This window comes from Anticarsia gemmatalis, chromosome 12 (genome assembly GCF_050436995.1).
Source record: "Anticarsia gemmatalis isolate Benzon Research Colony breed Stoneville strain chromosome 12, ilAntGemm2 primary, whole genome shotgun sequence".
Taxonomy (NCBI): Eukaryota; Metazoa; Arthropoda; class Insecta; order Lepidoptera; family Erebidae; genus Anticarsia; species Anticarsia gemmatalis.
The window spans coordinates 7,929,885-8,218,242 of NC_134756.1; the positions used below are offsets into that span (position 1 = coordinate 7,929,885).

Consider the following 288,358-nt stretch of genomic DNA (forward strand, 5'->3'; position numbering starts at 1 on the left):
TGATGATACGGCAGCCTTGTACAAGGTTTCTCATATCAGAGATCTATTATCTGTCTTTCTCTGAGTTATCTATTTATTTAAGTAAATTTAATCCTTGGAATTATATTTAAAAATCATTTTTTACTGCATGGTTTAGTTCACTATTTGTCAGTGCGTAGCTGTCACTTATCTATGTTTATCTTCATGTAGTTAGCGTAATTTACTAACCAAACAAATCCTGAAATCCTTTAATAAGTATTTGTCTCCAACGCTACTAAAATTTGTCGAAAAAAACAAACCGTTTGGTTGTATAATTAAATACATTTATTTAATTATATTTCATCAATATCAATTACATAATTCTAATATAGGTACATAGATTATTATGGTCTAAACATTCGATCAGTCCTAAATAAATTAAACCAGTCGGATTGGAAGTGGAATGCGCCTGCGATTCCAAATAGATCAATCAGGACTATCGTCACAAACTAAACACTAAAAAGATGTAAACTAAGTACTCAAAAAGTAATAAAAGATCTAATAATCGATCTAACTTCTTAAGTGAAATAATATTCATTACATCCATTAAATATGTATGTATTTCAACATAAAATCAAACCATAAAGGTAATTTCTTTTAAATTTTTAACGGACATTGACCTACACAAACGACGTCGATGGTAGGTGTCTATGAATCCGTTAATAAAAAGAGTTTATAAATCTTTTAAATTTAAACATAAGTGTAAACTCGTTGTCTTTGACTAAATCTTTGCTCAATGCTCAGACTATTCTTTACTATGGCAAATTCTTAAAGTATCATTTTGTTGTTACTTTATTGTGATTAGGCGTTGTTCCGTTTGGGAACTTGAGCGGTGACATTGGTCTAACTCGTGGAAGGGAATTAGCTCGAGGAGAATGTGGTGATCGGGAACACCTAGCTGCGGGATATGGCCGTGGTCGCAGCTCTTCTGCACTGCGGAAGGTATTTCGTGCTACTCGCCGTCTGTACAGGGACGTTACTGTCGTTTCTTGTAAAAGGCACCTGGAAACCCAAAGTTAATTAATGCGAGTCTTATTTGCGAGCACTATTCCAGTTATTCATTCCAGAACTGGACTGGAATAGTGACTGAACATTATTCCATCTCGAAACGGGTCTTAAATGATATACAAATTTAAAGGTTACTTGTAAATGGCGGTATCTTTTTATACTGACGTTAAGGTCATTATTGCGAGTACGATTGCTGCGTAATTTGGCCGTTTTAAAAACGTCTGGTGCTATAACCGAAGGCTTTCCAAACACAACGGAAGAGACTACCATTACGAAAAATAGCACAGGTTACTTACTTCTCCAGTTCAGTGAGTTGTTGTTTGGGAGTTGATGAAGCGACAGGCCGCGCTCGTCCCAACTTGGCACGAGTGGACTGAAGCATCTGTTGTGTCACGAGGGGCTGTTGACTGTCCTTGGCCGCAGGCTTTGACCGCACCGGATTGTCCTGAATATTGAAAATTGTAAAGTACAGTCTAAATTAAATTAAGTAATTTTATACTTACTCCCGAACACCACAATTTTAGGAACACCATTATTTTGTTTTCAGAGCTGAAAGTTTATTTTAGTAATTGGTGGTATTCAAGTTATTTTTCTTAAGTTAAGCAATTTTTGACGCTGTTTATACAAGTAAAAACTAATAACAAACCTAATAGATAATCCAGTCGTACTAAATACCTATGTATATGTGTAATTTGTAGTGTTTAAATAACTCAAAAAGTGTATTTTTTATTAACAATTAGCTTTAACAGTGATTGCACGTTTAAAGTATACGAAATACCAACTACAGTTGCCACTCAATTATCTGCTGTTTTTGCAATGTAAAGTGTCTGGGGGTTCGATTCCCACACAAACGCGTGAATTCCACGGTTCCGTGATTTGAAAACATACATGATAAAAAGCCATCGTAGTGTATAAATAAATCACAAATCCATTAACTGCTCACTAACACAGGTACGGTCATTAACTAAGCAATGTTATCTGAGTCTGAATCACAATTAATCCTGAGGTTAATAGATACTAAATAGGCAGAAGGTACTCATTATAGTTATTATGTCAAACTAATTACTCTATGAAAATGGGGTAATAAGGTCTTTTTGTAATTGTTACTTGAGTATTGATGACCTCCGTGACGCGGTCGGTGATAGTGGTGTATACGACTGCTACGCAGAGGTCTCGGCTTCGAATCACGAGTCAGGTCAAAAATTAATTCATGACTTAATCTGTCGAGAAATGCCTAGTAAATAGTCCGGTGTAAAGAACTAAGATGGTAGACATCCGTGTCTCAGAGAGCACTTTTTAACTATTGCATCGCACACTCTGTATTTCGTTTCTCTTCCATTATTCATAAGAATGCTGCTGGAGAAATCTAACGCAGTTCAGCGTTATCCGTAAATTGTAACATTTTTACCGTTAAAATGTGTTTAAGAACTTACTCTAGTTTTTCTCAACTTGACATTGGCAATATCTTGCGGAGTGATAGCGAGTCTTGGTCCAGCTATCCGGGGCGGCGCGGAGCCACATCGCGGTATAGTGTGTGCTCGAACTGGTAGCTTGGACGCAGGGGGAGGGGGAGGGGGTGGAGGCGGCGGGGGCGGCGGCGGTGGGGGAGGTGGCGGCGGTGGACAGGCAGTAGGTCTAACTGCCAGGAAGTCTTGGTTCCTGTTAAACATCAAGAGCCAAAATGATAATGTGTCAGTAAGTAGGTAATGTAGGTATATGACATAATTCATAAAAAGAAACTGCAATATTCTTTGAATCAAGCAAATGACAAAGTTGTAGCTCTTTGCTTAGACTTTCGATGAAAAACCAAATTAAACGGGAAGACCTTGCTTTGCAAAAAGTATTTATTTTCTTGATTTAAAAATGTTAATAAGTAGTTGGAGACCAATCCTTTCCCCTTTCGAGAAGAGACCCTTGCGTAGCAATGGGACATTCAAAGGCGGCAAAAAAAAACAGTTAAGATAGATCATACTATTCTGTTGTGAAGTTTTACCTGAGCTTACCCTCGAGTTGTTCCATTTTGTTCATCATCATCTTCATGGCTTCTTTCAAGCTCTCGTTTTCCTCTGCCAGCCGCGCCTGCTTCTTATCCACCTCGGCTAAAAACTTTTTTAGTTCTTTCAGTTCATCAGAAGTTTCATTGTTCTGTTTCGTCACTAACGGCTCTCGAATGATGTCGGTGTAAAGGCCAGTGATGGATTGGTAGCCCTGAAGAAGAATCTAATTAATTTTGTATTTTAGTTTTCAATTCTATCATGAACGTATGAGAGCTTACATTACAGTACCACAACCTCCAAAATAAAAAACATGCAAATGACGGCCCTCTGAAACTGGGTAAACGTATTTAAAGATTTTTATTTTGAACATAGCTTCTTGGTAATAAAAGTTGGTAGTTGGTCTACAGAAAACGTCATGATCGAGTTTATTGGTTATTTTTCCATAACCCAAAAATATGGCAAGATGTATTACAGAGGGCGAAACCACTTACGATTATTCCTTCATATTATTTACCTACACAAGCAAACATTACTTAACGTGTCTTTGCATGGATGTCATGAGCCAAATAAACTCAATGCATGACGTCATTGCTGTCGGCATTTCATTGAAACATTTACCGGTTTTTTGCATGCGACAAATATCGTAAGTTCGATACCCGTTCACAAGAAATGTTGCTGGGTGCGACCTTTTTTGTAATTTATATGTAGTCAGTATAAAAAAACAAGGCTATGTGTACCATTTTTACCTCAAGCTTAATAAAAGTAAGTGACCAAAATGACCGTTTTATCTAAAACAAAAAAACCAGTTCATAGATGCATTTACGCGTCATATACAATATCGTAACAAGGATATCCAGTTTCCTAGAATAAGATTTCTAAAGAATGTTAAGAATGTACGAGTGCGCTGTGCGTATCACAAAGTGACGCTTTTAATTTAGTAGGCATATAATACCTACCTACAGTGCAGTCCCTTTGTGAACCGGTTGCAATTTCAAGTCCCATTCGAGACGAAAAAATAATAAACCAATAATTAAATCCTTGACTCCCGTTCTTATTTTGCTGGGACTGTCCTGATTTTGACGATATCCGCGTTTCAATATCATAATTATCTAATGCTTACAATTACCGGTAGGCAAAGATAGGATTCGGACTATAACTGCTCAATCTAGGGTGATTGTGATATTTCGAAGCTACCTATAAGTTATTACGATAAGAAGGTTTTAACGCCTTTTCATTATTTCCTTAAATTGCAATGGCATTTAATATCACTGTCTAGTGGCTACATACAGTGTAATTTGTGGACATTCCAGCAGTCTCGGGTTTATTACCGCAAAATGCAACGGTCACCAGACGCATTGATAGAGCGATGGTGACCTTCATAAGCATCCGCAGTAACTACCTTAATCATTGCTCGAGAAGAAGGGCACTACTTTTTTCATATTAAAAAGATATCGACGCGAGTGATACTCTGAACAAGAAATACCTACAACAAACAGGTAAAATATATACAAGTGGCTGTCAAGGCTTTCGACCGGTATTATAGTTTAAATTTGAAGTAATCAAGATATTCAATATAGTCATACAGTGCAGTATCGCAATCTCACAGCTGCATATAATCGACGTCAAGTTTTTGTTTTGATGCCCTTTAGACTAGATCAATCTATAAATAAATGAAATAATATGTTAATCTACATTTTATTACTGGTTGGCTACTGAATATTGGATACGAATATGTACTAGATTATGAAGTCGGGAGGCCTTTAACTAGTGTAGTGAGAGAGCCTCGGAGTCGCGTGCATTTCAACCGGATAAACACACGACTCCTAGTGTCTCTACCCGGTAAAGGTCATAAAAATGGTTAGTAGATCGCTGCATTTTAAGAACCTACGAACCTCGCATGGTGTTTAGTAACACTTATAAGACTAGGTAAGTAATCTTTCTGTATCAAGTCACCGGTAAACAAACTTATAAAAGAAAGTCAAGATACTAACTACCTTTCTGCCAATCCATGCACACAGGTCGACAATCCTCCATGGTTTAGACTTGTTATTCCGCCGGTAATTCTTCTCCTTCCGAGGTGTTCCTGCTGACAACATAAACCACTCCATTTCACTTAACTGTCCCGTGTCTAATGCACACTCAATCTCCAACTCAACTTTAATATTGTTATGAGCCAGGGTACCCATCATAAAGACAACAAATTATAGCAAAAATAGTTAATATTTTCATTAAAGTCTAGTCTATATTCGCTTGTCCAAACACGATCGAATGTTTGTAAAGATTTCGCGCTTTATGACCTGTCGCAACGGCCGTTACAACCAGACTTGAATGTCCAGGCGGATCGATGATGTCACTACTATATTAGCAGCTGACTGAACTAAGATGTTTGCAACAAAAAGAGTTATCAAGTGGCTACAGTGTGATAATAAGTTCAAGTTGTTAAACTATCCCCAGTTAGTAAATCGTCATACGCGTACTTGCATGCATTCTTATCTAAATGTCATGGTACCTTGTAGGCACATATCTGGTGCAGTTTAATCGTGTTTACGTCCATTTATTGATGTGTAATTAATAGGCCAAAACTGAACAATTTTTTTGAGTATCAATGCCTGGCTATTTGGCTCGGAACGGACATTGAGTTTTCTATAATAATAAGGCCATGGTACCTATGGGTCATGTATGTAGTTTCTGACAATAGATTGCCTGATACATAATAGCAAACTGAATCGCATTATTTACAAAGACCCCATTATTTGCTGTACCAGGTACCTACCTACGTATAGAGATTATATAAGGGCTATCTGTGACTATTCAGAATGTAGTGCATTTTTTTTCTAATTTGATAGTGATTTAAAGTTACCTGGTGTAAGAGAAAGGTTATCTGAATGATTTCGTTTGTTGAAATTCGTAATTCTTCGTGACCGTTGAAGAGCATCCTTGAATAAGTTTGAGTCAGACTTCAATCGTCTTTTCCGAATTTTGTAAGACTGATTGCTGTTAATAGACTTAAACGACACCTCTGAATTGCTCGATAGTTGAGAAGAAGACTGTTCTAATCTATGTTTAGATTCTGTCAAATCAGATGTGCTAGATGAGCACGACTCGGTACATTTCGTCTTTTTCCAGGGCCGTTCTTGTTTATGTTCCGCATCACTGGAATCTCGTCTATAGCGTTTACTTCCCAAAGATTGCTCGGAATTGTCATTTGAAGTTGAGTCTTGCAGATTAAAGTCTTTGCTAAAGGAAAGACTCACGTCAGCGTAACTGCATTCAACAGGCAGACTCAAATAGATATCCGTTTGAGTAGAACTGTGTGTTGTGCTCCCAAGTTCGGGACTAGGGTCGTCAGCAACCATTATGCTCACAAAAGGTGGCGTCTTGATCAATTCCTTTTGTTTATTATCATGAATTGTGTGGAAACTAGGATCCCATGATGTATTAAACGTCTCCGGTATAGAGCTTTTCCTAATTACTTCAGGAGAATTTACAGAAAATTCACTTTCCTCGGACGTGTCAATCACAGCAATCATTAAATTTTCATCCTTTTCAAACGGCATCTTTGCTGTCGCAGAAATTATGCCAGTTCTTAAAACTCCTTTAGAGTACAAAAGGTATTTTTATATCACTTTAAACGTAAAGTTAATTTTAAAGCTAAACTGAACACTTTTTCCCTTTAAATTATTTGTCATTCATATTAAGTTTTGCACGGTGTTTGCTAATTGCATAGTAAAACTACCCACACATTTTCGTATAATGTTTGTAATTCAATCAAATTTTAATTATCCAATGATATTGGTCTAGATAATTGATAAAATACATTTGCATTTCATATTAAATTCTTACTACTAATAAACCACTTAATTAATATCAATTAAATGTATACCTACCTATTAAAGCTCCGAGATCTTTTATTCAAATGAATGTGTATTAAAAAAGTTACGTCCTAAAAATTCCGAACGAGAAATCAGCTGTTTTCTGCAATGTCAAAATGACAATATAATATTGTACAATCAATATTTTTAACCACAAGCTTCTCTATTAGTTTTTTATATTAATTTCCATTAATTATTTGTTTGTGTACTTAGAACGCCCAATATTTTATAAACGCCTTAATTCTAGTAACTTTCTGTTGACAATAAAAATGCGACAGGCGAATAAGAAGAAAATTTTATACTGCGGTATTGTTGTCATTACACTGATAATACTGCTGCATCCTGATATGAACGCACGCCGAACTTACGAGTATATTGAAAAAGAAAACATTCTTAACAATCTTCTTGAAGAAATCGCTGAGAATTTCTCGAGCACTGCTTTAATTGACTGTGATTATGAAGACGTCATACACGATGAAACTACTCTGTCCATTAGTTTAGTTGATGGGGATTTGATAGAAGGACATAAGATAAGAGAAGGTGGTGAATATGCTCCTTCTGACTGCAAGCCCAAATATAGTACTGCCATTATTGTACCATATCGGTCAGTAAATCATACATATAAACATTGTGCTCTATATTACTAAAAATAGCTTAAATTCGATAATAAGAGCCATTAAATTTAGCTTTATTTATTAGTACAAGATTTGTAATAATTCTGATCGTATTTATTTTTATATTACAGTGACAGAGCAGAGCAATTAAGAGGGTTCTTAGTATACATGCATACGTTTTTTCATCGTCAGCATATCCATTACCGCATCTTTGTGATAGAACAAGTGGATTCGCGTCCTTTTAACAGAGCTAAGCTTTTAAACATAGGAGCTGTGGCGGCCATGAAAGCAGGGTATCCTTGTTTGGTACTACATGATGTTGATTTACTTCCTCTGAAGCCTGCAAACTTGTATGCATGCACAGAAAGACCTAGACATATGTCTTCCAGCATCAATAAGTTCAGGCAAGTTTTCATTTTTTGATTCAAATAATTTTCCTCTTACCAAGAAGGATAGTAAGGAGAATTATTGTTTATTTTCAGATTTGTGCTGCCATACTTAAACCTCTTTGGTGGTGCCATAGCAATAGGGTCAAGACAATACAAAGAAATAAATGGCATGAGCAATGATTACTATGGTTGGGGAGGTGAAGATGATGACTTGTATTCACGTCTCGAGGCACATAATCTTAAATTGTGCAGATTTGAACCAGATACCAGTCGGTATCACATGTTTACTCATAGACCAGAAAGAAAAACGTGAGTTATCTGTAAATTTTATTTATTCATTTTAGATGGCTATTTTAAGATATTTCATACTTTGTTTACTGTCAGTTTACTCCCATATAGTATAGATTAACTTCTACCTAACATGGTATCAATTGAAATAAAATGTCTATTTATTATTTACAGAGAGCCAAGACACAAGGTGTTAAGTTTCTCAAAGGATAGGATGTCTTCAGATGGATTAAACTCATTGAAGTATACAGAGGTAGCAACAGTCCTTCACCCACTTTTTACTCATATCATGGTTGACTTGTAGCATATCATGATGTTTGATAATTACCTAATGATACATTCATATCACATGTTCAATTTCGCTTTAATAATGAAATTTTATGAACCACTAATTATTAAGTAGAAAGCTAGATAAGTAGGATTTGTCTTATTAGTACTTATCTAATTATAGATTCACCTATAGCTTTACTATCCTGTTTGCTGAAACTGTGTCCTGTAATGAGTGCAAGTAACAATAATATGTTATTCTAAAGGGTCTGTTAATGTCAGTATCACCCTCAACTTTTCGACGTTTATGAGTCAACAAGATCTGTTATTGTTTGAAGCAGGACCTAATTTCAGCAAGTGATTATAAAAGAACAATAAAATTATAGTTATAATTAGAATATTAGTAAAAATCTAGTTTCACGTGATACTAATCTTTACGCAAAATGAGGCAGATTTAGAAAACAAAATGCTGAAATACTTTATAATTTCAACAGTAAGATTAATAATTTTTACCAAATATAGGTAGTTTACTTTATAATTTTAAGTTTTGTCTAGTACTTTACTAAGTTGAGATACAATCTAGGTAGAAGAGAAAAATCTTTTTGGAAATCACCCATCGTTTCAGTATAAAACAAAGAAATGAACTAAAAGAGTTATTAGCAAGTACCTATTATTTATTGCGTGTACTAAGTAGATACACAAGTACACAAATATTTTTATCATTAACTGTACCTATGGGTACATTGTGAGTCTCTAACTTAAACACTTGATCTCATACTAAATCGGCCTCAATGCACCAAGCTAATAATTAATATAAGATTACAGCAATATTTTATCTGCTAATGTTCCTATTAACAATCTCAAAGAATTTTCGAAGCAATATTAATATGTAATAAATTAAATTGTGATATTCTTGTTGAGGGATTGAACTATTTCTGTCCATTGAATTCCTATAATAAAATAATTATATTAGTGCAATTAGGGTCTACTGTAAATTATTGTGAATGTTGATTGTTTCAAATTGTTAACTCCATTGTAAAATGATATGTATTTGTATGTTGTTTTGAGTGAAATCAAATAACAGGCTTCCATGACTATAAGAGATAGTAACTGAAACTCAAACTTTAAAGTGACCACAAAAATTAAAGTAGGGGTCCTTAGATTTGATTTTGGCCGCTTACGCGGACGCCTTACCTACTGAGTTAATAACAATTTACGACGACAAACGCTTTTAAATTTCATCTTAATAATGTCTACAAGTCTCTTTTTCTTAATAACTTAGTTCAAAGAATTATTTGAGGAAGTTCTGTCTGTACACCCCATTTTCATTGCTATACGTAAAAGCCATATCATAGCAAGTTACGTTACAGCGTATTTACTTTTAAGAATTATTTTAATCTGTAGATATTGTACTGTGCAGGTCACTTCTATTCGGACACATTTAGTTCAGTCAAAAAGTATAGTCTAACGATTCAGAAATCTGCTTGAATTCTTCAGGAACCCAGTATCTACTTAAGATTTTTTCTCTATATTTTAGTCCGTGTGCGTTGAGAATGTGTGTGTAGCCAAGCCACGCCCACTGACCAGTCACGAAGCTGAAAAAATACTAATCGAGTTCAAAGAACAATGTTTAGAGGCAAACGATAAATCACTATTTTCTCAACGCGAATGGAGTAGGGCATCTCACAGTTGAAGCTGCGGCAAAAGTTAGGACGCATTACAGCTAGCAGTAGACAATTTAGCAACTTTAGTATTTTAAGTAAGTGAACTTAGGTGTTTATTTCTCTGATCTCAAATCTGTCTTGACACGACAGTAGGTGCCTTGTAGTGTGATGATAGAGTACAAACAAAATCCTGTTATAGATTTATTAATACATTATTTGATTATTATTAGCCAAGTAAGAGATATTTCATGTTTTACTAATTTATTTACATTTAAGTACTGTTCTACTTTATGCTAGTCAATAATATTAGATACAAAATGTTTTCTGTATTTCTCCTTTACTAAATAGCAGCAAAACTAGCCAGCTAGCGCATTTGCAGGATCACGCAAGATACGTTCTAGTCAATACAAACTTTTATAGCAAATAAAGTTATTAAAACGAATAGATTGTTTGATTCCTGATTTGTTGTTGTTTTGTTTTTATTAGTTAAAAGAAGATAATTGGTACCTAATGGGGACTTCTCCACATCGTTTTCCACCGGAAACATCTTAAAATACTGGCATCATTACCACATTGTATGGCAATGATTAATATAATAATATGTGCTCTTACAGAGCAGCCAGCATTCTGGTCATAAGAAGTGTCAACGAAGATACGGTTCTATTGAAGTATTTCCATAATAAAACAATACAGTGATTGATTTGTAGATATATTTGGCATGAACATTTTCACAGCAGGTGGTCCCAAATCACAGGGCATCTAATAAAAAATACAATTACATGCATTCATAAGCATTGTTTTTTGTCCTATTTACATAATTTGATCACAAAAATGCTTTACTATCAACGAATCCTCGTTATTTTTGTGTAAGGAAAGTCTGTACATCAGTGTTATATTACAGCTGTACTAATGAATGTCCCGCACTCACAATGAAGAGTAACATAGGAAAGTATTTTATACTTTATTACTGGGTGAATAAGGTCTTTTATTATATTACTCTCAAATTACCGTGGTGTAGCAAATAGATCTTGGGTTCTTGAAACAGAGGTTCACCGAATACACAAACGTAACTCAATTTTAAGATATGACAAGATGTATGGATATGAATGATGTAAGGAAAGTTTGTAAGGAGTGTACCAAGTGGCGTTCTCTGGTCTCTGTCTACTAATATGGAAAAAAGGCTTGATTCTATGTATTTATCTACCTATGTATGTAGGTCTTAAACTACCACTGTTACTTAAAGTACTTTTACCTTAAAATTGAGTGTCATTTGAGTATTCAGCTGTATATCTCGCTAATAAATAAGTTCATACTCGTAGTAAAAATACTTTTCTACACCGATCTATCGGCGAGATAACGGCTGTATAATATAATAATACTATACGATTTACAATTATTTACAAAACAATCTAGCATGCCTTTGTAGCATATACTACAGCGGTTTTCTATACAAAATAACACAAACATTAAATACTAGCCAGTAGGTACATGAAAAAACCTTTATGTTACAAGTTCCATTAAAAAACACACCAATAATATTTTGACTTATCTGTAGCTTTAAAAGCAAGGTACGACGTCAATAGAAAGTAATTTAAAACTAAAACACCAAACTTAATTTGATTAAAAATATTAGCACCTATTTAAAAATGAAATCACACAATGTAAATTTTTTGCACCAAACACCTATCACAAATTATGACTAAATTAAAGTAAAATTCAATTCACACTCGCATCAACAAATAGTTAAAGAAAGGTACTAAATAGTTACGTTTAGTGTTCCCACCATGATGGACTAGCTAACTGCAAAATGATAAACCTCCGGTTTCTGAGTATCTACATTTAGCGGTATTGAATTATCTATTATTATCTATTCAATAGCGTTAAAACTCATATAAAAAACACTATTGAATAGATAAACTACCGCTAAATGTACCTCAGAACCCGGGGGTAAGTATTTTATTTTACAGATTTAAGTGGAACAGCCACTTAATGTAGTAAATCATAAATGTGCATGAGAAAGTATCTTTATCACTTTTTATCTCTATAAAAGTATAATATATCATTTTACAGTCTTCTAATCCTTTGAGGAACACCAAACCGCCTTTGAAAATTTAAATTTAAAACATACCGATAAAACACCATGGTTATTAGTTAAATACGAAAAAACAATCCCAACATAGGAATGATTGGAGTCATTCAATTAATAAATTCATGAAAAAAGAAATATGATGAGAAAATGCTTTGTATTATCGATAGCTAATTTTGAAAATGTCAAAATGATACAGTACTATAATATTAATGTTTCATAAGAATAAAACATAATCCATATTATATTTACAAAATAAGGGAGATTTGCGAGTTTTAATGCCTATAGTCGAACAATAGTCTCTCAATGTAGCAATGTGTCTATTTAAGCTGCCTAAAACCATATTATATACATTTTTCAATTTAACATTTATGATACGCGTCCACTGCTTTGGAATCCGAGCGTATAGACTGTAAGAATTTGTTACCATCTATTAATTTGTATAGCGCCGAAATGCTGATTCATTTAAATCAATACAAAGCAACAAATCCTTACGGTCCGTACGCTCCTGTTCCGACGCAGTGGGCACGCAGTTTTACCAGTTCCGAATAAGTATGTGATAGTTTATCATATAGAATGGTGACAGAATTCACACATTTGCTGCCACTTTATCTATTGGATAAGTTATTTGAAACTTATCTGGATATAAAACTGGCCTTTAGTATTTCATTTAGATTCGTATCAGACATCATAATGTTTGTGGTCATGGTTTATAAATAAACTTATTATTATTCTATAAGAATTGTGTATCATGAAATTTTATTGCTATTGTCTTAGAGAAAGTTGGGGCAAATTTTAATAGGCATTTTAATTCTATACATTCATATGTATTATTTATATCTATGATACCATAATGATTAACAATTGAACAGACTGAAACCCTAATTGGTGTCAGATTTTGAACAGTCAGTTTCATATATAGTATATACACTATCGCATTTTCAAAACCATTCATTACAATGAAAAAAATGGAATTACTACTGTATATTAACTTCATAGTTGGTTTTTGAGCAATGACAGTAAATAAATTGATATTTTCAAACAAAAAAAGAGATTGAAATTGCAATAGTGTACACATATTTTTGACAATGACTATTTGACTACTTTTAACATTGAATTCCAACCTTGACTTGACATAGTAAGTTCTGGTCCACAGTCCTTATTCCTTTAATTATATAAGTAATAACTTCAACAATGTAACACCAATAAGTAGATAACCTATTATAAACATCAATACATCAATAAAATTTCATAATACAAACCTATTTACAATATTACACAATGTCTATGGCCTCAATACTAGCATGCATACAAGGCCAAGAACAAATGAGAACACCAGTTTGAGGTTAGAGCCGATATGAAGCCATTCAGGCCATTGTGACTTGAGCACTTGTTCTGGCTGTGTGGGTAGTAGGAGAGCGGCTATACAACATATACTGACAGCAACAGCTACTATGTTCACTGGCTGTGGCTCTCTGTAAGTATACAAATTGGAGTTTAAAAAAAAATTAGGTAGTAGGCCTGAGCCTAGCAGATGGACATAGAGCTAGGCTAAGTAAAGATATATCTTTATAAAGAAATTGATCATATACTATTCAAAATAAGTTTCACAATATGCTTAGTTTCAGAAGCCTTAGTAGCCAAAAGGCATACTACTATTAAGTACCCGTTCATAAATACAAAAATTTACCCTACATGTTAAGCAAGCCCAAGACTGCAATATTTATTCCCATTTACAAACATCTTACATATCTCTGTCAAAAGCTATTTGATATATTATTATAGACCACAATGGTAAGTGTATAAATATCTTGTATAAATTAAATAAGACATTCTGTGTATTCAGCACAACTGAATCAGGTGATTTGCATATTACCTATTTGCAAGTCATGAAGACTTTCATATTACAGAATAAATTCAAATCAAACAAGAAATTTTATTTTATTGATTTAATTACTTATGTTTTGTGCTATCACATGAATTATATCTTTACAACTAATTGTGTTATCTGTATTAAAATGAACAAAGAACACAGTCTTGATACAATTTGTTTTTGTTTAAAATCTGATTATTATTTTACGGGAACCACATTTACGTCATCAACAAGGCCTGGTTATTATTATTTGACATACTTTAGAGTTATCAGTGACACATTTTTTGTTATTCAGATAAATCTTAATTTCGGCAGTGAATGAAGTTTGTAGCCATTCAAGATTTGTTGTACAGTTTTCTTTTTATTAAAACTACTTTATAAACTGACATGACTCTACATGACCTTCAGTCATGAAGTTATTTTAGACTGCTGAAGGGTATAAAAAATATTATGATACATTTAAATGCAATCCTTTTTTTTCTTAGAAATAATATAAAATAAACTAGATTCATAGTAATTATTAAAAAGTGTGATTATTAGTCATTTTTACCTACTCTATTCTTTCAGGTGTAATATTACAAATTATTTAATGTTTAGAACACAGGGCAAAGCAAGAAGCACATAAATCTTAAATAATTAAATAAAATATGGTTTACCTGTGATGTGACGGGTGTTGACAGGTTACTCTATCTCGGCTCTGTTCTTCAGCAGGTTTCAATGGAGCAGCCCTTGACAGTATTGGGTGGAAATTATCTCCTAAACTCTCTGGATTTGTACTTGATGGCTCTCCTTCTATAAGTTTTGTTGGTATATCTCTTTTACCCAGTGCCTGAAATTAGGAAATAAAGTTTGTTTATTACTTATTGCCCCCAATGTTGCTTCTCATCAGTCAAATTCTAATGCTGCTTTTCTCATTAGGTCAATTGTATGCAAAGGTAGTATATGACACTGATATTTAAGTGAAAGACCTTGTGCAATATCCAGGATAACTACTTAAAATAAATGAAGGAAAAATAAAATTGAAAATCACTATGAATCATGAATAAATAATACACAGAGATTTTAAATAAATTATTCATACCTGCTGGGTGTTTTTGTCATACATAGTTATCCTGAACTTTTCTATGGTGTCGCAGTGGGAAACAGATGGTTGTGTGTAACGAACCACTATATCTATACAGCTCTGTGGAGCGATCACACCCTCGGGGTCGATCACCGTGAACTTGTTCGGAGACGTACATAGCACTGCAAAAAACCACACGCGTCCATCACAAAAAAATCAACAAGATAATTACGACACGTCTTAGATTCGCATATTACCTTTGAAATTAACTGAGAAGTCGTAAGGATTGTACACAGTCAATAGTTGTTTATGAGTGTGTCGTGCATTCAAATAAAACTCCAAAGATACTGGAAACACGAATACGGGGAAGTTTTTCATTTTTATAATTTGATTTCGCAAACAACACAATAGAAAACAATAACAATTTCGCGATTGCACATACACAACTGACAATGACGTTAATGACAGATTATGTAGTGTGACGTTAGTGACGTGAGGCGTCCGTTTGTGCTATAGAATCGAGTTAATATTCCGAGTGTAGTTAAGTTGTAATGCGCATATTTTTTATATTCGTAAACGGGAAAATCTTTATAAGTATTGTAAGCTCAAGCATAATAGACATGTGTATAGATAATGTGCAGGAGATAAAAGTAAAAGAAAAGTAATGTAACCAACTACAGATTTTTTTCCAAAGCTGGGTTACCGACGGGAGATATAACTGAGTTTGATAAAATTGTACTCATATTACACTTATTACGAGGGTTATGAATAAAAACAACAATAAAATCTGTTTTATGCATTTATTGGTATACAAAATGTATCATGGTATTTACAATAAGTAAAGCTGGTAAATTGTGGAGACTTAATTTTAGTACACATTGCAAAACGAAATTGCAGATTACATTCGATATCAATAAAATACTCGATAATGTATATCATATTATGTTTTTATGGCAGTAATTTATTCATGGTGAATCGTGTTTATAAAAAATGGACTCTAGCACCTATCTGGTATCAATAAATAGAATATTAACAACGATATTTTCTCCTCACCACAGGGAAAAGATGTGATGCTATACTAAGGTACAATAAATTCTATTCGAAATCATAACTATTATTTAGTAGCTAAGCATAAATAATCTAACAACATATAAATAAGTACCTAGGTATTCTTTACAAAATTTAGGAACAGCCAACCACAATTACATTTTACTAGTACCAATATTACCCAGGAGCTTTTTATTGTATCAGAATTAAAATTAAAAATGTATCAACATAATAAAACGTGTGCCTTATTAGAGAGCGAGTTACACTGGATATTTTTTACACAAGCTGAAGAAATTATACAAACTGACAAACTTACTTCTGCAAACAAATAATAAATATTTTAAAAGACGTTACATTTTATGAAGTAATTTCAATTTATCGGCATCTATGAATGAAGAGAAATATTAAATTTTAAACTAGCTTGTTTTATGCCTGTACTGACAAAAGCAAAAGCAGACACAGAGATTACAAATGTTCAGACCGTAGCTTTAAAGGCACTATGATCAATGTGGAAGAAACTACTGACAACAATCCGGCATAAAAGACTCAAACCGCGTTTATCAAATCTCCCAATCCGTTGACTGAAAATTTAAAGTTACGTTATCAGGCGGATAAAAACTTCTAGAAACGCCAGATATGAGAATATCTGGTGTTCTACTTACTTCACAACCGAGGTTTCTGAATCTCACTCAATGCAAAACAAATGTAAAAGGCCTTTAGAGTCATTACGCAGTAATAAAAGTATTGGAGTTCTTTGCTAAACGTACAGTCTAAACTATTACAACTCAAGCTATCGACCGAAGCCTGTATTAATAGACTGTTACCCGTTTACGATATTAAAACAGGTTTTAAAAACAGCCTGATACTCCCGGCAACTTTCAATATTGTGTAACGGCTCTTAGCCTATGACGGGAATTGGGAGACGCGGTATAACAATTGTCAGAATGTGTGTGAGTTATTGATAAGGGTACAACATGGCGACCGCCGGGTCTTCAGTCTCGAATGTAATGAGCACGTCCTTGAATTTATCTAGCAGCTGCATCAGTTGCGACCGGCTCACGTTCTCCATAAACATTATTTCTTCTAAGTGCTGTTCGCCGCGGAAGTAACCTGTGTGTTAAAAAATAGTATATTATATCTAAATTTCGTTTCAACAAGTCGATGAGAAAATACGATTAGAAAAAACTTTTTCACTAAAAATTTGTTTCATGTCCGAACGTACTCTTCACGACGGAAATACAAGGTACGTAGAAAATCGCAACTATCCCTACGTCACACTAAAAATTTATTTATTTTGAGTCCTTTTTTTAGGTATTTTTTTCTTCATACTGACCTTTTTTATGAAGTTGAGCTAACAACAACAGATCATCAGTGTTCTTAGAGGCGGGTATAGTGGCAAGCGCGGCGCGTTCTTCTGATGTGAAAGTGTCTAATAAAGACTCCGTCGTCGGCGGCTCGTTGGGCACACGACACGCGTCGACCACGTCACAGCTCGCCGGCACGTTCCATACTGTCGGCTGTTGGAAACTGTAACAACGAATTATATAATTAATTAGAGCTTAAGGTTTTTGCGGAAGATAATCACCATTACGGTAATACTAGAACTAATGAGTGTATTTATTGATCAGTTCTAGCGCAATTTTCTTCAATCTGCACAATCGACGTTGTATTTAACTAAAAAAAAATAGTTCCTGCGAAATACGCTAGGGGCGCTGGTCAATTTTTCATACAATTTTGTCAGTAGTCGATGATGGTAGTAAACCGTCCTACCGTAATGCACAGCCCAGCACAATGTAGTTTAATATGTCAATTGACATTTACCAATAGATATATGACACTGTCTCTTACCTCATCTCACTCTGCAATTTCAAATTTAAAGATACGCCATTCTTCTTCTCAGTTCCATTAATCATGCCATTGGTCTTTATCCGAGGCGAGATGTCTTGATCACTTTCAAACTTATCGTCATCACTACTCGTGTCCTTAGTAGTAACACTGTTCACAGTACTCTCGCTATCTTTCAATGAAAGATCTGACAACCTTGAAGGAAGCCCTTTCTTCTCTGTTTCTAACTTATCTATATCTACTTTAGCAAGATCTGTGTGTCCGTTCTCAATAACATCACCGTTTGTAACACCATTGTGATTGTTAGTACCATTCATGTTACTTGATATGCCACTGTCGACCGAATTCCCTTGTATTTTCTTCTGCACTTTGTCTCCTTTGGTATCGTAGTCACAACCGTTCGTATTAGGTTTTACCCCGTCGACAACATCAATGCCATCGTCAAAGGAATGATTGGCGGAGTCAACTTCGCGAAACTTATCATACTTGGTATGTTCAGATTCAATAACAATCGGTTTGGTGTGCGAGAAATCTGTCTGATTAAGATTATTTTCTGTTGGATAATCTTCGTCAGAATCAGGGAATATGTTCGTGTTTTCTCTAGGTTCTACCGGTTCTGGTACATTGAGTTGCATTTGATTGAGAGAAGAAAATGAAACGCTACAGGACTGGTTGTACATGTCGTGTTTCTCGCAGTAATACTCTTTTCCTTCTGTAACAAATACATGAAACGATTAAATATACACCCGATTATTTCCAAGATTTGAACATCACTAGTTAATTTCATTTGACAGCTGTCAACTTTGCAAAGACAAAGTGCTGCTCTATGATTTCAAAGTACAGTCTTTGAAAAAAGAACTCAGGATGTCCAAACTTGACTTTCATTCTCTATTGCAAAATAATAACGTAAATTTCGAAAACGATTGCAAAATATCTTGAGCCATATATCAGATTTTACAGATTTAGTGGTAGCTACAACCAAAAATTAACATTCAAAGATACCTGGATCTCTCCCCCAGTGTGGCGAGTTAAACTGTACATAAGTATGTAGTTGTAAGAGCAGTCGTCTCCTCAACAACCACGCGACACACCGCGCCAGTCGGGCGCCGCCGCCGCCCCCGCCGCAACCGTTACGTGACACGTACCATAGGGGAGCCGGGAGGGAGAACTCACTTAACATCTGTGGAAAAAAATGTCTTAGTGTAAATATTTATTTATTTTTAACTTTGTATACAGAGCTGTATAAAGGCGGACTTAATGCCAGGAGCATTTTCTGCCAGTCTGCCTTAGGGTGATGCAGAGATTTTTGTGAAGGTTAAAATTGTTTAATAAATAAATTACATTTGGCACAATAAATATAGGAAATAGATTAATCCAAATCAATTCCACAAATATATATTCTGTGTGTCTTTCAAACTACAATATAAGATATAATTAATAAGGGTGGTAGATTAGATAATTTTATTGTTTATCAGAGTTGCCACACCTCTTATTGTAACAGTGACTGTCGCAATTTAAAGCTAGCAACCCGTCATACACTGAAAAGTTATGATTTTCTCAATAAGTAGTTTCTTCAACAAAAATAATGAAATTTTCTGACCTGCAATAAGCACAATCCAGGGAACTCCTTGGCGAACTCCTCAACCAGCGGCGAATTAATGTGAACATTAGCACCCGGCGCCACTACGTACACGTTACTTTCACATAGAGGGTAGATTACTGTGGCTTTCGCCCAATATACTAAATGGCCGGTTAACTGGGAAACCTGAAAGAAGAAGACATATTATACTACTACTATTAAATAATATAGTGAAGACTGCTATCACTAGATTTCTAGTTTAAGAAAAATACATTATAAAATTTGTTATAGCAAAATAAGATAAAAAGTGATATATTAATATCAAGGTAAAGAAAATCATCCTTTTTTGTCTGTCCTTGTTGGTTTCAATGAAACAAGCCGTAGCGTATTATCGGCTAGGAGAGCATTATTATCAAGAGAGATGTAGAATATAAATGTATACCTGTTTTAAAGTCAAATCTGCTTCTATAGCAAGAGTTTGTAAACTTTTTAATGGGCTATAAAGTTTGATCAGTCTTAAAAGAGCAGAACTGCTGTCCAGGGGTATTGAAGCAAGCAGATCGTTGGGATTCACCTGAAAAATTAAAAAAAAATGATTATTTAAGAATATTTAAAGGTATTCTTTTACGGCGATCTTACAAATAATATAACGACAAGTATTACTCATGAAAATATATCTATTGCTACAACATGCGTCAAAGAAAATTGGACAGGAAGAGACTTACGTGTAATTTAAAATTGAGAAATATCTAAGAGCTAACTAAAGTAAATATGTATGACTTTATGTAGTTATAATGTTAAAGTTCTTACCATAAGCAATATCCCATGATAAGGCCTCAGTTTTTGTAAACATTTGTCTATTGTCTCTGGCTCTATGATTAACCCTCTGTTGTGTATCTGATGTGCCTTGTGCGGCAAACAGAATGAGAGTAAAACCCATTTGTTTATACGGACTTGGACTATACCTGCAAAAGGAAACGACAAACTATTAACAGGAGATAAAAAACAAACATAGAAAAAAAAATGGAAACGAAAATAAATACCCTTATTAGCCCTGATAAGTTATCAATTTAGTTACAATTATACAAGTAATGGATTATTTCTCCTTAAACTATGACATCGGTCACACACTGCACTGGAACGTCTAGAACATTTGCAGCACATATTAATGGCGAAATACAGTATCCCATAAAACATTGTATTTATTCTTAAACTCGACCGTCGTATGTGACCAATGTCAACTTAGAATTTAGCTTAATATTTTCTAGTGTAATAATTGTAATAAAATTAGAAAAACCACTTACCAGTACTACTAAGTTCTTCAAACACAGCCTTCATGGACCTCGCCAGCGAGCTCCTCTGCAGTATGAGATGGAAGGCGGACTTGGGCGTGGGATCTGTGCCGTTCTCACTACTGTACGTAGCTGAACTGACCGAGTGACGGAGGTTGTCCTCCTCATCGTCGCCGTCGCCGTTGATCTCACTGTCTAATGCTGATACCTCGTCGTGTGCTGCCAACTGAATAAATTAATTAGTTAATTAGATTAAAAATGTAAGGATTCTTATCTTATAAACAGAAGATTCCATCAAATTATTCAAATTACACAAACCATGGTCACGGGCTGACTCCTACGATTCGGCTTATAAAATTATATGTAAAAGTCGCGAGAGTTTATAATCGCTGATATAATGATTACATGACAAGAACTATTTCAAATAACTAATAGTTTCTAAGCAGTAGACAGCCATTGACCTTTTTTAACTATGAACTTGCTACAATCTGGATAGAGAGCACTTTATGCAAGATTGGCGGCTGACAAAAGTATATACAAGTTTAGAAAATAGAGCTACAGAGACCAGAAAGTCTATGCGGTGGATGGTTGTTATGGATGGCACCTACGTGTTTTAGAACTCAGAATTATTAATTATAATTTTTAAAGATTGTAAATGTACTAAGTTCTCAGACTATGATATAAAGAAGCCCAGTAAACACTTGGTACTCAATAAAATTATATTAACATAAGTAGACTAGCATTCTATACTTTCGTTTCTTGTAACATTTTCCTGAAGTCTTGATGGAGTCATATTTTCCTTACAGTATTAAAATATGTTTTAATAATTTTGTATTTGACTGTTTACAACACCGGGAATCCCAATGCTTGATAGTAATTCATGCTTTTGTTTGAAATAGTGAGTTTATCAGGTTAAGGTCACCAAGATAGTTGAATTAATATAGGTACTTTGTTACAAATAACACATTTTATTTTTGTGTTGGTGATTCAATGTGCTTTACCCAAAATATCTTAATGAACCCATTATTTTAGTTATTAAAAACTTTACATACACACATAATAATAAACGCCCTTTTCCCATAGGGGTAGGCAGAGCACTTAAAATTTTAATCATAAAAATAAACAAAATGATTATTGTTTGTAGTATACATTTTCCTATTTTAGGGGGAGCCACTTATCTACCAGCGGGGGCAGTAATAAGTGAAATTAACTTTACCCTTACTACAAGCAAAATATGTAATGCTGTATCTCTATTATGTTACAGACATTTTACACAACATTGAATACAGACATATCAGTTTAAAACGTCATATTTGCACATTCATCACTGTTATCTTCTAAATTCAGAGAAATTCTTATCAGTGATGTTTTTCCCAAAATGATTCAGATCTTTCGTGTTTGCGTAAACACCATGGTAACAAGTTTCATTCACTGATAAGAGGGTTTTTTGGCCTCATTCATAAAACAATACTATCTTTCTTGAAAACTATAAGAAAAAAACCTGGAAAGCACTAAATAGCTTAGAAGTAAGTTATATTAAAAAAACAGGTAAACCTAGTTTATGACTTACCATAATTTTCATTTCTTCAGTCAAATATGAACATCTCTTTTCTTCATGTCTCAGTGCTTTTCCTAATCTTTTGCTCAGATCATAGTAACATTTGACTGAAAATAATCATATATCTGTTAAGTTCTTCAGTAAAATTCATTGAACCAATCGAACAAGTAATAAGGGGAAACCCTCAATATTGTATCACATTGAACACTTAAGTGGCTGTTACAATGATTTAAAATGTAGCTGTGTCATACATATTGTCATATACTACTAACATAACACATACATACTTTCAGTGCTACTTTAACATAATTTTGCAGTATTCTGGAAACAGATACAAGCTACTATCTTAATTAAAACAAATCTTTTGGCATATTCAAAAGGAACTTTATTAAGAATTGCTAGCTCTTCCCATGAGGCTCTACCTCCTTTCTGAGCTAGTGAACAACTATCATAAGTGTCAATATTTGACCTAAATGAATAAATGATTTGATTTTGAATTCAAAGAACTTACCAACTGAATGACTGGCTGAAGCTTGCAGTGCAAACACAATATTAATAAGAATCATAGTGGCAGTGTCATCTTTGTTGGGCAGCAGGGTCGGGTGCCCTACAAACCTTACATCATTCACCTTCAGCTCAAACTTTCTGTTGCACAGTTCTGCCTTCACAGCAAAGAGAGTTGATAGCATTTCATCTGTGAAACCACTCAGCTGACCTGGAAAAAGAAGACTTAGTGTACAGACAACAGTTTGCTTATAAGTCTCTAAAGGTTTATTGATCAAAACTGTACATTTTATGTGAAGAGTTAAAGTGTGATCTCACTAACAAATAATAATCAATATTACTTATATTTGGCATTCAATTTCACAACAGAAAAAAAATGTATTTTGCTAAATAAATAGGATATCCCAACAATTTGCAAAATCATAAGGATTTCCCAACATAGAGTAGTGATTACATCTATTTTTAATGATTATGCAGTAAAAATATCATAAGATAAATAACTGATAAGAAATAGGAAGTGACCAGCACAATCATACTTATATTATTAATTAACATAAACAGTATAATAAATAAACAACAAACAATGTTTAATTAATTATTATCAAATGAAAGTAAAGACTATAGTTATACAATAATAAATAGGTATATAAAACAAGGCTGGACCATACATCAACATCAGAGTATTTACTTATCTGTGCAAAATATTTATGTTCAGATAAACATGTTTTGGTGCAATTTATTGAAACATAGTATAAAGTAAATGTACTTATGACCAGTATAAAAATGCAGTTATAACGATAAAAGTAAAAGTAGACTGACCTTTACAGATGTTGGATGTCTGCGACTGAGGGTTCTGCAGCAAATCCTCAGTAGAATTGATGGCGTAGTGGTTGTGACGACCATATTTCTTCTGTTTACTTTCATCTTTGTTCTCTGTCGTATATGGGTACCTAAACAGCAGCCTATCACCCTTGCTGTCCGACTTAACGAAGAATATATTCAAAGGATTGACTTCCATAATTAAAGTCTACGTTTGAATAAATATTTTATGAATAACGTGTTGTCAACAAGGTGACTGCTATGTAGCTTTGCAACAAAGTAATCCTGAGGAGTTTGTTGTAATCGACTATTTCACACATGTTTTAACCGTACTAAGACACGTAGGAAGCTTCAGTTTTAGAATTATTACACAACTGTTTATAATTTGTGACTATTTTTATTCTTTTCTTCTAGGAATATTAGAAAAACATGCACTCTGTTACGTCTAAACATTTGTCATCTATTTGTCATCATTTGACATTTGTGCATTTGTCAAAGATGACAATTATTATGCGCAGATTAAAAACAATCGTGTTCCATGTTTATTCTATAGCATAACTTTATCTTTATAAATCTTTAGAATAATTCGCGGTTAATTCTTGGTTTAAAGATAATAAATATGTACCTACCATTCCCAAAATTTTGTAAATAAAGGACTTTTCCTTCACGGACTCCAGTATATTTTGTTCCAAAACCAATTTGCAATTATTTTTAAACTAAGTTACGCTATTCGATACTAGATGACTCTGCATAATTTATACGTACATAAAATATTTGTTAAACTTAAAATAAAATATGAAAGCTAATTAATTTTCCTCAATAAATCATAAATATTTTTCTCATGACCTTTTAATAATTATAAAAATAAATTATAGCAATAAGACAAAAATCACAATCAATCTCAAAAGGCCATATTCTGTTGTTGTATTTAAAAAGAAAAAAGGACAGATCATTTGTCAAAACTGGAACAAGATAAAATTCGTAAAATTCGCTTTGCGAAATTCAATAGAATTAGAAAAAATGGCAAATAAAGTGGAAAACAATTACAAAGTTAACCCTGAAAAGATCCGCCTTGAAACTGATCAGGGAATCGTGGAAAGTGAGGAACGAAAATGGGGAATGCCTCTGAAAGATGTGTACAAACATGGACTCGCTTTTTACAAAGGTAACATTTTTCGGTAAATTCTTGTAGTTGTGAAATAATTATATTCATAGTTCCTAACAATAGTTTTAAGCATATAATTAAATACCCAAATTCAATAAAATAATTATATTTATCACTTATCGGGTGACGGCGATATATCTAAGTGCCCATTATTTTTTATTGATATGAGTTTGCATTACTCATTTACCATGTTCGTTAGATAGATAACGTTTGATTATTATTGTTTACAGATAAGGAAGGTAAAGCACTTCACCTGAGTTATGAGGATAGATTGAAGCTTGTTGCATATACACAGCAGACAGCCCATGGGCCTTTGGACCCGAATTCCGCGCCTCAGTTAGGAGTACTAGATGTTATTGGTAAAGACAGGCGAGCAGCATGGCAAGCGCTAGGGCAAATGTCTCAAATTCAAGCTATGGCTGGCTTTGTGCACACACTGGACAGGTATGTTGCTTTACATTTGTTTTTAGCCATGATTCTCTTATTGTATTTGCTTTGTTCATTAATTCTATTTATTCACATTATTGCAGACTGTGCCCATTATTCAAACCATATCTGGAAGCAATACAAAAGGACTTAGAAGACAAGAAACAACAAGAGTAAGTCTCTAAATGTCACCAATTATATTCTCTAGTCTATTACCAATATTCTGCTCAAATTACTTACTAGTTACTATGTATATTTTATCTTACAGGCTCAAAAAGGAAGAGGCTGAAAGAGCACATTTAGAGCTCCAGAATAGAATTATGCTTGAAAAACAGAAACAACAAAGCAATAAACTAACAGAGGAACAGCAAGTGTAAGTAATGTTATACAGAATTTATGTGTAACAAGCAATATAGTGGTAAAAATTGTAATAAAATTTAGGAAAGGCTGTTTAGGTTGCATGATCTGGGGGCACGGAAGCAAGTCGAGCAATTAACTTTACCATTAGGTTGACTGTCACCTTAAGATAAATAATAATTATCTTTTACTGAAACATGTGAAGGGTAGTTTCTTAAAAAAAAATTGACTATTATTGACAATAAATTCATGTAATAAAATGAAAGTTTAATTCAACTTGTTCATTTTCTAAACTTACAGGCAGAGAATAAAAGATGCTCTCAATGCTCAGACCTATGACCAGTTTCTTCAGTATGCCCAGCAGCAATATCCAGGCAATTTTGACCAGCAAGCGGTCCTTATTCGCCAGCTACAAGACCAGCACTATCAACAGTACATACAACAACTGGCCGTTGACCAGAGACTGGCTAACTCAAACATAAAGGACACTACGGAGGACAAAGAAAATGAAAAGAATGAGAATAACACAACTAATGTTATTGCTAAAGAAGAACCAGCACCTGTTCCTGATTATAATTTGAATGAAACTGAAGTCTCAATTGTGGATACTAAGTAAGTCTTGTATTTCAGTTTTAAATACATCTTAATACAATAGATATAGGTATTCTGCTTTTGGTGTTAGCTCAGCAGCTCTTTATGTTTCCCTTAGCATATGAAATCTGATAAATAGGACTGATACCACTCATATTGTAGGTGACTCTCATAACCCAAATTGAAACTATGTAGCTAAGCAAAGCTAAGAGTCTGAGGGCTGTAAAACCAGACCTACATGACCTGCGGTAAATAATTCCTGTAGATATCATCTTACATATAGTACAAGAGCAGCTATCACAACACTTATAATTCTGCCAACAGAAAGTGGCGTACTTGCTTGTTTCGCTGGCTCAGCAAATCAAAGAGAATTATGGCCTCAAACAATATTAACAGCTACTCATATTTGTATAATGAAGCAGTGGATTCTGATGACTTGTTAGTGCTACTAAATACTTACAAAGCTTAGCATTATCTTTTGATTACCAACTTAATCGTATAGGTGCTAATAGGTATCATCATAACAACATAGGTTTTTTAAGGTTTTCAGTAGTCACACAAGAAACATACAGTGCCCATAACATAGTTTAGGAGATTTTTTTTCTGTAGTGTAGCAAACTGATTGTAATGGATTTTATATTTTAACTGTTGCAGGGCCATGCAGACCTCAGTCAAGACAGAATCTAGTGACTTCGCTTCAGAGGAGCCAAGGGAAGATGAGAACTCAGATGATGATGGTACAATCATTTCACTAGTTAAAATAGATTAATTAGTGCCTTTAGTACTCATAGTTCATGGTCTTTTATAACAAGATATGTACTAACTGTACAAGACTGTGAATGAAGTAAAAGAAATTGATAGGGATGGTAGCAAGTGTTGTTCTTTGGCCTCTGGCTATATGTAAGGTAAATTAGCGCGATAATATTATGTTCAGCTGTGGGAGATAATATAAAACATTTGTGATTTCAGATGCGTTCCCAGCGGTTGAGGAGGCTCGTATGTGGACCCGCGCTGAAATCGTTGAATTTAAGGACTCCGCTCGCGCGGGCGGAGGTCGCTTGACTGTTGGCCACGGCGAGACCGTCACAGTGCGAGTACCAACGCACCCTCGCGCTAGGTGCCTCTGTTGGGAGTTTGCTACCGATAATTACGATATTGGTGAGTATTTTAAACTATATTTTGTTATACTTAATGATATTTGTGTACACAACTTCAGTTGATTCTGCTATACAACTTTTTGCTTACATATTATATGAGTTGTACAATACCCGAATTTTGACTGATTCTGTATGATTGATGACCTTGAAAACACTAAAAGAATAGAGGATCAAATTTATATATTTTTTATTTCAGGTTTTGGATTATACTTTGAGTGGACCAAGTCAACCTCCACTGAAGTTACTATTCATGTGTCAGAGAGTGATGAGGACGATATTGACGATCCCGATGCACCAGATTATCCCGATGATGGTAAACTATATCATATTTTTATTATCTGCTAAAAATCAGAGTGTTAACCTAAGTCTCCAACCTGGACTTGACTACCATGGTGGACTCAAGGCCTAAACTCTTTCTCTTATTGCGGGAGTAGACCCTTGCCTAGCAGTTGGACATTAATGTTTTTTTTTATAAATAGAAAAAAAGTCTTATTGAGATATTTAATTAGATAAATGTTCATCTGTTTTAAAATCCTGGTTTCCAGACACTACGATCCACGAGTACACGATCCACGGCACCCGCGCGGACCTGGAGCTGGGCGGCGAGCGCCGCGTGCTCACGCAGCCGCCCAAGCCGCTCGTCAGCCTCGTCGTGCCCATCTACCGCAGGGACTGTCACACTGAGGTAATGCTCTCTTATATTATTATATTACTATGTACTTACATACTGAAACTTATAAAAATTAGGAAACCTCTCACCTATACTTGGCCAGCGTGTGAAGCTTAACATAGGCATCACAACTGTTTTTATTTGAAAAAATGTGTGTATACATTTTATTTTAGGATTTTTTGTTTATTTAATAATATGTCAATAATTTTCAGGTGTATGCTGGTTCCCACACATATCCAGGCGAAGGAGTATATTTACTGAAGTTCGACAACACCTACAGTCTATGGCGATCCAAAACATTGTACTACAAAGTATACTATACACAGTAAATTATATTGCAAAATTATTGTTATATAGACCCATGACAAAGAAATATTTAAAAGATAATATATATTAAATTATTTGATACTAAGAATATTTATATAACTGCAACTTATCGGGAGTATTCAAAATATATATTTATCAGCGCTATTTAGCGCATTGAAAGGGAAGTCAAGTATGTGACGTCATTTGATAGGACCACAAAGTTAAATAATATAATATCTGATAATTTGTACCAATATTGTACTGCCAGTATAATTTTTTGTTTATATTTTGTTTAATTATGGAGGGTAGATAAACGTTTCAGTGCAATAGGAGCTTACTTAGATTTCTAAGACAATTATATTGTTAAGCTTTTAGACGAGAAATGAATGCTGTTTAATTTGTTTTCCTTAGAACGCTTTAAGTTGTTATTTGTGGAAGTCTCGTCTTGGTATATTTGAATAAGTTGTATGCTTCAGTTATTAGGTGACGTGGATTGTTCCATTCTGTTACTTTATAACTACGAGTAGCCTTTAGTTCTTTGATTTAGCGCTTGTTTGAGAGTATAGAAATGTTATTTCTTTAATTTATTATGCTGGTCATTCTATTGAAATATAATACTTATTACTGTCGCTACAATGTAACGCGTTAAGTTGCCTATTAATTAAACATGTAAGTAATGGTCAAGAGTAATTAAAACTGCGTATAATATTATCTAAGCGAGGAACGCCGCCGGCTGTACCTAGTTCTATATTTATAATCTGTGCCATTAGACGGGATTAGGAGTTAATGGTTTAGGTTAGTACTTAAACTGATAAGTATGTGTTAAATGTCTATTATTCGTGATAACAGTTCCTTTTTGTTGTTGAGGGAGGACTTCATTTGTTTGTTGTAGGAAGATTACATTATTTATAATAATGGCTAGGCGGCCGCTTTTGAATAATGTTAATGAATAAGTATTCTGTAATTTCCCAATCGTCTTGTATTGCCGTTCTATTTGTTGCGTATTTTAATCATACTGACTAGTCTAGCAGCTGACAGATAATGTTATAGTTAAAAAGCTGGCATTCACAAACAGGGCCAGTCGTATAATGGACGAGGTGAAGTTTGTAGAAAGAAGGTTTGTAAGAAAACTTACCGACCTGCTTTGTTGTCCAAACATCTGATATGATTTTTTTTATTCATTACTTCTAGTTTCGACATTACATGAAATTATAATACCACGGCTTACTTTCCACAATATTTCTGCAGCTCGTAATTTTGTGTCTAGAATAATTTGTTACTTAATACACTAGTGAGGCAGTCACATATAAATCTTTATGAACTATAATAATTATTTCAAAATATCTAATATTAATGAGAATGCACTTTAGTTCTATCACGACGTTAGTATTATTATAGCATTTAAAAAGTCTAGTAATGTTAGTTGAATAACTTATATTTATATGTTTAGTGTTATGTTGTATAATATATTATTATATTGAAACGAATTATCGTAATTATTTATTGTAGTAGTTTTAGATTATTTGAAAGCTTATTCTTTGAGAGTTGATAAGGATTATGAATCTTTTAATTTTTCACTCGTAACTTTATTCGTACACGTAGGGGAGCGTTAATATTTAAAACGCTTACCTAATATTGCATTAATAAAGGTTTAAAATCTCTGCTTTTCACTTAGACACCTTATCAACTCAGAACGAATATATTCTAATATCATATTAGCTGGAATCAGGTCATAGTCTTGCAACAATTTTGTTTTTCTGAGCACTAAGGAGGATTGTTTTAGAAAATTATGAAGCGAATATTTTTGCTGTCTTTATTAGAACAGGGTTTATGAGTATGGAATTAAATTAATTATACAATCGAGTGTTCATCGATCGGACTGAAGGTTTTTTATAAACAGATGGCTGTCTCACTTGCTGGGTAGATGAAAATACTAGCTTTTATTTAACTACTAACTGATTCTATTGAGAATTAAGACTCAATATAGACAAGACTTTAATTTTCCTCATTAATATTTCAAGTACCTGAATGCATACAATGTTATAACCCAAATTATAATGTTTGTTACATTGCGCCATGCTAAGTTTATGTTTTAAGAATTTATCTAATTAATTACTATAGTTACAGAAATTGTTTCTATTCAATGCAAAATTTTCGTGTTACCCAGTGAAGTTTTTAGGATTTCAAGAAGACAATGGTTTAAATGTATGTACAATACTGGATATAAATAAAATAAACGTATAACAACATTTTGGTGGTTTCTGTTCTTGTATTTATACGCCCTGTAAAGTAAAAATTTCAAAACCGAGAAGCTAGTCTTCTACGGTTAGTTGAAGATTAGCATGTAGGAGAAGATTTAATTTTGTACGTTGCTAAGTAGCTTGATAGCCGTCGCTGTGGTAGTCGCATTTTTTTACGCGACTATTTCGGGTAACTATAACATACAGTTTCATAGCTAAATGCTAAGAACTTCGTTCATAAATATATAGGTAATTATTATTTCTTCTTTCCATAGACTAAAATATCTATGACATTTATATTACGTCAAATTTGACAGTTATCAAATATCATGTTTACGGAGAGATGAGTTGTTTTTTTTGTTGGATTTGGTTGGAAAGTTTTGAAAATAAATTAAGATGTTACAACGCCTAATTCAGAGTAAATTCGAGCTAAAACTATCAAGTAGACATACAAATTTATTGTTTAGTTTCTCAACCAAAAGTAGCTTGTGTCATCAGTGTGGAATCAGGTTATACTCTCGTCACAAGGTGCCAGTTCTTCGGAATTATTTCGAGAGGAACTTTTATAACAGAAATGGTTTATGTAACTTAAAACTTCGGTATTATACAAGTCAGGTAGATGCCCAGAAGAAAAATGACCACATCGAAAGTATAAAAGACAAAACTGCCTTAGAAACATCGAAAAAGATCAATGTCAAATTAAAGACATCAGAATTGAAGAGATTATTTGGTTTAGCAGAACCAGAGAAATGGACTTTGGCAGGTTTGTTAAGTTTTTTATGTGACAGTTTGGTATTGTGTGGAATTCCATGTCAAAAGTGTATTTTTATTTCAGGTGCTATTGGTTTCCTTGTAATATCGTCAAGCGTCACAATGGCTATTCCATTTTCGTTGGGAAAGGTGCTAGATATAATATACAGTAGTACAAGTGACTTGGGAGCAGCCAGAGAGAAACTGGATACTTTGTGCCTCATGCTATGTGGAGTGTTTCTTGTTGGAGGGCTATGTAACTTTGGCAGAGTGTACCTGATGTCTATTTCTGGTAAATATTATACTTTATATCTTATAAAATCCATAAAAAAAATTAATTGAAGGACATTAGAAATGTATAATGTAATGCTCTCAAATGAAATTTAATCACAATACAATTATTTATTAATCTCTAACTTAAGTTAATTAATAACCATTAATTGATTAATTGAATCATTCATGATTATCATCATAATTATTTTCACAAACTAATGTGGCTGTATCAAATTATGCAATAGTAAAAAATAGCTCACAAAATTTCTGAACACAATACATTACTGACTTCATTAGTTACAGTAATATTGGTAATTATTGATAATATGATATAATTATTTTTTAGGTCAAAGGATGACACAAGCACTCCGTAAAAAGGTATACAATGCAATATTACATCAAGAAGCTGCTTGGTTTGGTAAAACATCAACAGGAGAGCTGGTCAATAGATTGTCAGCAGACACACAGCTTGTTGGACGAAACCTTAGTCAAAATGTTAGTGATGGTTTAAGATCACTGTTCATGGTGGGAGCTGGTACTGGCATGATGGTAAGGAAACAGATTTTTTAAAGTCTTCTTAACATCTATGATGTAGTGGGTAAGGTAGTTACCACTATTTTGTTAAGTTGTGGGGTCCATTCCTACCAAAAACAGCATCTTAGTTGTGTAATTTGCAAGTTTTCAAGTTATGTAGTAGCTGTATAAAAAAAAAAATACTTAAATTAGTAGTACTAAATCACTAAAAGTCAATACAATCCAGATAATGAATGGCCTTTTCAGTTTCTTATCTAAGTGTACCGCTAAAGTGTTTATCTATATGAAATTGATACTTCATTCTTTACGTAAAACACTTATTCAAACATTATTATTTACAATTATGTCTGAAATGCGACTAATTTTCCTTGTAGTTCTACATGTCTCCATCGTTGGCTCTCATCGGACTATGTGTTGTACCACCTGTGTCAATGCTAGCCGTTATTTACGGACGATTTGTACGAGGTATAACCAGACAACTACAAGATGCCTTAGCTGAATCGAGTGAGGTATGCAAATTTTTACTCAACTATAAGTACATTTTTTATCTACATCGTCACCCTTACTAGTGGTTTAGTCCGATTCAAGAATGAACATAGAAATTGAAATTCATGATTACTGTGCCATGTTAAATATTGATAAGAAAACAATGTAATGTAAACAAATGATCATGTGATAATGCCCATTTACCTAGGTTTGATTATGCAAATACAACTACTTAATGTGAATATTTTTACATAATTTGTTACACTACTTTGCACAATCAACAAGCATCTTACTTTGTTTGATGCTCTAGTGATCTAGTTATTTACAAAACAAATGATAAAGATTAATAACTCCAGTAGCTGCATGTACACAAATAAAGTCATGCAAATTGTACTAGGCAGAAATCAGATGCTTAAAAAATTAATGAATTACGTTTACAGCTAGCTGAAGAAAAAATATCGAACATAAAGACTGTTAAAGCATTTAGTAAGGAGCATTCAGAATGTCAGACATACAGTCAAAGGATAGAAAGTCTATTACAATTAGCCTACAAGGAGTCTTTAGCTGTGGGCAGTTTCTACGGATTGGTATGTTTTTAATTATTACCTTCCTTGCATAATTACTAATGTCGATTTCTAATGCTCACATAAACTCTAGCTTCCTTCCTTTATTAAATTAAGTAATTTACTGTTTTTTTATCAAATCCGTTAACTAAGATAGCACTTGTGTTGGCTATATAACAATAAGTATAATCCAGAGGAATTATCCTTTACGTCAGTTGATATTTGCTTGTTACAAATTACTATGCTAGTCCCCGAAAGCATTTCTTTCCCATTTTGTTCCTACCCATAGGTAATCCTGACATACCTATACATAGCAATAAAAATCCATTTCATAAAATGTTTTCTATAATCTAATTCGACTTACGTAACCACAGACTGGGCTCGCAGGGAACACCATAATCATTCTGGTATTATACTATGGCGGCGGCATGGTAGCTACTGAACAGTTAACCGTTGGCAACTTGACCTCTTTCCTATTATACGCCGCGTACGTCGGCATTAGTATCGGAGGACTCAGTAGCTTTTATACAGAGCTTAACAAAGGAGTAGGAGCAGCTACGAGACTATGGGAAATTATTGATAGACAACCTGCCATTCCTGTTTCAGGTTTGTAAATTTTTCAGTTAATTACATACAAACACACATCACGCCTCTCATGCTCGAAGGTGAAGGCAGAGGTGTAAATGCACCCACTGTTAGTGTGTGCACCCTTATGTTAGTCCCATATAAAAGAGACCGGGCTTTTTTATTCTATTATCATTTCTAAATGTCTTAAATTATTTTGAACAGTTGCTTAGTTCATTTCATATCAGTATTTAGAGATAATGATGTTAAAAAATAATTAACCTTTTTACAAAAAGTTAAGCGTATTGGTTTTTCTTTGACAAAACACGAACACGCAATGAATTGATGTTCAAACTTTTTGTTACCAACCGTCAATTTTGAGAATGATATTATTACGAAATCGTAATCGGCAAAAAATATTAAGTTTATGATTAATATTTTTGTATACCATGTATGTTTTGTTTTCAGGTGGTCTACGACCCTCAAAGAGGCCTAAAGGTGAAATAGTTCTCGAAAACATTCACTATTCGTACATGCATTCTCCTTTAATAAAGGGTTTGAGTTTGCATCTATTGCCAGGCAAGTCAATCGCTCTTGTAGGGAGGTCTGGTTGTGGCAAGAGTACAATTGCATCGTTGATCATGAGGCTATATGAACCGGAGAAAGGCAGGATTCTCCTAGACGGTGTTGATATCAGAGAATTGGATCCTAGGTGGTTAAGAAGTCATATTGGTTATGTTAGTCAGGTATGTTTGAAAATTACAGTATTTTACTAAATAAAATACTTAATTATTAAATTACGATTTATATGTGCTAATATCGTTGAAACGGACAAACTTCGATACAATTAGACTCCTTTTAATGTATTCATGTTTGCCAAATAAATATCGTTTAGTAAACGTAATCTCTTAAAAATTTTACACAACTGGAAACTACTGTAAATATACATTTTTCAGTAACTACACTTTTTAGTATGTGAATTACAAAATGCGTTTGTTATGAAAACTAAAAGTATTGTTCTAGTTTTTGGATTTATTTCCTCCTATTTTTTCCTACACGTTATTTTTTATTATCACTGTACATAGTGAGTCGATAGTAATCGTGCCAGACGAAATAATACCGACTCGTTTATCTAAACTTCCCACGGAATAAGATAAGATTAAAGTCTTATCAGCCGCTATCCTTTACTGCGCACTTTTACGCTGTGTCAAAGGTTCGATTCCCTTTTTATCAAAATGTTTGTAGAATTGTTTTGGGTGTTTGTTTGTCTAGCTATTTTAAACCTTTGAACAGTGTTATCAAAATAAACTTTGAAACCTCTTTCTCCTTGATATGATGGTCACATGACCTTATTTACTATTGATATTAGTACTATTACTACATATAATTATAAAAAATATATTTTATTTGGTAAGCAATCAATGTCTTTATCAATCTTGACTTAAGGTTATCGATTTTTTGTTTGTCTCGTATTTTGTGAAGATTTTAGAATTAATGATTTATTTTTTATAATTTCAGGAACCTGTATTATTTAGTGGGTCTATAAAAGAGAATATTTTATATGGTGCTATCGACGAAGACCATGACAATGAATTACTTGGAGATGGGAAGGTAGGATATTTTTATAACCAACTTACTAGTGGATCCGTTACACATACTTCCTGAACTGCGAACCTGAATGTAGCGCTATTATATTATTCGTCGTCTCCAACAATACGCTTCATATTTTAGCATTTTTAAACAAACCCTTAATTATTTTTATACATTAGAACCTTCAAGTCTGATGGATTAATGTCAGGCAAAAAGACGCGACGGGAGATAGTTTGGTTGTAATCATTAAGTGACACGTCATTAAATATTGGAAATTTATTTCAAGATTTATTATCAAAATCGAGAATCATGAGTATAACCTCATGGTAGAACGGTATTTGCCCTTATCAATCTTAGTAACACAACGCTATCAGCACTACACAATTCAAAAATATTTTCCTTCATTCAAGATTTAAATAATTACTTGAAATACTACTTCGAGCATAGTTAGCAATCTAAAATTTTGTGACCTTTGTGTAGATTCTTTACTTTTATATCAAGTAAATATGTATGTTAGATAAGTACCAGTTTTTAAATCGATTGTTCTTATTGGAAGTATTCAATTAAAGCAAATACTTAATGAGTATTTCGGCGACCGGGTTATTACTGATACCAGAAAACGTGTTTGTAATCCAATATAATTTATACACGTGCCTGTACATTGATCTTGAGCCATTGCAGTTCCTTTTAGATTGAGGCACTTAAGTAAGGACAGACACGGGTTTTACTTCGTCGACAATGTTTAAGACTAGTACCTTATCCTCCTTATTGTACGATTATTTATCATTATTTTGTTACCTATTGACCCATCTGGGGCTCGACTTCAACATTGCTAAAAGGCTGTAATAGTAACCCAGAAGTAGGAGACACTTTATCTTTTAAAAAGACAACTCCCGCACTAAGAATTGCTCTTGTGTCGCGGGGACTTTTACAAACATACAAACAACGGACACAAAGCACAACCAGACCCGAAACAATTATTTGTGGATCGCACAAATAATTGTCCCTTGTGGGAATCGAACCCACGACCTCCCGTTGCAGTGGTATCGGCGTGGCGACCTAAACCACTGCGCCACGGAGGCAGTCTAACTGCTGGGGATAGGTTTACTTGGTATATTCATTCAGCTTACCACAGGATGAGTTAAGGGAATTTCTTAAAAAAACATTTTTTTCATATTATAATAATTGCTTTTGTTAGCAGAATGAGCCGGCGTGGATGTCCGCGGCGCGCACGGCTCACTTGCAGGAGCTGGTGGCGGCCACGAAGCAGGGCTGGGACAGACAGGTGGGCGCGCGCGGCGGACAGCTCAGCGGCGGACAGAAACAGAGAGTCGCCATCGCTAGGGCTATTGTTAAGGTAACCATGCCTGCTTATCAATAATAATAATTTGGTTGATTTGTTCGGATCTGCTTAATTGTTAAGGGCTTTTTTTATTTATTTGTTTTGAAGGTTGGATATTTTTATTTACATAAGTCCAATAATAAAATGCACAAAGAGTGTAATGGTGATCGATGATGATAACTTTGTTTTTTTTTTTAAATTCTTATCTCGTGTTTCGTTTGTTTCAGAACCCAAAAATACTTATACTAGACGAAGCTACCTCAGCATTAGATACATACTCAGAGTTTTTAGTGGATAAAGCTTTAAAAGAAATCAGCAAAGACAGGACAGTGCTCACTATAGCACATCGTCTAAGTACCATACAGTCTGCCGACGAAGTTGCGGTCTTAGAGAATGGCGTTATAGTTGAGAAAGGGACGTATCATGACCTTATGGCGAAACAAGATGGCTTCTTCAGGGAACTTATTACTCATCAAACATTCGCCGCTAAGACCAGAGACCAGAGCAAAGTCATGCACTGAAGCGTTCTTGTTGTAGCTAAATTTACAAGTGAAGACATATATTTACTAAAAGTTGTTTATATTATTATCTTTATTGTTTTTAACCAATCATGTTGGTTGTGTTACTGCCGACGAAATATTCAATGTTATATCGCGATATTAGCAATAATCGAGGTCATACGAACTGTGTATTATACACTACACATATTTTATGTTGATTACATTTAGTATTTAATGTACCTCAATTGCAATAATTACACTTATTTTCTGTTATTAGTAAACTGATGATATCTTTTAGAGAATATTCTGTAAATATATGTATTTATACTATTTCCCATGAATAATTTTGTGATAAAATATAGGTGATAGTGTGGTGTCCTACGATTTCACTAAACAATGTTTTACATCAATTTGTACAGCCAATAATGACTATTTGAAGTATATTTTGTAACTGTAGCTAACAACAAGGTGATTTTCTAACGGTTTATGTCACAAAATATTGATTTCACAAGCGTTTATTGCGCAAGTTGACTTCGTATAAAAACTATGAATTACCAATTGCTTGTTTCGTAAAATTGAATTTGCGAGTACGTGCCTCGGCCATTTCTATGCTTTTCTTTACAACTTTAATAAATCATGATTTATTTCGAGAGCTGATGTTAGAATTTACTTAGTCTTTTAGACTTGTAATGTACATAATAGGCATGCATAATAACGCTCCTTATTTCTACAAGAAAACGTACTAAAGAATGTGACTAACAATGTTCTCTACATTTGCTTTTCTACGTAATAATGAGCTTATTTAAATAGCATTACATTTGAACTAATGAACAGAAACATAACGTATTTAATCTATAGCCATTACTATTATGTTGGTTAGGTACAGCTTCTATGAGAACCGGAAACAACCTATTATTTAGTTGTGCCTAAAATATCTTCACATTTATGTGTGAGTTAAGGTACATACTTAATTAATAAAGTTACACGCCTATCCTACACAAAAACTATTGAAATATGTGCATGTCTCGCAGTATCTTAAGGTCTTTCTGTAAACCTTTATAAACGCTTTTTTTGTGAAATCGTATGTTTAATCTTCATCTTTTTATGAAGTTCTGTTGTGTAACTGTAAAACGTTTTTAGTGAAATATTAGTGAACCGTGATAGTATAAATATTTTAATTTATGATGGCATAGAACAAATGATTACAACTCGTGCTTATAATTATGTGTTCAAAAAAGTTCTAATGTCTTTGTTACATAATTTATTAAATTTTATCTGTAAGTTTAAATCGTAGAGTGATAAACTGGTAAAGGAATATTTTTGTCTGACACAAATAAAATGGTTGTTGTTATTTTAATATTGTATTTTATTTGAATTTTCCCTAGTACCCAGTTCAACAATTCGTCACACTACGTTGATGTAGTCATCTTACTATTCGTAGCAACTGTAGCAAGCAGCATCGTGTCTCATTCATTAGTAGTGATAAGAGCATCGGTTTCGTAACGCGTAACCCACTGTTTACTATGAGTTTTTGATCACAGTCACAACAAACAGGTTAAATAAGTAGATGGACCTTGCCCTCGGCGGGTGCGGAGAACGCGCCAAAACGCGCCAGTGGAAGCGGCGGCTAACATTTACGCGCCAACGCTTCGCGGGAAAACATTGCCAGCGGAAACATGTCTCATTTGAAAGTTTTGCGCGGGAATTTATCGCGGCAATTATTTAATTCGTTATCATGTGCTAAACAAGGGAAGAAGTCCAAAGTAACTCGTGTTTCTTACAGTCGTCTCTCGAGTAGAAGTCTAGCTACTCAGACTGCGACAGCTGTGGATTATAAACATTTAAATTCACCATGGGGTGATATACAGGTCGGAAATGAAACTTTGACTGATTATGTGTTTGCGGACGTTGAATCTTGGGCAGAAGAACCATCAGTGGTGAGTAATTTTATTTTTATTATCAAGTAGGGTAGGTAATATTTTTTTAATACCAAGTAATTAATATTATTAAATTAAAGTAAGTAGTAATCCCAAACAAGACCAACCCTGGTTTTCCTTTTTTGCCATAAAGTTATATTTTCTTAAACATCATCTCAATAACGAGAACACACAATTTGTGTTCTGTGTGTGTATTTTTATTATTATGTACGAAGAACGAGTGTAGTTGTTATTTATGTCCAATTACATACTATTAAATCTGTGTGCAATGCATCGCTGTATTGTTCCTAGTACAAAGTTCGTTATTCTATACGGATGTTAGACGAGAGTGATAGGAACTTATAAATAGTTCGTACCTATTTGAAGGTTATGGCTACGAGACTCTTGTGTGCCAAACATGCATCTCATCACAAATTTGGAAAGAATATAATTTTCACCACTTTTCGCTCTATGACAAAAATCCATTTTATCTATAAACTAGAGTTTAATTTTAGATTTCGAACTATGACCGCTGTAACCGTTAGTTTCTAAACTATACGTTTTGTTTTAAACCATACTTACCTTCTTAATAAAAGTAAATCGTGGTGTTTTGGCATCTAAGTTTTAAGTTAATTGTTTGATTTTTTTGATAATTTTGAAAAGTAAAATTCGGCGATAAGTATAAAATATAATTAGCTCTTGGAGATTAGAATCCCGTATAGTCAATGGTGTTCCCTTAGGTATAGGCCAGCAAACCTATGACTTTTCACGAACACTTATGAAAGTTTTCTTAAGCGTTTCTTATAGTTTTTCTAGCTTAATTTTAACAAAATCTTAGTAATAGTATCCCTTTGTATATAACTCAAATATATTTCCCGAATATTATTTATCCTGGGACTCCACTTTCTTAGGAACTTGACTATCAACTTTAGTTTTTCGGAAATAGAATGTGTCCCCTAATATTTTAAATATTTACTTAATAAATATTCATAATTTAAATTTTTTTGTTAAAAGTATATTAACATACAGTATTACCATAGATATCTACGGGACGATGCCCTTCATGGTAAATCACGAGACGGACTATTATAGTAAATAAGTAGATATGTAGGTCTGAGTAACTAACTACATGATTATGAATGATGTAAATAACTGTAATAACTAGCAATTTTCACAGGAAACTGAAATAAATACAACGCTACTGAGTAGGTACCGCATAATTGCCCGGTTTTAGTTTTATATTTAAGTTCTCAATTGTTTTGTATTGGATCTATCTTCACCGTATAGTTCCCACACCAATAAACTATGGGTCATTAAATCCCTCTACCCAATTCGTATGTAAGTCGGTCGTGGAGTAGACCCTTTCTATAAAAATTAAATTAAAATTATTCTTAAGCAATGTTATAAACCTGCAGACCTATTCATATCTTTGAATGGTTAAAAAATACCGTAAGCGTATAAAACGACCCCTAAACCTATCGTACCTGCGTACCTATTAGGTTCAGTTTAGTATGATGACCCCTCGTAATTTTCTTATCAAGGATGCTACAAATCCTTTGGACAAGAAAAGTGGAAAATACCGAAGTTAAATATGCCTAGATTACCTTATCTTCCAAAAAGATAAACAATGAAAACTGCAAATGTATGCTGATTGATTAGGTACCTGTAGCAATTAAAGTTACATGTTTTGACTTTAGCTGCTACCAGAAATTAATTTCATGGATTTTATTTCTTACTATATTGAGTGCGTTTAAAATTACAGATTTTAATTAATGTTGAGAAATTGGCACCAAAAACTTTACTAGTTATTCAGACGTCATCAGTTTTGTGTGTGCATATACTTATCTATTAATATAATTATTGTTATAGCGCTGTTTTCATAGCGACTAAAATATCATGAACCTATGTAAATACAAATAAACTACATTATGACGTCTGAATGTTGTCCTCTTATTCAGGAGTTCATTCGTGTTTTTTATTTATGAATATAAAGTATAGGGGCGCCCGCAGATATGGTCGCGTGCCAAATCTTCAATGTTGCACGTTTATTCGTTATTTCAATATCAAATGCTGGACTTTGAGCAGTTTACTTTATTAAATGTTACATAATGTGTGTGTACAAATACGAGGTTAAAGTCCATTGACCCATATTTTCGACCATGTGCTTTACAATGTAAATTATGGGCGTGCATCACTTCGCTTGTGAAGACAATTACTATGGTCAGTTTTTACTAAACCGATGCATAATATTAAAATTATCTAGGTTGCAACACTATGCTAAGGTTAATATTTTTATTCATTTGGTAGATAAAATTGAGCAATTAGCAATGAAGAGATCAGAATTTTCATTATACATAACTAGCAGATAGATACACCTGTCCACGTAAACTTGGCAAGCCGTTTGATTTTTGTCATGGTATCCATAGAATGTGCTCTACATAAATCGATCTAATACAATACGCGATAGTTCTATGTATCAATCTACCTAAATCGTTTATTCTTATTATACGATAGTAGGTACTTCTTAATTAGATAGAGAGGACCCAGGGTCGGTGCTAGTTTTAGGGTAACATACAGGATTGAATTCTTGAGCTACTTCTTACTCTACTTGGGCATTGATAATCTCTCCCATAGGAAAACCCGAAATAAATTCTCCAAAGGATCTGCCGAAACTTTACCTAACTAAACGGAACTTATAACAACGGCGGCAGAATAGTGTCTAGAAAAACGATAGTGACACTAACAATTAACGTTAAAATTTTCTTTTTTCCTCGCCCAGACATGCGGTGCTTCAGGCCGTGGTTACGACTACGGCATGATGCGTATGATGATCGATAGATGCGCGGGCGCATTGGCTGGTCATCTACGGCTCGCTCCAGGCGAGAGGGTGGGACTTATTCTGCCAAATCTCCCTGAATTCGTCGTGCTCATCCATGGAGCGATGAAGGCTGGACTTGTCGTGACATTCGCCAACCCTCTGTATACGGCAGGTAAGTTCCATGCTACGTATTTATTTTGTTAACGAAAAGTAGTGTAGGTACCTTTTTGTTTCTCCACGGGGACATCTTCCATAAGATACCCGACTCTCTTAGGGCTGAGAGTCGGGTTATGGCGGATTCTTACCGACTACAATGTCCCTCGACTACATCATTAGCACTTATCAGAGAAACTCTAGTACTCTGGTAGGATAGGGATTCATTTGGTTAGATATAGGCGAGTCTTTTAAGTATGAATCAGCAGAAAATAATACTTCTTGTTCAGAATGTTTATGCAGACATGCATGCGATGAGTTGTAGGAAGGAATGTGGATTGAGGATTAATTAAACGAAGGATTAACGTTGTATAAAAGTTTTTCTATAACACAAACCTTTCGTACTATTCAGTAGTGAATAAGTATCAAGTTTGTCTCGGCCAATCGTCAATATTTTTCTTTGGCAATTAGTTTTCCGTACTAGGTATATCCTTAAAAGAATCGATCGACTATATTTACACTTCTGCTTGATACACTAATGAAGAGTTCTATTACTTCTATTAATTTGATCGCTCCTCGTAACTTTCAATATTACGTTACAGTAACGCTCTATTTGTTCTGAACCCTGGTATCATTGCCACGGTTATTATCATCGTACCTACCCACCTGTTACTCATTTCTTTATCATTCGCTTACATCCTTATTATCCTATTCATATCAATACCGATTACAGTCTTACGGAATTTAAAGGGATTTACCGAATATAGATTATCGTAGCTTTACGATGTTATTTATTATTCACGAATATTGATCCTGTGTCTATAGGTCATTTGATAATGCCGCAAAGGTCAAGCAGGTGAATACATTGTTACTTAAGTATAATTTTCTCCCCTTTGGACTTTCACAATTGAAGCTTTTTTTTCATGTTCCGGTGAAGATGACGTTAGGTGTACCTACCTAGTGACTCCATCAATATAATTTTCGGAGATTCATCATCATCATTGTTTAGGGAACTCTATATTTTTGATCATAGAACACAGATTTCAATACTTACCTACTTGTATTTATTTCCTCATTTTTTTTAAATGAGTCAATATTTATTTTCTAAAATGTCTCTGTGTACCTAGTCTGCCTCTATCTGAGTGATGTTCATAGTATTGATTCTCCGAAATTATACCTACCTACCTACTTAAACCAGTTGTCGGCATTTCACCTCATGCTCTTTGTACCTTGGCTTCTGACATGATGACATGTGTATGTTTAATTTTGCGTTTTATCTAGTAGATAACAAAAAACTGTAACCACAATATATTTACCTATTAATAATATAAAAACCAAAGCCCAGAATCTTCCGCGTGACAAGATCATTAAAAATAGTAACGTATATCTATATTGTTAAAGTGTTTCACATGCTTGAAAACGCTTATCATCTGCGTAGTAACTAGTAAATAATTGTTTACAACTACAGTTATTTACTTACTTGTACCATTAAGTTCTTGATTAGATAAAAAATAATTGTCCCAACACTATGCCTACACACGTGTCTTAACTGATAAAATTTAAGAAGGGCTCAAAGATGAATCTTTTCCTAATTTTTATGTTTCGCTTAATGTTTATCAATATTACAATTGAGAATATGTACTTTGGTATTTTTCAAATATGCACCGTTAGAATGTAGATTGTAAATGCAGTCTAGGATACACAATTTCCAATCTTACTTATTTTTTACCATGAATTCCATGCTTTTCTAGACTGGTGCCTCAATGAGTAGTTAGTCTAAAGAGTCTTTTGTGTGTAAGTATGGTAAGATGGATGCAGATTTGGTTTCTTGATCCTATTACCCTTTCCTTTAATAAAGAACTTTATCTGCATTGGTAATCACAATTATTTTGCATAAGTTCATAAGTGTCGAACGTATTCACGATTAACTTCCTACATTAAATAACGTTTTCCATAATTGAATCGTGCGCATTGAGCTGTAGCACGCGAACAAAAGGAATAGAAAATGTATCTAGTTGTAGGTAGTAACTTGTAACCTTCACATACGAGCATATTATAGGTACTAATAGGTAAGTACCTGCCTATATAATTATCTATCCAGCTGTACTTACATGCATTTGGCATAGATACAAAAAACATTACAGCAGGAAACAGTAGCACGCGACCTAGAGGAATAGAACATGTTCTTTCTTCTTTTCATCCTGCTCGTTTCAACGTACCCCTAAATGGGTTCACCATTTAGGGGTACGTTTCGGGTCTGCTATTTAGAAAACATAGTAACTTAGAAAAATTACATTATTTTGACAACACTTATTCCCTTGAGAAGTTACAGAAGTCAGAACTGAATATGTTTGTAGTTACCTACTCATAATCACACAAGAAAAGTTCCGGCTTCGAACACCCGTGTCGTTTCCTTATCTCAACCCAGTACCAATAATAGACACATTTTATGTATAGAACGTGTATTCGATATAACTTCCAATTAATGATAGTTAATCATAACTCAACTGCAGTCAAGGTCGAGGAAATCAGTCGGCTGCTTACCTATTATCGCGTGCTCTATGTTATCTCTATATGCGATTCATTCATTGCAATCATTATAGTCTAAAGTGCAATGTGATGTAACGTCAACTAGTCTATAATTACTTGTAAATCTTAAAGTATTCTTGATTGAACAATGATGGTTGGTAGTGTTGGTACCTACTTAGTTGTATGCAATGAATTGATTACAGCTCGTTGCAAGGAAAAACATATCAGTTAGCATGTTTTTCTTTTTCAAATGCATATTCTCGGTCAAGAATAATATTAGTTTACAGATGATTTTACGACAAACAAATCACGTTTACAATGTGCACCGAACTATCAGCAGATCACTCAATTGTTTTGTATGGAAATTGGATTTACAGCCTATCAGATCTTTGCTATTTAGTCCCAACTCCCAGACACCGAGATATAAAAAAGGCAGAGCTACCTACAATTACAATTAAACGTTTCTTGATCTATCTTAGTAATAACAATTAGGCTCACTAATGCTTCGATTCTAACAACATTTATTTTGTTCCAGAGGAGGTGAGGCGCCAGTTCGCGGACTGCAATGTGAAGGCTATTGCTACCATCGAGATGTTCATGCCGGTCGCCCAAGAGGTCGGCAAGTCGCTGAAAGATTACAAAGGCACTATCTGGGTCGGCGGCGAAGATGATAAGGCTCAAGGTAAATATTTTGTTTACACTTCTTAATTTTTTGACATGTAGAATTATGTACTTAGAACAATCTCTGATTACACAAATAGTTTTTTTCAAGACTATTGAACTAAGGGTCTTCCCGCACTATTATTGATGTGAAGCGGGGATTTTTACAAACATGAATCCTATATAACAGCTCATCTGCTTAGTGATTCACAAAACTGCCTAGTTGTTAAGCATACAGATAAACAAAGTGCTTTAGCTAGAACATACCTAGTTGTTTTGATGAAATTATTGCTGCGGAATCTCGATTTAATATTAACAACTTTTTGTCCTAGTCGGGTTCTTTAGCAATATATTTCTAATACCTGTTGAGCCAAACTTGTTACTGAATGCTGGGTGTTAAGAAATAGCCGAGTCAACGTTTCCTGGATACATTTACTAGCTACCTAAGTTACTACTAGACATAAGTAATTAGAAAACAAGTTAAGATTTTGTAAGGTCCAGACAATTTATTAATAGCCATTTAATAATTACGAAGCTACTTTCCAATTTACTGTATAGATAATGTGAATGGTGGAAAAAAATGATATCTTAATTTTACTTAAAGGAAACCTACTTTTAATTAATTATTTTAAATTAGGTATACTTAGAACTAAAGTTCATAATTTTAAAGTTTCTTATTGAATGATCTCATAATAAACTCAAACAGATAAATACGCACAAAAACTATAATGTTATATCTAATGACACGTGAAATATTTTTTTGCTATTTATTTGTACTTTGCTCTACAGTTAAAGTTTATATTTATTATTATCTGATTAAATATTTAAATTCATGTTTGAACAATATTTAGAGTTAGTTTATTTAATCTTATTCACGCGGACCAATCTAAGTAGGCCATTTCTCGTTAACTTAGGTACCTACTTAATCTAAGACAGTAGGTAATTGTTAGGCATTAGCATTTTTGTCAAAAATATATAATGTATACTTTCATACGCTTCTTACAGTTTTAACTCCGTTTTTAAAAGTGGCCTGAAGTAGCCAGATATCGGAAATACCTTGCCTACTAATATCCGAAAACTGGGTTTAAAGTTTAAACGTTCTGATTCATTTGTGAAAACAAATATGTTAGACCCGCAAGGTTTCTTAAAAGTTTATTAAATCAGACATTAGAAAAGCACGTTACGACCTTATCAATTGTTCCCCAACGCAACGATTATTAAATTCCCACGTGGGATCGATGGTTCAGCTCCTGTCTCATACGCGGGAACATTGTGCCAGGATGCTCAGCTCGTGACCCAGTTAGGATCGGGACTGGGACATTTCCCAACATCTGTAACAACTATTTCTAATTTCAATAACGTATGTTAGTATTCTTTGACTACTTTCTGTACTAAAATATTACAATTTATGACGTCATATTTTAATATTGGTTGATCATATTTAATAACGAACCAAAGTTAGGAATATGGTGGTTTAATTTTCAATTAGGCACATGATGGCTTTTTTTATTTTAGGAATACACGGTCTCAAAACACTACTAATGGCGGACCATAAAGCAGACTTACCAACACTGAACTGTGACGATGTTTGCCTGATCCCTTACTCCAGCGGCACTACGGGAATGCCGAAGGGAGTGATGCTGACTCACAAGAACTTAGTCTGCAATTTAAAACAAGTTCATTGTCCTAAGATGATGAAGTACGAAGGAGAGAAAGGTACGAAGTATTCTCATTTAAAAACCGTATATTTTCTAATTTAATGCTTTCTATAGTATTTATTTTGTTTTCGATTGCTTTATACCGTCTCTTGTTCTAAGTGGATTGCCCTATCTACGAGCTGTAGACGTATAAAGTTCTGTTTTTAAGGTTGAGTCTTTTGTTTTTCTAGGTAAAGGTGATGTGGTATTGACTGTGCCACCCTTCTTCCATATTTACGGCTTCAATGGGATCCTAAACTACAATCTTACGTTAGGCTACCATCTGGTCACAATGCCCAGGTATTTGATTCCTTTTAATTAATTTATTAGTATTACCGGTACCTAAATGCTTACCTTTTACTTTGTTTAACACGTTTTATTTATTTATCGTGACGAAACTATTGTTCGTTATTAATTGCTAGTTAACCACTATCAAATTCGCACCTCTAAGTATGAGTTTCTATTAGTAAAGGTACTTTAGTAACCTAGTTAACCTATTCTTTGTATAACAGTTGTATTAGAACTTTGCTCTGTGACAAATGCGTACTTTACTATTTAATCGTTAGAAACATTATTTTACTGCTATAGTCATCTAGTCCTTTGTTACGCTTACCAGGAAAAACTAGACAAGTACTCAAATATAGACTTGTTTATTTTATTTAATTAGATATGTTCGCAGCTATGATCTTCTTAGTTGCGCGGCAAAGTTTAGACGCATTCATTAGCGAGAAATTCTGTATGAAAATCTGATTAGCGACTCCGGGCGTCTTAGTAACTGTTTTTGCAGTAGGTACATTTCAAATATCAAACTGTGGATGCTCGATAGCACCAATTGTAGAGAATCGCGCTATACTTATAATGATGTTTATAGATTAAAGATACCAATACCTACATCTAAGTATTTGGTTCTTTAATTTAATGTTTATACTATGCCCAAGTTGAGCATCACTTCCTACAAAGAATGCCGTCAATTCGGATTCCTCTGTACGTATAAATCTTACCAATTTAGGGTTTTTGTAATTATTCCAGGTTCACCCCAGACGACTACGTCAAATGTCTGGAGGAGTACGAACCCACGACCTTGTTCGTGGTGCCATCACTGCTGGCGTTCCTCGCGACCCATCCTCTAGTGAAGAAGGAACACTTGCAGACGGTGGAGACCATCATGGTAGGAGCCGCTCCTACCACGGACAGTATGCTGGAGAAGTTTTTACTGAAGTGCGAAAAGACTAAGGACCAGATTAGATTGTTGCAAGGTAATGAACGATAATTATTATCTTAAAACCTGGAATAACTGGTCATTCATGTTGAATTTCTGTAAGGCAGTTCCCTCTAGTTAGGGGCAGGATTTTTTTTTTTTTAAACATTCTATTGGATTACTTAAACCAACAAATTATTTATTTTCTTCCCAGGTTACGGCATGACGGAGAGTTCTCCAGTCACCCTGATGACACCATACATCTACCCGTATAGTAAAGTGGGCTCCGTGGGTCAGCTGGTGCCCAGCACACAGGCCAAAGTGGTCTCTCTCACCACAGGAGAGATGCTGGGACCACACAAGTCTGGAGAACTTTGGCTTAGGGGACCGCAAGTTAGTAACTTTACAATACTTATCAACAGCAACCAGCATGGGTAACCGTAGCCCATAAATTTAGTCAAGTTACAATATGTTGTTTCAACTTTTTATAGGCATTTTTGGTTTTTAGGTAATGAAGGGCTACTGGAATAACGAAGCGGCCACTAAGGAGACAGTGGATAGCGAGGGCTGGTTACACACTGGTGATGTAGCGTACTACGATGACGAATACTATTTCTACATCGTGGACCGCACTAAAGAACTCATTAAGGTTAAGGGCAATCAGGTACGCAGACACATGTGGCTCTAATTATAATCTAGGTGCTTGCAAAACTCTTACGATAGTTCGTAGACTGCTGTACTAGTTAGCTGACCTATTAATCTATTCTGTTGAAGAAATGCTTAACCTACCGAACACTAGTACCTATCTATTTGATTATACATTTAAAGCAAGAGGCTTTCGTCGGGCGTTAAATAACGTGTCTTTTTTTCTTGACAGAAACGCCTGCCAATATTTTCATAAACCAAAAAAAAAGAGTTCCTGTTTGCGTATTTCAAATACTTGAGATAACTTTATCGATAGGTACGACGTTTTTCTTAACTAACGACTACAAAAAACAATTTCCAGGTCTCACCAACTGAATTAGAGAGTGTGATTATGGAGCGGCCTGAAGTAGCAGACGTTGCTGTCGTCGGTGTACCGGACCCGTTAGCCGGAGAGGTCCCGAGGGCATTCGTAGTACTTAAGCCCAAACACAAGCTCACAGAAAAGGAAGTATGCGACTTAGTTGCGCAGAAACTAACAAGATACAAGCACCTTGACGGAGGCGTGGTATTTTTAGACGCAATCCCAAGGAACGCGGCCGGCAAAATCCAGAGAAACGAACTCAAAGTTCTAGGACACAAGAAACATTAACTATGTACCTGTTTTGTAATTAAGAGAAGTATTATTTAGTATCTACTTTCGTAATATAGTGCTATTGTGAGGTATATTTACGTAGACTACTAGGACTGAATTGTTTTTTATTGTTATTTAGATTAAGGTTTATTCCAAGCTCCTATTATTTGAATGTAAATAGATTTCAATTTTGAAAATAAATGTTTATTTTTTTAATTCCTTTTTTATTTATTCTTAACCATTTTCAGACAGAGACGCAACACAATTTTTTAAAATGTACTCTTGATATCTGCCTGTTATTGATAAATTATTATAATTATCAGATATACCTAATCATTATGACTTTGAGTACAATCTCTGAGTCACTGAATAAATTCTTATTTGACAAAATTGAGATAGAGGGTAACTTTTATTAAAATTGAAAATAAGAAATCGATTCATTATTTATTTCTCACATATTACATTATTGGTATAAAATAATACTAAGTTACAATCATTCATTTTCAATCCAAATTATTTCATAGTTTACCACAAAGCACTTGTTCAGCTTGGCTATTGTGAAGTTGAATACAAATACTTAGTCATGAAATACAACAAGAGGCTTATAGAAAACATTTACTATTCTGAATCTATACACAGATGAGATACAAGAATGTTCATAGAGTGCTTAATTCAATTACTTTTTCTACTTATCAACTAACAGTCACAGAATAAAACAGTTTGTAAACTGGTACAGAGCAGTCTATGACTCTGTTTTGTTCTGCTCTGATTCAACATTTTCAGACTTCTCTTCAATCTTTTCTGGTTCTTTACTTTCTTCCTCTTTTGTCACTTCAGGAGTCTTAGGCCCGTCAGCAGGCGGTTGAGGTAGCTCTGAGTTTACATCAGATATTGAATAGTTATCTGATTCAATTGTGACTTTAGGATTAAGAGGTTCTTTTGCTAGCTCCTCAGAAACCGGGTCAGGAGTCTGTTCAGACTCTTTTACAATGCTTTCTTCTGATGGTGTCTCAGAAGGTGTATCAGACTGGTTTGACTCATCCTGAACATCTATGTGCCTTTCATCTGTCTTGGGAGAATTGCTATTCCCATCTGTGTTGTCACTTGATGAAGAGCTCTCTTCACTTGAGGTAGATACACTAGATACTTCAGATATAAGTTTAGGCTCTATATCTTCTTTCGTTGTTGAATCTGAACTACTTTCGTCCATAGCAACTGGTTGTGTTTCAATTACAGTCTTTGCTTCATTAACGGCAGGCTCTTTGTCACTGGACTCACTTGGCTCTTCAACTTTTTCTGCTGCTGTTTGCTCACTAAGTCGTTGTTCTGTCATTTCAGCATCATCTACTTTTATCTCTGGAATGATTAATGCGGGTGTGCTAGTTTCAGGTTTCATTTCAACATCAGGTTTAACTTCCTCGTTTGTTGATTTTGAAGTTGTTGCTTCTTCTTTAGATTCTTCCTCATTCGACACAGAAGCTTTAGGGCTCGTTTCAGCACTCGTTTTAGTCTCTGTTGGCTGTTCATCTGTACTTATGTTCAGTTCTGGGGGAGTAACTGATTCATATTGAGTGGCAATTTTGTCTTGAGTATCCATTGGTGCCTCTTTTTTAGCCTTTAGTCGAGCTTCTATGTCATCTACAGAAATATGAGCATCCGACGAGCCTGGCTGAGGTTCAGATGCTTGTTGTTGTTCTGCATTATCCTTCCATGACATATCTTCCATTTCAACATCAACATTGTATTCAGAGTTATTATCTGAACCGTTAACAATGGGTTCAATTGGTTCGCCGTTCTCGGGTTCAGGGTGACGCTGGATGCCAGGTTCTCTAGTGCTTACAACTAATATATTTTTCTCAACTGCTCTCATAAACTTATCAACGCGATTGTATTGTTTACGTGGATATGTAAGTAATTCGCAAATTCTTTGAACTGTAAATGGAGCAGAGGCGAATGAATCAAGTCGCTCCAATAAAGCGTTCTTCATACTATCGTAATTGAAGGGATCCACGTTCGGATAGGGTGGAATGTCAATACCCGGCGATGTTTCATAGAAATCTGTTATAACAGACACAAGTTTTTCTTTGAATAAAGGTCTTACAAGAGACCACTGGTAGACTGGATCACCGGTACGTGCTACGTATGCCAAATATTCATTAAGCTCTTGGGGAATAGTTTTAGGTTTGCGTTTGGAGAACTCTTCAAGAAAATGAAATATTTCTTCTGCGTTTTCCATTATAACAGTATGTATATGAATAAACTAATAATTACTAAAATTCACACACAACAATCCACACAATCATAACCACAAACAAGGAATTTTATTTAAATATTTTTTAAATGCTTCATCGAGCCACAGACTAGCTACACAGATAAAAAAAGTCTGAATGAATGACACTGTTGGTAGAACATAATCATGTTTCTATTCTTTAATAGCGCCGTACCTATGTAAATAATTAATACAATGTTTTTTTAATTTTTATTTTGTAATCGGACAAATAAAAAAAGTAATTTCGTAAAGCTACAGAAATGGTGGCTGGAAAGATTTTAACCATAGACATGAAATACAAAGGATCTTTTTTTCTCAAAATTATGACACACAATATGTCATTTTGTTTTGGCTGACATCTCTCTGTCAAAAAGATAAGTCAAAGTGTCAGAAAAATAGTTTCTGTCTGGAGCGAAAATACTTTTTAGCAATAGAATAAATTATCTGGAGGCTATAATTACATAAAATATTTAGAAAATGAATAGTTTGCTAAGGAGAAGCCTTTATCCTATTTACAACAATACATTGAAGTTAACATGCCGATCATTTGCCGATACTCCGGTAAAGGATAAAATTGATGGTTTGGTTAAAAATAACAAAGTAGTAGTGTTCATGAAAGGAGTCCCAGATGCTCCTAGATGTGGTTTCAGTAATGCTGTAGTTCAGATAATGAGGATGCACGCTGTTCCATATGACAGTCACGACGTTTTGTCAGATGAAAACTTAAGACAAGGTTAGTTTTTCAAACTCTATTTAGTGCCTTTTGGCAAATATTTCGAGAATGACATGTCAATTTTATCTTTCCTTTAAAGTACTTACTTACTCGTTACATGCCTTACGGCTCTATCGTTACAAAATCAATCTGTAATAAAAGGCGGCCCGCTCCGCAACCCGTCTTGTTAAAAGAATCTACATTTTACATAATACTTAACCATGTTACATGTGGGTTATGCGGCTGGTTCGTTTGTGTAGATAATTTTATTTGTGAATAAAATGTTCGAAACACTTGATATAACATATTTTACAATGAGAATAATGAAATGGTGGTTGATAATATAGAATTGTTGAAATTTTACCCATAGTAAATTTGTTTTTTTATAAGGTTGAAGACAATTAAATAAGAATTCTATTATAATCTATATAAAACTCTTTATTCTGGAACAGATAGTGATAGTTGTTTTAACTTATGACCTTTATATTTTGAATAAGATTAGAATTTTTAGTCTCTACTTATTAACTATTTCTAAACTCTATGTTTGTTGAATCAAGTGGTTTATTGAGTGCTGTCCTAGATTTACTGATAACATGTCATGCTTACACACTCAGATCTAATCAACCATTGAATAAACAGAAATCTTGAGATACCAATTATCCCACAATGTAAACAAAAATTTAGGTTCACACATTGACAGATTTTACTAGAAATGTGACAAACTTACTGAGAATTGGTGACTTTATGAGTTGTTAACTTCTTTCTAGGTATCAAAGATTATTCTAATTGGCCGACAATTCCTCAAGTTTTCATCAATGGCGAGTTTGTTGGTGGGTGTGACATCATGCTGCAAATGCACCAATCAGGTGAGCTCATTGAGGAACTCAAGAAGGTTGGGATAAAAAGTGCTTTATTAACAGCAGCTGAAGAAACTAAACAAGAAGAAAAGAAATAAACCAATGAACCTCTTTTATAATTTTTTAGGCTTATTTTCTCCTAGTTGTTGATAGCATAGTTAATTATGTAATTCATTGGTATCTCATGTTGTGTCTCTGTAGCATAATGTGTTCAATATATTTATTATATTTATAAAATATTAATATTGCTATATTACTATAACATATTATAGGTATATGGTGTATTTTCTTCCTTATCTATTAAGACACTGATCTGTATGTTTCAGTTGGACCTATTTTAAATATAATATTATAAAATATTGTTAACCTTATTTTCAAACTTTATTTTTATTAGAATAGTTCCTTTTATTTAGATAATATTAGGTAGTTTTGCAAATAAAAAAGTTAATTTGTTTAAGAGCTTTTTATTAAATTAGCTGTACATTCGAGTTAGTATACTTTTGGGCACATAAGTCATTCTTATTCTACATACCGCTGCTGTCTCGTGTAACATAAGTGGTTGTATTACAACGCAGTCATTATTAAAAGACAAAGATATGGCAGATCATTTATTTAGAGTACTCGTTCCAATACTCTCACAAACGATAATCATATAAAAATGATAAATAAATAGATGCAGGCAAGCTATGGCAATCTATGATATAAATAAGTTGTGTGACACTTCCCTGCAACATTTATAATAAATTTAGAAAACTTAAAACAATATTGTGCCTACCATCATCATACTATAAATTACTAATGGCAGTAAATAAAAATCGAACTTGTATAAATAATGTTTGCTTATAAATAAAAAAAATATAACAAAAACATTCTCACAGTGTGAATGAGTCTTATTTTGGTGTCACACATTAGTCAAGCCTAACATTAGCACCATTTTATCTTACAAATAATTTTTTTGTGACTTCCCTGAGAATTTCTTATAAAAGTTAAAAATACCTAATGCTAATGTATAAATAGAGTGTTGTAAACATATAAAATGATTTCTCTGATTTGAGCCAAAAGGTTACTAAACATTAGGAAGGAGTTTTATGGTATGAATGTTAATGGCATTTTTGGTTTGAACATTGCACATAATATTTAATATAGAACTGTTTTATAGACTAAATTATATCACAAAAATTGTTTGCTCTACATTGACCCTAGTTTAGGGCGATTCTGAGAGGTGGGTCAATGTAAGGGAAATAATCTTTGTGCGCCATTACGTCGCCGCTTGAGTCTCGGGCCGTGGTGTTAGTAAGCGCGGTGGCCTCGCGCCATCTTGAATAGGTAGCTACCCTCCTTGACTGATGACGTGGATGACTATGTCCTATGATACGACATCTGTGACCTGTGTCTGAGTAAAAAATATTTCAGTTTCTATATATACCAACACAACAAAATTTGTAAACAGAGTGGGTGTTAGGCAGTGGCCCAACCGCGAGCTGGATGCTTGCCAAATACCATTGTGTACTTGGGAGAGTTGAAAGCCTATAGATTTCTTTAAGATTTTATTTCCAGACTAACAACTATAGAATAAATTAACATCTTTGAGATATTTGGCTTGTAGAAATTACAATTTTCGTGGAGTACCTAAAGGTCGGTCTCGCCATAGAGCGCGGTGGAGAATGCCATGTAGTCTAGGGCGCCGGCTGGGGCCCCGGAGCCACGGTATGGAGGCATGCGCGCCACACAGTACTCAGCCTGGTCGGGAGGCAGCTCACGTCGGAGCTCATCCGCGGTAATGTACGGCTACAGACAAATAATACTCGTTAGATAAATACAACACAATAATATGTTCATCACGTTAAACTTATTTTATTAAAAGTTGTGTTACCTTGTCGCCAGCTAAGATCCTAAAGCTGTCAATGACTTGCTCAGCGGTGTCGGTGTCTGTAGACTCCCTTGTCATGAAGTCCAAGAACGCATCGAACGATACGTAGCCTGTAAGATAAACAGCCATTTGAATAATTTGTTTCTTTATGTTTAGTTATTTTACTTGTTAAGGAAGTATAGATATTCTATTTACCAGTGTTGTTGGGGTCGACGACGGCAAGAATGCGCTGGAAGTCGAGTTCTCCTTGCCTGTCCTTGCCAATGCTGTAGCCGAGAGACACCAGGCACGATTTGTATTCTTCGGGTGCTAGGCGGCCTGTGCGGTTTTTGTCGAAGTGGTTGAATGAAGCGCGGAACTCTGTGAGTTGCTCCTGAGTGATGCCCTTTGAGTCGCGAGTAAGGATTTGGTTCTCGACTTCGTTGATAGTGCGGTTGATAGAAGTGAGAAGCTGTTCCCATCCAACACGGAGAGTCTCCATTGTGTATTGCGAATATCTGTAAAGAATAAGAGTTAATTTTCTGTTCTACTAGATTTTTAATTATATCATTAGTCAAGTTTGCTAGTGACACTTGCCTGTTCTCGAAGATCATGCCCTCCTGGACAGCCTGGTGGATACGCTCGAGTTCCTCGATATGAGGTTTGTAGGCGTAAACGCCAGCCTCGTACTCCTTGAGGCGGCGGAGTTGGTCTTCCAGAGATCCCTGCCAAATCAACGAAAAATTTTAATTGTTATTATTAAGCCAATCTCTATTGGAATAATCATTATTTATTCTGTTATGCGAGAGGTTACACATATGTATTTGGCAGTTTACCTGCAGACCCATGCCGATGGCGGTGACGGCGTCCATTTGCCTCTCGATCCAGGGCCCGACGGCATTGGCCTTCTCGGCGAACTGGCGCCTGAGGGTCTCGTTGTTTTGTTGTTTGCGCAGCTCGGCGGCGAGTGTGCCGTCGCGCTGGGGCACCAACTGCCTCACGTCCGACCACTTGCGGTTCAGCTCGTGAGCGGTGAGAGTAGTGTAGGGGTTTTCCAAACCTCCAGGGATCTGGTGCTGTTTCACGATGGACTCAACTTGGTGTACCAGGTTGACTATCGCCTGGAAAGACAAACATCGTCGTTTTTATTTAACCATTTTTTTCTATAAACTCACTGAATAACTATCAGTTGGGTTGTGTAATGTGATGTTCTATAACTTTAATCAGTTTCTAAATGAAATTTGTTACCTGGTATTCTTTGTCAGCTTCGCCGAGGGTGGCCTTGAAGCGAGCGTGCGCGTCCATGAGACCAGAGATCTCCTCAATGGTGTGCACGATAAACATGTCCACGAGGTCCTCCCGGGTTCCGTCCAACCTGTTACCAATTAGATTTATTAGTCTCTACAAATTCTCGAGCGATTCTCTTCTAACGGTACATACTAAATTACTAAGTCAGTGAAATAAATCGAAAGGGACGTACCAGTTGTTGAAGGGAGCGGCGCGCTTGGCGAACTCGAGGTGGAGCAGGTCGATCTGCTCGAGCACGCGCTCGGCGTCGTCCAGCGCGTGGCGGCGACGCTGCGTGAGCGCGCCGAGGCGGTCCCACTGCGAGCAGATGCGCTGGCAGCGGGCGTTCACGGACGCCACGTCGTGGTACTCCAGGGTGCTGGAACATTGCCGTGCTAGGGTTACATCTCCACCTTTGATTTTTTGTCTATTGTATTTATCTTTATCGTATAGATTAGTTGGTCTTACTTGAGCTCTTGCGCAATAGCAGCGATCTGCTCGACGCGGTCCTGGTGCGCGGCGAGGTCCGACTCGAAAGCCTCGTGCTTCTTCTTCAGCGCCTTGATATCGTACAGCTTGCATTGACGGAAGTCCTGAGATTGCAACATTTCCTCCTTGCCTACAATAATGAACAACATATATTAAATTATTTCTTATTCAAAGAATTGGCAATGTCCAGAAATTTTTAAGTTAGAAATAATTGGTATGTGATTGGTCTGGTACCTCTGGTCCAGTCCTCGTGGATGTCGGCTTTGTGCTTGAACTTCTGGGCCAAGTAGTCAAGACGCTCAAGGCGCATCATCTCGCTAAGCAGCCACTCTTCGAAAGCTTTCTCGGCGATCTCAAGACCCTTCCAGGCTCCAGCGATGTCCTTAAAATTAAAATAATAATATATAATTCGCTCTACATAATTTGCGTCTGGTAAAATTCGGTTCGTATCTATCGTAAATCTCTAATACTTACGGAGACCATCTTGCCTTCGGTAGGCATGTAAGCGGGGCGGTTGCTCAGACGAAGCTTAGTCTGAAGGGTGTTGAAGTTAGTCTCGAGCTTGGCCTTCTGTTCTACGCGTGGCGGCTTGTGCTTACGCCTAGAAATATTGCAAATTAAAGTTTTGACCAAAGCTACATTATTGCTTTAATGCAGATTCATAACTCTTTGTTCTATTAATACCTGTAAGTACGGTAGTCTTCCAGCTTCTTCTGACAACCGGCAAGAGAGTTGTCGGTTTGGCGGCTGTTCAGCCAAGGCATAGTACGCCTGATCCAGTCCAACAACTATAAAAAAAATGTTACTGGTAAATATTGAATCTAGTTTATTTGTAAAACAAATAATAGGTTCGTTCTGTTTACTTACGTCGCTGGCAAGACGCTCATACTCTTCCATGAGGCGTTCGTTCTCCTGGTTGACTTTGAGAACTTTGCAGATGCGGTTCGCGGCCGTTTCAGCCTGGAAATGTGTTACATTGGTGCTTAGTATTTCTTGTCATTAATAAATGCCGAATATTAAGTTAATTATACTTGCAAAAAAAAAACCGCATTGGACATAGTTTTGACAAATAATAAACCTTTCTTTGCGTTTGTAAAATGTTCTTGTTTCTGACAAAGCGCACCAAATATTATCTCTAAAGTAATTTAATTATTTTAGTGAGACAATATAACACGATATGCTCATTAGTAGGTGTATTTAGTTTTAATACAAACCTTTTGAGCGCCAGAGAAGCAATGGTAGTATGAAGACACGTATGTCATGACGGCGCGCTCGTCCGGCATCGCCGTGTTCTGCAGATCTGACAAGCGGCACGCAAGCGACACGGTGTTAGTTCTCATGCGATGTATCATGAATTATTCTTAACAAGAATGCTTGCGTCTTATCTCTAAGAAAAATCTGCTTCTCAGTTTAGCCATTTGGATATATTTTGAAGGCTGGACGCAACTAAATGGAAGCACATAATGATAACAACTTTGCATTCAAAACCCGCATTGTCTTATCATGTTTAAAAATAGCCACAAACAGGAAAACTAAATGATGTTTTAATTGTCGCTGTTCAACTGAACATCTAGACAATGAAGTAAATTGCGCGTTAATCCAAATAGTGGCGAGTTACGAAAGCGATTAATTAGGACACAGAACACAAGCATTCTTTCGTATGATAACAATAAAATACTGTATGGTAGTTAACAACATAAAGCTTATAATAAATACTTGTTTCATATTTCAATTGAATAGTACTAAAGGGCATCATTTGAAATACAAAAAGGTTTCTTAGGAACTCCGCAATAACACGTTTGTGTGACAGGAATGTGTAGGTAAACGTAATGAGTCCATTTATATAGTGCGGGATTGTAAATATTTATAAACTCGGTGGACCTTTCTAGATCTTTTTGCTCCTGACCTATTGTTATGACATCGTGTCTGGCAGCTTGTAGATTTCATAATAATTGATGTCGTAGGCCACATGGTATTCAGGCACTACGACAACAATTTCGCACTTATTGTCAGGTACAGATCATAGAAATTTCGCCCGGTTTACATGGATTAGTTTTAACACTGAAATAGGAGCTTCTTAAACATAAAGCGAAAGGCACTCATCATGCTATAAGTTACACACATAGGCCTGGCGTTAAGGGCTCGGGTATCAAACGCGGAACTTGGCGGTAACGCGTGGCGGCCATTTTTTATTTGTATTGTACCTGTTGCGCGCCTTGGAAGGCGTGGTAGTAACACGACACATAGGTCATTATGGCGCGCTCGTCCGGCTTTGGTGTGTTTATTAGGTCTGCAATATCCATTTACATTTTATTTTTATGGCTTCATAAATTTAAAAGTTCAAGTATATCATCCATCGTCAATAATTATTTTGTAGACATGAACACTCCGATAATAACAATGCATCCATATATTTAAAATCTAAATCAAGGTTTATTTCCTCATTCGGATGGATAAATATTTAATAACTGTTTCCTTAAATTCGTATGGCACAGTGTGCACTATAAGTATACCATATCAACGAGGAAAAGCATACAAGCGTATAAAGTAAACCTTACCGTCGGGGTCCAACATGCGGGGGATGTCGAGGTACTTCTCGGCCACATCGAAGGCCGTGTTCAAGTTCTCCAAAGGATTGTCCTTGGACAGTTTGCTGTAATCGATGAGGTCGGGTCTGTGCCTGTGGATCAGGGCGCAGAAGGCCAGACCGTCCTTGAAAGACAGGTGGAAGTTCTGGACATTGACATTCTTGTATGGAGCCGTCTTGCGCTGGCACCAAAGCAGCAGACCTTCCTGTTGTGTTGAAACAAAATATTTAGTTTAGGTACTGTTTATTTCGTGATAAGGCGTAATCAAATTATCAACGGCCAATTTATGCAACTATTTCATTAGTTTACCACACGAGTGTGTAGAAAATCGATTGCAAACATATAACAATCAACAAGAAATATAATTCTGTTGGTAGCTCATATTATCATATTTAGACATTAGTTGGTGTAGTCTACCTTGGCGGTCATTTCTTCCACTGAGATGTCCTGGATGGCGAATCGCAAAATGATTGTCCAGATCATACCCAGGGTCATCTTCAGATTGCCATCGACGATTTCTTCGGCACCAATGGACACCAATTTCACGCCTGAAAATTAACGTAATTTCGTATGTGTAGTAAAACGTTAGAGCTCTTAAAATCATTGTATTAAACGATAACTTATTAGAATACATACATATTGTGTTAAAAATTACTATCTATAATGAAGTATCTCCTTATAAATACAAAGTGACCTAAGTTGCTGGCGTCATACCATTTAGCCGCATTCGGATATTATTATAAAGTTACTCCTTACTTAGTATGTATATAAAATGTGTGTAATGTGAGTCAGAGTACAGGTACCTATGTGTACACGGAAATATTTCGCGAAATACTCTGATAGGCCGGCTGAGTTATAGCATAATACTCGTATATACAAACATATGTTATGTTCATGCATTTCTTTGCGAGTTATTGCGTTGTGAAACTGAAACCTAACAAGTTAGAAACTAAGCACTTGCAAGCCGTTATTGTCATTTGTAACCAACCAAGTATGTATTAAGTTTTAGTAGGTGCTACTAGTAAGTGACTTGAGATCAATCATTACTCTAAGATAAATCCTGTAGTTCACACAAATTCAATCGTGTTTGGACTTCCCTTCATTAAGTTCTAAGCGGTATTAACGGCTGTATATAGTCAACTAAAGACCTCAGACAGGTTACACCAGAAGAATTTACTTTTTGTATCGAATAAACCAGCCAGTATCACTCAGTACTGTTGTATAACGATTACTTTAACAGTTACTGGATATAACTGTCGGTAAACATTACTGCTTTTCATGTTTGAATGATGCAGAAATATTTTAGTCTCGTCGATAATTTCTTTAGCTCTGCTTAATTACCTCGTGTAGACGAGTTTATCTCTCCTAAATTCTTTGTTAGACAACGGTTATTTCTCCGAAGCGTGAAAGCATTCATTCATTAACGATGTCGCACCTTCGCAAAATCACTGCTTTGTATTGTCAATTCTTTAGTTAGTTAGGTGGTATGTGTTTTATGTTGTGAGGATTATCCAATGTGAGAGTATTTTTATCCTAAACCTAATATGTAATGTGAGAATAGAGGCTTTCGATTACTTCACCACTTTTGAAAGATTTGTATTGTGTGTGCAACAATAAGTTGGTGTAGGAACATCGACTGACCTATATGTTGCTTGTTCACGTTATGCCGATTTTATGCCGATTTTATTTCAAACTTGCCATCTATTATTAGACAATGTTCTAGGCTAAAACATGGTTCGGGTTAACCTCAATATGAGTTATTATTTAGCTCTTGAATAAGTTATATTTTATGGTACGATACAGCATATTATAAAAATCTCTGCTTAAGGTATACGACAATAACTAAAAAGCATTGTTTTTTACCTTTGGAGGCAATAAAGTCCAGGGCCTTGTTAACATTAGCGATCTTGTGGAAACGCATTTTGCCGCGGTCGGGCTTGGGGAGGGTTTCACCGGAGATGACCTCCAGCAGCAACATAAGTTTCAGGCCATTGCGGAAGTCATCTTCAATGTTCTCGATGCCGGTGCCAGCTTTCCTCAAGTGGCTGTTGCACCATGCCGTAAAGGTCTGAAAATGAAAGTAGGCAGTGTGTTATGTTACGTTGTTATCATTCCCAATAATAAACGTATAAACACGACTCTGTTGGCGAAAGCTGTTGACGTCTTTTTGCTAGTTGTTTTCCTGAGGCTTAAGTGGTATTATATAAGTTCATTAATCCTCGTTATATTACTATATTAAAATATAAATCGTTTGCGAATTCGTAGATTTAATTTAGATGTTAATTTGTCTAGTAAAATGAAATAGGAAATACGATTTTGAACGTACAGAAGTGCCGTTAATCAATACTGCAGTTGCATCAGGTAGGGGAGCGGTCGAGGGGTCCGACCCTCATGGTGCCAAATTCGCGGGCGGTTATTAGCCATTCGCCGCGTTCTGTTTGCAATTTTGTCTCCAATAGCGATGAAAATGATTCTAGACTGTAAATATCGTTGTGTAATTACGATCTACATAATATATTTTCGAGTGGATTCTCCTCACGAGTATATCTCAGCTTTCCGGTTTATAAGTATTCTGTGACGATATTTTTTCTCGTTTTTAGAATAACAAACACGTTCAAGGTATAATATAAGCTTTTTAGCGCAACAAAATTTTATATAATTATAATACATTTCCAGTTTTAATCAATATACGTCGTATACATCAAATATTCTGTACAGCAATAATCGATACAATAGCTCTCACAAGATTCACCGTTACTCTGATTATATCATTAAGCCACGACATTTAAAGTGGAATAGAGCGTATAAAGGCTAAATAATGTATTGTAATGGACGCTAAATAACATCTGAAAGGCAATAATAGTTCACGAATGGCGCTCCTATGCAAACTTACAAACCCGATTGGTTCCGGAGGTGGCGTCAAGGTTAGTACTGATAAATACAATTCAATGCGTTCAACAGATTGCGTGACCATGCGCTAGAGTAAAGCTGATGGTGACAATTAATTCAAAGAACACCGATGCTTCAATTGAAATACGTTTCATCAGATATTTATTCCTTGCAAATAGGTGTATGAGAGGATTATTACCTCGGTAGTCTAGCCTAGTTTAAAGTTACAAACTAATTAAGCCTCTCCAAGAAATAGAAAATCATAGATTTATAAGCAGATTTTATAGATACGTGACTGATTAATGCCAATCGCATAGATAACTATGCTATTGTTAACCAGTTCACAGACAAGGTAGGTATAAACAAAGGCATGTGAGACACGAGCAAAAAATTCTACCTGCAAGCACATTTGTATTCAAGGGTTCGCGTTATAGAAATTTGACTCCTTAGTAGACGGAATTTAAAATTGTTTTGCAATAAAAACCTTGTGACATAGAATAATTGAGCGTCTATATCCATAGATAGGAGGCGAGGTTAGCAAAGATGCCATCACTGCGGAACATTAAAAGTGACCGAACTGCATTCTGAGACGGTAATGTATGAATCATCTTTGGAACTCGCATCTTGGCACGGGACAGAAAATAATAATAATCATCTACCTTCCATAACCACATGACCTACAGCATGCAGGTGAAGGTATAAGCTACCTAGCTACCATATGTCGTAAATTAAAAGCGCAGTAACGGACCGCGAATGGGAGCGCGCATCGTAAAGACTCGTCATTTGTTTGGTTTATGTGATATTTCGTCAAAAAGAAAGTTTTTAACAATCAAGTATCAATGATTTATAGAGGAAAATATTCGGTAGCGTTGGAAATATAATGGTCGGTTTATGTTAAGACATATAAAGGCCCGTAAAAGTTTATTCACGTAAACAATGTAACAAACAGATTTAGACAAACTATTTGGGAATCTCCAGTAAAGCATTTTGTTTGAAAAATTAAACAGTAATTCTGAGCCTGAGAGACACCTTGTGCTAGATGGAATTTATATATGAGTTAGTTGTACGTTGTCAAATAAATATGGCACGCGACCTCGTGTAAACGGGAATATCAACGTCCCTGAGACAAAACACACATCGTGACCCAGAATATGAAAATAATCTGGCGTCACCTTGCGGCTACCATCACGGCCAGCGTTGATCTAAAATAAGGCACGCAGGTGTAGACAGCGGACAGTTTAAGATGCGTAGAATGAAAACTACAGTGAAGATGTCGCACATTGAAGTGGTTAAATAACATTTGTCAACATGTTAAGTGTGAACTATGAGAGATATTTTGTCAGAATTTGTTGAAAACGACTCTGCACATCAACCAATTCATCTACAGTCTAATTAAAGAATGAAAACATAATCACGTTCTAAATGTCGTAAAAGAAAATTTATTTGAGAAAGTTTTAAAACAAGACAGAAAACTACGAAAGGTTATTTCAAGGCTAACATAAATGACTTGTCACAAACAACTTACTCGCCTTGGGTGTTCAGACTCAAGATATTTTACTTTTCATGCGATAGTAACAAATAATTGTGCCAAATTACCGATGTAGCTACTAATAACGAGCAAACGTAACGATCTGAAATTACGAATGACATTGAAAAGGAACACATGACTAAACTGATACGTAACTTACGAAAGGAAGTTATTGAGCTCATTGAAATCGTTTCGAACAATCGTTATGTTGACATTGTTATTTAAGGTCGTTTAAATGATATTGTCTAATTTCTTTGATTAAGAACATGTATATAGACAATAATTTATTTGGCGCATTCCTTAGGGCTACGATTTACGTAGATACTTCGGCTCTACATTAGATTTGCCAAGAAACTTAAAACTGAAACTAAATTATATGTACACGTTTGTTGACGAGGTAGGATGGATGCAGCTGTATCCAGTTAGTACAGCTATTTCTAGTGCCCATAAACCAATAACTTTTTGTAGAGCGCGTGCTTTGGCTTATGAATCTTGTGTTATTAGGTGCCCTCTATTTGTCTTTAGTAAATAACAAATCTGTCAACTGGATATGATTTATGCAAAATCATATCGAGTGCCAAACTGCATTTATATGAGCAATTAGGTGCCAGGTATGGTGCACTTGACGTGATTTAGTATATGGACTGTAGGCCGTAGGAATGTTCATTCATCATTTTGTCTCATTTTGCGCTCCGTTGCCATTTGTAGCGAGTTCCAATAATTACTGTTTCTTGTAGAATGTTAGGGCTAATTAAAGGTATCCGTTAAAGTTATAAACGACATGGTGACCTGTAGTAAATTTTTTTCGGCAGTATCTTATAAGTAACTAGTCTGGGGTCAAGCAGTTCATGTGAATCCATCAAACTTGTCTGGTAAATTCCGTGGTTATATGACTCTAAGTTAGGTAATCGAAAACATAAATATGAAAGTGAATATTAAATGTTATCTGTATTTGGAAAGGCGCCGATGTTTCTTGTTTTTGGGCAATCATTTATGTATTATGAATATTCAATTAAACAAAAATGAACAGATCACGGAAAGCACGACTCGTTTCTTGAATTATTTAACAGAGAAACGGTGCGAATAAATTATGTTTATTAATAACTTATATATTAGACGAAATTTAAAATTCATTTTAGATAGGTACATGTTTGATATTGATAACACGAAAATGAGTGGAGTAGAATAGACTAGAATATTTCATGGAGTTGGCTTTTAAAAAAAAACCCTATAACAACATTAAATCTGGAAGAATCGGAAAAAAAAGTTTACAAAAGCTTGCATAAAACGATTTCTGTGAAATTTATACATTGCGAAAAGTTCGTTGAATTTCGTCTCGTTGTTTACGTTTCCGTTACTTAAACTTGCAAAGGTGCTAACGAAATTTTTGCCTTCGCATCGGACAGTTGAAATCACGACACCAATAAAATATATCACTGTGTCCTATTCTTCAGCAGGTACTTAGATATCACTTTGTATCTTGTCATCATAAGGTAACCCTAATACAAACGTAAATTTCTGTACCTTTCTTAATTAAAAGAACTGAAATTGAGTATCGTAATGTTTTGATTTAGGTACGTATAATTTTTTTTATACTTACTCACGTATTTTTTTACTACATCAAGGTTGTAAAATGTAGGATAATATTATTTTTCTGCAAGTCTAGACTATACTAGCGTGTTTGCTAACAGTATCTTATATTTTACAAGCGCCTATACAGTTGCACACAGACTTTCACTGTGCAAATCACAAAATGCGGTTCAAGGTGCAACTTGCGCCGTGCAGCTGCGACTGCAATATTAGCTTAGATTGTTCACCGAGGGGTTACGCTCGTGTCAAATGGTATTAAGGTCTCTATCTTCCGTTACATTGTGCGTTTTACAAGTTTGCCTACTCGTTTAAGATACCTACTAGATGTAAACCTAAAAGGGCAGGATAAAAGTTAAACTGTCACAAAGCTTTTTTTGTCTACTGATTGCAACAATAAAACCTAAAAGTAAAAAAAAATAAACGTCAAATAAAGTAGTACAAAAAGTAGCTCTATTTGGCGGCGGAAATTCTTATTCTGAGGATGTATCAGGATATTATTTCCAGGGAGAAAGACAGTGTTTTTTTTTGCATTTGTAAGAGAATCACGTCTCAGAGATTTAATAAATTTTGTCAAACTAAAAACTGAGCGTTTATAATCTAAAGCAAATAGTCACTAGTGTTTCCAGAATAGATCCAAATTCAAGATAATCAATTTTGTAAAATGGTACCTTGCTTTTTCTAAGGCATAAGACGTGGACATAAACGGTCGAACAAAATTAAATGTTCACTTGAAAGTCAAGAAAACTTAGAGAAAGTGTTATACAAGCAACAGACAGTTTGAATAATTCCTAACACGATAGTGAGAACTTTTATCTTTGAAATTGAATTAAATAAATGAATATTATGCAAATAGAGGCCGGACATTTGACACCTATTAATAGACACGTTTAACACGAGTAAAGTGAGAATAGTTCGTATCATTTACCAATATTGATAATAGTATGTTTGATTGACTAACAATACTAAACTCTTCTAAACATCATTGAGCTCAATGTAATGACGGACTCCTAAACAAAAACTGTTATGAAGTTTAATACAAGAGTGGCAAGACAATCGGTGATTATTTTGATTGATGATACGCTACCGCGGTAGTGGGTAGATGATCGATCCTAACGGTGTGTTGATACGATTAGCACAAATTACTCATTCAATTACCCCTTTATGCAGATGACTCAAGATTTATAGCATGTACAGTAGACCTGCTTTCTTTGAGCCTCTTTTAACATGTCATTGCCATTAAAAGGTCAGCTCTTAAGCCAATAATTTCCAGATTTGCTGGTAAGAGCTTTCGGTAGACTTAGAGTTCATAAACACTCGGATAACTTTCTATTAATATGTTAGTGCAATACTATTGGCCTAGTTGCCTCGATATTGCCAATACCAGGTTAAACTAGTATTACTTAAAGAACACCAGCACAATGAGTTAATAAAATTTAATCAAAATGAACTTTTATTACTGAAGTATATTTTACAATGTTGAAGAGGTGTTTAAAGTACTTAAATAGGAATTTATTAAAGTACTTTGAAAGGCTAATAAAAATTGTGTTCGTACAATTTATAAAAACATACATATAAATTCCTTTGTGTAATTAAACTGAACTAACTCAGACATATATTATATAAATAACAAAGCCAATTTCGAATCACATCTTTACAGTATTTCAATGCCACGTACAAATAAGGCTTCAATAACAATGTAAATAAATGACGAATATTTGTTCAATTGAAGTATGATTATGGCGCTGTTTAATTAGGCATTCGGCTTTCGTGTTGTACCCACTATCGGAATACTAATAGATAACTAACACACCTGTGAAGGTGGTTCTATCGGGCCCCGTGCCAACCCGCCCACTGTAATTTCGATAAACAATAACGTGACCGTTAGACGGCATACATTTAATTTTATATTCTGTAAACACAGACGGCGTGCATCAAGGTAGTGTCTACTGATTTCTTAAACCTACACTCATATCTTGATAGCAAACCTCTGAGATCAATGACCTACGTACGATATCAGCGAGTAAAAAAACATTTTGGGAATGTTGTAAAGTCGAGCTCACAATTTGCGCGTCGGTGTTAACTTGCGAAGGTTTACACTTACTCACATATTTTGGTATGACGTGTCATACAGTTGTATGTATCCTGATAACTGTCAGGCCCAGTTTGTACCTGTAAAAAGAAAAAATCGATAAGTAATGCGAACTTAACATAGATTGTTACTAAATAAAGATTGATGGAGTTGTGGTATTTCTAACTTCCTTATTTATTACGCAAGTACGACTCGAATAGAACTAATCCTGTACTATTAATACAAAATGCCCCAGTGTCAGCTAAAGTGTATGTTCGATAGTAATAAATAAGAAATATCTCACATCAAGCAAAGATTTAGTTCTTTATTACATATTATAAATCTCATATGTCTAAAAGAGTCGCAACTGTGGAATTTGGAGAAGGTTATGAATGACGATAACATGCGTGTGGTTCGAAAAATAAAACTGTGACCGTCTCAGAAAAAGTATATTATTATATCTGCCATGGGAACAGATGGTAGATAGTATATTAGATAGGCAAGTTTTCGCGTGGGCGAGCGAATCCGGAGCCGCGGATATTTTCATACACCGGAGGCTATTTGTTTAAGAGAACAACTTCAGTTTGCCGGCACGGGAATGCAAGGAGAATGAACGATGCGATGTTTAAAAAAATATTCAGATACATCATTTGTTTTGTGATAGAGGATTGATTTAAATTGACTGTATAGTTATGTATTTTCGCTAATAATATCTATCCTGTTTCAGAATTTCCCGTTGACCATTATAAAATCGTGGGTACAGTAAATAAACGATAAAGTGTTTCCTCTACAAATTGTCTTGAAATATATAATTCAAATATTGGTTATTTAAATAGTTACGACAGCGTTTCCAGTGGATATTTTCTTTGTTCTAAACCTATACATTCCTGAGTTCTTTGAATGTCGAGTCAATTATATTTTATAAAAAATAACATATAACAAGTCTAAAACAATTATTTTAAAAGACAGTTAATTAAAAAAAAAATCAATAAGCAGACTCGAGAATGTACAGTAAATCACGTGAGTCATCTATTGATTCCTGACATCAACAAGAATTTAACGAAACAAATTGCACAAGCGTATTCGCGGACAATCGGTTGGGTGCAGCAACAAATCCCCATAAATAAACGATTATAACGTGATCCGAACTGTTGAGACTATATTGTGAACCATAATACAATTGGTGTTTAAAATACTTCTGCCATAACCCACTTATTCAACCATGATTTTTTCTAAAAATAAAGATCCAGTAAAATTTGTTTCGTAACCTTACGTGTTTGCCTGAAAACTTCCTCATGTAAATAATGATGTAAGACTGTAAGAGTAGCGTCAGTCAAATCATAAATTATTGAGTCTTGGTAAATGGCCGATCCGATACGTCTCGCACCACATCGGTAAATTTAGCAGGCCCTGTAATAGTCTACTTTTACATGTACAATTTCCGTAATTTTAATGCTGTTACAATTTTAAAGATACACAACGATTGAAATGTTTTTGAGAGAATAAATGATGATCGTATGAATGTTATACATAAACAATAAACGCACAAATTTTAACAGTCATCACATGTGATATGCCCTCTAAACGCATTGAAACAACGTATTTCTCACATTCCAGAACTCTAATGGTTTCTGTTAGATGTGTGACGTACCACTTCTGTGCTACTTTTCTAATCTTAGATTTAATTAGTTAAACTGTCAGTAGTTTCAAAAACATTCCTTCCATAACTGTGCTGATACCCATAAAATGAGCATCTATAAATGTCTTATAGGCCTATTGGATTGTTTAACGACGGTCTGGATCATGCAAGCGATATATCATTATTCGAACTGAAATATCCACTAGCCGACCCAGTTGTTTCACCAAGCTGTGAACTTTCAGTTAAATATAGATCGCCAGAGTGACAGCGACGGCTTCTTCCGCAATTTTTTTCATAGTCCAAAATTATCTCTGGTCGGTCAGGCTTGCTACTGTAACGTACTGTTAGTCTTATACGAGTGTTCACTAAAAACAAGCAGAAGTAGTATTTGAAGTTAAGTCAGGGACTGTTAAAATGAAATCACAAGTGGAGAAACCTGATCCTTTAATAAAAACAAGATTTAATTAATTACGTAATAAACGATTTTATCATTAGTGCAAAAACAGTGTAAGACATGATTTTGTTTTCACTTAATGTCTAGTTGAAGAAAGCCGTGTGAAGAACACGTGGAAAGTAATGCTCATATTTCACAAACGTTTCGTCTTAGCCTCTCTAAATTGTTAATATTGCAAAGCTCGGTAGCTCGGCAGCAGTACGATTTTACCGAAAGTCGAATAGATACATAACCTTCGAATACCAGTTCCGCTCTTTAGTACACCTGTTTTCGTTCTGATTTACAATAAATAACTGAGATTTATATAAACAAGACTCGTTGATTGAAAGGTGATTACTGAATATAAGTAAATTCCTTAGTAAGTAGGCAGCACATTCTTCTAGTCACGTTGTGTAGTGTTAGTTAACCTCTTAATACCAATTAGGTATAATTTATGGGCGAGTCTCATCTAACAACATTGACTTCGGTTGGGTGTTTATTGTCAGTTCTTAAGTATAGATCAGCTGTTTAAGATTTTTTTCGTATCAACGAGCAAATAAACCAAGAGACAGGACAATAGACGGTTCCGCACGAAGGACAACAATGACAACCCGCTATCAATGCGTGTTCCGGTTCCATGTCACTTATCGCGACGCTCTCTCGTTTTCAATATTAGCAATGGTATAAAAAATTTACTCATTAGCGCGATTATTTGTTGAGACAGTAGCTTGTTAAACATACGCAGTTACTGTACGTAGATATCGATCGTGTGATCTTTCTTTTTTCTATGTCGCCTTGTACAATTACTTCACGTAAGTAGTAAGTCGGGTTGCAGTTAGCTCATTACTAATGTACGGCGTTAGTAGCGAGAGTAACAGTAACATTTAATATTAAAGGTCGTTTCTTTATACCTTATATTCTATTGGTACTTTTGTTCTATTCGATTCAATCTTAATAAGCACTAAATATTTGTCCATTGTTTTGATGTCGACGACCCTCGAGGCATGTTAAATGAGCGGCTTTATGTCTATTGTTATATTTTCTCCTCCGGCGTTCATTTGCGTATTCGGTTGTAAAGGTAGCAACGGAACGGAGTAGCCTCCGCTCAGACCGAACGTATCGATCTGTCTCCTCGTGTTTCTAGGCAACCAGTCTAGCATCTGACGTTTCCCCGAGGCATCATACAGTTTAGTAGTTGTGGACATGTTAAATTAAATACGACATGACGTATAACATGATACATCAAGGGAGTAACCAAATTGCAGTCTGTATTTGGTTAAGCTGCGGCTAGTTTTACCTTTTGTAGACAATGTGTTATTTAAAATAAGCGAAACAAAAGAGAGCGGTCAGCTATTCACGCCACGACAACAATGAGGTTTGCTTGTTATGACGCTGGCACGCTTCGTCATTCAATGTAATATTAGAAGCTAATTTGTTATGAACTTACTCTTCTTCTATAAAACAGGAAAATTATAATAGAAAGAGGTAGAGTAAGGGAACCGTGGATTAACTACAAAATGTTGTAGATGCAACACTTTGAAATTATGTTTATTTTTGTTTTTCAGAGGTTGGTATCAAATTCGATGTTCTTTCGTTCTCTTTCACCTTTCATATACTCGTCGACATTGCATTAGCATAACAAGTGGTAAGATGTAATTAAATATTATTAGACAAACAACCCCACCCACTTATTCTAAACTTGGATTTTTGGCAATGGCCACAGCATTCATTTGTGATCTATTGTTAAGCATCGTGGGCTTGCCGCAAAATAAACAGAGTGCAGATTATGTCACTGGAGACACAAAGCTTATACAAACTAGGTACATAGGTTGTTCGTTTTTTAGGGCTGTGTAAAATGTGTATACTCCTCCGCTTTTTCTAATTCACTGCACTGACGTCCAAGAGTCATTACGAGTTAATGAATGTTAAGAAAAACATTTTCATCATAATGTTACCCTTTTAACGAACGTTGAAAATATTGTTCCGCGTACTTTTACCTACTTGAAGTGCATTTGTTGTCCTGTGTACCCGACAAACAGGGTTTCTAGAGTTTCCTATTACAATGGCAGCCCTACCTGTATTGTTGTTAGCCTCGGTCGCCTACATCGTCGGTCCTCTTTTATTATGTCCTTCCTTTGAACGTTTCATGTCTTGGTGTGCGTAGACACGTATGGGAGAGATCCCTACCAAAACGTTCGTGTAAATCTGTGGTTTAGTTCATTTAAATCAACCTTACACAAGCGTTGCACAATCTCAGTTACGATGTAATTGGTTCAAACAAAGATCGTCAGCTAATTAATGACAATTTGCAATTCCATTAAGTATTGTAAACAATGTCATGATTGTCATACTTACTCTATATTTTCAAGGCAAGTCAATTATTTCGTTCTGCTTTCCTACAGCATAATATCTTTGTCATGATTTCGTTAATGTATGTTAATGTTCTAGTCGTGCAAATATGGAAAGCTGTAAAATATCGACTAATGCGTTAGATACGGCGAGGTTTGCCATTTTCGTCGTTTACGAATGTGTGCTACGAAATCTCATTTATTTATATGAGGCTTGGGTTTAGTCACAAAGAGCTTAAAGGCACGTATTTTTTTCTATTATAGAAAATAATAATAAACCGTATTTGAAAAATTAGAATTTAGTTGAATGAACTTGTAGGCGGCTCACTATATTAGCTTTGTAAATATGAATATTAATTATTAAGTATGCTAAATACTTGTCGATAAGGACTTACTAGTTTATTTTGTTATTGTTGGCAGAGATAAAAGATATGACGAAAAGATAATCACAGCTTATCACTTGATGCATTCACATATCTAAAATGCGTTCTGGAAAATAATATTTCATTACAAATTGTTAGCGAATGAATAAGTTTATAGAGGAAGGGACTTGTGATCCAGACATCCTGTGAGCGAACTGTGGGCAATGATAAAAACAGATTCGCAACACGATCCATATATGTAACACAATGTATGCCATGCAAGAACTCATCTATTACTTCTAGTTTAGGTGTGGAAATCTGAGAGTGCCCTATTTTAGAACGACGTCTATGTTTCTCAGAACCGTTTGCGCGTTTATAAAAAGTTTGATTATGCTACATGTGTGTAGGAATCTGAACCAGTAAACGGCATCTTTATAGCCAAAACGATAATTGCTGTAATCGCTTATGCAACGATGGAACTACGCGATAATATACCGTCTATCCGTATATCAACAGGTATTTAAATTTAATATAGTCACATTAGGGTCACATATGAAATTGGCCAAGACTTTCGACGATGCGATTTGTCATATTTTGCATGGGAAATGACACGCCTCTTTAAAATAAATAATATGACTAATTGCATCGCTGTTACTGACGCAAACGGCAACGTATTTGTAACTTTATGCAGAATGTATAGTTTGGTATATTTGGCGTAGAGCCGTGTTGATGCGATGTAGTAGCGGAAGCGTCCTACGCATAGGTATCTGTTTATTAACACTGTTCGGAATCTGACACTGGACGCGAGAATGCGTTGACGCTGATTGCATTGACGAACGTTGAGATCCTTAGCGAACGTATTTTGGATTGGTCATTTTGTTTCGCTTGATTACTTCGTTCGATTACGATCATTGCGGAACTAAATGTTGCGTCTACGTTTAAACGCTGAGAAGATTTACCAATCAGTTTTGAATGTTACGAACAGCTGTTTCATTCGGTTGACGTCCATTCAGTTGTTTTTTGCTCGGCTTTACCCTCGGCTCATTCTATTGTGTACAAGAGAGGGTCCGAATGAATAACAACTAAAAGACAGTCCCCCTCGCTAGCTCACGGTGACGGCTGCTGGAATTATCTAAACAGATAATCGGTGAAGATAGCTCAGTATAGCAACACGTGGTTACTTTTGAATGATAAAGTATAATATCGGTTTGAATGACAAGTATTTTGTGATTTACCATATTATTAGGGCATACATTCGTTCATAAATATCACTGTCTACTTAAATAGAAAAATGGTGATACCTAAAACGTACACATAGATTGCCATAGTAACTTCTGATATTTTTGTACACATGTTTCATAAATGATGAAACTCGAAATATGATGCTTTATTTATAAATACGACATTGTAGAAAGAAGTACATATGTACCTAATACAGTGTTAGCAAATAGTTAAAATGTATTTTTGTATGTTAACGCCGGTATAATTGTTGGTTCCTACGATTTTCTAATTATAATAGCAAGTGAGTGTAAGCAATTTGCGTGGGTGATTGGACCGAGTCAAAAATAGATCATGTTGGTTGGCATCGGCTGGTTTGCAATATGTCCGGATCGCGCGATTCTGTCTGTCAATCTAAATGAAAATGTCTGCTTTTTGTGAAAATATTATACCCAACATTTTTAACCGAGCCATGTCAGCTTTACTCGCGAAGTAATGTTTTCAGCTTGGTAAAAACATTGGCAAACAAATTGACGTATTTATTCATATGTCTACTTCAACTTTTACTGAATACGTAAACATTGTTCTTATTGTAGACTTGGCGCGAGGCGCGTAATAGATTCGTTTAATAGACAACAGCTTGGTTCTTTCGGTCGACGGCTAAAATGAGAGAGCAAAAGCTTCAAAATGAATTGCCAGTCTAAAATATCATAATATTATAGCAGACTGTAACAACACAATTGTGTAACGATAAGACAAGGTTGACAGTGCGCTGCGCTCGCGCAGGTCGGAACGCACCTGGGTGCAGTAAGTGGGCGGACATAGCGACGCCTACTTATCTACTCTCCGCGTTTTGAAACACACGACGCCTAAGGAATAATGAGACACGACTCGATAACGAAGCGACACGACCGAGATGCAACCATCTATCCACAACTTTAACTTGGATGGAACTATGCATTGTACTGCCGGTGCTTTATTTAGCCAACATTACGAAATTCTGCAAGCTTACATACAGTGCGATGTATGGGATCGTTAGCAACAATGTACTATTAAAGAAAATTAAGCTTTGCTTTCAACCAATCGCTTAGATTTAATAACGGGACCTATCAATGAAGCAGTTTATATTGGTGATGCAAGAAAGAGCGGAGTGGAAAAAGTAGTTAGAATAATTCCATAAAGTTCAGTAGGTAGGTACGTGCCTAAAATGTTTTGGAAGATACACTTTCATCACCGTTGCGAATTCTTTTTACTGTGCCACGAACATAATTCCATAACATTCGGTTATAATTGTTACCCATAGACTATTATTTAGTTATTAATATTATCATAACGCAGGCGAAAATTTACATAACTCTTGAAAAAATACCGGGGACTTTTGAAATTCCATTGCAATATCCTCATTACTGTTAGTTCAATTAAGTAATACGTAAGGTCTATAATTTAATGCGTCTACGTGCTTAGTGGGATTGTCCGCGGGAGAACCGGTCCACTTAAAATGATATTATTGACGTGGTCCAGAGACCAAACAACATGCCCACTACGACGTACTCATGCTGCGCGGTTTTTACTAGAAGTCCAATGAGTAATATTGATCTTATGGTTTCGAACATTTACTTTCACTTAATGATTCAGCCTTTATAGAATTTTCTGGCGATATTTGTCGTGATGATACGACGTAAACAAAGGTATAACATGCAATCGACGTCGATTTTGCATTTATTTGTTGTGAAATATTAGAATTCTATTAAAAAGTTTATTTTCTGCTCTAACTTCATTTGTTGTTGGCTTTAAAACATATTTGTTAAACCTTCGTCTCTACATTATAAGTGCAGTTGTACAGTTATAGATAGATCTTTTTATTCTGTTAGCATTAGGTACCGAAGACAGCAAGCAGTTACATAAATTGGTATGGTATCATAGATTATCTGGATAGCTAGTTCAGTCAATGAATGCAAGCATATTATTTTGTCATCTATCTATGAATGCAAAAATTAAATGACGTTATCTAGTTCAGTTGTAACTCAAGAACCGCTTGACCGATATGGCGCATTGTTTGGTTTCGAAACATGTGTGAAAAGCAGAACAAAATCTATGCGGACCAGCTAATATATTTTTTTAAATGTTAATTCGACCATAAGGATTACGATAAAATTTTTGATTATCGCAACAGTTCAAGGCTGTTCATATTTGTGTTATTTTTTGTGTTCGGTTAGTAGACGTGGTAGCAAATAGTCAACATAATGGCGTTTTACAATATTAAATAGTCTTTTTTCGGCTAGCAGCTTCTTTCCTATGTTTACTAAATGCCGTCTAACATCTGCAAATAAGTAAGTGCTAACTAAAGCTAAAACAAACGTAAGAATTTGTAGCTGCTCAGCCTTGAGATCTTCGTTGCTACTTTTTATTGACTATACAAGGTGACATTTACTTTTTAATTACTGTACCTGTTGAAATGTAATTATGCCACGTTTATTGGGGCACGAACAGGAAATTGAGGAGGTCTCCAACATTCTTAGAACATTGAAGTGACGTCGCTGACTAAAACGGTCGTCTCTTGAGGCATTTGATAATTCTTTACTTCGTCCTCGTTCAATGTTGAATTTTAATTGCCTCCTAGAATGAATGATTGTGTACCGAGAAATATGAATGTATGTCGCACCTTGTTCGAAGGAAGTTGAATTCTCAGTCTGTGGCGTGTAGGCGGACGTAGACACCTCAATAAACATTTGACACCACGGATGTGGTTCTCGGACATAATACAACCCTTTAAGTTAACATTGAGGTTCGGCTGCATACGAAATTCATTCTAAGAGGTTTTTTATGATTTATTCAACAGTGTGAAGAGATGCGAGGCGATACTCACGTTCCTCGATTTTTGACCGTGTGCCAAAACCGAGCTAACAACGACAAGGAAAAAATAGCCATGTCAAATGTTATGTAACTGATATTATACGTCTACGTCAACATATTTCTGATCAATTTCAAAAACAATTTTATGCTAGAAATGTTTTTTTCACAAAAATACTTTTTTTTGTCATTTGTATTCTTTTACGTACATAAGAAAGTTGGTATCTCAGAATAGACAGACAATTCGTTATTTTTTTAAAGAATTTATATTAAACCTTAAAGCCGCTGCAATAGGTATCTTACAGGAAAATGTCGAGTCCTCATATTCCAATATAGAATTAATAACATGTATATTAACTTATCGAATGTCGATGACCCCGCAGGCATAAGCTATGCCAAGGTGATAGTATTTTAGCTAATACATTTTTATTCAGGTATTTTTTATTCAGATAAAAATGTTTAAAGTTATTAAAACTTTATCATCTGTAAATATTTTTGAATCAGACTTATGAGGCCCTTATTGAGCGCTCTGATAAGCTTGTAGTATAAGTTTAAGCTCTTTAGGCAATACTGTACCAAATTAAAATGTCTGTGTATTATAGTATCAAAACGGTGGAATAGCAAAATATTTACTCCAACTGTGAACTCTGACAATATGAACAGAATAAATGAGTCGTTTTATGTAAATTACCAATTTAATAACCAGTTTAAAGCTCGTCCTCACCACTTTCACGCCCGATTTCTAGCATAACCAGATGTTACTTTTGATATATTAACGTTAAATCACAACTATTCGTAAGCTTTCCTCTAAAACTATTTATAATAATGATGTAACACCTATTTTTATCGATGATTACTTATTAATTAATTTTAGAAAGTGAATTTTCTACGAGTGCCGTTCGTAAGTAGGAGGTTCCTGTAACACATGTTTCGAACCTTTTGTCGAGGAAAGCATGAGTGCGCTACTGACCTCCTTGCGGAAGACTGATTCCAGTCGTTGGGAGTGCGAGTGCGACTCGTCGGGCGACTTTTCCGCGCAGACGCATCTCAAGTTGGTCGACCGCGACATTGACCCGCCATACATGATCGGCCAATGCACCGAGTGTCGCAGGCTCTTTGTTTATATCCTGTGAGGCCTCGAGCCTCGGTCGTTCATTGTCCTTCCCTGAGTAAGTCATCTAGCTAGAGTAATAACGAAATCCAAACATCTCTTGCGTGGGTTGCCTCGTGACATTCTACCGCGAAAAATGCTTGAAGGTGCAAATGACTAGTATTTAAGGTTACTTCACAAGAAGCCTTGAAGTAACGCCAACTGCTATTGTTTTCTTTAGTGACATATTTCACGACGGTGTGTATTTAATTATTGCATTATATTTCTAATGGTTATTTACTATTCTACAAGCAAATTATGCGAATTCCGCGAAGAAATCGAAAAGTGCATACTCAAGCGAAAATACTTTAGTTATTGCATGAATCGCAGCTTGTATGCATTTCATTTATAGATATCGTGAAAGCTGAATGGAAGGACTAAATAATATTTAATTGAAGCAGAAGAGCGTGTGGAGTGTGTCGTAAGTCGTTAATGACATTCCACAGGTTGCGTTGCCGGGGTGCGTCAGAGCATTCGTCACGGAACACCAGGTCATCGCGTAAATAGCAAACGTTTAAAATGCAGTTTACGCAGATACAGTAGCCACACCAATTTCCTGAAATATGGGTTTCATGGTGACGTAAAGTCGGACGCCCGCGCTTTCAGCGGCGCCTGCGCTGGACCCATTTTAGGACATGACTAACGGAAATTCGACTCCTCTCTCTCTGGCCCGCTCCCTCCCGTGGGAAGCGCCGTGCGTTCGTCTCGCTCGCACGAAAAGCTTCAAGAAATCTTTTAATAGTGTCCACGGCCGCGATCTACTTTCAACTAGCGGCGGGAAATGTGCAAGACAGTATTTGAATTTTTGAAAATGCGCGCGGTTTCTCAAAAAAATATTATTATAGATAATATTATGTTTTTTTTTTCGTTTATTTACTTCATTTGTCAGCATCAACAGATAATTTTCGTCTGGTGTCTATTACTGTTAATCAGCGTTATCTAAAAATAGATTCATAATCTGATAAATTATATCAGCTGTACTAATTTATAATCCAGGTGTGAGATCAGATGTAGTAGAGAAATAGTAGTTGCTCTAACAGTAGGAACACTGTTTTATCGATTCACAGATAAAATATAAGTATATTTTTTGTAAATATACAAACGTGAGTCACGATCGAGATAAGGGTTTCCATACGATACATTTTTGAACGAACGCAGCATACATGTTTGTCATTATTCGAAGTTTACGTTTACCTACCCCACGTTACGTGTGTCAACATTGTGTGAGGTGTGTGAAACTGACCTTTTTCTGTTGTTTCTCCCAAGCCGGGTCTAGCAGACCCTCGCGTTCCCACTCCTCCTCCTGTTCCATGTACCCGTCCCCGTACACCCCCCCATCATAGTTATTTGTCATCACCCCGTTGTCCATCATCATGGTCACCGCACTGACCGTCGATTTCGATGTTCGTTCGAGCCTATGACCGCGAACTCGCGTGTGTTGGTTCGTACCGCGCACTGCAACAAGCAGCCGGCCGCGCGCCCGCTGCAAGAAGACTGGCGCACAAGCGCTACAAGCGGCGGCGTGACGAACTTTCCAATGACGTTTCGTTACACGGTCATACCTGTCAAAGTTATCCGCAGCGAAAAACAGAACGTCGTGGAATATAACACCGCAATCATATTCGCGGCGTGTAGTGGAATAAACTTTGCATAGTCTACTTTATTTTTACCCGACTTCTCATTTGCAGTAGAGGGTTACGTATTTAGCGAATCTGTAAATAGTATTTTGGCGTTATAATGCGTGGGCAAGACTGTTATTATTTAGTGCTAATTTTTGCTCGTGACTTCGTCTGCGCAAGTGTTTATACGTGCTTTTCGGGAACTCGTTAAATTGATCAACATACCCAAGTCCAGACTTATTTTATGTGACGTTTCCGGTCGTGGTGCTGTTGTGTAATTGATTTAGACCGCATTCCATTCGGACATTATGCAGAAGTATAACGCTATGTACAGCAATAACACCTACAATTGTTCATACATCACACCACTTGCAGACAAATAATATGTTTCTTCTTTTCTATTACTTGGTATAAATAATTTGAATTGGCTTTAAGCTTTTCTGCAACGTCTGTTCGATTTTTATGTTTCCAGAAACTTGATGAAAAAAATAGTAATATTACTTCGAAATGGAAGTACCTACGTGTTTTGCACTTTGCTAATCGAGTTGTTGAGATCAAAGTATTCAAATGATTAAATTCAATTGATGTGTATTAAAAAAACGTCTTCGGCCTTCTAAATAGGGCACTTAGCTGATTTAATTAGTTGACTTGTAGTGGCCGTGTGCTAAAAGTTCATAACACATAAAGATGTGTTTTTCACAGCTGTCTTTGCGGAAATAGATTTTCCTTCATAGTTCAAACTAACTTTTCATAAGTTAGCATAAGTTTCCTTGCTTGATATCATTAAGAGAATCATTTTTGTTGTAAACTTCGGTACAGCTTTCAAGTAATCTGGCATTTGAATATTAAAATCGTTTTTTTTATCACAAGTCTTTTGTTTTTTTTAATATTGACTAGATACAATATTATTTTGCATCTTTCCCCAAAAACAATGTTTTTTTTAGATATAAACAAGTTTTAAAATGGCAAAAACAAAAATGTAGGTGGCCTATAGCAACGTAAGATTTATTTAAAAGAAAGTGTAATGAAGAGCCAAAGATATTGGCGTTCCACAGGGTTAACCCTTAGGTCCCTATCTCTTTCTTTTTTCTCAGCTTTTAAGGATATTCTCGATCCAAAAACATTTAAAAAATAATCAGGAATATAACAATGATTCGTGTCACAATCACTCGGGCCAATAAAGTTTTTATATTAGACCACTATTCGAATTTAAACTTTCTGTACACAAAGTAACTATTACTATCTACAATTAATAACCAAACCATTCAATATTGAATCATACGTATTCACATGACTGTTTAAGTGAACAACCAGGCAGGAAATGAAAGAACAAATAAAATACACAAAAAAATTTATTCACCACATAAAATTTCATTGGATAATAATCTTGCTTTGCTCATGCAAAATAACAGTTATAATTATAATTTTTATATTTTTTGAAGATCCCACATATTAACATACTTATAGCAACATTCACGATCACAGGAAGGTTAAAATTTTGGAATAGAAAACTTATTTACCATCGAAGAACTTGACACTTATTTTGGTGTTCCTACAAATTAAACCTATAGATACATACATGAGTATTATACATGTAAAACTCATAAGACATCGGGTATTCATGCGTTACATATTTATATAACATCCAGTGAACATTACACATCGGCGTATTCATAGAAGCTTTGAGCAAAGTTACAACTAAACCATATAAAAGTATTGACAATAGAAGACTTTATCATCATGTATAATTTTCATAAGTATAAAAATTTTACTGACAATTCAACTTGTATGTCATTCGCCAGAACGTTAGAAACGTTTGAATTTAGGCTACATATATTTATATATTAACACCTATGTTATTAGAAGATTCATTAAGATTCAGAAGACCCATTTCATATACATAATATATATATTTACTTATATATTATTTAGAATGTAGACAGCAAGTGCTTACACAAATGGGACTTGGCACTAAGGCTGGGAGGATGTTTATAAAAGTTGCACAAACATTTTGATGTTCTGTGCTAAAACAATAATAAATACTAGAAATTGTGAAAGCATAATTATACATTCTTATACAGTTTATAATAAATAATATATGTACATCGAGAACAAATGTGAAGCAATCCCAGGAGCAAAAATAATTTATCACGCGTGTCTTTGTATACAATTTTAGGTTAGCGTTATATAGGTAGGTACTAGCACTAAAGTGTGACAGATGTTTTAACCTTAGGCTACAAATCTCGCCGCCATTAGGTTGCCAGCAAGCAATCATTTGTAAATACTGGCAATTAGCCGTAATAAATTATTTAACAGCAACTCCAGTAGATTTATAAAAAGGCTTTTAATTATAGTGATAAGATATCAATATGTTATCAATATTATCAAAGCCGGTTCGCTTTTTGTGATAATTAGTATTTACTAATGTCTGTTGAAGAAGACAGTTACATATTCGCTCGCTGAACGAAGTCAGTACATAATAGCGAAATGGGTCTCAAAGATTTATACAGTACAGTTTAGTAAAAAATACTTTAACTTGGTTCAGAAGATCATTTTAACAATTATATATTCAACGCAAAGTTCTTCTAAGTGAGATTGAGACAGATAGTTCTAGTTATAATAAACTATAGCTATGCAGTCTGTAAGTGACTTCATAAGGTTTTACTTATCCTAAGCACAGACTGCACAAATCAGTTTTTTTAAATATAATGTAGAACATCGTTATGCTAACTCATATTCATTGTATTTAAAATTTAGACAAACAATAGTTGCGTGGTGCGTCACTTACATTTGGTCGTTGGCCAAATCCCTTTATCAATTGCAGGCAAAAACTGGGATATATCGCTCTGTTAAACAATATGTTAGCGTCACGTTTATGAATGTAATGTAATTAACACAACATACATTTTACTGTAACACATTAGCTTATTAAGTTTTGAAGAAATAAAATAATTAAACATCAATCAGTGATAATAGTTTTACACGTAATCTACACGTAACCATGACTCTACTTACCAGTGAACAATAAAAAAGAAAATGTAGAGTTGATTGGAGGAAACATAACGACCAAATGTAGGTTTGGTACAAGCAGACTTTACCGAGTTTTATAAAACTACATTTGCTACATAAAGTCACTATATTCTCTTTGTGTGTAATGAATTATATTCATATTATTGTTGAATAAAATTAAAGCTTTGAAGTGGATATAAATTGTGCGAAGGATAAAATTTGTCACCAATTTTTTGAGAGACAAGGAAAAAATAATCGTTTAAGTGCTTTAACACATACTCGTAATTATAAACAAACATCATTGCCGTTAAGTACATTAGAATACACATACATATTGAGACACGATATGCTTCACACTTCGCAACAAAAATTGGTGACAATTTTTGCTTATTTGGTAATACAACAACAGTATACATATAAGTAGGTTATAACGTAATATTTTATACACTTCAGAAGGCAATAGCAGTTATCTATGATATCATGAAGGGATCTCAAGAATGAGATATACATAACATCTTTAATGTATACATATAATATATGGAATTTAATTCTACGGTTAACTCTGCTAATTTATAAGGTTAAATTTTGTACAAATTACTGTAATTTGTGAACATTCATATTTTTAACTTTGAGTAACAGTTTGTATCAGTCGTTTAGGTAAAAGGGTTTGCGTCTACGTTGAGTTACAATAACAAGAGACATTTTCGTCTGTAATATATTATATGCTTAACTATGTGACCATTTATTTTGAAACATCTTACTACGATACATGGCTTATTATTGATAGTTGAATTGTTAATGGATCACTAAGGAAGAAATTCAATTGTGCTATAACATGGGTATAAACAATATGTTGCGGTAATTTTTCATTGCCGACTATGAACATTAATTCGCAATTTTGGTACCAAAAATAGAGATGATTATGCTGAACACATCTAGCTAGATGTAAAAAATATAGGTATCAATGAACAACAACAAGGAGTAGGTATCCGAGAAGTGTACAAATATTTCTCGTACCTCTACAGTACTTGAGTACATCTATAACAATAATACTTTTAGAAGGCGTCAACATACCACATTGTAAGAAGGACCCAGCCCAGTCACTCTTCATAATCTATCTAATACACTGATATTTCTCACAGCTCCATGTTTTATATACCATAGTCGAAACTTTCGAACTCCGAAAACCTCGAGTCCTGTTTTTGCAGCCGCTGCTGGCAGGCCTCGATGTAGCTGTCCTGAATCCTGTACATTCCTGAGTTGGCTTGGTACATGAGGGTCTCAAGAATTCGCTCGTTCTTTATAGCTTTCGACGGGAGCACCACTTTTATCAATTCCTGCGGTGAGATCCGGTACAGTTTCAGGTCTCGAGCCAATCTCTCCATAGTGCATTTAAATTCATTTTTGGCATCAGTCTTATTGGCGGACTTGGATTTAATTTTATGCCTTGCCCAGCTGAGCATCGCTTCAAATTTCCGTACTTCAGGGACCTCTAGGTTTCGGCACATGATCATTTGAACCATGGACTCGGAGAGATGGAGGAACTCCGGCGTTTGGAATAGCGCGTAAGCTCTCTGTTCGCTGAAGACTAGGATCATGTTGACCAATTCCGAGGCTGACGTATACCGCCAGTAGTAGTTTTCTAAAGATATTAGCATCGTACATACCTGGAATATATTGAAATGGATATTATATTTCGTTAAAATTGTTATAATTTAGTAAGCCAAAAAACCTTTATTGGTCATACTCACCACTTCTATTCTAAGAAATTGTTTGGCGTGATGGAAGCAAGCCTGTAGTAATTCGGGTAAGTCATAGTGCTCCGCGGCACAAATAAGCCCTGGTATAGAAGCGCAGGTCAAAGGACAGCTACCTGTATGCAAGTAGTCCAGGAGGATCCTGAATGTTTCTGGGTCGAATTCTATTATTGAGAACTGGAAAACAAATAACCATATTATTGGTATAGAAGATTAAAATTAATATTAATTATTTGTTTTAGTTTCTTCTATTACCTCAGTCTGTGCTAGTTTAGCACGATCAACCTTTTGGGCGTCGGCACATACAGACAATCTAGGTACTGCAAGGGCAGCATTTTTGTCTTTTTCTTTATCCTTAGCTTCTTTATCTGTAATAGTTAAACATATTTTTATGAAGAATATTGCTGAACAGTCGCTTGATAATGATCAAACATCGTAAGTTTATTACAGAAGAGAAAATTATTGCTCAGTATATTTTATAAGGCGTTATGATTCTCATGATGCTTTCTTTATTGTATAAACGACTGAAAATTTGAACGACTTTAAAAGTATACTTACTGGAACAATCTTGAGAACTCGCCCATTTCTTCTTATCTTCTGCATTTAGTTGTGAATGTTGTTTGCGGATGGATCGCCCCCAACCGGCCGTTATCGTTCCCAAGCGAGAGAAAGCGCGTTTTACCATTGGCGAACTGGGCACACTTTTTGGTCTGGAATAATACAGAATAAAAAGTTAGTTAGTTAATGATTTAGGGACTTACCCCCGGTTTCTGAGGTACATTTAACGATAGTTTATCTATTCAATAGCTTCAAAACTCATACTAAAAAACGCTATTGAATAGATAAACGACCGCTAAATGAACTCAGAAACCGGGAGTAGGTATTAGATGTTACCGAAATGACAATTGTACGTACCTGGGTGACTCAATATCAGGAACTTGCAGAAAGTTACTGCTCTTCTGCCTAGCAGGAGTAGGAGACAGCAAAGTTGGTGCGGGTCGTGCAAGTATCTCGGCTACCGGCACCTGCGGAGATCCGAAGCCTGTCTGGATTCCATACAGCATCTCCTGGAATACCCTGTAGTACCAAAAAATGATATTTTGTTTTATAGTTTGCAGTTGAGTTTACATGTTTTTAGGTTATAACTAAAAACATGAATTATAAGTATATATTTGTACAAAGATTTAAAGGTTTAACTAACTATATTAGAAAACCAGATAAGAATAGTTTCCATCACAATTACCTGCTTCTAACACCAAGTATGGCTCTGACACCAATAAACTTGGTCTTCTGCTTGGATTGTCCCACGAGAAAAACGACGTCAAACAGCTGTGCGTTCTGTGCTGCGTTCAGTTCACTGTTGAGGAAGACTCTTGTGAAGTCCTTGGCAAGTTGATCGTAATCCTCGAACTGATCTCGTACTGAGTCCAATAGAGGCGAAGACGGCCGCATGTGTCCAATTGGACGCCATGATCCTAAAGGAGAATAATAACATTGTTATTTGACTTTGCAAGAAAAAAAAATGTTATATAAAATATGAACCAATAAAAATACCTCTTCTGTAAGGTTTGGGTATCTGTCCTGTCTCGGCGTGATTCTGCAAGTTTGCTACAATATCTTCAAGCATTTGACTGCGCGTTCTTTCTTGCATTCTTGCGAATTTGGGAGCTGAGTATGAGGCTCTCTCTCCATTCACTATCTTTGTCAGCAACCACTCCCTACGATATAGGTTACTAATTAGTTCTAAAATAATTATAAAAGCCACTTATTAGCACTTATTATATCTTTACTCTCAGTAATTAGCACATTAACTTTATTAAAGTGAAACGGTCTAACACGTCTACCTCAAAAGCTTACTTGTGGCTTCATCCAGGTCAATTATAACTTTATACAGAAACTCAGCAAAACTAATTGCTAGAGTTTTGCAATCCTACAGAAGGATCAGATTTTGATTCAAATAAATCGTTGCGTCGAGTTTACAAAGTCGAGAGATAGTTGTGCAGTGAGGTACCTGAACATAGCTCCTTTGTCAAAGACGCTTTGCTCCCAAAGGTAGGGTTTGTAAGCGCCGACTTCATCCCTGGTAACCACGGACACTTCGTATCGAGTTGGTCGACGTTTGATTTTAGCCGATACCCGCACTGCGAAGTCATTAGGTAATTGGTTAGAACATAGACGTAGGGTATGGACTCGTGTAACTTTGTTTATAGATTGTGACAAGCCAAGTTTCTGTAGGCGTTTCTTAAATTACGTTAAGATACATCCAAGATTAGAAACACAAATCTCCAAGCCCACAATATAGTATTATTCTACTTAAACAAAGTAAAATCTAATATCGTACACAAAGAGATCTAAATATAATACAATAAAACGTAACATTTTCATTTACCTAGAATAAAAGTATGCAGGAAGTGGCTCTTGATGCAAGCCGGGGAGAAGGCTGTGTTGTCCGCCTCTAAGAAAACAACGCACACTATATCGTTGCCTATGTGTCGCTTTCTTTGTAGCTTCTGAGGATCGTGTCTTTCATAAGGCAGGAGAGTTGACACGTGGAACATAATTTCTATGCCTCTCCAATTGGTATACACGGAGTACAAACCAGTTAAATCGTGCACTGTATCCAAACCACCCTTGTATTTGTCGAACCCTGAAACACATCAAATGTATAATTACCGTGGTTATATCCCAATGTGATCGGGATAAATGGAGCCCATTAAGAACATCGCTTACCTTCTTTAAGAGGGAAAAAGGTTTAAAACCCACAAACAATAAAATTTAAGCCGTAATTTTATGGTTGTTTTATTAAGGAACCGAACCGTTGTTTCTCTTTTAATGGCCTTTGAGTAATGGCTCCAGTAAACGGTAACACGTTAAATTCTATTCGTTCTGGATTCAAAGTAATCAATTCTTACCTTTAAGCCTGACTTTATCTCCTAAAACTTGCAAAAACTCTTCGAACATGGGCGAGTTTTCGTTATTGTCCAATATCTCTTCCTCCGTGTATTGATTCTCTTTGACGTAAATAACACCAACTTTCAGTTCAGACTTTATAAAGACCTAAAACAGTAAAGTGAAAATATGAGCAAGCGATTTACGAACAGAAGAAATCTTATTTTCCTCCCTTATTGTTTGTCGCAAAATCCTTGTTTTTTTCTGAGCTTATCTTTATTGAAAACATTTTTTTTGTTTACGAGTAAAGTATTTCTATAAAAATCTTGCAAGTCCAATCAAACTATGACGAGATCAGTGTTGTTTTCCCAGAAGCTGCGTTGTTATTCGCGATTAAGTGTGGAATAAGGAAGCAATTTATTGTATGAAGTCTTTGATCGGTAAGCCTGTACTTCGATCGTAGTGGGCCTCGGGGACGTCTCTCATTATCTTTCTCATCTCAGCCTTCATACAGCGGTCCCCGACGTACGGCGATAATAAAAGCAATGTCCAATGTTTGTTCATCAGCTCGTCTTATTAATAGAAACGGCTATTACAAATATTGGCAGATTATTTTCAGATTGTCTCATTCATTTGATATCTATGTGTAAATATTAGTATGCCACGCATACCACACGACTTTAACTTTGTGTTGTATATGTATATTATAGAAAATATATTATGGAAAGAGGGGAAATATAGGTAGAGTTTTAAATGATTCCAATTTGTACTAAATGAAGTAGACCAAATCCGTGGACAGATATAACGGTGAGTCGTAAGCCGGATTAATACGAGTGGGCACTTTTTTCGGTAGCAAGTGTAGTCCCTAGAGAAGCTTAAGGCTCGGCCTATTTGAATGCTTTGAGGGGATGAAGACCTCAGTGTATTTTAGGCGCTTTACAATGAGGCGAGTCAAACGATCGTCAGATTAAAATAATACTATAATAATCTATCTATGTTGAAATAAAAGGTACTTAATTAAATGATAAGGCAATATGTAGATATAATTGGTTATACATTAAACATTACATACATAATAATCAATTCTGTCTTGAAATATTTAACCCGATTCGAAATGTAGGTATCTACGTATCCAAAACTCTATCAAAAATGTATCAAACCCAATTAAAAGTATAATTATGGATCGATAACACTTGGATACCCTCGTTCACTATTTTGTGATGAATAGTTTATCTACTGTTAGTGGTTTAGAGCGGCTAATTAATATTCGAGTGGGTTCAATAGGTATCTATTCCATTTCATTGACAGCACGTCAAAAGCAAAACGTGAGCGACACGAAAATCCACTCAGTTTTGCACGAAATAGAGTTGTTTCAAATGACGACTAGAATAAATACGAAAGTACATTTTAATACAAATAATTCTTTTAGTGTTTGTACTTGTTGGTGGTGGTGGTGTGATGTTTTGGCGATTAGTTATTACATACGTATATTTGCATGATACTGAAATATTAGAGGCAGTAAAAATACATGCATTATTTACAGCATACAGCGGTGTTGACGTGTGGGCAGCGATCTGTGCACGTTAGTCTTTTTTATTTTCTGCTTTTTAGAATCGTAAATCTGTTCTATTTGTATAACTATGCCTATTATTGCCCAAATACTTGTATTTGGTAATTGACTTTAATTAGGGCAAAATCTATGATGATTTCTGAAAAAGTTTGGACAATAATTTGAAGGTACACAGTCCAATCTTTAATCAAATCACCCATCGTGTCAACCTAATATAATATATAATATATTTAATATAATATAAATATATATAAATTATGTGTATTGTATAATATAACATTTATGGAAATGTTATAAAGGTAACGATTGACTACCTTGTACATCCATCACTTTTGAGCAACAATATCTCACGTTAGCTACAAAACAGAAGAACAGACTAGACGAACATTCTATTTGATGAGAACACATTTTACTGCCGTTCTACTACCTAATAAAGAAGACATAAAGTACTGAACATACGTACTACCCGTGGATATGTTCACTGCGACCCAGGAATACTTTATGTTCACTTTATTATCACTTTTTGTACGTCTGAAATGTTCATGTTAAAATAGATGTGGGGAGTTGCAAATAAAATTGATATGAGCGCGATGACGATGGATGTATGACGTAAAATTATGACGTCTGTACCCATTACATGTCACAATACTTACACATGCGTGTGACATGTTTCAACCGCAGCTTACCAAGGTACCTATTATAACCACCAGAAGACATCATAGGCGTACGGTAATTCGGGGAATGACAAATAAAACAGAAGGAAAAAGCCGCGGAAATCCAATGAAACCATTATCGGTTATTTTAAGTTCTCGTCAAGATCAAAAAACCAATAAAACGTCTTTAATTTAATGAAATTCAAATAAATATTGAACTAAAAGCTTGATAATATTATTATATTTTTGCTCTTAGGTTTGCTTTATTTTTTTCAAGATAAACGTAACTGTAGGTGCATGAAATTGTGTTGAAAGATTGACGGTGCGTAAAACGATTGCAGGAGCAACCGCAAAAGAAACACTTTTTATGACACTGTTAACATTTGTGGGGAAACAGACAGATAAGGTGTAAGAGAAGTAAGGGGTGGTTAATGTTTCCTTTAAAAGCTTTTACGAGTAAATTCTAAACAGTTTTGTTTAACTAAATATCTTAAGCTATCATTGGCTCTAAAGTTGGAGTCATCCAAGTTTCAGCGTTGTTTATTTTCTGAAAATACTGAATTTACCAATACATACGAAGTGTCGTAAAATAACACTTAAATGGAAAAATCTTTTTCGAATAAAAGGGAAAAATAACAGCTAAAGCATACGAGAGCGGGAGTTGTTCAGGCGAAAAAAAGCCGTCAATAACGATAGCAGACAGTATCTCATCCAGAAAGAATATTGAATAGACTCGAAACTGTGTACCGTTTTTTGTCAAACCATCCATGTCAAAGTGCGTTACCTCAGTACGTGTTTCGGTCACATAACGTTAATATCAACAGAGATAACAAAAATATAACAGACGCGCGTATTTTTCTTACTTACAGATTTCAATCAACAAGACTAGTAAATATATAAGTGAAAGAAGATTGAAACACTAATATTAATAGTATTCGGTCCAACATTTGTTCGTAATAGATACACTTAATGGAATTGGATATTCGTTCTCCTATATCCATGAAATGTTCTAGAAAAACCTCTCCGTAACTTATTGTTAGCGGGCGTTACATAAAATAGTAGAATCGACGATCTAGTTCACTCAGTAACTACCTATGTAATAAGAAAACTACGTCTAATTCTATTTGATTATGCAATAAGGTTTCTTTTACTCTTTAGTAAAAACTGACGCAAGCAAGAAAAACAACTATAATCTTTTTCTTCTGTACTTCAACATTTTTTTGCAGAGGACAAAGTACTGCTGTTTCATTTCCATTCACTCGTCTAAAACAAAGACTTAATTCCGAATGGCCGCAAGCTCGGCTTTTATCATTGAATTAGCTCATCAAGGCGCTCGCAGGGTTGATACGTGATGTTAATCGAATCAGTCCACGAACGGCGGACATAAACAATGGACTCAACGTTGCATTGATGACGATCATACATTATAATAATAGTATTTACCAAAGTACTTTTGATGTTATTATTAATTTATTCGGGTGGTTGAAATTGGGTCAGTATTAAACTATGAGACGATGTTATTTTGACTTGAACCGCGTAAGACCGCGGATATTGTTTAAAAACGCTAGGTTCTTTTTGTATCCAATAGAGAACATTTCGATCCTCATTATCTTCAGATAATTGCCTATACTTATGCAAAGGTTAGTTATTATTATTAGCAAATAAATATGTAGGTATAAGTTAACAGCATTTATCTGCAGCAAGGAAAGTGAAAATTTGTTTGTTTAACAATCAATGCAAGAATCATATAATACCCATTCCGATTAGGCAGATTACCCGATTCAAATTGTAGAGTTTTCATTTACCAGCGCACAATATAACGAGGCTATTGTATTTATAAATAACACATGATCCCCTTCGATCTGGATGTTTTTAAATATATTTTGTCTGGTTGAAATAAATTTAAGTTCCATTCCATTTCCAGGGATTAATTCGTTCATGTGGGTCTACACACCGTTATAATAATGAAATCCGACATTTTCACTGAATTCGGAATGTAAAGGACGGACAGGGCCTAGCTGAGCTGCGAAGTTCCGACTTATAAGCGTACCTCTGACGGTACCTAACTAATGAAAATTGGCAGTTCAGTGGATCGCACAAACTTGCCTCTAACGTTTGTTACATTGAAAACTGAAGCTTTTGCCACAGTTATTTAAGTGTCTTTTATTTGTTTCTACGCCAAGGGCTCACGGAAAAGATACCGACGTTTAAACATACGTTTATTTGAAGATGGACGTTTACAACGTTGCTTTGTAATGTAAGTGGGTTTGTTTGAAAACTATTTTTACCTTTTGTTTACCAATTAGGCAAAGGATAGCCGAAATTCATTAGGCTGTAAATTGTTGATGAGAATTCAATTACTAAAGCTGGAAAGGTATTCTTCATTTCGATTAGAAATATGATATGGAATTACCGTATTAAAAGGTTCCACTGAAGATGTATATTTAGAATGTTATTAGTCTCATTTCATAGTATTCGCAAAACTGTACGAGATAAACTAGAACATTTAAAAAACTTTTAGATTGGTTGTGAGTTTAAATTAGCAAACAAGTTTCACACAAATAACAAAGTAAGTAAAGTAAAGGCAGACGTTTGAAGTGTATTTAAATGACTAGATGTCTAGATCCACTCGGGGTAATTAGTTCGTACTTGGTATCAAAGTAGTCGTATTTTGAATTCAAAGTTATATCATAGCCGCGTAACATTTAATGCGTCCCATCATACATTTCACGTGAGCAATAAGTTTGTACACGAGCCGGAGAGAAGTAGTTGGGCGTCTAACTTGTCATTACTCCATTACTGTGATTAGTCGGAGCTATGGAGAGAGGCTCTCCCCCTTGGGCGTAGAGAGAGTGCGCCGAAAGACGAGTCCCCCTACGTTGGCGTTGCTCGCGTCTAACGGGCCTCATCAATGTTTCACGGCTGTAAGCGGCGGCATCGTTTATTCGTAATTGGGAACTGAAAAAACAATCGCAGCGACGGAGAAAAGGTTTTACTGCTAATTTACTTGCGATCCAGAGTTCGCCCCGGGTCGAATGCTAAATGAGATAAGACCGAATTTGTCGTGATTCTCTTGCGTTTGTTTTACTTCGTCGCCGGAGTCATGGGTGAGCCAACACATTCTTTGACACATAGACATTGATACAGCTGAAGCCGCCACGTAGTAACCGTCTCGCAATATTTGCATTATTACCAAGTAAAGATAATAATATACATATTATCCTGCTTCCTAATTTGTATTATACATACTTTAATTAGATACATTAATATTTGATCAAAACGAATATAATTTTAACATAAAACTCAAAGAATACTCAATATTAAAAGATTATAAAAGTCTAATAGTAACATTAAAACAAATAGACCTAGTTCTGTAAACGTATTTACCTGGTCAAGTTTAAGCAGTTCCTCGGGCGTGTCGGGGAGCTGCCCCAGCATGAGTGGAGGGTTGATGTTGACTTCCTTGCCGAGCGAGCGCACCACCTCCTCGCGGTTGTACCGGTCCGCGAACACGCATGATGCTGGGATCAAGCCGTGCACTGTGTAGCTTATTGCTCGCACCAAGATTCTGTAACGAACAAAACAAGATGTAGAGTTATAGACGGATTATAAACATTTGACTGCACGTTTGTCGTAGTGGTTAACATGGACACCACTCCGCAATAACTGTAGCGCCGCGTGGGGTGTCTTCGAATCCCACCCGGGTCAATTTGTGTGATTGGCATGAGTATTAATTTGTTTTAAGTCTGGTTATAAATTTATCTGTATAAGTATGTATTTAAAAGTATATAAGTATGTTTATCAGTTATTTGGTTACCATAGTACAAGCTCTGTTTAGTTTGAAATCAGATGACCGTGTGTGATTTGCCCAATCATATTTATTTATTTTTGCAACGTGCCTTACGGAAATCTTTAACTATTCATACAGTTTATTTCAATCTTAAGGATTGTTCAAACCGGCAGAAACACAATAGTTAAGCCTTTAAATATTGCTTCGACATTATAGATACATAAACTCTACACGTTCCTATTATCGTTACACTAGTGGTTAGTCGTAAGTGTCGATTGAGCGAAATGGGTCAACGTAGTGCTCGTAAGCCAGCTTGGTTAATATTTGCTTTGTGTGGCTGCAATTTGACAACCAATTATCTTTACAATGGCGCGCGTTTAATATCTAATGTTGTTTAGAAAGTATTGCGAATAAAAGCTCTTTTAATATCACGAAACATTAGGTGCCATTTACTAAATATATGGAAATAAAAAGACATCGTTACGTTTGTAATTTAGCAAAAGTTATCTCCAAAAAGTATAAGTATATAGCAGACTACCCTCATATACTTTGCCCCAATTCCGAATGTTGTAGACGGCGAGTTTATCTTCATTTATCGGCCATACCCACTTTTTGCGGCCGTAGCTTAGTATCCGAAAGAAAGAAATTATACGTTCACAACGTATTGTGAATCCAAATGATTTTGAATGAGAAAAAAATAGTCTTGTCGTGAAGAATAATAAACAAACTACTTGTTATTTCCAAATAAATGTATGACACACGATGTGTATTGGAATCATAAAGTAGGTATTTATTTGCAATTATAAAAAAGGAAAAAATGCATTAAATATTTGAACCACGGCTATGAGAAGTTAGACAATATGGATTTTAACATATCGTATCCTCATTAAACTTATCAATAGTTAATTCACCTACATTGAAGCTTAAACCACCAGATATACAAATGTTTTGTTTGAAAGGGTAGTTGAAACCGTCGGCGCATGAAATGGGAAGTCCTGACCGAAGCATTACTAAACATGAAGTGGAGTAAAGTAAACAATCATTACATCCGCAGGCTTCAACTGCCGGCTTGAGATAACCTGCTTTGTTATATCAAGCTACAAACAGCTAGAAACAGTTTCTGGTATTGTTCTTCGTGTTAATTAGCTTGCGTTCATTTTGGTTGCATATGTAATTAAAGCTTGGTAGTTTTGTTAATTAGATGTGCATAGTAAAGAGACATTTCAGGACTTTTTCAAGGTATGGAAAGAGATACTTTTCTTTTGTCTTGTATTTCTATATTAAAAATATTAATTTATGTATGCACAGGTAGCTCGATTTTCTACTACTATCGATTACCGACAACCGACCTGTCATCGATAAATTTTGTATGAAAATCTGAATACTCGACAGTACCGACTGTAGATACAGAATCACGCTGAGGTTTTATACCAGAATCCACTAAAAGAAGGTAAGTATTCGTGAAAAATAAAAAGGGTATAATCGTTTAGAAAACATTATGGTCAACAAAAAACATGAGTTGTATTATTGAATCGAAAAGTAGGGTCTTTCATGTAAAGGAATCAATTTCAAGTACTTCGTTGTTTTTCGTTATAAAAGAAACCCCAAACATTCGGGGCCGAACAGCGATTACCAATTTACCTGCCCAGTGAATAGCAGTAATGCTAAAGAATTTGATGGGGTTTATGGAGTAAGGTTCTTTAGATATACAGGTGACTTGTTCACTGGTATTTCTTTACCTAAAACAGAATGTTCTATTTTGAATAAACTGCGATCATAATTTTAGAATAGTAAGTGGAGTTTGTTAATTTTAGAACTAGGCACTATTTTCATCACTGTTTCGTTATTAAGGAGGTTAAATGTGTCTATAGATTTTATGGAAGAGTCATGTTTTTTAAAGCGACGTGCATTTTGGCTTAAAACATATTTTCACTTTAAGCATGACAGTTTGACAAATATAATTTCAGTGATTTTGAGGAAACTATGTTTATTTTATTGGACTGAAGTTTTTTTCACATTGGCCTATTAGGTACTAGGAAAATCGTGCTTCAGTATATAACGTTTAGTCTCTTTCTATAATTGACATGTAGCTCTTTCTGTGTACAACTTGCTACTAAATTAAACAAGGCACTTGAAATCAATACATACTCTATATTTAATTTAGTTTTGTTCGCATTCTGGACTAAATTACGTTTATATTACCTTCTAAATAGTCAAATGAAGTAATGAAATGTCGCGTCACTATTGAGGTTAATGGCTTCATATCCCCGAGGTAAAAAACCAACCAATTAGTTACATTTGCTAACTATCTATAATTATTTTAATTCTATGCTAGTGATCATTTATTTTTTATGGATGATTCTAAACGTTCTGGACATGTAAACAATTGGTGACGTATATTTTTATGAACTTTGAATTATTAATTATTTGAACAACGATATTTTTTTTACTCTCATTTTCTTAGTTAGTTTGTAATAAAGACATGCTAACAATAGATAAAAAAATCTGACAAGATTGGATTATTAGTAATTATTGGATTGGACAGTTTGTTAGGAGAAGAAACACGAAAATATGCAAAATAAACCATTTTTACCGAATTTTGGCAGCGTGCCAAATTATTTCTACTTATGACACGGTCTTCAAAGAAACTATTGAAGTCATATCTGAAATCTATTAATAATAGTTATACGTGGCAATGACCACGAAATGTTTTGGCTAATAATAATAATGTTATATTAAGTATTATAGGATAGTCGTGCGAACATAAGTGACGTCATAAAGATAAATTATAATCCATAACGCAAACTTTATTAAAATAGGTGTATGAATATAAATAAGGGTATCCTAAGGGATTCCCTAATGCACTACAACACGGGAAAAGTAACTTGTATAATCTAATAAACCGAATAAGTAACATTGTAAACACCTTTGTAAAAGCGAGATAGGAAAATAACGAACAAAACAAATTATATTAGATATCAAATATCGTTTCTAATTATCCAAGCTTAGTTAATTTCGTTTGGTAATGAAAGCGTACATTTGAGTTCTATTAAAGCCGGTCTAAAAATTTGAACAGCCAACGTTTTTAATTAAATTCTCCCGTTGTCTCGCCACGTTTCAGTTTTCCTATGACAGAGAACAATGAAAATGCCGGAATTTACGGTGAGCACCCGAGGAATCTCCCTGCGAGCAATTCCTATGTAAAAAGGCGACATTTTTGTGGCGTGTCTTGATTTTATATGATGTACTGTTCTTTTTGGCTCATTTAAATGTTAGCTTTGCGTATCTGTTATAAACTTAGAATCTGTTCTATGAGTTAAAAAAAAAAATATATAAAATAATGTTTCTATTCAACTTATTTGGAGTAGTTCTTACGCATTATAAATATCTCTTTCCCAGTAATTATAAATAGCAGTTTATGCAGATCTAAATATAAGCTTTTCTAAACAAAAAGTTATATTCTAGTCTCATATGCCAGTACGTTGACACAATACATTTAATAAACTTTTTACGACTGAATAAAATACTTCAAAATTTTATGGCTTTATTTTAGAAGCCAATAAATTGTGTGTGAGATCACCTTGTTTTACCACAAGAATGCAGAGGATTACTGTAACTCCGTGCAACTATTATTCAAGTCTATGGTATAAATAAAACGCCTTGAAAACTGTCGCATGGATAATAATAAGTCGGCATAGCAGTCGTTAAAATTAGTGATGCGAATCGAGCGGGAAAATAAACATAAATATAACCAGTGTGTTACTATCTAATGAAATAAAATAAATAAAAACATATAGCGTACTCTCATTACTTTCGTACAAAAACTAGCCAATTATCATTACGCGGTACGTAGAAAAAGTTGATAACAATACCTATAAAATAAAACAAGCTTACAATAAAACATCAGAAGTCAATCGTATGATCTTGTATAGAGTTGGCCTTCGCCGGTGACCACGCGAGGGTTAACGACGCTGGACACGCAATAGTCTCGTTCAAGACGTATTGCCAATCTTGGAACCAACCACTAACTACCCTCAATCTTTTTAAACCACGATTTACTTCTATTGGGAACAATAAGATAGTATTATAGCGTTATAAATACATTAAATTATTCGCCTCTGGATTCAAGAGTTTAAAGAGATACGAATAAAAAGCTGTAGCTTATTTAAACGGGTACTATATTATTAAAGTGGACTGCTATTATAATTAAAACCCAGTGATTTTAAAAGCCTTGTTATCGGAGGTTACATAGGTACTTAAACCGTAATCGGGTCATCGAAATATGAAAGTAGCCACATTTTCATGAGGGAAAATTTCCGCGGTAAGGTCATGTAAAATGCGTCCGGTCTCCGGAAGAGTGACCGCTTTCCTACGCCTATCAAGACTCATTCATACCTTGAAAAGAACGTTGAGCTGGGAAATTTCCCTTGATACAACAAAAACGTATTATAGCATGAAGTCTTCTGTCTGTGTGTAAATATGTCAACTGGTACGTAGGTCAAACGCTCGACCTTACATTACTGAAATAGTTTAGATTTTAATTCCTCCATTCACCCACGCTCTTAAACACAATTAATTATATATATACGATATGCCAGTTTCTTCACTACATCGACTCTGGATTCATTATCTATTTGTAAAGAACCATTTAAGAAAGCTATAACTCAGCTTGTTTATGCTCGAAGCTACTCATCACAATAAATGAGTGAATACTTCAAGTAGGTAACCGATATATCATACAATTTTCCAGTAAATGGAATCAATTTCAAGGGTCTGTAATAAAATGCAAAAGTTTATAGAAGCGCGTAGATCGAGGGTGATGTATCAAGATTAAATTGAATTTTATTTCTCAGAAGGTAATGTACTTTGTACAAGGTAAGTTTACACACTGAAACATTCAAGCTACTTTTTGGAGTACCGTATAGGGAGTTTTTGAAATTGCTTAACCTTTTTTTTGTCATACAGATTTTGTCTGATTACCGAATAACAATTTAACCTAGCGTATTTAGATAATAAGCCGCATATTGGCTATTAAATAAAAATTTTGCGTAACTTTCAAATGGTTGGTACGATATATTGTATCATAAATAATAATAAGTTGATTCCGTCAACGTAATAAAGCAATCCTGATGACGAAAACTCGCTGAAATACGGGTCTATTCAATGAACGATCGACAGAAATTCCAAAGGTATTTTATTACTAAAAAGATGGCACTGCTCTCATATTTCTGAGCTGCAGGAATGTGATTATACATAAAGATGCCTTGTTTAAAACATCGTACCAGGAATACTTGGTTATGAAAATGTTTCTCCGACATTTCAGTGCTGCCAATCTAACGAACTTTGTGATGCGAATTTCGTTTTAATGAAATACCTTAAGGTATAATTAAAATTCGGTAGAAATGTAATAACACCTTTTATGCGTGCTAGGGTGAGGTCACATTCGAATAGCCCAACGCGTTTACAACTGAGCGCAGCTATTAAAGATTGTTTGTGACATTTATTACGTTTTGAGTCTAACAGACGACTCGGATGTACGGCCCATTGTCTTTGTTCCGCGAAGAATAAAAGCCTAATGAGTATTACTTTAATTAAAGAAATGATTTTACAAATGCTGTAGCAAGGGGAATATTTTATAAGTAGGTAATCATAGAGATAGTTGAAGGTATTTTCAGTCTGTACGACATCAAGAAGCTTTAGTGCTTAACACCTTGTTTCTACTACATTATGCTAATTGAATTCTTGGTTTACGAGAGGGTCGTGGAGGTAAACCCCAGTGAGGTCATCGCCATTACTGGCCAGTTAATTATGGCCCCTACAAACACTTTACAAAGGCCCATTCTATTTTACAATACCTTGCCATTTTTAATTAAAATGCACCCCACGTCGGCAGATAGCACTTCCATTTATTGAGAGTAAAATGCGCGAAAGTTCATTTGTTTTAACGTGGAACAACAGAAAAAAGGTAAATCCTTTTTCTCGCAGTGCACTAAATCTTTGCGTCTGAGGAAGATTTAATTAACAGTTCTTAATAGACCGTTTCCTAATAATTTTTAAATAATACTTTTACTTTTAATGCACAATCATTTCCTGCTACTATAGATAAAGGCTCTACGCATATCCTGCTGCTATTTTTATATTTATGACATATAATAACAAGTTACGGTTACATAACAAAATAGAAAGAAAATTGAGTAACAACGTCTATTTCAAAACGCCTAACCCACTACACGTGTGGTATTCGTAAATAAAGTAGGCACTTCTCCGAGTGTAGCGTAGGTGCAAAGCCCTTTCTATCAAGAGCTCTCAAGAGCCTTCAAGAGCAATGTACCGAGATTACCTTGGGGTGCAAAGTTGCCACTTCTCGTCGCGGCGACAATAAAAACTAAAAACTGCATTTGGACTCCTAAAAGTTTACACGCGTATCTACTAAAAGTGAAAACATTATTTTATGAAGAATTAAATAATCCTCGATGCATTATTATATGAGTCGACATCGTTAATGTTTTAAATCAACTAATGATTGAATATCTATTATTTTCTTAATAGTACCCTAGATGGTCTACCTCGATGGGAATTTCATATTTTGCTAACCACTCGTCGGCTCACTGTTCAGTGGAATATCGGTTCAACATAATTATATTTAATTAAATTCCATTAGAGGCTGTTTCCGCACGAGATGATGAGATTCGGTACATTCCGAGTGTTTCGACAGCTACAAATGCTCGAATATCTTATCGATTCGCCGCTCTTATAAATTTAGATCCGTGCTAGCTATTCCGATATATGGAGCACATATCAGGCATATGACAGTCGAAATGTCTATTTTTCTTTAGAATGTCGAATAATAATAAAAGAAACAGTTCACCGTCTATTTCAAAGCAGGAAGCAAATATTTGGTAAAATGTAGAAAAGCTTATAACAATTATAAGGCTTATGACTAAGCTTCAAAAAACAGACAAAAACATAACGTAAGCCGGAATCAAGTACCTATTTGTCAGCGAAATTGTCTTATAAATATCTTACTTGATTTGAATCCTTGTGAGTTATGAGGCTTATTAAAATTATATTTCATTTAACATTTAAGAAGCCTGTTTTCCTTAACGAATGACTGACGGATATGGAAAAGGTGTGTATAATTAAAAATGTGTAGAATGTATTAAAAACAGTACATCATTTTTGAAAAGTAGCTCACCTGAACTGATCTCTGCCATTAAGCGTTTCCTGTTTAATCGACAGTATAACAGGGCCGAGATCTTCGTCATTTGTGAAGTAGTTCCAATGTTCTGTGCCGTAGAAGTACTTCTCATACGTCTCTTGTTCTACAGACGTGAGTTCGAAGCCAGCGGATCTCTCCCACTGTTCTTCGATCGCCGTTTTCTTCTTTGGCGTGCTGCCGCCATTGTCGCTGCTGTCCTCAGCTGCCTCGTCCAATGAACCTGATCTTCTATGGCGATCTGTTAAAACAAAAGTTACGTTTTAGAAACGCCTAAAATTATTTTAAAATCTTCCGAGGTTAAAGCTTCATATTGCAGCTTTGAATTTACAAAGCATAATGCATTAACTGTGACCTAGTCCTACAGTATTAGTCTATTCAAATGTATTTTTCTAGTAAGCCATAGAAATAATGAGACAAAATTATAATAAATCCTGAACAAGTTTCATGGGCCTTCTGCAAGTGCAATCGAGCAATAATGACACAGTTCCTAGATTGTTTCAGATTGATGACAACGATAAAATTGTGCTGTCACGCTTCAATACGACACCGCATCGTGAGCGACTTCTTTATGTAGTTCATTGCCTATCTGGTCACGCGAAATCAGTATAATGTAAATCAACCTGAAATATAACAACTATAAAAGACTGAAACTTTTTCAGTAAAAGCTTATATGGCGGTAGGAAAAAACAAAAGAATGTTTGTAGTCATCTCCTTGTCTGTCGGTATGGGATGGTTCAGACGGAGTCATACAAAATGTAGACGATGATAGCAATCTTCCATTACATTTTGAATTCACAAATATAACGCGAGCACAAGATCAAGAAAACGGGCGTCTAATGTCTGCGACATATAATTTCATGAAACAAGAATTTCATATAAGGCCCTTATTATTTTTTGTTGAGGTCCAAATCTCATTTTTAATTCAAGCTCCGTCGAGATGCGATAATCGGATTATTTAGAACGTGACACGTGACGGGACGCTGGAACATTTTGAACGGGTCAGAGCCCATTCGTCCCCTAAAATTCGTCCCCTAGTATAAAAGTTGTAGATTCGGCCCCTACATAGGTGCCCATTGGTCTCCTGGTAGGGGACCAATTAATATTTTAATAAAAAATATTATTTTTAAGGTACCCATTCGTCCCCTCTAATATATATACAATATAAGTTAAAGATTAGGCACCAATTCAGGTGCCTATTGGTCCCCTGAGATAAAATTAGCTATATTTTACATAAGAAACGGTTAACATAATACACTTGTGAACAGTTTATTAACGGAATTAATTTAATAAATCATAACAGATCATTGAAAAAGCTATGCATATATTATTAATTTAAAATGAAAAAACAAATATAAGATTAGTTTTGTACTAAAATAATGTTAATTTGTTTAATCTTCAATAATTATTGTGATTTTAGTCATTTTTTGTTATTGTAGTTATAGTTTGTTAGATTTAAGTTATTATGATTTTGCATGTAGTTAGTAAATATACAAAAAAAATATATGTTGATTTATCTAGTCTTCAATAATTACTGTGATTTTAGTATTTTTTTTGTACTGTTATAATTTTTTAGATTTAAGCTATTATGATTTTGCATGTATGTAGTTGGTAAATATACAAAAAAATAAGAAGTAATTATTTACTGTTGATATGTGTTCTATTTTTTTCTGCATATTTTATATTTAATGTTGATTTATATGATGGTCAATCAAGACTGATTTTTGTAAAAGAGTTGTATTTTGTTAGTTTCTAGGACATTGTGATTTTGTATGTGTTAATCTTATTTGAAATAGACAAATATCTACCGAAATACTATATTTTTTATTATAGCCTTTTCTGCGCGACTGTACCAGGACTACCAAGCTGCAGTATACACATATACATGTACTTATATTAGAAGAATGAATAAAAATAAATATTCTTCAGGGGACGAATGGGCCCCTCAAAAGTTCCAGGGGACGAGTGGGCACAGGGTGCGAATCTTAGGGGACGAATGGGCTCTGACCCTTTTGAACAATATTATATACTTGTTAGATGTTTTATTATATCGTTTTTGGGGTGCTTAATTATGTTAATTGATAAAATTGATTTTCGCTTCTTGGGACATGTTCTTAAACATTTGAGAAAATTTCAAGTAAAACACAAAAATATAATAATATTTAGTAAATAATTAATTGAGTTCTAGGGGTCGTTCAAAGAAACAATGAGAGTAAAGTTGTGAATATTTTATATTTTGTATAAGTATCTAGTCCCAGGACCTTAAGTGGTATTTTTTATTTTTGTGAGTGTCGTTCACTGTGTCGTTTACACAAGGTAGGAAGGCTTAGTATTCACGGACAGGTAGATAGTATTTAATAAGAGCAGAGGCTGCCACCAGTTATCGGACAGGCTTGCTGGCTTGCATGTCTCCTGTCTGGCTAAAGCCGGGCTTATCATGTCATCCGTGCCTCAGTTCACATGTTTGCACAGCTCAAATTAAATTTCACAGCAAATATTTTGTTGTCTCATGAATTTGCCGCTGAATAGAACCCTGATTGCGTTCTGTGATGTATGTATCATTTACATCATAAGACGGTTTAATTTAGTTTTGAATTCATTTGTAAACTGTGTTGGTTTATGAAGATTTGTGTGCGGCCGTTTCGTGTTAAAGTACGAGTTGATTGTTATCGCACCACATAGATTTTCGTGCGGTAGCCAATTTGTAAGTTCGCTTGTTAAGATTCTACATAGTTATGTTTTATTACACCCTTAAGAATATTGTTTATTTATCATCGTGAAATATTTGCGAAACGCTAATGTGTAGGTAAACTTTACCTGTTCTCATTTCACTGTCCCTATTTTTTTGATCATATCAATAGCACGCTGTTTATTTTATCATAGCCGTGTTGTCAGACCGGCAAATTGCTGTGAAACACTATACAATGCAAACAGTCTACGGGTTGATGGGAGTTCCGTACGTTGGTTTATTTATTACCCTACCTCGTCTAGCAGAAATGACTGAATGCTTTTGATATACGACACTATGTCTACATTTTGCGAGTATCGGGATGCTACCAGTGGTTGGATATCGGACGGTCCGTTTGAATTCTTGGTACAAGTGCTGCCTTTGTGGATACTTGGAGGTTCAAATAATCTATTCCTTTGACTGTTGTGGCACGACCTCTGAATCTAGTTTACTTGCCTAGTGTGTTTAGAAACGTCTATATTGAATCGGCTTTATATTATTATGTTTGAAGCGTTCGATTCTGTTTGCCAATATCAGGAAGGCTGAACGGAATAATATGAGACGAGTTAATAGACTAGATGTAGCAAAACAGAATCGAGAATCCTATGTTAGTGCTTGGTACATGTGTAAATTAAACACTCTCCTTTATTTCGTATGTAACTGCAATGACCTCATTGTAATCAGCAATCTTCTATAGTTATAAGATCGTTAATTTCGAATTAAATCTGTAAGGTGCACTGAATTCGTAAACTAAAATATGCAACGGTTATCATATCAGTGGTTCTCGCAGTCAGTACTGTCAGTATAATCCGCCATGCGCTCCTGTCTTCACGCCAGTTGGGAAGATACAGCATAATCTCGTAAGCTGCCTTTTGCACCTGGCTGAACTTCAAATACACTACGTGAAGAGAAAATTAGACAAGTGCAGGAAGCCATTGTTAGCTTTTAGTAAGATTCCTCCGAACTTTGTGAAAATATCAAAATTCACTCTTATTAAATCATTTTGTGCCGAGAAGGTGCAAAAAAGCTAAAAATCAAAAGTGTTCAAAAGAAAACCAATCTTTGACCGATAATATTGAAATTTGTTTTAAACTTTCCGAGAAAGTATGTTGATGGGGGAAAGTTAGTATTTCTTCTTGCGAGATTACTGTTACAAAATGTCGCGAACGGTTACAAATTTGTGTGTGTGAGCCCACAATGAGGAATGACAGCGTCGGTATAAATTATGCAGAATAATATTTTTGTCGGCGAACAAACACTTTAACAGAGTTTAGGCTGTTAGGTTATGCATGGAATATCACTTCGGTAATTTGACGTGAAAATGTTTTCCTTGCAAAATTTATGAGATCGACTTTTACCTTTGAATCTTGAATTGAATATTCATTAGCATTTAAAAGTTAATGTTGTTTCTGTTTGAAAACAAACAACAATACATTATTTAGCTGAAATAGTACATATTTTACATAGGTCAACAGATTTAAGAATATTTAGTTAGGCACACTAGGAATATCTCGGAATACAATTCTAATACCAAGATGTCTGCTCTAATAGTATAATAGATATACACGTATCTTTTATAAAAGAGTGTTTTTAATAAGTCCATCGCTTCCCACATTGAAGCTATAAAACGCAGCTGCTAGGGGTGTCATATAATTTTATTGGAATATTTTTACATCGTTTCAATCGTGTTATTCGATTCGAGGCTGGTCCGTTTACAGGGATCATGTGCCAATTGTGTATCGTATCAAGTAAATTGATCGGAGATGTATCGATATAGTATTATTGTGTTTCTTGCTTATTCTCTTTTCAATCAAAAAGTTGTAGGTGTAGAAAATATTACACGTCACTTTCTTTAATACTACGTTGTTTGTAACATTCTTATTACAATACCGATGACCGGCAAGGGAGAAACAAACGGAATAGACAATTCCTCAGAGTACCGAAATCTCCACGTGTATTAATACAATTCATTACTTCTAAGGCAAAGTATGTAGCTAAGAAGTATGCAGTGATTGATGACCACCTGGGGGCTGGGAAAAAGAAAACAACTAGTGAGCCAAAGGAAACGAATTCGATAGCTATCTAATTTGGAAATGGGTTCGCCATTGAAAGGTATAGCTTTGTGGACTATTGATTTTAACTTCTAGTTCGGGTTACGTTTGCTTGTTAGTAGTTTTAGTCCGTACCCCGTACGTAAATATGTGAGAGCTTTTTGACTCATCAATTATTTAGATTCTTGGGACTGAAATCGAAACGGATGTGTTCTGTAATAATTGAATTCCTTTTTTGCGTACTTCTTTTCAACGACCGTCATTTTCTTACTATAATGACCAGTCTTTAAAAACAATAAGAGCTTTTAACCTTCATCATAATTTATTTTTTTATGACATTGCCTGTTTAGTAGTTTCAAAATAAAATGCTTATGAACGCGACACAGATAAATCTGAAATCACTACATGTACAGAACATACAACAGCCTAGAAAAATAATAAATTGAATCTGAAGATTCGATGCAATATCCAACAAGATATTGCAAATATCAAAGCCCATCTTTATATCAAAGCTGAGACATTCAAAGGGTATATTCAATATGTAAAATAGACATATTCATATTATTATGTGGGTAGTATGACACTCTTGAACTACGTTATTGTACAGCTCTTTTTAAACCTTTAACCCATTAATGTCCCACTGCTGTGCAAGTCCGTGATGAGGGAGGGGTTAGACCTTAAGTCCACCACGATGGCCAAGTGCGGGTTGGGAACTTTGCATGCCCTCAATAAATGTATTAAACAAATTTTAGGCATGCAAGGTTTCCTCAAGATGTTTTCCGTCACCGTTGGAAAAAGTGATAATTATTTCTAATATACATATAACTTCGAAAAGTCATTGGTGTGTTGCCTCGGGTTTGAACCTGCAACCACATGCGTAGGAGGTACCAACTTATATCACTCGGCTATCACTCTGCCTGCTGCTCTATAATGGGAGCAAATTCACTATGCAACTATTAATATAGGTAAAGGTTGGCCGTCCCTAATAATATAATCCCTTAGTCATCTCTAACGACATTTAAGGGATCAATGAAGTAGGTTATACGTGGGTGAAACTGCGGGTTACATCATTCTACGCGTGGAATGGCTTGGATACAAACTTCATCAAACGAGTATGTAGAAAAGTGATTTGATCTAGTCTACAATTTTATAAGGGGATTTCGTTTAATCGTTTTGCTTACATTAAAAAGAGAGCCAACTGTTATTCAATTTTTTAATAAGCTCTACTTGTTTATATCGTCTTTGAAATAATGGGTAGAGTTAGTTTTTCTAACCGAATTTAAATTACGTGTATAAAACTAAGGGAACCGACGCAGATCTCTATGAATATGTTTTCAATATTGGTACTCTAAGATTAGTGAATTACATGGTTTGTGTGTTACATATCAGAGTTACATTAACCCTTCGTGCTTCACATATTAGTGGTTTCGATTATGTAGATCGATCTTCAAAGCCTTCCCGACATTCCGTTTCACTGAACTCTCATAGACTCGTAATATTTCTTATTAATATTGTCTGCACGTACGCCATCTACCGGTGTAGTGTAGCATATTTTGATATTGTTACGTATACGCGAGGCGTTTGCGAAATACTGTTTGCTACGAGTTAGTTATAAGGTTACTGAAAGCGCTTTTTTATTGTTTAACTTTGTTCTCTTTTTACTGGAAAATCATTTCATTTTAAAAACAATCCCATTCAAAAGAGTTTTACGATTCCTGTTGACCTTTTCCAAAAAGTTGTCAATGAATGGTTATGATTATTAACAATTTTCAAGCAGTTTATCCCAATATATATAAAGTTACGTTATAATCTGAAGATATTAAAATAACTTCCGCGTACTATTCCCATAAACGAGTAATGAGTAACATTTAAAACGTTGTAACATATTGTAAGCCTTACTCAAACAGTTAGGTTTATTTACTTTGATGCTTTAATGTGAGTCGCGAAACAAAGTTTATGAAGGGTTGCTTTGAAGGGTCCGCTGTACGGCACAATACCACTGACCAGCGTTATTAAATTTATTGTACGGCTTGAGGTTTGATGTATGAGAGTGGAGGGTTTGTCCGTCCTTTGAGGCGAAATTGTCTCAAGTTATTGACGTCTTTAGTAATTTTATTTGTCAGTGTCTGGTCAACTTTCGTTTATCAAGAGATGAGTCTACTAGAATTATTTAATGTGGTAGTGTAATTTGGCTTCTAGAGAGAAATAATTGATCGGAACCAGTTAATCCCGTAAAACAGAATGATTTATTTCAATTCGTAAATACAAATTTTCAAGAATACTTTAGATTTTCGTACGTGTTTAGTTATCGTCGTCTGCTGCCACAGTCTTATCCAAATTAACAAAGCTTATTTATATCTAATCCCAGTTGTGTATAAATTAACTAAATTTACTTTTAAACTGTCTCATTGCTGTTCATGTTTAAGATTAGTAGTGGCAGTTATTCTCAGAGTTGGATAATTAAACGCTAATTCAGTTTCTTTGCCTCCCAATTTAGACAGTCTGCAGGTTATATATAGATCCCAGGGAGAATAAACTAAATAATAAGTAAGAAATAATGTTTCTAATTTCACTTGCGTGAAGGATTTTAATACATTTATTATGAATATTGCAAAGGTCACGGTTCATGGTTATTTTATTTGATAAACGGTGGTTTCTAAAATTAAACCTGCTCTGTACGTTATTTGTTATGTGAAAATTTCTTGAAAGGATTAGGTTACTTTGTGTGAAATTGTAACAGATTAAATATGTAACATGGTGTATCATTTATTTTAAAATATAGTAGGATTACGTGTAGTAGATCCATGGGACGGTTGATGTTATTTTTATTGTATAAAGATATAATAAAGGGATAATAGATCTGTTTTAAATTTTCAAATGTTAGATTTTTTTTGTTAGAGACCAAAAAAGCGAGGGTAGAGAAATTTGTTCGATTCCTTCTCACTCAAGTGTACCTAGATTATTAATGTGTATATGGTTGTCCATTAACTGCCTGTCCATCTATCAAGTGAGTGTACAGTTATCATTAGTTATGAATATGATATTAAGGTCATTCAATTACTGTTATTGAGTACTTTTTCCGTTTCTATACTATCCTAGAGAAAAAGATTTATTCATCGATTCAAAACCTAATTTATTATCAAGTTAACATTACAAAATTTGATAAACAATGTGGTTTATTTTATTTTTAAACTAATTCCATCGCTAAAGCCATTCAGAGCGTTTATATCAATTGTCTCAGAAAAATGTTAAAGTATTTGAACTAAGTAAGTATCAATATTGTTAAATTATTATGACTTTTTGTCCGTTTTGTCCTTTAACCTTTTTTATTTTAGGAAATAACAACATAATTTTTCGGTCTGGCAAATTCGATCGTAAGTTGCAAACCGTAATGTATCTCGAAGTTCAACGTAGTGATATTTGTATCCCGACTGAATGTTTATTCTCAATAAACAGAGACGTATATTGGATAGTATGGCCACGCCCCATACACTCAAAGGAGAGGACACTATTGAGGCACCTATTTGCTATTACCTATGTTTACACCGGCATGTCACGTACAGACTAACAGACCAGTCACTTAATACCTCGCCTTTGAAATACTGTAGCACGATTTCCTACAGTCGGTACTGTCAACTAGTGAGCTTTGGGCATTTAATTTACTAAAACGAAATAGTTTTTACAACATACGCTAGGGGTGCTGAAGAGTTTTTCATACAAAATTAGACAGACAATGATGAACGTAGTAATCCAAGGCTGGTTCAGGTTCTAATTTTTATCGATGAAAGATTAATATTGATTAGATTGAGTTAACAATGAGCAAGAACAAAACTTAGTTTAAATTAGGAAAAGTGCAGTATTCTTATAAAGTCTTGTTAAAATTGAAATGTTATACACACTTCAATATCATGAGCCAATTGTGTAGTAGTATCTCGTAAGTATACGGTCTCAAGTTGATATTCTGTTTCTTAAATCTTAATCTATAGACAAGCTATTATTACTAAGACGTTATTAAAGTCCCATAACCATGACTCTGCCGAAGTTAAAGGGAGTTATTGCTCACTGAAAACGGACACCCACTTGACTCGATGCCTTCATAATCAACGTGTCGGCACGCGAAGATATTGATGGTGTAGTGGATAGTTATTTTAAGGTTGAAAGTTTAATTCGTTTAAAAAGAAATCATCTATATTGTTATAGCAAAAATACTGCATGTTTTTTTAAGACTTCAGCTAAATTAAACTCATGTCAAAAGGTCCTATCAGTTACTTATGTTTAAAAACTATATGTCACTACACGCACAATCTTTTCATAATTATAATTCACTCGTTTTCGTCTAAAATAGTAACAAACAAGCCTTCATTTTATCACGATTTCTATATCAATAGCTAACTTTTGTATTTCTCGGAATAGACTGAAAACTAAACTGTAGAATAAAACCGGATATAGGATATAGGGTTTTAGTATCAGACACACATTTAAATATGAAAGTTTAAATTGTTTTGCAGTTAGTATAACTTTGAACTTTTAACAAAGTTTTCAACAAATATGCATAACCTTTGTACATTCCTCTTATCCAGGAACAGATTTAAACGAGAATCTTTGGGTAAAGCTGGATAACATTCTTTAATGTATAAGTACATAATAATATATATATTCTAAAAAATCATTTTATAATTATTAAAATCATACTCATTTATATTTTGGCGACAAAATAGACACCTTAAAATGCTTTAATCAAAGCTACGAAGACGTAATACGTCAAGGTAAAAGCAAAAAAACGTTTACCAGACCTTTTCATAGAGAATTCATTCAAACCCAGTAGGTACGGTAGGTGTCACGTCTATAGCTGATTGTGATGAAAAGCACACAGCAGTGAGAAACAGGACTACGGGGTCAGTGTGTCATTACAGTATCGCGGTACATTTACACCCGACGTGACTTTTGAATAGCGACGCCGATAAGGGAGGTGACGCGACGGCGGGCGCCGAAGATCCTCGCATCTCCAGCCCGCACTATCGCAGACAATGAGGGGAACGCCGATAAATTGAAAACGTGTGTCGAATGACACATCGCAGATGGACAAGGGCGTTTACACAAACCGTCCGGGTGTCCTGACAAACATTTTAACTGGAAAACTAGATAAAGAATTTACACGTTCATCCGCTTTCCTCTGCGTTCATGAATCCTTTTTTCGGTATATTGGAAATTGGGGACATCACCAATGTAATACTCGTCTTATGAATATAATAAACCTGAGACGGTATTGGCGAAATGTGGGTGTAAGATGTGGTCTGCTTTATCGGGATCAGATACGCTGCGTAGGTTTAATATCAAAACCCATTGTTATTTGAGTAGATCATATATCCGTTATTACCACATACTTGTAAATAAGATTATTAGTTGGTTATTCAACATTTTTGTCTCATTACAGATAAGTGTTTGGCTTTGGATGTAAGGCTTTTTACGCTTACTTGTAAACAAGAGATACGAAACCCCACTTTTAATTCTAACATTCTTATGTTGAAACAAAACAAATTGTTCTTGCTTGAAATTAAATTAACCGCGAATTTATCTGGCTTTGTTCGTATCTAGTTTCAATGAACAATCATAGATGTATCCAATTTCCAGAACGAAGCGTTTGAAACGTTTTCAACATCGTACTTCGTCCTTGATACGTTTTATTTATCCAAACTTTTATCTTTAACATCCAACATCTCACCAGAAACTTTTCAAATAAACGAAGCGTTTCGGCTTCATTCATAATAATAACTTCTAGTTACAGCGTTCTTAACTTTTGTGTCGACGCGAGACACGAGCGACAAGTCGCGACCAACAACCTCACACAAGTCAACCAGTGAAACATCGTAGCTCGGTTCTCCGTCGTCGTGTACTCCAAATAATCCGCTTTGCATAACCAATGTGCTTGGAAGTTCGTCGCCTCCAGGCCATTCGAGACTCGTCTTCAGCTAACTGTCATTATGTACATAATGCATGCTAAAAGCGATGAGACTACGAATTTTAAAATTAAATCAAGCCAAACCAACCACATAAATACTCAATGTTTTCATTGCTACTCATGATTGTTTTGTAATTAAACATTTTTCAATAGTTATCATACATATTGAAGGCAGGCACACGGTTTAATTTATCAGTTTTCAACACGCGCATTTTATACCGTACTTGTTATTATTTGCACTACATAAATTGTACATTTTCGGTAAATAAGTTATTTTTATTACGAACACTTTATGGAATAACTTTGCAATACCAACAGTAGCTATAAATACGAGTCAAATGAGGCATATTTATCACGTGAAAGCATAAAACTTTTGGAATGTTAAGTTTATGGTTCTCTATACAAGTAGCAATCGTTTTTATTATTTTGCGAGCTCCTCGTACTGATTGGATAGATGCTTCTGCTCGATCTTGGATATAATAGGTACTATATTGTCCTTAAGGCATGTTATCGAGCTGGTTTGATGTCTACACATTCTGTTAATATAATGGCATTGTTATTTTTTACGATTTCGTATTATCAAAAGCTTTTTATTTTATTTACTGATGTGTTTCTTTGATCTATGCATAATGCATTTCTTTTTTTTTTCTCAAGTGCAATTTATGCTATGTAGTATCTATGCTATTCGAATCCTGCGCGAGATTTTTTCGTGGAAATATTTATTAAAGATTTCTAAGCAAGATACTTCGATAAAGTTACCGAGATGTTAGCAAAAATGGCTGTGAATTATCCATACGGGTCTAATATCATTCATTTTTTCGATGGATGGGCTCCTCGGGCCTGCGTATACATCATCCTGTTTGACAGTATCAATATACTCCCACAAAACAATAGAGAACAAAAATGATACCTTAGCTTACCATTCTAAGAAACCATGACGAATCTTACCTGTCCATTACGATATGGATATTTTTATTCCAATTTAGTTGAAATACATAAGATTAAGTGGTTACTGGAGTGAAATTCTCGAATTTACAAAATGAAATCCAATATCTATTCTGTAAGCACCTAGTAATTTGTACAAGTAGAATGAATAAAGTTTCGAACCTAATTCGCGTCTTAGTCCGAATAGGTCTTGAATTGATTAAACAAAGTACATTTTTCACAAACTTCGCTAAACTGTCAAGGAGTTGGTAAGTTGTTCACTGAATTACCGTTATATTCGAAATTGAACTGCGAATGTTCACGTCGAGATTTGTAAAGGTCTTTACATATTGTATGAGGTTTTCCTGAATCGATGCGCCGGAAAAAGGGAGGCAAATTTAATTTTCGTCTCGCTCGGAGCTAATGTGACATCGGAAGAATTATCTCCTCCAACTCTTACGTTCAGTATTATTCAAGGGAACACTAACTTTGTTTCAGCGTGACATCGCCTTTTGCGTTTGCGTTCGTTGATTTTTTTATAACCATTTATACTTGAGTGGAAAAGTTTTTGTTTTTTGTGCGTACTGAGGTTGTGTATTTTTAATGTGTTGCGGGTTTTTGAAGACTGGCTGTATCTTATACTTTTGAGGTCCTTTTTTAAAACTCAGTAAATAAATATGAGGATGATAATATTTTGTCAGGTTTGTTCTATGTTGCCTTCAAAATATTTAAGAAGATAGAGACACTGTACTGACGTAACTTGTAACTTAGAAAGTTCACTACTCCACTAACACTTCTAATACCATGTAATGTTCATAATTTCATTCAAAGGTTGAGTTTAACCATCGTGACGGAATGAAGGTGTTAAGGAAAGTATAAAATTTCATTTTCATCTCAGAGCTAATATGACAGGGGAGGAATCACCCGCGATGCGATCCCTTATTTAATAAAACCTGAACTCTATTGCCATGCTCAGGTATATTATGTTCTAGTGTCGGCAGATGAATGGGGACGCCAACTTGACAAATTGTACTTTAAAATTTTCATTGTTTATACGCTTCACTTGCGTTACGTTTTAGGAGGTTATGTCACAGAGGGTGTTTTTATGTTCGTTTATTTCAGTATGAGTTTATGAACCCATGGTGTATTTGGTGGAGGTTATTAGGAGTATTGCCATATAACGATTCGAAATGTATGAATAGAGATTTATACTCAGCTGTATGCATGGATATATTACTTTACTATCCAAGAATGGAATAGTCAGCGTCTGATCTTAATAGTCAACATAAAATAGTCAACCACTAGAGATGTACTCTACATTAATAAATAATATTTCATTACGTCGCAAGTAACCCGTAAAAAGGCTGTTTCAGAGTCGTAAATAAGAAATATTCGACGGAAAGTGTCCGAGGTAAAGTAATTGCGGGTCCACTTCGAAATGAAGCAAAGACTTTGAGGTACCGACAGAGCACTTCGTTGTTTCCATAATAGGCTTATTATACTGCTTTGTGGCCGAAACTTCGTCGAATATTATATTCCAGTACTTCGATTTTAAAGGCATAGTTAATGGCGAGTTCATTAGCTTTATTTTACGTCGAAACTCACTCACTTTTTACGGATTGAGTTACTTATCATTTTTTTGCCTCTTATATCTTCAAAACCTTTTTAAACTTTAAGACGATTTGAAGCTAGCTAGCTAGGAGATATCTGAAGATCTCTTTCAACTCATTTGCGAAATATTTATTGAAACAATTGTGGATGTTGCTCTATTGTATCGATTGTAGCTTTTTAAATTATACGCACACTAACCTTTAATTACTTCTATCTATTACATCATAAAAGTACCGATTCAGAAACAATATTCTAATTAAGTTCATATTATTTTATCTAAGTACAAACCACTTAAAGTGTATTTAATAACAGTGAACAAGTTTATGTTACGTTTTAGTTGTAAACGTTTAACTTTAGTATTTATAAGTGTAATTAACTTGTTACTTTATTATTCACAAAGCGATTCATGAAAATAGTTTTATGTTTTGTTGTTACATTTTACTACAATATTTATAATAGTTGTTATTACGTGTAATTACAAAACTTCTTCATTCTATATTCCGTATAAAAATATTAATGTTGGACAGCGTTATTTCAGAAAAGTTTCTCTTTTTCACGGTACACGTGTATGTGTAGAGTTTCAGCCCCTATGAAAAAAAGGGTGCGTCCCTAAAATTTTCTCAATTTGTAAACAAAACTTTTTTCCCAAAATCGAAACTGACATGTCAAAGAAAAAGGGCGCGTGTTTGCCCTCTGCTCGGAGACTCCAGGCTTCAATCTACTTTATTTAAGGCGGTAGGTACCGAGTCACAAGAAAGAAAAATAAAAACGGACGGGTAGTCCTTTCTGCTATATAACATTTCTTGGTTACAGTAATAGACAAGAGAATGATGGAACGTATTTCGGTAAAAATCTAGTCAGGGAACATATTAGAAAAGCAACAAAGTTAATTAAATTACTTATATATTCGTACAACTTTCATACGTCTATTTTAATAAGGCTTATTGAATAAGATTATCTAAAGCTATAGTTTGATAATGTTTGTACTTACCAGCATCAGCATTTTCTCTGTCAGGTCCACTGTCGTGTTCCGACTCTGATTCGTCCCATATAGTGTCTGTAGCGATCTTCTGACGAGAGCATTCTATCCAGTAGCCCGGAGTAGGGATCAGACTGTGTGGATACTCCTCGCAGAATTCATCTGGCAAAAAGAATAACGTTGTCAAACAAAAGTAACGTGTAATAAATAATTACAAATAATATAACAAGTATAACAATGTTGTACAAAATCAACTAGTTTGTTGAAAAAGTTTCAGATAACCAGATTACAATATCGAGCTCAGCTTTTACCTCCAAAAAGTAAAGTAGTTTGGAACACAATACGGTAAATGAGTAAAAAAACAGTACGAATACAAACGTGTTTACAACACTTTTACACATGTAATATCGTTAGGTAAAGTTCCCAACTGGTAAACATTTTATGTTACCTTTATTAACAACCTTGAAGGTTCCCTTTGAATTTTTCTGTGAAATAAATTTCATTATTGTTGTTAGAAGGCTCCGATCCGAGCCCTTTTATTGACTATTAATTTATTTAGCTTCGTTAAGTGCCCATTTGAGCGTAACTCAGACTGATTTTGATCATTACAGAAGTTAGCTTTGTGTATTGATTTCACTTTTAACAGGTATACAGAATACACTCAATACGACTCCTGAAAAAATATGTTCAGATCTTGTAAGATTTAACGTGTTTCATATTAAAATTTCCCTTTGAAAATCAAAATTTTTATTGATTTTTGAATTATACAAAAGGTGTGAGTACCGGAAGTGAACAAAAACTTTATCATGGGACAATTGTCGTAAAATTTCAATCAGTGAAACAGCAAGTATAAAAAGACTCAGGAATTCATGTTACATGAATATTGAACAAACATGCGTGCCCTGCCGTTTTTATTAATATTTCTGCACTTATCCTAGCGAGGGAAATCTGATGTTGATGCCATTACCGGGGCCGGCCTGTGAGATCTAAATAAAATATTTACATAGGAGCGCGCGGGCGCCGGGCGCGCCGCGGACCGCAGCCCGCTAAGTCGCCACATCTTTACTGGCACGACTAAATATTCCGTACTGTACGGATCTCTTTATTGAATATTTTATGGAAACAGTAAAAGATTTAAAAAGTTGCGGGAAACGTGGTTTACGGTACACAAAGTTTGCTGCAGAAATAAAATAAGCTCCCAAAGCTCGTATTAATTTTTTGTCAAAGGACCTCTCTCGTGAAGATACATTTACACTTTTTATGAGCGTTTACACACTGGTTATTCAATTAACATGTACGTTTAGAAGGCACAGTAAATATTATCTCGTTTTCTTATGAATACCACGCAGTCAAACGAAATATATTCATACCTGGCGAATTCGTTTTTCATGTGCGATGTATGTTCCAAAGTTGTGATGATCGATTGGCACTCGATTCACTGTAAGGTAGAACACCAAACTCTAATCAATATGCTTGGCGTTCATACTTAGAGTGAACCGAACTTGCCAAAGCTTCCAAGTCTGCGAACGTAGAATCTTCTTTATTCAGTTCTTGAAGTAATCTAATAACACTAGACTTTACAATAATATTGTCGAAGTTCTGTCAATAAAACTAATTAGCAGCTACAAGCTTCAAGTTACAAGGTGAGACATATTTAAGGCATTTCGCCGTTTAAATTACATTTCAAAACAGCGATCTCGCAACGTTAATGTGAGAACATAATACTTATGATTATAATATTTATTTAAATTCAAATTTTAATTTTAACGGCCGGTCAAACAGATCAATTGTAAAATGATGATATTAAAAACCTTACACCGGTCAAATTGTTGTTTGAATATAATTCTATTTGAAAAGTGTTCGCGGGGCTTATCGACACAATATACTTATCCTAACTACTTTATACAGTCATATAAACTTTTTACGACATTCGTGCGAAATAACCTCCGAGCTGGCGAATTTGCGTAACATACCCACGATCCAACATATTATATACAAATACACAGTTAATTAGCAGAATGCTCAAGTTTTCATTACTTAAATATCTAAGTGACCCACATATTCGTATCTCTTCTTCAAAGCCACAAAGGAAATATTAATTTCCGTTTCATGGAAGGGGTTCTTTTAAATCTAGGCACAAAGATCGAGCCTTTTTTGACTTCCACTAGGTTTGTACGACAATCTGACCTAGTTTTATTTTATATCTCTAAGAGAATAAGCTCTTAAATCTACACTTTCGTTAGGGTCAGTTCAGGTCTACACAGTCGCTTTCAGAAGTTACGTTTAATGTTGAATTTAAATATTTAAAGAAATAATGTGAAGTCCGAATAAAATCCGATTGCTTGGTGCGTAAAGTAGTCTTACAAAAAATTTTGTGATTGATAATATTTCCTATATATTAATCGTACAACATAGCAGTAAAAGAACGTAAATATCACATTTTGCGTCATTATTTTTTAATCTTACGCGTATGTAATGTTATCTGTCAGGCATTCTTTATGGAGGGTATGTTATAATAAAGGGGGTTTGTTCAGAGGGTAACGGGGAGACTATGCGTGCCGCCTGACGTGACTCACCGTTTAATTTTATTACCTACACCCTGAACTTATTGCTTGGCCCGTATCGCCGTTCGAGGCCGATGGAATTAAACGAGTGCGACACGCATCTGCTCATCGTATGGTCATATTTAAGTTTATTATCGTAATTCTAACACTTAAAGAGTTAAATTAAATCCTACAGTAGCTCAATTTTCTCTTCTACTATCGACTACCGACAACCGGTTTTTCATCAAGAAATTTTGTATGAAAATCTGATCAGCGCCTCTGACGGGCGTTGTAGGAACTATTTTGGCAGTACATTCTAAATGTCAAACTTTCGATACTCGACAGTACCGACTATACAAAGTCGCGCTGCAGCTATGTCAAAATACAAATTAATGGAAATAAATGAATACGGAATGGTTGTCTTTAAAAGATTCAATATCGTATTTTTGAAGCTTATAACAAAAATTACCATAAAACTGTTGTATAATAAATAAACAGGTTATATCAGTTATTTTGTTTTCACAGGATATCTTTATTGTGTAAAGATCAGGCCATTTTCAATTTGGTTTTAATCTCCTTAACTTAGCAGATTGAACTCAAACAAAGGAAGTGCCTAACATTTATTTTGTCGGATTATTTTGACGGTCCCGCGCTTTGTTATAATTATAACAGATGAATTTACCGACTGTGTTGTGGGAATAACTCTAAATAGAAATAAAACTGTTTTGGAAATTAAGACTTTTTGACATTGCGTGTTTGTAATTTATTTTTTGGACGTGAAATTTAACCTCTCATACGAAATTACGAAAAATAAAATGAAACAAGAATTGATTTATTAAATCAAGGCGTAAAAAATAACTCCGTTTCTGGTAGACTTCATTTTATTTATTTGCTTTTCCTACCTTGCCCTTTTTTAAAACTTTTTTGCACTCATATGTCACTTTCGATACATAAAACTTTGAGCAAGGTGAACATAAATTATGATGACATGAGTGGGTGATGCATGCTGTAACAACAAACTACATTACACTCTTGCGCCAGGGGACTGACATGACGCTGAATTTTCACCTTCAACTTTCATGCTTTCATAAAAGTAGTCTTGCCAAAGACCTTCCCTTTGTTGTCAGAAACTTCGAAGCTTTATTATTTCCGTAAACAAAATAGGTGAACAAAAACTTAGTTTGTAACATTTAGTAGTATAGACGCATACTTTTAAAAACCAAACATAAATCATTAACACACATATTTTACTGAACAATTCGTTTTCAGAAACGAAATTGATAAATTGTTATAAAACTGTTTTTTTTTATTACATGATGACAACATGGAAAGCATACAAATCTGTAACAGATGATTAACCGACCTATCCAAATGTTTAACAGTGCACCTTCGATCGATTTAATTATGCAGTGCTGCGGGCGACGCATTCAGTTGCTATAAAGGTGACCACTGTTTACACTCTAAGGTCCCCAAGTGCCTCAGAGAGCCACTAAACCCCACCGCTCTGGGCCAAATGTCATGAAGTTCCTTTGCCACTACGTATAAGCTGCATAAAACTATATTTGCTAATGTACTTTAGCAAATATAGTTTTATGCAGCAATATATTTTATTCCTCAGAGTAATAAAACCTTACAGAATTGAAGAGACAAATATAAAGGAGAAGAATGATGGTTCGGAAGATTCTAATTACGATTAATTGTTGGTCGACGGATTGCTTCTGCGATTAATGATAGGAGATGAAATAGTAGTGCGATGAACCAAGAGAATAATTGCTAGATTAATGTTTGGTACAAAAATAGAATTAGAAAATGTGTATTAATAGTTTTTGTAGGAAGGACGTTTTGTATGCCCCGGTGTCTGAGGTACATTTAGGGGTAGTTTATCTATTCAGAAGCGTTTTTTATATGAGTTTAAACGATATCGAAGGGGTAAATGATTTTACGAGAACTTTATTAGGCGTAAAAGTCACCTGCAATGCTGGTTATTAGTGAATAAACAGTTTTACAAGCTGCGTGCTTTATCACTCTGTAAACGTTGAAATTAATGCGTCTCTGTTTGCACTGCCTTCGGCAAACGTAGAGGTGGGCTTTTTTACAAATTTCATTTTACCATTGTTTGGACTTTTGTTCAAATTGGATGATATTGAACATTTACCAGTTATATACTATTAATGAATTATTATTTGATTGAGTTGTAGCTAGTAGAAAGTTAACGACGTGTATCAAATAATTAGAACTTGACAATACGAAATGAACTAAATCCTCATTAATCTTTCATACATAACCCAGTTCTAACTCTCAATATGGTTATCTATATCTTAGTTTCTTTAATATTTACAACAAAAATACTGTGTTCCTTTGTATATCTCGTACGATACCTTGCTTGCACCTAAAAAGGTAAAGCTGTTAATACAATCTACATCCCATAATCCACTCGCACACAAAACTTGTACGGAACGTGAGAAAAATTACACCTCACGACTATTTTTTACATTACCGTATCCAGGTTAAGCTGTTTCGGATATGGCGAAAGTTGGGGGAAACCGTAAGGGAGGAAGTTTGCAAATATATTAGGTCCACAGAATGGGCCGGCACAAACACAATTTGGACCTGTCGCGAAGCCTTCCCTTTAAGGGCGGAACACGATCGAAGCCCGCGTCTTAACTACCCGAGACGAATGTTCGAAAAAGCCTTTTGAATTGTATGTTAAGTACCTACTGTATGTTGAGATGAGATGTTTAGAGATTGAGTGCTTATAATACGAAAATAATATCAAGGAATTGTTCGTTAAATTGTTTTTTAATGTACGAGTATACCTACTTGACTTTTTTTTAATACCTTTTAACAACGTCTAACATAAATTACTCTCAGAGCGGAATAAAAAGTCAGAAAACGATCTAATTTTAACAGCACTATGTTAAAGTGGATTCAATGCGTGTCAAAAATTCTTAAATTGTGCATCTTAGAAAGTTTCTTATAAAACTAGCTGACCCGCGCAACTTCGCTTGCGTCACCTAAGAGAATGGGTCGAAATTTTCCCCATTTTTGTAACATTTTTCGTTGCTATTCCGCTCCTAATGACCGTAGCGTGATGTTATATAGCTTATAGCCTTCCTCGATAAATGGGCTATCTAACACAGAAATAATTTTTCAAATCGGACCAGTAGTTCCTGAGATTAGCGCGTTCAAACAAACAAACAAACAAACTCTTCAGCTTTATAATATTAGTATAGATATAGACGACCTAATTCAAGAGAGTTGCATCAGATAGATGTAGACAAACGTGTCATTAGAATATACACAAGTAGCGGCAAACGAACGTCTGCAATTTTATACTATTGAGATTTATCGCGCGATCTCTCACGCGAACACCACTCTTGAATAACAAATTCTTATTTAACATAACATACGCTCCGAGTTCACTACATCCAATTCTCCTTGTGTTAGGTCTCATGTAATAGGGATCATAGTTGTTTCTATTTACCGGAAACAACATGCAATACTCTCACGCCGAAGTTTTACTTAGAATTTCCTGTTACTAGAACAAACTTTTTGTTCGATCCGGAAATTCAACCGGGAATGATACAGTTACAGTTTGAAACGCTATGATAAGCTGTTGGATTTATTTAAATAAACTCTTATGCCTAGTTAGCATTATTAAATGAGTCAACATGAGTTAATGCTACGGGTGTTAAAGCCTTGGCCCTCAAACAAATGCATACTCAGTTCGAATGACGCGGCACATTACAAAGTAAATCCTGAGTTAGATCCCACCTCGCACTTAACACAATACGTTTGCAAGTAAACTGGCAAAAACCGTTGACAATGCGTTAAACTTACAGCCGTTATAGCTATATACATAGCTGCCAACGAAAATAACAAAGCTTAAATATTTTATAGGTACTTGTTTGAAAGCAACGTGTGGGCGAGACTCGACCGGTCGGTTTATTATTAGAAAAGTTTTTACCTTTCTGCGGTTGGATTTTGATCTGCTTAAACGGGGCATGGCAAGAAGGAAATTGAGTTTCCTTGCATTTCATTTCATGGGTGCCAGAGTGGGGTTCCATTGTCAAATTGTAGAGACAGACCCTTCGGCCGACGTTGATGGACGTCTCGGATCGGTAATAAATATCTAAAGCTTTGAACGTATTGGAACCCGTTTTATTGTGGCAACGTTTGGTCAAAGTATTATGTTATGTGTTAGTATTTTTGGTGGTATGTTATGGTGTTACATTCCAACAGATATATTTTCCTTTCCATTCGTTATATTAAAAGAAGGTTAAGTATTTTTTTAGCACCGAGCATCGAAAATTTGATATTTAAAATTTACTGCCGCAATAGTTCCTACGGCGCTTGATAGAGGCGCTGATCGGATTTTCATACAAAATTTTTCGATAGCTAGCTGATTGTTGGTAGTCGATAGTGGTAGAGAATTGAGCAACAAATGTTTAAGTCTTGCAATAAACAAATCAAATTGTTGCATCGACTAGGCCATTTTACTATCTCGAAGTTCCGTTAACATTGTAATTACAAGCAGTCGTATAAAACACAGTACATCTCTATCAGAGTATTTAGGTCCCCATTATTGGCGCGATGTCTGTGTAATAGGTGCTTACGGTTGATTAATTTGTCGTGTCGCGGTGAACCCCACCTACACTATGAACGGTAATGAACTATGAACAGATGTTACCGTATTGTTCAATACGAGTTCACCTTAATTGAGAAAATGAGAGAGTATCGTTTGTGGGAATACTTTGTATTAAAATTATGCAAAGTTACGCGAGGGTAACTTGAGGAGTTGCGATGTATATTATTTAATTTTGAGAGTAAGTATTTAAAAAATCTAGTTTCGGAATACGTATTATAGTCAGTTAGATATTTCATTATTTATTTGAAAGGTAAATAAATTAGTTTTGAATTTAAACTAAAATATTACAAATCGCATTCACGGTGAGTGTTAATTGTTATGATCTCTCTTTGTTAGTTTCAGTTCAAAAAAAGTCTTTCACAGTTTATGTTTTATTTAAAACGATAGTTTTATTTAAAAAAAACACTAACAATAACATATTCTTTTTTATTTCAAACACAGCAACGAGACATTCAAATCCAATAAAAACCAAGCTTGTCAAAAATAGATTTGAAAAACGAATCGTATCAAAAAAGTACAAAAGGTTACATCACTCTATACAAAATATAGTATTACTATAAAGCGAGTGAGAATTCCGTCGTCAGGTAACAAGTATTTTCCATTCCCGGCTGACAGTTATTGACCGTCCACGGCCATACGATCCGGTTGCTGACAGTCCTCGACACCACCTGTTGCTACTGTATAAATTCCCGTTTAAATGTCCGCGAGCTCTACAAACCAATACTATAACAACCCGGTGGTTTAGGTAATTCATGCATCGAGTATTGCTCGGAATAATTAGTGCATTGCACTTCGCTGTTCCTATATAAATGTATTTTGATTTTCCATCTGAATAATGCACTGGATGTTTAGTTAATTTGTTGCTCTAATTGGCAGAATTGTGCGGGTATCGTTTGATATTCATCTTTGCGAAGAGGTTTTCTATATGATGCTGGTTGCAATGAGGTTTGATTAAATATAGTTACTACTATTTTTAGTAGAGGTTTAGTAGTCATTTCCTGACTGAGTAAATTTTATAAAGAAAGCTAGGCAGTAACGGACGTTTTAATCAGTATTAAAAATTTTAAAACCTGAGTTAAGTAATTACTTAAAACGATTGTGTGATTTCAAGCGAACAACGTGAGAACATAGCGACCCATTTCCCGGCAAACTGTGTGTCTATTTTTATAGGCGTATGATACTACACGTGTTTTCTATTGTGAAAGGAAATGGAAAATTATTGTGTCGATACGTCTTTGATATAAGGATAATAATACCTACGAATATTTATTTTAGACAATTCTTATTAACTCAAGAACGTCTAGACGACTTTTGAAAGTCAAACAGATTGGTATCGTCAAACCTAACCTGTAAAATTTAAGTAGCTCAAGACAAAATAAACTCTTTAACTAGGCACTAATTCCGCCCAAACTTGAAGACGAATCTTCATTTGAATGAAAGTAAAACTGAACGTAATTATTCAGTTCTGTGAGTTTAGGAACATTTAAAAGGAGTAGCGAATGGTTGGAGCGTTTAATCTTGTCAATTATCCGTAAAATTGGTGCGGCCCTGCTCCGTCCGCGGCGCGGCGCGCGGTAACACCGAGGGTTTATCTGTATTACCAGCCTCTGTTAGACTAATTGTGGGGTACTGACCGATTAACAAAATCTTTTAATACATTTGAACAGGATTTCGGCTTACGTCGACGTTCACAGACAATCATTTTAATGTCATTCAACAACTTCAAGTAACTTTAGCCGAATGGAATCGTTTTCATTTTGCATGCGCTCTTTTCATTTCCAATCGTATTTGCTGGAAATAGATGTAAATTGGATTCTAGTGAGTGCATTTTGAGATCATTGGCTATTTATTTTGTGAACACGTAAAACGATTCAATGTTGATTTAAGTTTCTGAAAGGAAAACTACTTCTGTCATCTAGCGTTCAAGAAACTCTTGATGTGGGACAGTGACTGTTGACAACGAGGTGTATTCTTTTAAAACTGCATTCAATGAAGGAATATAAATTACACAAGGCGTTTAAGTTCGTTGAACTGTTAAATAAAAAGAAAAAATGGGAATTACGAAGTTTCTAAAATGTACAACCTATGTTGATGCAAATGCTTGCTTCTTAAGCTTCTCTACTTAATTCAAAGTCCATCTTAAAGAAAACCTTCGGGAGACATCGGTTGTTGACTCGCTTTGTACTTATGTTTATATGTATAAGCCAATCTTGTGTAGAATAGTGGTGAACTAGGAGATTTACGAGAATACGAGCGACTTGCCGGCGTTAAACTGAAACGTGGTTAGTTTCAGCGTCACGTGCCTTACGATCTGTGTGTTTTTGATTTTTAATATTGTGAATAAAACTATCGTGTAACGAAACATATTGAAATAACGGTAAATTTGTTATTTAACAAGATATTGCAAATAATAATTCGTCCGTGGGCGGAGTAAGGCGTTTGTATGTTTATTATTCTTTCTTTTTTTTTCTTTTAAAAAAGACAATTGTCGCACTGAAAATTGCTCTTGTGCCGCGGGGACTTTTATAAACATACAAACAATGGACACAGAGTACAACCAGACCCGAAACAATTATAATTATGTAGATCGATATAGTAAGTAATTAATAGATAATAATAAAAGATATCTACAAAAACTACAGTTTACAAAGAAAAAGGACTAAATAACAATTCTATTCAACTCGGAAAACACTTTCAGATAATGAAGAGACAACAGAACTTCTCCCCGGAGATGGCGATAGTTATTACAAGTCAATTTATTCTTTTTCATTTAACTTTGAATGCAACTGGAGCTTTGAATCCTTACTTTTTAAGAACTTGAAAACTGTGTTACAGGGGTGGCTCTTGAATCAAGTTGGAGTAATCAGATATTTATCAACTTTCGCCAAGTGCCGTCGGAGGCCGGATTAGCCAACCATAAAAGAATTTGCTTTCCTCAGCTTAGATAACGATCAGACTAAGTACTACTTAGAACTTAATTACAAGATTGTTTTGCGAACATTGTTAACTTCATAATGACTCGCGATAACGACTGGAGCCATAAATTTGGCCAAAATTGAGTTACAAAAAACTGATTACTTCTTCTGCGGTAAAGTTAAAAGATACGAATGGCACGAACTCTATAACACGCATAACAATATTTTTGCTTGTTATTTGACAGAATATAATTGTTTTGGGGTTTGCGTGAATTTGCTACTTCGGAAGCTTTTGCTATTAAAAATAATATTAGCAGAAAGTCGTAAAAGGCCACGTGTTAAACATGTAATGTTAATGTTAGATTTTTTTTCACATCAGTATATTTTATTTTCTTCCTACTTAAGTCGAACGATTGTTTATAAGTAGCCTGATGATGCTTGTAAGCAAGCCACGTGCAAGATGAATATGTAGAACATTAAATGACGTGTTTGCTGCAAAAGGCTTCTATTAGAAGCGCTATTTATGTTCCACGTGTAAACCAGCAATGGTATAATCTGACATTTAAATATTACACCGCAGACTATAAAGAGCTGGTTATAATTTATGTTAGCTTAAAGCTAATCAGAATGAAATCGATGTGTTCCCATGTTTATTGATTGATAGCGTCTGTTCCGAATCTTACTTCAATTAACCAACTTCAAAAAATGGTGGAGGTTCTCAATTCGTCGAAATCTTTTTTATTGACAGAAACTTCTTTACATTTTTGTAATAGTTAGTTAGCAGTTGATGACATATCATTCACAATCCAATAATAGTGAAACAATAACCTGCATAATACACATACATTAACCTTAAGAACATAGTCATTAATAGTTACAAAGATAAATGTACAAGTATAGTAATAATTTGTTTATAAAACCTGTTGTTACCTGAGCAGGCTTGCGGTGGTAGCGGGAATATAAGGGTGGTGGAAGACTTGCGCCTGGCGACGGCGCAGCCCAGTGACTGGGGTTTGAAGCTGCGCAGCTGCTGCATGAAGTCGCTGCACTCCATCAGCGCGACGTCCGCGAAGTGCAGGTCGCACAGGATCTGGTTCTTGAAGCGACGAGCACGTTTCTGGACAAATAGAATAAGTATCTATAATCAGTTTCAACTAATCAATCGGATACTATCTGGTATTAGGCATGGATCCTTGTTTATTTGAAGACTTGGTAAGTTAAAGCTTTCCCTTTAAGGACTTTAACTTAAGAGTCTCTTATAACTTTCGTTGTTTTATTTTTTTACTTTCAATTCTATTACATTCACAATGCACAACGGGCTAGCTATCGAGAAACTTTAACGAAAATTTGTTTAACGCCTCTACCGGGCTCCGTAAGAACTATTTTGGCAGTACATTTTAAATGACAGGCTCTCGATACTGGACCGTACAGACTATGCGGAATTGCACTACTGCACTGGTTTAAATACTTTACGAAAGTGGAACTTTCTTTTTGAAGGTTTTTATTGTGTAAGTTTGTGGTTTAAAAAAGATACCTAAACAATTATGAAGAAAGAAATATGATTTCACAATTGTATCGAGATCAAGTAGCAATACGACTTCTAATTCGCGCAGGCTGACTCTAACGAAGTCACGACAACAAAGAGAATCCTAGCCGAGCCAGCCGCTGGATCCAGCACAATACACTTATTGATTAAGTCAGGTTACTGATTGACAATCATGTGATCTGTATCTATGAACTCGACATTGATATCTGTAATTGAAATGGACAAGGGAAAGATATAATGATGTATCATATTTATGAACTAATTAACAAATTAGAAGGCTTTTATCTAAGTTAATTTAGTTTCATGGTTAGATTATTTCAGAGATGTAGTGCAGTAAACGAATTTACGACCGTTTTCAATAACCTCACAATCCACCGTTTAAACCAATAGACCACTTTGATATAATAATCTGAGATAACAATCTATCTGTAATCTTTAACAGCAAATTGAAAATGTCCATTCATAAGCCATGGTTACGGGTCTGCAAAAGGTTTTTATTTTGGACAAATTAAGTTAAGTGCCTCACAGTCTATTAAACTAAATTAACACATATTTAACTAACACCAATAACGATTAAACAAAAAGTTAGTTAAAACTGTATTAGTAAAAGTGTCGTTAGGGAAAAAGAGTGATTACTTTCTCTATACAGTTATTAAATTGATATTAACAAAATTTATTGACATTGGTAATCCATTTGTAAGTCCATGAAGTCATTTGGAAGCGTTTTGTAACATTACTGAAATAAAATGTACATTCGAGTTGAGTTTTTTGGTTTATATTAATCCTGGATTTGCTTTTAAAATATCTAGAAATAATATTTTTTACGATAAAAATAAAAATAAAAACAATAGAAAGACCGTACACACAATTATCAAATATTAAGTATCTGAAAATGAGTTACATTAGTTGAAATTCTGTATAAAAATCATTTCTTATGCAGCTAAAGTAACATATACGTGTGCCACAAAGGTCAAACATATGGGGTTCATTTATACACTTTCATTCTAATACTATAGCCATACTTTAAAACATCACAGAAAGTCACTCGTGATAGATTTTTTCATTCTGTCAGTTTTCATTGTGAAAGCTATTAAACAATAACTTTTCTCTCAGTCTTGTTTCAACAAAGGTCCACTTTCTTATTAATTTTATTTCTGCGCGCCCATCTTTAGTCTAGTAATCCTTATTTGATTCTTTTTAAGAACAAAGACGTTGTTATATTAAATTGTTTATTAGCTCCGCCGCTGGCCAAGCTGATTCTTTTTTAAGTTAGTGATCTTATGTTGTAAGTGGAAAAAATATTTGTTAGGGAAAATTATTTTAATGTACTTTTGAAAACTTATGGTGTATAATGAAGAAGTCACCGTGTGTCTCTAAGCAGTGAAAGTTATGAGCGGGTCTTCCTATGAATGAGGGTCAGCTGAATCCCAGATTACGTCAGATTCCGCTTACTCGGTTTCACCACATTGTAACGTGAACGAGTCCATACATAATGTAAGTAGAATTTTGCATCTGCTCTCCGCAGTCCCAACCCACTTCTAATCATTATCATTGTATGCTAAGACTCCACAATTTATTTAACTTACTATGCTATCAAGATTGCTACGCAGTTCTTATCTTAAGCTCCATCACGAAATATTTGATGTCCTATCTTTGACCTTAAATGTATCAGAATTGCTTTCATTGTAAACATTCAATAGCCAAATAAATAACTTAAGAACAAAGCATTCATTGTTCTAACATAAAGGTTTACCTATTAGCAAGTATTTTCCATAAATGGCTGATCGGTAAATTTCCCTCTATCGGGGATCAGGCGATTGTGCCCCGAAAAACAATTTCCTAAAGGTATAATGGGAATGGGAATCAACATAATGTCTACCTATTTGGTACATTTACAACGGTTACGTCCTAAAATAACTTTATCGACTTTTTACTAGACCCCTGTGACATGCTAAGGCTTACAACGAAATTCTGTATTCTGCGAAGAAACGTATAAAATTTACTTTGTATTCAACTCTGAGGAATCTGATTCGTTTTAATATTTTATTGCGTTACAATGATACAATTATGGTAAGCCTAGGTTTCATTTTTTTTTCTGAAACGACGTCGTCGCGTGATAACAGGTATAGATTAGTTATCGGGGGTATATAGGCTATTAATACACAAACTAATTCAGTTTGATCAGCAAAAAATAAATAAATTATAGTCAAAACCTCGACACTATAATAATCTGAGTGGCTATCAACTAAGGAAACTTATACGGCACGAAACGGCACGTGAATAAAATCACGAAGTAACGGCCCCGTCACATGTAGACTGAAAGCAGGGAGGACAAACGTACAGCTGCGCCACTGTCACCGTGTGATTCGGTCGCGTGCCAACACAACGTCATGCAACACTACGCTAACGACGTAAGTAACAAGCGATCGCGACAGCGGTTTTGTAGTGTCAGTTTGTGAAAATGATAAGTTGAACAAATAATCAACAACGTTTGAAGACTATTTTTTTGAAGTCAAAGTTCAAGTGGAACAAACTAATTACAAATATCGTTTTTAGACCTCACGAGGAATTTTATTCACTACAGTTACCTGCTACATTTAACTGAGTATTGGTATCGTGACGATTTTATATTTTAGAGTTTATTGCATGTGAAAGAGCTAACAGCCCAGAGTATAAACTAGAATAATTTTCAAACTTTAAACTTATAATCTATTGAGTAGTATTAATCCGAAGTTCCAAGATCGCCTCCGCTTGTCGTTTCTGCCGTTCAAAATTGTAAGAACTACTTTTTGCCTAAAAGCGAATTCAGACATCTTGAACGTACGTGACTCCACCTATTGGTTCCAATCGCAGCCAACATATTGCGCTATGGAAATTTATATTTGTCCTATTCCTTATTGGTTTGGACAAATGTTGACAAGTGTATCGGTGGCGCAATCGACTTCGTTCGCCTAAATTCTTCATGGCTCACCGAAGACAATACACATCACATTTTATTTGCATTACAGACGGGGATACTCGTGCATGGCGTTTTCTATTCCGTGGTATTCTTTTGTTTTGCATTTTTAAAGGGAACCTTTACATTAGTATGTAGGTAAATGTTGGAGTTGACCACACGACACCGAGAGGTATGTGTAACAGATTACTGTGATGTTATCACACGCATGCTAAGGGGAAAGGTATAAATAACATAGATAAACTAGCTGTAAATAAAGAAATTGTTGGCCTGGAATAGGTAAGCAGTTGCATAAGTAATCGTGGTAGTAATGTCAATATAATAGAACGTTATTGGTGATAGTATTTAGGTTTAAAATAGAGATCTCATAAGAAGCAATTACTTGTGTCTGACAGTTCGTCTCATCGTAATATAAATAGCGTTCTAAATACGTATTCATGGTGACATCATATCGTCTTACTCAGTCGTTATCGAGACTCAACGAGTAGAAAATTACATCTTAAGCGTTATCAGCTGAGATAAATTACGAATGGAAAAGAACTTCGTATAGTTTTATACGGAGCTTTGCTCGAGGAAAACTAAAAGACTAACGGCTTTTTTTAAAATATATAAACTAATTATTTATATATTTTTTAAACCAATCACAACAAAATGTGGTTCTATTACTCTATCTATTGTATTATACTCTATCTATATAAAAAAAGATAATACGATTAGAAATAATATTAAACTAATATAGAAGATTTCAAAATAGGTTGTCCAAAATATTTGACCGTATTTTGGCTGGTGCGGCCTAATATTTGGTGCTAGCAGTCACCTACTTCTTATAAAGACATTACCAAGTTCCGGTATAGTCGTGGTTTTACCTCGTGGCATCATTAATCTACGCTTTCCTATGAGTCCCTTGACGCACTCCACAACAGTAATGGGCTGTTAATGATGATTAAAAAACTTTGTTTTATGCCAAACACATTCGCTGAGTTTGTACTTATTGGTATTTATGATTTAAGTAATGCTGGCTGTAAACCCAAAGGATTTCTTCCATTTAACTTTTTGAAGTACAGTCAAAAGTATAATCGTTAAACGAAATATTAGGTTTACATTGTTTTAAAAATAAACACCTATTTTGTAGGTTGCTAGGTATCTGAAAGGTTAGATGTTGGAATATTTCCAATCAGACCTTGTTTGTAGAAGACAGTGTACGAATGTAGAATATGGGGTCTCAAATCAGTTGGAGTCCGCGTAACACTATCATTGAAACAATACGGCGATTTGTCTTTATTGGCAAAAAAACATTTTCTTGACGTTTCGGGCCTTTTACACGGTCCGTGGTTTCGGGTGTCTCGTCACGGACCGCGGACCGTAAAATTGGATTTTTATTTCAAGATCCTTTGTATTTATTTGAAATTGATAGAGTTCGATTTACTGTACGAGGTTAAATGCTTAATATTCTACTAACTTTTAATCTGATTATCTTTACAAGTTATTGTCAACACTTTCTTGTGAAATCTGTGAAAACACGATAGCTTTTTATATGAAACATCTAGATTTTTGGAAAAACTAAAACTGCTAAAGGCAGAAACAATCTAAAACTGTTTTAACTACTTTTTTGATCCTCAGTAGGCTCATGAATCTTGTCTCAACTTAGTGAATCCAAATTTTCTTGAATTAATTAATACAGCTTGACGCGCGCCCATTATTTTAAGCTTTACTTTATTGTTGGGATCTAAACTAAGCTGAAATGGTTAATTAATTACCATGTTAACTTCAAAAGCGATTATCGTTACCCTTCTAAAACCAGAACTAATGAGGATACCTAACGCTGCGGTGTAAGTGGGACTAATTATCAGATTTGCTTAGGTTTCTCATTCGTAAGTACTGTCATCAAATATTTGCGTCAAGTAGTAGGTCAAGGGGTGATGGCTGTGTGTGGTCGGAGGTACCTTACGAATGTGTGCTCAGCAATCATACGAACACCCACGATGGCAAGACGCCGTTTAATGATCTAAATGTTCCTTTGATTTATGCAAAAAAAGTTGAATAAAATTAGACGAAAGGTACGCTGTAACATTTTTACATCGTGCCACATTTACATAAAGGATCGTCACATGTCACTGGGATCCTGACAAAAGGCAAGTTTATCTAAAACCCAATTTTGTACAAAAGACGTTGAGTACGAACAAAATAAAGCAAATAACAGACTTGACTCCTTTGTTTACACGCGGCGGGAATTTTATGCAGTCTTTTGAACCCTGCTTCGACGCCTCAAATTTATTTTTCCAGCGTGTCTTCGTAGTTTTAGAGCACGGTTTATTTATCGTGCATCTTATTATGCTCCAGCGTTTTGTTAAAGACTTGTCGGAGGATAATTTTATTTAGCGGGGGTGGTGATTTTTTATTACGTGCTCGCGATGATTGACGGCTTATTGCATACCTTACGCCTTATTTGTTTTCTTCGCTGTTGCCCTAATTTGGTTTTTGTGGGAATATAATGAAGCAGTTTATTGGTTTATCATTTTTCGTCGCTTGTTCTACTATAACGTTCTGCACTTATTGTCATTTTGACTCTATACAAACAATAACAACCGATCTCGTTATTTGATCCAAGTTGCTAGTAGATCCCACGCAAAGCACTGAAGAGGGCCAGCTATTGACAATAGATTACAACGTAATTGAAAATCTTTATTAGATCAACATTGCTTATTATAATGGCGAACAGAATCGCGAACACCAAAAATTTAATTAAAACAGAGTGCTGTCACGTCGAAGTTTAAGTTTGAGGGATTTATTTGATACCTGTCAGGTTTCCTAAGCAGGCTCGATCAAAGATGGTCGATATCGCCAACTTGCTCGTTCAACCGATCGTTCACAATTTCAAGGAGACAAATTTTCATCTAGATCGTTAAGGCGATAAGCGATCGCCAAATATAAGAGGCTCTACTTTCATAACGCGTTTAGTTGATAAACATCAATGTCAAGAGGGTTGCCTACTTAACATTCTTCGATGACTGGATTTTTCAACAATCTTATAATTATTTAGTAAATTTATGTGACACAAAAGCTGCGTATAGTTAAAACAACTTCTAAAGGGTTGTAATTTGTTATAGAAACGCGAAAGTCTCACTGTAAAAACGAAAGTAAACAAATTCCCAACCATTTTATTCAGTAGAGGCTAACGACAACTAAGTGCGGCTCACCGGCAAATCCACAAACTCATTTAATTTATCGAGTAAATAAATTATGGAAAGGCTTGTTCATTGATGTGGAAATCAGGCTGTTTATCTCGAGTCTATGTATGGACGACAGACGCCTCTGAACAAAAATACCGATCTGGGGGCACGGAAGTGCCCCCGCAAGTCGAGCAAAAAAAAAGCGGCACGGCCGTAACATCCTTTTCTCGAAGCAATTCGGGCTATTTTTGACACCCCTATAATTTCGTTGTGGATAAAACAAGAAGCCTGGATTTTCAGCAAGTAATTAGTCATTGTATAAACACGGTATATTTAAAATTTCAGTCAATTTGAACCAGTAGTTTAAGAATGACAACTTGTTAAAATTTTGAATTTTGTCACTCACTGATTCACTGACTCACTGACTCACTGACTCACCGATCATCAAAAGTCTAAGGTACTTCTAGCAGACTTAGAAGCTTAAAATTTAGAATACAAATAGGGTTTAGTGTCTTAATCATGGGAAAATTTTAATATTTTCTAATTTCGGTCTAGTTTTCTAAATACACCAACTGCAACAATAACTTTGTAATCCCATATAAATGAATAAGATTACAAGGTTACATTTGCAGTTAATGAATTATTATTACTGTAGAAAATAAAATAAATAGGTGTAATTAGGTACCTACTATATGAGGCATAACGGGAGGGTATATAGGGTGGGAAAGGGTGTTTAACCCATGAAACTGAACAACATTCCCATAGGAAAATATGTTGAATTATGAAAAAAAAACGTCTTTCCATACAAATTGGACTTATGTTCGCTCTACAAAAAGAAGTGAGATGCCATCAAAAACATTCTGTAAAAACCTCAAGTCTCGCCGTAAAAAGTGGTGAGATCTATATAATACCAAGTCGATTAATCTATTTAGTCTCTACTTATAGGACCTTCTGTCTTAAGTTATTACGTATGTTATTATCATGCCAATTAAAAAAAAAATACCTTTAAAACAAATAGATCGACTTGGTCATCGCAAGAAAACACAAATTCGCCATTAACATTTCAGGAGCATTAACTTCTCGTCGTGCTGTGTAGTGTGATCATGCGATGACCAGGTTCAAGACAAATGAAATATGAAACATTCGCATATTGCACGCACGATGTATTGGCTAATAAATTTTAAGTGAAATAAGTGAACATTTCATGTAAATACGCATCGGATATGTTTGTCGATAAATATTTTGTATTTGCGCTCTGTAATACCGGTAAAGGGAATAATTACGCAGTGTATGGAGTCATGTTCCATGGGAAATAAAATAATTCGTATTTTCATCATCTGTTATTAGATATTTTTTTAAACTTCCGAGTCATCAAGATTCGTTCAACAATTTAGGATTACGAGTCTTCAACAAAATGCATTTATTATCTTATCATATTTAAGAATCGCAAATAGAAATCTCTACAATGTCAGACAAAAACATCTTTCCCCAAGTCACATAAAAAATGTTCTTCGTTTACCTAACGGTTCCGACAGAATAGGAAACGCCGAATAGCCCGAACAAAGCGCCACAATGGTCTTCTTAATTAACTAAAACTCATTCAGTCATTGTTCAATAGCAGTATGAATGACAAAGGGAAGCATTATAGAGAAAAACCGTCTGTGATTTCGAATGTATTGGTTTCGTATTGTGGAAAACTAGCTTCATATACATGACGTCAAACGCTATGAGGTTTTGCGGAACTCGTGTGCAAACCAAAATAAACCTTGACACAGATTTATTAAATTGACTAGCCGCTCTTTGTGAACCAGAATTCGGTTTGGAATGCTTTGTACACGGGGTCCTGAATTTAGTGAATTTAAATTACTCGTAAACGTGTGGGACCGACTAGTCGTTTAGTGATATTACTTAAACGAATATTCGTTTGACATTGCTTTAGTTCTGTGTTAATATAGTTCCTTCTAGTTGTTGCTTTCATAACTAAGGTATTTTCAATTAGAGATATATACAGTGGAACTAGTGACTAATTTGTATTCTGAAAAGACACTTCAATAAAGTTACTATAAATGATAATTATGTATTTCAGTGCAAAGATTTTCCGAACCAGAAACCACAAATGTTTATTTTGTTATTAATTTGAATAAAATGATTTAGTTACCGCACACCATATTTACTTAGTTACGATATTAGTATCTACGCGTGTTCCCTTCATGTTATTCAATTTGGGAATTTGAATACAAACTGAATTTTCCCTCGCTTATTACATGAGATGTGTGTGCGTTAGTTTGCTTTGAAATGTTATTGTAAATGTTCTAATTTGTTATGAATACTCCTTAAAGCTTAGTTATGGTATGTTTACTTTCAAAACGTTTACTATATCTCTAATTTCATTTTTGTAAAAACCTCACAATTTCATTTCAAACGTGTTCGTAAATAAATACAACGTTCTTGTTTCAAAAACTCCGGATATTAAGTATTCAACATTGAAATTATTTTATTTCCGCAGCCGTCCCCAAAGAAATATTGAATCAATTTAGATGAGGTCCAGTTTACATTGAAAATGTATTTATTTACCTATCAATCTCTTATTTTGAAACTGTGACATAGTTTGGTACTCTTTTAGTATAAGATGAGAATTTTCTATTACTGCAAAATATATTTTACACTTATTTTTCGCCCGAGACTTCTTCCCCGTTGAAACGGTGGCTTTTACACCGTTACACGGTTTAAAAATGACCCTTAAAAGCTCTCTACTTATTTTTACAGATCGGTAGTTCAAGAGATTACACTTTACAGACCGCAAAGTAACTTACTTCTTTTAAGAATTGATAGCATTACCACGCTTTGCTTAAAAAGGTACCTTCATATTAGGTTGGGGAAAAAGTATTTTCGCATTATAGTATGTATGAATTTGTAGTAAAATCTCTTTGGCTTCAAAAATCACAAATGAGTACACGGTTCATAAGGTTTCTTTCAGTGAGCTCGTGAGGTACCCAAATATCGAGCTTTTTTGTGTAGAGAAAAGATTTTATTACAAGTTCATACAATACTATAATGCGAAAAGACTTTTTCCCCGACCCAATATAATTTAATACAATAGTTTCGTTTGTCACAAAGAGCCGCTATCAAATCTACTTTGAAGTACGTAATACATTATTATGATACAATTATAGCTACAGTGTTAATAACATAATGCCTATTATATTAACTGAAGTGGGATTCTGTGAACGTAACTTGAAACCTTCATAATAGATAGTCTTGAGTAATAAGAGCATATAATGGTAACGAAATAGAACCAAGATCTATATACATTGTTAAGACTTCATACGCAGATTGATACGGTTTAATTATGGTCTACAGATACATCGGCCTAGCCTTTCTTGGCTACAATATATAGAAAATTATTACCCTGTAAATATGGTATTTTTTTATTTTTATATTTCCTGTCTCAGGTTTCTTACAAATATATAAATGACAGTCGAAGATTATAAGCATTCTTGAACCCAAAATTGCTAATCATACAAAAACTGTCGGAGACGCAACCAAAAGCGTTGTTTCTTTAATAAAGCTTCACAAATCATATTTGCCTCACGTTCAATTTAATATCTGCAACCACTGGACAAGTGTATGAAAAACGTATGAATATTGTCCAAGCAAAAAATTGTAGCAAATGGAGTTCTTTTAATCTTTGTCAACCCCCAGAGAAACAATCCGTGATTTTATGTCCCTGTAACCTAAATAATTGTGATTTAAATTTAATCTAAAGTTTATCTGTTTCACCATTATTGTGTTATGAATTTCTAAACATACTTTCATAGAAACTTTCTCATTCATTACGGATAGATTGAGTGTTTGTTGAGTGTTTTATGATTAACCCTTTACTGTGCTTATTGTATGGAATGGGCATCTATTCGGTCTCGATCGTGTTCTATTAAAGTAGTATTGACTAGATTTAATTATAGTTCTGAAGGGCAATTATGTTCAAGTATCGATTTGTCGTTGAGTTTTGAATGCAATATTTTCAAGAAGTCTGTTTTATTTCATATTTTTAGAGTTCGATCCAAACGCGATATGATAGCATAGAAAGTTTGCAATCGCGTCTCAGTTGTGTGTTTCACAATTATTAATTTATAAAACTTATGCAATAAATAATATGACGCTCTACAAAATGAATGAAAGAAAGGAAAATATGGCGGCGATCCAAACCAAAATTGGATAACTTCTGGAGAATAGAACATTTACACAATAAAGGAATTTCCTGATTTCTTTTTGATGACGGTCTCGTTGCTCTTAATACAATTTAACAGTTCGCCGTTCAATACAGAAATGTATTGAATTGGCCAGTGTAAATGACAAATAGTTACCTTAGATCAATTTCTGTTTGTAACACGTAAACTCACTGTCTATTATATGGAGCGCCTAATTATATTTTAGAACAATAAATAGTTGCAATAACGGTACAATAACGTTTTGCATTCAAAAGCGAATATGAAACCATAACCAATCTAAACGAAGGAAAGCAAAGTGAAGTCTAATCTCCGACTATTCCCTAAGGAAAAGGGGTAATAACACCATGCATTTTCTTCCGTTCTATTAAGTTTGAAAGTGTCTGTGTGACTATTCACTCTCAAAGCTATATAGAATAACCGGTTTACAAACTCAAAAGAATTATACATTTTATAGATTTGGGTTCTAAATTATACATCCCTACAAACAAGATTAAGGTTTTATCTTAGGCAGATTGTGTAGAAGAATTTCACTTACTTACGCTCAATTCTTAATCCACGTCCATTTGCCTGCAAAACTCAAGTTTATGACTATGCATGATATTTAGAACGGGGTGACGACACAATAATTCGTGATGTTCAAATATCATTATGGAGTACAAGTAAGTGGCAAGTTTGTGAGCAACGACTGAGAGCACTCGCGTTTAATGACAACTTCCCCTACACTCTTATCGTTACGATTGCATTACTTACCTCGGGAGTGTTATGGCATGGTAAATACTATGACAGAATCTTTATGAGTGTCTTAGGAGAACGTACTTGGAGTGTCTAGTATAATATAAGGTATAGTAAGTGTCATCGTAAACTTAAAACGCTACGTTCTGCAGAATAGAGCAAGAGAAGTAGTGAATTTATCTATTAAAAAAAAGCTCAGAAAATACGCGTGGCTATGCAAGTAAATACTGTAAAAATTTCGAATATAAAGAAAATTAATAAAATGTATATTTTCGTGGTATTGGCTGACAAGGAAAAGCATGCGTATCAATATTCACAGGATTCCCATCGTTTAATTAGTTACAAGAAATAATAAATAAGAAGATTTGCCTCGGTAGTTAACAAGAATGTGAAAGTTACTTGAATTGGAGCAATTCTAGTAATTTTACAAAGAATAACAAGAAGTGTCTGTAAGTCTACAAGTAAGACGGTTAGGTAAAGTCAGTTCTTACACGAGGTCGAACTAAACCAATATCAGTTGGCAACGCAAAGTGCTCAGGGCCCCATGGTACTGAGAGCTACTATTTAAATACACGTGCCGCGTCTCTACTTGCAACACAGATACTTGATACGAATACGTCCAGAAAATTACACTAATTTACGAATCCTGAAAGTAGTTTTCTAAATGAAATGAGTTGTACATAATAGTTCGTTTTTATTCTGGTTAAATGTTATGAATTTGTCTAATCTAATCCTTTAATCTAAGTATATTTTATTTGATGGAAACAATATACTTACGATAGTAAATATCCCTAGAAGCCTTACAAGCAGTTGCGAATCTCTGAGATAGAGAGACTCTTGAATTATAATTGTCTTCTATGAGTACTTTCAACCGCCAATTTCAACATGAAGTTATCAAAATATTTGAATAGAATTTTTAAAAGTGAAATCTTCACCACCCTTCATCACTAATGTAAGCCAAGTTTAAAGGTCCTTTTTTATAATTTGCAAATATTTTTAAAGATGGTAGAAAGTTTGCCGACGGTCGGAGGGTTCTGAAAATCAATTACACTTTTGTATGGCTTGGAGATAGGGTCTTAGAAAGTGGGCTTTCGTTTTTCTTTCCTTTTTAAATGTATTAAATCTGTGTCAGTAGGTTTGTTATCCATTCATATCAGCTCAGGTGCTAAGGATAAAATTCAATTTGAGTGTCAAACTGAAGTCTTTTATTGAACTTGAGATTTTCTTAAGTCCGATAGCTGGTACCTTTTAATTTTAATGACTTGAATTGTTGCAGAACAAAAAATATCGTGTACTTTGAACATCTCAAATTGATTTTATTCCGGCCACTATGTGGTTATTCTGTAGTCTGGTATCAAGCAAATAAAAAAATCTAAAAGCGAAAAAAAACGATTAGTCAATCGAAAATTGCACTCATTAATGTTTTCGTCCCTAAAATGCAGAATGCTTTGGAACATAATCTCTCTTCCAATCATTTAATATCCTCGGTCATTAAAAGGACATAACAATGATGGGATAAGGCTTTTACTTAGTGTGCAACGAAATGGGTCGTTACGTAAAAATAAATGTTACTACCGCGCTAATAGATTGTGCAGTAGAATGGACTCAATATAGCCCGACGATTTGAAGATGGAATCGAAGTGTATTAAGTAATCTTATTAACCTAAAAGCGGAACTTTTAGATGTTGGGAACGATTTGAGTGATCATCTAATGGTTATAAATTGGAATCTCAATCGTTAGCCAGCGATATTTCATGAATAATGTTTTGGCCCCTTAAAACGTCTTATTAAAAAAAGTTGAAATGTGGGTTACGAAAGTTATGTTACTTTTACAATTGATAACATTCTAGAATTAGTAATTTTTATTAAAAATGGAAGTCTATAATATATTTAGTTTGTAATTATTATTATATTATTTTCACTATCATTATTTCCTTTGCATTAAGGCGTATCTTTACCCCATATCTCTAGTGTACTTATTGACAATCAACAGCTTCTACCATCGCAAAGGTCGACCACTAAATAAGTCTGTCAGTGCAGGCCTACTGTCTATTGTCTCGGCGAGAAGAGCTTTCTGTATTTGTTTCGTCATTCGGCATGTGATTGATTCGCTCCACGCCACTAATAACTCAACGTTAGGGCTTCCCTAATACTCCCTTGATTAATTTCAATCAAACCAGTGTCCTTGCTATATAAGTGCGCTTAATTTTATTTCCTCCAGGGTCAATGGTAATCATTGGGGACTAATACAGACTAAAATATTGGCTATAGTGACGTAATATGTTGCAAAAACTTTTGCATATTTATTTTGATGCATGCTCTCTTTGAAACAATACTCGAAAATATACATTGTTCTCTATCTGCAGTTAGCAGGCGTGGTGGGCTTAAGCAGCTTTTTGATTGCGGGAGGAGACTTTTAGCCTTGCTACAGGACTGTAATGGGTTCATAAATTTACTATTATATTAGCAACATTTATTTAAAATAGAATAAACAGTAGCATTGTAAGAAACACCTGAACAACTATCGATACTGTTCGTCTGAATACCAGACCAAGAACGGGACGACACTGGTTTGCAAACACTTTTCCATTGCAATGGGGTTAACAGGGCAACGGTAAGTGGTATGTCTCCTCCTCAATCAATATGTGACGAAAACCAACTACTGTCTTATATTGTCAGTTTGTTATCTTTGTATCAAACACTTTCCTTTATTTGAACATAAATAAACCCTCATTATGTAAAGGTCACTATGCTACTATTATTGGGTACCATATGAAAATCTTGTTTACAAAGTCTACTTTCGATAAAGAATGTACGCAGTAACTAGAAAATATTAGTATATTAATTTATGCGTAGTAAAACTTTCAAGTGCCTATGTCTAATTTAACCCAACATCACTAACACTTTCAACAAGTTTCTCAACACAAAACCGAGTACCGTCTTCAATTCAATTTGCCCAACTTGATCTAACACGTCGTTATTATTCACAAGTCTGTCCTAGACCGATAATTACAACAATCAACAGAAATACTGTTGTTACCCGTCCTTCATGTGTCGTAGACCATTATTTTCTATTAGGCCGACAATCAAAACGCTCGTACAAAAAATCTATACTGAATAGGTTGGAAGGCGTCCAAAATCCAGTCGGAGTAATAATTATTTCATCAGTTCGCAGCTAACCCTACTCAATGTTTCAGTACAAAAGAGTAGCAGTTTATTTGATTGACAGGTCGATAATGTGCGCCACATTCGCCACGTTCACCACATTCTGGCTTCTGGGTTGTGCGTCGTAGAACTCGTGGCCGCGGTGACTCGTGAAATGATTGATGACTCGGTATTTGCGACCAGGTAAATGTTTCACAGTTTTTACCTTTAACAATGCAGGGGAATTGACGAGGTTTAATCACTATTGGACCATATTATGTTTACTTCAAAAATGTATCGAAGATTTTGTATGATCAACTTCTGCCTAATTTCATAATACTTAATTAGAAAAATAATCGGTAAAATTTAGAATAGGTACTAAATGCAAAATACAGACGTTTTTTTTTGTTTCTATAAAAATAATGCTTCATTTGTAAACACAGTACGCTGTAAGGATTTTGTATGAAATAAAAATATTCAGTGTACCGCGATTAAAATTGCTGATCCGGGCTTATGTTTGGTTAATTAAATAAGTAGTAGAAATGAAAATAAAACCTTTGTTTTTTCAAGAACAAACACGTGTTGAATAATTTTAACATGTTTACGGCTACGAGACAAAAGTCTGTTTCAAATCAATCTAATCATGAGTAGGACGTTTGTACGTGCGTAATAAAATAAAGGAAATGGATTTCAAACAAAAGTCTTGCGTACGTACACATTGAATTAAAGAAACGCTGGAAGTGTTTTATAATGTGCAAGCATATTTATTTTGACTGTTTATTTAGGTTAATTTAATTAAAAATCTTAAATACTGTAGTATACCCTGAATACTATTAACCTTACCTATTGTAGTTAAAACCAAAAAAAAATACTTAGATAATCTAAACCATATCTTCTTATGACACTTCTTCGACACGGAATGGTCTACTGACATAATATTTTCATCCTAGTATGCCGAGAGAATAAATAGATTTGTAGAAAAAACAGAAGAAAGATTAAGACTTTTAACAAGTGTACAAAAATATTGATACCTTGTTAAGCAAAGCGCCTAGTCAACCCATTAAAATGTTTAATCAATCACAAAATAATCACGGCCATTAATGACACGTTATTATCGGTAACAATATTAAATAGCCATCAATACAAATTATATAATTTCACTTTGCGATAAAGTTTACTTTTAGGGTAATGAAATAATTATCTTGATGTGGGATGCTAAGCCTTTATAACGGGGAATTTTAACTTTTTGGAATGTGGGGAGTGTGGTTTGCATTTGTCCCCATACAGATTTAAATTATATTGTCATTGTGCTGTGCCTAGCATGTTTCATATCAGGATTAAGCATGGTTTCGTTTTTGTGATCAAAGAAAATATTATGTTTTTGGAGAGCATACAAACGAGTTGTGTTATAATATACCATGATTCGATTTACTTAATAAAAATTTGGGGAATAATTAACAAAATATAATCAAGATACAATATCACAGTTGATGACGATTGGACTTCATTTTTCGTTCAATATTTGATACTTTAAAAATGTAAAGTCTGCGCTTCTATTATTTTTATATCCTTGTAGAACATTAAAATGAAAATAGGCTATTAACACATTGGTTAAGCCGGTATCAGACACATCCTAATATTGGTTATCGGACAATAAGGGTGGGTCGCCACCATTACACTCAGCAAACACATTTGTTTCGGTTGCCACTAAAAGGGGAAATCGGCGGGAAAATGTTCCGAATTAAATACTTAGTGGAGGCAATTTAAATAAACATTAAGGCTTAGAGAGGGAATTTCAGTAAGTGCCATGTTGTGATTACATCATTATGCGTTGACAAAAGTATTTAGAACATTATTTGTCTCGACCGCGCGTCCCGTATGGTTGTTGCCTGTATTAAGTAGAAAATGAAAATATGTATGTCCATTGAATACTTAAGATAGTCCATACAACTATTATTAGTGCAAATGGTTTTAGTTTCGTGTTCTAGAGGCCAAGAGTTTCATTTCGTCTATTTTGATGTAGGAAGACTAAAAAAACTTTTGCTTAAACGTAACTTGTGCTTTCAATTAAATTAACGAGAAATAAAAATATATAAAGAATGAATAAGAACCTTCACAACTTTATACTAATAAACCAAAATATATATTTCAGAGTTGGTTTTGACAGTATTTGTAAAGCGTTGCGTTAATATTTTTGGATTGTTTTTACACTAAACCCTCGTGAAAAGTTATTTCAGCTAAAATGTTTATTTATTCATTCAGTTTGTCTAAAATACATTTTTAAGTATTTTGCTTGAATACGGCTAAAAGGAAAGTTGTGTGTTTATTTCAGATGGATTAACACTTTCATTGATATTTGTTGTTTTTATGGCTAGTTACTCATTAACTTTTATTTCTATGGACGTTTAAACATAAAAATCAGCACTGTAGAAATAAACTGTAACCACAAATGTAACATTTTTTTGTTGTAGTAAAGTTTCTTTTTTGGTTTATTGGATAATAGTAAGTTTTAAATTTTTTTTTAATATTTGTAACGAATTTTGTAATTAGTCCTGTACCAACTACATTTCATCATATACCTACCCGTGTATGTTCAAATCAAGTCTAAAGTTCTGTAGATAATAATATCAAAGTATTCGCAACTGGCAGACAGTTACACAACTTAATTTCAGTAGCAAAGTTACGTGGAATAAATGGAAAGAAGAATGGTGCTAATTGATTACATTTTAAACTCGAAACAAAGAATTAGACAATTTGAATAGCAATTTAAATGAATTAACGAGAACGAGTATTTTATTAGGATCAAAGGATTCGGAAAATGTTTTAAATGAAGACGAACGAACGGGATTGCTCCATAAATGTAAATATAAGAATATGTTGAAATAGGCAAGTTCAATAACAAGATATAAGTAAGTTTAGTTATTTTATGTATAACACAAATGAATTTCGAAGATTTTCCTTTTTTTCGTAAGCTTCTAATTAATTATTTGTTTATGAAGAAAATAATGTTTAAATTTCAGTCATGTACACGTTATTTAATTTATTACGTTACACTGAAGCGGCAAAGAGGACCTTTACATCATATTTGATGTTGAAAATGATACTCCTTAATTTTTAATAAACTCATATTCCAATTTTGCTAGAACGAAATTGAAATGGGTGAGATTCTTTTGTTTATATAAAAAAATCCCTGGTGTTTTTTAATTTATTACATGCGAGAGACTTTATTCACTCGCTCATTTAACTACAGTACAAAGTAACTAATAACCTAACTTAAGCAACAACAATAACATGTACTTAGAGAGTGTTTTTAATAGTATAGGTATATAGTACTTGAATTTCAACTTGTGTAATCAGCGTCACAAAATATAACCCAGCATCCATGTCTTTTTCTAAACACCGTTCTTTCTCTTTATATCTTTTTGAAATACTGTCACTGTTGATTCCAATATATTGTACCAATGATCAGTAATACGGTTGCTCTCTTGCGAAATATGTTTTCCTATGTGAGTTCATTAGAAAAATTGCTAGAATATGTGACTAACCTGGTTGGGGCCGGTAAGGTTCAGCCCACAGGAGTTGCAGCGGAGACATTCCTCGTGGTAATGGTTGTTGTCGTACAGCGGCGATGGCTCTGCAAACATTATAACTGATAAGCATTCTAGTCCATAACAATAAAAAAATATTTATTTTATAAAAAAAAATATGACATCCAAGTTATAGTGGACAGTGTTGGGTGATCAACTTTTTGATTGTGAAGTTTAACATCACTTTCACTGTTTACTAAGGTTGTAAAATTGCCTATTCTTTATTTAATCTTTTTAATCAAGAGTAGTCTCAATCATCCGTTAAATGCATATAACATCAATCACGTATTTGTAAAATATCTATGTATGAATATCTAAGCTCAAGTTTTAAAACTAATATCAAGAACTACGACTGAGATCTGCAAGTTATCGTTTTAAAGTCGTTAGATACAGTACGAGTAAGATCGATGGTAATCAAAGTCATAAAGTGTAACCGACACTTAAACTACGGAACTTCGACGTGCGAACTTTGCCTTTAACCTCTCTTAGTTCAGCTAAAGATCTCGATACTTTATACCGCACTATTAATTCGTGTTTGTGATCTTTCTTATTTAAATATTGTGAATGCTTTAATATTTTCCGTCATACGGAATTGTTTTTATTATTTTTTAGTATACGAATCTAAAATAAAACAAAATGTAATGCGATGTTGGAGATAAATATAAAATCGACGGTAATCTTTTAACTAATGACGAACGGGAAAATGTTCAAAATTATAGAAGTACAATGGTAATGGGAGAAAACAAAAGACTAAATAACAATTACTATTTTTGTCCAAGCAGTAGTTTTTCTTGTTTACCCATAAGAATACATACATACATTAAATCACACCTTCTTCTCATAGGTGAAGGCAGAGACCAGAGGACGTCACTTGGTACGATCCTACTAACTTCCTTTGCTTCATTCATTTACTTTACCCATGAGGACATCATGATTTTATTTTGCGAAATGGAAAACCTTAATAAGTGTTAGGGGAACTCTGTCCTTTCAATATGTCTGCAGCTTTAGTCTTCAATTTAACATAAAAAAATAATAGGAAGTAAAACACTGTCCTCACTTATAAAAATGACTCTTCACAAAACAGACGGGCCTTCGGTTTGCTCTTACAACGAACCTTTATCTTATAATTGAGTAATAAAAATTCTATGAACTGCCTAAAATGGTTAGGAGGAAAAATGAATTTGAATATATAACAAGTTGAATCAAAGCAGCGATTGGCTTTAGTTCAACCCCGACACTCGAAGACCCATGAGTATAATATTGCTTTGAAAGGTTTCCTCGCGAAATAACCTTCGGGTGAGTATTTGTTCATCGCTTACTTTGTAGTCGAGGACCTACGAGTAACAGTTGAGCCTATGCAGACCATATTAAAGGAATCGAAATAAGCCCTAAGGTAAGGCAACTACAATAAAAGTGAGCTTTTGAACTTCTTCAAGTAAACCAGAGCCGTAAAAGAACACCCAAGTGCCATAAAAGTTAGCACTAATTTCTAAAGACGTTCTTTGTTGCCGTAGTTCACCCGCTTGTCGTTCAGTTTTATAAAATACAGTGAACGCGCTATGAAAAAGAAACAAGTGTGTTCACTGCAGCAGTAGCGTTTACTATCTTCGTGATACTTGCTCCTGAATCCCAAACTTTATAGAGACAATTACTTAGCACAACTTTCAGGTTTGCGTAACATCATACCCTATACTTTAGACTTTAAAAGATTGTTAAAATTTCTATTATCGTAAACTAACGCTGCACCACGAATTATTAAACCGTTTATTAAAAAGTGAAAGCAAAATTTCTCCCTTGGCATCGTTCCAAGGGCATAGTCATGTGTCTCGGAAACTTGCCAAAAATCCAGACTTCACATTTTAAGACCAAGTTATTGACGACCCCTGTCGTAACATGTGACAACCACTTAGGTATTCTTAGCGGACTCACGAGACTTACAAACAAAATGCATTATTGATCAACGTATATTTCCGAGAAAATAACGTTGACATCATACACACTACTAACTTGATGAAAAACTTCTTTTCTTCTATAATAAAACTCATGACAGCAAACTGACACTTCTTTGTTTGATCCAAGTAATATCTTTTCATTTCTTGAAAGTGATTTTTTGTGACAAAGTTTTGATTGATCATAGATTAAGCTACTTGACACCTTAATGCCTACAGAAGAGAGTCTGAAGCCTGAATGTTAAATAGTTAACTTTTCATTGTATTTCTTAACACAAATTTTGATAAATGGCTCCCGGCTGAGATAAAAGTTGTAAAACTTTGTCAGTGTACTTAGAGTCAATATTGATTTTGAATTTGGAGTAACAATTTTCGCGGCAGTCCAAGTTAGTAGGCAAATTTGTATTTAAATACGATAAACTTTCCTTAAATAATAAAGAATGAAGAAATAAACATCTACATTATATCGTTCGGATTACACGACGTTACGAGAATTGAATCAGTTTACAAGTTAATAAATTTTAAGGGCCATTAAAAAGCTATTCTCCGTCATTACTAGGACTCGAGACAGTAATAAAACAAAGTTGGGACGATTTCTATATTGAAATATTAAACGATCGTCGTCGTAGAAAACAGAGCGTAATTAATGTGATCATAGTAGATGCTATAAAGTGGGCAGTAAATAAGTATTTTCATGTTTTTATAGCGAAGGAAGTATATGGCGGCGATAATATTGATGTTACGAGTGTCCATAACAATGTTGTTTCAATATTCTATGCGTTTATCGTTTTCGTCAGTTACAGATATAATGGGTATCGTTATTAAAATAGGCCACGAGCCAATGTTATTGGTTATACTCGGATTCCTTTTATGAAAATATTTTCGTATCACTTGTTTAATAAAAGATCAGTGTTTGGGAAACCTTTATGGGCTCTTAGGTATCTCAAAGTTTAATAAACATATTATTTTTAGGGTATATATTGGTTATTGTTATTAGAAATGTATGATTGGCTACTGTGTTTTAAGAATAGCGGGATATCAAAGACATTGTTTAAGACATTTGTTAGTAATTACTGTTAAGGTTTCTCGTAACACATGTATCTTATTTAAAGACGATATTATTAACCTTCATACGCTGCTACTTTATCGAAAAACATCAAAATTCCTTTTATCCTACAGCAACTAGGACGGAAATGTATTTTTAATATGATCACCTACGTCATACTTACAAACAATCCCAGAAAACTGTATTAGTTATTAAGTTATTAGCTAACAATGCACATAGAAAGTTTAAAAATGAAGATACAAAACTAGCTAGACCTGCAAAACTATTTGAACAAATATTATCTAACAATTGCACTTAGTCTTAATTGCAACGAGTCTTTTTAAGTTTTCTATTTAGCAATGGACTAAGCTCGTAACTGTTCTCACGAACAGATGTGAAATAAATAATGAACAACAAGAAAACGCCTGGCTTGTGTCAACTACAATTTCTTTATTCCTGTTTTTAACTTAAAATTACTGTAATAAACTCGAACAACCATGTTATTATTAGAAAAAAAAGAAAAAAAGAACTGCTTCAAAATCACTGTTGTTTTTCGTTATTGTAGTGACAAACTTTTTTATTTTTAAAGGCTTTATTCTTGCAACCTAAAACACCTCATTAGAAAACCTCCCAAATTGTATGATAAAATATTTATTTCGTACAGTATAATGGAGTCAAATTGTAGATTTTATGAGACTAGTAAAAACTTTTAGGTTTTCGTAACATTTCTTTTAAAGAAAATATTTATAAGGTTCTTGATGGAACCTGAATCTCAGATCGTAAAATTTTACTCACGACGCGACGCGGGGAGAAATCAGATGTCCTAATACACCTGAGCTTTGACTTGAGGCATAGAAGCTAGATACTTATCTCCGTTTATTGTATTCGGCATTTATTTATTCAATATTTAAGCGACTGAAAACTTTTTAAGAGCGTTTTCTTATTTCAAACAGTTTTTGGTACTACTAATCGTATTTAAAAATTTCTTACTACATACTTGTAGTCCTATAATTAAACATGCCTTTCATTTTAAAGGTTTATTTCGTTCATTTGCTCATACACATATAATACTAAACTAGTCCATATAACATTCCCCGGCTACCTAATGACGGTATTCAATATGAATATACGGACATAATATGCCGTAGGTATGTGACTAGTGACCCCATAACTCATTCGCTTGGATGATATAAAGGCAACAATAATTTAATTAGAGCACTTTAAGCTGTCCCTTAGTGAATATTTCATATTTGGATCAACGTTTATGTGCCCCCATAATTTACAATTTTCGTGCAAGGAAAATTGCCTTTTGTATAAAGTAATATCGTTCTTGTAATACTGGACGAAGTAAGTTTTTAATATTATTGTTTTTACAGAAATTATTCTAGAAGAGAATAAGAAACAGTCCCTACATTACATTTATTGTTAGAATTTGGACAAAAAATATGATCAAATGAACTTTTGTCCGCAAAAAGGTTTCAAAGCTACACGCAACTATTTGACAAACGCTAAACGCGCTTTGAAAAAGTCAATTTGAAAGTAAAGCCGCGAGTTCATACAACTATTGAAATAACATTGCTCGGAGGCTCGGAGCCTCACAATATCTGTGAGCCCGTCTCGATTTTCCAAAGGTTTTATCTCTTTTATCTCTTTGTCGTTTTTCAGGAGGACGGACAATTATATCAAAGGGACTCATTCTGAACTTGATTGCTAAAAGAAAGTGGGCATGTGACAGATGCTCCCGACGATTTGTTTGGGCTTTTTATAAATTCTTTTATAAACGATAATTGGTATGGTATATTATTTAATTTTAATATATTTCAAGCAATTTGTCATGATATAGAACTTAGAAGTGCTTACATTATATAAATAAATGTTCAAACATTACGAATACATGTCGTTTAAGTAATGACTTGATTAGGAAAAACATTTTTTTAAACATTTAAGTTATATTTTAATGATAACGGAAACAGTGATGTCAAACTTATTTAGTAAATTACTTACCATTATTTTTCGGTCGAACAATCACACGTGTAATAAGTTAAAAATATTATTTAGTATATCTAACAAGAAAATACAATATTTATTATTACGCTAACATTCATTTACGATACGATTACGATACGATTTGGTGTTTTGTTTTTTACAGCACACTAATCTACAGGTTATATTGAGTCTCTTGTAAATATTGTTGTCCACAAATGTCACACGTTACTGTCCAGATAAGAAAGCCTTCTTATCACATAGTCAATTTCACGTCACGAGTATAAAATATACCATCAAAATATATTATTTCAGCTGTACAAACTGGGTTTTGGTAGAAAAAGTAACACAAATTACATTTCTTTCACGACTATTGCTGTATTCTGATAAAAAATAAAGTTCGTTGTAACTTCTACGTTGAAAATATGCTTTCAAATATTTTTTCGCGAATTTAGGCTGTCAATGTTATTATTTTTGAGGTTATTCGTTGTGTACGGCACGTCACTTTCGTTCTAGTAAACATGGCAGCATTCGGCAACAGATGACAGGGCGCGGGCGGGCGAGCCTGCGCCGGGCGCTCGCGTTCATCTCATCTCGGTCAGGTCCGCGCGATCGCGCTGCCAGTTCAAAGTGGCTAGCCGCCGCCGCGTACAACCGTCGGTGGCGCCACTAGACATACTCCACTCCCTCGATAAAGAGGGATTTCCACCCGTCAACCCTCTCCTTCCCGTCGGTAAAGCAGTACCGCGAGACAGAGACGAACGAGCACGGCGTGAATCGATTGGCTGATGAAAAGGGGCGGGGGCTGAGCACGTGGCAATGGCTGTTGTCAGTGAGTAGTGCTCGTATAGCGATTGAGTTTGCTGTTGTAATGCGTTTCACGTCCCGCAAAAGCTCTTCAGCGCGTGTTAGCTGAAAGTTGTTCCTCGCCCGCCAGCGTTAACTTTAATCAACTTTGAGTACCAATTTTTCTATGTTTTTTTTTTAAAAACAAATATTTGTAAATATAAGATTTAAAATATTTAATTTAAATAGTATTTTTTATATCATTAACAATGACGAATGATTGAGATGTCTAAAGATTGATAAGAAAAAAAAATCTAACTCACCTGTCTGTGTACTGGAATCAAAGAATGTACTTGTAGTCTCAACAGTCATGGTCCCAATAGTTCCATCTAGTATTTGCGTAGAAGAATCACGGCGGCCTCGAGCTCGCATACAAGCATCGTCACTTTGTGAACTTTGCCGTCGGAAGTTTCTACATCTAATCATTTCTTCAGTCGTGGACTGCCGCCGAAAACCGCGAGCTATAAGTATTTCTTCGGTAGTAGATTGCCTTCGAATCATTGTTCTCTCAGGTGGTCGTGCACATGGACTGGGATCACGACTTGAACAGGAACTTGATTCTGGACTTCTAGCCCGCCCCATTCTCGCACATGAAGCCTGTCGCCTCAAACGACCTCGGCGTCGGGCGGCTGATGGACTTAGTTCTCCTCCCCCGGCTCGATCGGGGCTTAGTTGAGATCGGTCTCGGCGTGGTCTTGCCGCCGAGTCTGGACTTAAAGAATCTCTTCTTGCTCTTCCTTCATCATCAGGGCCTAGGGATGGTCCTGAATCTCTACGCCTTGTGCCAGGGGGACCAGTTGGATCATCAAAGGCAGTGGCTTGGCGTTGAAGTCTACCAAGTCGACGTTCTGGACTAGCGGCCGCTCGAGAATCTCTTCTAGCACGGCCGCACTGTGTCGTAGAATCTCGACGACCTCCCAAATTTGGTGGAGTTCGACCACCAGGTGTAACTTGTGTACCTTGAGCTGATTGTGTCATTTGGGATGTTTGAACAGTTTGTGTCGCATTACTGTTCGGTGGCGTAGGCGATGTAGGTGAGGGTGTCACAGCAGATGTTATGATAGTGGGCATTGTAATAGTTGGCTGACATTCGCCATCAGAACGGCTCGGTTCATGAATAGCCACTACTGTTACTGATGGCATTTGCGTTGATGGCCCAGGATCGGAAGACACATCAACAAAGGAGGGAGCCACTGGAGTTGGCGGTGAGGCACGTCTTTTCCTGTGTGTCGCAACTATTCTGGGAGGTTGTGCCACAGAGTCACGACGATGGCGATGTCCGTCTACGGAATCTCTGCGTTCCTTATTATCCTCACCGGATCCGCGCCTTTTGATGCGTCGCTCTCTTGTTGGCATTATTGTGGTTGAATCTTTGCGTTCGAAATAGTTAGGGAACTCCGACCGGAAGTCTTGCGGTACTGGCGCTTTTGAATCACGGCGTTTGGAAGCCATAGACTTGATTCCGGAGTCTGCGGAAGAGTCGCGTCTGCGGCGAGGTGGCGGTTCGTGACGCGCCCACGGCAGGGAGCGAGCGAGGTCCGCCAGGGTCTCTCGCCGCGAGAGCGGCGCTCGCTGACGACGGGGCGCGCTGCCCCCGCCACCCCACTCGCGCAGAATGTCGGTTAATTGAGCCAAAGAGGAGCGGCGGCGACGAGGTCCACCTGTGAACAAATGAACTTCATTATTCCGATCTTTAATTTAACATATTATGTACTTTACAAACTCTAATAGTAACTTTGCTTGGTGGACGATAAGTGTACATAAGATCATATTCTGAAATCTTAAAACTTACCTCTGGGCTGATTTTCGACGTCTGGTTCTGGTGGTGACAGACAAGATACTTGAGCAGCGGAGTCCCTCCGACTGCCAAGCCTCTGCCTCAATGTTGACTCTTCTAAAGTGGACCGTGTGAGCTCGTCCCAGCCGTTGCCTCCAGCCCACACCAGCCCCACTTGATGTGACAGTATCGGTAGATTGCAAACGAAACATATTGCTGTCATAGTCCTGTTAAAAACAAAAGCACTGTTAGATCTCACACTTGCACATAATTACATCGATAGCTGCGGATTATTCAGGAGATATTTTGTCAGCACTCACGCTTTATTATTCCTAAAATTAATACCGCGATACATGACGGTGGTTCGTCTATCCGGTAGTTCGCGTGAATAAGCGTGAAGCGACATATCGCGCCCTTGTGCTCGCATCACCGGCCTGATAACCGAACTACCGATATTAAGTAATAACCACTCCCCTTGCTGTCGACGTGTATTACATTATCAATAAACAATTGATGCGATGCTATAATATTCTTGTCGGATTATAATTGTATTGATTATCACCGACAAACAAGAAATGTATTGATATTTGTTAGTGTTCAGTCTGTTCATTCATCTGTGAATTTGTCGCGCAAAGCTTTGTCGCTGTAATCGTGATCGAGCTGTGGTGTACATAGGCTTCGAGACATCTGTTTAAGTCGGTTATCAATGATAAAGCGAGCATGATTGTTATTGTTGCGGCACAGTCAGTCGACGCATGATGTTTTGATAATGCCTATCTGCCGGCTATTCGGATGAGCGAATTTCCCTTAGTGTAACTGAGGACTACGCAAAGCGGTGTTAATATTATTGAAGTGGAAACAGGGAATGTGCTCACTCGGTTTGAAATCTCTCGACAATGAGATCCAATTTACTCGTAAACTTAAAGTACTCTGTAATAGATAAGGCAGTACATGAGAATGAACACTCGATTGACTCAAATTTCAATCATTGTTCGATGTAAATCGATCGGTTAATATCATCCATTCTCATGTCATGGCTTATTTTGTTTATTTTGTTTACTCTTATTATTAATCTAAAAGTTAAGCTACTTACCAGTGAAAGGTATTTTACCAAATAAAATGCCAACGTGTATACGATTGTATTCGACATTATAATTATAATTATAACTTATCAAACATGTATTTGGTAAAATATCTTAGTAACAATGAAGTGATTCAGATCGGTGAATTCTAACTGAACTTAATTAACTATAGTCATCCTTGCAATCGATTAAGGTGAACAATTTTAACTACATTTTAATTCATAATTTACAAACTTTGTGATTTTAACTACTAAGTTATAAACTAATCTTCCTACCTACCTGACTGTTACTCTACAGTGCATATCGTTACTACTACATATGTTGATTACTTAATATCTAGTTATTCTAATGATATACTTTGTTCATTCTTATTAGGTGTTTGTTGAAATGCATGTGATGTGTGTTTCATGAAAGTGCAAGTAAGAACTTTGTACAGAGTTTTTAGAATATGGACGATATTGTGAGAGCTGATTTGTAAACTGCGTGTTATTTTTGATTTGGTTTTCTTTTCATTTCTATTTAATTCGCCTTGTAGATTGTATACAACTAAGGCCAAACTTATTAAAAACCCTGGTTATTTATCTTAAAGCAATACGTATTCTACGATTGTTAGCGAGGGTCAAGATCAAAAGAAAAGTTAAGCAGCTCAAAAATAAACTTTTGAAGAGAGCAAGTATGCAATTGATTTGCTGGTGATTGCTAATTATTATGAAATTCGATCACAAGAAATAGTATCTACTAAATACTGAATGTGTAGATTTTCATTTCGTCTACCATTTCTTGCGTTCGAATCACATGCGTTGCTAAAACTAGAAAGCTAATTTAATAATGTTCCAATCATGGTTTTAACCACTAGGCTGATTTGTTTCGTATTTGATCATTCTGCTTTGTATAAAATGAAAAGAAAGAATATATCATGCATTACCCATATTTACGGTTGCGCTTATTTTCAAAAGCGTAATACTTTCGAGCTTGGAAACATTCCATGCGTGCGCACTACAGGTGGCTTGTCAGGCTTGGTTCAAATTTCATGCTTGGTTCAAATAATCATGCTTGGTATAAATAATCATGCTTGGTTTTCCAGGGACCTGTAATGGCGCAGTCGAGGTGAGGGGGACTGAGGCATGTCGAAAGCCGGGTCATTTGGGGACAAGGCGCTAACTGAGGGTAATTCCCACATTGAATATCACATCAAACACTTTGTACATCTGAAACAATAGGTAAATAAAACTTATTAGTTTGCAGAATGATACCGTTTCCCCAGTGCTGAAATTTTGTTGGAAAATTAAAATAATACACATTAGCAAAATTAAATTGTTAGCGTTGGATAGTGTTACTTATCTAAGTTAGCTAAAGACTGGTTTCTTTGCGCTCTAAGTTTAAGTAAGTTTTAATATTTTTGTGTTTTATGTTGTGTGTTAAGTGTTTAGTTAAAAAAGTAGTCCATAGTTTTGCACTAGTCAGCAAGTAGTATATTCCTTTATTTACTATTTGATGATCATCGTCGTTAGAGTTTAGTTTCGTTCTACTTAATTATGCACAGTTTTAATTGAAAATTCGTGTTCCTTATCACTGACGACCTTTTAGGCCTGTGTCCTGTGTCACGAACTGTCAATTTGTTGAATTGGTCTGGATATCTGACATCTTATTTTATTATAGTGAACAGCCAGAGAGGCTTTCGCATAATGTAGCGACGCGTAGAGGACAGTTTACACACAACTTTCCACAGCCCCTCTGAAGTTTTTCCCGAAGTGCCTGTATATTAAACTAGATGGCAGCACTGCAACTACCCTTGAAAAAAGCTCGCAGTAAGCTGATGAGTTTACTTGTACAACGAATAGATGGCGCTGTACCAGTTACATTCTTTCTTTTTGTTTTCAAGATTTTCAGGATGTTTTGTGTTTAGTTTTTTTATAGTTTTCTTTGATGCTGAGACTTTAGTTGGGACTTTGAATTCAGTGTAAATTGCCCAAAGTAACACAATACCCAACATAAATATTTCTAAGACCGTTTAACTACCTTGCGGAACTATTAAAAACTTCAAGCTGTTCATTTTAAACCTAGAGGAATGGAGTGAAGACTATAATAACAAGGAAAATGTATGAGCAATTATAATATTTCCGCAGAACAATTATTTGAATAGCTACACCGCAATTGTGCAGAGTGATGCAATCATCTGAATAGGGTAGGAAATAATATAGCGATTTTACTAAGTAAAATACCTCGCTCTGAGCTATTTCGTGGAACCGAATAATTTGAAACGGGAAACATAAATCCTAGAAAGAGAGGCTTAGACTCGCTTCACACAAGCCAACCAATTAGATATTTCGCAAGCCGTCTTCAATGTACTTCTCAGGTATTTTCTCAATTAATTTTCATGTAAACGGGTGCCTTTTGTACGAACCCTGCAGCACTCATAACCGTAGAGCTTATTTGCTCGCTCGTAATAGGAGAATAAAGGTACTCAGTATACTGAATAATTCGCTCAAGTGGTTGCTTTTAAGTCGTTAATATTTTTAGAGAATAGTCGGTGAACAAACGGGAATGTTGTTCAATTTAGATTGGTTTTTGATTGATGGGGACGGGTAAAGTTTTAAATGAATTTTGTTGCGTGCGTCCCGGTCGCCCCGCGGCTCGTGGGCCCGCCCCGCAGCCCCTTCATTCAATTAGTCCTTAACAAATAATACGTATTCTGTAACGACATATTTAGGGGTGACAGACTCCATTACAATGTATGGATTTTTGTACGGATTTGATGGATGCTGTTGTTTTGTTCAGACTTCGTTACCACGTTTTATTTGTGTTTTAACTGCTTCACTGTTTTAAATGTTATGAATGAAACAAGGTTTTTTTTATTACAGCAGTCATTAAAACAAAATCTTTAGAACTAAACATTATAGTTTGGTTAGTGTAGAAGTACCTTAACAGAACCGCGTACTACGTATTAATAAATCCCTGTTAATTCCCTACTTCAAATTCTAAACGCAACAATTCGAAGCCGAAACTTAAATTCGCGTTGAACAGTTTAATTCGACTAATTTTATGCTACCAAATTGTTTCGTTCGGCACTCCAGCAGCAATTTCGGATTAAACCGGCCATTGAATGCAGTGGAGCTTTCGTTGAAAATAATCGTTAACAAGCAAATTTCATTGTCCTAACGATGTATCGGATGGCTCCATGCAATTTTATACATCTCGTTAGATGAGATTGTATGTAATTCGTTGATAAGAGGCGATAGTATTACGTAGCACATAATATGAAGTTCATTGTACACAATATTGTCGGATGTGCTTTGTTATAAGCTTGCATTGTTGTTGGATCATGAATGATGCGTTGCCTCTATAATTACAAATATTTTTATCGACAATTTATGAAATGATTAGCTGCTGCATTACATAAAATAAATTATTTAACTTTTAAAACATGTAAGAACTTCGTGATACATATTTATCATCTGCATTGATTTTAAAATGCGACCTAGGGAACAGGCCTGTTTTTCATGCACATGAACAGATACGATGAAGATTCTCAAAGATGATTTCCATTTATTCCAGCTACGTTCGAAGAGGAGCAGAAGGTACACGGTCCAAAATGAATAATGATCGGAGGAATGTTTTTGTTCGAATTCGCAAGTCATTATAACAAAATAATTCTGGCTACAGAGCGAATGTGATGGGAAAGTAATGACAAGGCCTTTTTACCTGTTTTATTTTTCAACTTTTGTTAAACATAGCCTCCGTGTTACTCTGTTTTAAATGTATTTCTGTAATTTTGTATTCCGGTTTGTAATGTAGGTGGAAATACTAAGGTTGTTTATTATAGAGTTCAATTAGAAATCTGTTCAGATATATTCGTATAGCGTATTCCCAACAAGCAAAGGCTGTTTAATAGGTAGTAGTCATTACTGCTTTTCAGTAGGTCATATTAAAATAAAATTTCATGCTGAGTTTAAACTAAACTTCCAGGAATTATAAAGCTGAATAACGTACAGGTGTATTTATTCACGCTCACAACATAAACATATCACCGTTATATTAACAGCCCTCCACAAAATTAATTAAACTTGGTCCAGTTTTCCAATATTATGGTTTGCTTCATAACTATATTTGTTCAATACGTAGTTAGGAACTACGGAGTTTGGTCAGATAGCCCTTGTTAAAACTTAGTGCCAGGTACTCAGATGAATTTTCATAGTTTCAGAGACTGGTCCGGCAATCCAACTTCCTGTAGGACCGCTTACAGCAGTAGTTAAGTGTTTTGCGGTCCAGCGCTGACAGTCCCCTAATGATGCAGGGATCCGGGAAATTGGAGCGAAATTATTACTATGCAAATTGAAATTGACGGCTGTCAGATAAGGTTACTTTAGAAAATAACGTTAATATTGAAAACTGAGTTATTTAATAATAAATTATTTTGGGTCGACGCTCGCTATTTTCTGACCAGGGCGAGGACAGGTCGAATTTATAATGAAAGTGGATGGAAAATAATTACTCTTTGGTTAAATGTCACACGAAAACGGGTATAGACTTTTAAGACTTATTTTAAACAAGATTTTGAAGAACCTAAATCGCAGTATTTAATATGATAACACGAGTTTGTAATTAAAACTCCTCGTATTATTATTTTATACGCAGTATTGTGTGTGATTACCAAAACGATTACAACATCTGTTGGTTTTGTTAATAAATTCCTACCCCTGTGGAATAATAAATTGTTATTTGGGAACAAATATCAATCGTTGTTAAAATAATCCATAAAAATGTATTTCATATAATATGTTCATAGCTAGTCCGTATCAGTTACAAGAGAGTAACAGATGACGCGGTATCTCATACATCAAGATGTTCCAAGAATGTTGCCACGGAAAATAGAATGATGAAGCACAATTGAATGAACCTACCATATTTATAAAATGTCTAAATATACTGCAGCTGGTAATATCATAAATAAAATAGTATTGGTTTGATGAGTATACGTTTCTATTTTTAAACAAATTTAAATACCGAATTGACTTATTGAAAATAAAAAGATTTATATTTGATGTAAATTCTGGGCTATAATTTATATCTACTATAAATTCAATAAATTTAATAAATAATATAAATTTATATCTACTATAAATAACCATTAACAGTAACATTACATTGAAAGATCGTTTTAGTATTTCAACCTTCTCTAAGCAATATAATAAGTTTTACACTCACATTGATATAAAATCCTTTAATATTCGCCCATATAAGCTTCTTACGTTTATACTTCCACGTTTATTTGTACCCGATCCAAGAACAAAACATTGGTATCAGGAACTAAACAATAAATGTATACAGAGCTTTTCCGCTTGGACGTGAAATGGGCTTTAAACCCAACGATTTCGTTTTACGACGCGACGCTAATAAACATGTGAATTTAGATAAATGTATGGATATCTGTTGCTAGGGGATATTGTTATTGAATTTTGAGGGATTCTTCACCCCCTACATTACTTTAAGTGGGATTGGCTGGTGTGTTTGTAAAGATAACTTATGTCAGCATACAACTATACTGGATTAATTGAAAAATATGAAAGATTTCCAGGATTAGATAAATAAATAAATTTAACCCATTAATGTCCCACTGCTGGGCAAGGGTCTCCTCCCGTAATGAGGGAGGGGTTAGGTCTTGAGTCCACCACGCTGGCCAAGTGCGGGTTGGGGACTTTGCATGCCCTCAATAAATGTACTAAACAAATTTTTAGGCATGCAAGGTTTCCTCACGATGTTTTTCTTCACCGTTGGAGCATGTGATTATTATTTCTAATACACACATAACTTCGAAAAGTCATTGGTTGTTGCCTCGGATTCGAACCTGCGACCACTTGCGTGGGAGGTGCCAACTTAAACCAATCGGCTATCACTGCTCAGGATTAGATAGTTAACGTTATAAGCAACAACTGTTGTTTTACGAGTTCTGACATAACTCAATATCATTTTAACGAAAAAAGTGTATATTATATGAAAATAAATCGCAATGTTAGTATAGTAGTGGTCACAAACCTCAGTGTGAGAAAAAGAGAAAAGATTTCGGTTCTATAGGAGATATATTCCACTTATTTATTTATTGCGTATTGTACCAACATCGCATTGCATAACACAAAGCTTAATGAAAACTCGAATAAATATCTTTTGAAATGAAATGTGAAATAATATCTGACGAACCATCTACTAGGACATTATACTATCTACAAGGTATTAAATTCAGACAAAATATTCAGTCAAATTTCAATAGTATGAAGCGCAAATTCCATAAATGTTTTAAATCGCGATATTCGATATTAAATCTGAAATATGACGCCTGTTTCTGCATTTTCGGTAGGTATTTAATTAGTAGATGTAGGTCATTTATACAAGCACGCTTGATTTCATATTGGGCGTAGGAATATATGACACCCACATCCCACATTTTACCAAATAATATGTTTTTAATTGGTTCGAGGTTTTTGCGATGTATTGGAATTGTCGGATATCGATTTGTTTTCGCTTAAAGCGCGCAATGCAATGAGAAGTTTAAATAATCATAAATATGCATTAAAAAAAGAAGTATGTAGGTAATAATTAACAGTTTAATCCATTGTTAAACATAAGCAACAATGAGACAAATATTCCTTAATTAAGAGTTTTGCAGTCAGTTAACTAAATATAGTCTGTATACATTTCTTCTGGAACTAAAACCATCTACAAGATGGAACAGCACATGGACACATCGCTCTAACACATTTCATTAGTACAAAAGCGAGTGAACTAAAACACATAACTACAGTCTTACATACCCATTTATTTCTTCAATTCGTGGCTGTCTATGAAAATATGATGTTGAACAGAAAGGTATTCATTAGACTAATGGAAAATCTTGGCAAACGGCAACTACAAAGATTTTAGTGCTATTAGATTCATGTTATATCATGTACCTTACATTCTTCAGCCTTTACTAATGTAATTGGAATACTTTGCTTATTTGATACCTCAAGATACGGCAAATCACAAAGCTCCCTAGAAATTACTAGGAGTCATAAAGAAAAAATAGATATCAATCTTTGGGACCTCTTACTACAAGGTGAGTTTGAAGTTTTGTTTTCGCATAATGCATACTTCGTTGTTAATGCTTTTGTAGAAATGGGTAATATGTCATTTATTTATATTGTGAAAAAAAAAATTGGAAATAGGTTACAAAAGGTACTTAATGCTTTCTAACTTATTATTAAATTCTTATAATTTAGTGATAGTGCTTTCAAACCCATAGAAATATCTTCTTTTGATAAGTATTTCGTACAAAGTATGCCTTATTCTTTCTTCGAACAATCGAAGAGACAATAACTGCTCATTTATTTAAACAAACAATCCTAAGTAAACCTTGCGAAGACTTTTGTTACCAAAAAGAACAATCTCGAATGTTCCTTAAATCTATATAAAAATCAACGTTAAGGCTCTAAATGTCTAATCTAAACGAGGAATAAGAAAGATAACAACCGTTAATGAATGATAAACGGAAGGGGAACCCGCGAACTTTGTGGAGGGCTAAGGGTTGAGGGTCAACGGAATTGTTTGGAGACGATGGTATACAAGTTTTAGTAATTACGAAGTTTAAATGCTTAGTATTGTAATGAATATTGAGAAGAAATGTACGTAAAATAGTTACATTTAATGTAATAGATGTAATAACTCGTTGGTAAAAACCGAAAGAAAACCCATCTGACGATGAAGGTACAACCCGATAAACTTTCAAATGGTGTTTGGGATTTGCATGCGGTAATAATAATTTTCATTCGTCATAGATCACTCATTATGTTTTAGAGTGGGAACAAATCTGACTACAACATACAAAGCAATTGCTAATAATGCCAAACGTTTCCAAATCCAGACTAAACTATCTACCTAAGTCAACTGAAATTGAATATAAAAAATATATATGAAGCCTTCTTTACATAAGTCGTAAACGGGTCTAAGGCAAAAGGGTTAGGTGGTACTACGCTCACAATACGGCGGGATCATTAATTTCAATATAAACGCCACATGTGACAAGGCTTGGGATGTGACTCGGACGTTTTGTGTTTTACAAAGAATTATGAAAGTTTCCCGCCTAGATCCGAGCTGTAATTTGTCATCGTGACGTCAGCCCCTAAATGACCAACGGGATTTTCGTAACTTTTTTGTGTAGATTTTTTTTGAGTTTTAAAACGCAAATTGTAATTGGTTGTGGTTTTTTATTGGTCTTTGCAGCTTGGATGTAACTTATATGTCAGTTAAAGTTTTCTACACTGCACTACACTATGAATAAATATCGTAGCATTGTGCATTAACATACTTTTAAGTCATGCAAATTCCCCAATCCGCACTTGGTCAGCATGAAGGACATAAGGCCTGACACCGTTCCTCGTTTGGGAGGAGACCCTTATCCAGTAATTGAACATTGACGGTGAAAAGAATAAAAAAAATATTACACTCAACTTAAATATGTAGCGATGTAGAGATTTAGAGTCTAGTAGCAGCTTTTGAGTTTTTCCATGAAATTGCGGCTGAGATGTCGTAAACAATACTTTAGTGCATGATAAACTTTTTAGTCTAGTAATATTCAAAGTCAAAGTTTCAAAGTTATTCTTAGACGATTTCATATAGGAGTAATAAGAGTACTGTGTATGAACTTTACAATCGTAATACATTCATGTACGTTTAGATCTTGTTTGACTTTTAGGTATGTATACAATTCATTAATTTATTTAATTTGATGGTAAACAATGACGCATAAATGTTTCTAATATAATTCTGTCTAAATACCCACCAAAGGCATAATCAAGTGAGAGAAAATATTAAGTATATTTTTGCTGCAACATAATTATTATACTTTAAAAAAAATGTAAATTTCAGGCAATTTCTTTGTAAAGAATGCCGCGTGGTACATTCAAGGTTAGACTTAACGACTAAACCTGTATATAAAGCTAGACCGATTGTGACCCGATCTTCCGGACCCTTGGAATATCTAGGGCTATAAATCTAACTCCGGCAACGACAAGATTCATTAAGGTCCCAAAATCGTTGTACTAACTTCTAAAAGGTCTAAAAGTAATCAATTCAAAACTAGTAAATGTTTTGAACAACATACATTAGGAGTTTTGTTTACTGGGTATGTGCGGCTTAAGGAATTTTATTTATTTTGTGATTTGTAATAAACCATAATAGGAAAAGTAAAGGTTGGTTCTTACGTACTCTTTAATGCTTAAACGATTTTTAAGTAATTTAAAAGGTTTTAGGAGTGGTAGCTTAAAACAAAGTATAACCAGAAACGAATCCAATACACGACTCTAGTCAGCTTTACAGCGTATATAGTTCAAATACATCATAAACCAGTTGAAGGAGTAAAAACAAAGCGAAATAACGACACATCATGTCGTACTAGAGACGTAAAACTTGAAAACAACATTTTTATAGGAAAGGACATAGCTTTTATTGTTTATTGCGCCGTTTATTGGTTTTAGGACATCGTTTCAAGAAGATTACGCGTTCTACTCGTAAATAAGTGGTGAGGGAGCTGACGAGTCGACACGCAAACATTTTGTTAAAGTTGGGTTCAAACAATTCTGTTTGGACATTCAGATTTTTATTAATGTATTATTTTATTCAAGAAACTCGCTTAGTTTTTTTCTACGAGGGACCTAACACAGTTCAAAAAGCTCTAAGTTACAACTGAATTGAAAACACGAACATAGAATTATATTTACAGTGGGAAGTAGGAATTGAAACGATAGTTTACAGACGCATGTGTCGACAACTCTCTATGCACACAACGATGACGTTAATCCGTGCATTGAATTAGGCCAAGGACATTACCTTCCTAGGAATATATTTCTATAAACTCGTTCCAGTTTTAGATAACTCAGGTTTGCTTATTCTCGGAATTAGATCACGACTTGTACAAAGGAGCGGCTTCACAAAACGGGGGAGAGGCTGCTCGCTAGTTAATAATATTCCCGTTAATTCATTCAAATTTAGCCTTTGCTAGATTTGCTTATTCTAGCAGTGAAATCGTGACGGTTGTACAAAGGACAAGGATTTGACTACTGATCTTTTGGCGCAGTCTAAGTTGTAGCCTCAAGGCTTTAAATTCCTTGAATTTCGTTGTTGTTCTTGGTATTCTACGTTGCTCATTGTGAATTTATAATTAGTATATTTTTGTAACTAAACCACGTGTTTCGTTGAAGTCGTTCAAAGGAAACGCTTACGGATAAACATTCGTAAAAGTCTCTTCAAGGTGTCGTTGGGTACCTTTAATGCAAGAATAATTGAATCTGTTTTGACGTGGAACGCAAACAAATCGAATTTTATAACCCTAAGAATCTTTTCCACGCGGTTACATTCGCGAACAAAAGTTAATTTACACAATTTTCAGATGACGAAAATCTTTTAAACAGTATTTTTTCTGTCTTCAAAAAATAATAATAAACAAATATTTAGACTAACAACATTATTTAACGCTCACCAAGAAACAAATCTTGGCAAGTTCATTATCTTTTAATTCTAAATTATTATTTAAAATTAAACGCTTTGAGTTAATAAGATTCATAATAACCTTTTTGTACAGAGCGTGCTTTCATTCCGAGTTTGAAACTCAGGTAAGTTGTGAACCACTTAATTACGTAATCAAATAGAGGTGTAACTAACTACTAGAGGTGAAGGTACCTACTACTTTTTGTTTGTTTTACCCGACTGTTGGGATGCGGTATAAAGTTTCTTAAGCGATTTTGCACTAAGTACTGAGTTAATGAAATTTTATGTTAATTTATTCGTGCTAATGACTCCTGTGTGGGAATAACAATAAGATACTTTAGGCTTTTTGTTCTATAGTCGAGTTAATTAATGTTTTTATAATGAAATCTATACTGTAGAGTTTAAAGTTTATTTAAATATTTTTCCACCTATTTAAAGTCTCAGCATCAGACGGCACGCCCATTCATTTTTATTTAACAGTTTTGTTTAAAAAACTTCTAGTCTGTAGCATGATAAACATATGTTGCTATTTTTCATTTGAATAGTTTTATCCTAAATGTCATGTGTAGTTGTGTTCATGTAACATGTATTATGAAATAGAGTTGTTTATCATTGTTAAAATGATCTACTTATGCTTTATTAAAACAACATTATTTTTAATACTCCACAGAAACATGTAATAAACTACATTTGACCTTTACAATATAATATTAATTATACTAATTAACATCATGGCGCTAACCACATCGATACCGGCCACTGGAAAATTAAATCACTGTTAATTGGAACACATTCATTTGCGTAAGTAATTTCTGTGATCATCGACAACACATTAATGTTGTTGTACAAATGTTGTAGTAATACTTACATTTTGCTTAAAGTATATCACCAAATTCCCTTCCTTCAGTATTGTCTGCATCTGTAACAATGAAAATTATATTTATTGAATTATGCTATGTTAGGTCTTTCAATAAATACTATTACGAGCTTGTCTCAGAATTTAGACATCCTGTTGGATTAAACAGTCGCGTTTTCAAAACATGTTTACAATTCAATAAAACGATTTCAGTACTCTCGTAGTCACTAAATCCTTAGCTCGTATTTAATATCGAACAAATCCCGAAGAACCTTTTTAAGGAGATCCTCGAAAAAACTCATTTTAAGTAAAGACACAGAAATACTCAAATGGCATAATTACTTGTCGAAAGAATATATAAGGTTACTTTGTAAACTGATTTCAAGTTTGTCGGGACAAGTTGACGGGTGTGGCAGAGAGGATCAGCCCATTGCTATCTGAAGTGGGTGTTGACTAACAAAGTAGGTTGAAGCTCGCTAATTGTAGGACGGCCTGAGGCGAAATTACAAGTCCTTCAGATCACGCCCATCGCCTTTGTACTTCCTTTTTGATATTCGCAACGAAAAAAAATTATACACAATATTTTTTTCCCCTTAATTGGTTTGTTAGCAGTTGCTGACGAGTTTCTGAACGAAGTCCCGTCTCGTGTAAACTTTTTTTCTTCATTTTTTTGTCGTCGGTGATAAAATAATAATTACGTTTGGCAAGTTCGCGCCAAATTGGTGAACCGTACAGCTTAAGCGATGTGATTCTTTAGCGTTGATTGTTTTATTTACCGTCAATATTTGTGTTCTGATAATTGCGAAACTTTGCGAAATTATGTATTTGTAACTAAGTTACGAATTGCTTTGTTTTCTTTGCTTATCTTAGTTTACCTAGCGGAACAGTGAAGATGTACGAAATTCATTTTGCATTGGCGTATAAGCGGGCGTTTATAGAATGGCCAATCTTGCAACACTGCCATTAACTACCGAGTTTATATATTTAGCTAGTAGGTAGCTAAGCTGAAGTAAATGTTTCTACAATCACCAATAATGGTGGTGAGTATAAGTAATTGTCAACTAACAGTTGTTTCGCTCAGTCAAAGGCAAACCCTAACACAAAAGGTAATTACTTACCACGAGAATATGAAGAACAAAACTCATAACTGTACCTATGTCGTTCTCATACATACTTTGTTATGAAGCGTGGGAGTAGACTGAATACTTGTCTGGTTCATTCTTTGACCTACAAGATAAATTTGTTCAGACTTCAGAGCATACTAGAGAGTCGTCTGAGATATAAACACAAGCATTATATAAAATACTCATACGCATGTTGAAGTGGTTGATTGTTAGATATGACCCAGGCATGGACAGACGTATACCTACATTATACCATATAATATGTAATACAATACCCCCTTACTTAACTAAATGATCGTAAAATGTTGAAATATTGAGCACATTGAAGAGTAATTTGGTAGGTATATATTATACGAACATACTATCTGTGATTCTATGACAAGAATAAAATTTTGTTATTAAGTCTTTCGTACTAATTATTTCTCCTGAGTTGACTTTAAAGCGTACACATTAATGTTGTGTCATCAGTTATCAATAACACTATATAAAGATCAACAAGGACTACGAACTGTCTCTCGAAAGTTGTTTTGCAAAACTACTAACTAGTTACGACTAACAAAAGGGACCACTACCTACATGTAAACAGTTTAACATATTCATATTCCGTTATAATCACGGCACATGTCTGTAATACAGACAGGGAAGTAAAACTCAGGACATCGCCTTGTTATTACGGTTCAGTTGGCCCCAGTAACGATGTCTCGCAAATTGCCACACACGTGCATACCTACAAGTTTGAGCAATTCATCTGTAGTTACACAGATCGTGGGAGCAACGAGATTGTGGTTATCTTCGAACTTTGCTGTTATTGGATATGAAATTAGCTTGGGTTGTTCGTAAGATTTCGTTCTCGAAGAGGACCGAGGTTACAAAGGTAGAGTACTAAAGTATTAATTGATACTTTGCACGATGATTGCGCATTACTATTTGTATCTTTTACGCTAGTAATTGTAATTGGTGTATTTTTTTTTTAATGTTCAGAATATAAAAGAGAACTTTTCAAATGATTACAATATTAAACAGCAATATTTATATCAATTGCTTATGCTTAGAGATAACAAAGACAATGTAGTCAAGGTAAGAATCAAATCAACTTACGCTAGATGTTTTTACCGCACGTGTATAATTCATTATTTTAAAAACATCATCGTTTAAAACATTTGGAACTACATCTATCATTTGAACCGTAAATTCTAGCGAAAATGAAATATTAAAATATACTATAATAACTCATAACCATAGTATATTACTACACTCCTCGTGTGAATCCCAAATTTTCGGTCGTAACTTTTTAATCATCCACTAGGGTTATCACCGACATCCGTGTTGGAAATGTTTCACGACGTCGTTGTGTCCTACACCGGCCCATCTGAAGGAACCCTTGATCTTTGACCGGCCGGTTTTATAGTCGAAAATATTACTGCTTTTATTTTATACTGATAAATAGAAAGGATGATTTTAAACTTTAGCATTGTTTGAGACATTATTACTGAGTTTATTTGTGATTTATAATTGTTTATTGCACCATAAAAACTAATTAAAAGACATGACATTACGAGTGTGTTTGTTCGTATCGTAAAAGTCCGCAACTTACCAAAAAAACTGCTTTACGTCGAAAATACCAAAAGTAATCAACTCGAAACTGATAGTGCTTCAGTCTCAGTGGACAAAAATCCTCTGATTTTTTTTATTACAGCCCCCCGGATATGCATTCTTCATCAAAGAGTTCAAAGAACAAAGGCTGTTCCAATTCCATTCAATGTTTTCAATGGAACGGAATAATTTTTCGCCGGTTTGACGAAAAATTGGAAATAAATCAAATTATGAAGGGACTTAGATACCAGGAAGGGCTTTACAAGTTGATAATAAATGAGGAAACCTCGAAAGATCCTTTAATTAGACCGCTATGAATAAATAAATTGAGTCTGAAGACTTTAACTAAATAAGACTTCCTTTTCAGTTTTGGATTTAAAGACTCCAGTCTTACAGAGGTATAGCAAACTACTGGCTGTAGGGATGTATGTTATTGTGTTTTGTATAGAATAATAAACTAAGATGTTCGAGTCGAAAGTTTCAAGTTTGTAGAAATAGAATCGACGCGAGCTCTATTCAAATTGTCCCAAAAGTTTGTTCTAAAAGCAGCTCTATTATTGAGCATCGGGAAAATCTGTTCATCAGTCTGTCTGTAGTGAAATTAGAACAGAGTTGTCGGGCCTTGGTGACGTCACTCCACCGCCGGAACAATTGAAATAGGCTTTCCAATTTCCTGCAAACTCTGTTCGCGGAAATAGAACGTTTTTAAATGTTATTTTTAGTTGCGTGTGTTGTTGTAATAGACTTGTTGATTGTGATGTGCCACAAAGCTCGGAAACGTTGTGAATTTTTGATCGACCTACATTTTGGGACATGTAAAATTGATTTATCTATCTATACTAATATTATAAAGCTGAAGAGTTTGTTTGTTTGAACGCGCTAATCTCAGGAACTACTGGTCCGATTTGAAAAATTATTTCACTATTAGATAGCCCATTTATCGAGGAAGGCTATAGGCTATATAACATCACGCTACGGTCATTAGGAGTAGCAACGAAAAATATTACAAAAACGGGGAAAATTTTGACCCATTCTCTTAGGTGACGCAAGCTAAGTTGCGCGGGTCAGCTAGTCATTAATACAAGGGCGTTATTAATATCTTTATTAAGTACGTAATTACAACGCGTAGCTTTTACAGAGAATATCAAATCCCAACAGTGTAATAATCTTTCGAAGTCGAATAAACTCTTAATTTCTTCGAGATTGCGAGAAATCTCTGAGCCTATATAGAGAAGTAAAGAAAAGCCTTATGAACAGTTCGTTAAATAACATTCCTGATTGCTCCGTAGTTTGTCCGACAAAAATAATTGCGTCCCAAGTTGTCGTTACCACGAAACCTTGTAAGTTTTTATGTTTTCCGGACAATCTGCGCCCTTTGAGGAATGTTACAATATACCAGCCAAATGGGAGGATAAATAATAAGATTTTTATTTTCTTTTCCTTTTGTTACTTTTTGTGTAGTTGTGAAGATAATTTAGGTACGAGAGTATGTTAGTTCCGTGTTACTGGGCTATTGTTCATATAACCGAGTACCTTTAATATTGTTTGTCATTTATACTTCTTCAAAATAAAATAAATATTGTACGTGCGTCGTTTATACCCATTTTACTTTTAAAATATTTCAGATATATAAATAAAAACCAAAACATTAACGTTAACAGCTACCGAAAAAACAATAATGAGCAACTGAAATCTGCATACTTTTTTAATTTCGTACAAACAAAAGCCTTATAAACGTCGTCACATTTTAGGCGTTCTCGACAGGAGTCCTTCGAAATGAGCTCGTCGAATGTTCAGTGAAGCGACCGCCGGCCCGCGGTGATTTATTGAAGGCTTCCCCCACATACCTGCAAGCGTTGCTCCTTAAAAATATTGAGCAGCCTCATGATATAATAGCCCCATATATCTTAGCTCTGGACCGTGACTCTTTCAAAGAATATTAATGTCCAAGTCCGTTGCAAGTTGATGGATTTTGTGCAAACAGACAGACAGTAAGTAATGTTTACATAATGACTTAGTAAGTAATGTTTCTTCCTGGTTATTAGTATACATTTTTTAACTACGTTTGTATCAGGCAGTAGAAGTTTAGAAGATGAAGGAGTATTAGATGTAATTTTGAATTACGTAAAAGAACTTGCTACAAAATGTTTTCATTGGTCATATTATTAGTATTAAGTTGCCTCTAGACATGCAATAGACGAATTTGTGTATAAATTACACCTAGAGTCGTGGATTATGAATTGTGTATAATATGCAAACGTGGCATATTGTGCAATTACTCAATGAAAAATTTGAAATTACTACTTACTAAATGAAAGGAGATTTATAGTTTTTGATTTCTGAAATTTATTACATAATATATGTTGTAGGTTCACTCTTGCAATCTTTTGCTTTTATTGGAAACTACCATCAGGCAAAGTGAATTTCATATACACAATGTTACCGGTTTTAAATGTCTCTTTTGTCTTTACTTTCATGTTTTTACTAAATATAAACGTAAAGAAAGATCTTTAAAAAACAATAAATATACAATACATCTAAATAGGTACAAAAACACTATCATAAATTATGGTTGCGTTACAATTTTCCTTTTGAACTTGTACCAAATAATCTTTTTCTTTAACAATAGCGAACTAGTCGTTTGTGATACCACATAAATAATAAATAGAGGTTAGATTGAGTGGTATCCTACTATTAGGAACGAATAAGTTTTCCTTGTTGACACGGTGCGTGAGGGAGATAGCGATAGTAATACAATTAGTGTAAATAGTGAAGATGGTGTAGATAACAGTCGGGGAAGTCTTGGCTTGTTCATTAATTATGACGTCACGAAGTCGCCGGGTTGCAATCGTCCTTTGATTTATAGTGGACGAATGTTTTGTGATTGGGTGCCCTTTTTACTTCAGATAGTAAGCACGAATGGTTTGGTGTTTAGGAATATCTACAGTACGTAAGATTTTGCGTCAAATAAGACTTGCCATGTTTAGGAAATGTATAGATGATTTAAGTTTACTATTAGAAATTACAACTTGAGTAACTATACCTATCTATTAATCTCTCAAAACTTGAAATAACACTAGCTGTACGACTTTAGTTCTCTGCCAAATCCATGTTTTAAAGTTATCACTTTAAAATGACCTCAAATCTCTCAATTTAGTCTAAGAGCTTTATAACATCAATCGCTTCTATAAACAAAATGAATAATGCAAAACAACTCCGTCACAAAATAATGATATCACCGAAAAGTGTCATTGATTGATCGCGGTCGTTACGTAGACACACTATATTAATGATTTCATAATTCTCCTAGAACAAATGAATGGGTACAGGATGGATGCAGTCACATCAATATCAATTTACAATGAACACAAAAAGAATGATTGTTTGAGGTGTTTTTCCTCAATTTGGTTGAACGGTTTTTGAGTAATTGCTTTAGTTTTAAGGAAAATGTGGTCTTGATTACTGTTTTAGACACGATTCGGATTTGAGGAAATGGTTTTTACGAATTGTTTTTGCGAAGATCTTTGAAAGTCTATAGTTATGAATGTCCAAACTACAATGACATTCGAATTAAATCGACGACGTCATATCCAAGCGTATAATCGGCAGTAAAATGTAGCAGACATACACATACAGGTACATAAAGACTATCTGAAATAAACTTGAACCATTACAAAATTTATGTTCTGTAAAGCTCATCCACAGATTATTAAATAGGCTATAAGCGGACGTAAACCTTGAAATTTGCATTTGATAAACCACTTTTGTTGGTGACTGTACATATTCATGGTTTCATTGTTGAGCGAACGTGACGTACAAAGCGTAAGTACTGTCGCGTACAAAGGGTGAGTGGAATTACGAGTGAGCATAGATTTGCGCGGGTAACGGTGAAGGCCTATTTAGAAGCGGTGTATTATGTCGTAGTCTATTAAGTAATAGAGTTGACAGATAGTGACTTGTTGAGGGACGCTCATTTTATACGCTGTACCTTCATGTTTATGAGTGTACTAATTTGATGTAAGTGGTTCTATGTTTCGCTTCGTAAGCATTGTTTAGGTAATTATTAAAGTAACGTAATATGCGTTTGAGTACAGAATTGTATTGTTTACCTTTAGGCAAAGACTTTAAGTTAAACACAAACAGCAATAGTCTACAAAATAAAACAATCGTCACCTTGAATTGCTTTGAATACTGTTTGGTCAGGAGTTCGATTCACAAACAACGTTTGTGCCTGAGTATAAGCGAGAACCTGCCTGTAGCAAGGGTAAGATTTTAAACAGATTATTCGATACACCGAATCGCTATTGGATTTCCACCGCACCGGTTGACATCGACGGTGGGGTGGCGCGACGGCTTGCACTTACCTCTTCCTATAAGGCTAATGCGGTTAAATACTGATGAGTTTGGCTCACGATCAAATTCTTGGTAATGTGTTTAGTTTTGGAAAAATTGCGGTAACACGAGGCATTTTTTGTGCATTTTGAAAAACTTGATATCAGGTTAACTCTTTTTCCTCAACACGATCAGTGTTACGAAATGTTATGGTTCACATGAAGTACGGAAGGGTAACGAATTTAACTTAACAGTCTTCTTTAAATTTACTATGTATTGCTCTTCTCTAATTGCTCTTTCTGATAAGTAATTTTTATTTATACTTTTACATTAACGAGTGACAAAGATTTGCTTTCACGTATCCGAAGTGAGAGATTTCGTATTTTTCAGCCATGTGACGGTGAATACAGGCTGCAGGCAGTAAAATATTTGTTCGTTTTCTTTTATATGAATGCTGTCTGGTCGAGAGTTCGATCTAATAGCAAAATAAAAGAAAACGCAACGTGCATTAAACGTTCAACTCTGTAATAGCATTTTCATGTTTTCAATTACAACGGTGAAATGTTAAAGCAATATTTTCGAGAAAAGAATTTAAATTGAAGCTGTCGGAAAAATACATAAGTATGCATTGATGCAATCTTAAGAGCAAATGCAAAAATTCAGCAAGTTTCAATTTATTAATCCTAAGGAAACCTTGCTCCTACACTCTGTTAGAAAATATGTAGAATTGGTAAAATGCACAAAACTTCGTGGGCCACAAACTGACAAGGAAATGTCTGTCATCAACATAAGGATTTCTCATTACCCCAGCAGAACCACAGTATGGGATTTCAAGCTTATCATAATGAATCATATCAATTGGATCCGTCGGATACCGTGCACCGGTCAAATTGCATTTGTAATTACGAACTCGTGACCGACTTTACTCTGAAAATTCAAGTCCATAACAGAGATATCGTACAGATTTCTCTGAAATATTCGATCAATTCAGTTCGGAATTACGAAATATTTTTTCATAAAGTTGTTTCTGGATTTCACTGCACGTGTTCAGCTACAAAGTAAAGTACGAAGCTTCGATATTTGTTTTATTTAATGAAAATTGAGTTTTGCGCCTCTCTTATGATGTTTGAACTATAGTTTCAGATGTACTGTATGATTCATAATGAGGTAGTGCAAAGGTGAGGATTCAAGGGCGTTAAAATTTTATCTATTGCACAACCGAAGGCAATACATTTCTAGTATGGTGTAACAAACATCAGAAGTAACTACGCAATAAAGAATGAACTTGTCGTATTATTCAGACTTCTTATGCTTTTGCGTTATGGGATGGTATAAATTGTATCGTATAGGTGGTATTCAACCTTGTGTCAAAGCAGAACTACCCGCCTAAATGGCCTATGACTGTTGTCTAATTGACACCGCGACTGATTTTTAGCGTCCTCCGAAGTACGAAGAACCTCAGCACAAATACCATTAAGCGTTCACCGATCTTTGGAACATCCAATCAAAGGTTGCTGAATTCACTGATCATTTACTAACAACTAGTTATTGGTGAAAAACAAGTATGAGGTGGCAGTAATACCGAAAGTTGAGTGAGCTCATTTATCTGTGGTCTGGCCGCCGCACCCCACACTCATGTTCATCTATTTTGCTTTTAAAACCAACGAGCTGTTTCGCTTGGCAATTTTTGCTTTGATAATGTACCTCTAAAATGGGTGGTAAGTTGTTTAAACACATCGACTACACCGCACTTTATCGTGTAAAGGATTTAATAGAACTGTTTTAAATAGTTTAAGTCCCCATTATTGTTAAAAAGTTAAGCTAAATTAACTTGACTAAACTGCTAAACGGATTTAGATGAAATTTTAAAGATTGATGGATTGTATATTGTCATGTGTTAATTTTGATGGGCAAAATAACATTATGAGCAGTCAAAGACGTAGGTATTTTAGTCATATTTTCAGTCGACATTTACTTTGTAGGTATTTTTTCTTCTAAAACCTTAAGCCGACCTTCATAAAAAGGATTGTCATTTGACAAAACAATGTGTTCATTTTATGTTAACGCAACATAGCACAATTAAGAGAAGACTTCAGGTCATAAAAAAACGTCCCGAGCATTAAACTTAAGCTCATAAAAGCGTTGAATGTTTGTTTTAGCAAATTATGAAAGAATGTGCCTTCAAAAGTCCTGTCTCTGTATGTAAATAAGGCAAATTTTTGATTACTCTTTGTGAGGTAAGCCTTTGTTCTCGATAACAAAGACGTTAACAACAATGGTATTAAGCGTTGAATGAAGTGTATTTTTATGCGGAAATGACTTTGAAGCATTTATGTTGGCCGGTGTATTAGAACTGGCCAAGTTGTAGGTCAAAATTAACTAAACTCCGGCCCTAGACAATGTTCAAGAGACAGTTTAAAAAGGTAGTTTTTAAATAATTTCCTGATTCACTCAGTATTTTTTGTTTTGCCTTAGCTCCTGTGATTCTTATCAGAAAATTGGTGTGCAACATTGATATCATTGAGAAACTGAATTTGTATTACACGGAACTAACATTCGCAATCTCAAAATGATTCCCAAAATGTTTCTCTGTAATAATGTCGATATAAAACAAAGAGTACTAAATTTTTTTTACATTTTCCTCACTTTATGCACTTTGTATGATCATACAATAAAAATTCAAGTACGCTATCACTTGTTATCGGATAACAAGTGATAGCGTACTTAGCTAACACCTATAAAGCGGTACTAAAAGATCTTATCGTCGCCTTCGATTCTCGAGCAAATCTCCCGAGAGTCTCGCCACTTGATGCATCAGCTCTCGAAGCAAATGCACTGGAAAAGTGGAACTAAACCTGTCTACTTCAAGTCAACTGACGATTTTAAATCGTTAATAGTTATGAATTTGAAAAGTTATATTGCCGAAAGTTGGGAGCAGATTTTGTAGTTTGAAGTTAGGGTGAACGGTCGCTTCTGTTATAGAACCAGTGAGGCAATGAAATATGGTCTTGCTAAGTTTTTGTTAAACTAGTTTTTTCTTACCCTAGATTGAGAGCTTGAGATAGTTTTGACTGTAGCTACAACACAAGGAATAGTAAACCCTGTGGATTAGATTTGAATAGCTTATATCACCTTAGGTTTTATTTTATTAACAAAATACAGATACAAAAATACGATTATGTTTCCGTATATATATAGTTTTTACTTTATATAGTAAAACGCTATATTCTAAACCTTTCCTGTTACGTGTGAAATAATTTCGCTAGAACTAACACAAATAAAAAGTTATATTAAAGCTTACGTTAGTTGGTTCCGTGGAGGTAGCTAATACACGTATATGTAGAATCAGACAAAGTTTAATGAGATGTTAACAGAGCACTCTTTGATGAATAAAAGTTTACGTATTTTGCTAAAATGTAGAAACCATTTTTACGAATTTAAAAATAAAAAAAAAATATTCTACTGTAAACTACTTTTTACTCATACACGAAAGGAACAATACGTCTAAAATATATTAAAGTAACTTCTTGCAAATATACATAAATTTTGAGTGTACCACTTTCATATATTTTAAGTTTCCACCTCCGTAACTTGGCCGCAGTCATAAAATATTCGTAGACCCGCTACGATCACCGTAGCATATTGACGTAGAGCCCTCACTCCGTAGCACCGTAGCAGTAAATCATAGATGACAGGGTAAATGGAAAAAATATTACCCCATTAAGTTTAAAGGACTTCTTGTGGAATGGTTGTAATCTGGCCAGTTCATGTTTTGTCCAAATAAAGAGCGGTAATAATTACTCGTCATAAATTAAAGGCACTCAGCGAAAACGTTTGACATTAATTTTACTTTTCCGCTGTTAGAACGGACAATGGTTTATTGTTCACTTCAAGGTCTACTAAGTGAATTATTTTGTTAGAGTTAAGTAACTGTAACTAATTGTAAAGTTAGCATAACTTAGTTTAGGTAAAGATAGTTCGCTTCATCCGGTGCGAGTTGCCTAAATTCTTCAATGTTCAGGGGTTTCAACTTTAGTAAGTATTCGTCATATACTTGTAAATAGTATCTAGGAACTTTGTTAATTCGCGAATATAAAACATACATCGCGCAATCGGCAATATTTTGTAAAAAAAAGTATATTGCGAAGGAGCTAATAATATAGAGGGAAGTTTTTCAAATTAAATCAAAATGAATCCGAACATGTGTACATTGTGTACTTTAAAGTCATAAAGTGTACGCATACATAATATACGTACGACTGGCACACTTTATAATGTACAAATTACGAGTAGGTAAATTAATCCAGGCTTGACCTTTCCGTCCCACAAACTGAAAATGTACACTGTTTTACAACTATATCTCCATCTCTATATAATTGAAACTACCACAAAAGATACCTTTTCTCGTATGAAAACCGAAAGGGTAGCTTATACATTTATTAAAATGGGTTGCGGTCTATTGAAATAAAAGTTGCTTTTACCGTATTTATGGTGCGGTGTGGTTAAGTGGTCACCACTAGTCGGTTTGACCTTCGTACGTTTTATGAGGACGTCCTTTGGCGCAACGAGAGCTCTGGAAGTATGAAATAACGTCACAACAAACGGCCTTGAAAAGAAACTGAAGTTGACCTTCAATGTTGTTATGATTTTTTATTCAAGATTATTGTTAACGCATGTCAAATTGATCTTATTGACTTCAACATTTTGGCTGTTGTTTGTTTGTTAATTGTTAAGATGTTGCAAACATAATTGCATCTGATCTTCGGATCAAAAAATTCTAAAACTAGGTTAGCAACAATGGTATTGTACTGCCTCAAATTGTAATATAGTTATTCAGTTACATTATACAACATGCCTATTAGACGAAACATTTTTCTTTATCTATTTTTATGTAGAAAAAAAGACAATAACAAAACCGCAATATTTTTCGTCTCATTATTTTCGGTAACAGATACGAGCGCTCGCAATTGTAACGACTGATTTTGAATAGATGGCTCTTGATTTAATTGAGAGATGCTTAAAAAAAGGATAAAAATGTTAGGAATTATGTCGTATAATTTTATACTGTTTTCTACGTTTACTGTTGCAACGTATTGTGCAAACAATCGTAGCTAATAGATTGCCAATTATCGTCGTTTAGTTTAGTTAACTTTATAGAAAGTATATTTACTTATATTTATGCTATAGTTATAGTAAATCATCATTTTTTTCTGTTGCTTTTTAACTTGGCCGCTTATATTTTTAAAGTTCCCCGTTAAAAGAGCTGTTAAGTCCTAAATGAAATAGTTTAGTTTGTATATTACACCAATAGTTTGCCACAAATTGTTTGTTTCATCAGAGCGTGTCCTCAGTCATTCTTGGATGATAAACCGCCATATAAATCAAGCGGAAGACGACAATAATTTTGATGTACTATAGCAATATCCAGGGCGGCTCATCGCGGGACCAATTTCAGGGAAGCACACCTGTGACTCGCACCATCAGATGCGACTATAGCTATGAATATGCAGTTAATTTAAATATTTACTTGAATTAATGAAACTTAATAAAATCGACGGCATTGATTTAATCTATCGCTTGTCGTTGGTATAATAAGTGTTCAAGTAATTTTTTTTCATTAAAAAGACTACTCCCGCATTAAGAATTGCTTTTGTGTCGCGGGGACTTTTACAGGCGTACAAACAACGGACACAAATAATTGTCCCGTGTGGGTATCGAACCCTCAACCTCCCGGCGCAATGGTAGCGCCGTGGCGACGTAAACCACTGCGCCATGAAGGAAGTCAAATTTAGTAAGAAGTATGAAATAACACTTGCTACTAAAATTGGCCATCTAACTATTTTTAAAGGTATGTGAAGTGCCCAACCTGCTAGCGAGTAGATTTTGGTCTAACTCATTCGCAATTCCTAAAATAGATCCAGAGGCCGAGCAGCTGAGTAGTGATAGGTAGCATTTATTTTACACTCCTGAATATTGTTTGATGTTAAGTACTAAAAATAAATTCTTAAATATATTTCGTGTACCTAGGTATTACGCTGTATATGAAGATTAGTGAGTCAGTACTTACCAATAATTACTTCGAATCTCCATTATCTGTAAAAAAGAAAATCTTTTTTAAATAACTATTACACATTTTTATATTAGGCATAAAACATTTTTTTTAACTTTCTACCCAACACGAAAAAAGACGAGCGTTCGTTACAATATAATTTCAATACATAATAATGTTCCGCACTTGTATCATAGTTCTTAGTACTTTAGAAATGTCCGTTTTAAACCTACTGCTTACTCATTCGAGAAAAACGTGCCAGTGGTTATAAAAAATAAATAAAATAAACATTAAATATAGCAATTAACCTAGAAGCTTAATGCGCATATTCTATTATCCCACATAAAACTCAGGTGTAGAAAAATAACGACGCACGTCCTCGTATCATACAGAAGAATAGTTTCACGTTTTATATCAAGTGCGGGAAGGGTAACATTTGCACGCGAAAAGATTTGCGCTACCTACGAATTATGGACATAAAAACTATGGAAATTGTGGAATGGTGTTATATTATTTTTGGGATTTTTTGTTCATAGCTATTTCTTGTTTCTGAATAAATCTAAATATTTATTTTTTATAACTATCAAGCTAAAATAACCTAATCTATATTTTCTAAGACGATCTAGTTAGTGGTCAACAAAGTGTCAAAGTTGTTCAAGCTGCCCGACGGCCTCTGACATGGCTTAACGACTGTTATCTTATTGACAACAACAAGACTTTTACGTGCCCTCCAAAGCACGGAGGCGGTCAGTTCAAATAGTATTTGGTGGCCACCCATCTATGGAATATCCGCGCCAAGGTTGCTGAACCCACTGATCGTTTTCCGACTGATGAGTGCAACTAGCCACGAGTGCCTCAGGTGATCTGTAGCCCGATTCTATACTACTATTGGGTTTCGACAACCGGGTAGATATCGAAAACATTTCGTATGAAAATCTGATCAGTGCCTCTAACGGACGTCGTAGAAACTATTTTTGCATTTTCAATGTCAAACTAGTTCCGATTGTACATAATCGTGCTACTGTAACGGTGGTAGATATAAAATCTAAACCAAGTCTCAGGCTATTTTAACCTAGTGTCGGTATAAAGCCTGCAGGCACGTGTAGCGGCTTAGTAAAATAGAACACATCGCATCCGATGATCTCTAATGGATTCTCTCCAATCGTACAAAATTCATATTTGACAATAGCCGCATATAGCATCAGCAATAGTGTCGATAATAGAAGCTTTTAACCGGGATTTATTTCAATGGTTTTGAATATAATGTACATATTTCGCTAGTTAAAATGCATTACTCCGGCTAACTTTAGTTAAATCGGTTGAATGGTTAAACTCTTCAATTTCAACAGACAGACGTCAAGAGTCATTTTCGTTTTTCTTTATAATGAGAGAGTTTACCTCCGGAAAAATACTGTTTTATTCAAATGGCGGTAGGAACCAAAATAAGCTATGCGTCCCTTGGACACATATTCAATATATTATTGCAAAGGAATATCGTAAAATATCGTCTAGTATAGAGTTCGTGAAATTGATGCTTCAATACAATTACCGTAATACCACCTAAATTGATCAGTCTCGGTTAAATCAAGTGAATAGCAGGATGCAACTACCGTCCGTCATAATTGAATATTAATTATCTCCAAGAAGGTACGCTATCTAAAGCAAGCGATGGTCGAGCATAAATTAATAGCCAAGTGATTTCGCATTCCGCTGATGAACGTGAAAATACGGTGTATTATTGAAGCTATTCAACTTAAAAGATTGGTTCGTAAAAACGGTTATATCGGTCATGGTGTTTTCAACGTTATGTGGCGCAATTCGGCAGAGCCTGTCAATATTTTTGAGAATGTTGAGCACGTTTTATACTGGGCAACTACGAATTTTCGTACAAATATAATGACCACGCGTAATATGCCTGGTTTGACAAAGCGAAGCAATTCACGATCAAGGGTCACAAAATAATTGTAACCTAACCTAACCTAACCCAACCCTTTCATTTAAAATGTTAATTTAAAAAACTGTAATTTCATACTTGGTAGACAAACTGTAATATTTCTCGTGGAAATAAAAAATACAAAAGGGTAATTATTTTTCATGTTCAGTGAGATGCAACTTAGGGTGAAGGACCTTTAGTTCTTTCAACCTGGTTACATCGAAGGTTCCCGACCTCCCTTTGAGAATACCCGCTTTAAATTATACATCATCATTTGAAACATTTCAGTCCGGCGCTATTGCTTTTGTTATGACCATTAGCGTTGTATTTCTATTGACTCCTTTCTTGTTTGTATCTTAATTACTAATTAAGTGTACATTTCGTTAGTAGCTTTAAGCCAACGTTTTTCGTAAAGTTAGAATAACGGTAAACGAGGTACAGCGTATCTTTAATTAATTTATTGGTTACTGTTTTCCACTTTTTATCCAACAAATAAAACGATTAAGACATTAATTAAGTCAAGATCAGGAAGTCGAATTGATAAATAAATTCACAGTTGGGAAGTAAGTATTATATTTTAAAAATGAAATCAAGACGCCGTGCAACAAAAAGTGACGCTCCACAACGCTCAGTTCCGCGTCTAAAAAGTATGTCAATGTAAAGCTAAATCACATCCATTTGCAGAGAGGCTGAGTTCATTTCTCGAAGACGCTGGGGACGTAGCTGGTATATCTACAATACAGCTGTTTAGATGTAATGGATAGGTATTTTAATAAAATCGAAAAATTAAGTAAGAAAGCATATGACATAAAAACGCTTACATTTCTTTTGAACCAATATTTCATCATCAAGAATAAATATCAATAACATGGCATTTTTTAGTTTTAATTATTTAAAAGGTATGTTTTTGTTTCATACACTAGAATAGTTACCAAACTAGGCACACAATATAACAAAATAATTTCAAGTTTAACAAAATTAACATAACAGACAGCTACATGAACGAAGCAGTCAATATCCTAAATTGTTCTATCATAGTCTTGAAATGGTAAGGTTAAGTCAACTACAGGTATAGAAATTGTTAAGAAACTTGAAACAACAGCTATAGTTTTCAATTATGCTACGATACCTTCAAGAGAATTTGAAATAGTATCCAAGTACTATTCATAAAAGTAAAGTGCGGTGACTTTTGAATAAAATTTGAAAAATATTGTTTCCTTTTGTGACTTCTTCCACGTGAATGGCGACGAAACGTGACAAGAATATTAACTATGCAAGAAAGGTAAGAGTAATGGCGTTTTTAACGATTAAGATTTTCTTCTTTCGAGTGTGGAAATCCGTTGTTTATGCCATTACTTTACAAACAAATTTTACGTTCAAAATATGTATAAGACAAGTCTTCTTCTTGACACCTTCTCTTCTTTACAGCCGAAACATCCATACATAGTAATTGATTAGAAACAATAACCTAAAAGCAACTGACCAATGCGTTCATCACTATTCAGCATAAACAAATAATTAGCATAAACATTGAAAACAGCCAAATGATTTCCCTTTGAAACATTTTGTATACAAATAGTACAATAAAACAAAAGCGATATGACAGTCAAATCAATATTGGCACGCAGTACCGCAATGCATTGAATGGACCTATCAAATGGATGACCATTAGCTTTGTGATGCGGCTTTGAACCACTTCTGTGGCGGCTCACTCTGGCTAATTAGTTGCCAGCCGGTCTGAATGCACCCAATCTCGGATTACATGTAACAACGTTCATTATATACGAACTGAACAACCGTGAATGTATTCACTGAACGTCCAAATTAAAGTCAGTTGAAACTGATATCAGAATTTCGTGTGTTATTTTGTGTTCATGAATAAGTTCGTCGTTTGAATTCCCAGGGCTTTGTGTGTGTGATGTCAAAGTGTGAGGCAGGTAAAGGAAAGTAGATCAATGGGAAGGGGGTTCGTTAGTGATCAAATGATCGCTTTGCTGTGAATTCAGTCTCGCACGCTAAAGCAGGCTCTCTGCTAGGCTTAAATATAAAGGGGAGCGATCGAATTCGTACATTTTTCAGTAATTAAAACAAAAGTTAAGGAAAAAACCTAATCATTTCTTCCTAATGATAATGTGTTTTAATTTATGTTATAAGTTAACTCAGATCAAAATCCGTAAAACACTTGATCGATAATAGTTATACGTAACACTAAAACGTACCTGAACTTACCTTCAAAATGTGTGTTTAATAATAAGAGGATTACTCTCAGAATAGGATACAATTCTTCATAATATAGCCATCCATATCTCATAGATAATGCAAGATTATCTAAATATAACCGTCGTATTATATCGATAGCGCTTATTGCTAAGATGCTTATGAAGCAATAGAGAAATGAACGATAGAAACATAATCCAATCGGTACGAATTGTTATGGAAATTGGATCTACTAAGTCCCCCTAATTCATGTAAACAACCAAGGTCATTATTGCTTCTTGGATATAACAATATTCACTGTGTACAGTCTATTTTTTATGTTTTGTTTATAATTTGTCTGGTTATCTTCATACCAATAAATAATACAGTTGAAGAATTCTTTCATTAAGTGCAATTGAATTCCGCGTAACGAGAATCACCAGTCAGATTTTGAAATAATATCTATATCTGGTATCTACATTCGTAGCAATCTTGGTTGTAAAGCGAGTGAAGTGCTACGGTCTACGAGTGGAGTGCTACGGTCTACGAGTGGAGTCCTACGGTCTACGCGTGGAGTGCTACGGTCTAAGAGTGGAGTAATTACAATAAAAACGTAACGAAACGAATTGAACAAATATAAGTAGTTGTCATAATAAGAGTCTGAAACTTCAACACTAAAAGGTGATCATGCGACTTTTATTGAGAAAATAATCATGTTTCTTACTGTTATAGCAAATGTCAAACATTCATCATGAGGTTACATTATGCGATGCAATGCTTACAATCGCAGAACGGTATTCCCAAATATCAATAAATAACCGAAATAACAATATAAAACTTTTCAGTAATATGTAGTAAGTACGTTAAAACCACATGTTTTGAATTCATTTATCAATATCGGAAAATATCGGAATTCAAATAATGTTTCAATAAATCGGCGGATGTTGTTCGCAATTTTGTGAAACATTCACAACAGATAATTAGTTGCGGTTGCGAGTTTCTGCTCAGGTAGAGATAGTGCAAATTATTATGTTCATAAACAGACAAATTCTGACAACTGAATTTTTTCGATAGATTATTTAGTTTTTTATGTTTAGAATCAATGGTCCATAATATGCATATTTGACTATTTAAATTACTTGATACTATTCAGGGATTAATTATTATTTTAAATTATTATTCTTTATTCTTTAATTTTCATATAAATAAACCAAGAGCTTAATGTCATATCTAATAACTTTACTTTATATCATATAAAGGAAGCAAGTGTAGGTATTCGTTTTAAAGATAAGCCAATAACCAAAGCTAAACTTTATGATATTTATAGATATACAAAAGCCCCGAATTACAGACGAATAACAAACAACGATATCGAAAATAGTACCTTTAGCGAAAATATTGTAGTTCCTAAAACATGAGGCATGTTAGTGTTTCTGACAGTGAATGATATCTACGCCGCGTGTCGTGGAACAAACAAAAACTTTTATCTCGCCTCTCTTTACAGATACGTCGTGTGCGAACTGTGATGGTTCGAAGTGGAAAGAGCTTCTGATAGATGCAAGACTATTAAAATGGTTCTTTATATTGCTTTCTCTATAATTCAAACGTAAAATTAGTTTTCATCTGTTTCTTAGTGATTTTAAATACAAAAAAGTCATCCTGGATAATAGGGTAATTTGTAAAGAAATGTAATGTTTTAAAATTTGTTATGTGCCAAACGCTGTTTAAGACGTTATTACAAATCCTGGAATATATTACACGTATAGAGTTACAAATTGTCATTATGGCTTTATTTGTAAATCTATTTTCTACATGAAACATAAATCATAAAATGACTATTGACATTCAAAAGTAATATTGGCATTCAAAGTTAATTTGTGTAATAAATCTCTACTGTTATATTAAACATACTTCAGCAAAGGACATTACTTCCAGCTAAATACACCAATAAATCACCGCGAAAACCAAATGATTTTATTCAGGACGACAAACAATAAAAAATCCCTGTGGAAAAATAAAAGGAATCCCTAGAGATGAATTTGCATAATAAAGAATGGTTTTCACGAAGGGTTGGGATACAAATATCTACGCATAATCGAGTACTTTGTGTGAGAGATTGAAATCTAGTTTGCTTGCGGTTGTTGTGAGCATGCCCTTGACATGCCACTTAATAAAGTTAGGTGAAGCGAAGGTATGTGGTATTTGCACGAAGGATGCTATAAAACATTATATTTACTTGACCTTTTCTTGTTATATATTCACAAGGAAAATGTGACTTCGTAGAATTTTATTCATAGCCTTCTATGAAAGATACTAATTGTGTTTATTAGCCCGTAATCTAGTTAAGTTGGATAAAAGTACGCTTGCTTGGTTTACTATGAAAATATATCAACACGTGGGCGTGTTGCTAATACCTCATTTTTATGGGAGATATTTTTATAAATAATGATGTTTCTTTATTGATATTGACATTAATAATGCGATTCTTTAAGTCACTAGCAACGATTATCGAGAATCTGACATTCAAAATGCACTGAACAATTCGTTTCTACGGCGTCCACTAGGGGCGCTGATCCGTAGCCCAATTTTCTACAACTTTTAGCCGATTGTCGATAGTTGATAGTAGTAGAGACTAGAGAATCGCCTTTCAATTTAAAATTATTAAATGTTGTACAAAGTAAGTCGTGTTATTATAATTTAGATTTTAAACCACACATAAAACTAAATGAGAGCTCATAAAGGAATATTTGAAGTGTGTATAACATTCTCGAGTGTCTAGACAAGTCCCTTGTTGAAAAGGCTAGCTTTCTACTAAACTAACACTATAAAGAGAAACGTTTTGTTTCAACTTAGGATTTATACAAATGCCATGTTTGTATATACAAATAGCTTTTTGTGGTTAAAGGAGGCTACAATTTTGTAGGTATATTTATTTTCGGTTAAAATGTTTTTAGAAGCTCATGTCAAAAGGGCCTGGCATCAAAATTACAGTAGTATCAAAAGTACAGTACATACGTGATATTGTGTCAGTATTTACTTGTATATTCATCACGAAAGCTCTATATGGATGATATATTTTCAAAGAAGCAAGTTTTTTGCGGCTTCTCTGTACAGGTTAGTATTTGAGATTATCTGTATATTTTTTATTGTATCTTAATTCAACTTACTTTTTATATTTTATCATTAATTTTAATATGCAAGCCGCTTCTAATGTTACCCCTTATAAAATAAAATATCTAAGAAAAATTGTGCTATATTCTCGTTATAACAAAGTCTGTATTCATCCGTGTTTTATCCAACTATTTATGGGCAGCTGAACTAGCACGTAAGTAAAAAAGAAGACCGAAGCCACGGGATGACTAGTTCTGATATAAACATGAAAGAAAAATGGAGTGTGTCAGCTTTTACGCGGACCGTGCGGGTCAACCGCAGTAAATGGGTTACTTTGTACGCATACGTGTTAGAAAAATGGCTTACATTGATGCCTATTACGTTGCGGTTTAAACTCTCCAAACAAATTTTTAATACATATTTTATACAAAAGTGTCGTTTTTATAGCTCGTGTTGTTGTTTGTTGCTTCAGTTAGTTTCGTTTATAAAAAGTTATCGGCTACATAATTATGCATTATTTAAGTAGCTGTCTTTTAAGTTTGATTAATGGAAGCAAAACTTCCATACTTTGCTGGAAAACTTCATAAAACGAGAGGTCATTGAACCACCGATCGATGTACGAACAGTAAATTGTATTAAAAGTAGCTGTCACAAAGAATTTAACAATTCTCGAGTTCGTCACTCAATATCTAAGTAGCTAGTTAAAGCCGTCAGCTTACCTGTACCCATTTCACGATCGGTATAGCCAACTTCTACACAATATACTATTAAAACTTTCAAATGTTGGCACAAGTTTGCCGACGTTCAGTCACACTCGTATTAATGTTTATGAAGTGAAAGAATTTGTTTCGGAGAAAAACTGCGCGAACCAGAAGTTGATAAAATGTGAGACAAGATTTATAAAGTTTAAAGAGATCGATGCGTAGCTTATTTTCTTAGAAATTTGCTCCTTTTAAAACATTTTTAAGTGCGAAGATTTCTTTGGTCTGTTTTAATGTTGCTTTATTATTTATTAATGGAGAAAATAATTTTTGTATCTTATTTTTGGTACCCATTTTACTAAACCAACATTATCCTTGCCTATATCGCTAACGATACACGTACAAGTACTGACTTTGCCCTAATGAACTTCATAATGTCCTTTTTTGCAGTCCTTTTTATTCTACTATAATTTGAAAAAAGACTCTGATATTATTAAAAAGTCGCTGTAAAATGATTTCATAATTTTCTAGTCCAGAAACTGGGGCACTTTATAAAATCAGGTCTATTAATATTTTCCTCATTCATAATAGCTAAGAGGTAGGAGGTAAAAATAAACGCTAGTTATTGTATCGGTGGCAGTAGAACGAAGCACAATGGAGTATTGCCTACCTTTTACATTGAGAAGGTATTAAGACGCAGTAGCGCTTAAGTAGAGATTACAGGCCGCATCAAGCTTCTTTTGTAATACAAGTAGCAAAGACATTGTTATGAAGAAACTATATTTTTTTATAGCAATGTTAGTTGATTGGAATTTGGTCTTTGAAGGTCAAACCTTTTTTTAAATAATTTAATACTGCAATAATAATTGTGAGAAATTATGTAGCCGTTTTTGAGATAATTTTCATAAAAAAAGTCCTGTACATTAAATTACTTAGTCATGTGTGCAAATTTAAAGTTTACACGCAGAATTCATTGATTACCTACAGGTAAATACATGAAGCAAAATTAAATACAAGATAAGATTAACTTACTAAATAAAGCACTACAAATTGTAAACTAAAAGTTGTTAAATTCTGTTCCTCAACTAATGACACTACCATCCAATAAATAGAGGCCCAGAATATCTATAGTATAGTACCCAGTATACTACATATAGCTCCAGCGTGCGCACGACGCACTGACCTGTCGTACGATTTCACGCTGATCCAACTTTAAAACAACAACGTCCGAGTACGCAACGTAACTGTACACTGTACACGTCACATCAAAGGGAAACGAGATACACTGCGCTGTAGACAGCCGACCTTACGCCCCTTCACGTAGTTCAATTTCGTCAACGTACCCCTCTCAATCGGTAGAAGTGGTGTCTGAAAGTGATTTGATTCATTCGGACTCTATGAAGATGGCACCAGTTATTGAGTTCTTTGGATATTGGGACGCTTTTGTTTATAGAAACCATGTACGATACATACAGGAAAAAGATTGTTCTGTCGATGGGAGACAATATACCAGCTATAGAAATGGTAACAAATAGGAAAGTTGTTATTAGTACACACCAATCTATCTATACAAAGCATATAAATAGTCTTGAGATTGCCAGAGGGTTTAATCCATGATTGTCACCGTCTTTTTATTTAAGAACGGCAATACTATCACAATGTTTGACTATATGTTACTTATTTAATTTTGGCTAGGATTTGTGATTCTAGGAAAATTTTACCGAATCGTCTTTTTTGTCTCGCAGCCTAGGTTACGCGTATTTCAGATAATATCTTGTTTCTAGAATCGTATTGAATAAAATTGAATTACGCAGTGAAATATACTTGTTTGTTGAACTTGAGAAGATCCCTTCTCTTCTTATTTTATTTCTTACTAACTCGATTTCATAATAAAAGGAATACTTTGAAAGTATTGGAGGTGAAAGTTCTTTAGATAGTACTGCATCCTTAACCCAGTTGTTGTTCGACTTCTAGTATAATTTTCTACTTCTTCAGGTATAAGGTCAAATATCAGCTCTTGGAAATAAATCGGTGAATCGAAGATAAAGGTATAGTACTAACGTGTAATAATGTATAATGAAGATACATCAAATATTGACTTATCAAAAATAGTCAACAGGAACTATTTAAATGTTACTTTACAGGTGACCCAGCATGCCTAAAACAATATCTTGTTTTCCAACAGGTTCACTTAGTTACTAATTGGGAGAGGTTTTTATTTAATCGCATAAAACGATACAAATATAATCAAATGTGAAATATGTTATGTAAAATCACACGATACGAGAAATCACCGGAAAATCTTCAAAAAAGGCTATAGAAAATTCATGTAAAGCTTGTAACAATCTTCTCCCGTATATCAGTCTTCTATCTACACAAGCAGTGTTGTCGGAGAACATACAGGGTATATACGCTATGATATGCCGTCCTAAGTACACTTGGCTATGGAAATTCGTCCTATGTTATTAACTCGCCCACGTGGTTTCACTCAAAATGATAATCATCGCTTATATTGGCAGAGTGATGTGAGTGGAGAAGCCGTGTTTTTTTAAATTGATACTAAAATAATAAAGTTATTTTTTTGGTAACAAAGATATAAGTTATTTAGGTTAAACAATGTTAATACAAGTTAATAATAGTTACTTTATCATACTGTAATTTTTGTTTGGATAGTCTGTTAGCAGCAAATCTATAAATCTTGTTCTTTAAGACAATTATAAAGATTAAAATAAAATAAAAAACGACTGTAACAAAACTCTTAATTGTCATTCAAGGCGTCTTATTAATCGAAGTCCTAATTAAGCCTACTATCACCAAAATTTGAGCGATATCTTTTAAAAACTATCTACTTGTTCAACACTTTCTTAAAAGTGTCACATTGAGATTTAATTAATCTTTGATAGTTCAAGTATAAATAAAGCTATTTAATTTCTAGTGCTTAATTTAATATCTCCACTTTTGCGATCTGCTGAATCTTATAACTCAAATCTTTTGAATTATCTGTTTAACCTAAATAGACTTTGAAATTGCTCACAATTAATTAAGTATTTACCTGCTGAGTAATAAAAATTGGTCTAATAAGGCTTCGGTCTATTAAGAACCTGATCATATTTTATTTCTAATAGTGAGTTTGCAGCTACAGTCATAAGCAAACATTTATATACACATTTTCAATTGCCCTTAATTAGAGTTTTTGATTGATAAAGAGTCGAAAACGGCCATCATATTTTAGGTGCTACATATTTTAGCTGTTTACGGTATTTGTACCCGTGTTAATGTTTACGACATAATTGTGTATAAAGACGCTTAGTTTTAAAGAAATCTTATTGAAATAAAAATGTCTTATATAAAATTCACTTCATCTCAAATAACGATAGTTAATCAGCTATCTTTAGATCTCATAAAAGAGTCTGTACGAAGAATAGCAAGAAATACTAAAGTAAGTCATATTATCTCGAAGTAGCTCCGACATACAGTTTACGATGTTACATTTAGTTCAAACAGCGCTCCGTACTTGCTGAATAGAAGTAATTACAGGTGATGTCCTCGCTGCACTGCAATTAATCAACTCTGCAAGGAGTATTAATAAAACGGGAAATATTCTACCAAGCAAAATTAATAACTTTTCAAATAGGTACTGCAGGTAAAAATAAGTGCCTCAGTAGCGCGATTTTTTAGTACTATCGAGTATGTCGATACTCCGGCAAGCAACCGGCTAGTTATCGAAAAATGTTGTATGATAATCAGATTATTATAAACATACTACAATATACTGCAAATCATTTAATTTTATTAATTTTGAATTCTCATTAAAACCTTCTCAATTATTAATATGGATATTAATTTACGATATTGAAACAAAATAATTTAAAGTAAAATATTTTGTCGTTAGTTTGAGAATTTAATTTGTAAAATAATATGGCGAGTAATTAATTTTAGATGAGATTCCTTTTACATTTTGTTAACGTAATAACTGCATGACTTAATTACATTTTATATTCTATAAATAACAGGCACACATTTAATTAAGTTTGACGTTTATCAACTATTAATTTTATTTGAGTATAATGTATTCAGTTTATAGACATTCAAATTGAAAGTATTGTGTTTTTAAAGCATAATTTACGACTTTTAAATTGGAAGTTACTATCAGTGACCCGCAGGTTTATATTGGCCTGGCCTGTTTGATTATGAGCTACGAATACGATTTTTTAATTCTTATCAAAACAAATCGTTCTTGTTGTCGGAATATATCTATAAATATCTCAATTCTCAACATACGTAGAAAGCAAAACACAACGCATCCCTTGCAGATTTCTCGCCTTTATGCACTCGTAGTTTGCCGTCACTGATCGGTTTACCTACACCAGACTATCATCGCATGGCCGACTCAACAATCGTCCTCGTTCTCTCCTCTACCTACGGCCTATAATTTTCAAAAGCGGCTGGTTGATTACTCGAGAGTATCTCGGAATATACCGACCTACTTTGTATTGTTATACTGACCTTGTTACGTGTTTTTTTCTTGAAATAATAGAGAAAGTTTGTGGAAAATAATAACGTTTTTAAGACTTGCTAGTTTCAGAGCGGCTGCGAAATAAATTAGATTTTTCTTATTATACGAGAGAAGCTTAATAATATATGTTAAGAATATACAAGTATCTTAAGTTTAGAAATAATTATTCTTCTTTTAATCAAAATTTGATTTACGGATTTTCACCTTTTTAAACTAAAAAATTGTAAGTATAAAACTTTCGTAACTCCACTTAGAAAGGCTTCGCATTCTTCAAAGTTTAAAAAAGAACGCGTCAATGAAACTGAAAACATTGTAAAAAGTCCGAAAAATCCTAAAACATTTCTTTAAACCTCTCAAAGCTTGAACATTCCTAAATTCCATTGAGAATAAAATGCCTCGCGAGCATTCCACTTAAATATTTGTTTGTTATAATGAAGTTCTGAGTACATGTGCTTACAGATTTATTAAATAGTTTTAATTTACCGTTTTCGAGAACATAATGTTTAAATATTTATGTCAATTAAACTGCAACTGTAACAGCGACGGCTGAATATTCTATAGTCTTACAAAAAACTAAAACTTGTCAAATGCCAGACGGAGATATTTTTTATACCGTTGTTTATCACTTATCTATAGACCGACCGAAATAAAAATAAAAATCAGTTATGAGTTTATTTCTGATATATGCGCAACCAACTGAGTATATAGTATTCAAAGAGTAATATATAAAGTCAAAATATATAAAATCAAATATATAAAATATGGGAAGAGCAGCTTATAAAATTCTCGTTAGTGATATTTCCATTGCAGTTCCGAGTTCTCCGAATTCTGTTCCACTTACAAAAGACTTTATAGGAAAATAATTTTCTGCTGAAATGAGTTATGCTGCGAATCAACGCGTTTAATTTGAAAGCTTCTGTTTTGTACATCAAAATGTTTAACATTTAATATTATATTGTATTCAGCATTTTCATTGCAACATAGATTATCAACATTGTGCGGTCTGGTTTACTGTAACAAAGGAATTCTGAACAAAATACTGCATTATTGTTACAATGCAGAAGCGCAAAACAATTATTTCAATAATCTGCAAATAATTGCCACATTTTGTAACATTTGATACATATATATATAATATCAGTGCTTGTGTTGAATTGTAAAACCTCTTCGAATTGGACTGGACCATTTCAATATTTAATATTATATCGATTATTGGCAAAAAATACTCTTTTGTTTTACATAAATCAATATTAATTTCGAACTAATAACTTCGGCACACACAGTGATGCATTTATCAAATGCACTAATCCGATTACGAGTCCAATAAAATCATCAGTTATTTTGTTAATCTCATAATCCTGAGCTTAAAACATTATGGCACTTTATAAATTAAATTCCATTCAAAATGGCTTAATGGTTTTACTTGAAAATTGATTTCGTAGTACGATTAACAAGTCCGTAGAATGAGTAGATTCGTTTGGTTAGTTTAAACTAACTTCTTCGTGAATTGCTCTTTAATAGACGTAGCGGGAAAGTAGATAAGTTGAAACATCTGTCACGGCTGGTAGTAACTTTAAAACTCAAATGAATATGAAATAACTGTAAGTGTTAATTGGTCATTTGAATTGTTTTGGCAGAGAATTTTATCAGTTACGCAAAGATTTGTGATTGCGTATTGAACGTTGTATTTATGTCTTTCCTGTATGAGAATGCTGACGGATAAAATATCAGAAAATAAAATAACTTAATGTATATGGACTAAAGTGTCGGACAAAATAAGGAAGAAATTGTAGTGTAAATTATAACTTCCTTAGCCTCATTACCTGAAATATATGCGAACGAAGCAATGATAAAAGTATCTTAAAAAATGTTATTATATGATTTCAGTGCAATTTTCTACAAGTGGAACCATTGAGTATCGAGAGTTCGACATCTCTGAAGCGTATTGCAACAATAGTTTCTACAACCTCCGCTAGAGGCGCTAATCAGATTCTCTTACAAAATTTCTCGATAGCTAGCCGACTGTCGATAGTCGATAGAAGTTATATGTTAGACTAGCTGATCCGCGCAACTTCGCTTGCGTCACATAAGAGAGAATGGGTCATAATTTCCCCCGTTTTTGTAACATTTTTTACTGGTACTCTGCTCCTATTGGTCGTAGCGTGATGATATACATATAAGAATTTGTCAAATCGGACCAATAGTTCCTGAGATTAGGGCTTTTAAAGAAACAAACAAACTCTTCAGCTTTATAATATTAGTATAGATAAAACGTCTAGTATATCGATAACACAACAGCGGTTGATTAGTTCACGTGACAAAGCATCGTCATGTTACGTCTTCGACTCAATTAGTGAGTACCAACAAAGAGACCGTACAGGTAAGCCTAGATGCTTGTTACAATGCCTTTGGAGTATACCAGTGTGTGACGTTGTAAGGCGTCTTTTGAGACGAACAATATGAATATGACGTCGTACGTTAATGAGAATCGGAATCACGTTATTGTGATTTGATGCAGAATTTTGGTGAAGGTTAGTTTTGACATTTAGTAGTTTTGTTGTTGCTTTGTAATGCGGCAGGGAAAGTTCATCATATACTTACATGATTGTTATTGCTTTAAACTGTTTTTATGTTATGTAGCTGTTTATGTAGCCATAATACCAAAAATATTCTTAGGGATCTCTTTTTGTATCGTCCCATTTTTGGACAATGGTTTTCTCTAAATTGACTCATTCTGGCCCATTCCTACCATAACCTAAATTAGTCATCACGTAGATGATACAACATAATTCACGGTTCGTGTATTATTTACAAAAGATTGATATAAAACCATCTTACACTGCATGGTCAAATGGGCAATTTGTTTGATCAAACCCTTACAAGATCCATTCGGATCGCAATTGAGGATTGGCCACCTGTGAAAATGTTCACGTAAGTGCTTCTGTACGCTTATATGGCTCGGTCCTTATTAGTTTCCATCTCAGAAGCTGCTCGATGTCACGGAGTTGTTGTCTTTGAAGGTACGAGTATGAATAAAATGAACATCTTGTTAAGTGCTGCTTTTGTTCTTATGTTAACTAAACTAGGTAATGTGTTGCCCGAAATGTTTTAAACTTTTTAAACTGGTAGTGTCAGTTTATTCCAGGCTTTGTATTTGGGGCTTTTTTAACCGGTTTAAATGCAAACAACAGAGCAATATCGATGTTTGCATTCGTCACAAATCATCAATACAGGTACAGGCTGTAAACGTGCTAAACCAAATAACATTGCATTCTGTTGTTAAACTGTTCACAATGTTCGCACACATTTTATTTTCGAAGGCAAGCTTTTATCGAAAATATATAAGTTGTCTTTGGTACCATAAATACACACATAAAAGGTACGCGACCAAAATTCGCTCTTTGCTTCTGTGATTAATAACATTATTGTAATAACTAGGTGCGAATATTATATATCCATACCAATATCATAAATGCGAAAGTAACTCTGTCTGTCTGTCTGTCTGTCTGTCTGCTACTCAATCACGCCTAAACTACTGAACCAATTTGCATGAAATTTGGTATGGAGATATTTTGATACCCGAGAAAGGACATAGGCTACTTTTTACCTCGGGAAAATGACGCATTTCCCGGTAAAATTCAGGTGGCGAACGAAGTCGCGAATAATCAATATTATAATGACATTAAATTAACAAAATTCCGTTGTCATGGCAACTGTTTTAATGGCGGATATGCCTTAGCGCGACTTCGTTATATTAAGAGATATAAATAATTTTAAGAATATTTTTCGTGAATAAAAAGCATATTTTATATCATCATGCTACGACCAATAGGAGCAGAGTAACAGTCAAATAGTGTTACAATAACGTGGAAAATTCTGACCCTATTCTCTCTTATGTGACGCAAGCGAAGTTGCGCGGGTCAGCTAGTATTAGAATATATTTGAAAATTACGTATAAATGATTCAGTCTAGGCAAGTGGGTCTTGTAATACAAGTTGTAACACTAGAATGTTTGCATAGTTGTCTGTGCGAGCCTCGGCAGCGTAGCTATGAATCATAAGCAACAAGTCAGAGCTACGTTTGTTCTTAGAAGTTATGTAGCGCAGTTAGTTGCACTTCTGATGCCATTGTTGTCCATTGTTTAGAAGTCTGTATGTATAGTTCACATTATTATGAAAATATTTTTAAAGATTCCTATTATGAAATAAACTATAAGCTGCCTTGCATTAAATATAGGTGGGCCGGTAAATACAGGCTCTTAAATTGTTTTTTTTCCCCATTAATTTTCCTTCAATCAGCCGTCCTGATCAGTCTGGCACTCAAATTTTTCGTCCCACATACTTATATTTTACTATTGCAGACTAGTTTCTTATAGATTTCATGTATCGTTGAAAACATTCAAGACGGTTAAAATCCAGTGCAATCCAATAGGATATAAACTATTCGTTGAATTTAAATTAAAAAACATTTTACTTCTTTTTAGGAGAGTGGACAATAATAATACATGTAAAAGATTTATTTCTAAAAGTATATATGTACCTATGTATGTTTAAAGCATATCATGACTTTGCAGTCTAGAATTTATCGAATCACTCAAGCGCTACGTCATTCATGCAATAAAAGAAATGTGAGAGTACTTGACCTAAATTAGAGAACAATTTATACTACATCTTTTATTCATACACTCACTTATAACGATGAATGAGTGGGTAGAAAATATATTTGTAATTTCTTTTATGTATTATTAAACTAAATTATATGTAATATACAAGAGTGACTTGTTTGAGAATAATTAAGCGGTAATATTTGGCAAACGCTCTGCTAAATGCTAAGCTTGCATTTTAATAGTTAACTACATATTATAGTTGCTTAAACCACCAAAATACATTTTACTGAGTACATGAATATAATATATAAAGAAAAAAAAAACAATTTTATCAAAAAACTGCATGGGCCATAAATATCTTTTCAAGTAAATATCTGCAAAACTGTGGAATATAGCACCTTTGTCACAAGACCAACTCCAATTGGGTTAATACCTGTTTAAATTTACACATTTAAAACTAATTTACTTTTACAACGGGTCTAACCATAAAAACGAGGCACTTTTGTGGGTTTTTTAACGAGCTAATTACCACAGTTTAAAAAGAACTGCGGGGAAAAGAAGCAACTGCTTCGTATGTAATATATTAAATAAGAATCCGTATACGTTATTATTTGATAATATAGCAAACAGTTTTGAAACTTTTTATTAAAATCTTTATACATACATACTATCACGCCTGTTTTACCCTAAGGTGTAGGCTGTAGTATATGATATATTTATTATAGTGTAGATATTTCACCATTAATAAAGGCACTCCCATACCTCCTTTTTAAAATGTAACTTTCTAATGATTATGAATATTACTCCAGTTTATTTTATCTTATTTGCAATAACTATTCTCAATAGAAGTCTTGGAAGAATCTGCGCGTAAGCTTGGTTGTAAACTAGAACAAGTCTTAAAACTTTTTAAATTTTTATTGGATTATTGAGTAGCATTTCAAAGATATCGGATAGAAAACTGGCTTTTTCTTTTCTGAATAGGTTACAAGCAAGTTACACAAGTACATTTACTAGTTAATAATTGTGTAAAAGCTACAATAACATTGGAAGCAATGATCATAACATATTCATGAAAATAATAGATAGACTCGTAATACCCCATTACTCGACACGTGCTACTAACGACATACTCTCAATCACGAAGAACATATTACAATATACTATCCCCAATTAAACGGTACTTAAAAAAATCAATACAACCGTGTCTTAATCCCTCCTTTGATTCGTAACGAGGCGTTCATCGGAGCCCTCAATTTGTATGTAAATTCCTTCGATACGAACCTATAGCAACAGTGTGGAAGCAATAAAAATCAGTTTTCGCATTAAACGAGTGCGTTACAGCCGTTAACATAACAGTTAATATGGCTTTTAGGCTTATGGTACGTCGACGTCGACGATTTCATTAGCATTTCTCTACTGATGTTTTCCTCGTATGGTGATGTACCGTGTGGGTTGATGATATTGTTCACAATGTTTGGGAGTTTCAAAGGGATTTGATGGTTGTCTATAGAGGGGTACGTGTTTGTGTTGCATGGCTTGATTTGTGATTAGTTTGGGTGTATTAGATGTTTATAAATGAGTAGTTTATTGGTAGCTAGTAGGCTTCAACAACGATTATATAAAAGGTATCGGCAGAGAATTATTTGTTTTTAGGATTTTTTCACGGCAAATATGGACAGCTATATTTGCCGTGTTTTGCGTGGTTTTTGTATGGTTAGCGACTTGAAAGACATCAACAAAATCATAAGACTAAAAGACACTGAGACTCAGTAATAAAATATAAATTAAAGTTCTAGAAAATCTGTTTAAACAAAACTAATCATGCAGTTTGTTCAATATCTCCAACTAATTTTATTAGTTTAAAGAGCTTCAGGGGCAGTCTCAGTTTCATTCGTTTAATTGATTGCACAGCTCTGCCAACTTTGCCTATGGAAGCTTTAGGAATAAGGCGAGGTAGGACTTGCGAACATTAAGTCAATACTACACGGTTGCAGTGAAATCTGCTTACGAGTTGCCGTATATAATTGTCAATGGAATTGCGAGTCACATTACATACATAATATCACCCCTGTTATACCTAAAGGTGTATCTAGAGGCATATGAAATACACTCACGTTTTACTCTTAATAATATTAGGGGGGCGAGCGCATTGCTATTAACCAGTCCCTTTTGCGAAACTCAGGGCTACTATTGAGAATTTTTTTTTTTTTTTTTTTATTTAACCCATTAATGTCCCACTGCTGAGCAAGGGTCTCTCCCGTAACGAGGGAGGGGTTAGGCCTTGAGTCCACCACGCTGGCCTAGTGCGGGTTGGGGACTTTGCATGCCCTCAATAAATGTTTTAAACAAATTTTTTTGAGAAATACTGTAATATAAATTCAAAAAGACTAATAAATAGTACTCTACCCAACCCGGTCATCGAACACGAGAACCCATGATCAGCAGTCACATGTACTACTGGTCAGATCATAGAGGCTGTCCCCATGCATAAGCTACATTTAAATTTGCACAGGATTATTATAAGTCTCGTCGCTAATGCATTGTCCCAGCTTTATTATATTCCAAGAATGAAACCTTTCTATGTGGTGCATATGAAGAAAAGGTAAAATCATAATACCCTTGTACGACTTCTGAAGACTTAAGTTTTAATATCAGCCGTTCATATTGCTGGGAATATTGAAATAAGTTAATGTCATTGCTTTTTAAAAGCTTTGTGACTTGTTCGTTGGGATAAAGCTTATAAAGTTTTTAAAGTTGCTAATAAATAATTTTATATTTTAGATCGGTAATGACAAGTACAGCTAGCTCTTTGGACCTTTTTGGATATAACCTATATGTATATTAGGTATTACTACAGCTTTATTGCGGAGTTAAAATTAAGTCTAAAATCTATTCCTATAAAATCTTTGAAATAGTAACGTATTCCTTTTAGTAGAATATACTCTGCTCCAACTTCGAATTTCATCAAACATTTGGAATGACAAGCTTGAATTGTCGGTTACCGAAAATATAGCCGGAGCGAGGCAGACACACGTTGAGGTAAATTCTTGATTGACAGAATTCCATATTCGGTGAAGTTCAAAATCGAACGTGTGCTTGGTTGCCTTGAATCTTGAGCTACGTTACTAAGAATCTGCGCACGTACCCTGCCTTTGCAGAGTATCAATTTGAATATATATGTATATTACACACAGTTATCGTCAAATACACTTTCATGATTTTAAATGTACCCTTTATACGAATACATCAATTTAATTATTGCTATTGATCTACAAACCATACGCAGTGATGGTAAAATATTAAACAGGCATGTTTCATTATTTTCAGTGATAAATATGCTTTTGAAAATGTGATAGTGTATAATTTTTTTTGACGCTGATTGTAGATAGTATCTACAGTTTATATATTACAGCTAATAGGGAAAGAAATGAGAGAGTTTATCAATGTTTGTAACAATATTTTGTATATTTAACAGTTCACAAAATAATTAAATATATACCAATTCGAAACAAAACATTTAAAACATAAATACAAAGCTTGCACGAGTTGTGTTACAAAAGGAAGGTATCAATTAATTTGATGCAGCGTTGTTGAAACGTTTTTATAGAGTAATTGGTAACTTAAATTAAAACGTGATACTACAGCGGCCGAATTGCAATGAAAGCCAATCAAATAAATAGAACACAAATAAAATATTGTTTCTAGTCTGTGGTTATTAGGCAACCAATCATTCTGAAATGCTTCAGGTAGCGTGATTCTCTACAATCGAAATCGAGTATCGAGAGTTTCACATTTGAAATGTATTGTATTAATAGTTCCTACAGCGCCCGCTAGAGGCGTTGATATTTTTTTCATACAAAATCGTTCGATAGCTAGCCGGTTGTCGAGACTATGTATAACAATTGTTCAATCGCAAAGAGGTCTTGTGTAGAAAATTCTGATTTTCTTCTTTACAATTGTATCGTTGTGGTAAGCGTATTAAAACTTACCTTGGCGCAAACCTACATAAATAGTAAAATGTAAAACGTATTTTACAATTTTAACTTCCAAGAAAAATCCCAGCTGTTTACTGCGTAACTACTTACAAATGTTGAACATTTGAACAATGGTTTGCTTCGGGCGCTGAATTATTACCGCGAATGTAGCCACAACAAATTATTAAATGCACGGTCCTAAATAATTTGCTCTTGGCATTCCTGAACTTTGACCCTTGTCATAGAAATTTTACATACAGAATTATACGTGGACCGCATAGGGAATGTATAAGGAAGGTACCACCACGGCTATGTTACCCGGTAATATAACCCAACGTAAAAAGATTAGGATCATAATTTAAGCACTTATTTGGTGTTATATAAGAATTATGCGTCGCTAAAGTAGAACAGTGATTAAAATTTGGATTTAACTGTAAATTATGAGGTGGGTGTATATATGTTGTTAATTGCAATTACGAAAAATTATTACTTACAAGATTAAGTTAATTGACTTTTATTCCTAAAATAGAAATGGTTAAAGTAACTGTATGGTGTTCCTACTCAAAACAATTTTAAATAGGACCAGTTGAACCACTCCAAATTTTGTTTTACGTTTTTTTAATCATGAAATTGTATATTGTTGCTTCATAGCTTTAACATTTATTTCCCTCAGTCCCAATAGTACTCATATATTACAACTTCTTTAATTATGCAAATATTTGATCTTTAGTCCTACATATTAAATCTATACGTCCGAATGTAGTCTTAGATTAGCGATTATCACGATTAGATGCACGCAATCGCCCGTGAGCGCTCTAACCACACAGCAAATAATATAACTAAGTAATCCCAGTGTGATTTGCGGTAACCGCGACTAAGTCCGTAGGCTGTGTGCAAACTGCCTCACTTCAGTTCTAAAAGGACGTATGTGCCTATGTCTAGCTTGTGAGGTACACCGCAAGACTTTAGTCTCTAACTACACTCACACCTTTTGTTGGTGTTTTATGTGAAAGTAGCTTAGTGTGGTTTCTTTGTATTTATGAGTTCAAGGTTGGAAGGAATTGTTACAATGTGTTTTATTTTTGTTTTGATGCCGATTGGCTGCAAAATTTATAAGCCGGTTAGCCGTATTCTATCTCTTTTCTTCTTATAATCTACTATAGCTGTCACTTCTATATTATTATATCAGCATTTTGTATTTGACGCGAATTCAAAATTCTGATGATCGTGAACCAAAAAACTAGTTAGCTCTACATTCAACACGCTAGCAGCTGGTATTTAAAATTAGCCAACATTATCTTCGACGTAAAAATCTTTCAGTTTCAGAAAGCATCTCGTACACCTTTATCACAAATCTTCAAAAATCACTATCAACGGAAAACTAGTCAGATATACCGCCACTAAACCTGTCGTATAATAAAAATAAGTGCGTAAACACCACCTACAGTGATATTGACGTCAATATGAGGGGTCTTCGGCGAACATCACGAGAGGAAACACTTGTCGTTTTCTCTACTTGACGAGGGTACCCACTTTACTTCATACAGTCTATACACTTTATATCACTATACAAAGTGAGGTTTTTACATATATTTTCTTGAATATAATGCTAAGGTTATAAGCACCTGAATGTTCTGAATAGATGTATTTTTGTTGTGTCAGTGGTATTATAATGGGAGATTGTGACGCGTATTTTTAAAGGATACTCGTGTGAGTGTATTGTTGTTGGTGTTTGCATTGTTACCTATAGCGCATTTTTTGAAATCAGTAGGTACAATATCGAAAAATCGTCATTTAAAGTCGACTTGACAACTGAGTTTGTACAACAAAGTTTTAGAAACATCAATTTATTATATTTTTAATACAGTTTCTCGGTATCTACTACCCAGTTATTGATGTTGAACAGTGGCAGTTAATTTATTAAAAACTCAATAGACTGAGACTCAATATAAAAATTAATCTATGTTTACCTTACATATAACATACATACATAAAATCACGCTTTTTCTTGTAGGGGTAGATAGAGACCAAAGACCGCCACATAGGACGATCCTTACAAACTTTCCTGACCTTACTCGCATCAATACATCTTGTCATACAGAACCTCCGGCTACGAGTACCACACATAATTTTTTTATAATTTAATAGTGGCTCCAAGTGCTCAGCCTGACCTACCGTATACGAGTATTGCGTATAACACTTGACCTAATATCAATCTTAATCTATTTGCACGGGTTCCCAGTAGCGATTACTAGCCGAACTCTCTAACTCTATTGTTTTCCCACGGCCTTGTCGCTATTAGAACAATGGGGTTATTTATAACTAGTCCTATTATATCCGAAGTAGTTATTAATATTAGCTGTTGCCATGTTAGATGTCTGTTGTTATGTCACATTAAATATATCATATTCAAATTGACTACTTGAAATAAAATATATGATATTTATAAAGTAGCTGTTGAGAGTGTTGAAAAACGATTGGTTGTAACTGACTTCAAAAAGAAATGAGGTTATCTATTTTGAGTTAATTTTTTTTAAAGAAAGGATGTTATCAATTGAGAGCTTTTGCAATGGAAGTTTTTATCTTTGTTCTTTATATTTTAAAATTACATATAATTGAATTTTAGGGTACGTATGCTCCAGAAAAGTTACCCTAAGGTAAACACTAAACATATTATTATAACAAATCGATGTATAACTATATTATTATGGTCATCACTGGGAAAGAACTGTTTATTTTCATATTACTGACAATCTATTTATTCATTGAGAACCAATGATATATTTTTGTATCTCTATAATCTATAAACGGTACATCAAATAAATCTAAATCGCTAGCTCATAGAGGTCGGTCCCATGTCAGAGTACCCTCGACTCCTCTGTCAATATCATTTGTTATTTTTCTGCCGCGCTGCTAATGTCGCTTGACCAATCAGTTTATGGGGCTTCACTGCCCCTTCTCAGTCATTTAATAAAGCTATTTTGATATTTTATTTAAGTAGGTATGGAATTTTGATAATATAAGTACTTTTTTATGAACTACTAATATTAACGGCCATATTGACTCTGGATAAGTGTCGAGAAGTTTAAAAAATTAATTTTAAAAGGTTTTTTAAACGTTCATTGTTTATATCCGGTAATCTACTTGTTGGTAGTTTTTTTTTTTTGCAAAATGCATCTGGGGTACAATTTTTCATCATCTGGGATATGAAAATGTAATATTTAGTAATTTAAATATTAAAAGTAATTGAGTGGTCTGTAACGCAAGTGCGACGTTATTTTTATAAATCTAGAAATAGAATCGAATGCGATTTAGAATTAAACAAAGTCATCTAGTATTGCAGCGCGTTGGGAATTTCTCGTATTCCTGTTTGAAAGCAATTCTATCGGGGGACTACAGCGATTTATTAAAGAAATAAATCAAGAACACTTTGAATAAAAGTGGAAATCTGTATGTATTTCAACGACGTCAATTTATATTTTAAAATATCCATTAGAACTTATGATAACACATCGAACAATCCAAATAATAGAAAGAAACTAATGCGTTTAAATTTATTTCAATAACACAACACAAAATTAAGTTCCACAATCAAGTTCTGCAGTCTATTAAAATGTCTAACAAGTTCGAAACACAAATCGAATGGAACAATTCAAAATATTGAATTTGGAGCGCGGTCCGGTAACCTGTGGTGACAGCTAAAGCTGCGGGTAGGACGGCGAATGCGTGGCACGCGGAGGAAATTGCCTGGAAAAGTATGTCAGTGTGAGCTAATGTTTATATAGAGTAGGCTGTTTCTGACGGCCCATATTATTACGTAATCATGCTTGAATTATTCCGAAATCATTTCGAGGTGTTATTTTTTAGTTTTAAGGTTATGAGTGAGGAATCGAATTATTGGCAATAAAAATACGTGATTAATAACACGCCTGTTATACCCATAAAGGTATGGGCAGAGGTGTATGAAAAACAAACGCTTTTCACCATTTACAATGTTAGTCCCATGGAATCCGTAGTAAGCAGTCGGATATACTACCGAACAGTACTACTATAGCCCCAGAAGCAGTTTTATATAAAAATATTTTAATAGATTGTAGAAGTTACTGTATGTAAGTTTGAGGCATGTTTTAAAGCACTTTTCTTTGAAGTCATTCCTGAAGGCTCTATTTAGCTTCTATACAGGCAATTAAGATTGACTAAGGCTTAATTAATTACCTCAGTTCCAATAGTATTCAAGTACAGCGTTTGACAGTCGACATCGCTCCGTAAATGCCATAGATGTAGGAACCTACTTAAACCTTCGACAAGCTATTCCTAGACCCATACTGTTGGTCTGCGTGGTGGACTCATAATCTACATATATAGTCTCTCATTACGAGAAACGAATAAAACGAATTAACCATTGCCCGGCGCACAGCGATGGGTCTAACATAGTCATAGTACGAGCATGGTAACACTACACTACTACATTTTGTCTAAGAAATACCATTCAATGATTCCATATAATGTCAAGTGACTGTCAATGAGTACAACAATAGGCCAGTATTATGAACGTCCCAAATGAATCGTCTTATCAAACATTGAGGCTCAATGAGCCGTGTTCATTTGAATTAAGTTTGCTCTACTGAGCTATTATTTATCTTTGGAAGTGGTCGTAAACAACACGATATAATATCTTGTTTATAAATATAAATATAAGATAATATATTTATAATTTAGAAGATTAATAAATTTATGTAAGAAATAAGGTCCAACTCGCATGAATTGTATTTTTTTATTCTTACCGATTGTAAGATGAGGTTTGAATTGATGTTTAATACGCACGTATTTTAAGGGACATTAATTATTTTATAAGATTTTTTAACATGCAGTTTTTCGCCAACCAGCACTTGGCCAGCCTAGTGGACTCAAAGCCTTAGGAGACCAGAGGAGGAGCAACATTTATTTCTCTATCTTTACGATATTCTTGGTTAACATTAAATGGATGTAATAGAGACATGCGTTAACGTCAACGAATAAATTCGTACAATAAATTCGCAGCTTATACCTGAAGCCGTCGCACAAGATTATTGAAAAATGATCCGCAGGACTTTCTGGAAACGGTTTCCAATTCGTTGGAATACCCATAAATCTTTTAAGAAAGGATTTGCCGCGAAAACTCTTTATAATCTTATAAAAATCGCCTCGAGCTTTTTCTATAAAATAAATTTGAGCTACCGGAACCGCTATTGACCGTTATTCAAACTCCCTCTTTACCGCGATAAGATAAGATTCTGAAGAATACAAAATATATTTCGATAACCTTTTTGACTTTAAAATGGGTGATATAGAAGTAAAAAATTTTTTGTTGGTTTTCCCTTGACCGTTTACTAATACGTTCATTAATCAGTATGCTTATTAGTCTATCTGAAATCCATTTATAGAATTAAAATGTAGTAGATCATGTTCAAAGAATTTAATTTCGAATTCTCATGAAGCGTGTAAAATAAAAATGAAACATTTACTCTTGGTAATCAAACGGGTTTTGAAATAGCTGCAACATTTCAATCCACTAGCAAAGGATGGAGAGAAATTAAAACGTCCAATTAGCAGTACGTAGAATTGGAATAAAATGATACGACGTAAAGGTAAAGTTTTAAATCCCTAATTCTTAGTAAAAATATCGGGAATGCTTTGTTGATTGTTAGTTAATAGCTCTTCTGTTAAAAATAATAATCCACTCGAAATCTCCGGATAGCAGGAAAATTGCTATTGTTAAATCGAATTTATACTTCGATATAAACTATAAACAACGAATAAGCACAATTTTCTACCACTATCAACCATCACTACCCGGTTTGCTATCGAGAAATTTGTATAAAAAATCTGATCAGCGCCTCCGGTGGACGCTGTTGGAACAATTTTTTTAAATGTAAAATTCGTTCGTACACGCTGTAGGGAATCGCCCTACAGTTGAGTTACCATTGAAAGTCGATCACTTTATCCAATTAGTTTAAGGTTAGATGCAGGCAGTAATTAAATGAAGAATGTCCTTGATGTGCATAAACCGTTCTCGGTATAACAACGCCCTTAGTTCGAATATCGAGTATAAACGAACCACAACTCGCTCTTGACCCAATACAGGAACTGCATTAGTTGCCGATAATATGTTTAGGCCGGCTGCACACCTTGACCCACTGCTCTTGCCCTAGATACACGCGGGAAACCTGTATGGAACCTATTTACAACTGTGATTGAATTTGCTAACAAGATATGGAAAATGTATGTTTGTGGATACCTTTAAATGTGTCAACATTCAATCAGGTGCCAAGGGTAACGGGCATAGATACAATTGAGAAGAGTTTTAACTTGTAGTCGTAAATTTCTTTTGTCTACGGTATTTGAAAATCACATTACAAACGTAATAGGTCAATAAGTTATCACTCCGAAAAAGTGATGTTTCAATTACGACTTGCAACATACTTGCAACTGTTTTTCATTGAATTTGCTTTTCAATAATAAAATATGAGTAACACTATTGCATAATTTTATCTATCTCAGCAAACTCAACTTACAAACTTAGTAAACTAGAAAAAACATTTCAAAACTTCTTAAAACTCAAGCTCATGTTTGAAACTTCTCAATTTATTTTTGCTGTCTATAATCTTATTACTAACGCATATTACATAGAGCCAGAGGGGTGTGTTATATTTCTACATGTACTCTTTGCTGGTGGACTGAACTGCACTCAAACGATGTTAGTCAGTAATAACTTTATCAGCAAAATATTTTGTAGCCGGCGGCGGAGTAAAATACAGCGATGCCGCGCGAAAAAATACACCCTCCATTTTTGCAGTTGTACGTAGTGTTATGGTTAAGATAACTTTTATAATGACTTGTTTAGCTGGACAGTGTATTTGGCTTTCCAAATATAATGAGCAAATTTATTTGCATCGGCTTGGTACTGAAGTTGACTGTTTAGTGTAACTTATATTGATTCTTTACTCCAACTTTGCAGAATTTGCATTTTGTGATATATTGGGTTATTATAAAAATACAAATTGATGTGAAAGATTACTTTAAACTACGAAAAACACTTATTTGGTTGCTTTTGTGTTTAGAAGTTTATGTTTCATTTCGTCAAGAAATAAATAAATAAATAGATTAATTTGGGAGACCCTTGCACTGCAGTGGGATAGTAAGGGGCTGATAAAAAGAATTGAGTAGTTTGCTCTTACATTTATCTGCAAACAATACTAAAAGTAAGATAAAACACCAACGGTAATTCAATAGTAGACCTAAGTCCTAGAACTGAAAGCAGTACTAGACTCAAACAAACGCGAAACCAGATTTGTGCTAAACAGATATACGACAAGTAATCCCATCCAGGATTCTTATTCAGTAAAATAAAGTTCACAAAAATACGCAGAAGATAAGCGAATGGAGAAGTGGGAAGCCCCCCGGTGAGCTATAAAACATTTCACGATAAATTGCACAATCGTGTACCTGTTCTGACATTTTACTGAACATACACAGCGAAATGTCCTTAATATTTTAGAATAATAATGTTGAAAATGGCCCACTTTTCCATATAAACTTGCTAGCTAAAACATCCGCTACGATATTCCCATGGCTGAAATAAAACGCTATTTTTCTCTGAATATTATATCTGAATTATTCTGAATGCCACATCACACTTTTTAAAAACTCTTTCCGCATAAGTGTGGGGTTCTCTGAGACGCTACTGTTATTAACAATAGCCTCACGTTTTCTATGACAATAGAGTTCTTTGAAATAAATTCCTTTTTCTTTAGCTGCAACGAAATAAGCATAACAAAAAATTGAAAGTATTTAGTATTGACACTAAAACATTTAATTCATAGTATTTCCGTCGTAATAACATATTATTTTTCGCCAAACGATAACATCTATTTGCGTATAATTATATTTTTATTGTATTTTGTATTTTACGCACTAATGAGAGAATGATCCACTTAGACAGTCCTTCACAATAATTGCCCTTGTTTTCTGAAACGTGTAATCGGCTTAAATAGGTAAAATGTACAATTTTCTCGAGCAAAATATTATAAGTGGCTTCTCGAACGTTTTATTCACTCCTGTTTCATAGCAAACAATTTAAAACGAGTTTATTCCAGAAACTACAGCTGCTGAAACAAATATTTTATTTATAACTTCCTGAATATCATGCTTTTCTTTATAATATTTTAGGACAAAATATTTACAAAATGAATGCAAGCTCCAATAAGCTGAAAGTGTTATCATCAGACATTCTTATGATATTGAACTGCAATTTCTACTAAATATAATATTATTCCTTTACAATATGTACTCTTTGGAATATGAAAAATAAACACTGGCCATTAGCGTTCAAAGTCATAACATGGTCATAACAAAACGCCATTAAGGTTATTTATTTTTTGTCATTGTTTTCACATTTAATGGCTTTTATTTATTTTTTCAGCTTTAGTGGTCAGCTTGTTAAATAAAATATTATTGAACTTTTATCTTTTTTTAATAAAAAAGAATTAAACAAGATCGAAATTTTTGTATTGATGTAATTTTTTTATGAAGTTTCACTTTGTTACTTGATACAAAAAATATTTCCCTAATTAAAACTAAACAAACTAAATTAATACTACCCGTAGACATTATAAAATAGACTATTGAAGCTATTACGAGTGAAGCATCCTCGTGGTAACAGTAAGTGGGTTTGCAAATTGAGAGCATCGAAGTTGCGCCGACTCTTGAATATTTATTAACATTATTGAACCAGTTATGGAAAATTTCATCAACGTTTTACGTCAAAATTTTGACGACGCAGTGATAGTATTTTGTCGTAATTTGATTTTGCTGTGGAATGTAGGACAGTGGGTATTTTTGGCTTTGTTTATAATTGACTTTGGTTTGGTAGTTTTTCAATTGCATGTTGCAATCTGTGTCCGTTATTTGTTTGTTTATGAATAACCCACTTCAAAATATATTCTTATGCGGGAGTTTTAAATAGTATTTTTTTATTTAAATTTATACTTATTATCCTACCTTTCATGGTAATAAACATCTTAAGAATTATTTCAGACTATTGTCTGAAATAATTCTTAACCCCTTACCCTATTGGATATCAGCATTTTATTTCACGTATATAATAATATGTTTTGTTAGTCCAGGTGAAAGACGAACAAAACACCTAAACAACTGTACAACAGAATACATTGCTAATGTGAAAATGGTGGGTATACAAAGACATTAAAAATTACTTCCCTCCTAATGTGATCTCGACCTAAAAGCATCAAAGGCGTCACGTCTATAAACGCGGTCCCGTTTTGCGTCGCGTAGGTACGTGAAATTATTTTTTGTTCATAGCAAGAAAATGTCAAAACATATACATACAAAATATATGGAGACCCTTGAGAACTCATGACATGACGTATGATTGTGGGTGAAATGAGTGGAAATGAGGCCTTTCCTTATTGAAAAGTGCGTGTTTACATTTTTATGATATGGGAAATTGAGCAATAACGTGGATGAATAAATACATGGTTACGCTCAGTGCGAATGTGTCGCGCTCGTTACATCAAACATACTAATAATACGCTAAGCCTCGTCTTTTTAATGATAATATTTGGTTACGAAAATTGGCCTAATACTATACTATCCTACCAATATTAAATATCCGAAAGCATTTTTTTCTCTATCACGCGAAAAGTAGCCGGTGGATTTTTATGAAATTTGGTAAGTAGGTAGTTTTTTTAGATAACCTTCATTCACACATTGGACACTCTTTTAATCGCGAGCAGAAGCTAGTTCTTTATAATATGTAAACTAATTTATGTTTACTTTTATGCAATCGTTTTATTCTACCTTTGTAGCTATGTAGATAATCTCTACAGTTCTTAACATCAAAGTACTAAAATGAAGCTGAGTGTACATTTCGTGGTTGAAGCAAAATATTAACTAACTAAACAACTAAGCATTAAGATAAACTCGAGGCTTCAATCTTGATTCAAAATTTGTTTTTCATTAACAAAATGCGTGAGAAGCATTTCCTCAAAGACGGGGTACTTTATCAATTAATTAAAGAATACTTTGCTGGGAACCGTTGTCTAACTTATATTTATGTAGCAAAATAACTTATCAGTTTTTTGCATAGGTGTTGTGATATTTACTTTCATGGTAAAGACAAACAAATACACAGTTATTGTAACAAAAACCTTTTCCAATAACCTCTTCCGTCTTGATCACAAAAGTTTATTTACCAAAAAAAATCATGAATTCGGATGCAATAGTAAATGTTGTCACACAGTTTCTATTGTTGTGCTAAATGTCGCAAGTTCGTTTTAACTTTTAAATAAATAGCATTATTTTTTAATTTACTACACGTCCATCTATTGACTAGTTTACTTAATTGAATAACTGCTTGAATTTTTTAATACATTTTATAACTAGTTGAATATATCTCTAACCGTTTTAAACATCAATTTGCTTGCACTAACCATTTATAAGAGTTGCTACAGTGAATAAAATATTGACTCTACTCGAGTTAACTGTACACTTTTACCGATGGACCTGAATAAAGAATAACATTCACAGCATGTCTTTGGTTCGTCTATGTAACTACAAGACTATTTCTTAATTTTTTGTGTTAGTTTTAACGAAATTAAGTATAAAATAATTTATTGTTATAACATTCTATTTTACAAAAGGGCTTATAGTATAAAAGGTTATAAATATTGTTGCCATTGTAAAAAATATGACAATATTGTAAAATAGACGCGTATTTTACAAAGTTCTTACGGTTGAACATTCTCAAAAGATTGAACACCCTCGCTTCAGAGAGCTTTTGTACCATGAAGTGGAAATCAGATACTTGAAATGAAACGTCGAGTTCTTTCACGTAATGTGGCTACGTGCTACGTCGTAGACAACGTAGCGTTCTGCTACGACGCTACCATCTTCCTTTGTTTTGTAAAGATATTGTAACGTTCCAAAGTATCGTTTACAATTTCTATGAAATTTGTGTTTCTAATATTGCTATGTAATGTGCATTTATTTTTTGTACCAAATCAACTTTTTAAATAATATGAATAAAATTAAATTTTACCTTACTTATAAAAATATTCATATTCTAAATGGTAAGGAAATCTTATAGGGGACGTAATTCTAACCGTCAAAGAAAAAGAGGGCAATAAAAATGTCATGTTTGAAAAGAGCCCAGTCTACTAAATCAGAAGTATTCGAACCGCGATAAATAATCGTAGCCGTATATTTCATACAAACGTACGCATTCTCACCGATTTGTAGGGCTTTCTTATTTCAGAACAAATTGATGGGCCCGTTTGAATATCTCAGTAGTTCTATGTTCAATATGTTAGGGGGAATTTGTGTTGAACGCTCCGGGTATTGGGGTATTGGTTTATACGAGAAGGGGACGTGATTGTTTATTACTTCTCGTTTTCTTCTGATTGAATATTTATTCTAAAAAAATGTATAAGTATTAGCGGTTGCTGCTGCTGTGTTTTTAGTATTCATCTTTATCTTTAGTTACGCATTATTTTGTATAGGTATAGATAACACTAGAAGTAATTAATTTCGATTTATTACTTTAGGGCTACTCTATGTAATGTCTATGGAAGTCATAATAACAGACTGGCTACGCATTACTTTGAACGGAAATCATTAAAATATTTACCAACATAATTAAAACTATAGCGCTCTTTATTTATTCCAATAAAATGTTGCTTTTAAATAAACACTGTGTTAAACAAATATTGGTTAATTAAAACGAACTGTTAAAATTATTTCACATTTTTCGATCTATTTGCGTTTAGTAAGTTAGTTTTGTGCCCAAAAATTCTAACACAGTTTGGTATCAATTTCGTCAAATGTATTTAAAATAATTTTACTTATTTCTTCTGCTTCGTTCTGCTTTTGATTTCATTTATGGTTTTGTTAAATAAAATTTATCGATTTGGAAATACACTCACATTAATAATTTTAAATTGAAGTTTCAAAATAATACAATTTAAAATTAAAATTAATTGTAGAGAAACAATTCAAATCTAAAAACTACTTAAAAAACAAACGACATGTAATATATTTTCAAATGAAAATACAGTGTAGAAAAACTCAATTTCAACTAAGATTGCATTTATTTATCCTCTACAACATCTCAAGAGGCTGCGATATATCGGCAAGGAATGTTGATAGAGAGGAATCAGTGAAGCGAGCAACAATCGCCGTGATGAACTACGAGGGGAAAATAATAATCTATCAAGATTTATATAGCTAATTATGACATATTATATTTGCTCTGTTGGATAATCTGTATGTGATAGGGATTATTTATTTATATGTAGGGTCAATGAACTTGTTTATTTCGGAAACTGGATGAGGAAAATAAAGTGTATTCTAAATTGATGTATTGCGGGCGTGAATTCTGCGAAAGGCGTAAAATTGTGGTTAAAAATAAATAATTTGACCAGTCTCATTTATTATTTCGTATTACGACCTCCTAGATTTTCGACATTAGATTTAAAAGAATACTTTTATCTTTATTTATCTATTGTAAATAAATCTGTAGTTTCGTCTTTATATAAAGTTGTGCAAAACAAATTTTGACAAAATAGCATTCAAATAATCATAATTTATGATAAAGTATTCCGAAACTGTAAATACTTATAGGAATAAATTAATATTGCAATGAGTGCGGTCTATATGTTTTTAATACCTCAGCATTTCGTCGGTAAATACCCTTTGACAGATTGTACCGCTTTTCACATAGTATTTACACATGTTCAATTAAATGTGCAACATTTTGCATGTAAATATCGGCTATCGATAATATACTGTGATTTTTTACTACATTAATGTTCAGTAAATGAGCTTTGTATCTGCGAATGTATTTTACGTGTATATAGTCACATTAAACATTAATCTATAGTAGCTTACTTGAGTTTTTCTTTAGTATATTTCAATCTACATACTATTTCCCTGCTTAATTAACCCAAATCTGTTCCCTAAAATTAAACTTTTAGAAATATTTTGTCTACTTGAGTTTTGAATACTATAGCTAAGAGCGATATTAAAACACTCTTAAAAACCTTTTGCCAAGTTGTACTCGAACAAAATAATAAGGTTCAAATAATGAGAAAGTCTGAGAGCAAACTTTATTGTAAGTGGCGTGTATTATGAGGATTCTTTTGTTAGACAGCTGTGATACGTCCCACGTGGAAATCTCAGAGAATGCCGCCCCGGATTAGTATGGAGGGACGATTTACTTGAGATTTCTCACCAGGTATTCAAGCGTGTGTTTATAGGATTACTTTATCGTAATATGCAGCGTGAATACGTTCGATAAATATTCAATATCGAAATACTGCCAATATTTTTACGGATTTACTCTTTAATATATTCTACGCAAAAATATACCTATTATAATTACACCATTGCATACATTTTGTATGTAAATAAGTGTACTCACTTTCGTAGTACAAATTTAGAGGCTTTCAGTCCCTCCTTGCATTATTTAGTGACCTGAGTTAAAGTTTGACCTACTTACCAATTCACGTTCTTCTCATTACGATTGAACATCTGAAACAAACATAAAAGTGAATTTATATGTGTGTTCTTAAACACTTGGAGTTCTTTTTAAGCGTTATTTTTAATTTACAACACTTTTTAACCTTCAATAAGGAAAACCAAAATTACATTCTACGTTGGATCCTGTTTTTCGGCAGAATTTATTATGAAACTCCTCTAATTAAACTTCGTTGCACGATTGCGGGGAGTTTTACCGTAATTTTACGTAAAACTCAATCAGGCAGTGAACTTATTGGCCGTTCAAAAGCACTCATATCCGATGTCCGTTCGGACCCATGTCAAAACCATTGTTAGTTGCTTTTCAAGAGAAAATTCAATATCCCTCCGCAAATCTCCATTGATCTTTTAGCGGCCACCTCTTTTTGTTGCGAACTCTGAGCACGACTGTTTTCTGTTTATTCCGAAAACACTACAATGGAAATCTGTTGGGAACTTTGTAGATGTGACCTTCACCACGACGGTCTTCGAGACCTTTTTAAATGAACAATAATTTGTTTGTTAATTGTTTCTCAACGCTCACGTTCAAAGATTTATAAATCTAGTGTCTACGACATTGTAAAATGAGTACCTAAATTATTTTGCGTACATCTGAATATTTTTTGGATAAACTTGAAAGATATAATTCCTGCTAAAACCCTTTTCTTGTGAATGCTTACTTTAATTCTTAAAGATAAAATATATTCAATACTTTCTATTCGTATCAAACGGGTTTCACGAATTCAATATCTCTCCGAAGCTTTTAAAATACATTAAGGTTTATCCCCTGTATCAGTTAAGATTAATTTGAAAATAGCCTCTTGGGGAATGGCAAGCCGGGCGTTTATCAAAACTAAAACTAATTCATTTAACGAAACATGGCCGAGATTTAGTTGCCAATTGATTGTACAGCTTACCGGAAATTGCGACCACTACTATTGTTATTATAATTTGTTTTAGTTTGGCTTTAAAAGGAGCGAAATAAACAGCAAGGAATATAATATGTAATTAAAAAATTACCTAGAGTAGTTTGTAGTTGTATAGGCAATTGCTTTATGCAGAAGATCAAATGTCATTATCTACATGTGTATTACGATGACTAATATAGATACTTACATAATATAGTCTTACTACGATGTTTATGAAGCAAAGTGAACATACATAATTTATCAATTCTAAATACAACATTGAACTTTAAGGTATTTACTAAGTTAGTCAAAGATAGCAGTTATTTAGACATGCCGATCACACGCCGGGTTGGGGGCTCGACACCTAAATTCCAATAGCTTGTAATTCCATTATTGTTACCAAATTCTGAGAGATTGGACGCTTCACCCCACCACAAGGGGTCTGTTGGTCTAACCTCACAAGCTTTGGCTAAAGCCACATGTCGTTGTTTACTAAATAATCTAGGTTCTCCCTATTTGCTTTAAAGTCAAAACCTTTGTGAAAGAACAAACACCAAAGTTTACGACGGTGTTAAATGATTTCTAGAATTTAGTATTTAGAGACTGGATTCTAAATTAGAATTGAAATCTAAAGTACTTTGAAAGTCGTATAGACTAAACTTTCTTAAGTGGGGATAAATATTCTGAGAATTTATGTACAGAATAAAACAAAACTATCATTTTACAATCTAACTTTGAATTTTATTATTTGTCTGGGTGGAAAATAAATAATAACTTAGTAGAGTAGTGGTATTTGTACTGTACTTTATTCGATAGTAATATTTTTCCGTGAACTTGAGAATGAGAGAATCTTTAAAGCACTGAATTACTATTCATTTAATTTAACTGCAACATTGTTTGATACATCTTACGCTACTAAATTAAAACACAAGACGTCTGGCACTAATAATAGTACATCATCCAGCAATATTACGAAGCATTGAGCCATTTTAGATATCTTCAAGTACGACGAGCAAATTTTGCACTTCAACTATTCCCGAGGTAATAATAGTAGCAGGCTGTAACAATAGAACTAGTATTGATCTAGATATGGCGCAGATTGGGAGAGGCTTATGTCCAACAATGGACTGAAACCTAGTTGCAACAGGCTAGCATTACAGACTGGTTTTTGATATTCATTGCAGAATCTTTATTACAAGGTTTTTAAGTATATTCGTTAAAACTAGTGAACGGCTGAACCGATTTGGCTAATGTTGGTCTTGAGTTATTTGTGGAAGTCCTGAAAAGGTGAATAAATTTGAAGATGCGCGGTATTGAATAAAAATAAGAAAGCGTGAGCGGAGCTGCGCGGGTCAGCTAGTGTAGTATAAAATCCATAGAATGAAGTTCATTTTAAATAGAATAATACGTTGGTATATTTAAAGTAGGTAATTCACATGACGCCGAATTAAAAGCTGCGTTAAAGAACTCGTGTCTTAAATTATAAGAAAATTTAATTAAGAGCTAATCCTAAAGGTGTACACCATTGAGGGTGAAATAAAACCAAATTAACATGACCTCTGGAGATTAGTACTTTATTTTACTTTTGAAGTAAAATTGGATGGTTAAGAAACCGTGACGGGTTTTCTTAAGATGGTTACGGTAAAGCATTTTCTGATTTATCGTTGGACTGTAACGCGGTGGCCACCTGAGCTGACAACTTTTATTAGCCATTACGCAACAAACAGCTCTATTTATGCTTTATAAAATATGATGAGAACGTTCCCCTTTACTGAGGTGTTAATTCCTTATTGCTGCAAATGAATGGGTTGCGAATGGCAATTAACTCATTACCCTACTCTGTTACCGTAATCCTAAGAATGCCTTGTTAACATACACAATCAGATTATAGGCGTTATCATAGGAATAGGTTGTTACAAACATGACACTAAACTATGTACGTAATTATTTGAAATAGATCGTAGATAAAACTAATCACGAACCGATTTCTTTTTTTCATATTACATGAAACCAAAACACGCGTCACAGCATAATAAAAAAGACCACAACAAAAACTATTTGTCAACGACGTATCTCAATTTTGCGTAAACCCATTACACAAATCCCTCGAAATAATTTACAGATACATAAAACCTCAATTTCCTTCGTTCGATAGTCGCATTTCAGTGAAAAAACGTAACGGGAGCCCGTCCTTTGATCTACGGCCTGCCCAACAAACTTTAATAAATGATTAAAGTTTATACTTTCAGTATTTAGGATTACTTTGAAACGCTCAAAGTAATTTTCGTAAAAGAAAATAACAAGTACGCCCAACGCTGTAACGTGTCATGGAGTTTATTAACTGTGGTTTAAAAATAGATGGCACGAAAATAGGATTTAGAAAAACAGATTTGTTTAGAGAAAACACGGTTCGAAATTAGTTTTCTTTAGATTGGTGTAAATAGAACTAAATTTCTAATGAAATTTTATTATATTTAATTTATAAAGAAGAGAAGAAGAAAAAGAGTTATAAATATAATCATGTCATATTTTGATGCCTGTTACTCTGTGTATTCAGAAAAGCTGATAAGGTTTACGACCTAATTGTATTAGATTTGCTTGTTATCTTTAACAGTTTTTGAGGTAAAATACTATTTATCTCACTTTCCTGATTTTATTTTTCTGAACAGCTAATTTGTTTGTGGCAGATGTACGATCGATATTGGGCAGGTTGTCTTCTATTTTGGTGCTCCGGCGTTTGCAATATTGAAATTACGCTTATTTACTTTATGAGTGTTTTAAAAAGGCAGTTAATTCAATAGTGTTAAAACTCATATAAAAAAACGCTTTTGAATAAAATAAACTACTGCTAAATGTATTCAGAAACCAGGCATAAATCACTTTTAATATTAACTACCGTTTCTAAAACACTTATTAAGTAAATGAGCATTATTTGCAAACGCCAGAGGCCTAAAATAGTAGTCAACCTGCCTAATATCGATCGTACATCTGCCAGAAATACGTGCAGCGGCTTTGACCTGCAAAAACATGACACATGCCGTCATACCGGTATAAGCTGACACCGTGTGGAAAAACTGGAGTTACAAAGCACTGTACGTAAAAACCTACCGCGAGAGCAGTGTGTTTGTGAAGTTTTGTTTAGAAATATGGTTGTGTTATAAGGTTTATTTATGATTTTGTTAGAGAACTAGTTACATTTTTTTATAGTTAATGATGGGAAATGATGCAGAGGGTCAATTTTGTTAGTTTCTAATTCTGAAAGTAGCAGTTTACCAATCATGTTGCTTTTTTTTGGAAACGGAACTTGGTCGTTATTAAATAGTGATATTTTAAACGTTTGTAACTATAAAAAACTGACCCTCTCAAGTAACAATGATCATTAAAAGGTTAGTTTCATCAAAATCATCATATCAAATTAGCATAATATATTACCAATTTAATTAAAAGGAAATCACGACCAACAATATTATTATAATATACGGCGCTATTGCGTGACGCATAACGATAATATGAGTAAATAACTTTTTATTTTGGAGTCAACATTGCTCTAGGACAGTGACGTAAAACGTTTAATGAGCAACTCCATAATTACACCCATCTCCGTAAAACAAGCGTGTCAAAATAAACAAACGCGAACACCTGAAGTAACTCGTACGGTGGAACAAAACACCGCAAACTGGGACACTTCATACAGTTTGCGTTATGAACAAGAATGTGTACACGCCTTGTTTAAGAGGGCACGTACAAACATACGCAGATAATATTTGTGTTACTACGACTAATTCCAACACTCGTTAAGGTCGGTGTAGATGGACGCTACGAAAATTATGGTCTACGAAGGTCTACGAGCTCAAGTCGTACCGCTAGACGCTATGTATTTTTAGCCTACATCTTTTAAAGTAAGGACAGTTCTATTTTAGAACATCTAAATATAGAGCAGTTTTCTTATTTTTGCTTTTATCTCTTACATTTCTTTAACACTTCATTGCACTGAATACATATACGTATTTCTAAATCTGTTGCTCAAATATAGGTCCCAAAGAACATTCAAATAAGTACTAAAACGAATCACAAATGCTCTGAGCTGGAAAAAAGCCCAAAATAATTACAACGTTACATATTTTCTACATCTTTAGCTTATAAACGCGTCTTTATACAACTGTGTATCCATTTCACAAACAATTTGAACTGTTACTAAATACAAATAGATAGAGACGTTCGCTTTACTGTGAGTGGTGTACCCTTAGTATTGTGTATAACCTTCTAAGTTAATTATAGTCTTGTGTAATCAGTAATTGTTTGAGCCACCCTCTGAACTTGTTAATATTTAGGCCTTATTTTCCTTAATTACCTGTAGTACGCTTGCTTATTGATTATGAAGGTTTGGAGTAAATAGCTGCTGAACTTTGATTTCGGGTTTTAAATAATAATGAGTATGATTAAGCTTGTTTTACGAGTATTATTATCCGTAATATATTTAGCTAGTTAGGTGGAGGACAAGACCTTGAAAACTCATTACATTTTAAAACAATTTCTTAAATGATGCAGTTCTCATTTTTAGTCGGAGCTGTAATGATGACTACGGTATAATAACGGAAACCCTTGACCAACATTTAGATAAAAAATCTTCCCACACTTGAAATATCAATATCAGTCCTATAAAATTGTATCGAATCCGTATAAGCGAGCAAAAATCGCAACTAAAACGGTATTAAGCAAACCGTGAAGTGAAATCGAAACAGGTCGGATCGTCGTGAAACTCGTGAACCCCGCTGATATGCTCTTAAAGGGATTTGCGGTTATAATCCGCCCGCTGCGGCGACTGCACAGTACCACCAACTAGATTGTCACGGTCACTTGCCGCTGTAATGAGCTGAGAGGGTTTGTTACTACTTACATGTTTAGACGGAAAATAATTGGGAACCGTGGTTAGATTTTGTATTGGTGCTATGGAAATCTATGTATTGTTACGTCATTTTAGCTTGGCTTGACGTGAATACGAGTATACTGATTTTATAGTATAAATAAATAATAAATAAATAAACATTATTGGACAACTCACACACAGTCATTTGATTCCAATCTAAGCAGGGCTTGTACTATAGTAACCAAATAACTGATAAACATACTTATATACTTTAAAAAAAAGAAAAAAGATATAAAGATTGCAGCAGCATTGGAAGAGTTACAATATTTACTAATTAGTAATAAATATCTAAAAAGTAAGTTAAGTAACTTAAGTGCCCTTTTAAATGTTTACAATGTAGGAAAGTTCGTAACGATCATTTATTAATGGTAATAAATTGACGATGCAAACAGGCATTATAAATGATGCGTGCTTTCTAGGTCAACGTGGAAACTACAGTTTACATTTATGTACCTAGTGTTAGCTTTGTTCTCGAAACAAGCGGCCAAATTGCGAACGCACTAAGTAATTACGCAATGACAAATATACCTTGAATTCAGGTCCTTGACTGAGAAATAATTACTAAAAGTACCACACGAAATAAATGGATCGTCAAACCGATGATTATTAATGATATTTTGTTTGTAAACTTCTGGGAACTTGGGAGAACGCTTGCGGGCTTCGGACTTTTGGTAGATACCTAAATCGTATTGATTCATGCTACCCTTTCAAACTTTACCGAACAAGTATTCTATCTGCTTAATGTATTTTCTTACTGTATATTGATACTGTCTTAATTATTATGATGTATATTGTAGTGGGAATTAGATAGACTTTCAAAGTATCCAGTGGAACACAAAAGCGGTCTCGGATAACGAATAGTTACGAACTTGAGATTTTCGATAGTTTGCTTCTGACTTTGACCTAGAAACATTAATTTTGAAGTGCTCTAATATTGCATTAACTTGCTTACAAACTATCAAAGATCTCATTTTTGATTACAAGGGCGTATTTCACTGAAAAAAGCGGTAAAAAGTGATCCTTCCATCGAAACCAAAATCATTCAAATCCGACTTTATCAAACAACTTGTACACCCATCTTGCCTACCAAGAACATAATGGTAACGATTATTTTATCGTTTATCGCCCAATACTGAGCTTATAAACAGCAATATCTATCTATCAGCATTACAGAATGTAATCGTCGTTTCACGCTACCCCCTTACAGAAAACCGATTTGTTTGGAGCCGTTCAGCAATCAGATTACGTGTAATCTATACAAAATTAACGGTTGAACGATCCCTGTAGGCTAGCTCGGAGCCCCACAATATTATATTGTGTCAACGCTAATTTTAAACACATGTGCGTTAATTTTCCGAGCCATTGAATGAAGCGTGTTAATCCCGTTTACGATGATGAATAAATCTATAGTCGTTTGTAAAGTGAATTGTTGAGAATTGGTTTCTGAATCGCCTATGTGTTGTACTGATTTAATTCGACCGTTGTAGAGATTTAAGAGGCATGCATGGTGGGGTATTTTAGAGACTGATTTATCGCTTAACGATAGTCTAAAGCTCTTGAGGTCAAGGGTAACAGGTTATTTCTGTTGGTGTTGAACATTTGTAAAATGTTCTCTTCTTTGTTGAACTTATACTAATACTACAGTTTGAGGTTTAAACTATGACTAAGATAAAATAAAGATTTTTTGGAATTTGGAATATTCCAAAGGAAAAGGTACAACAACCCTTAATACATAATTACGGTCCAAAGCAGCCATACAACACAACAAAAAGTAAAGAGCCCCAACCTCTAAAGAATTGTCGAAGTTGATCGGAGTACAACAATGGCTTCGTCCCTGTCCGACCGTTTGTATAAATTAACAATACACACGATGTACTGGGAACAAATCGATATAAGCTCTTTTCTAAACAGTAATATGATTTTCCCTTGCCTGGTAAAAATAAGCTTTATGGAATAGCGAAATTTTTTTTTCACTTGTTTACGCCTGTCACGGTGACTTTGCCGAAGTAATATGACGTCATTTAGATATTTTATACGAATTTTCGGGACAAAATATTTCTCTTTAACGTTTTGACGGAAATATTGGCGATAAAATATGTTCTTATTTGTATTTTCGGTTGTTGAAATTGTCACACGTCGCTGTGATATAAAAATCTTTGCGTTATTTTTTTAGGTTTCTGAATTCATATAAAAAATGTTTACAATATCACTGTGTGTATGATAATGTCACTTCGTCTGCCTTTTACAAACTTGGAGGTCAGCAGTTGTTGGTACATCTTGAAATAATTGATTCTTAAGTGTAGTGAAAGCACTTTCGCAATGCATGTATTCTTTTGATATTTATTATTGTACTGCTTCTACCAGTGCATCTTGTTCCTTTTGTTAAGGTGAAAAGGCTATTATAATCATAGTAACCACGTATTCGTCTAAAGCAAAAAAGAATTAAAACACTTAAATTTATTCAAACGTGCTTAATTTCTGATAACAACAAAAGTAATTTAACGTAATAGTAACTATTTTTCGTTCAATGAAATCCCACACAAAATCCTTCAGGCTTATTTTCAAATAATTCGTCTCCATAAATTTATAACGACAGTGATTGATACATCAAACATTTTCTGTAATTATTTTCGTTCCACAGTCAGACACTGAAGGTCATGGAAAGTAATTTTTCATCTTTTTCTTCCCACTTCGGAGCTTTAAAACTTTGATCAACATCTTCAGAGGAAAGTGTTAAACAGAAATTATATTTGCGTATACGAGGAATTTAAATGTTTTATTGTATTGTTTTCGTAACTTTGTGAAACAACTTCCATAACTGAGGGAAACAGAACGCAGCAAGATTTAAAAGACAACAACGTAGAATGTATAAAGGAAAAGTTACTTAAGATATGTGTTTCGAGTTTTGTTACGAAAACCATATGGTATATTTAAAACTTTCTGTATTTTACTTGTTGATTATTTGAAAGTTACGTACAGGACAGTTATGGGGTAAACTTCAGTGCACTGTTTTTATCATATCTTGTCATTGTTCTGCACGAATTGTTTTTTCTTTAAGAAGAAAATACAGCTGGGAATATTTTCAACTATAGCAGATTTTTAAGTAAATCGCTGAAAAAAGTGAACCAAGATGTTCACTCATCCACAGAACAACCTCGGGAACCGTAGCTTAACTCAGGTATCGATACTTACTACTGAAATTTAATCGTAGCCGCTGATTGTAATAGCCTTCTCTCATAATCGGCCAGTGTCTGTTATTATACATAGCAGTATCTTGTAAGATGATGCATCTGTAAACTCACCTATGCAATTAGCCCCGGCCGCGGCAGAGCGAAGCCGTGAATATGTAATACATATTCAATGGAGGTAAATTGGACCTGTAGCAAGTTCCAATTAACCTATGATAGCTAGGTATTTATAAAAATATAAAAGAGGTAAAGAGATTTTGTGTTTCTTTGTTTGTAATCTTAGATCTGTGAAAGTACTGAGACGCCACTTCCTACTACAGACGACTATCGACAACCGAATATCAACAAATTTTGTATGACAATCTGATACAAGTACCTACATTATAAATTTCAAAATTTCGTTACGCGATAGTACCAATTGTAGAAACGCTGCTGTTCGCGCTACTGATTGGACTTGAAATATTTTTTTGAGATAACTGCGCTAATAAAGAAAGGCTGTACATACGTAACAATCTGTCATCCTGCTACGACGCACGGTAGCAGACTAATCACCATATACAGCAATGTAATAGTAATATATAGTAATGCTCACAATAATATAGGTAGTGTTTCAAAACAATTATTCCACTTCAGTAACTATAACCAGCTAATTAATTATGTTAGGCCGAGAGCCTGTAATACCTAGACTACGTCTGTAAACCTGAGTAAATGATTAACGGCCTAATGATGTTTGAAGGTTTACAGCGTTAGGTGTTGTTTAGCAAAGCCTTTGTAACTGACACCTATCTTCTTAGCAAATTGCTAATAATATCTCTCGAAATTTCGTTTTTAAAAAGCGTACAGCGCGATTCTCTACAATTAGCATAGGAACTATTTTACCAGTACATTTTAAATGTCAGGATCTCCACACTCGGCAGTGGGTACCTACTGAGAGGAATCGCGCTGGTGTTGGTGCCGGTGGACGACAGGGCCGTAGCAAGTAGTGTTTTTATTTTTAACATCGGACTTTCCATATGTCAAATCTTTGAGTCAATAATATATTGTGATCTTCGGTCAAACTAACTCCCGATCACCAATTTAAACTGTTTTTTTATAATCAGTGAAGATGAACTATACAGAACTGAAATTCTTAAATGTCAGCATTACAGATTAATTATAATGTTTTCATTTCAAAATTGAATTCTCAACAAATAATTTGCGACAATTTATCTGCCATATGGGTATTCGGTGAACAGACTAATGACGTTTGTAGGCTTATATCTATCATCATATACTGATCGGCGTCATATACTGACACTGATCGCTTCGGGTTGCCTCGCATAAAATTAATTTTCTTCTCAAGCCTTCGCCGGCTTTATTCATGAACGTACGCGCATTTTAAATAGCATGTGGTTCCAACATAATTTTGTTTTAGATAAATTGATTATCTTGAGAACTCTGCCGTATATTTGCGCTTTAGGTTTTGTAATATGTGCTAAAAGGCTTTTATATTTTTCGTCCAAGTAAAGGAAAATTAAACCTTAGTTACAACATATCTACAAGCACGATAACTCACGTGAATATTCATTTTGACAACTGTGTTCCGGCATCGTTTTTAAAGTTGAAGAAGATTATTTCGTTATTGCACATAACACAGTACAACCCACTGGTTCACGACATACATCATGTGCCTTATTTATTCACTTAAGTTTTGGAACCCCTCACGCCCTATAAGCAGGCAATAACACATCTTGCCCTTATCAAACTCGAGAGTATTGGCTAATAAACACATTTATATCTACATATGGCATTACCCACACATGTAAGCTCTGAACGAAAATTTTCTTCCAAGTATAAAATCGATTCGTATAAGTTGGAGCACATTTTGAATACCACTTCAGTTCACGTTAGCAAACTTTATTGAAAAGACGCGATTTTGGTTAATACTGTTGTTTTAACTAAAATCATAATGATTAAAAATGTTATTGAATTATGCTAACATATTTTATTATTGTCAGATAAAAGGTTATGCCATCAAAAACATTCTGTAAAAACCTCAAGTCTCGCCGTAAAAAGTTGTGAGATCTGTATAATACCAAGTCGATTAATCTATTTAGTCTCTACTTAAAGGACCTTCTGTCTTAAGTTATTACGTATGTTATTATCATGCCAATTTAAAAAAAAACCTTTAAAACAAATAGACCGACCTGGCCATCGCATGATTTGATTAGTAGTATGTATCACACTACACAGCACGACGAGAAGTTAATGCTCCTGAAATGTTAATGGCGAATTTGTGTTTTCTTGCGATGACCAAGTCGATCTATTTGTTTTAGAGGTATTTTTTTTTAATTGGCATGATAATAACATACGTAATAACCTAAGGCAGAAGGTCCTTTAAGTAGAGACTAAATAGATTAATCGACTTGGTATTATACAGATCTCACAACTTTTTACGGCGAGACTTGAGGTTTTTACAGAATGTTTTTGATGGCATCTCACTTCTTTTTGTAGAGCGAACATAAGTCCAATTTGTATGGAAAGACGTTATTTTTTCATAATTCAACATATTTTCCTATGGGAATGTTGTTCAGTTTCATGGGCTAAACACCCTTACCCACCCTATACCCCCTCCCGTTATGCCTCATATAGTATGTAGTAATAATAATTCATTAACTGCAAATGTAACCTTGTAATCTTATACATTTATATGGGATTACAAAGTTATTGTTGCAGTTGGTGTATTTAGAAAACTGGACCGAAATTAGAAAATATTAGATTTTTCCCATGATTAAGACACTAAACCCTATTTGTATTCTAAATTTTAAGCTTCTAAGTCTGCTAGAAGTACCTTAGACTTTTGATGATCGGTGAGTCAGTGAGTCAGTGAATCAGTGAGTGACAAAATTCAAAATTTTAACAAGTTGTCATTCTTAAACTACTAGTTCAAATTGACTGAAATTTTAAATATACCGTGTTTATACAATGACTGATTAGTTGCTGAAAATCCAGGCTTCTTGTTTTATCCACAACGGAATTATAGGGGTGTCAAAAATAGCCCGAATTGCTTCGAGAAAAGGATGTTACGGCCGTGCCGCTTTTTTTTTGCTCGACTTGCGGGGGCACTTCCGTGCCCCCAGATTTTATTAAAAGGTAGGTAAAATGTTGGTTTACTTACTTATCAAAATAAAACTATTAATTACATAAATGCAAATATTTATTTGTATTATTTATTGATAAACTAGGTCAGAACCAGAAGTTCCAAATCCGCAGTTTCACTAGTTTCGAGCTTTCAATACAGCGGTTCAAAGCATTCCAACATTTGTTTTTTACAACAAACGCACATGCATTTGAAATCGAAGCTTTACTAAAGCGCTGTACCGCGGACAAAAAAATATAACAGTGCGCGATACATGATCCTCTACGAAAAAATATGTAGAAACGAATATATGCTGTGTTCCGCGTATTCTGATATTTGATTTGAAGCAAATCCCGTGCGCTTGTAAATCTTTTTATTTGACATATCTGCGTGGCACTCTGCACACATCTTGTTTGTTTGAGAGCAATGTTTGACGCTCGTGGATACAGGTTTTAGACGTGTTACGAATTTCTCGTATTTTGTTACACTAGTTGCATTTTGAGAATTCATTTTTCGGTTTTCCGGATTCGTTTTTGGTAAACTACTGATTAGTTACCTAGTTTGAAAATTACAAAATCAGTTTATAAAGGATGTACCTCATAAAATACGGATAGTTAAGAATAAATGTAATATAAAATAAAATAATAAATTGAAGCTACGTGTCCCTGTAAAGAACTAATTTGAACGTTTATGAAATTCAAACAGAACTGTAAAGCACTGCTCATTACAAATCGCAAAGTTAAACGAGTGATGTCCTAATTACTGGTTTTTGCTTTTACAACTATCAGACCAGAGCGCATTTTGTGTTAAACACTATTGTGGTTAGTTACTCATTTCGTAAAATATGTTAAATATTAGTGCAGTATAAAATCAGTCTTATTTTATTTCAAATTTTGTTTAAATAAAGTAACTATAAAAAGGAAGTCGTTTCCTAAATTATACATTATAAGTTATAACCCAAATAAAATTTGACGAAAAAAACATATACAAATTATGAAAGCCTCGCAAACAAGACTCATTAATCTGGTTTCTAAATAAACAAAATAAGTTTACTTCATTAAGTTTCGTCTTAATTTAAGTTGAAAAACACGCTTTCATTTAGTTAACGTAAACTCGAGTACAACTATATTACAGTTTCTCATTTGCAGACGTTATAACATAATTAGCTGTAAACTAAATAACGCTTTCTTAGCATATAATCCGACCTGACCTAACAAAGTCTTTCGTAATTAAAATTTGCGGGGAATAAAGCCATATTAAATTCTGCAATGTCAAAATGATATTCGGAGACGACGGTATTATGTTGAAAAAAGATTTTTTAAATAATAAGTAGACCTTTTTCTCACAAAGCGGCGAGACGACAAGCTACTGGGAATTCTTTTGCGATGACCTGTTTTGTTGTACTTAAAACCAGACGACCTATAAATGGCATTGTTTTGTACTTAACATTGTAAAGGATAAGTATCATTTTATTGACACATATTTTGTGTATGAAAATATATTTATTTTTATTGATATCTAGTTCTTCAAAGGTATCGTTTTTCATTGAGACCTCGTATAAAGCTATTCAACTAGATTTTGATATTTCTTAAAACTCTTTAATCTTTATTCGCACTACGTGAGATATAAGTAATATGAGTATGCTAAATTCTGCATCACTATAACAATATACTTATTTCTATACAAAGCTATATGCTATAATTTACAACCTGGAAATGCTTCAAGTCGGATGCGAGTTGTTCACTGTAACGGAAATTGAGAGAATGCGTTCAGAAAATCATTTCTTGTCAGTTTGTTGCGTTTTCCGGGTGCAATGCGAATTGATGTGGCGAACTATAAGCATAGCGGGGAACTACAAGCGTATGATTGGAGAAGATTCAAGAACTTTGCTATACAATCAGCAATTGTTAAGTAAGTTCTTTTGGCTGTATATACCTTTTATGATTGTTTACATTCTTCTGGGCGTTTATATTGATTTGATGCCATTCCAGATAGTGATTTTCACGGGTTAACACGACCTTATTTGTATGTCACACTCGATAGTTCCAATACAAGTATTATACAAAACTTCTGTACCAAATAAATCTGTTTCTAGTCGCTTGAATAAATAGTTATAAGTATTCAAGAGCAATATAAAAGATTCGACAATATTCATAGTGAGTAATTCATCCGAATCCGAAACGTTAAGTCAAAGGAAACGATACTTGGATTAACAAATATAATAAACACATTTTTCTCGTAAGATTTGAATAATAGACGCGCTTTCAGCTTTGCTTTTAACGGTACACAATGAGAGTAGGTCGAAGGATGTCATTTTAATTAATGATAAACAGAGAAAGGTGTCTCAACGCTCCATTTTGATTTACAAAGTACAAAACACGGTGTGGTTTAAAATTTCTGTTGAACAATGGAAACATCGTTGAGTTTTTCGCTGACATTACTGTATCTTACTGCCTTATTTGTTATCTTGTTTGTTAACTACTAGTCCTAACAACTTTTCTCCGTAATATCTATTAGTTTGTAAAATTATCGTGATTGATATTCATGCTAAAACTCCTACGTAAAATTGTGTAGTAACTAGTGAATCCTACGCAGTATCTGAGTGCAGATGTAGGTGGTCGTATCTGTAACACCCACGATGAGGTATCACTGTGTACTCACGGCCCACACGGTATTACTGGTCTAGATTTCCAACAACCATTTGATATTGTTGCCTACGATATTTTAACAAAAGATGGCTGTACTAGTGACACATATTTGTTGGAACTTTTTTCACGTACTCACACAAATGGTTAAATGCTTGTATCTCTTACACTAGTCATCGTCAACGGAGTTTTCACTCTGTTACAGAACTGTTGAACCAAAGTAGGCACCAGAAATTATAGAAAAATATTGATTAAGATTTAATTATTTAACTTTTTGTACACCAATTATTTTGGTAAAACATAGTGATACTCACAAATTGTTGCATTCAGTATATAAGTTCTCTCCTACCTACATTTATACAAATAAAGAATGTAAATTTGAATTTGCATGTTTTTGCTACAGATTTTTAGCAACGTAAATGAATAAACCATTTCAAATATGAAAAGCGTTAACCCGACACATCATTAAGATAAAAACGGTCGAAAAACACGTCGAAATGATCAAAACATATTCAGACATTTAAAAAATGGTCTATCACGATATGTGACAGGTACACTGGCCATTACTGGTTATAGACAGTTTTTTCTCTCACTGGTCGATTCAGATGTTGCCATAATACACATTGATGTTGATTGATGAAATAGCTCGGCGAACGTTTATTTTTCTTTTGTAACTCAAATACTCGTGTTCAGGGAGAAATGTCGATTACGAAAAGTATTTCTCAGTTCTCAGTTTAATGGATTGGTGTATTTGAAGCTTAGATATATTGCCCAAAAACATGGAAGTAAAAAAGAATCGTTATAAAAAAATTCAAGTGGTTTTAAGATCTAAACGGCGCATCAATCTTATTTAAATTTTCTATATTCAATAGTACTTATTTGACAATTAACACAATTTAAAAATTATAATCATTGAATAATTGATATAAAAGTATGTTTAGTACTCCATTAAGAAAATGTAGCTTCTATCATAAAAGACAGTCTTAAAATTGCATCATGGCAACCACTTAGACTAGTTCATCCGTCCATCTGTAAGAGTTAAAGGTACTCTTTATTTTCAAGTACGAAAGCCCCACTCAAATATCTTATTCAATATAAGCAAGTAGTGTGCCCATTGACGATTCAATAACCAAATCTGTTAGAAAGGTTCCATCAAATATAGTTCATAGTCCAGTAATTTTGTCGACTGGTATTTTTTCGGGGTCTCGCAAATAGATATTTAATCACGTTACAAAGATCACTGGTTTTGTGAACGGCTTACTAATCAGTCTGGTTTTTTGTTTGCAAGTTGAATTTCAGTGTAGTAATTTTAGTGGAAGTTTAATTCGTAAGCTAGCTTTTTCTTCAATTTATGAATGAATTAAAATGGGTTTTAGAAAATAAGTATAATGAAATGGAATGCTTGCAAAATCACATGTCAAATCGTGCTAGATTACGATCAGTAGGCTTGTAAAAAAACAGAAAAATTACTACACCTATTTTAGTATAACTCGAAAATTGTGAGGTATTCCAAGGAACAATAATCGAAATATAGAATACTCTTGGTCTGTCGAACCTTCCAAATACATTTTTCATTTTATTTTCCAGTAATTCAACAACTCAAATTCGTAGAAAGAATCAAAAATCATATTTCGCATTAAAGATAAAAACCGATTTTAAAAGCTTTTATTCCAAGAGTAAAATATTTCATAGAAAAGCTTTTGAATAGCGATCATGCATATTCCGAGAAATTAATATTCGTATGATACTCGATACTCGGTATTTGATATTCGAGTGAATAGTTTGATAGACAGCGTTTATACGTCGAATTAGTTGTAGAGCTTGAACAATGCAGTGGATGCGGTATTGTTTCAATATTGACCGTAATACCTACATGTAATTACGTAATTATATTAGGCGGTAAAACCACAACGGTGTAACGACTAATTTAGGCTAGTTTCACTATTAAATTTAGTTTTACTTGAGGATGTTTAACTAGATGAACGTACTTTTTTTGGCTACACAAAAAAGAAAGATCCAGTTTCCAAAAAAAAGCTTACAGCTGTTTCGATATATTCATGTGAGACCCTACTAATAAAATCTCATTTGTAAATATTTTGAAGTGTATTCTCTATATTTTCTTGTATCACTCAAATTCGTAGCGCATTCTTAACAGTCATCAAACATGAAATCTTCAAAGCGAGCTCTTATCGTAATCTCTTTGGTTTACTGATTACTGTCAAGAAATAACGGGTTCACGAATATGAAAATATCAACTCAACGTTCAAAATCTAAGGAATCAATCTATAAGAGATTTTGTGAATAGCGTTCTTAAAAGATAAAGAGATAATATTAAATTGAGGAATTTCTATGTAGCTTCAGAGAAACAAAAATATAGAGATTTCTGTTGGAATATGGAAATGAGATACTGTAAAAATATTGGAGGACGCAACGAGTCGAAATAAGTTGCATTATAATATTGTTTTCTTTATTTTTGTACACGGAATCTACCCGTAAAACTAATAAATAGTTTTACATTAGTTATCAATTTTATACGAGAATAAGTTTAATAAATTCTGAACAAGTTTTAAACTCGCTAATTTCAATAGCATAAATTAGTAAATGAATATTAATAAATTGATTATTACCAATTCAGTTACAGGTATTTCAATTCACCATTTAGAAAGTAGGTATTTTATAATTAATACAAAATTCATTAAGTAATCGTATGGTTAGTGGTCAATCTAGTAACAAAGTTGTTAGAGGCGCCTGAAGACCTTTGACATGACTTAACGACTGTTATTTCATTGACAACAGCAGGGACCGACTTTTCTTACGCACGGAGACGCTCAGTTCTAATACCACCACGCGGCCACCCATCTATGAAAGTCCGCGTCTTGGTTGCTTAGCCCACTGATCGATTTAATGACCGACGAGAGCAACTAGCCACAAAATAAAAACACCCTTTTGTCTTTGTATTTGTTAATACAGCCGAAAAATATGGCCTGCTAATGTTGTAAGGAAACACTTTTCACTCAACATGATGAGCCACACTATTTATATACGACACCTGACTTCGTAGTTAATTAAAACAAAGCGTGGTCTATAGCGCGTTGCTTATAAAGCTTGCCGTGTAATTATGTTAACGACACCCTGTGTTTGGTGGGAATCATGATTAATTGTTATTGCACTACTTTGTTTAAGGTTCTCATATTCTTTGCCCACTCGTTTCGGGATATATATTCATGAAAATGTCGCGCTATGAAGAATTATTATGATTTTTACTAGGTATTATATAATATATTGTCAATTTTCTAATTAATTTAATTCTTTTGAAGTTTACAAACTCATGTTTATAAAATTTCATAAAACACATGTACATTAAAATCATTATGTGTCAAAAACTTGAACCACGGACGTTGAAGTTGAAACCAACACATGCCTATACTTTATTCTCTAGTGCAAATAAAGAAAAACCAAAAAAAATGGAAACATGCTATTTATCGATTTACTTCAAGAAGAAAATCTTCTAATCTTTGCGTCAGATAAAGTTTGTTTGCCTGTGGTGGCAACTCAGTAGAAATCTTACGGTTATATTCATATCCACTACAGAGATGCATGTTGCCAGACGTCTGATGGATTAGATGTCTCAGTCGAGATAACAATTAGTCCTTTGTTGTTTGCTGTACAAATACCTCTCCTTTAAACTCACTGGATCACCTAGGAGGTGTAGTGATATCAGTTGACCAGAGATAGGAACTTTATGGAGAGGATATATGGAAAAATAACAACGTCGAGTCACAGTTTCGAAGAATGAACAAAGTAGGAGTGTCGTTCAATTCTATAAAAATATTATCCAATTGATTTCTAAAACAACTTTGTTAACTTGTCTATTTCTCCGAAAATTAGATTAACTTTCACACGACTTATAAAAATTTCATATTTTCTAAGAAATCGCAAATTATACTCTGAGTTTTATCACAACTTTTTAAAACTAAACGACATATTTTATTCAAACGAAAACTAGGTACGAGTTGTAACATTTATTTATTATTATAAAAGACAACTCCCGCACTAAGAATTGCTCTTGTGTCGCGGGGACTTTTACAAACATACAAACAACGGACACAAAGCACAACCAGACCCGAAACAATTATTTGTGGATCGCACAAATAATTGTCCCGTGTGGGAATCGAACCCACGACCTCCCGTTGCTGTGGTATCGGCGTGGCGACCTAAACCACTGCGCCACGGAGGTTACTTTCAACTTATTATTCATTGTTGTAGCAGTAATTTAAAAAAATATATCTCGGTGTGTCGGCCCCAAGTCATCAAACATGGACAACTTTTCTCATTTATGCTTATCGGCTCAATTTCACGTGATAATATACCTAATCCAATTATATTAAGGTCGGTATTTGCTTGTAACTTGTCCTGTTTGGCCAGGACATTTTTTGCGGCATCTTGTATAAAAGTCCTTCGCAGTTTTGTTAGGGAGACATTAGCGTTGTCCTAACATTATCTTTTTATATTAATACCTATTTATAAGGATTTCTGTAAGCATATTACAGTGGAGATATTTGCTGAAACATATTTTCTTTTACCTATTTTGTGGGATAAAATCGTAATAGTGTAATAACTAAAACAGATAACTAATACATACTTTTGTCCTCATTATTTTTGTAAAGTAATGGTAAGCTTGGTGAATTGATTGTTTATGTCGTCTTTACACCTTTTAAGATTCTCTAACAATCATTGATGTAAAACGTTATAATGACTTATCATCCATATTAAACAAAAGCTGCTACATATAGATTTTCAGCTGTGTTTTAAGTTTCAGGTAGTTTTGTCAATAAAAAAAAATGTTTTTAAAAACTACAAGGTAATTGCAGTGGCAGTTTTACTCGTACACCCCAGTTTACGCCCATAATCACTCCAAATAAGGTGGAAAGATTTACCGTGAACCGTAAAACCGGTACTTAATCGCGGATCGATCCCCGAGCTGTTACGTGACCTGTTTCACTGACCATTTTTAAGTTCGGTTTTGTTACGGCCGGTGTATTGGCATTCTGCTTGCTTGTCTTATCTGATTTTCTATTAGGCCGAAGGATTCAGAATCGGAATGGTCTAATTGAGGGATTTTTTTGGTTCATTTCAATTATATGAGTGCTTTGACGGAGTTTATAAGCAATACGTGTCGTCGGCATATTGTTTATTTAATGGAATATAAGATCCGCTGTGCATCTTAGTATCATATGTACAACGATAGCTTAAAAAAATTAATGGAATATTGGCATTTGGTAAATTTCTGAATATTGTTTATCAGATTGAGTAGGTATTGCTTCAAACTAAATTCCATAACATGATCTTAAAACCACAGTATTGCAATATCAATAGTTTCTCCAAATAAAATATCTGCAATGAAAAAGACTATATCTCACAAAAGAGTAGGTAAGTAAATTTTAAAATAACAGCCACAAAGCATTGTAAGCAAATATTTTCCATTTCATGTTTACGATTGGACGTTTATTTAGTGACGGTTTTTTAAATGTAAGCATACTGTGTACCGTCCGCTTTTTATACGTTGACAAAACGCCTATGTACAAAGCACAAATATTTTATTTTATATTTCATGTCGTAGGTAAAGTGAAAACTTTTGGGAAAAATGTACGCTATTTTTTTACAGAGCGAGTGAATATCTATGACAAATATCAAATACCGTCCGACTATTAGTATAATAATATATAGCTGCTGTTCCGAGGAATCAATAATTTGTTGAAAAAGGCTATTCTGTTCATTTTTAATTGTTTTAAACCTAGCGCGAAATTTCTTTTCAGTCTTGCATTTAATTTAAAAAGATCACCTCACTACACAATTCAATTCTTCGTTTTAAATCCTCACCGAAAATTATCAATATCTTAGTCAAATATTTTAGTATGAATTTCAATAAACCCTCCAACGAATTTCAGCTAGATATGAATATTGCAAGTGCTTGTCGTGTTTGAAATCCAGATATTTCTAATATTAGTTGAATTTAAGTTTAATATACAGCTAATATTCGACCTATTTTCATTTTAACTTTGCACCGGCAGTTATTAAACTTCAGAAATGGATTACAGTATTCCTAGTCTGAGCTTTGGATACGGAATATCGGTTACGCTCTTTGACAGACGTCGAAATACGAGGTAGCTATGAAATAGAACTGTCAAAGGCATTGTTAAAGCAATACACGTGAATAATGAAATGTATGCAGATATTAATAATGAACGGATTATGATACAATAGCGCAATCATTGCTATGGCATCGCTTTGTCGAATTTCGATATGTGGATTTGATTGATAATATTAGCTTGCATCAAAAGGGTAGTATTTAACTACCTAGTACTCGTTTCAGAGTCTTTTCAGAATGCTCATATATGTAATTTTACGTTAATAATGTTTAAATTAAAATTATTACAGACTGGCACATTGTAGTAGGCACTTATTTAATCCCAACGAAAACATGAAATGATGACGTCACTATGTCGTATTTCTATGCTATAATGTGTTTTAAAAATTCCAACTATATCCTATAGACGAAGTCAAAACTCTGCAAGAAATATTGCTCACAATTTGTAACATCATACATCTTTTTCAACATGAGTTAAAATTGAGTTGAGAAGCCGTAAGCCCTTATTAGGAAAACAAGCTAAGAGTTTAAGTTTCCGTCTATTTTTAAATAAGAATTATTTAATTTGTCTCCTATTACGTAACCTATAACCATATTCTGTCTCATACATTACAGTTAACAAGCTTATTGCGTCAATTATGCAGCACTCTAATTCGAAATCAAGTAACATGATGTAGACAACAGAATACATGTCCGAACACAATAGCCCCACATAATACAATCTACGGCTATCTGTGGTTAATGAATTGCTTGCAATTTGCAGATGGTTACAATTAATACCGGTAGATTAATAACTCACTAGAGATATATGTACCTAAGGGAATATCGAATCCGTATTATGTATGGATTTCGTATCGATGAAGCTTTACAACATTTAACGGGTTAATTATGTGGGCTTTGAAAGGTTCAAATTCTCAAATCTCGTCAAGGCTTTCTCTTTGGACAATGTTAGTTTTAGAAATCCATTACGGTTTAAATACATTTTTAGAAACTTGGACTATATTATGGTGACTGACGGGGATGAATATTTTGGTTTATTTCCACTGCTACAAAATAATGACACCTTGAATATCTTCAGATAGAAAAAAAAATAATCTGGTGTTCTATTTAACTGTAATCGGTACGTGGTCTGAATGGAACAGCGGAAAGAAAATACGATAGAATAGGATTCAGATCCCGTTGTTATTTGATCGGATCCGCCGCAGATTCCTTGCATCTGCGTAAAGCACCGGGATAGAACAACGTAATACTGCAGAAATATAACAGAATACAATTCAAACGGACCCACACGGTTGCTGCAAACTACATCAAAACAACGTAACAACATCGCAATCCCTTTATATTTGAGAGTACACAATTTCTGTGGTAGAACGTAACCAATTCATTCCACACGACTATAGATGCCCCGCTCTGTCCGAAACACATTAATAGAGGGCTCTTAATAGAAATGCTTTGTAAGTGTACACAAGGTCAGCAGCAAACTACACTATGAACGATCAATTAATAACGTCTTTGTGTGACCCTCATGTTGTTTTACTACAAATTTATGACCAAGTGTTCGTAAACTTTATGATCCACACAGACACGATAGAGTTAAATCAGTTTGATAACAAAATCGAGAGCAATGTTTGTTCTATTTCACAAAACAATCGGTCAGATTTTAGCTTTGAAATAGTGGAATTTATTTAGTTGTGTGTGATTTGAATGGCTTTTCAATTTTGATACATTCAATGTTCACGATGAATAAACAATGCAGCAGAATAAGTTTACATTGCTGACCGATTCAAACACCTCTTTAAATTTAAATGCGATTCACGACATAAAAATAAAAATGTGTGAACAAGGAAACAGAACAATTCAATAACCGTTCAACTAAAATAAATGGAATGGGAACATCTCTAAATCCGCCGCATCGTTGTTCGAATAAAATACCAAATAACTGTCTCAATAGCCGAGACGGGGAAGCAACAGATTGCGAGGACGGTACACTGGCTGGAATCGATATAACCGTGCGATAATCGAGCCATAAACTCCGGCCTCACTGCCTGGTTTATGAGTTCATTCATTTATCTTTACAAGATGCAGGACAGTCGACGCGTGACTTAATGTTGTTGGTACTTGAATTGCCTCGTTAAATTATATACAGCATTAAAGTTTGGTTTCAAAACAAGTGAATGTGTGAAGCTTGATTATGTTTTCATGGGTTTTAATCCACGAAAGATACTGCCTCCTTGCTCCATTTTAGACTGCCTCCGTGGCGCAGTGGTTTAGGTCGCCACGCCGATACCACTGCAACGGGAGGTCGTGGGTTCGATTCCCACACGGGACAATTATTTGTGCGATCCACAAATAATTGTTTCGGGTCTGGTTGTGCTTTGTGTCCGTTGTTCGTATGTTTGTAAAAGTCCCCGCGATACAAGAGCAATTCTTAGTGCGGGAGTAAATAAAAAAATAATAAAAAAAAAAATAATACTTTTTGATAGCATTAAATCTATTAAAATACCTGCGTCATTATCATTAAATTTCGGCCTACACTTTTGAAAACTAGGTATAAATTATGTAACTGTTTCAAAACCTCGGTTGCCTTCAAACATTCCTTTGAAGAGCTGAACAGTCATCATCATCACGAGAATTCTTTTTTCCTCTCTTTCACAAAATGTTCTACAAAACGATTTTCTTTCAAAGCAAAGCGCATTTTGTTCTTAACTGGAACATTTGTACTAACAGATGTTACATGCTGTAAACGTTCGCGATTTACTCTGCGCTTTTATGATTTATGGGGTCTTAGTGTTTCTTTACAACTTATAATAATATAAGAACTAAGTAATGACTTATAGGCCCTTTTACTATTGTACCGGCTTTTCTTACATTGTTCATGGCTAATAGAAAAAACTCTTTGTTTGTTTTAAGTTCAGAGGATGCAGGAAATCATGCGCTGTAGTATCGGGGACTGTTATATAAGATGGGTTTGTGCACTCCTACGGAGAAGAACGTAAAAATACAACATAGTTGTAAGTGTCAACATAAACAATGATTTCACCTCGCTAAATGAATTAATTGACCGGGACAAAAAGTTGAATAATTTCCTGGAAAATCCAACACCAATCCGACCATTAATTAGGGAGTTAAAAATGTTCCAATTTAATAACAATACCATAATCTGGTTGGAACTCAGGGACTAATTGTTGGGGTCGCACTCGCGTACGTTTGTACAAATTCTGGTTTAACACCGCGCTATTATATTTACAAGTCTTTTGTTCTACGGAACAAAGCTTTCCGCTGGTCAGTGCGAGGTATTCATTTATTTTATAATTATGAACGTGTTGATTGTAATATTTAACTGAAATTCCATTATTTTGTATTTTTGGTGTTGTTATGATGTATAATGAAAGAGGTTTCGGACATGTTTTTACACATAATTTATCAAATTTGTGATATTTTGTTGCTAGTGTGTGTAATAAAGCAAACTACGTTATGTCGTATAACATGCTTCAGTCGCTTTCCTGATAGATTAATCATCTAATATTATATTTCAGTTTTCGTTTTAGAAATTTCACCTCATCGTTACCTAGGACACTTAAAATTTGAAAGTACAAAAACCAATCTTTCTCTACAAGTAATAAAATTTCCAAAATATATTTTCGTTTCGACAATAATTACAGTCATGCACGATCCGAATGTTTGCCAACTTCACTTGTATTAAGGTTATATTAACTAAGTTCCAAGGTTAGCAATTGTAATGAATTTTTAATGTTAACAGACTTCGCTAACAACATAATGCGATTCCGGAGCAATTGGCGTAATAGCACTGAAGTGCCATGAAACACTTTATCGTAATGGGAAAAGTTGTTGTACACAAATATCAAGTGGTTTTATATATTTGTGTTCGTGTTACCTACAACATTTTATATTGCTTTCAAATATTTTTGTATATTTTTTGAATAAAAAAATAAAAATAAAAGTAACAAAATGTGTTTTTAGGCCTAACTGCTTTAGTAGCAGTATTGCTACCGGGTTTTAAAGCTTTAAGCTATTAGCAAAGGGTGTATGTTTTTATATGCTTTTCATGAGCAGAATACTCTTTACTTTTCGCCCTGTTCGGTGCAGAATCTTAAATACAACAAAATTTCTTCCTAGTAAAATATTTGTAATTACAGAGATCTCTTCCTATTACACGACATAGTCATCATATTCGTAAATTGTTGTTACTTTCACTTCTTCTCTTTACCAATATTTTTAATGTGTCGTGCAATGATTTTGAGCTAAGACTCTAAGAACATACCTAAAAACAATACCTATAATTTGTATCCATCGATACTTGTTTACTCAGGTTCACTCGCCGCTTAAGTCTCTTCTTAATCCTAATGCTCAGTAACTTCGACTAAGCCTTTTACCAAAATTACAATGCCTTCGAAATATGTTTGAAGTTTTAACACTACCAATCGAAGGTTTATTTGTAGATATTTTTGTAAGAATGTTTACATTCTCGCCGTTAAAAAAGGTAAGAATACTTTGCTTTTGTCATTGGTCGTGTGTAGTATACGGTCTCCTGAGAATGCGTACAGTGATTTTTGAGTTTCGATCGAAACAGTAGTCCCCTACCGTTCCGATCGAAACTTGTTAATCTTTTTATCATATGTAATGGGGTTTTTTATACATATAATGTTTTGCAACATTTATGAACAAACATAAAAAATAACAACTACATCTAAAAGAAATCCCTATGGCTCGAAGACATTAGCGTTATTCAGCGTTTTCATTTTATTCTTAAAACGCGATAAAAATAAGATAGGCACAAGATAATGTTCGCCACGGGCCTCTCAACGTAAATCAATTCAGATAATGGACTCTTTTGATGTACTTTGTTTTATATTATACCCACACTGGCTTTGCAAAGAATACGGACCCTGTCGGCTGGGTTCCGTGAGAGTTGTGAAGGCTATTCTGATTATTTTTATAAAATATCCATAATTATACCATATATATAAAAAGAACTTCAGAATTTCAGAACTAAAGTGTGTCAGTTGATACTAATCAACCTCTCACACAGAATGGTGACTTGACCTGCGGTATATTTTTGTTATATTACCACACTTCTCGACAACCGAAAAGCAGCAATCATTTGTTTATGCGCTAGTCAATTAAAATACAGGTCAACTTTTTGTACAAGTTTTACTGCTGCGCATAATAACACAGAAATTGAAAAAATAAATTTCACTTAATTCCAGATGCTGCACATTAAATATACCCCTGAGTATAAGGTAAGAAATGAATGTGAATTAATTTTCCCAAGTATTGTAGTTCTCTTGGGATAGAAGGATATCACTTGGAGCTAAGGTTTTAACCCACTGTAGCTTTATTCGTGACGTCACAGTATTACTGCTCATCAAAATATCTCATTGTTTTACGTCACGGGTTTACGATTCTTGATATACACTCCAGTTTTATTCCATCCATAAATCTCGGTATTTATCTTAAACATTCGTAATTCAACACTAAGCTTTACTTTAACTAATTAACATTCCCTATTCAAAAAAGTAATTCAACAACCCTTTTGAACTCTAGAACATTGTACAGCAACAAAGCAAAAACGAACAAAAACAGTACACGCAAAATCAATAGAAGCGATGTTACAAGTTCTGGCGTCTTTATTGACTTACGTTTTAATTCAATAAGCATTAGGTATCGAGCATCGGGTGGCCGCGACCGTGGTAACAGAATCAGCCGCTCGTTTACATGTAAATTCAAACCGAAGCGGCGCGGCGGATCAAACACCTCTCCCGCCCTGTGTTGTAATTACTTGAAGCTTTTAAGGCTAGTCATTTGTTTCATGTGTATGAAAGGCATGATGAAACACCAAGAATAAGTTTAAGATTTTATCAACACTCAAGTTTCACAATGTTGTGAAGCACAGCGTTAATTATAATAAGCGAGTATAATGGTTATTTATATTAAAGGCTCATGTCACAAAGAGCCTGAGGCTCGGTGAAGGCAAATATGTGAAAATATAGGAGAGTTTTGAGCAGGTTTTTGGTATTTTTCGGTATCAAAGACGCATTGAATATTTTTATTTATTCTTATAACTTATGCAGTACCTCGTTTTATGACTTAGATTTTCGTCTAAAAGATAGCCATTGTGTAGTTCAATAGTTATAAGAGCAACTCCATAAGCTTGCTCGATTTACATAACTATGCAACATTTTAGCTCGATTAAACATCAGCAACTGGGTCACATTTGTCTTGCATTGAATGTACCAACCGACAGTAACGAGGGTAATCCAACAAAACCACAGGTAAATTTTTTATCCTATTCCACAATTCCCAAGTTTTATCCGTAGAAATATTTAAACGTTAATAATCGTCAATTAAGTATGTATATTATTAAAAAAAAATACGATTAAAAACACATCGTGCTGGATGGGGAAAAAGGTGACACTGCAATACGCAACTTTCTGAAAGGGTCTATAAAAACGTTGGCAAAAAATATTTCCAAACAAGTTATAACTGTATGTTTATGTGACATTTTGTGATACTAGTTTTCGCGTTAAGCCTTTTCTGTGATGTAAAACAGAGCCTCCAAGCGGACAGTCCATTACGCAAATTGAGTTGATAGAGCGCGGTTGTACGAGTCCCGCTTGTTTTTATCCGTTATATAGACCTATGAATGTATGTCGGAAAATTTAGTTAGTGGGATCAAACGTGATACTTTCATAGAACGATTTTAAAAATGGTTTTATTCATTAATTTTAACTATGTGTAGTGTAGCAAATAACGGTAGGCATATGAACTCAACAAGATTCTCTGCAATTGGAATCATCGAGTATCAAGAGATTGTCGTTTAAAATGTACTGTCAAACTAGTTTCTAGTGTAGATTGTCATACAAAATTTCTCAATAGCTAGCCGGTTATTAATCAATCAATCAGTCGATAGTGGTTCAGGTCAGGTACTGAAGTAGACCAAAACTTAAAAAAATACCTCCTCCATTCCCTCGTAGAATGTTTCATCTGTACGATATGAATACGCGATTTATATTTGGAATACATCGCCCCCATATCATACGAACAAAATCTTATCCGCCGGGATTGACAGGAGAAAATCGAGTAAATCTGAATTAAGTGAGTGATCAGTCGATGCTGCTCAGTAAATATGATTTATAAAAACCTTAAGGCTTGCCATTAAAGATATGTGGAGAAAATAAAATAATACATTATTGGTTTACCTCGAGAGTACGACCCTGTTGCATTGGTTTCGTAATGGAAATCTAAAACTCCGTGGATGGTTTGGGTGATAGCATACATGTAATAAAAACATTGTAATGAACGAGCACGTTTACACAAGGCACCCATGCATGCGGATTAATTATCACAAATCATTGGAACAATCAGTTCCAATGATTTCTCTTATGATTCCCTTACGTTCGTGAAAAATATATGAAACAAATCTGCCAGGCAACGTGTACCGTCGCACGATTCTTTACCGCTATCAACTTTTGACAATCGGCTCCGAAAATTTTGTACCTAGCACCTCTTACGGGCGCTATCGGAACTATTTTTGCAGTAAATTTTAAATATTAAACTCGCGGTTGTACCATCTGTATAGAACCATGCTACCAGTCGCCTAATTATGTGACTGCGGCAACTTTTCTATATTACCTAAGAAATACGAGTATATCTTGCTACATAGACTAATACTTGGTATAGGGACTTTGTGCTCTCTCACTCAGCTATATGTACATTGTTGTTCTCTACCACAATAGATTGAGCTGTAATTAGGAGATCAGAGTGCAGACTAATTGCACTGTGTTGAGCTTGGGCAAGGTTACTAAGGGTCATTATTGATTTATAAAGGACCAGGGTACCAATTAGTATTTAAACTACTTGAATGATTACTAGGGTGGTTGTGACAAGAATATGATATACCTTTCTTATTTGCAGATTTTGTTTTCTATCTAGATAATTTAAGTCTTTATTTAGATAATTTATGCATTTCCTTAGTAACTCTATCTGTTAAGTAAGTTGTTGTTCTCTATCAGTTAAGTAGCATGTTGTTTTCCCAGGCTTTCTCACCATGTTCAACAGATGAATATGAATGATTAAAGTCTCTATTAATGACTTTTTTAACATAGTTCATGGTTTTAGGCATATTTAAGATATTAATAAGTTTGACAAACTCGTTCCCTATTATATGCGACTAATATTGTTAAAGGCGAAACGCGACTGTATTTCATACTTCTGTGCGTACACCTTCGAGTATAAAAGGCGTGATATTATGTCTGTATATTAATGAGACTACCAGTTCAAAATAACATTCACATGAATAAAATGTAACATCCATTGTTCGCACAAGCGTAATATTTTAATGTAATGAAAATTTAAAGGCATCCGAAGAAACGGACATCATGAATATGTTACGAGCTCCGAATTTTATTATAAATTAATATTTCGTTCCAGTACTTATTTCACGTTAATTATGAAATTGGAATATTTCGATAACGATAACTTATGTCGAAAACAGAAAATATAGAAAATTATATCGGATGCAAACTTTAGTACATGTTACTTCAGGCAAGACTTAAATTACCTACTTTATGAAATCTGAAATGATAACGCAAAGGGTTATACACTTAAAGCTTATAAAAAAATAAAAGTACACAGTTAGCTCCATAGCACGATTCTCTAATACTCTCGGCAACCAGCTAGCTATCGAGAAGTTTTGAATATAAATCTGGTCAACGCCCCTAGCGGACGACGTGAGAGCTATTTTTCAGTACATTATAAATGTGAAGATTTCAATATTCAATGGTACCACCTGCAAAGAATCCCGCTACAGTATTCGAAACGATTTCAAAACAGTACATAAACAATACATACAAATACAAATAACTCAGCATTTGCTCTCGCGACATTGCTAAAGGGAGTATGATATTCGTAATTAACCACATAATATGGTTTGCAGGTAGGTGCGCTAACCCAATTACTTGAGAGCAAAGCCAAGATGTAACAAGATGGTGTACGGAAATAGCTAGATGGCCTCATTGATACATCTAACTACGAAAATTAATAGATACCCTAAGTGTCAAAGTGGAGAAGTTTGTCTGCGAGTGACGTAGGTTGGGGTAATTTTTTTGAGGTAGGCAATTAGATCTTAGTACAGTTTTTCTGTTCACTTTAAACATTTTGAAATTTAGCAACATTTCCGAATAATCGCGATATAGTTCTTCCACATACTAAGTAGGCAGAGCAATCATTAAGTTCAATGTTGTAACGATACATTTTTGTTCAAAATACGAATGAAGTCATGGCATTAAATATTAAAAAAAACATTGAATTCCTCACTCACTTGTGCGTAGAAAGAAACATTCACGAATAAAATGCTTCTTTGAATATCCAAATCACGTTTTAACTTCCAGCTTTACGGAGGTGAAAAAAGCCTAAATCAATCAATCAGGCATTCATCAAAGGAAACAAAAAACTTGTTCCCCTGAACCTGCTATACCTGCGTCGTATATTTTAAGGCGGGCGACGCGTGAAAACATGATGGGCTATAATACGTTTAACTTCGAGGGGCAAAAGTGGGGTTGTGTGGGTACAACGTTACGTACGACGCTTGTACCTATACGGGGAGGTTTTAAGTGTGTGCGTGTGTATGTGTGCGTACCCCGGTTATACCACTCGTCAGCAGAGGTGAAAAGGAAAAGGTTCTGTTTAAAAATTAATGTCTGACAATGGATGGCATCAATTTGTGACTCGGGAAATATGCTTTAGGTGTCGTGACGGGGCTGAGTTATCTTTCTATTTATCTTTTGCATTTCTGATTAACTCGTAATATAAGTACAGGGAGAAGAGAAAGCTTTTGGGAGACAGTCTGTAGTAAATAATAATGATCTCCGATTAAATAAACGGCGTTGTGTACCTATACTTTGATGTTACAGTTGATTAAAATAAAATCGTTTGGAATAGATAGGTACATACGTCTCCTATAATAAATATGAATCGCCAAATGTGGTGTGGTGTAGTAAGCGCAGTACCTACTCAAGATTTTTTTGTACAATGGTCCTTAAGTTAAGAATGCAAAGAAAGTTCGTGAGTGGAGCTGCTCGGGTCTGCTAAATTTAATATAAATTTTAATTTTAATAATAATGATAACGATGGTTCTCATAATAATATTTCGAATCAGTCTTCGGAAAGTCACTCGCTTTCACATTTGTATAGATTTCCGTTTCATTGTTCACAATTTTATATCCTAAGCATTGTCAAGTTGGTTACTAAAACACATTACTTACTCGATATTATCTTCAGAATATGAGCAAAGATTATCTATCCCATTGCCATCGCTTTCACAATAACTAACTTAAGTACTTATGATCCTAAGGATAACGTAATTTTGTTTCTTCTTTGGACATCACGACAATACCTAAGTTATATTAGTATTTACAAGAACATGTATTATTATTGAACAAATGAAAACGAAAAAGTATTTTATTTACTTTGTTTTATTAGACTGCCTCTTTGGCACGGCTAGTGAGTCCGTCTCATGGCCACAAGGTTCCCTATTCCATTCCTAGGTTGTACAAAATGCTATTCTAGAGTTTGAAAACGTGATCAGTATATGAGAATAGGTTCTCCTCCAACTACATGGGACTAACATTGTTAATGGCGAAACGCCGGTGTATTTCATACACTTTTGCATAGGCTTTCTGGTTTAACAAGCGTGATATTATGAATATATGTAATGTTGTATTATTATACCTAAGGGTTGTCAACCTTTTCTCTTTCATAGTGTATTTTTACGTAGATTTCGTAAAAGTCAATTCTAATTATATTATCTAGGGATTTTCGTAAGTTTTCGTTGTAGGCGTGTGAATAATTAAATAAGATTAATTACATTTAGCATGATAGTAATTGTAACAGACGTTACGAATATTCTTCTAGTCGGGGATCAATTAAGTATTTATTTTTAAATATTTCGCTCCCTTTTGGTGTCAGATCGTTAAGGATATTTTACTTCATCATGATCAAAGATTAATGAATGGCTACGGCGCTTTGTGCAATGGTAATAATGATAACCTACCTACCTAATTAACATATTCGTATTCTCAAAACATATTTTATTACCTACATATTCTACAGTTATCGAAACCAATCAACCTCAACATAAATAAAAAATGTACTCATACTAACAACCTCTAGTACCTTTCTATTGACTTTTCTGCTTCAATTACTCGAATCGAACCGAAAAAATACGACTTTTATTTATCAAATATATGGGATAATGATGCGAAAAGCTAGTTTTTTCGTTAACTGTGACATGAGTACCGATAATCTTGCTATCGAGCCCGATAAAAGGACGGCTCTGTATAGTAAATCCTGGCCTAATGCGTAGACATTGCTATTAGATAAAAAAAAAGAAAATACTAGTGAAGCCTTTTTACTCTTATTACGTCCCGTTGATCTTATTTGCTCCAATTAGGAGCTGTTTAGGTACTTTGTTCAATCTTAAATGGTAATGCACTAAGATATTTTGTTTTTCATTATCTCAGTCTTCGGACCTATTGAAATCCAATTTTAATGGTATTAGAAACTAAATAAGAACTTCATCGATATACGTATTAAGTAGTGCATTTACTGATTTGTAAGTAGCTCATTCCTTCATAATAAGAAAAAAAAACTGGTTGTGAATTAAGATAACACTGTTAAAACTAGATTGAAGGCTAACATATAAACTACACTATATCCAACGATGCTACCTTCTTTCCAACTTCACTGGATCAAATGAAACCACAAGCAGTGTATTAACCATAAACACACGCGGTTAATATGCTCTACATAATATAACATGCGGTTTACATATTAACCGACCATTTTAAACTGCCATCCGTCATTCAGGCGAGGTTCATGTTACCCCTACGATTTAATTTTCTTAAGTAATCCTCTCAGGTATGGGGTTGGGGGATTATTAGCGTTTTGAGTACTCGGTTCAATGGTTCTGAATGTTGTGGAGGTTGTGTGTGTCACTTGTTGATATACTTCAGAGAAATCAGACGGTTGGAATATGTACGTACCTACGGTTCTTATACGAGAAGGGTAATTATATGATTGTCTTTTTTTAGGAATGTACGTAGACTAAGAAACGTCCTTGAGGCTTTAAAATTATGTTGAGTTGAGTATGTTCGACGAAGTAGTATAGTAAGTGAAGTATATCGCTTACAGTGAAAATGTACAAAATAATCATGGATATGATGATAAAAAAACCACTTGTTTCGATTTATTTGGCGCACGAAATAGTGGCTACATTGAAAAATAAATTTATCCCATTAAACTTTTAAACTTGCCAATCATTCTGCTATTCTTCCGGGAAATTTTATTTGGAATGAAATGCAAAACAAAGTTTCTACAGTGTTGTGAAAAGAAGACAAGCAGTAATATGATTTTCAGTCCTTAACAAACCCAATATACAATGTCCCTCGCTCAACGGTCCGCAATACGAAACGCAGATAAGTCACGAAGCTAATTCGAACAAAAAACATTAAAATTTAACTATTCAAAAACGAAAAAACATTTGCAAACATACACTCAAAGGGTTTGTATGGAACATCTTTTATTGTAACTGCAGGGCATGAGAACAAAGGTACTGTTTAAAGAGCAACTGTAATTAATATTTAGTTTCATCTCTCTGTAAACACATTCGTTAGAACGGAACGTTCCGTCGCTCCTTTTTTAGTTAGTTCAACATTGTTCTCTTAGTCTTATTATAGTAAGTTACACGGGCTACTGAATTAAATTAACTTGTTATTTATTTTAAAGCTAAAAGGTAGAGGCCGTTTGTAGTTAGTAAGTAGTTTAAGTGTTCTTTTATTGAGACTATTGCGTTAAAGTAGAAGATTTTTAAGTTGTGTTTTAGCCTGATTACATTTGGCACGTTGATTGAAAATACTATCAAATATTTATGCCAACCATTATTGTTTCGTGGCTTAGGATTATTATCGGTAACAATAATAAAAACGAATTTTATCAATACACAGAATTTACAACGACATGTTCCACGTTGTAAGAATCTGGTAAGAAAAAGGAAGGTCAACAAATCACATATAGCCCGTAGCTATGAGTATAAATGTTGTATGAGGGTTCCTTATCAATTCGATAAGAGTACATACAATACGTTCAATGCCAAGAGACCCCAAACTCCCAGTTATAACCCAAATGAATCGCGATTTTTTCCCAATATTTTTTATTTTCGGTCCCAAAATAAATGAGCAGCGTTTCCTGGAATACAAAGGTTCTATGAGCTGAATGTACGTCAAATAAATGAGGGGACAAACTTTGTCGTTCGTCTTGCTCAATGCATGGCGCTTACGATCTTTTAAAGTAATAAATATGCGTCGTTAATTTCCGCCTATCTTCGGTACACATCGGACGGTAATTCTTCAATAAATCTTTACATTATACAAACACTTTTTTCTGAAGACTTAAAGAGAGCACTACTGTGTGCTTGGTAATGCCAGCAACAGAAGTCGCTTTAAAACTTTATATTTTTTTAAACCTCTTTACGAAAATCAGGTACAATTGGTTGGAAATAAACCTCTCAATCGACGTCCAAACGTTTTTCGATGGAATAATATGCATGCTTTAGGCTATAGGGTTTCGATTGTATATATTATGTTCTATGACTTATGGAGCAAACCTTACATGGGGATCTTTGTAAAGGTTCAGATCAATAATTTTTGGATGGAACATTATTTTCTCACTTTATTTTCAAATGTATTCCTATTATCTTTAAAACCTAATGTCATTATACCTAGAATCTAACGCTTAAGTTAATAAAGCTAGATACACCAGACTTCATTGGATACAACGAAGCTTGCTTTGACGCTTCAGGTTCCTAGAATACTTGGAAACTCTGCACTACTGTACTGAAATAGTTCACTTAAATGTCAGCTTAGTATAAAACTAACTTAAGTCATAATATCTACTTGAATTCCATCTTGTCTAGTCGTTGAAACACTATATTTTAACTTTATCTTATAATTTTAAGTTGAAAACTATTAAATTACATATTTTGCTCTCAGGCGTTTATATTGAGACATTATATTTTTATGAATAGTTGAAATAAATGGCTGTACGCTACATTAAATGACAGGGTAGTGCTAAGTAGATACTTATATTACTGAATTAAATTAGTTTTTTTTTTTACTTCAACCAAGATACTTAGTTACAAAATATACAATAACGTACATATATACATAATATCACACTTGTTTTAGCCGAAGATAAAGCAAAGGGAAGCATGGGATACACCCGCAATTCAGCATTAGTAATATAATGATTGTAAGTTATTTAAGTCTAATATTAATGTAGAGCAAGTCCAATAGCACTGAGGTCTCCCGTTTGACGCCTGGGTCAGGCACCTCATGATCATCTGTCAGAAATTCTACCGGCAGCGCCACAAAAGCAATCTTTACTTTATAAAACAACTAAAGGACAAAAAAGCTCGTATAGTAAAACTCTTGTAAATATCATGTAAAATATCGCACAAAAAACCGCTTAGTAAACGATATATCGCTTAACACGATTGTTTTCGGGAAAGCATGATACGGTATGCTGGAAGCCTCGCCCAGCAGAGGAAATTGAATAGCGATCTACTTAAATTCACCCCAAGGGCATGTCCCGATCTGATAGGGTTGTTACCTACTACATCTGTAGATTTATGCCTGTTACTGAAATCGTAATTTGTTATCTAAAAATGTGTAATGCGTATTCAAGTACCAAATTATTTAACATCAATATGTATCGATTATCAAATGATTTTACTCATTTTGAGATTATTCTCTTTTTTTGGATTGGAAATTTCATTGATTTTAAATATTCGGAGGTGAAAATATAACATCATTTTTTTATGAATTTCCCTTTTTACATTCTGGCCCAGAATTTGATGTTTCCAAAGCCATGTTCAAAAATACGTCATAATTTGTGATTTATATAATTTGTACATTCACACATCTTTATATATATAATTTTTCTGTAAGTGTGTATGTCACTAAACTTCTTTTAAACGACTGGACCGATTTTGATGAAATTTTTCGTGTGTGTTCAAGGGGATCTAAGAATGGTTTAGATTCACAATTTTGTCCGCTGGACAATGTTTTTATATTTAATTTTTATGGCAAAACAACATTTGCCGGGTCAGCTAGTATAATAATATTATATTAAAATGTATCAGTGTATTCGTATTTGGGAAATGGTTTTATATAAACCATGGTGTGTATTTTGTGGTTATAAGGATTAATATTGCAAAGCGGTTTGTAATACACGAGGTATTTATCGTTAATACATATAAGCCTAATAGTCGTGTTAACCAGTAACGTGATTATTAGCGTGCATGTAAATCAGTTACTACTAAACACGCGACTCTATTACAGCGTAACTATTTTAATATTACATTTACATGCAAAACAGATAATTGCGATTGCGCATTTACTTGTACATCAAAAATTGTTTTTCAAAAGGTAGATCAAAATCTCTTGACAAGAATGTCAAACTACGGTTTAAAGGTTTGTCATCACGCCACAGTACAAATAAGTGTCTGTTGGTATATGGATTAGTAAAGGCTATGTTGCTAAACACTCGCATAAGTTCTTTCATTCAACTATGTTCAAATAAACAGCGTCGATGATGTACCACAGTATATTTCTTATTTGACAATGAGGTGACGGTAGAACAATCTTGAAAAAATATGAACGCGAAAGTTATTCAAATTGATTGTAACATAAAATAGATTCCATGAAAACTTAACAGGTAATAAATTTGCCAATCATTATTCTTATTGCATACCAATAATATAAAACGTGAATAACATAAAAGATAGTGTTATATTCGACGAACGGATTCTTTATGGAAGTCTACTTTGGTAAACGGCCAGTCTGCAGATTGTATGACTGCCAGTTGAAAGCTTATTTCTCTCATAAACTGAGTCATGTAATGTAATATTTCGTGAATCGGATAAACCGTTTTGTTGAATCCCTTGTGTATAATTATTTAATAAGTAACTGATACAATTAATTACTCTTTACTAGATATAAATGTTTTATGATCAAAAATTGTGAAATAAAGTATAATTGGTCTTTTGAAATTTACATTTGAATAGTAATCTAGTGTTTGGTAACGTGCCCGTTTTATAGCAATCGACTCACTCCCTAAAACATGGGGCTAAAAATGTACATGGCGAAACGAGGTCGTATTTCATACACCTTTGCCCAAAGCGTCATTTATATCACGCGCGATTTAATGTACAAATGTATGTATAAAAAGTTAAACTTTATGTTACTTAACCTTTCAATGATTCATTGCACAGCACAAATACACAAAATAACTACTAATACTCAAGTAAAGTTAGCACATAATACAAATCCTACCTAAAACATTGTGTAATTATTACGCGCTGCTACATTTTTATTTCGCTCATTCGATAAGAAAGCAATAATAAGCAAGTAATGTATTTCGGACAAACATTTAGCAATTGACCACGTAGCCGTAGTCCACGTACGGTCTCCGCGTGATTCCCCCACTCCCTAAGGATACCGTTGTTTACAAAACCTTCAACATTTTATCTCTAATGACTGAGTTTATCTCCTTTAATTGATTGCTTTATTGTTTTTCTTCGCAAAATATCGTTTGTTATGTAAACGTATTTATTTGTAGGTACTGCTTGTTATTTTATGTTATGTACTTTCTATACAGAACTAATAGGCTTACGCTAAATAAATTATGATAGTGACTTCCTATAACTTTTCGAACGAGAAGAGATTCATGCTATGTTTAGGTGCATAAAATTATATTAAGTTTATCATTTATTAAAGTTTTGTCGCTGGTACCCCTCCAACATAACATTTTACCAATCTCTATTGCAACCGATTCTGCTTTACATATAATTACTGCAATCTATTACCACCAGTAGCACTATTTACTTTAGGTATAAAATTCCTAAATAAAAATGTAAAAGGCAGGTCCACGCCAGTTCGTTCACCAAGAGGGCAAAAAATTATAAGGTAAGATTTTCTAATTTTCTCGCTGACCGTGTCAGGCGACTCGGTAAATTAATAGCACTTTAGACTTATTTTCATAACATTTTTAAAATAATATTCCGTGAATTTGACAAGATAAGATAACATTTTATTCAGTAGATAAAAGTCAGATGATAATTCGTTTTAGGAAACGGGTTTCTGATGGCTTCGACATAACGTTTTAAACAAATGCAATGACTGTAAAATTATTGCAATAATTTTACAGTCATTGCATTTTAAGATGAGGCATGAAAGCTATATTTTAAACATATTACAGGAAGAAAAAAGACTTACGCTAAGACGCGATACAATTTCTGACACGATTGTTTTCTTGTCGTTATTTGCTGCTTGTTGCTTGTTGCTTGTTGCTTTCGGCATTTGTGCCCGCGGTGATTCCGCGGGCACAAATGCCGAAAGCAACAAAATATCAACCTCACAAAAATAGTTCTCTGTACAAGTCCCGGATTTCCTTGTCCGTATTTTTCTTTCATGGCAGAAAATATCAAGTTTATTGTGTTTATAATAAAGTCAACAATGAATAACAATTAAAACGAGAACTTAAATTGAGCAATGCGGAACTTCTTCATGTAACGCGATAATTATAAATATCTCAAAAGAAAAACGAAAACTACTAAGATAACCAAAGAGACCGCTTAAAGCTCAAATCGTCTCACTAACGTAACAATTAAACAAACTGCTTCACCGTTATAACAGGCAGTTACAAAGTGAACCACCTTTAAAATAGACCCTCCAATTTGGCGAGCGGCTTAGTAAGTACCTACACGAAAAAGCACTTAAAACATTAAATATGGAGTAGACCGCGCCACCGTCAGTTCATATCAGACGCCCCGTACCTCCGCGAAATATTAATGGTGACTGGACACCGCACACCCTCGCATTGTGTCCAAACAAACAACCAATACACAATATTATATCGGATTGACCCTCCACTAGTTCCGGACAACCATTCTATATTAGTTTCAAACAGTTATTACTTCTATGTGCAAATAATGATTTAGCATCACACAAATGTCGTATTAATTGAAATTTTGTTTGTTGACACACGGCTAATGCTATCGCCGCGGGATATGAAACACGATATATGAATGTTTGTTTTCCGTTGCGGATAAGTACAGAATATTTTACGTTGATTGCTGTTTTCAAACTAAATATTCAGTTCAATAACAAGTGACGACAAATTCGTTTGTTGATGCCAAATATAGGCGACCGTTCACCGACTGTGGTTTAAATATGTTATGGCACACTCGCTGTTTTATTTTCGTCAGATTGTTTGCAATGTATTGATTAATATATTACTGACAATGAAAAATTAAAAAGATATTTATTGACACCTTTTAGTCATCAAGTAATAAATTCTGCGCCGTTTGTTTCAAGAAACAATTATTTGCCTCAACATACAGCAAAAGTTCCCATGTGTCCGTTAAAAGAAAGTTAATGTAATACTATATTGAAAAAGTTTGTGAAACTTGCAGGTGGATACATGTAGCTAGCTATAACGTATGAAATTCTCGTCAAAACCCTGTACCCGGATTACGAAGAAAGGCACTCTCCGTATTGAAATTTGAAGGCGAGCTTGTATTCATATTTTTTTATTAAAGCTCGTTTGTTACGGTGTACTTTGTTCTGAGTAAAATGTATCTTTGAAATATGAACTGCATAATACAGCTATTCATGAGAAGAGATTTGATGCTTTTACGTGGATTGAAATTAGCTTTATTAATGTCACTTCCTTGTTTTTCTACTTAAGAATTTCTTGCGGCTAACAAACTGTAAAGTATTTATAGACATCTGCCAACAGAAACCAAAAAGATTTACATATTTTACAATCAATATCCTAGCGAGTAGATAATATAGTTGGGAAAAATATACCTAATTAATGAGACTTAAAAGTCTCTTAAAAATCGTTATAATGACACACTCTATTAATTTCAATGTAATCTAGATCCTTAATTTAGGCGTCCTTAGGCTTTATTTTTTGTTGAATTTTGACCATGAAACGTAACAATTAACGTTTTTATAGGCTCATGAATGTCAATGACTTTTTTATGAAACGACCACTTAATAAGTAATTTGGAATAAAATGAGATAGGTCAATTTCATCACTGATAGAGATCATTATTTAAAAGGAAAAGCACTCGTTGCTTGCAGTAAAAAATCACATTTCAGTTTAACGATCCTTGTATAATTTTTAACGCAATTTGAAAAAAAATGATGAAGAAACGTGTATTAAATGCAGCAGTAAAAATATTTTTGAAAGCATTTAAAACTGATCTTCATCATCTCAGCCGGGAATCGTCCACTGCTGGACAAAGGCCTCCCCCATCGAGCGCCAATAGGACCGGTCCTGGGCCGCCCTCATCCATCGGACTCCGGCAACCCTTACCAGATCGTCGGTCCATCTTGTGGAGGGCCTGCCAACACTACGTTTCCCGGTTCGTGGTCGCCACTCCAGAACCTTTCAAACTGATCAGTTTAAAACTGATCTTATTTTACAATTATTATTCTGTAAAAAATGCGGTTCTTTTTGTTTTTAACTCAGAAATAATTTTCCTTAGTTTGTCTGAAAACTACAAAACAAAAAATAATCCACAAGCGTCGCAACATGTAAGAACTTCCTTATTTACTCCATTCAACAAATAGTGTAATAAAAATAGGAAACGAAGATTTCTTGGGTATAATACACCGAAATACATCCGTGAAAGGGGGAGACTCAGGGCGGCGGTGGCGAAACGCGACGAATCACTGACAACAGTCGGGTCGAGCATTGAATACTCCAAATATGATCACAATGGAACCCTGCTGGCTAAATTGAGAAACCGTGTAATATACCCACTCTTCAATCATTACTATAGAAGACGAATGTCTCAGTGACGGCTCAAATTATTTAGTACCGCGCCTGCTGCAGCTGTTTTGGTGATAAATATAGAACCGTTTCCTTAGATTTTGCTTTGAAGTTATTTAACGAGTAACAAAGCAACAGTACGGGAATGCAATGATGTTTAAGAATTATAATTAGATTATGATTACACAAAATCTGCAAGATTTAATAATCAAGATTAAATATCACTATGGGAATCATACTAAAAATAGACTGATTGAGAAAATAGAGAAAAATTGTCAGGAGTAAGAGCAAAAAATACATTTGACTTAACAATATCTCAGTCAAGACTCAATGTCAGGGGCGAAAAAGCGTAGGAGGCGTAGTAGTTAGTGTAGTTTTTATTAATTCCTAGGAATGAACTATAAATAAACAAAGGTTCACGTTCAATTTATTTTTAAATGATTTATACAAAAAAGGAGTGGAAATGCGTATCTCAGAATTTAATCTTTAATCTCAAGTCAAATTGTTCCAGCTTGAACACGTCCGTTGTTTAGTTTTTCCTGTTTGATAAATTCATGAAAATGGACGTAGAACAAAATGCATGCATTTTAACTATTTCATTAACCCACTTCGTGTTGTTCATTTAGAACTGACCTAAAACAGCTTCGTCGGTTCACGACCGTCGCCAGCCTTTGTCACAAGTATTTTAAATTCTGATTGTTTGTTCACTTTGTTTTTACCTTGTTTACAAATAAAATTATTTAATAAATCCTTACCTATTTCATTGCCGAAATCTGTTTCTTTATTATTATAATTTGAGTGAAGATTATCTTTTCCGGATTGTTTCAATTGAATTCTGTTATACTTCGGCCGAATATTAGATTTTGGCGAAGGACAATTTCAATTCGTTTATAACGAAAACAAAATAACGTTATTCCCTACGTAAAGAAAACAAAAATAAAAGCTTTATCCAATTAGGCATTTCTTTTCAATCGTAATTGGTTTTAAATAGATTCTATAAACAGACTCCGTTGATTTCGAAACAAATTAAAATCGCTTAAAACAACGGCAACTGATTAAGATTCGAAGAAATTCTCGGAACCTTCAACAATACTCCGGTCAATTTAGACATTTGACCCACGACAAATTCAGGGGAAGCTGAAAATTCTTAAAATTGTTTAAATTATAATTATAAACATTGTCTTAAAAGTCCCAACCGATCCCATGTAAGGAAAAAATTTTAGCGGGGTAATAAGGTCCAAAAAATGAGTTTTTCGCGATTTTCTTGAAACCGGTAAGTTTTATCGCAAAATTACCCCAGACATAATTTGTAGATCAGGGAATTTCCTATAAAAAAGGTATCAATAATTTTTCCCTAAAGGCCACCGCTTCTGAGATATAACGATGCAAAACCTCTGGAAAAGGATTATGTATTGAGAATTCTTTTTTTACTCGTGAATCACTTGAACATTGAACTTGAACATGCTGCTCGGTCGTATCCATCCTAACATTAGCCAGATCTTCTAATTTTTCACAAACTGTATTCATTGCATGCATACTATAAACCCATTTACTTATGACACTCTGTTTTGTGCTTCTTCCTCGAGCAATACCTCCATCTGTCTTCATAGCTTTCATCATAGACTGCTCAATTACCATGTCCGTTGAAGTGCCACAGCTTAATTTGTCTGAACGTCTCACAGTGAAGAATCCTTCTGAAAATTTTTTATAGACTTCAGGATCTATGAAATTCTCTAATTGTAGCATATCCTGCAAGTATAGGTGTGCAGACTTAGCATACGGAAAATGTCCAGACGCGTGAAAGTAAGGAAGCATTTCTTTGACGCAGTTTAAATGAGCTTTCCAATCCCCCATACGTTCAGCTCTTAAAAACTCTTTAAGAATTGAAACCATATAAAAATATTGAATCCAAAGTTTCGCTGTTGGTCCTCGTTCCTCATAATCCTTAAGTTTTTGATTCAGTTTATTAAGTAAAGCTCCAGATATTTCATCATTTTCAATATCATTGTATGAAAAAATTTTATCTACTATATTTTCGATATTAATTATTAAATCAGCATCCATGATGTCATCGATTTCAACTTCTTTTAATATTATAATTGCTAAAGCAAGTTGAAGTAGTGTATGAGTGTATTATGACGCTCGCAATTTTTTGCATCGTTATATCTCAGAAGCGGTGGCTTTTAGGGAAAAAATTATTGATACCTTTTTTATAGGAAATTCCCTGATCTACAAATTATGTCTGGGGTAATTTTGCGATAAAACTTACCGTTTTCAAGAAAATCGCGAAAAACTCATTTTTTGGACCTTATTACCCCGCTACATTTTTTTCCTTACATGGGATCGGTTGGGACTTTTAAGACAATGTTTATAATTATAATTTAAACAATTTTAAGAATTTTCAGCTTCCCCTGAATTTGTCGTGGGTTTACTGATTTTTTGGTCTAATTTGACCGGACTACAAAGTAAACCTTTAAATCAATCTTACAATTCTTGTATTGGTAGACGACGACTATTGGAGTCAGGGAGTATTTCTTAAAGATCTGTTTACTACAAAAAAAAGCCAAAAAAAGGTTAGAAATCATGATGAATTGCGTACAAATATTAGAGGGCGGTAACTAAACGGCTCTCAAAAACGCCTGAGCCCAAGTAATAAGTTACAACAAAGCTGTAACAGATTCGCTTTCTCATTCGCGTTATGTTCCATCATTTGTCTGTTTGTACTGCGCCGTTTGTTTCGAGTGGTGATTAAACATCCTAGTTTGTTGTTATGACGCTAGTTATCGGTGAAAATGTTTGTAGCAGTTTAGAACGCCTATTCTACTATTTGTTATTAGGTATTAGGCTCTAAATGGCTAGATTATTTTAACGATATCAAGTCGTGTTTAATTTATAATATTTGTTTTTCCTTTAATGCCATACGCGTTCATTCTGTTTGAACTTAAAACTGACTAAGAAACATTTGTTGCCCGTATAATAATATAATTAATCAACTATGTGGTTGACAATATTACGTGTAGCGACATACGACAATCCATCCACCCTTTTTACTCAGTCGTTATATACACAAAAATGTATACAAATCTCAACACCCTCAGGTGCTCGCAGAATAAAAATGAAAACACAAAGTAATCTAGCGAAAAAAGACCACAAACAAAATCAGGTCCACAGGTAATGAAACAGCAAATTCAATATCCAAGATTCAATCATACATTCAGCTGCCATTAGGAGAATGGCGTTAGGGACATACGACAAATGCGTGATCGCCATAACAATAATGCGACCGCTAGCCAGGGTTGACGTACGAAAATATTTTTACGACTACACTTTTGCACAGTTCTTTGTGAATACTAAGGCCACTCCAATGAATTACAGAAAATATATCCGCAATATAAAAGACTAGTTCGTTGGGAACTAGTGCGTTGTGTAAGTCAAAATAACAGTATTATAATTTTTTTCTGATTACACGAAAAATTCATTTCTTCTCAATTTTAAATTTGGGTCGATGAGAGTGACTTGTTGTGGTATATTACGTTGCATTAAATCCTGAAAGTCACTTTATGAACAATTTTCGTAAATACGAAAACATTTTAAACTCCTTTGTACCTACTACGGCGCGACTCTAGTGACCCTGGAATGAAAGTAAGCTCCAAGTTTCCGTGCAGGTGGCATCCCTACCGCTAAGCGACTGAACACACAACGAAACGTGATCCTGCGTTGTGTTCTAAATTGGCGCGTTATTATAAATGTAGTTTAGGCAGGCAGGTAGGTAGGTAGGGCGGGAAACACTTTCGATGCTAATGTTCGGTCAGCTTAATGTTATTACGCGACTCTCGTAACGGAGTTTGGTTTCAAATTCTACGTTTTTACAATTCAGCGCGTTTGTGGCGGCTACTTACTGTGTTATGGTATTTTGCCATTCTCTTTGCGATTAAATTTACTAGTGTATGTGTTAAAAACCTTAAAAATAGAGTTGACGTGTTTATACAACAGGTTTTTTTTAACTTGACCGTCCTTATTTTAAAAGGCAACTGTGAATCTGAATATTCAGGACAAAAAGTCCTGAATTATGTTTTTTTTTTCTTTTTTTTCAGCCCATTACTGCCTTACTGCAGGGCAAGGGTCTCCTCCCAGATGAAGGGTATGTTATTAGGTAGTTTAAAACTCTGATGTTCACTATGAGCAGTTTCGCGTTTAGCCTCGATAGAATTAGGTCACAGATGACACGCATTTTTTTGCCATCTGTAACATAACCTAAAAGCAAGTCAAAGAGACAGGTTATTTATTCAATCACCACATCCAGGGCATCAAACGCCCCTTACCTAATTGAACTACTATACGAAGTCGCTATTTCCTCAGACCATCCCTAAAAGGTGACAAAATGTAAGTTGCGCTTAGTGTACGCATATTAAATGGCGCTGTCAAGGCGAATACGCAGACAAATGGCCCCAGATTATTGTTCAAGCTATTACAAGGAAGTAGATGGAAATGAATGGTATTTCAAAATTAATTTGTCAAGAAAATGACGAATATTTAGGGTGTGATTATTTTGTTGGCTTACTAAAAATAGATTTTGCTTTTGGGGAAGGATTGAGTGAGTCTTAGTACATTTTTTTGCAGTTTATTAGTCCAACTTAGGAGGCTTCTACCCTAGTGGTTAGGAGTGAAAAAATATTGATTAAGAACTCCGGGATTCGAGAAAAGATGCTAATATAAATCAACATTCATAGTCATTTACTACAAAAACAAAAGCAATACGTCATATTTTGTTTATCATTATAACTACGTCTCAAATCGTTTAATTCTGCTTAATATCAAAAAAATGTTTCTAGAAGCATTTTACTAAACTGAAATATTGTCTAAAATTACACGATTAGTCGTTCCTCCCATTATGATACCGCACAAATGATGGACGTAATGAGGCATAACGTCTTTTAGTTTCTGTACCTACAACAGGATTACATCGGTAAGGGCTCAACAGTTGTTTGTAGGTATACATGGAGCAAACATTTGTATGGAAATTGGACTGGTAACGTATGTAACTACTGTCGTAGGACAAGGCCGGCGCTGACACAGACGCTGTACGCAAACATGTATGTAAAACGATTTATGAAGGTGATTACAATATACTACACGCTGGGATATTAAGTCGGGGAAAAAGTCTTTTCGCATTATAGTATGTTTGAACTTGTAATAAAATCACTTTGGCTTCAAGAATCACAAATGAGTACACGGTTCATTAGGTTTCTTTTAGTGAGTTCGTAAGGTACCCTAATATCGAACTTTTTTGTGTAGAGAAAAGATTTTATTACAAGTTCATACATACTATAATGCGAAAAGACTTTTCCCCAACCTAATAGCATGGATAGAAGTACAGGGTATTTGAAATGCCTAATGTAAATAGAATTGCAGCGTGTAATAAGCTGTTATTGAATCTAAAATATTGCTTTTTAAACCGTAGCTTATATTAAAACTTTTTTTTATGTTATATTACAACTTCGTAAATTGAGAATAAAGAGTGCTGAGAGACACTTTAATGGAAACTTTGTGACTAAATAAGGTTAAACTATTGGTTAGGGACAAAATCAAAAAAACATATCTAAGTTAGTACCACATTGTTTGACACATTTTTTGTTCATTCTTTACAAGTAATATTTTAAGACTTGTCGTCATAAAATAATCCTTCTACGCTTCACTGTGAATTTCTCTGTCACTACAACATACCTTCATTACATACGGCACTTCTATTTGAACAATTTAATAGTGAAGCGGCCATAATTCAAATTGTTGTGTATGTCTGTCACGTCCTCGCAAGTTTACCGTCAGCGAGTTTGAAATATGACTGAACATCTAAACAAAACTCCACGTGGAGCATTGAAAGGCTTCTATCTACGTGTCAGGCTATCAGCAAGAATAATATTCTCGCGCGTCAATATTATTGAAGTATTTTAGAAGGCGTTTAGGATTGAGACGATAAATATACACTTAAAAAAACGAAGCTATTGAAACTAAAAAATTACATTGTAATAAATGATATGATGATAGGTATAATTTTCTGATATAGTTATCAAATATATAAATAAAACGAAGGTTCTAAAAACTTCGAAATAATCGTTTTAGGCGCGCCTTGATATTAAAAATAAAGGTATTACAAGTAAACAGCAGTTTATCCGATAAAATAATAATGACCCTAAGAATAATATTTTCCGTCGTTCCAAAGAAACGAATTCAATATTTTGCTGAACCGTAGTAATGTTTATATAAACATCGGGCCTGGTGAGACTTGATCCCTTTCCCAATTAGGTGTGTGTATACTTACGTCTCGGGTCCCGAGAATTCGTAGATTCCGTTTGTTTTTATATCAAACAGTCGTTGTTTACAAAAGTTTCCGATGATCACGGCATTACTCGGATATTTCTTAGCTTTAATTATCTTTGTTTACGTCATTAGTAGAGCCTGGAGTTATAAAAATGCGATACGATGTTATTTCATAGTTTTGTAAACACCGTACCGTCGCTAGATTAATTTTCTTTTTCTACCTTTTTACACCATTTTATTTACAGTTCTCTGTACTAATTAATTAGCGCTGTTAATATTTATTTTATTTTCCTTTTGTTGTTGTTAATTTCAGTGCAGAGCGTCCATTCGGAAATGAAGGACTACGGGGTCGCTTTGTCTTAGTAGTAGGTCATGGTAAGCTTTAATTAATAAAACAATCATTTTGCGGATAAACAATATTGTGTATTTTTACCGAAGCAGAGAACAGGAGATATTAGAACCAACTGACATAGCATTACGGTCCGTATATGCTTTATGTCTCCTACTTTTCCTTTGGGAAAGGCTCAATGTATCTTCGGATAATGAACAGACAGATGCGCTTCGCAAATTTTTATTAGTGAACCTCCATTATAGCACATTTTATATACCGTGGGTGCGGTCTTGTTTGATCTATTGATTACTGTTTACCGTTATTGGCGATGTAATATTGATACTATTGATAGTTATGAAACTACTTGATCATTATTCCTGTTGACTGAGAAACAGATACAAGTACTTAAGTTATTTTAAAGAACCTTTATTTTTAATCTAAGAGAAGCTATGAACATGGCAAGCGAATTTAAAAAGACATTCTTGAAATTTTCTTTTGTGCAAACTATAAGTGTGTTGCTTTAAGAGTATACTAGATTAGCTTTTCTAATAAATTTTCCTGTCCCTTTCAAATCCCAACAGTTCCACAAAGATTAGTCTCCGAAGGACACTTCATTGGGTATACGTCTAGTGAATGAAGGCTAATGGCCGGTGCACACCGTGTGAATGCTAATACAAGCTTAAATTGCAACGCATGAGCACGAACTATCAACACATACGGTATATGAGTGCGGCGTGAGTCTCTCGGATTTGCGGTATTTAGTTATTTGTAGTTGTCTCAATGTATGAACGCATATGAATGCGAATATTGAGTCCCTGAAGTCCATTAGTGTTCGTGAATGTTCATTGTTTTTATTGAATTGTTTGCTTGTAATCGACGAAGTGTTTTTATTGTGATAATAGCACCTATGCTATGTGAGTAAAACGTTTGGTTTATTTTAAAGTAATAATTGGGATCCATTATATGATTTAGAGTGATTGGCAGGTAATGCGTTATGGATTTAATTTTGCTGAAGTTATATTGACCTTTGCCCAGAAGTGGGACAATTGAGGGTTAAAAAAAGTTTAACATTTGAATCAAAGTCAAACTGCACATTTTGTATCAAATGAAACTAATATGTAAAGAATTACTTAATAGAATCATTTTTTTTTGTTGATTATCTTTAGCTCTGAATTAAAATAACTTTTAAGTCGATCTTAATGTTTTTATTCTACATTTTAAACTGTGAATGACAGTGATTTATAAAGACGAATACATCTGTAAATGACTCGTTATATTCTAACTCGAGCTGTAAGATTAATAAGGCTTTATGATTGCCATATTATTCCCGTGTTGTATTACGTGTGAGCTCACGATTTAAAGGATTACCCAACTTTTTAAGTAATAAATGTTTGTCTACTTTGATTAATTATAACAATTTCAAAGGGAGCTTAATTAATTGTTTTAGTTTCAAAAGAGTTGAGTAGAATACAGATACACCTAGAATATTCATTTTTTGTGTGTTCTTTTAGTGCTTTCATTTGTCTTTTTTAGATGTCACCAAACTGATTGATGAAAACTATTCATCACTCGTATTGGTTTGAAATGCATATCAGAATCTATCACTCACTTTTTGTGTTAAAAAAGCCTTTTCCCTGTTTAATAACACTGATTTTTTAAACAGAAATATGCCTTCGTATAAAGACCAGACTTTCATTATTACTTTCTAAAAGATCGAATTGTAAAGATACTTGCTATGCAACCTTTAAGAGAAAATCAATGCCGATAACACTACACACACAGCGTCTGTATATTCCCAGCGAGACATCCCGCGCAAAGTTTCACCCTCTAAGCGTTGTATTTCATACACATGTCAGTACACGTCACGAATAAATAATACTCGCGTTGAAATATGATAGTGAGAGACGTAGGTAACAATGAGTGGCAGTTCATAAACCCTTGGCTTAATCGACGTCGCACAGCCTACACCGTAATGCCATATTCTTGTACTTTATATTCATTTTTTAAAAACCAGTGGGCGGAGAAATATTACGTGAAATTTATTCGAAGTTTCCCAAAAGAAGTAATTAAGATACAGCTGTTTTTTACGTACAGTTCAGCGGCAGTACTAATTCACTGACTATTTAGGGAATGTTTTAAATCTAGCCGTAGTAATTGGAGTTTATTTATTCTAGTTAGTGGGGGACAAATATCAAACGATAAAACAAAATGCAAACTTTAAGTCACGCTTCCGGTTTTCGTAAATCCTCTTAATAAAAACACGGCTTTAACTCATGTATGAAAAGAACACAAAACAACAAATTTTATAACACTTTTAAAATATATATATATATATTTATATTTATATTTATATTATAATTCCATAGATCAATTTGGATTTTAATTATATTCGGACCTCCTGTAATGCATTCACTGTCCTTATTTTGATAAGTTACCTAGCTCAGTGAAATGCGTTAGTTCTTACTAAAATAAAATAAACGTAAAAGCACCGTGCCTTCTCCACACTAACAAAGTTTAAGGATCTAGAATCAGCTTAAGGATTTGCATCCTGTATGAGTAAAAGCTAAAAGCTTGGGTCCGCATCAAAGAGTGTATATTACTGTATATGTAGGTAGTTTATGAAAATAAACACATTTCCAACAAACTTCTGGACTAATGTAAATGTGTATGTATTGCTCTATCCATACTCTCACTAATAAACGTTGTGTAAGCTTAAATTAGTTGTATCGTGTTGTATCTTTTTCACTCATATGCAATTTCAAAATTTACTGAAAGTGAACACTATATCTATTTAGTAGCGCGATTTTTGTGTCAGTCGCGATTAGTTGTATCGACTATCGAGAAATTGTCATTTAAAATGTACTGTAAACATAGTTCTTACGACGCCCGCTAGAGGCGCTGATCACGTTTTCATACATTTTTTTCGATAGCTAGGCGATTGTCGATAGGCGATAGTAGTATAGCATCGCGCTATTTACATGACGTTTACTAATAAAGCAGCTAGTACCTAAATTTACAAATTTTCCTAACATATTTCTAGCACATTTTCATTCGTTTATAGAAAATTTTCAGAGATGTTCTAATTAACGAATGCATTCCGCCTTCGGGCATTGCAGACCCATTTCCATTAGTAGTTCCTTATACTCATTTCGCAAATACTAACAGATAGTTCTGGATGTTCATACATTTGTTTTGTTTGTTTGTTAAATGTTGTTCGGTCTTTGTGCTAGATTTGTTTTATTTGATCCCGTCTCTCGACTACATTGTCATTAGTTTTGTCATACAACATACGCTGTCCCAGATGTGTTGAGAAACTTTTAGCATATTGGTAGCATGTTGGCTGCTTTCTGAATGAGTTTTTTTATTTTATAATCCAGTGGTTGTATTATCATGTATTCTGTATTTATAAGAACGGTAACAAAAATGGTAGTAACAGATTTCTTTAGCGCAATTCTCTATAGTTGGCATTGTCGAACATCGAGAGCTTGACATTTAAAATGTACTGCGAAAATAGTTCTTACGAAGCCCGCTAGAGGCGCGGATCTGATTTTCGTGCATAATTTCTCGATAGTTAGCCACATGTCGGTAGTCGATAGTGGTAGAGAATCGAGCTACTGTTTAATGAAAGCTTAGACTCAGCTCTACATGGTATTTACGATTGAAGGTTTAAAACCTCTCGAGATGTTTTATCTGAATCTAGAATAAAATATTGTGCGAGCATATTTTCTTCGTATTTTTCTTATTACCTACTTATTGGCAATCTTCGAGAGCGCGGAGCTCGCGAATCCAATATTAGAATCTACACTTCTGACTAAATTTATACCTATAACTTTATACGTATTTACTATTGCTGTGAGCCGAATAATCAGTAAACGAAGGTCTTGTTTGGTGACTCGTATTTACTTTGATAATGTAATTTTCACTCGAACTACCCAAAATAATTATATGAAACACTTTCTTGCTACGGAATAAAGGTTTGTCTTTATTCTGAAACGGGTAGTTTACGTTTATGATTTGTGTACTAAAATGCCTAATTGTCAAAGAGTGTCAATGCAGAATTTGGAGTCTAGTTTATTAACATGTAATTAGAGCTGAAAGAGCCTGAAGAACAGGAGGTAGAGAGGCCGTAGCAATGATAATCGCATAAGTTCATTTATCTAGCTCAAGGCCGTCAAACAATAGTTCTAAATATGATTGTTTAGAATAATATAATTAATTTATGGCAATATTCATCAACGCTTTACTCTTTTGTCCATTTAACCAAAGCTGTGTTTGTGTTACGCTACGATACAGAGCGGGGATTTCACTTGATTTAATTAAGCTGCAGTCAGACTTGCTTATTAGATTTTAACTTATCTATTAGTATGTACCTGTCAAAGCGAAACTTTGGCAACGTAACAAACTTCGTATATTACATGTATGTATGTAAATTTCTCTGTATATTCCGATGTATCTCACAGTAATTGGATTCATTCTGAAGTATTAGTGTAATTGAAATTAATACCTGTCATTGTCTGTCTAAAGGTGACGTTAATTAGGCCTAATCTTGGATTTGAATGAGAAATTCTGTAGCTAAGTTTAATAATAAAATTTTATTAGATCGTGGAGTACTTAGTTAATTAATTAGATACCAGTGTAATTAGGTACGTTTCGCTCCATTCCGTTTGGTTTAGGAGAGAGTGATTTCCTTCATTGAATTCCAGCTGTCTGCAAAGGATTTGCATTGCGTATTTTAAAATTAATCAAGCAAAATATTTTTGGTAGTAATCATCGTCTTTGGCGTTTATCACGTTTAATTGTAGTAGTATAGCAGCAAGCAAGCTAAATATTTCCCGGTGGGTAGTTGTTAGTGCTTACAACCAAGAGAGGTAGAAATGTTTTGACAAAAAAATAATCTGTATATTGTGCATGAAATAGGCTTCCGTCGACTCTCTCTACCCTCACGAGACTACCCTTCTCTCTACCCCCACTTTATTATAAAAATAACTTAAACACAATAATAATATAGGTATTTTTAGTTTCGCTTAACCCATCGGGGAAATACAACCGTGATTATGTTATTGAACATTTAATTTCCACTCACGTAGCTCGTAACTACCTCGGTAAAGGGAATGCTTCGCGTCGAAGCGACCGGCGAAGAAACCTGAGCCCAATTTACAGAAACACGAACAAGGCGCTTAGGTGATCTGGATGTGACTGCGAGCGTATTAAAGGAGAGGGTAATAAGCTTACCGGTTATTTGAAATTATTTTTTATGATACAAAATCAAAAGATAAATACATCTTATCTTAGTTCGTGAGCGGCGTAATTGTGATGTAAGTGGGGCTCTCGTATAAATAAAGTTTAGGTGACATGATCGTTGGCGTGTTTTTTTTTATTCAAAATTGAATACCTAAATGTGAAGATTTCGAGAACTTCACCTGAAAAATGTAACTTATGATAACGCGAATCCATCGACAACTTTTAAGACGAAATTTCTACGATATCAAAATTATTCTTCGTACTTAACAAAATTATTTGAATTAGGTTAATAAAAATGGAACCAAATTGATTTAGTAAATCTTGCTTTACAAGAGAATTAGAGCAGCTCTTTTCAAAAGCTATAAAGAAACAATTTAAGGTTGTAATCCGTACTTTACAAAACCTTCTAATGAACGGACTTGTAACTATTCCCCTTCATTCTCTTTGAGCATTCCTTCATTGAGCAAAACGTTTAAATCTGCTAAGTATTTCGTCGGAGCTTAGAAATGAATGGCATGCGCGAATTACCTTTGGTCTAAAAGTTCAAAGTTCTAGAACTTTCGGAGCGCAGAAAGCGCTTGCAGCTTTGACTACCTAAGCTTAAGCAGCTTTTACTTACAAAGGTATGTCACGGGGACATATTTCTGTATGATCATCGACTTTATTTTTGAAAACCGATGAGATAAATATAATGGATAAGGTGGGACCAGTGCACAAAGAGTCACGAAACCTATTTATTTGTTACTGGTGCCCAAAAAATTGCTAATGACAACCATTCAAATGTTATGTGAATAAAGACTTATTTATTTTATTTTTTTCCTTTTGAACCATGTTCGTGACAGTGAAGCTACTACATAGTATTCATTATTTTTAAAATGTTGTCCCCAAATTCAAATGTAAAGTTCAAGCATTAACCATGTGCCAAAATGAATCTAAAAACCGTTCAAAACACCTTATTTGTGCGAAAGCCTCACCTACTCGTAAGTAACGCACAACATTATTATGTTATAGAGGTCTATAGATTCACCAACCACTTACGAAAAGTGAGGCCGACGTCACTAACTGAGGATCGGAAGTTTTATAAAAGCGGTCGCCAAATTGAAAGCCTTATATTGAAAGTGTGGGCGGGAACATTCATACCCAATTCCAGAAACAGTCACATAGTATGTAATCATGTTGCTAAAAATACCTAAAAATAACCCCGAAAAAAAGACATTACATATACATATTATTATCAAACACCAATTTTCTGACTACTAAATGTTAAATACGTTTTTTTAATACTACAAAATCTCTTCCCTACCTTGTTCTTATACCACGTTAAGTAGAGGCGGTACAGCATGTTTTCATTCTGAAAAACAAACTGACAAAGGATTTAGCTGGTGTTTTTATAACCGACATGATATCAACCCTAGTTGGGAATGAAAGTGAATGCATGCAATGCATGCAGAAACTATCATAATTTAAACTATCCTCTATCTGGCCACTAAACATGACGATGAAACTTTTTTAAACATAAGAGTCGGTGAAATCGGGCGTTACACCATCAACCACAACTGAACAGGTTCGGCCATTTTCTGTTATTGCACACAAGCACGCACTAGTACCGCATGAAATATATTTATAACAGTTGATTTCTTTGTTGAACTACGTTTTATCTGTCATCTAAATGTTTCAATGTAGTAATGTTATACTTCCTGCGACACATTTAGGAAATTAGGTTTATTTCCATTCCACATTAGTGTTGGTTGTAAACGTGTTTTGATGTCGAATCCAAGGTCGATTTCGCGTAGAGTTTCTATGAAATAATTCGGTTTAACGGAAAACAAGTGTTTTAGATTTCAAAAAGCCATGTGTTAGTTCCACTTATAGGAATTAAATGAATTAAAATGATAATCAGATAACAATTGATTTTCCCTCACCCTACAGCAACAAAAATGGCATGCAATGTCATATACGATAACATATAGTAGACATCGATTTTAAAGCTACAAACCGGCAATACTACTTTTATAAACATATCATTTTAATTTACTGTACAATTCAATCACTAATATAATGTAGGTCACATCCTACCTTCACATAAGCCTTAGGATATAACTGGCTCACCATTATTTATTTCTAAGCCGCCAATGCTAATGAATATTCATAGAAGATTTCCTCTTGCTCCGGTAAGAGCAAAACCGTAAATAAACTATCTTTAGTTTTTAATTAGCGTTTCCCAACAGTTTTCCTGCAAGTAGCAGTATCTACGGTTTATTGAAACATTCGCGGTGAAGTTCAAACGAATATGCTCCTGACATGCGGTTAATTGAAATCAGTTATTTGAACGAGCGAAATATGTTAGTTATGTACTCAGATTTCGTATCGACTAGAAGTAGGTGAAATTACTATACTTTTATTCTTCTCCAGTAGATACGAATGTTGTATTTGGTAGATTAAAACAAAAATGACAGTAGTTTGATCTCCATGGGAATTGTATACAAAACAATATTATAAAAAGCGTAGCAACCTTATTAATCATAGCGTTATATTGTCAGAACATAATAACTATAAATGATTATACCCTATTGTGTGTCTAAATGAGATACCGTAAATAAACAATTAAAACTGTGTAAAAATTCGTAGAAAGGCGTGTTATAAGGAACTCTCATACACAAGTTTTACTGACAATAAATCTCTCTAGAAGCATAAATACTACCTGTATACGTATTTATATCGTAAGTATCGATTGTTGCAATCTCATCTCCTCCCACTTGTGAACCACGTTTCAATAAGGATCAACAGATTTAGGGCGCACGCAGGTCACTTCGAGATCCCGACAACACTTTGTTTTACTTCGCCATTGTGCCTGCTTCGTTCAAATATAATGTAACACGTTTATTTACCTGGCGATACGAAATGAGGAAAAAAACAATCTATTTATAGATAATAATATAAGTACACTTATATATAAAGATCTTAGTTGTCTTTTTCATGTTTACGTGTTTAGTGAATAAATAACCTAGAGTCAAATATGTTCAAGAAGGCTCATTGGCTCAAAACGAGTAGCCCTACCTTTTGAAATATGAAGTTATGTAACCTTATTTATCAACAGGTTTTGTAAAATAAAACTTTTCTAACAGGCCTTTATAGCAGTCTTCTTAGTGTATTTACTGCTACTGTCCAAATACTTACTAAGTACTGAAACAAAAGACGTTTTTATGACGAAGTTCTTGCAATCAATACTTATAAAAGTCGGTTATATACCTATAATATATGTAGTACTAAAGTAGCTTCATAAATAAGTAAGTAAAAATACTCCTTAAGAACGTGTCATAAGTTAATGTGTACTATCTGATGAAATAACTGTATGGAGCACATAAATTAACATGTCAATGACGCCTTGACCTCGTTTACACTTAAACAAATAAACATGTACTGTTTATTTGACTTTTACTCCAATGTATATTTATTGAGAAAATACCTACATCTTGGGACTAGTTGCGACTGTATCCAATAAATACTGTCTACGATATTTAGGTCCAAGTCGCCTAGTGCAAGATGTACTCGAGATAATACGTGTACAGGGAATAACTAAGACATTTTGTAGACAAGTATTTTATTTTTTCAGGTATTTTTTTAAATGTCCATATCATTAATAACCAGGCGGATCAAAAATAATTATTCATACATAGTTGTATAACCAAATGTTGATGCCAGAAAGACTTCTTTCTAAGCTAAGATCGTAAGATTGTTTTATAAATTAGACTTTAGAAATTATACAAATATTTTTTATTATAAGCCACAAACGAAGATGTATCTTCGTTACAAATATTCCTCTGTCTGACGCCACCTGAATCATCTGCAATAGATAACCACAGGCCGGTGATGATGGTGATTTTTATTATATGTCACGTTATCATGACCTAACTGGGTAAGTAATGATACGAAGCCATTTTTAGTTTTAAATTACCACTTCTAGATCAATCCAACATCACTGACAAGAATTTCAGGTGTAGAGTTTACCAAGAAGACATCAATTAGACGTGATGAACACGGAAGATTCGGGGTTGAAACAGTGCTTGATCCGAATAAGATTTATGATAGGGATTACGACTAGCAAGGTACTAAGTACTTGTATAATATAATCCGTGTGTCGTAAAACAGAGCGTGCGCTGCGTAACGCCGCCTCGTAATGTTGTATGATATAGTGTAATATGAAGCGACTGAACTGCGTGGAAAATTCTTGTGTGTTTTATTTTAAGCTGTGGTGTGTTAAGAAGAGCAGTGATAGCTGAGTGGTATAAGACCTCCCGCGCAAGTGATTGACGGTTGGAACCTGAGGCAAAGTACTGATGACTTTACGAAGTTATGCGTGTAGTAGAAATGATTATCACTTGTTCCAACGATGAAAGAAAACAAAGTGATGCAGCCTTGCATGCCTGAGATCTTTTTAGAATAGTTCATGTAAGTATGCAAAGTCCCCAACCTGCACTTGGCAAGCTATCAAGGTCTAATCCCTCCCTCAGTCCAGGAGGCATAGAGCTTTTTTTATAACTCTCCTGTGGCACTCTACTATTGAACAAAGGCCGAATGAATCGCCTAATTCTATCATTTTAAGATTTTTTCCGCTGTCTTTTAGTGTTGACTTTAGACAACATGGCAAGTATTAAACAGAATCATTCTATTGCTTCCGTAAGACTTGTTTATGATTCTCATTTAAAATGACGTTATTAAATCCAAACAAAATAATATTCTCGATTTATAAAGTCTTTTTAAAATCACCGTGAATAATAGTAAATATGCTGCATTAACTCCAACCGGTGGCGGTGTAATATCTCCTTAGAATTCAGTAGTTTACCTACAAAATCCCACTTTAAAACTGTTCTGCAAGAGTTTCACAGTAGTTGTATTATTTCTAAAAAATACAAACCTCTACATTTTACTTCGAGTACGAGGTATAAGGAAAATAATTGCAATATCTGTTTGCAAATCCCTTACCTACGAGTTCGCCGTAATCCTGTTTGCTTCACTGGATTGCAACTTATTTTACTTGAGTAAAAATATTTCTTATATTTTGTACAATGATTTTGTAAGATTTTTGGGATATTCTTCGTTAAGAACAGCTTAAATCTCTTTTAAATCTAGTCATTAAAATTGGCTTTGAAAATATTTGAGTAACACAAGAGTAAGTATGTATTATACCTTATTATCAAACGTATTTTCTTAGCTTAGCTGTAGACACATAAGTAAGTACTATCTATTCAGAATGTCTGAAACGTAGACTAACTGTAAATTTGATCAAATAATAGTCTCTTATATAAAAATAGTTGTGTAATTACAATACTTAGGCTAAATACGTTTCATCAGTTTGATGTGATCATGAGACGTATAAGGACATCAAATAGAGAGTACACATTGAGAAAGCCGATCCGACTACGAGTATATAGGACTAGGAGAGGAGATGTAGTAATTACGTTTCCTTGCTTACATAAATGTGTGCATAAGGAAGTCGCAGCAACATAATCTAAGTTTAGATAACACAACATCTTCTACGTTATCTGGCCTTTTAATTGCTTTTAAAGTAACTATTTGCAGAGTACTTTTACGAGTACAACAAACTACAATATATTTATGAAATAATTTCCCAGTCTTATATTACCCCTATTTCAAAAAGATAGGTTTCTTCTTTGCTTCTCTTCGACGAAACAGCTTTCAGATAGGACCAGCTAAAACTACCAGTTATAATGTGACTGACTGAATTTTCAGAGCCTATGAAAACTTTTCCCATATTTCTTATATTATGAGAAAAATGTTTGCTTCGAAATTATTGCATGTTGATATTTCTTACTTAAATAGATATAAACTACTAAACCTATTTAGATTACGCCGATATTTCGTAGCCAGTATGTATATAGGATAATTTATTTAAACTTGTGGTCGAATCCGCCGGTAGAAGTCAGTATGTATGTGAAAAGGACAACCATTAGTACTCTAGCATAACGAATTCCGCCATTAGCATTCACAAAATTATATGCAAATGAAGTAATGTTGCGTGCTTAAGTACCGGCCATTTTAACATAAAAAATATCTTTATCTAAAATTGTAACTGACCTTCCTAAAAGAGAAATAAAATATTTATAATGGAATGTGGAAAAAAGGCTGGTATAACGAACAATTTTAATTCAACTATTGTAAGATACAGTTGTGAGTTGAATATAACATCAAAAGATTAATGATTACCCCCTTGACTATTTGTATAATAATTATTATTGACGGAATAACACAGAGACTGATGTATACACATAAACTACTTAACTACTAGAATAACTACCAGAATTTTCAATTCACTAGCTCTCGAGTGTTATTTGAGCCATAGCACAGTATATTCTTCTCTTTGCATAAACTTAAGTTATGTAACAAGAATTCTTACTACTAACGAAATACTATTGAAACCCTCAGTCATATTCCTAGTATACAGCTCTTCTATCTAATAAACTTATATCTGAATAGGTTTCTCTATCTTAAGCCAACTTTCTTGTTACTGTCTTGTGTAAACATAAACATCACGCCTGAAATCCCCGAAGCGTATTCCCAAAGGGGTTAATATATTACGCATGTGCCATCTAAGTATAAACTGAACTCGTATAGTTTTGAATTACTGTATTCCTTTTAGCTTAATACCGGTCTTTAAAGATTTGTATCGAAAATTGGTATCATTTTTGATACACTAAGAGCCTTGCCTCACTAAGACGCCATGACAGCGTCGCTGGCTACGTATCCAAACAGTTAGTATTGAAATGTCATGTTGTCACACCGTCACCACGTGAGTCAGGTGACATACATTAGGCTAGATCTAGCAGTGGTAGCCGAGTGGTCTAAGCAGACGCTTCTCATTTAAGTGGTCGATAAATAGTCTAAATTCCTGTCAAGGTTTTTCCACTCCACATAGAGAGAAAATATAGCGTCTACTATAAACTTGCTGTGTCAACAATATAGTGAAGAATACTTTAAAACTGAACTTGGATATGAGCCAAATCAAAACCCGCGTTTGCTTTTGGCAAATTAATGACGGCAGCTTTTGATCGTATGATCTAGTTTTAATTTTAGGGTTTATTCTGAGCTTAGCTATGATGTATGTGAGCATGGACTGTTAATAATACGTTTAAAAAAGACTATAACGTGCGAATATTCAGGAAAGTCAGTTCAATATTAAATCAGCACGCCTTTTCACAACTTGGTCTCGTGAAACATGGCCAGAATATAGAAAATTTTCCTCCTGCAAGACTCGGGGAGCTTAAATTTTTAATGACTTTATTGATTGACTGAGGTAACTTCGTTCGGTTTTTCTTATAAAAGGTTCTGTAATTAGTGAGTGGCTCGTATTTAAAGGTTTTATATTGGAGATTGAATTACCCAAAGCTTTTATGAAGTTTGTCTTAGTTTATTTGCCGTTTGGTAAGTAAAATGTTTGACTTTTTAGGTACATTAGAAAAACTTGCAATATTCATAGATACTTTTATTAGATATTATGCGTATGTATTCATTATAATATCATTAAAAAATGAAAAAAATGCAAACGTGTATTTTATTTTTTATCTTTATTAATTTCCAATCCTAAAACGGTCAGCAGTGAAACAGTATTAGGTAAAACGTGTAAAGTGAGGCAAAATTATTGCTAAATACCTAATAAAATACAATTTCAATGTGAAAAAAACACTTAGGTATGTCATAATTTAAGTCGCGACATAAATAGGTGTTAAGCACAGTATTTCTTATCCGACCTCATGGCCCGTAATATAATAATGTGCGTTAAGGCGTGCCGACGAAATGTAGAATATCTGAATGACCTTTTTTCATGCACGGCTTATTATTATGCGTAACAATAGACGGGTAAACGTACCTACATAGATCACCCGCAAAAGTTACTGAAACCCTGTGGTAATATTTTAAAGTACGCAGTGTCGTTTGAAGTGAGTAGCTTAAAAATATGTATAGATCATCATATTATCAATCGTTATTTTGTGAAATATTAATTAAATTATTGCTATTGGTCAACAAACAATACGCCGTGATTATAAAGCTACTTTGCAGTTATAGTAGTATTTTCTATATTATCTTTAGTAGTAATGTCTTTTATCGTTAAAAATATGGTGGTATGTACGTAAATCACCCGAAAAATGTACTGAAGCTAGTGGTAATCTTTTTTAATACCTGAACACCACGCTTTAGGCAATAACTTTGATATTCTCCACATATGGAGACTATTAAACATCAATTTTATAGCTTGCTAAGTCTAGGTGCTTAAATTGCGAGATATTTCGATTAAAAGATCAGTTTACTAAACATATTATGGTTTGGTGTTAAATTTCCGCGATCTTTTTTAACAATAACCTCTAATTATCTTTAGTTTTATATAGAAAAAGTTCTGTTATTACGACGTTCGCGGTTATTCCCATTTCGTTACATGAGCCGTTCAAACTGTAGTCGTGCCGAACTGAACGTTTATTTTATTTCTAACTTGTTATTAAATCTTTGTTACAAAACTAAACAATACTCTTTAAGTACGAAACAAAGGGTCTTTCCAAAGCGTGGGCGAAAGTACTGGACCGTTGAAGAATAAATAGGGATAACGTATTACAAATACGAATACAACAAACAGAGTTACCAGAACTGTTGCTAACTAACGGATTATAGTAGGAGAAGATATGACTTTGGATACACAGACAAACAAATATGTAGCGCTGTATGTATTGGCGCGGCTTTTATAGTAACTTAGTAGAGAGTCTTGACATGTACGATTAATATGTAAATGTAAATGTAATACCAAAATAAAGAAGCCGCATTAGAGAGGCTAACGTCAGCTGCTTAAACCTGCAGGTCACTGGTGATTTAAATCTATATCTCCTCGAGCAGCGAAGCTTTTATGCAAGGATTTCTACTAAGTTGTCAGACTATAGTGTAGAACGTGTGCCTTAAATAGTGAAGATACCGATGGCTATTTCTAATGTGCTTTACCATAAAACAGAGCGAGGTGATAAGATTCGTAATAATAAGTATTTCTTACATTTAAGTCTCGAAATGATCGTAAATGTGAATGAAACATTAATTTTAAACAAAATAGAACCGCCAAAGTTAATTCAAATAAACTCGACTGATTAAAAGATTAATGGTACCAAAGCGGTATAAAGAGAATCCACAATATACGAGCGAGAGTAAAATATGCTAGACAATCAACGTTAATATTTGATGCGCGGTACGTCAAAAGTATTATAAATCACTTATATTTTTACACAACTCGTATGCATTCCCGACGCGATCGTAATAAAATTCCATAGCGAATGCCAACCGTCCTGATATGAGCCCACCGAGGGTAATTAAATTCTGACTGGATTCGTTCAAAGCATATGTACGGAATGTTCTAAATTGTTGCGTTTATTGTCAATTATACCCAACGTATTTGCATACGAAGCACATTTATTTTTCTGATCCCTTTATTAGCTATTCGTCAACTGAATGCGTAAATGCGATTAAGTGAGAGAAATGACGGGCCGGGAATGCCGATTTGCCAAACATTTGGAATCTCTGTTGTTATTTCTCGTGTACTTAATTTGTACTACGACGTATTTTATTGTTTACAAAGCAACTGGTAACATTCCATGAAAAAATAAAACGCTAAGTTTTAAATTCGAACTCGTGTCTACGGTCGTCTACGACGTAGGCGATACTACGAACGTAGATTCTACGGCGTAGCATTTCTCACACAGAACTATCATCCGAGAAAACATTTTTGTATTTTGAATACTTTATTATGACAATTTAAAATAAGTGAAATAGCTTTAATTAAACAACTTCCGTACCAACAAGAAGTGGAATAACAATGACCAATTAATTTTGTTGATAGTCAAGTATTCTAGGCAAACTTATTTTATAAAGTTGACCTTCACAGTTGGATGGGCTTCGACGATTTGTTTATCAAATCCATTTTATTTGTTATTGTAACCAAATTTTAGGATACAGATCTGTTTAGCTTTCAAGACTCGTGCTTTTATTTACCAGACTTGATAATCTAACTTGTTTTAAATTTTGTTAGGCTGAATTAAATAAAATAATTTCTATTCGTTATCGCTAATAGTTTTTACGCTCTATTTCGTTTGAGTGGATAAATTTTCTGTTATTTTTAAACAACTAACTATACTATATTTATTAATAACTAATAAAATTATTATCAGTTGAATTGGTTATTGTGAATACTCCCTACAAACAAATAAGTTTGTTTTTTTTCTCGAAAAATATAACAGTAAAAAATACAGACATCGAAATTATTCATCTTTTTGGCAGATATAAATTTAAAATGTTAAACCTACAAGATTTTCAACGTAAATAATTTATTTTGCGTCTCATAGATACAAGTGGAGCTGCTAATCCCCCTGTGGTCGCAGGCGCGTATATGCCCAAACTAGGGGTCCCAGCGGACGACCGGACAGAATTTATGTTCATATCATTACAGTACCAGCGAATTATCTTATATGACGAGGACGATTATATTCTCTTGATGATTTACTTTGGCTTAAGCTGTCTGTTTTTGACTTATTAGACAGATTATTTTGGATTAAAGAAAATTACGTGAGATAGTATTATAAATCTTTTACTTATATCATTGCAACATTGTTTATTTTAAGTATATTTTTGTTGGAAAGACTAATTAAATCTTTACAAGGATCAATAGATCTAGGTCTTCCTATATATTTTTTTTTGCAGAAAAAATATGAAGTTAGTGAAATATTACTTGCACTATATCAGTATTTAATTTCACTCTAGTAGAGATAATATATTGTCAAGTGTGCTTCTGCAACGACTATTTCAATCCTCTACAAAAAAATATTTCCAAATTATTGTATAAATTTTTCACCTAAATCAACCCAAGTATCACGGTTTTATATTACAACACTTTCAACACAGTTTACCAAAAACCTCTCTGTAATGTTTTCCTCCGCGGTGTACACAATAATCTATTTGCATTTTAATAGGTACAAAGCTTGAACATGTCTGCTTCGATATTCAACGATGTTTATAGGTAACGTAGATATACGAGATAGGGATGGTGCATGTCTCTCAAACGGCTGATATTTCACTCTTAATTGCACTTGTGTAAACTGCCGTATCTGATTTTCGGGTTTAAAAACTTGCTTTTTCGATCGTTCGAGTCGTACTAGTACGTTTCAATATTATATTTAGTGTGAGGTAACTATAACTTTGGAAAAACTAAAATAACTTCTTAATAAAACATAAAAGAAAATTAACACTTACAGTGATGGGCTTTATAAACTAATAATAAATTATAACTCACTGATGTTCCACTGCTGGCCAAGGTTCTCCTCCTGTAATGAGGGAGGGGTTAGGCCTTCAGTTCACCATGCTGGCCAATTGCGAGTTGGGGACTTTACAATGGTAATAATAAAATTGTAATTTTTTTCATTGATCGATTTCATAACAATTCAAAGGGAGGATAACCGTTTTGATAAGTATTTTATAAGTCTATCTGATTTATTGATACAAAACTCATAAAGAGATTTTGTGATTTAAAATGAACAGAAAATAGTATCTACAGTGAATACAGAATTCAAGTGTTAGTAATTAGCAACCATATTATATTCGTTTCATATTAATATGAGCGCTTCATTGGCTCCATGATTGTTATTAACGATAGCAGCGAACTTACCTTTACCGAACGAGGAAAACATATCGCTGAATTGGGATTGATTGCGATTTATTCCTCTCTCGAACGTTTCCATGAATAAATACGAATATAAAACAATAATTAGAGGTGTTTTTATTTGCGGTAATTATTTTTACGCAACTATTTGTGTGTAAAATACTTTTTAATTGCAAGTAATATGCATACTGCACATTAAAGATTTCATGAAATGACATGTGATACCAAGAATCGTACCAAGTTGCATTCTTTAGTCTCTGCCTACGCTCACGAGAAAAAGGTGTAATTTTATGTATTTATATAACTTTTGATACCTAATTATTCGAGAAAATATCATAAAACTATAAAATCAAAACATTTTTGATACATTTCAACAACAACATTTTATCAGAATCGATATCGAAGCACCCTCAAAGTTTAGCAAAGCGGCTTTAGGTATTAAAACTTAAACTAAATGTTTGTAGTAAATAATCCTTTAGTAACTTATTTTATATTCTTTCGTAGATATTCTGACATGATCAGTAAAACGGATTTTTATGTCGTTTGCAATGAACCGCTGTCAAATAAATAAATACTGGCCTTTGCCGCGAAGAGATTAGCTTTGAGTCCCAAGCGGATATTAAAATTTAAGTAGGCTTATTGAGTTTATGATAAAACTATATCGATTATATAATTAATAAGACAGAAAAACGCGAGATTCAAATATTAGTAACTGATACTGTAGTCTTAGTGTTGGTGTAAATACAGCTGCTATATTCTAACGTGCATGACATTATTTGGTATATGGCAATAGGTTTGCAACATATTACCTAATTTACCTATTATTTTTTATTCGAGCGTATTTGGTATGACACACGTGATGTAATGTATGCATGTAACTATCTAATTCTTAGTTTGTTTGTTGCTGAGGTGGATATTTTGGTAAAGATATTTTTTTTTATTGGCTGGCTGTTGACACAACCACAGCCCATCGCTTATGTCTTGCCTAGCTCTAAAAGATGGATCTGAAGTCCTTTTGGAACAGTGTCCTATATCAAAAGAACCCTATCTACAAAATGTCTAGACATTTGGGATTCACGCTGATGGATCAGGTGACCTAAGTCCTCTTTGTATTGACCTGCTTCAAGATGTAATAGCAATTGTAATTTTTGTGAAAGGTACAAGCTCTTAAGTACCTACTTTTTATAGTACAGAAATGTGCAATATAAATATTGTCGCTAGAGTTCGCTGGCTTAAAATACATTACTCCTTGGAAACCGGTAATACGGTATAACAAAAATACTTTATGAAAACTAACTACTAGGGTGCTTCTTATTTTTCGACTTTTGAAAAGTAGCCGCGTCAACCTGCCATTCACTTCTACCACCTAAAAAACGAACCTGAGATTTTTTTTCTTTTTTTCCATGGACATTTAGGGGTCGCTACCTAGTGTGAAAGTTTGAATTTTTAAATATTTTTTGTAGGTATCAACTCAATGCAAATAAAACCGTCCAACTCATTAAATTATTAAACATGATATTGCGGAGCGCGGCGTTGCATTGATTGAAGAATTCAATAAATTAATTACTACAGAAGAGGAACAAAAGCAATACCTTCTTTTGGTTGTGAAAAACTTTAGACAAAAGTACCCAAATACAAATAAAAGCACGTTGTTAGCATAAGACACTATTTTACTACTTTATTTGTGTAATTTGTGTATGGTTAATATTTTTTTAATAAATAAAAATAAATTCAGATATTAAATTTTTTCTTCATTTTCAAATGCTAGTAGCGACCTCTTAATAATGTCTAAAAAATTTGTAAAAAATAATTTGATAGTTTTTTATGACTTAGAACAAAATAAAAAGGTGACGCGGGATATATTGAAAAAATAATTTTTTTTTGTATAAATAAGAAGCACCCTACTAACTACCTTACATAAAATTATAAAAACACCTTCAAGGAAACCAGTTACGAGACTAAGACTACATTTTCTTCTTCCCTAGAAGCGTTCGCGATAACCGAGTTACAAGTAATTTTTCCTCTCTACGATAATATTATAGTGCAATATATACTAAATTATAAGTAGTTTATATCAGAGTTAACCCTTTATGATATGGGACGAAATACCGTAATCAAAATGTGGTCATACGATACATAACTGACCAGACCCGTAAGGAAAATTTGGTAAACCTCAGCCTTGCCCATTTCGGAGAATTTACCTGCATATATTACATGTATTAATGGTATAATATTATGCAAATGTTTGATATACATGTTGATCCTATATTTAGCTACTAAGTTTGACACGAGCTGAAGGTAGATAGAAATGATAATAGACATTTTGAAGATGTTATGATGTGTATACTAGCTGATTACTTGTTTGTGTAGTGTACTTTTGGATATTATATTAATAAAAAAAGTGATTCGTTGCTATATTTGGTTTTCATTTGTACATAATAATGAATAGTAAAATAATACTAAATAACAATAATATTTATAAAATCATGCCTTTTTCCCGTAGTACTCAGAATAGAGGGTATTTATTAGGCTTAAACCTTTAATGATCATGCCTAATTCGGAAATACATACATTTTTGGTAGAATTTCTTGTGAATATTGCTCTAAAAGGATGTAGTTTTTTGCGGGACCTTGTACACGACGTTTGAACATCAATAGAAACGTGTTGAATCGTTGAAAATAGAGTTTTCACTTTTCATGTGCACGATGCGTTTGATCGAACAGAGCTGACACAACTGTTGGTTTTACATTTGTGGCCGTGTTGTGCAAACTGTACTTCGATTCTGTTGTTAATGTAACTGTACTGGATTTTGATTGATTCTTCTTTTTTGTTTTCTATTACTGTTTAAATTGACGTAAGTTTTTGGTTCACATTTGTTTGTTACATTGACATTTTAAAACGCAAAGGAAATTCACTTATAAATCTATTTATACAGATTGATATCAAAATTTCGCCAATAATTTTGATTCCGAAGTCTTATGTACGTCAAAACTTTTCGCAACCACCAGTATCACCAGAAATAAAAAGTTACATATTACCTTTCGAAAGGGATTTGGCAGGTTTTGAGGATTTTCCTACTGCGAATATGCATTTTTAAATCCTACTTATATTATAAATGCGAAAGTTTGTGAGTATGTATGGATGTTTGTTACTCTTTCACGCAATTACTACTGATCCGATTACGATGAAATTTGGTATGTAGGTAGCTGAACACCCAGAATAACACATAGGCTACTTTTTAGAGTTTCCGAGGGATCGGCATCTACACGGGAAGGGTTTCCACGCGGACGAAGTCGCGGGTGGCCTCTAGTAGTTTATGTTTCATAGAGAACACTATTCTCTATGAAACATATATATAATGTTAGTAGTTGTATTGGGTGTATTATCGAATATCAATCTAATCCGAATTCAGATTTGCTTATTTCTCTTGATAACTTGATCTTGTGCATCAGGGCAATCTGACAGTCATAAGCTATTACTAGTAATGACGATTGACTAATCCTATTGCAAATGCGATGTATTGAATAATGCAAGACAACAGTTCAAGACAGATTTCTCGAATATATCTATCAAACATTCACATAAGTTATTAAAGCGATATCGAGAACTATCAGTTTAAGATCTTTTCTTATTATTGTTTTAAAAACGACTAGAAAAAGAGGTATGAAGGAGACGTAAAAAAAGTTGTATTACAACAGTAACTCCTTGATGCTTTAACATTGCTGCCAAAACCTTTTAACTAATTAAACCCTTACTATTCTAAAATGCTCTTTATTTTTTTAACAATATGATGTAAACTCATATTTATCTATTCATTTAATGTTTTCCAATCAATCATTTGATTTTAAAATCAAATAAAAGTGTTAATTATCTTATAACATTTGCGGTAGTCTGCAAACAAAACTTTTCTAATTGAATTTAACCGCTTCAAAGCACACCCGCCAAAGAAAAAATCTAAATCAATTATATAACATTATTAAATTCATGTAAAATGATATCGAATTTATGTAATGTAGAAAATCAACTTGTATAAATGTAAAACTAAATTTTGATTTGAAAAAAAGAAGAAAGAGGCGCTCATAGCCAGTTGCGCTCACCGGTCGGTAAACGATCTATGGGTAAAGCAACCCTTGGCTCGGTCAGTCCATAGATGGGTGACCGCATAGTGGCAATTAAACTGAGTGTCTGCATGCTTAGGATGTTACAAGTTAAACGTCGGTTCTGGTTGTTGTTAGTTAAGATAATTGTCGTTAAGTCATGTCAAAGGCCTTTCTTAAACTACTTTGACACTAGGTTGACCACTAACCATACGATAAAATAAAAAATAAGATGTTGAAAATCCTTCGAAAGTTACTCAACTAGTATTTAACACTGCAACGAGGGCTGTCTACTCCTAAAGATACTCTTAAAACTTAAGACAAGCTGTCTACACCGCAAACATCTTTTCAGTGGTTTTTGGTAACTTAACATGAACTTATATTGTTAAGTTTGCACGTCCCAAACTAATCCAGAACTATTAAAAGTTTCGCTGACGTTTTAGACAGCCTTGAATGTGGTTTGGACGTGTGACATGATCTTGACATGATGTTGAATTGATTAATTGTGTGCTCATAAATTATGGGTGTGGGATAGAGAGTGAGATGAGAAGTGAATAAGGTCATCTATTAGTTAATAATTGTTAAAGGGTACTTTGGGGAGCGAAATAAATTTTAATGTAATCTTGTGTAAATAAAAAATTATTCTCCGAAATTTTATGTACGCACATAATTTGAGCAACTAATTGAAATCTTTCTTTTAATGTTTGTAACTGCCTGACAAGATTTGTATGGGATCGATGGGATCAAAATTCCCACTTCGTACCTGGTCGATGTCGGGTCAGCTCGCTAGTTTACTAATAAAAAGTCAGTTATTTAAAGTTTTACTTGCACAAAGTCAATTATATGTAATTTAAGAAGTTTGTTTGTTTGTTTGTCGTATGGTTAGTGGTCAACCTAGTGTCAAAGTTGTTCAAGCCGCCCGAGCGGCCTTTGACGTGATTTAACGACTGTTATCTTAGTAGACAACAATCGAGACCGACTTTTAACGTGCTCTCCGAAGCATGGAGACGCCCAGTTCAATTACCACTATGCGGTCACCCATCTATGACATGACCGCGCCAATGGTTGCTTAATCCACATATCGTTTACCGACCGGTGAGCGCAACTGGCTATGGGCGTCTTTGAGAAGTCAAATATAATGATGTTTGAGACCTACATTATCGGTTTTTATTAATTTGTGTAAAAAATTCGACCATCCTATTGTTATAAAATTTTCGCAAAAAATCGCACAATATCCACACACAATTGCCTCTCCGACATACGATCCATCAAAAATATTTTAAAGTGTTCCCTAAACAACGCCCACGTGGGATGAACCATATGCTGCAAAGATAACGTTACCGTGTGGGTTGCAATCAAGTAACAGAGTGGGCGAGTATTAAAGTGAGTTTCGACTTGCACCAGTATTTATAAAAAAGAACAGAATTCTTTCCACTAGTTCCCTTGACTTGAAAACAGATGTTCGCTGTTATTGAGGACGATAAAGAAGTTGTTTTGATGCAGTGTTCTTTTAGTTTGTTATAAAGTGGGTTATACTTTGAATGATAGTAAAATTATATTTAATTTTGAGTTTGCAGACGGAATTTCGCTTTTCATTTTAACGGAACATTGTTATGTCAAAAGACAATTAGACTTTCAGTCTACCAGTCTTACCCCCGGTTTCTGAGTCCATTTAGCGGTAGTGTTTTTTTAACGCTATTGAATAAATAAACTACCGCTAAATGTACCTCAGAAACCAGGGGTTAGTTTTCTAACTTGTTACTATCCCTCTGATGGGCAAGGGTCTTCTCCTGATAGTTAAGAAATGGTTAGACCTTGAGTACACCACGCAGGCCCAATGCGGGTTGGGGCCTTTGCATGCTCTCGAGAAATGTATTATTTATCATAGTCGAACTTATACCTAATATTTTATTAAGATGCTGAAATATTGGACTGACTTTTGTATGTATGCGCAAGTGCATCTGTGTAAGTTATGAAGCGTTACATTATGTATGTTGTAGCTCTTACTCCGTAAGCTAAGCTTGCAATCTGAAAATAGCAGTGTCATACGAATTCAGTGAGCTATATCTGGCTAGCTAAATGGGTCGCACAGAGACTATACGGTTATTTTACTGCAATTTTCATATCTATTTATTACTTAAATGTGTACCTACATACATTATTAAAATATAAATCATTAAATTTTGGCGACTTTTTTTGAATTCGTGTGATCATAAAAAAATATATGTATGTATTATCATTTCATTATGGGACAGTACGATAGTAATAAGTTATTGTTTTTTTTTTTGCATGTTTATGGAGTATAGGCACTAAAGCCGCTAACACGTCTACGTCTTAAGTCTTTTGAAAAAAAAGCTATCGCCATCAAAACAACAACATTCTTTTTTAGAAAGAAATGCACACGGTTTTCCCCATTTTAATCCAGAATGTAAGTATGGTTTGTTAAAGTCGCAGAATTTTTTTTTGCGAATTAATCGGATGTTTCTCTTCTATATTCCCGTAAAGACGAGAGTAAATTGAACTGTGACGTGAATACCTCGCGAGTTTACATGTGAATGTGATCCAAAAAATGATTTGATTAACTCTTAATCATGCGGAACATTTTATATTATTGAATTGCCTTTTTGGGAGCAATCTTTGAATAGCATTCTTTTCGTGTCATTGTGCTAAGGTTTGTGGAATGAATGTACCTAATACAGGCTTGGTTTTTTAACAAATATGATTTGTTAACGAGAGCGAACTGTAAATTTCTGGTTGTTAGTCCTCATGAGTAACCAGCTTTTCCAAAACGTTGGTATTAAAAATGCTATGACGATTTAAATACTCGTTAAAAATTTACGAAATAACAATTTTCTTAAATGTTATTTTGAATATTAATATCTATAATCCTCCCCAATAGGAAAATACAGTAAAAATCAATGCGAAAACTCATACATTATTGTAAACGCAATTGGCAACTGCAGCCGCGCCCAGTTATACAGATTCAAATGACATTTAATAACGAATGTAACCGCTGCAACCCGATATGAATGTTCAAACCAATGTTTTATTTTATTTATAAAACAACAGTATCGATATCGTATGTATCGCTAGGGTATTAAGCAGGGTTAAGTGTTATTGTGTATTACTATGCGATTCGAAAAGGGCACATCTCATATTACAAAGACATGTCACATGTGCTTATTTCAAATTGGATATTATCATTCGATTTCAATAAAACTATTATCACTCTTTTACCAAAATTCGGGAAGCCCTACTAACCTATTTTACATTTCAAATAAAATTTTCAATTACAATAAAAGGTATATTTACTCGCATTTTATTTACTGTAAAAGTAATATTTCATTTTTCAGTATTACGCGAATAAAGTACGAATTCCGCGTATTGGAATATGTATTGACGATGTGGCGTATTTATTTATATTATTTTCCTTAAAACCAAATATTATGTCAAACGTAACGTGACATCGACATTGCCCTAAAGGGTTTTTGGGTTGAGGTCTGTTACGATTTTAATAAGTATATCTTTTTTAGAAATATATTTATAAAGAGCAGTATTTATGTCTCGTATTTTTTGCAATAGGTACGCACCATTGATGATTAGACAAATAATTATGATATATGGGTAGCGGGTACTGTATTTTGTACTAAGCCATAAGTTTTTAATTTTCAAAAAAGTACCTTATGTTTATTATGTACGATACTTAAGTCCCATTTTCCATTTTATTGATTAAATGTGAAATGAAATTATTACCGGTTAGCAGACTCTTAAAAACAAAGTCAGTACTTTCATAATTTATTTGATACACGAGTAGACGATAAACGAAATCTTATACGAAATAACTTATGGAAAGAATGACATCGAAATTGAATGTGTCAAAGTATGAGACTCGTTTATTTTTGCTCCGTACTTGCAAAGGTTAAGTGCTCGCCTACATACTCTACATATTTATAGGCCTTTATTGGAAACACATACTTAAGTAAGTAAGTCAATTCTAAGTGTTTATATTACGAGAATATGAATATAGTTTTTTAAGGTCTAAAACAATACATGTGGCGCGGGTAATTTATCCGACTGCTATGGGTTCGATTGGAAAAAGTGCTATTGTTCTGATTTATATTAGATTATTCACAATAGTAGTCGGAGATTGTTAACGTGCCCGGTATATGGCAATAGGTTCGGCCCTTATTACATGGGCCTAATATTGTAAAAGGCAAAACGTGGGTGTATTGCATACAAATTTACCTCAACGATCTGATAACAGACGTGATATTTTGTATTTATGTATTCATTTTTATGATTTTAAGTTAAGGTAAAGTAAGCCGATTAATTCATGTTTTCTTTAATAATATTCGAAGCCGATCAGTGATTCCAGGATCCGATAACGTTGAATTGTTGGCATAAAATGTAAATTTTAGTAGGATTGATGGGGAGGCTGGACGCAAGCGGATAAACGAGAGCAGATTTTTATCGACCCATTATTGGTTTGTGTAATCATTGACGCAACATTTTAATCTTTTGGGGGAACAATGCCTGTGCTTTAAGTGTTGATTTTTTCGATTCAAATCATTTTACCTTAAGATATTTTATGCCCCCAGAATCAAGTGTATGGTACATAAAACTTTATTCTATGAAGGGTTCTATCTAGTGAAATCGCATTTCTCATTATTTAATACCTTTAATAATGAAAAATGCAGTTTCCGTAGTTATCGTAGCTAAAGGAATATTTAACTACGAAAATGGTAAACTAAACGATGAGAATTATTTTTCAATTTTTTAAGACCCGTCCTAACTAACCGAAACTTTATAAAGTCTTATCTTTCAACTAAGCGATACTTAAGCGAAACCTCTAATCTTAGATCAAATTGCCAACTATTTTGTTAAAAGACAAAGTTTCTGTCAAACTCTTTGACAGCCTAATTACTTTTTTCTAGCTAAAGCTTGTTACAAACAAGTTTTGAAATTGGTTTTCACGTGTAACGCCTAGGAAAGGATTCGGACCATTCGGACGTGTTCCCTTTGAAAGGTTTGACCCCATTTTAAAATTGAACTGTGCATCAATACACATGACGGGAGGCTTGAACGAAAACCAAATAAATTTTAAGCTTAATTGAGTGTCTATAACATTGAAAATATGAAAAATGTGTTTGTTATTGTTTTAAGCAACGTTTTCTTCATTTCATTTTTTTTTGCTAAAAATATAATATGTTTTACTCCCATGAAATAATTAGCTATTATTGTTATTTAGTAATCAATAAACTAACAACAAATCAAATAAAATATCAATCGTTTAATCCAATTTAAATTAATATGAATACTTTTTTATTCGTTTCCTAAATAAATTTCCTGAGTACAATTTTATAATACTCTTTGCTAGATAAATACATTTTACTAAAAAATAAGTTTCATACGTACTTACTTTAAACTTTATAATTAAAAAAAAGTAATGTCTTATATTTCAAATAAAATGATAAGTACATTAAGACGGCGGTTTTGAGAAAAACCACAAAACTTCACTTAACTAAAAAGTAAGAATACCCTCTCTTATATTATCTTAAAGTTTACAAAGTTAGTCCGTATTATTCAATTTGCATAGTGTAAGTGCATAAAGTAAGACGTGAAGAATGTACGTCGTCGGCTCACAAATAGGTGCACTTACCTGTTGAACGCTAGCGTATTACATATTTATTTAAGAACAAGAACTTTACTTAAGATCTGTACTAAGTTTCAGTAGTTTCTCAACGAAAGTAACATAGAAATGACTTATTGGAGATGCATGTCAGTTTAAATAATCCGTTTGTAGTATAAGAGAATGCTCAGATATTTAATAAACATGATAAGTTGTCAAGAAAAAAGTTTAAGTCATCTCAGCGTGCCTGTAAACAATTATTAAAAGATAAATAAGTAACTTACCTCTAGTCAGCCATGCTCCACAGCATAACGTACGATTTTAATATTTTACAGCGACGTAATATATTTATTTAATTCAGAATCGAATACAAATATCTATAATAAGTAGTAGTCAACAGGTAACACAGATGCGAGTATTCAACAACAGTTCTAAATATCTCAAAAGTTACAACAAGTTAAACGCGCGTCGGCATTATGTTACTGAAAGAGTCGTCCGTAACAATAGTAACACTGACAGGAAGACCAAACCAAGCGTACGTGGAGGACGAGACAAGGCAGAGAGGAAGCGAAAAGTAGGCATCACAGGTAGTTCCAACTCAACTTTAAAATAAACTATAATTTAAACAAACAAAACTAAAAATTTATAAAATAAAAATGACACCGTTACGTAGTGTAAGCACGCGCGACGTGACTCGAGCGAGTTCAGATATGGTGTGAAAAGTCTATAAGATTCAACAAGTGGTTTGCGAGGGCGGGCGGTGCGGGCCGGGCTCGCAGGACCTCGCGGCGGGAAAGCTCGCCCGCCAGTGCCCCGAGCTGCGGCACCCGCTGCCACTGGGCGCTGCACTAGTGTGCGTGCGCGGCCCCTCGCGCTACAGCCTTCATTGTTGAGCGCGCGGCTGTGTGCGCGGCGGCCTTGTGCACACGCGTCTGCGCGCCGCTGTCTGCGTGCCGTGCGAGTGTGTGCGCTGTGACGCGCCTACGGGTCTGGCGCACAGGTGAGCCCGGGCCGACCTCCAGCCAGCTCGTCCCTGTCCTATCTATACCGCTTTTACAATGAAATGCCTCGGTGAACACAAACTACCTGCGTGCTACATTAGCAGACGCATGTAGCTCCCTGAGCGCGGACTACACCGCTTTTGTTCACAACACTGCACCTTTTTATGAAAAGAGTTTGTAATATAACATGAAATTTATGTTGCGATTGTTGTTAGACAGAAAAGGTCGGCGTTCCTCGCACTTCGAGAGTGCCTCTGTGAAACTTTCACATGCCTTACCGAGCTTCAGTACATATTTATTTAGTGTGCCTTTCTCTCCTGAATATCGCGAATAGTTCGCATTGCATTGTACTGAATAATTTTATATTAATTCAGATTGTTTAATTATACAAGAGCGAGTTAATTACATTGTTACGTGCCTGTCAGTCCGTGAAAAGGTTACTGTTGCACAATGTAATTTTCTATTTTAATATTATATCATTAAACAGTAGCCGTTATAACGAGGCTGTCAAAAATAATTTTGTTTTAGACTGCTTTTAAATTTGTTTGTTCAACTTGCAAATTACGTCTGCTTGCCGTCATGTGAATGTTTAGTTAGGCAGTTAATTCAGTTAGTTAATAAAATTTCAATCCAATTTTAATTAAAATAATTTGAAGCTGGCTAATTAAAATGGTAGAATAAATACCCAACTCTAGCCACAGTTACAATAAACTAGCATAAAACTGAGTCACTAAACCAAGGTGTTTTTCTCTCTATTTTGTCTCAGACGCTACGCTCGTAGCACGACTACGAAGCTGACACTAATTCGTAGCAGACGTTTGTAATCAGCTTTTCCTGCTACACCGTAGCAATGTAAAAATATGTGACAATATTACATTGTTTTCTAAATAAAATATTCCAGTTTCTAGAAATGAAGTAAATAATATATCTTTGTTTAATTAAAATCTAAATTTACAGCATTTAAAAAGATTTAAATGCTGTAAATTTTCATCGTTTAGCACTATGAAATTAGTGGGGACAGTTAAAAAACAGTAAATGTTTTTAAGTGGGCTACTTTACTGACTAAAATATTACCATTCATCTCTCCTTACCTTGCTTTGTGAAATTTAGTTAACAGTGGCCCAAATGCAGTATGTATGTATTTAACATATTGGTTATCAATTTGAGATTCCGTTGCTGCTTAATAATAATTACTGTACACTTTGGTTCAAAAGTATTATATCTAGTAACAGTTCGAGTTAAACTCGAAGCGTTAGAGGCTCAACTAGTTTGTGTCATGAGTAAGTCAACATTGGTACTGCAATGTGTGAAGTTTAAACCTATGATCTCCCGATAACCAGTCCTTTATCTTATGAAATTAAGTTGTTGTAATGATTTATTCATTTTAATTTTTTTATAAATTTAACCTATTAACGTCCCACTGCTGGGCAAGGGTCTTCTCTCGTAATGAGGGAGGGTTTAGGCCTTGAGTCCTCCACGCTGGCCTGCGGGTTGGAGACTACCTTCAAGAACTGTTCCAAAGAACTCTCAGGCG

General features: G+C 34.3%; 11 protein-coding genes across 21 annotated transcripts; 5 read left to right on the forward strand and 6 right to left on the reverse strand.

Annotated features, from left to right (window-relative positions):
• Positions 1 to 286: 286 nt before the first annotated feature.
• Positions 287 to 6,762, reverse strand: LOC142977288 (uncharacterized). 8 transcript variants are annotated; one of them, XM_076121095.1, is made up of 6 exons: positions 5,884 to 6,762; positions 5,018 to 5,106; positions 3,020 to 3,246; positions 2,460 to 2,685; positions 1,323 to 1,471; positions 287 to 1,020 (listed from the first exon to the last, which is right to left on the reverse strand). In XM_076121095.1, exons 1-6 carry the CDS (start codon positions 6,578 to 6,580, stop codon positions 795 to 797), a joined length of 1,614 nt encoding a protein of 537 aa, XP_075977210.1. In that variant the 5' UTR covers positions 6,581 to 6,762; the 3' UTR covers positions 287 to 794. The 8 variants fall into 8 exon arrangements, with proteins under 8 accessions (XP_075977210.1, XP_075977209.1, XP_075977208.1 ...); XM_076121094.1 differs by having other exon boundaries at positions 5,015 to 5,106; XM_076121093.1 differs by having other exon boundaries at positions 5,018 to 5,109.
• Positions 6,763 to 6,986: 224 nt separating this feature from the next.
• Positions 6,987 to 10,658, forward strand: beta4GalNAcTB (beta1,4-N-acetylgalactosaminyltransferase B). The gene is made up of 4 exons (XM_076120809.1): positions 6,987 to 7,499; positions 7,641 to 7,913; positions 7,992 to 8,207; positions 8,361 to 10,658. The coding sequence occupies exons 1-4, from the start codon at positions 7,165 to 7,167 to the stop codon at positions 8,488 to 8,490; spliced, it is 954 nt and encodes a 317-aa protein (XP_075976924.1). The 5' UTR covers positions 6,987 to 7,164; the 3' UTR covers positions 8,491 to 10,658.
• Positions 10,659 to 10,809: 151 nt separating this feature from the next.
• LOC142977095 (motile sperm domain-containing protein 1-like) lies at positions 10,810 to 15,602 on the reverse strand. Its single transcript, XM_076120810.1, has 4 exons — positions 15,397 to 15,602; positions 15,158 to 15,321; positions 14,733 to 14,905; positions 10,810 to 13,678 (listed from the first exon to the last, which is right to left on the reverse strand). Exons 1-4 carry the CDS (start codon positions 15,515 to 15,517, stop codon positions 13,489 to 13,491), a joined length of 648 nt encoding a protein of 215 aa, XP_075976925.1. The 5' UTR covers positions 15,518 to 15,602; the 3' UTR covers positions 10,810 to 13,488.
• Positions 15,603 to 15,931: 329 nt separating this feature from the next.
• Nprl3 (GATOR complex protein Nprl3) lies at positions 15,932 to 24,244 on the reverse strand. Its single transcript, XM_076120739.1, has 11 exons — positions 23,784 to 24,244; positions 22,972 to 23,175; positions 22,473 to 22,567; positions 20,915 to 21,128; positions 20,421 to 20,575; positions 20,053 to 20,184; positions 19,632 to 19,796; positions 19,034 to 19,211; positions 18,035 to 18,743; positions 17,520 to 17,713; positions 15,932 to 17,296 (listed from the first exon to the last, which is right to left on the reverse strand). Exons 1-11 carry the CDS (start codon positions 23,980 to 23,982, stop codon positions 17,142 to 17,144), a joined length of 2,400 nt encoding a protein of 799 aa, XP_075976854.1. The 5' UTR covers positions 23,983 to 24,244; the 3' UTR covers positions 15,932 to 17,141.
• A 482-nt stretch (positions 24,245 to 24,726) lies between these two features.
• Positions 24,727 to 30,704, forward strand: LOC142976873 (Golgi resident protein GCP60). The gene is made up of 10 exons (XM_076120439.1): positions 24,727 to 24,948; positions 25,179 to 25,392; positions 25,479 to 25,547; positions 25,643 to 25,747; positions 26,032 to 26,343; positions 26,977 to 27,059; positions 27,292 to 27,480; positions 27,676 to 27,792; positions 28,025 to 28,164; positions 28,362 to 30,704. The coding sequence occupies exons 1-10, from the start codon at positions 24,804 to 24,806 to the stop codon at positions 28,476 to 28,478; spliced, it is 1,491 nt and encodes a 496-aa protein (XP_075976554.1). The 5' UTR covers positions 24,727 to 24,803; the 3' UTR covers positions 28,479 to 30,704.
• A 312-nt stretch (positions 30,705 to 31,016) lies between these two features.
• LOC142976872 (ATP-binding cassette sub-family B member 10, mitochondrial) lies at positions 31,017 to 38,654 on the forward strand. Of its 2 annotated transcripts, none has more exons than XM_076120437.1 (10): positions 31,017 to 31,458; positions 31,531 to 31,737; positions 32,065 to 32,267; positions 32,627 to 32,761; positions 33,179 to 33,325; positions 33,676 to 33,907; positions 34,334 to 34,611; positions 35,384 to 35,476; positions 36,654 to 36,812; positions 37,025 to 38,654. In XM_076120437.1, the coding sequence occupies exons 1-10, from the start codon at positions 31,092 to 31,094 to the stop codon at positions 37,316 to 37,318; spliced, it is 2,115 nt and encodes a 704-aa protein (XP_075976552.1). In that variant the 5' UTR covers positions 31,017 to 31,091; the 3' UTR covers positions 37,319 to 38,654. The 2 variants fall into 2 exon arrangements, with proteins under 2 accessions (XP_075976552.1, XP_075976553.1); XM_076120438.1 differs by having other exon boundaries at positions 36,657 to 36,812.
• Positions 38,655 to 38,884: 230 nt separating this feature from the next.
• Positions 38,885 to 49,760, forward strand: LOC142977159 (putative 4-coumarate--CoA ligase 1). Its single transcript, XM_076120899.1, has 9 exons — positions 38,885 to 39,234; positions 41,993 to 42,203; positions 45,249 to 45,395; positions 46,889 to 47,089; positions 47,262 to 47,370; positions 48,100 to 48,326; positions 48,483 to 48,661; positions 48,777 to 48,932; positions 49,275 to 49,760. The coding sequence occupies exons 1-9, from the start codon at positions 38,974 to 38,976 to the stop codon at positions 49,560 to 49,562; spliced, it is 1,779 nt and encodes a 592-aa protein (XP_075977014.1). The 5' UTR covers positions 38,885 to 38,973; the 3' UTR covers positions 49,563 to 49,760.
• A 215-nt stretch (positions 49,761 to 49,975) lies between these two features.
• Positions 49,976 to 51,882, reverse strand: PPP4R2r (Protein phosphatase 4 regulatory subunit 2-related protein). The gene has a single exon (XM_076120827.1). The coding sequence runs from the start codon at positions 51,778 to 51,780 to the stop codon at positions 50,287 to 50,289; it is 1,494 nt and encodes a 497-aa protein (XP_075976942.1). The 5' UTR covers positions 51,781 to 51,882; the 3' UTR covers positions 49,976 to 50,286.
• A 280-nt stretch (positions 51,883 to 52,162) lies between these two features.
• On the forward strand, positions 52,163 to 53,839 carry Grx5 (Glutaredoxin 5). The gene is made up of 2 exons (XM_076120862.1): positions 52,163 to 52,546; positions 53,293 to 53,839. Exons 1-2 carry the CDS (start codon positions 52,291 to 52,293, stop codon positions 53,478 to 53,480), a joined length of 444 nt encoding a protein of 147 aa, XP_075976977.1. The 5' UTR covers positions 52,163 to 52,290; the 3' UTR covers positions 53,481 to 53,839.
• On the reverse strand, positions 53,831 to 79,174 carry Actn (alpha actinin). Of its 2 annotated transcripts, none has more exons than XM_076120861.1 (18): positions 78,914 to 79,174; positions 61,459 to 61,663; positions 60,013 to 60,143; positions 59,566 to 59,800; positions 58,222 to 58,307; positions 57,875 to 57,967; positions 57,692 to 57,795; positions 57,482 to 57,608; positions 57,242 to 57,389; positions 56,987 to 57,137; positions 56,712 to 56,897; positions 56,480 to 56,606; positions 56,068 to 56,352; positions 55,829 to 55,956; positions 55,448 to 55,749; positions 55,256 to 55,362; positions 55,012 to 55,170; positions 53,831 to 54,775 (listed from the first exon to the last, which is right to left on the reverse strand). In XM_076120861.1, exons 1-17 carry the CDS (start codon positions 79,043 to 79,045, stop codon positions 55,012 to 55,014), a joined length of 2,706 nt encoding a protein of 901 aa, XP_075976976.1. In that variant the 5' UTR covers positions 79,046 to 79,174; the 3' UTR covers positions 53,831 to 54,775. The 2 variants fall into 2 exon arrangements, with proteins under 2 accessions (XP_075976976.1, XP_075976975.1); XM_076120860.1 differs by lacking the exon at positions 58,222 to 58,307 and adding an exon at positions 59,212 to 59,297 and having other exon boundaries at positions 78,914 to 79,173.
• Positions 79,175 to 80,652: 1,478 nt separating this feature from the next.
• On the reverse strand, positions 80,653 to 211,656 carry rsh (Rap GTPase activating protein radish). Of its 2 annotated transcripts, XM_076120917.1 has the most exons (21): positions 211,639 to 211,656; positions 177,065 to 177,090; positions 163,961 to 164,011; positions 153,666 to 153,785; positions 151,511 to 151,722; positions 149,982 to 151,379; positions 143,854 to 143,942; positions 125,462 to 125,648; positions 114,438 to 114,587; positions 100,153 to 100,414; positions 92,555 to 92,735; positions 86,968 to 87,112; positions 86,445 to 86,702; positions 86,067 to 86,196; positions 85,610 to 85,773; positions 85,299 to 85,530; positions 84,971 to 85,132; positions 84,614 to 84,765; positions 84,311 to 84,423; positions 84,050 to 84,232; positions 80,653 to 83,965 (listed from the first exon to the last, which is right to left on the reverse strand). In XM_076120917.1, exons 4-21 carry the CDS (start codon positions 153,755 to 153,757, stop codon positions 83,450 to 83,452), a joined length of 4,626 nt encoding a protein of 1,541 aa, XP_075977032.1. In that variant the 5' UTR covers positions 153,758 to 153,785; positions 163,961 to 164,011; positions 177,065 to 177,090; positions 211,639 to 211,656; the 3' UTR covers positions 80,653 to 83,449. The 2 variants fall into 2 exon arrangements, with proteins under 2 accessions (XP_075977032.1, XP_075977033.1); XM_076120918.1 differs by lacking the exons at positions 153,666 to 153,785; positions 177,065 to 177,090; positions 211,639 to 211,656 and having other exon boundaries at positions 163,961 to 164,017.
• Positions 211,657 to 288,358: the final 76,702 nt, after the last annotated feature.

Excerpts from the sequence above, each read along its gene's own strand:
- LOC142977095 (XM_076120810.1), bottom strand. The coding sequence starts at position 15,517 with ATGAAAAACTTCCCCGTATTCGTGTTTCCAGTATCTTTGGAGTTTTAT. Across the intron at positions 14,906-15,157 it reads ATGACAAAAACACCCAGCAG|GCACTGGGTAAAAGAGATAT; the intron begins GTATGAATAATT and ends TCCTAATTTCAG. Across the intron at positions 13,679-14,732 it reads CAACACCCGTCACATCACAG|AGAGCCACAGCCAGTGAACA; the intron begins GTAAACCATATT and ends GTATACTTACAG.
- Actn (XM_076120861.1), bottom strand. The coding sequence starts at position 79,045 with ATGATGATGGACAACGGGGTGATGACAAATAACTATGATGGGGGGGTG. Across the intron at positions 56,898-56,986 it reads GCTATTGCGCAAGAGCTCAA|CACCCTGGAGTACCACGACG; the intron begins GTAAGACCAACT and ends GCAATGTTCCAG. Across the intron at positions 56,353-56,479 it reads AAGCTGACAAAGAATACCAG|GCGATAGTCAACCTGGTACA; the intron begins GTAACAAATTTC and ends TTGTCTTTCCAG.
- LOC142976872 (XM_076120437.1), top strand. The coding sequence starts at position 31,092 with ATGTTACAACGCCTAATTCAGAGTAAATTCGAGCTAAAACTATCAAGT. Across the intron at positions 32,762-33,178 it reads CCTTAGCTGAATCGAGTGAG|CTAGCTGAAGAAAAAATATC; the intron begins GTATGCAAATTT and ends TTACGTTTACAG. Across the intron at positions 35,477-36,653 it reads AATTACTTGGAGATGGGAAG|CAGAATGAGCCGGCGTGGAT; the intron begins GTAGGATATTTT and ends TGCTTTTGTTAG.
- LOC142977159 (XM_076120899.1), top strand. The coding sequence starts at position 38,974 with ATGTCTCATTTGAAAGTTTTGCGCGGGAATTTATCGCGGCAATTATTT. Across the intron at positions 39,235-41,992 it reads GGGCAGAAGAACCATCAGTG|ACATGCGGTGCTTCAGGCCG; the intron begins GTGAGTAATTTT and ends TTCCTCGCCCAG. Across the intron at positions 48,933-49,274 it reads TTAAGGTTAAGGGCAATCAG|GTCTCACCAACTGAATTAGA; the intron begins GTACGCAGACAC and ends AACAATTTCCAG.
- rsh (XM_076120917.1), bottom strand. The coding sequence starts at position 153,757 with ATGTGGGAATTACCCTCAGTTAGCGCCTTGTCCCCAAATGACCCGGCT. Across the intron at positions 92,736-100,152 it reads AATGGCAGAGATCAGTTCAG|AATCTTGGTGCGAGCAATAA; the intron begins GTGAGCTACTTT and ends TGTTCGTTACAG. Across the intron at positions 86,703-86,967 it reads AGATAAAGTCAGGCTTAAAG|GGTTCGACAAATACAAGGGT; the intron begins GTAAGAATTGAT and ends GATGTGTTTCAG.
- beta4GalNAcTB (XM_076120809.1), top strand. The coding sequence starts at position 7,165 with ATGCGACAGGCGAATAAGAAGAAAATTTTATACTGCGGTATTGTTGTC. Across the intron at positions 7,500-7,640 it reads GCCATTATTGTACCATATCG|TGACAGAGCAGAGCAATTAA; the intron begins GTCAGTAAATCA and ends TTTATATTACAG. Across the intron at positions 8,208-8,360 it reads CATAGACCAGAAAGAAAAAC|AGAGCCAAGACACAAGGTGT; the intron begins GTGAGTTATCTG and ends TATTATTTACAG.
- Grx5 (XM_076120862.1), top strand. The coding sequence starts at position 52,291 with ATGAATAGTTTGCTAAGGAGAAGCCTTTATCCTATTTACAACAATACA. Across the intron at positions 52,547-53,292 it reads AGATGAAAACTTAAGACAAG|GTATCAAAGATTATTCTAAT; the intron begins GTTAGTTTTTCA and ends ACTTCTTTCTAG.
- LOC142977288 (XM_076121091.1), bottom strand. The coding sequence starts at position 6,580 with ATGCCGTTTGAAAAGGATGAAAATTTAATGATTGCTGTGATTGACACG. Across the intron at positions 2,686-3,019 it reads CAACTCGAGGGTAAGCTCAG|GAACCAAGACTTCCTGGCAG; the intron begins GTAAAACTTCAC and ends GATGTTTAACAG. Across the intron at positions 1,021-1,322 it reads CAACTCACTGAACTGGAGAA|GTGCCTTTTACAAGAAACGA; the intron begins GTAAGTAACCTG and ends TTGGGTTTCCAG.
- PPP4R2r (XM_076120827.1), bottom strand. The coding sequence starts at position 51,780 with ATGGAAAACGCAGAAGAAATATTTCATTTTCTTGAAGAGTTCTCCAAA.
- LOC142976873 (XM_076120439.1), top strand. The coding sequence starts at position 24,804 with ATGGCAAATAAAGTGGAAAACAATTACAAAGTTAACCCTGAAAAGATC. Across the intron at positions 24,949-25,178 it reads TGGACTCGCTTTTTACAAAG|ATAAGGAAGGTAAAGCACTT; the intron begins GTAACATTTTTC and ends TATTGTTTACAG. Across the intron at positions 26,344-26,976 it reads GTCTCAATTGTGGATACTAA|GGCCATGCAGACCTCAGTCA; the intron begins GTAAGTCTTGTA and ends TAACTGTTGCAG.
- Nprl3 (XM_076120739.1), bottom strand. The coding sequence starts at position 23,982 with ATGGAAGTCAATCCTTTGAATATATTCTTCGTTAAGTCGGACAGCAAG. Across the intron at positions 19,212-19,631 it reads CTGGATTGTGCTTATTGCAG|ATGTTAAGTGAGTTCTCCCT; the intron begins GTCAGAAAATTT and ends TTTTTTCCACAG. Across the intron at positions 18,744-19,033 it reads ACACTGGGGGAGAGATCCAG|AAGGAAAAGAGTATTACTGC; the intron begins GTATCTTTGAAT and ends TATTTGTTACAG.